This window comes from Carcharodon carcharias, chromosome 10 (genome assembly GCF_017639515.1).
Source record: "Carcharodon carcharias isolate sCarCar2 chromosome 10, sCarCar2.pri, whole genome shotgun sequence".
Classification (NCBI taxonomy): Eukaryota; Metazoa; Chordata; class Chondrichthyes; order Lamniformes; family Lamnidae; genus Carcharodon; species Carcharodon carcharias.
The window spans coordinates 35,713,588-35,957,380 of record NC_054476.1 but is presented as its reverse complement, the minus strand read 5'-3'; the positions used below and the strand labels follow the sequence as shown (position 1 = coordinate 35,957,380).

The 243,793-nt window shown below is 42.7% G+C and overlaps 1 protein-coding gene across 8 annotated transcripts; it reads left to right on the top strand.

Moving 5' to 3' along the window:
* Positions 1-1,119: 1,119 nt before the first annotated feature.
* On the top strand, positions 1,120-239,910 carry tead1b (TEA domain family member 1b). 8 transcript variants are annotated; one of them, XM_041197554.1, is made up of 15 exons: positions 1,120-1,280; positions 1,790-1,977; positions 80,624-80,878; positions 188,471-188,535; positions 192,016-192,078; positions 192,174-192,236; positions 197,326-197,337; positions 201,037-201,171; positions 203,743-203,789; positions 205,086-205,147; positions 205,693-205,817; positions 207,468-207,641; positions 227,641-227,781; positions 233,406-233,558; positions 235,444-239,910. In XM_041197554.1, exons 3-15 carry the CDS (start codon positions 80,731-80,733, stop codon positions 235,555-235,557), a joined length of 1,302 nt encoding a protein of 433 aa, XP_041053488.1. In that variant the 5' UTR covers positions 1,120-1,280; positions 1,790-1,977; positions 80,624-80,730; the 3' UTR covers positions 235,558-239,910. The 8 variants fall into 8 exon arrangements, with proteins under 8 accessions (XP_041053488.1, XP_041053490.1, XP_041053483.1 ...); XM_041197556.1 differs by lacking the exon at positions 192,016-192,078; XM_041197555.1 differs by lacking the exons at positions 1,120-1,280; positions 1,790-1,977 and adding an exon at positions 58,663-58,753.
* The last annotated feature ends 3,883 nt before the right edge of the window (positions 239,911-243,793 follow it).

The window sequence follows — 243,793 nt, the reverse complement described above, 5'->3', positions numbered from 1 at the left end:
AATGCTGTTAGACCTGCTGAGTTTTTACAGCTTTTTCTGTTTTTGTTTCAGATTTCCAGCATTCGCAGTATTTTGCTTTTATCTTAAGGTTAAGGGGAGCCGAATATAGCATTCCAAACCATCCAGGGTTTTAATGGGGTAAATAAGGAGAAACTGTTTCTACTGGCTGAAGAATCAGTGACCAGGACACAGATTTATCTAAACTCCATTTTCTGTACTCACATGCACAGAGAATTTTGTTGCTGCAGCTAATATTTATTTCTCAACCAACATCACTGACAAAAAGAATATCTTGTTGTTATCATATTGTTGTTTGATATGTCAATGTGGCTCATCTGGTAACACTTTTGCCTCTGAGCCACAAGACCCAGTCCAGGGCAATAGCCCAAAAATCAAGGATGACACTCTTAAGTGCAGTATTGAGGGAGTGCTGCACTATTGGAGGTGCTATCCTTTGGAAGAGACGTTAAACTGAGGCTCTATCTACCTCCTTGTGCCAATGTGAAAGATCTCATGGCCATTATTTCAAAGAATGGCAGGAGTGTTTTCCCTGGTGCTCTGGCCAACATTTATCCCTCAATTAACATCACAAAAAAAGCTATCTGATCATTATCACATTGCTGTTTGTGGGAGTTTGCTGTGTGCAAATTGGCTGCTGCGTTTCCTGCACTAAATGACTATAATTCTAAAGTACTTCATTGGCTGTAAAGTGCTTTGAGTGGTCATGTAAAGCGCTCAGTGCAAGTCTCATGCCCTTATGTGGGGGCTTGCTGTGTGCAGATCAGCTGCCGTGTCCACAACATTGACAATGCTTGGCAGAAGTGCCGCACTAGCTGTAAACAGTTTGGGATGTCCTGAGGTCATGAAAGGTGCTACATAAATGCAAATCCTTTATCTCTTAAATTAGCACATGCTTGGGACTACAAGTCCCAGAAGGCACTGCATCCCTCAGCACACGCGCACTGGTGCCTGTTTACCCTCACTCACCCAGCCTCCCCCTACCCCAGCCCAATTGATGATGACGTTTCCCGGGGCCCCACCCCCCCTGGCTGGGGCCGGCAGTGCGCAGACTCGAGCTCGCGTTCATTTCATTCCAGTTCTCATTCCTGGAATTCTTGCGAGTGCTGTGCCGTTCACCAGCTCTGCAACTCACTGCAATAAAAACACACCCCAAAAAAAAAATACCCCCTCCCCTCAACAGCAAGTTACCAAACTTTTCCTTTTCTAAAAAAATATAATACTTTTTATGCATTTATAAGAGTTTAAAAAAAAATCCTGAGGTGAGTTTGTATCATTTTTTGTTTGAAACAATGTATCTATTTTTAGTAATAATGTATCTAATTTTTGCAACAAGCAAAATATAACTGATACTTCTGGATGTGTGGGAAAAAAAGGAGGAAAAGAATTTTCGGATCGATTGATTTGCTTGAAAATAAAGAGAATTGAGGGAGTGTTGCTGTGGATTTGGGTTACAGCCCGCTCCCCGCGCCCAGGCAAATCTGGCGCAAAAAATCTTTGACATTTTTAACATTTTTTCCCCTCTCTCTCGCTCTCCTCTCTCTCTCTAAAGCAGAACTTCCGGACGCAAGTCTTTAGAGGGAGAGAAATGTTTTCGCATTTCAAAAAAAAAAATAAGCAAAGTAGTAATTTACCGGCGAGAGAGTGTTTATTATTTTAATTATGTGTAGATTTTGTTTATTTTTTTTCTCCTCTGGTGTTTTGTGCTGAAGTAAAAAATGCGAATGAAAGTCGGAATTTCGTGTCTTTTTTTCTTCTATTCCTGGTGCAGGGGGAAGAAAGAGGGAAGGAAAGGAGAGAAGGTGCTAGGAGCGGCGGAGCTGGAGGTTTCTTGTGTGGGGGGTGGGAGAGAGGGAGAGTGTTCACCGCCTGGCCTAGCCTGCTCAGCACTGCCTCACTGCCGACTTGTTGCAAATCCCAGGAAAAGTCGAGTGCTTTCCCCTTTCTCTGTGTCTCTGAGTAAGTAATTCAATTCCTCTACCCATTTCTCTCTCTCCTTAGCGCACACAGTAAATATTTGCTTAGATTCTGACGTAAGGGTGCAGTGATTTTCACAAAGTGCATTCACATACATCTCTTTAAATCTCAGCCCTATACTTTTCTATAATTTTATATATATATATAATATATTTAATTTTTCGCTTCTCTTTCTGTGCTGCATAGTTTGAAAATACTATTGTGACTTGTGGAGAAGGGGGCTGATTGTGCGGAGCTAAATGAACTTTAGCAATGCAAAGGAGGAGATACTACATATTTTTTTTTAAAAAAGGATCTCATTTCTATAACCGAGATCGTTTATGCTTGTTCTTTTTAAACAAAAAAAGTTAAATTGAGTGCCCTACCCTGCCTCTTGTGCTGTAACTGGGCTTGTGATCGCTCCTCTAACCTCTGAAGGATTGTTAAATAATTTTGTACAGTAAACGGATTGCAGATGAACGAGGATGGTCGATGATTGTACTTGTGTGAAGTTTATTTTTTTTAAATTGCAATTAATGACTTTGGAAATGAGCATTTCTGGTTATGGAAGTGCCGGAAAGTAGTGGCAGCCCGAGTCGTGATCTAAATGTGTCAGCCATGGTTTTAGGGTCTGTCTGGGGAATTGGGGAAGCACATTTCTCAAAACCAGCACGGTTCGAAAAATTGATAACTTGGTAGGATGTAAGGCTTGGCGAGCTGAATTCCATACTTTAGATAGTGGTTAGAATCTGCATGAAACTCTGCCCGCAATATGAAGAAATTTTTATCCTTAAACCAAAAACAATCTTTTGTGTCTGCATATTTTGTGTCTTTATTCATCCTTAGACATTGGGTACAGCTAAATTCTGATACAGTTTGGTAGTAGGAAATTCTGTTACTCCCTGGATTAAATCTCTTAAATAGTTCCAAAAATTGATGCATTGTGCCTGTTAGTTGCCAGGATAAAATTCTGCAATATCTACAGGATGTTCAATATTATAATAAAACTTTTTGAGACAGGAGGATTTTTTCTCTTCTATTTTTCTCTTTTACTGCTTTTCTTTTCTCTTTCCCTTTTTCTGTCTTCCCGTTTCTTTTGTCCCTTTCCTTTCTTTCTTATTTACTCTTTCTCTGTCTACTGGTAGATACTTTGCTCAAATTACAGGTTGATTTCCCAACTTGAGAGAAAGGAGCCAAGAATTAATGAACTTTAAAATGGAGTTCAGACATTGGCTGGGCCAGTGTCAGTTACCATAGCGTTGTGTGTCTGGTTTTTGAATGGCTGATTGTGGAATAATTCCATGTTTTATATAATGACTGAACTTGTAGACATTATCTTGGAGCATGATAAAGGTTGAAGGAAGTGCATCATACGTAGCGGGTTGCATGTGATTCCAGGCCAAAAAATAAGCAGCGGTGTCAGAATCAGGATTATTGCTTATCAGAAAAAAATATTTTTCTATTTTCTTGAACATGCTACTTGTCGATTTGGGTATTCCAGTTTATTAGCCTGTGTGGCAGTTAGCAGTTGCTAAGACTTCAATGTAGTGGAGGGATTGGAAAACAGTATGAAGTACCTTCATCTCGAATTCAGAATGTTTATTTTGACATATTTGATTTTACTGAGTATGAGTAATACCACTCTTAAGCTTTAAAATGTTACAATTGCTAAATCACTTTTGTTACCATTTATGTAATTTTAAATTTGTGTTTTTAAAAAAATCATGTCATAACTTCAACCCTTATTTTTAATGGTAATTTTATTGGGTTCTGTGAATAATATTTTTTGCATCTTAACTGTAAGGTAGTTTTCTCATTTTGAAGTTCTGTTGCTGTTACAAGACCTGATTTCTAACTGTGTCTTATTCTCATTCTCTGGGCCTGATGTTTGCTCACTCCAGAGAAGTGCCATTTCTTCACATTTACTGAATGTTACCTTACCCACATGGGCATGCAATGATAAAGGAGATTATTTACAGCAGACTAATGTAATTACTGTTGCTTTCAAAATGGACACCATTGCCTGGTCTGTTTGATTACATATCATAGGAACAGGAAGAGGCCATTCAGCACCTCCCCAAGCCTATTCATCCATTCAGTTGGATCATGGCTGATTTGTGTCTTAACTCCATTTACCCTCTTTGTTCTGTATCCCTTAATACCCTTATGCAACAAAAATCTATCAGCCTCAGTTAAATTTTCAAATAACCACCAACCTCAACCGATTCTTTGGGGGAGAGAGTTCCAGATTTCCACTACCCTTTGTGTGAAGTGTTGCTTCCTGACATCACCCCTGAATGGCCTGGCTTGAATTTTAAGGCTACACCCCCTTATTCTGGACTCTCCTACCAGAGGCAATAGTTTCTCTGTCTGTCAAAATGATTCCTTTAATCATCTTTAAAAACCTCAGTTTGGTCACCCCTTAATCTCAATTCAAGGGAATATGAGCCTAGTCTGTGCAACCTGCCCTCATAATTTAATCCTTTTAACCCCATTATCGTTCTGATGAATCTGTGCTGCAACCCCTCAAAATCCAATGTATCTTTGCTGTGGGACTGTGCCCATAAGTAAGCACAGTACAGTAAATGGGAGCTAACCAGATTTGCATATAACTGTAATATAACTTCCACTCGTTTGCTCTCCAACCCCCTTGAGATAAAGTCCAATATTCCATTAGCCTCAATAATTACTTTTCTGAACTCTCTAGCCTAAATTTTAAGGTTATGCCTCCTTGTTCTGGACTCCGCAGAGAAACTAGAAACCGGTAACTGTGACATAATCAACTTCAGATAGCTGGAAGGTGACCAAAAGAACTAATTAAAAAAATTATAAACTGAATTAGAAATAGAAACTGAATTTGTACATGGTCAGATTTGAGCTTTCCTTTTGCCCCTGGATTGTAATATCCTTTTAACTGCATGTGTAGATCTGTGCTGTCAATGCACACCCCTTTAGCCAGGTGGCTGGGGAGCAGCACTTTGTATCATCATAGACTGATACAGCACAAGTGGAGACCATTCAGCCCATTGTGACTGTGCTGGCTCTTTGCATGAGCTAACCAGTTATTAGTTCCATCTACCCCCCCTGCTCTTTCCCCATACCCCTGCAAATTTTTCTCCTTCAAGTCATTCCAAATATCCAATTCCCTTTTGTAAGTTATGATTGAATCTGCTTTCACTGCCCTTTCAGGCGTTACATTCCAGAGGACAGTCCTCATGTCAAAGATGTGTTAGTCTCATCTCAGAAGATCCTGTCTACTTGATCCAGGGGTTGAAACATTGGACCAGGGCCAGTGAAGCTAGCAGTGGGGGCCACTGATTGACCCAACAGACCAATGAATTCATCTCGACAGCAATTTGTGCTTGCTGCTTTGTGCTCACGCATGCATGAAGTGTCTAGTGCTGACTTTTCTTTGCAAGCTGCCTTTAATATGTGTGAAGGATGACTCTATAACACTGGGCCACTGTTTCTTGCTATGGACCAGTGCCTCTGTCAACTTATGGTTCTGGCAGCCTAATTTCAAGCCCTGATGCACTCAAGTTTGATTCCAAAAACCTTGCAGTAGTAGAAGAGCTCGTACAAGATCCATGGTAACTAAAATTCATAACTCATCAACTCCAATGAAATTTGCTTGTTATGCATTAAATAAAACATGTTTCAAAATAACACAAGTTGAATTGATGGGTTAAAAAAAAGAAAACACTCTCTACCTTTTTCACGAGCTGGGTTGTAATCAGAGTATCCAAAGTTGAATCTACACTGTATCAAGTTTCATATTGACAGCTAGCTGCCTTATAAATGACATTGTGTGTTTGTTCTGCGACTGGGAGCTGCGTTGCTAGCTGTTTATTGCCCATAATACCTTGATTTATTAAGGCCTGCAGCAACTTAGCAGAATCGGTCTGACATATACAACATTCTGCTGTAGAGAGCACCTAAACAAAGTTTATTAAAATTCAATATCTTAAAAGATTTGCATCTGAGTCATCTCTAGATATTTTCTATCTGCCAACATAGCAGCATAGATGTTAAAATGGGATTATAAACTTAAAAAGAAAGCAGACTTTTAAAAAAAAAGAAACGCGTTCCCTTTTTAAGTAGGTCCAGTTGTGTGGTCTGGAAAATCTGGCTTTTGTGATGTTTTTGCTAATTGAAAACTATCTGCCTTTTGTTTGGAAGGATTTCCTGCCGATCTGTTTTTTTTAAATGTGCTGTTAATGTTTCACTTTTATACTGTTCATCATCGTTACCACTGTAAACAGATTTTCTTCTTAACTTCTGACATGGCAAGATGGTGAGAATTAAATCCGTTTGTTGAAGTGGGGGCTGGGGGAGGATGGATTGTAATTGAGTTATTTTATTGTAGATTTATAGAGATGTAAACAACAGGCACTTGGTTTTATTGTAATTTGGGGAATACTGGTTTTAAATTGTTTTTGTGCAATGAATGATCAATTGGTGTGTTTTTATTTATATTGAATGTACTTTAATTTACTTCAGTGTTTATATAATCTAGAGAATTTGGACTAATAATCGGGAGTGTGAATTGAAATTTCACTGATAGTTTGAGGATTTGAAATTTTTTTTTAAAAAATACTCTGTAAACTAAAGACTGAATGTGAAGCTGTCAGGTTGTTGTAAAACAGAAACAACTGGTTAATTAATGAACTTTAAGGGCAGAAAACCTGCCATCCTTACCCACTCTGGGCTTATGCATAACTCAGTCCCACACCAACATGGTAGACTTCCCTCTGTTGTATCTACCGCTATTAGCGGTTCAAACAGAAGGACCACCGCCTTTTCAAGGAAACTAGAGATGGGTAATAATGCCAACTGTGCCCTGAAGCCCACATCCAGAAATTAATTTTAAAAAATCCTTAAAGCATCTTTTAATATTTTGTTCTGAAATGCTATTTACAAGATTGCAGTTTCATTAATTAAAGATGCATGATTGTACATGATTTGCTTCTCAATTGTGTTTGACTGCTCCCCACCCACCGCCAGCCCCCCACTCGAGAAAAGACTCAAACTTTGGACTAACACAGTGAAGAAAATGTGTCTCCAATTCGTAGAATGATTAAATTGATGTTGATGTTCAAGATTGAGTGGCTTCACCCATTGCCCTGCAAATCACCTTGGGTTGTTAAGTGCAAGTTATTACCGATCAGATTAATTAGTGAAATCCAAAAGCTGGACGAAACTAGTGTTTTGTTCTCTGTTGGATGAGCCAAGAGATAGTAATTAAGTGTAGATGCACTTAATTTTTTTTCGTGTTAGTAATCTGAAACTCTTGCCCTCAACAGCTGGAGCTCAATTGAAATTCTTAAATCCAAGATAGATAAGATTTTTGTTAGGCAAAGATATTAAGGGTAATGGAATCAGGATGCATAGATGGAGTTAAGATACAGATCAGCGATACTCTAATCGATTGGCGGTATAATTTCAAAGGGCTGAATGGCCTCAGGTTTTTATAAATGGCAGAAGGCTGAAAGTTTGAAACTTCTGTTTCTTTATTCCTCGTAATTTCTTGACATGAGTGCTAGAAATTCTGTTAAGTTTTTGGCTTTATAAATGATTGGTAATGATGAGAAATGTTAATACATTCTCCACATATTGAGTTAATACATTATTTGGCTTCCCCTTAAAAGATTTTGAGGTCACATTTGATTTTTGTGTGTTCAGCTTTTTTATCCTAATTCAATGCAGTTATAGGTTTTGGAAAAAGAAAGACTGAAATATTAATCCTACCAGGCAGTCACATCTAACATTGGTATATGGTGGTTTGGCATTCTTAAAATGCTGCAGTTAATTAAGTACAAACCCATGATTTTTAGAAATTTATCTTTGAAGACAGTAACATGGTGTCCATTTACAAAAAAAAAACCTTAGGAGGAGTGAAGCAGATTAGAACAGCTCATTAACCTCTTAAATCTGGATCCAAAATTAGCCCAGGCAGATGGAATGGGAGCCGACTGATGGCTGAGGAGATTGTGACTGAAAGGAGTATGGATGTTAGTAAGAGTCCACTGAAAAGATCTACCCATAATTTGGGCTCTAACTACAAAATTTAACGTAGGGTGAAAAAAAAGTAAGCAACGATTGCAGTTGGCATGGCCCCTGAATGCCAGCAGGTTTCATTGCCTACCTAGATCATGTTGACCATGTCATCGTAGACTGAATGTAATCTTTATGTTGTGGAGATAGAAACATAGAAAAATAGAAGCAGGAGTAGGTCATTTGGCTCTTTGAGCCTGCTCCACCATTGAATATAATCATGGCTGATCCTTTATGTCAACGATTTACTCCCGCTCTCTCCCCATACCCCTTGATGCCTTTAGAGTCTAGAAATCTATCTATTTCATCCTCAATATTCAGTAACTTGGCCTCCACAGCCTTCTGTGGTAGAGAATTCCACAGGTTCATCACCTTCTGAGTGAAGAAGTTTCTCCTTATCTCAGTCCTAAATAGCCTACCCCGTATCCTGAGATTGTGACCCCTTGTCCTAGGGACACCCCCCCCCCCCCCCCCCCCCCCCCCCCCAAACACACACACACATACACACACACACAAGCCAGAGGAAACTGCATCCAGCCTGCCCAACCATCTCAGAATTTTATACATTTCAATGAGATCCTCTTTCATTCTTCTAAACTCCAATGAATACAGGCCTAGTCGGCCAAATCTCTCCTCACCCGACGAGTTTGCCATCCCAGGAATCAGTCTGGTGAACCTTTGCTGCATTCCCTCTATGGCAAGTATATCCCTTCTTAGATAAGGAGACCAAAACTGCAAACTATACTCCAGGTGTGGTCTCACCAAGGCCCTGTACAGCTGCAGTAAGACATCCTTGCTCCTGTACTCAAGTCCTCTTGCAATGAAGGCCAACATACCACTTGCCGCCTTTAACTGCTTGCTGCACCTGCATGCTTGCTTTCAGAGATTGGTGTACAAGGGCACCCAGGTCCCTTTGTACATCAACATTTCCCAATCTATAAAGAGGAAAGAAAAGTTTGCATTTTCATTGTGACCTTCATGACCCCAAGACATCCCAAAGTGCTCTGCAGCCAATTAATTACCTTTTGAAGTGTAGTCAGTGTTGTAATGTTGGAAACATACAAATAGCAATGAGATAAATGACCAGTTAAACTTTGTAGGTGCTGGTTGAAGGATAAAAATTGGTCAGGACACAGGCGATAACTCCCCCTGCTCTTCGGGGGGCCTTGTTATAATGTTTCATCTGAAAGACAGGGAAGGTCAATATTTATCCCTCAAATAACATTACTTGAAAAAAAGTCATCACTTGTCTCATTGCTGCTTGTGAGAGCTTGCTGCTGCATTTACTACATTACAACAGTGACTGCACTTCAAAGTACTTAATCGGCTGTAAATTACTTTGGTTGTGAAAGGTGCTATAATTTGTTCCTGATCTTGGGAGTAATGTACCCAGTTAGAATAAGACCATAAGACATAGGAGCAGTTACTGAAGGAGTGGATAGGGAGTGTTACCTTGTATTTGATGCAGAAAGTTGCAACCTGTTCGTTTTTTGCACCAACAACCTTTCCCTCATATTCAATTTATCCAGCACATTTTGTCCCAGTATCATGGTTTTTTCAGTTTAAAATTTTTAATTTATTTTAGAAAAAGAATCAAGGATAATTGCTAGTTGCCAGTGTTTTGGAGTCTGAAACTTAACTAAATATTTTCAGATCTGCGCAGCTCCCTCATTAAATAACAATAAAACTCTGATTGACCTGTGTTTATTGACAGTCTGAGGGCTGCAGCCTCAAAGGTACACAGGCCCACCTTACAGGCAGAATAATACAGCCGCCTATTACATGCTTTCAGGTGATGTCTTTCTTCCATTAAAGTTGCTATATAAATACAAGTTGTCTCATTGTGTCCTCTCAGTTGCCAATTACAAACTTAATTTAAATTTTTAAAATGAATATTCTGAGACTGGAACTGAATTGATTGTTTGGTGCTCACACTAATGGGACGTAGCTTCTTAATAATCACAGTCTTTGTTCGCTAATTATTGCTCTTTGTAAGTCTGATTGACTCGGGACATAACTGTCATAGGCCTGGGAAAGAATTCCCATATAATTCCTGAAAAGAGCGGGATGCCCAAAGAGGAAAGATTGAGTAGAATGGGCCTGTACTCTCTTGGTGTTTAGAAAAATGAGAGGTGCTCTTATCAAAATGCATAAAATTCTTAGAAGACTTGACAGGGTAGAGGCTGAGAAGCTGCTTTCCTTTGGTTGGAGAGTCTAGAACTAGGGGACATAGTTTCAAGATAAGTGGCTGACAATTTAAGACTGAGATGAGGAGAGATTTCTTCACTTAGGATTGTGAATCTTGGGAAATCTCTATCCCAGAGGGCTATAGATGTTCAGCAGATCAGTATATTCAAGATTGAGATGGATAGATTTTTGGGCACTAAGGGATGTGGGGAAAGGTTAGAAAAGTGGAGTTAATTGGAGTATCAGCCACGATCTTATGGAATGGTCGAATAGGCTGAAGGGGCCATATCGTTTGCTTCTACTCCTATTTCTGATGTCCTTATACTATGCTAGAGAGGCAAAGAACTCCCTGGAAGCCCCAGGAATATATATTTTTGGGAAGCCCGACACATTACCTGAACTGCAACAGTGGGTGCCAGTATGGAGCACTGTGAGTAGCTGACTGTGAGTGAAGGAAAGCTATCTAATGAACTCCAAAAAAAAAAACACACCCTGCAAAAGGAAAATGTTTGTATCAAAGCTGAATTGGAAGATTTGAAACACAAAATTCAAGCTGACTATATTCCTTTGAAAATACACTCAAACTAATGTCTTCAATGAACCAAACTGTTTGAGATATGAACAAGTAAAGTTGTACCAGGAGGAAATAACTCTGAATTCCATTGTTGATAAATTGAAGCAGGAGTTAGGAAAACTCAACCAGAAATTCAGCCAGGCATGACAGCTGGGAGAAAATGCACTCAAAGACGTCCCGGCCTTATAAGACTCTTTGAGGAACAAATACTTGCCACTGGGAAAACATGAGTCAAAAAATAAGTTGATGCTACTTCAGAAAAAGCTGCTTTGGAACAGTCAGTAGTAACAACGCAATGCACTGAAGCTGAAGGGTGAGAAGGCAAGAGCTGAACAGGAAAGTAAATAGTTGCAAAAACAGCTAGCCATCCTTCAAGATCAAATTCAAGAACAGTACATAACCCCTCAGCAGTATGAAAGAATAAAGGCTACCTGGAACAGCAGAACAAATTTGATGAGACCCTTAAATTACAAGAAAACTCAAGACAAAGTAATTGCACTTCGCAAAGAAAAAGAAAAAGGGCTGCTAAAGGACTTTCACATGCTATAAGAGTCCCTGAGGTCAAAGTTTGTTCCTCTGGAAAATTATGAAGTGAAGCGAAACAAATTTAATGTCACTCTGAAGGAACCGACGAGCCAGTTGGCAGAGAAGACTCAGGAAGGTTCTATATTCAGAAGGAAGCCAAGAGGTACAAGAAAAGAGACTACCGAGTTGAAGAAAACGGTTGGACATTTGGAAGAAAACTTGGGAAAACATTACATTTCCAAAGAAACATATGAAAAGATGCAAATTAAGAACCTAGAGTGGCAAGAACAAGTAGAACTTCTCATAAGACAGTGAAATCTCTTAGAAACAATTGGCAGAAGTGCAATTACATAATGTAAGCTTGAAGGATAGCGCAGAGGAATTATGTTCTGTGGAAAGAAAAGTGGTCAATGAAGAACCAACTTTCACATGTGAAAGATGAGTTTGTAAAGCAAAAACGAGAACTGATGAGAACACTGGAATTTTGCTCACGGGAAATAGAACAATTGGAAGAGGGCATGAAACATTTAAATGACTAACTTGTAGAAGCAAGTTTAACAAAGATAGATCTTCAATTAAAACTTGTTGCATCAGAGGTTTCTAGTAAGCATCGTGCAAAATACTTCGAACAGGAGAAAGAATTGCTGATGCATCGGAACAGTTGCTTGAAAGCAGAATGAACAACCAAAACTGAACTTGAACTTTAGTCCAATCTGAGCAACATAAAGGTTGAGAGACACAATATGGAAGAGGAAAAACAAAATTTGAAAGCAGGTAAGAGAAACTCTAGGAAGCAGAATAGCGCTCTAACAAATGAATTGAAAAGGATCAAAGCAGCCAGTCAATGTGGAGGTGAACAGTCTGAACAGAACTAAATGCCCAGATGAAGTTGTCATATGGGCTCAGTAGATAACTCTGAAATGAGGACAACTTAATTCAGCAACTTAATTCTCCCGCCACCCTCCCTCTCCCGCCACCTCCCCAGCCCCTCTCCGTCTCCCCCCCAGCCCCTCTCCGTCTCCCCCCCAGCCCCTCTCCGTCTCCCCCCCAGCCCCTCTCCGTCTCCCCCCCAGCCCCTCTCCGTCTCCCCCCCAGCCCCTCTCCCTCTCCCCCCCCAGCCCCTCTCCCTCTCCCCCCCCAGCCCCTCTCCCTCTCCCCCCCAGCCCCTCTCCCTCTCCCCCCCAGCCCCTCTCCCTCTCCCCCCCAGCCCCTCTCCCTCTCCCCCCCAGCCCCTCTCCCTCTCCCCCCCAGCCCCTCTCCCTCTCCCCCCAGCCCCCCTCCCTCTCCCCCCCAGCCCCTCTCCCTCTCCCCCCCAGCCCCTCTCTCTCTCCCTGTCCCCTATTCTCCCCCTCCCCCCATTCCCCACCCTCTCTCTCTCCCCCCTCCAACCTCTCTCTCTCCCCCCTCCCCAATTCTCCCCCTCCCCCTATTCTCCCCCTCTCCCTATTCTCCTCCTCCCCTCATTCCCCACCCCCTCTCTCTCTCCCCCCCACCCTCTCTCTCTCTCCCCCCTCCCCCATTCTCCCCCTCCCCCATTCTCCCCCTCCCCCATTCTCCCCCTCCCCCATTCTCCCCCTCCCCCATTCTCCCCCTCCCCCATTCTCCCCCTCCCCCATTCTCCCCCTCCCCCATTCTCCCCCTCCCCCATTCTCCCCCTCCCCCATTCTCCCCCTCCCCCCATTCTCCCCCTCCCCCCATTCTCCCCCTCCCCCCATTCTCCCCCTCCCCCATTCTCCCCCTCCCCCCATTCTCCCCCTCCCCCCATTCTCCCCCTCCCCCCATTCTCCCCCTCCCCCCATTCTCCCCCTCCCCCCATTCTCCCCCTCCCCCCATTCTCCCCCTCCCCCCATTCTCCCCCTCCCCCCATTCTCCTCCCCCTCTCTCCCTCCCTCCCCCTCTCTCCCTCTCTCCCCCTCTCTCCCTCCCTCCCTCCCCTTCCTCTCTCCCTCCCTCCCTCCCCCTCCCTCCCTCCCTCTCCCTCCCTCCCCCCTCCCTCCCTCCCTCCCCCTCTCTCCCTCCCCCTCTCTCCCTCCCTCCCTCTCCCTCCCTCCCCCTCTCTCCCTCCCTCCCCCTCTCTCTCTTTTTCTTTCTCTCTCTCTCCTTGGTGCGTCTGTGCCTCTCTCTCCTCGGTGTATGTCTGTCTCTCTCTCTCTCTCTCCTCTATGTGCCTCTCTCTCTCTCTGCTCTTGTTTTTGTGCGTCCGTCTGTCTCTTTTTCTGTCTCTGTTACACCTGTCTGTCTGTCTCTTATCTGCATCTGTCTCTCTGCCTCCCTCCCCGTGTACATGTGTGTGTCTCATCTGTGTGTTTGTGTCTCTGTTGCTCTCCCCCTCTCTATGTATCTCTTCTCTGCCCTTCACTGTCTCTCTTCCTCCTGTCTCTGTCCATTTGTCTCTTGCTTTCTCCACCACCCCCCCCCCCCCACAAACTCTCTCTGTCTCACTCTTTCGCCATCTCCCTGTCACTGCCGCTCTGTGATGAATCTCAAAAGCCAGACAGTCTGTGTCTGTAGTCGACATCTGGTTTACTCTTTTTATTCACCTGTTACGTAAAATGCAAATACAGAATTGCACTATTGCCCCCGGAGCCCTGCAAATTCATGCTAATGACCATTTGTCAAACAGCGCTGGCAATCCCGTTCTGTAGTGATCTATTGTTATTTAAGCAACAGGCAGCACAGGTTCTGACACCATATGGTTAGTGTATGCTTCAGATAAGCTGCCTGTTAATTTTGCTTATCAATAGCATTTTTGATATGCCTCATGTCTGGGTTGCCAACCGCCCCAGCCTCACGCTTGAATGCTTCTATAAAAGCAGGTTTGCGCTGTCGTTCCTTTTCCCTCAATGGAATCTCTTCATTCCTTTGTGTTAATTGTTGCCCCGCTCTGGCATTTTAATAACAATTATGAGGCTTTGGAGTGTCGGTGATAACACAATGTGTAGCTGCATTGTGTTGGGCGTAAGCGTGTGTCTGTGTTGTGTGTCTGTTTTTCTATTTTTAAATACAAAAAAAAAGCATTTTGCTGCAGTCAATGAAGTAACTTTTTTTAAGCAGTGGCATTCCATGTACATTTCCTTTTTCAAAAATGGATTGTATGTAAATGTTAGAAGTGGAAGCTTTTGGACACTTCAGAACCTAAGATAACGCAGGGTGAGTTTGCTTGGTGCATAAAAAAAATGTTGTCCCATGCTAATAACTCAAAGATACTTGAGGGGAGATGCGGAATCCAATCTGTACTTAATGGTTTTTTTTATCCTTGCCTTTGCAAAATTGGGAAGTTTTTGTCTCTGTGCGCATTTGTGTTTTGTATTTTGTTGGACATCAATCCTAGAAAACAAAATGCGAAAAAGTCTGCAGAAATTTTAGTTACCATTGTTCTCAACTATGTGAATTGGAAATTATTTCCCAGTTTTCTTAAAATTTTAATTACACCAAGTTGCCTTTTTCAAGGTTAAATTTTAAGTGTGTAGCCTTCTTTATAACTAAATAGTAATGCATGATTCTGTTGAATGTATCATGCCCCTTCAAAATCCTGCAGGAATACTTTGTGTATGTTCAATGCTAACAAAAGTCAAAGTGGGTAGTTATAAGCATTCATTTGTGTCTGCCCTGAGCTCGAGCATTGAGAGAATTAATTCTTAAGGAAAAATAAAACAGTCAGAAAGCAGCAATGCATCTAAACTGCGAGATGCATAAAGTCATATTGGATGCTTGAAGTTTGCTGGGTAGGAAGGTCATGACTTCATTCTGGCGATTTTAAAAATCTTTCTCAATAGCCGCTATGGAAACAGCTGTATAAATGCAGCTTGAATCAATTTGTCTGCTTCCCCGTTTTGCTGTTCAGTGTTGAATGATCGGTTGTGTGCACTGTGAAACATCTTCTGATCATTGCAGTTGAAGTGAAATGTGCATTTCCTTTTGTGCGAGTAAAGCAACCTCCAGTTTGTCCTTTGATAGAATTAGTAACTTTCCGTAATTCTGTCAGTAATTGACTGATTAAGATTACGTAAATTACAGCATACAAATTAGGAATGAGCGAATAACAATTTGCTCGTACCACTATTTTAAAGGTAGACAGGCTGACAAAATTGTGTGGCCCTGCACACTCTGCAGTCAGACTGGGTTTACGGGGAAGTCCCAGTCATCCATTGGTCCCAGTGCTCACTGACCCAAGTTGTCTTCCCAGCTTGTAACCTCCTCAAAGTCTGATCTCTCGAGCATCCGCAGATTTCCATCCCTCCACCATTGGCGGCTGTGCCTTCAGCTACCTGGGCCCTAAACCTAGAATTCTCTCCCTAACACTCCCAATACCCTCTCTCTATTTTAAAGGTATTCGACAAATGCAAGTTGTTGTAATTGCTTCGCTGTTGCATCTATCACTCCACCCGTTAGAAAGGAATGTTGGAACAGTATGTTCTAGATTGGGTTCTTTTTAAAGAAAAGTTTGATTACTTCACTAATAGCTTGTCTAAGTAAATGCAGTGCACAGTAAGCTCCCACAAACTGTTATGCTATAACAGCAAAATAATCTGTTTTAGTGATGTTAAGGAATAAATATTGGTTGAACTCATCTGCTCCTCTTCAAAACAGTGGCCCTAGGATCTTTTATGTCCACCTTTGGGGCGGCTCGGGCCTCGCTTTAAACGTTTCATCGGAAAGACGTCACCTCCGACATTCAGCCCTCCTTCAGTACTAGCACTGTGTGGCAGCCTGCAGCATGTACTCAAATCTAGGGAGTGGAGCTTGAACCCACAACCATCTGACTCGAGGCAAGAGTGCTACCCATGGCTGGTGAAAGCTGGAGCTTGAGTATAAAGAACAGTCACTGGGTTGGGGTAACAAAGTCATCTGATGTCCATGGAACTATTCCCTGGAAGAATTTAGGACCATGGGAGGGTAGAATTTGGTGTTTTTATTTGGTGGGGTTGTGGTTGCAGGGGGAGAGGACAAGGGTATGTAATGGTTATTTTTGCTTGGGAGTTGGGCCTTTACTTTTGTTAATCTAGATTTCTCTTCCTGATCATCTACTCTGGTGGCAGAGGCAGTGAGGAACAGCTGCTGTCCTTGTTTGATGTTTGCTTAGTGATATTGCAGCAGGTAATAGTGTTGGCGAATGTTAATGTTAAATGGGTTCAAGTGTGGTTGTTAAATGGGTTTCCAGTGTGATTCCTCCAGTCATTAAAATGGTCTGTATTAATCAGATGCCTGCAAATGTGGAATTTTGGAGCAGTTTTTCGTTGCATTGGTCGCTTAAATGTTTAATTTGCTACAGCTTTGACACTTGCAAATGAACGAAAAGCTTTGTGTCTTGCATATTGTATGTTTTTGTGCTATGCAATAAGTATCTGAAATAGAGGAAAGAAACCCTTCGATTTATACAGTGCCTTTCATGACACAGGATGCACAAAGCATTTTACAGCCAATGAAGTACTTTGGAAGTGTAGTCAAAGTATGTGTGTTGGTTCAAATTGCATATTCACTTAAAACAATTAGTTTAGAATAGTTGCTGAATTTCCCTATCTCCACACCACCCCTCTTTAAAAACAACAATTTAGTTTAAATAGGAACAACTAACGACATTCCTGCCCCAAAAAAATAGTTCTTAGCAAAAGCTGAAGCAGTTGAACTTAACACCTTTTGCATGTAATATCCCTGTTATCTCAGTGACTTTAATATCACAAAGTGATGATAGAGTAAATAAGGAAAAACTTTCTAGTGGCTGGAGTGGTGGTATGCGGAACAGTAATTTGAGGAATCAGATTTAACAGGATTAGCAAAAGAACCAGGGGGGAGATGAAGCAAAATTTCTCTTTTTATACAAGACATGATGATCTGGAATGTACTGTCTGAAAAGGCGGTGGAAGCAGATTCAATATTAACTTTCAAAAGGGAATTGGATAAATAGTTGAAAGGAAAAATTACAGGGCCATGAGAAAAAAGCATTGGTGGAGTAGAACTAATTGGATAGCTCTTTCAAAGAGCTGGCACAGGCACAGTGGGCTGAATGGTCTCTTTTTGTACAGCATGATTCGTACTGTCTCAGCGTTATTCCCTGATCTACCATTCTCTCTGAGACTCTCAGTCTTCCATATAGTGTGCCAGACATGAAGAGAGAACAAAAGCTGGAAACTGTGAGGCACAAAGGGTAGAAAACGGAGACAAGGCGAGGCTTGCAGAACTGGGGGGAGAGAGTGAGCAAGAGACCAACCAGATGATGTAGAAACGATCCAGTCACTAAATTTAATAATGAAAATGCTCACTAAGTTCAATTTGCTCAAAATTTACAATCAATCTAATTGCTGCATTTAATTAACTTGCTACCAGCGTTTAACAACTGCTACATTACCAAATCCGCATATGAAGCAGATTTTGTAATTGCTACGATTAAGAATGAAATTTTGTCTGATTTAAAAAAAAATCTTTAGATTTGTTGTAGACTCTGCCAGTTGTTTTAAATATATGAATTCCAATTCCCCGGACTATCACAAAACAGTGTTCAGGATTAGATGTTTTCCATTCTGCTTGGAACCTATTGACTAGCTTGAATGCATATTTTGGTCTGGCTTTAATATGGCACCAACTTGATCACAGAATCATTACAGTGTAGGAGGCAGCCATTCGACCCATCCAGTCTGAAAGAGCATTCTACCTAGCCCCATTCCCCTGCTTTATCCCTGTAACCTTGCACGTCCTTTCTTTTCAGATAGCCATCCAATTCCGTTTTGAATACCTCAATTGAACCTGCCTTCACCACCCTCTGAGGAAGTTCGTTCCAGAGTCTAACCACTCTCTGGGTGATGGTGTGGAGGCAGTGAGTGCACTTGTTTTATGCAGTGTACCTGACAACAGCGATTAAAACGGCACCCTCGATGGGCTAAATGGCATCCTGTGCTTTTCTGTTCTATGTAAACAAAGGAACCTCACTTTTTTCCTTCACACTCACCAATTCACAAGCCAGCAAACACCACGATCCTGGTCAAACAAATCACCTAAAAACATTGTTTAAAAAAATTGCTCCAACTTCTCTGGCTTCTTTACCAACCACTCACTCATTACTGCCTGAAAGCTACTTTTGTAGCGCAAATGCACTTGAAATAATTTCTCAACAAAAAATTGAGTTACTGATAAATCTGCCTATTTTTAGTTTTAGAAATCCCTGAAACAAGTTTCCGTTGAATACGTCATCCCCTTTTCTCTTGGGGAAGGAGCTGGGATTGTTGCCAGTGCTCTTGGAGTTTGCATGAACTTCTGATTTATTTCTCCAAGCTCCTGACATGCTCCATGTTAATTTTCAGTCCCTGATAATCGGGACTTGTTACATAGACTTTACAGCACAGAAAGAGGCGATTTAACCTAACTGGTCCATGCTGGTGTATATGCTCCACATGAATCTCCTTCCACCCTATGTCATCTCACCATATCAACCTGTTCTTCTATTTTCTCCCTTCTGTTTATCTAGTTTTCCCTTAAATGCATCCATGGTATTTGCCTCAACTACTAAAATGGCAGAATTTTACATTATCATTGCTCTCTGTCAGCTTTCACTGCTTGGGCTGGTGGCTGGGGTGTGGTGTATCTCCTATATGGTACTCCTCCCCATTGTTGCATCCAGCTTCATCGACCATCACCATTGAGGACTGGATGCAGTTCCAGCCATGGCCACTGCTCTCAGTGGCGCTGCTGGGACCGGAGAACTGTTGGTCATTTGATTGGCTGGAAACTTGGGAGGTGGGACCTCCTCCCCAGGTGGGAGAGACCTATGCCCAGGGGGCGGGGTGGGGAGTTGGGCAGCATGTGGGAAGCCCACACTCCTGATGGATAAAATATTGCTCACCTCTGCTTTTTTCTAAAAAGGCACTATTGATTTGCAAGCAGTATGTGGTGGATTACCATCTTATGCTTGTGTGCCTGAGGTGCACTGAGCTCCATTTCAGAAAGTGAATGCTGTCGATTTTCTTCTTGTGCTATTTTGAGATCCATTTCTGGCTTCCAGAGACAGCTATCAGAGAAGATCGTGTGAAAAAGGCTGGAATTCAGCCCACTGCTGTCTAACAAATCCATTATAAAACCATGGATGAAAGATGTCCGCCATCCTGGGATTGTACTTTGACCTATTCTCGTCGCCACCGTTATACTTTGATTTACTGTTGTTCTCCTGTGATTCATTCTTGCGTCGGTACAATTTTCTCTACATGTGAGTATTATGGCACTAGGATGCTATAGCATTTTAGATTAAGATTATGCTGCAAATTACCCATATTCCACAGATAACTTTTCATTATCACATTGCTATTTGTGGGAGCTTGCTGAGCATATTTTGGCTGCCTTGTTTCCAACATTACCAAAGTGACTACACTTTAAATATTCATTTGGATGTGAAATACCTTGGGATATCCTGAGGTTGTGAAAGATGCCATAGAAAAGCAAATCTTTCTTCTATACATTTGAGTTTTTGTTGTTTCTCAATAGTGTTTGGTCCATTGCTGTTGACATATGCACTAATTCAACAAAAAAAAATTTGGACATCTGGCAAGGCAGGGCATTGGTTACCCATCTCTAGTTGCTGTTGAGGTGGTGTTGGGCTGCTGGTTGAGGTGCAGTACAACTGAATGGTTTGCTAGACTGTTTCAGAGGTCAGTTACGAGTCTCCTACATTGGTGTGGGACTGGTGATGGTATGCATGTCCTAACTAGACTGTGATTCAGGAGCAGAAAATTGGACAGCTTCATGATCACTTATTCAAAATCTCTCACTGCCAATGTGTGATTTGTGCTGGCATTCTCTGGTTTACAGATTTAGGAACAGGAGAGCAATCAGTTAAAATTTGACACTCAGCCACATAGGGAGGCATTAAGGCGTGAGCAAAAGCTGGATCAAAGAGGTAGATTGCAAAAGGAGCACCTTGAAGGAAGTTAGAGAGGCAGAGAGATTTAGGGAGGGAATTCCAGAGCATAGGACCCAGGCATCTAAAGGCACGGCCGCCAGTGGTGGAGGAAAGGAAATGAGGGATACTCATGAAGTCAGAATTGGAGGAACGCAGATAAAGTTGTGTTTTGAAACTGGATTATTGAACTGTTGTTGCAGGATGTTTTCTTTTGTTGGGTCCGTGATCCCGGTTTCACAACAAATAGGTGTAAACAAAAATAACTTCTGTCATCATCACCTGATAAGAAACATTGTTTCCTCTCCTGCAATGAGGTCTGATGCAGGAATGTGTGTGCTCTTGCTTCTTAACTCTGCTCTATTTTCCCACTCTCCTCCAACGGTTTCAGCTGATCACACAGGCCAGGTTTCCCAGGATTATCCTTGCTCACCGAGTTTCTTGTGGGTTTGAAAACAAAAATCAAGCCTGACACTCCAGTGTAGTACTGAGGGGAAGTGCAGCATTGTTGGAAGTGTTGCCTTTTGGATGAGATGTTAAACCCAAGGCTCCATCTACCCTCTCAGGTGAATATAAAATACCCCGTGGCACTAATTTGAAGATGAACAGGGGAAATCTGGGCAATATTTATCCCTCGGCCAACTTCACAAAACAGATTATCGGTCATTATCTCGTTTCTGTTTGAGGGAGTTTACTGTGTGCAAATTGGCTGCTGCCTTTCCTACAACACAACAATGACCACACTTCAAAAAGCACTTCATTGGGTGTAAATGGCTTTGAGATGCCTGGTAGGCATCAAATATATAAATGCAAATATTTTTATTTTGAATTTCATGGAACCTGGAGGATTGAAAAAAGACTTCTTAGCACTATTGCCCCATTACCAGTTGAACCCTTGATCAGAGCTTCCTGTTAATTTGGTTACCTGGTACTAATCTGTGTAAAGACAAAAGCCCCGGAGAGACATATTTTTGTAATTAATTTCTTTTAGTTTCCAGACATTATTCTGGGAAAAGGGCCAGGTTCCACGGTCTCGGGAATTTGGTGAATTCTGTTATAGCCAGCTCCCAGAGTGATTGGGTGAGAAGGAGGGTATGGGTGGGAAAATGTATTTGTTTCTATTAATAAACCCTGGGTGGGAGACCAAGTTCCAGTACAGGACATAGACCATTGCAGTAGCAGTTAGATGCATGTTTTTTAAAACACTTGTGTTTCAGGCTAAGGGTTGTCAATTCTCCAGGATTGTCCTGCAGCCTCCAGAAATTTAAATGAATCTCCTGGGCACATTCACTGAAGATGCAAAAGAAATTTAAAAAAAAATCTTTGGAGCAATAAAAAGAGTTTTATTTTAATTTTCTTTGAGCACTTGTTAAAATATTGGAGCTGGGTGGGAGGTCACGTGGTGAATTCTCCAGAAACACACCCCTCCAGGAAGCGGCAATCCTAAGTTTCAGACTAAGTTATTTTGAGCGGTATGTGTGCACGGTGGCTTTCTTTTGTTTGCATGTACCTTGGAGGAAGGAACAGCATGTTGTGAAACCAGGACGATTCACCAAAACTCTGCATTTCCACGTTTGTTGTTTACATGCTGTTGACACCACGGCTTGTTTCGCAGTGATGAATCATCCGATGAGTCAGATCCTGAACCTCAAATGAATGTTTCAGTTCTGGTGCTGCTACCAAAGGCAGGAAAAGTCTTGGTTTCCAGCGGTGCATTCAGAGATTGAATAACTTCCTTTCTCGGTATTGACCATGAGCAGAGTTAGTGGTTACTTTGCGGTGTGCAGCAAGCAATAGGAAGATATTGCATGGCTACGAAACAAAGCAGAATCCAGTTACTTAACTCAGTGACACTGTGTGTTGCAAATGAAAGTCTTTTTAAATGTCGGTCATGTTTGATGTTCCTTCGATTGGCAGCCTCTCCCTTCTTCTACTTATACGTGTCTTCTGCCTCTCTAGTCCTTAAAAGATAGTCCCCCCCCCAATAAAACGTCAAATCTAAAGTGGTCAGTCGGGCAGCCAGAGAGCAATAATCATTACCTATGTACTTTAACCTCAGTTTCAGAGTTACTGGTTACAGCATGCTCTATTTATTTTTGTACAGAAGCAGCTGTGCTTACACACCTGTGATATTACGTGAATGAAGTGCATATGAAAAGCTGATGCATGTTTTTTTAAATATGTATTTATATTTAACAAAAATAATTCTTCATGTGCATTAACCCCAGCAGCTGATATTTAGTGCCCAAATGAGATATGACCGTATCATGCAAAAGCGAAGGAGGCCATTCAGTCCATTGTGTCTATGCTGGCTTTTTGAAAGGGCCCTGCTCTTTCCCTGTAGTACTGCGATATTTTTCCCCCCCTTTGAGGAACAGCTTGTACTTAAATAGAACTTTCAGCATAATCAAATGTCATAATCAAGTGCCCCACAGGAGCATTATGAAACAAAATTAGACGGCAAGCCACATAAGGCAATATTCGGACAGATGGATAAAAGGTTAGTTAAAGAGGTAGGTTTTAAGGAGCGTCTTAACAGAACAAAGAGCGATAAAGAGGCAGAGAGGTTTAAGGAGGGAATTCCAAAGCTTGGGTCCCAGGCAGCTGAAGGCCACTGTCCCCACTGGTGGAGCAACTAAAATTGGGGATGACAAGAGGGCAGGATTAGATGAACGCAGATATCTCGGAGAGTTGTAAGGCTGGAGGAGATTACAGAGATTGGGAGGGTTGAGGCCATGGGGGGGCGCGGATTTGAAATTCTCAAGGCTGAGAATTTTAAAATCAAGTATTTATTGAATTCTTGTTTGAAAGTTAGTATTGAATCTGCTGCTACAGCCCTTTCAGGGAGTTGTGTAGCGCTACATATATCAGATGTGTATAAAAGGCAAATCAGAACTTAAGGAAGATGCCTATTGTAAGTGGTGGGGACTGTGTTTCATCTATTTTTGAGAAGAAATTTAACATTGTTTTTAGAAATGTGGATAGCAGGCTTTCACTTTGCAAATTAATCTTTTTACAAAAAGGGAGAGACATGAGCATGTGTAACTAGGTGACTAACAGCAACTTGCTTTTATAAAACACCTTTAATATAATAAAAATGCAAGACACTTCACAGGAGTGTTATCAAAAAAATTTTCACACCCAACTACATGAGATATAAGGACTGTTGACTAAAAGCTTGGTTAGAGTGGTTTTAAGGAGTGTCTTAAAGGAAGAGAGATGGCAGAATTCCAGAGCTTGGGGTCCAGAGAGTTGTAGGCACAGCCGTCAGTGGTGGAGCGATTAAAATTGGGATAAGCAAAAGACCAGATTTGGAATAGGATTATAGGGCTGGAGGAGTTTATAAAGATAGTGAGGGGTGAGGCCATGGAGAGATATGAATATGAGGATGAGCATTTTAAAACTGAGGTATTGCCCCTTAATGAAACCATTAAAAAGCATTTTTCAATTCTTCCAAAATACGAACCTTGAAAATACTCTGTTGCTCCATGTGGAGTACTTTATTCAGTTCTGACTTTGGAGGGGGTGCAACAGAGATTCGCTGGAATGATACTGAGACTGAAAACGTTAAATTATGAGGACCAGCTGCATAAACTAGACTTGTATTCCACAGAATATAGAAGGTTAAAGGGTGATCTAATTGAGGTGTTCAGGATGATTAAAAGAGTTGATAGTTTCCATCTATCTACCCTATTTCTTCTAGTGGGGGAATTCAAAACAAGGGGGAATACGCATAGAATTAGTTAGGCCATTCAGGGGTGATGCCAGGAAGAACTTCTTCATGTAACAATGATGGAAATCTAGAACTCTCACCTGAAAAAAAAATTGTTGTTGGGTGGGGGAGTGTGGGCAGCGGCCGGGTGGGCTCGAGAGAAAAGTTCAAGACAAAAATTGATTTGTTGGGTAGGTGGTATTAAGATTTACAGAACTAAGGCAGGTTAATGGAATAATAAGATGCAGATCAGCCATAATTTGTTTAGTGGAACAACAACTTGAAGGTGCTGAATGGCCCACTCCTGATGCTTGGAACACCAGCATATAAATGTTTAGTGTTTTTATGAAATTCCTCTGTTATTTTAGTAACATTGTTTAAAACTCACTAGTCAATTTCCTGTGATGTTGCAAGCATAATCCAGACAAGTGTTTGTCTTTAGATGAAGTGAATGTAGCTTAAAGCTAGGGACAAATGGATCAGGGATATGCATATGTAACTCAGACCCCATTTTAATTACAAAAGAGTTTACAGTACACAAACATGCCATTTGGCCCAACTGGCCCATGCTGGTGTTCACGCTTCATGCCTTCGATCTTCCCCTTAAATGCACTGATGTCATCTTCCTCAATTACTTGTGGTACTGCGTTCCATATTCTCACCACTCTGGCTAAAGAGATTTTTCCTGAATTCCGTATTGAATTTATTAATAATTATCTTATATTTATGACCCCTAGTTCTGACTCTCCTTCAACTAGAAATTTGTTCTCTACATCTACCCTATCAAACCCCTTCATAATTTTAAAGATGTCCATCAGGTCACCTTTCAGTTTTCTCTTTTCTAGGGAAAAGAGTCCCATCCTGTGAATTTTTTCCTGATAATTATAATCTCGCAGTTCTGGTAATGTTCCATTAACTTTTCTGCACCTTTTCCAGCATCTCTACATTCATTTTCTAAAATGGAGACCAGAACGGTACACAGTTCTCCGAGTGTGATCTAACCAAGGTTCTATACATTTCTTGTACCATTCTAATAAACATCTTTTGTGTAATATCACATGTTCTGCTCCATTATTGATTTCCATGTCCATATTAATAATGGAAACGGCCTTCATTGATTTCTGCCAATGGTTGTGTTGTAGTCCCTCCACTGGCTGGAGGGTGTAATTGCACTGTGACATGTTTACATAAGCTACTGCCTATGTGCATTTATAATTGAAAACAGGAAACACATGCAGAAGTAAGATTGTTTCAGTTTATTTAAAAAGATGGGTTAGCCCCTCTGCTAAAATAGCGCAGACTAATTTCATGTGACTGGATTAAGGTTTTATATGGCTTTCGCCTGGTTTGAATTCAGGATCGTTATTCTCTCACATCTCATGCAATTATAACCAAAAGCTCTGTTCTCTTACCTTTTAGCTGTACAATAGCCTTGCTGCATCTGTTGACATTCTTAGTCTTGCTAACTCTTTTGATGTTAATTGGAACTCCCATATCTTCATTTGCAAAGCTACTTCCAAGAAGTTTAGTTTGCTACTTCATACCAAAGATTTTTTCTTCAACTACTCTTAATTCTGAACTAGATACAAGAAAAAGTTTAAAAACAAAAAACTGCGGAAGCTGGAAATCCAAGACAAAAACAGAATTACCTGGAAAAACTCAGCAGGTGTGGCAGCATCGGCAGAGAAGAAAAGAGTTGATGTTTCAAGTCTGTGGAAGGGTCATGAGGTCTCGAAACGTCAACTCTTTTCTTCTCCGCCGATGCTGCCAGACCTGCTGAGTTTTTCCACGTAATTCTACAAGAAAAAGTTTGTCTGATTGCACCCTAAACTCCTGTATGCAATTGGTGTCCCTGCCTGTGTGTCTAACACCCTCCCCCAGACCTCACTTCCCCCCCCACCTCTCTTTCCCCCCCCCACCTCTCTTTCCCCCCCCCACCTCTCTTTCCCCCCCCCACCTCTCTTTCCCCCCCCCACCTCTCTTTCCCCCCCCCACCTCTCTTTCCCCCCCCCAACCTCTCTTTCCCCCCCCCACCTCTCTTTCCCCCCCCCACCTCTCTTTCCCCCCCCCACCTCTCTTTCCCCCCCCACCTCTCTTTCCCCCCCCCACCTCTCTTTCCCCCCCCACCTCTCTTTCCCCCCCCACCTCTCTTTCCCCCCCCACCTCTCTTTCCCCCCCCACCTCTCTTTCCCCCCCCCACCTCTCTTTCCCCCCCCCACCTCTCTTTCCCCCCCCCCACCTCTCTTTCCCCCCCCCACCTCTCTTTCCCCCCCCACCTCTCTTTCCCCCCCCCACCTCTCTTTCCCCCCCCCACCTCTCTTTCCCCCCCCCACCTCTCTTTCCCCCCCCCACCTCTCTTTCCCCCCCCCCCACCTCTCTTTCCCCCCCCCATCCTCTCTTTCCCCCCCCCCACCTCTCTTTCCCCCCCCACCTCTCTTCCCCCCCCACCTCTCTTCCCCCCCCCACCTCTCTTCCCCCCCCACCTCTCTTCCCCCCCAACCTCTCTTCCCCCCCCACCTCTCTTCCCCCCCACCTCTCTTCCCCCCCACCTCTCTTCCCCCCCACCTCTCTTCCCCCCCACCTCTCTTCCCCCCCCACCTCTCTTCCCCCCCCACCTCTCTTCCCCCCCACCTCTCTTCCCCCCCACCTCTCTTCCCCCCCACCTCTCTTCCCCCCCACCTCTCTTCCCCCCCACCTCTCTTCCCCCCACCTCTCTTCCCCCCCACCTCTCTTCCCCCCCACCTCTCTTCCCCCCCACCTCTCTTCCCCCCCACCTCTCTTCCCCCCCACCTCTCTTCCCCCCCACCTCTCTTCCCCCCCACCTCTCTTCCCCCCCACCTCTCTTCCCCCCCACCTCTCTTCCCCCCACCTCTCTTCCCCCCCACCTCTCTTCCCCCCCACCTCTCTTCCCCCCCACCTCTCTTCCCCCCACCTCTCTTCCCCCCACCTCTCTTCCCCCCCACCTCTCTTCCCCCCCACCTCTCTTCCCCCCCACCTCTCTTCCCCCCCACCTCTCTTCCCCCCCACCTCTCTTCCCCCCCACCTCTCTTCCCCCCCACCTCTCTTCCCCCCCACCTCTCTTCCCCCCCACCTCTCTTCCCCCCCACCTCTCTTCCCCCCCACCTCTCTTCCCCCCCACCTCTCTTCCCCCCCACCTCTCTTCCCCCCCCACCTCTCTTTCCCCCCCACCTCTCTTTCCCCCCCCACCTCTCTTTCCCCCCCCACCTCTCTTTCCCCCCCACCTCTCTTTCCCCCCCACCTCTCTTCCCCCCCACCTCTCTTCCCCCCCCACCTCTCTTCCCCCCCCACCTCTCTTCCCCCCCCACCTCTCTTCCCCCCCCACCTCTCTTCCCCCCCCACCTCTCTTTCCCCCCCACCTCTCTTCCCCCCCACCTCTCTTCCCCCCCACCTCTCTTTCCCCCCCACCTCTCTTCCCCCCCACCTCTCTTCCCCCCCACCTCTCTTCCCCCCCCACCTCTCTTCCCCCCCACCTCTCTTCCCCCCCCACCTCTCTTCCCCCCCCACCTCTCTTTCCCCCCCACCTCTCTTCTCCCCCCCACCTCTCTTTCCCCCCACCTCTCTTCCCCCCACCTCTCTTTCCCCCACCTCTCTTTCCCCCCCACCTCTCTTTCCCCCCACCTCTCTTCCCCCCACCTCTCTTCCCCCCCACCTCTCTTTCCCCCCCCACCTCTCTTTTCCCCCCCACCTCTCTTTTCCCCCCCCACCTCTCTTTCCCCCCCACCTCTCTTTCCCCCCCACCTCTCTTTCCCCCCCACCTCTCTTTCCCCCCCACCTCTCTTTCCCCCCCCACCTCTCTTTCCCCCCCACCTCTCTTTTCCCCCCCCACCTCTCTTTTCCCCCCCACCTCTCTTTCCCCCCCACCTCTCTTTTCCCCCCCACCTCTCTTTTCCCCCCCCACCTCTCTTTTCCCCCCCCACCTCTCTTTCCCCCCCCACCTCTCTTTCCCCCCCACCTCTCTTTCCCCCCCACCTCTCTTTCCCCCCCACCTCTCTTTCCCCCCCACCTCTCTTTCCCCCCCCACCTCTCTTTCCCCCCCCACCTCTCTTTCCCCCCCCAGCTCTCTTTCCCCCCCCACCTCTCTTTTCCCCCCCCACCTCTCTTTCCCCCCCCACCTCTCTTTCCCCCCCCACCTCTCTTTCCCCCCCCACCTCTCTTTCCCCCCCACCTCTCTTTCCCCCCCACCTCTCTTTCCCCCCCACCTCTCTTTCCCCCCCACCTCTCTTTCCCCCCCACCTCTCTTTCCCCCCCACCTCTCTTTCCCCCCCCACCTCTCTTTCCCCCCCACCTCTCTTTCCCCCCCACCTCTCTTTCCCCCCCACCTCTCTTTCCCCCCCACCTCTCTTTCCCCCCCACCTCTCTTTCCCCCCCACCTCTCTTTCCCCCCCACCTCTCTTTCCCCCCCACCTCTCTTTCCCCCCCCACCCCTCTTTCCCCCCCCACCTCTCTTTCCCCCCCCACCTCTCTTCCCCCCCCCACCTCTCTTCCCCCCCCCACCTCTCTTTCCCCCCCCCACCTCTCTTTCCCCCCCCCACCTCTCTTTCCCCCCCCACCTCTCTTTCCCCCCCACCTCTCTTTTCCCCCCCACCTCTCTTTTCCCCCCCACCTCTCTTTTCCCCCCCACCTCTCTTTTCCCCCCCACCTCTCTTTTCCCCCCCACCTCTCTTTTCCCCCCCACCTCTCTTTCCCCCCCTCCCCCACTCCTTTCTCATGCGTGTGGATCAGATTATTTTACTTTGTGTTGTCTGATTTGTATCCTGGGCTCCCTGTATATGATGAAACTGGTTCTGCTTTGTATTTTTTTGTGTTGTGGATTTGTAATGAGTGAGCTTGTGAACTTGGAATGCAGATGCATCAAAGATTCATCTAGCCATTATTTCCAGGACTGTCACTGACCTCATCTCCTCTGGGGATCTTCTTCCCCCAGCTTCCAACCTGATAGTCGCCCAACCTCGGACGGCCCGCTTCTACCTCCTACCCAAAATCCACAAACAGAACTGCCCCGGTAGACCGATCGTCTCAGCTTGCTCCTGCCCCACAGAACTCATTTCTCGTTATCTTGACTCCCTTCTCTCTCCCCTTGTCCAGTCCCTTCCCACCTACATCTGTGATTCCTCTGACACCTTACGTCACATCAACAATTTCCAGTTCCCTGGCCCCAACCGCTTCCTCTTCACATGGACGTCCAATCCCTCTACACCTCCATCCTCCACCAGGATGGTCTGAGGGCCATTAGCTTCTTCCTCGAACAGAGGCCCGAACAATCCCCATCCACCACTACTCTCCTCCGTCTGGCTGAACTTGTTCTCACGCTGAACAATTTCTCCTTCAACTCCTCTCACTTCCTCCAAATAAAAGGTGTGGCTATGGGTACCCGCATGGGCCCCAGCTATGCCTGTCTCTTTATGGGGTATGTGGAACATTCCTTGTTCCAGTCCTACTCTGGCCCCCTTCCACAACTCTTTCTCCGGTACATCGATGATTACTTCGGTGCCACTTCATGCTCTCGTTGGGATGTGGAAAAATTTATTAATTTTGCTTCCAATCTCCACCGCTCCATCGTTTTCACGTGGTCCATCTCTGACACTTCCCTTCCCTTCCTTGACCTCTCTGTCTCAATCTCTGGTGATAGACTGTCCACCAATATCCATTACAAACCGACCGACTCCCACAGCTACCTCGACTACAGCTCCTCACACCCCGCTTCCTGTAAGGACTCCATCCCATTCTCTCAGTTCCTTCGCCTCCGTCGCATCTGTTCCAATGATGCCACCTTCAAAAACAGTTCCTCTGACATGTCCTCCTTCTTCCTTAACCGAGGTTTTCCACCCACGGTCGTTGACAGGGCCCTCAACCGTGTCCGGCCCATGTCCCGCGCATCCGCCCTCATGCCTTCTCCTCCCTCCCAGAAACATGATAGGGTCCCCCTTGTCCTCACTTATCACCCCACCAGCCTCCGCATTCAAAGGATCGTCCTCTGCCATTTCCGCCAACTCCAGCATGATGCCACCACCAAACACATCTTCCCTTCACCCCCCCCTCTATCGGCATTCTGTAGGGATCGCTCCCTCCAGGACACCCTGGTCCACTCCTCCATCACCCCCTACTCCTCAACCCCCTCCTATGGCACCACCCCATGCCCACGCAAAAGATGCAACACCTGCCCCTTCACTTCCTCTCTCCTCACCGTCCAAGGACCCAAACACTCCTTTCAAGTGAAGCAGCATTTCACTTGCATTTCCCCCAACTTAGTCTACTGCATTCGTTGCTCCCAATGTGGTCTCCTCTACATTGGAGAGACCAAACGTAAACTGGGCGACCGCTTTGCAGAACACCTACGGTCTGTCTGCAAGAATGACCCAAACCTCCCTGTCGCTTGCCATTTTAACACTCCACCCTGCTCTCTTGCCCACATGTCTGTCCTTGGCTTGCTGCATTGTTCCAGTGAAGCCCAACGCAAACTGGAGGAACAACACCTCATCTTCCGACTAGGCACTTTACAGCCTTCCGGACTAAATATTGAATTCAACAACTTTAGGTCTTGAGCTCCCTCCCCCATCCCCACCCCCTTTCTGTTTCCCCCTTCCTTTTTTTTCCAATAAATTATATAGATTTTTCTTTTCCCACCTATTTCCATTATTTTTAAATATCTTAAAATCTTTTATGCTCTCCCCACCCCCACTAGAGCTATACCTTGAGTGCCCTACCATCCATTCTTAATTAGCACATTCGTTTAGATAATATCACCAACTTTAACACCTATGTATTCTTTTGTTCTATTGTTGTTGACATCTTTTGATGATCTGCTTCTATCACTGTTTGTTTGTCCCTACAACCACACCCCCCCCTCCACTTCTCTCTCTCTCTCTCTCTCCGCCCCCCCCACACACCTTAAACCAGCTTATATTTCAACTCTTTCTTGGACTCGAACTCAAGTTCTGTCGAAGGGTCATGAGGACTCGAAACGTCAACTCTTTTCTTCTCCGCCGATGCTGCCAGACCTGCTGAGATTTTCCAGGTAATTCTGTTTTTGTTTTGTATTTCCAGCATCCGCAGTTTTTTTATTTTTATTCTTGCATCAAAGTGGGCCTGGCAGTGGCAGCCATTGTGAAAGTGCCACAATGGGGAACTGGAAGCAGCAACTGTGAGTTCACCAATCCCTACCTGAATCTCAGCATGTGCAGGACTGGTCTGTGTGGGGATGCTTTGCAAAATTAAATATTCGTCATTGAATGGATCTTCCAATTCTGCTTGGATATGTTCTGCAAGGCCTCATCACTGAGCTCCCACCTCCAATCATCCGCCTCCCCATACTCTCCACCATTGGTTGCTTGAAAAGTCCATCCTCATGGCTCCGCCACCCCCCACAGTCAATGGGAGGTGGGCTGGGACTTTGTTAACTGGTCACTGACTGTCAGCCAAATGGTCATTCCCATTTCTGACTCTTTTTAATGCCCCTTTCATTTGACTGCCCGGTTTTGCTCACAGCATTGTTATGGGGGATTCGTCTTTAGCTCTTGGATACAGCAGGACAATTCCGGTGGTTTGGTAACCCCTATTATCAAATCATGGAATCGTTGCACAGGAGGCCGTTCAGCCCATTATGCCTATGCAGGCTCTTAGAATGTGATCCAATTAGACCCGCTCCCCTTTCTGTTTTCCCCTTGCTATATCTTGATCTCTTATTCCATAATTAGGCAAAAAAAAATCAAAATGTCAACTGTAGAAATTCAGGTAATTGACTTTTACAGCACTGTAAAGCAAATTACTTCTGATCGTGGAATCATACAGCACAGATGGAGGCCTTCAATCCATCATGTCGGTGACATCTCTTTAAAAATTACCCAATTAGTCCCACACCCCTTACTCTTTCCCCCAAAGCCTTGCATTTTTTTTTTGCCTTTATTTATCCAACTCCCTTTTGAAAGTTACTATTAAGTCTGCTTCCACTGCCCTTTCAGACAGCACATCCCGGATCATAACAAGTCTGTCTTTTTTAAAAGATTCTCCTCATCTCGCAGCAAGGACACGACAGGCCGAATGGTCACCTTCTGTGTTATAACCATTCTGTGATCTCCCCACTGAAATTTTTACCCGTTATCTTAAATCTGTGTCCTAGTCACTGAGTCGTCAGCCAGTGGAAACAGTTTCTCCTTATTTACCCCATTAAAACCCTAGATGGTTTGGAATGTTATATTAAATCTCCCCTTAACCTTGCCTGCTCTAAGGGAGAACAATCACTCCTCTAGTCTCCCCATGTCATACATGATTTTATTTTATTTCAAGTGCAGTGGATTTTGGGGTAAAACGGAACTCTCTGAAGCAACTAAAATCTTGGGATAACTAGAAGCACTTAGAAACGTTTTTACTTTGAACATGATGTCTGTAAGATAGACATGGATGACAGTTGCTGCTTGGCCTGCTATAGTTCATCCATTCAGGGACAGATGGTTTCTACCCCCGCCCCCCCAGTCACACTTTATTTTGGCTCAGCCATCTTCCGCCACATGTCAATAACCTGTCCTGCATCATAAGACCAGAAGTGGGAATATTTGCTGATGATTGCACAGTGATTAGTAGCATTTGTAACTCCTCAGATACTGAAGCAAGTCCATGCCTGTATGCAGCAAGACCTGCACAAAGCCCAGGCTTAAACCGGTAAGTGGCAAGTAACATTCATGCCACACGAGCGCAAGGCAATAATAATCCAATCACCACCTCTTGACATTCAATGGCATTACCATTGCTGAATCCCACACCATCAACATCCTGGGGTGTTACCATTGACCGGAAACTTAACTCAATCAGTCACATAAATACTGTGGCTACAAGAGCAGGTCAGAGGCAGCAGTGAGTGGCTCCCCTTCTGACTTTCCAAAGCCTGTTCACTATCTACAAGAGACCTGTGATGAAATACACTCAACTTGCCAAGATAAGTGCAGCTTCAACAACACCCCAGAAGCTTGACACCATCCAGGACAAAGCAACCTGGTTGATCGGCACCCAAACCACCACCTTAAACATTCACTTCCTCTAACACTGGTGCACTGTGGCTGAAGTGCATATTATATCCAAGATGCACTGCAGCAACTCACTAAAGCTTCTTCGATAGTACCTTCTGAACACGTGGCCGCTACCGTCTAGAAGAATAAGGGCAGCAGATACACAGGAACACATTGTCCTTACTTAGAAATGTATTAATTCATGGTCACTGGGCCAAAATCCTGGAACATCTCCCTAACAGCACCATAACTACATGATTCAAGAAGTAGATCCACCAACACCTTGAGGCAGCTGGAGATGAGAGATGGGCAATAAATGCTGGCCTTGCCAAAGACACCCACGTCATTAGAATTAATAAAAAGTAAAGATTGCAGACATTAAAGCCACACTGCACAGATGTTTTCTAAATATTTCCACGTGTTTGCTTGCAGTACTCTGCTAGTGTTGTTCAGCTGGTAACACTCTTGATTCTAAGTCAGAAGATTGAAAATCCTGAATTTGAGCATACAATGCAGGACAACTCCACTGTCCCCCACTACAGCATTGAGGAAATGCTACCTTGTTAAAGGTTCCTTGCTGTTTGAAATCTAATTTTTACCCTCCCACTCGAGCTGATATTAAAGATTGGTCAAGCTATTTTTCAAGTGACTGAAATATTCGTTACCAGATGTAAATGCATCACTCCAGTATACAAACTAGATTTCAGGTTCTGCAGGTTTTAAATTTCTCTGAATCTGTAGGCTGAGATAGTACTGCTCGCTGATTGATTGGTTAATTAAACATCAATTTCTGTGGGCTTGTAGACATCATATCCTAGATTATCTCGTATTAACTGCCAATTCAAGGTTGACTGCCTGTGTCCTTGGGGAACAAGCTTTTTTTTGCTCAGATCAGTGTTTCCAACAAAGTATTTTTTTCACTGATCTGAGTCAAGTGTTAACATGGAAGACAGAAAGAGATTGCATTTATATAGTCCCTTTCGCAATGTCTAGACTCTCCAAAGAGCTTTGCAGCTAATGGAAGTACTTTTAAAGTACAGTCACCATTGTAATGTAGGGAAACATGGCAGCCAATTGCACACAGCAAGCTCCCACAAACAGCGGTGACGTTGGTTGAGGGTTAAAATATTAACCCAAAATTCACTTGCTGCTGTTCGAAATAATGGTCGTGGGATCTTTTATGCCAGCCTGAAGGGGAAGATGGGTACATGGTTTGCCGTTTTATCTGAAGGATGGCATCTCTGACAGTGCAGCACCCCCTCAGTTTCAGTGCTGGGTGTTATGGCCTGGATATGTGCTTCAGCCTCTGGAATGGGAAAGGTGAAATTCAGAATAAAACTCCCAAAGGTCTGTTGGGACACATCATCTTGTGGAAGCCCTAGGCAATTCCCTCTTTGCTGTGGTTGCTTGCAGTCTGGTTTTAAACCAGATGCTCCAGTTTTATTGCGTAAAGCTTCCAGAAATTTCTGAACTCTAAACCAGACGTGCAGGGTTCTTAAAATAGCAGACCAATTTTTCCATTGCACTTTTAATGTCTTGCATGTAAAGACCTTAGTTGCTAATGTTGAGGTTTTATTTTTTGTGGTAGTTTTCCCCTCTCTTTCCATCTTAAAAGGCTTTGATTTGTCATTGGGATACATTTCCATCTCATTTGTCACTTTCCAGCACTTCATCTTGGTGCCTTGTTAAATCACATGCAGGACTTGACTGTCAATGTTGGCAGATAGCTGGAGAATCACAACCAACCCCAGTTTCATGCCCCATCTCATATTCATACATTTGCCTTATAGGGTGGATACACACCACCTCAGTTGTGGTATAGGGGTGCAGATCGAGGCGGCATAACCTTAAAATTAGAACCAGGCCATTCAGGGCTGATGTCTGGAAGTGCTTTCACGCACACGGTAGTAAAAATCTGGAGCTGTTGAGGCCAATTGAGAATTTCAAATTTGAGATTGATAATTTTTGTTGGGTGAGCATGTTAAAAGATATGGAGCCAAAGTGAGTAAATGGAGTTAAAATTACGGATCAGCCCTAAAAAGAAAGAGATGCATTTACGTAGCACCTTTCACAACCCCAGGACATCCCAGCATGTTGTTGCTGTAATGTAAGGGAGATATTACAATCAGTTTGTACACAGCAAGGTCCTACAAACAGCAGTGTGGTAGTGGCCAGCTAATCTGCTTTAGCCCTGTTAGTTGGGGGATAAATATTGACCAGGACACTGGAGAGAATTCCCCTGCTCTTAAAAATCATGCTGTGGAATCTTTAGTTTCCATCTTAGAGGGTAGACAAGCTCTCGGTTTATCATCTCATCTACAAGATGGTACCTTTGACAGTGCAGCATTCCCTCAGTGCTGCATTGGGAGTGTCAACCTGGATTATAGGCTTGTATATGTGCAGTGGGACTTGAATCCATGAACCCAGTGAACCACAAGTGATGCTCCATGATCTAATTAAATGGTGAAACATGCTTTGAGGGGCTGAATGGCTCCCTCCTGTCCTTATGTTCCTTACCGTTGTGGTTGCTGTTAGAACCTTCTGCACTTAGGAGCAGAAAACTTCGCTATCCAAATGGAGCTGAGGCCAAATATAGCCACCCATTCCACTACCTCTGGCTGAGGTCAGCAAACCTGGGGTTTTCCTAGATTGTATGTTTCAGCAACTTACTGGATGAATATGCTGAGATATTGAGGCCTTTATTGAGATTTTCTATTAATCTTTAATTTAAAAAAAGAGAGAACCTAGATATTTATAGTTCATTTGCAACCTAAGGATGCCCTAAGTGGTTTGTGTCTTTAATAATAATAAATGTTCCAAAATGCTTCATGTAGAAAATTGATTGGGTAGAGAATTAGGAGAGGTGCTTGACTCCACACTTGAAGAGGGAAGAATTTTAATGGAGGGATGGAAATAGCAAAGAGGGCATTGAGTGACAAAGTGGGGAAGGATCTTGCAAGCTTTGCCACCAAGAGAGGGGCATGAGGATAATGGTGGGGTTGGTGGGGTGCATGGGCAAGGCTGATAGGGGGCACACAGGAAGCCAGAATTTAAAGAACTATATGGGGCTTGGTAAATGACCTTCATGGTTAAGGTTCCATGTGCAGCTGGCCATAGATAAAGCTCAAGGCAATTGATTTCTTACTAACATGAATTGAGTCCAGTATTGGTTATTTATTAGTTTAAAAAAATAAACAGAGGCAGCCTTCTCTTTTGACAAGCTAAAGTATGTATAGATTTGTATTCACTTCACATTACTTAATTGAGGGGGTGGGGGGTGGGGGGCGTGGATGGGGTGCGGGGGGAGTGGAGGGCAGGCAAAAAAGTGATTCTTGATTTGGTTTTAATCTTTTAAACCTTTCCTTAAGGGATCAGGAAATTCTGTGACTGGCTTTTCTTCCTGACAAGCTGAAGCGAGTCAGGCAGGTATTAATAGACTTTCATTGTTGTTCCCTTGCGTCCTAATCCAATTCATTTTTACCTTCTTAACCAATAATGTTTAAATGCTATTTGAAGGGTAGGGTTATATAATTATCTGTTTGACAGCTGCAAATGCTAGGATTTCCAGTGGCTGATGAATAAGTGACTTTCCTGTCCTTGACACACTCGGGGTATAATTACATTGAGCAGCTCATTGTGTTTTGATAAGCTGCCATGTTAAGCATTGCTACTGAAATACAACCAAGTCAGTTTGGTCTGCAAAGTGTCTGGATATACAGTTCCATAACTGTAGGTCCATAAACAAGGGAGTCAACACTTGTATTGTAGAATCATACAGCACAAATAGAAGGCCATAAGGACCATTGTCAGTGTGCTGGGTCTTGGAAAGAGCTATCCAATTAGACACATCCCCTCACCAGCTCTTTCTCCACAGCCCTCCAAATTTCTCTTTGTGAGTGCAATGAAGGTGTCATTGTATATGGTGAAACATACATACAGGCATTTAAGGGGAAGCTAGATAAACACGAGGGAGAAACATAACAACGTCTGAATTAGGGGTAGGCTATTCGGCCCCTTGAACCTGCTCCGCCATTTGATAAGATTGTGGCTGATCTGATTGTGGCCTCAAGTCTACTTTCCTATCTACCCCTATACCCTTTGACTCCCTTGTCAGTCAAGAATGTACCTCACTCAGCCTTATAAATATTCAATGACCCTGCCTCCACTGCTTGCTGGGAAACAGAATTCCCCAGGCTAATGACCATCTGAGAGAAAAAAAAGTTCTCCTCACCTCCATTTTAAATGGGCGACCCCTTATTTTTAAACTGTTCCCTAGCCCTAGTCTGTCCCACAAGGAGAAACATCCTCTCAGTATCCATCCTGTCAAGTCCCCTCAGGATCTTATGTTTCAGTAAGATTACCTCTCATTCTTCTAAACTCTAATGGATACAGGCGCAACCTCTTCAATCTTTCCTCAAAAGATAACCCCTTCATTCCAAGAATCAATCAAGTGAACCTTCTTTGAACTGCTAATGCAATTATGTCCTTTCTCAAGTAAGGAGATCAAAACTTTATGCAGTTTTCCAGATATATTCCATTCCACTTGCAATAATCGACAACATTCCATTTGTCTTCCTAATCACAGCTTTAATAGCTTTTTGTGATTTAGAAAGGAATTGAGGGATATGCTGGTAGAATTAGGTGAAGTAGGATGGGAGGCGGCTCATGTGGAGCATAAAAAAGGGTATAGACAATTTGGGTCAAATGGCTTGTCGATTATTGTTTCTATGCTGTATGTTCCATTAAATTTCACCATGAATTTGTTAAGGGCAGATAGTATTTACCTAACTTTCTTGAGCTTTTTGATGAGGTAGCAGAGAGCAAAGAAAAGGGTACTGTGAATGATGTGCTGTACGTGGGCTTCCAGAAGGCATTTGATGAAGTGCCACACAACAGATTTGTGGGCAAAGTTAGACAGTAGCAACATGGAAAAGAAATTGGCTGAGTGACAGGAAACAGAGAGTAATTGTGAACGGTTGTATTTAAGACTGGAGAAAGGTTTATAGTGGAGTTCCCTAGAGGTCAGTGTTAGGACCCCTGCTGCTCTTGATATATATTTATGGTGTAGACTTTGGTGTACAGGTCACAGTTTCGAAACTTGTGGATGATACAAAACTTGGAAGTTTTGTGAACTGTGAGGAGGATAGGGCTAAACTTCAAAAGGGCATAGCTTGGTGGAATGGGTGGACAAGTGCAGATGAAGTTTAATGCAGAGAAGTGTAAAGTGATTTATTTTGGTAGGAAGAATAGGATGTGGAAACATAAAAGGTACAATTCTAAAGGGTGCAGGAGCAGAGGGACCTCGGGGAAATATGTGCACAAATCAATGAAGGTGGGAGGGTAGGTTGAGAAAGTGGTTAATAAAGCAAATGGGAGTCTGGACCTTATAAAATAAGGGTATAGAGTACAAATTCAAAGAAGCAATTCTAAACCTGTATAAAACACTGGTTCAAGCTCAGCGAGAATATTATGTCCAGTTCTGGGAACCACACTTTAGGAACGATGTGAAGGCATTAGAGAAGGTGCAGAAAAGATTCATGACAATGGTTCCAGGGGTGAAGAACTTCAGCTACATAGGTAGATTGGAGAAGCTGGGGCTGTTCTCTTTGGAGAAGAGAAGATTGGGAGGAGAATTGATAGAGATGTTCAAAATCTACTCTGGGCAGTGTAGATAGGAAGAAACTGTTCCCATTGGTGGAAGGATTGAGAACCAACAGACACAGATTAAAGCTGATTGACAAAAGAAGCAGTGGCAACATGAGGGAAAACCTCTTTTTGCAGTGAGTGGGTAGGATTTGGAATGCTTTGTCTGAGTGGGGTGGAGGCAGATTCAGTTATGTCTTTCAAAAGGGAATTGGATCATTATCTGAAGAGGAAAAATTTGCAGGGCTAAAGTGAAGGCAGGGAATTTGGGACTAGGTGAGTTGCACTTGCAGATATCCGGCATGGACATGCTGGGCCAAATGGCCTCCCTCTCTGCGCTAACTATTCTACGTAAGGATCACTGCCTTAACCATAAGGATACCATTCTGAACTGAGTAATTTCAAGTTTAATGTTTCATAGTTTCTACCCAACTGTCTCCTGGTGTCAATGCTCCTTTGTTGCTTGGTTCAATTGGGATCACACTTGCCTCTGATTCAACCCACAGGAGTTAAACATATAATGTAGCCTAACCAATAGGGCACTGAGGAAGTGCTACCTTGACAGAGGTGCTGACCTTACCCTAAGGCCCTGTCTGCCTTCTGGTGGCTGTTAAAAGATCCCATTGCACTGTTTAATTGGGTATGGTATTATAGTAGTTGGATTACTTGTAATCCAGAGAATGAGAGTTTAAATTCAGTTTTTAAAAGAACTGGAAATAAAAAAGCTGGTCTCAGTATAAGTGACCATAAAGTCAGATTGTCATTAAAAACCCAATTAGTTCACTAATGCCAGTAGGGGAAGAAGTTCATTTTCATTTATAAATACAAAACTTTTGAAATTTTATTTGAACTAAGCATAAATCAGAACCATATTCCAGACATTTCCAACGATTGCAAAACAGCCACCCCAGTGTTTCTAGACAGTGTTAATTCAATTGAATTGCGCTGTTTGGGGTAAATCATACTGCGCCTTTGCAAAGTCATGTTGAAATGTCTCTCAGTGGGTCTCAGGCTCCATTTCTGTCATGTAACCATCCCATTTCATGATGAGGCACATTTTAGTGGGAAGAGGAAGATGAGGGGAAAAACATGGTGATAGAGCAGCATTTGGTGCAATGTAGGAAATTTTATGTTTTAAAATTCTCATGCTTGTTTTCAAATCTCTATGCTCCCTTGTCCCTGCCCATCTTTGTAATCTCCTCCAGCCCTGCGACCCTCCCTGATCTTGGCACTTCTCTAACTCTGGCCTCTCGTGCGTCCCCGATTTCTATTTCTCCACTGTTGGTGACTTTGCCTTCAGTTGCCAAGGCCCTAAACTCTGGAATTCCCTCCCTAAACCTCTACCTCTCTCTTTACCTCTCCTCCTCCTTTAAGACACTCCTTTAAACCTACCTTTTTGATGAAGCTTTTGGTCACCTGACCTAATATCTCCTTATGTGGCTGCATTCCACATTTTGCTTTATAATGCTTCTGTGAGGCACCTCGGAGCATTTTATTGTATTAAAGGTGTTATATAAATATATGTTGTTTCAATGAAATCACTGCCACTGTTTTAAACTCCAGAGGGTATAAGCAGATCAGCCATAGTGGAGTAGGCTTGACGGGCCAAATAGGCTACTCCAGAACTTATTTCTCATGTTCTTATGAAACATCAGGGCTAAGAAGGGATTGCATGAGAATATAGGAAAGATGACTAAAGACCCAAATCTATCTAGTTCACCTTATATCACTCTGGTAGTCACATATCCAGTGATAATGGAGTTGTTGACTAATCACAGCTTTCAGTCTCTATCATGAGTGTATAACAGACCCAGATATGGGATGAGGAGAGAGAGCTTTGGGAACCATAGGCCCAAAATCACCTGTTCCTCCCAACCATGTTCCACTAAACACATGCCATGTGTCAAGTTACTCAGACTGTGGCCAAGTGTTATTTTCTGAAAGAAATCTATCAGTACAACAGCAATTGCACATCAAAAGTGCTTAATTGGCAGTGACTGATTTTGGGACACCCTGTGGTGGTGAAAGGTGCTATATATATGCAAACACTTGCTTCATATTTGGGAACTGAAGGTATTAACAGGTGGAGAAAAGTAGGAAATTGGTATTGTAGTGAGAGATGCCCAGGCTAATGATGAAGCAGCTTCAAAGGGTTGAATGGTCTGCTTGGTCTGTTTTGATAATTCAGCTACTATTAATTACATAGACACATATTGCTTAGCTTTTTCAGCATAGAATGTGCCATTTGGGCTAACAGGCCTATGTGTTTATGCTCCACATGAGCCTCATCCCCACCCTACTTCACCAAACTCCATCAACATATCTTTCCTTTCCTTTGTGTTATCCTGCTTTTCCTTTAATGCAACAACACAGTTCGCCTCAGCCATTCCTTATAGTACCAGGTTCCAATTCTCTCTCTCTCTCTCTGGGCAAAGAGGTTTCTCCTGAATTCCCTTTTGGATCTATTAGCAATCCTCTTAAATCTATGGCTCCATGTTCTGGTCTCTCCTGCAGGTTGAAACACCTCTATGTCTGTACTATCAAACTCATTCATAATATTAAAGACCTTTATCATCTTCAATTTTCTCTTGTTCATCCTGTTCAATCCCTCCTGCTGGGTCTAACATCAGTTTTAATGTAACTCTAGCAAATCTTTTTTCACCTTTCCCAGTGCCCTTTTTATTAAATTGTGACCAGAACTGTGCACAGTACTCCACAAGTATGGCCTAACTAAAGTTCGAGACAAATTTACCATAACTCCTCTGCTCTTCAATTCCCTCCCTCTGGAAATGAACCCCCCATACACACTTTGTAGGTGCAATCAAAGTGAAAATGTTCTTTTATTATTTTGCCTTCATCAAGGAAGCTGGCTATGAAGGGATGTTGCATGCTTTCTACTTTACCTACGTTCAGTCACATCTCAAGATGACGTGCAACCCAGTTTCATCATTTATTTTTTCATGGAAAAGTTTGTAACTAATCAGAGAAGATGAAATGCAAGGCATAGAAAATTCTCATCTTTTATCTTTATCTTTATTCCAATACAAGATGAGCAACAATGAAAATAATGCAGTGAATTGAATGACAGGCTAGGCACTTTTGATAGATAATGATCAGTGCTTGCGTGGCTAAGGCCACTTATTATAACTAAAGAAATTGGAATGCACGGAGTTGGTATTAGCTGGGTACTATGGCAAGGAGGGAAGCTTAGAGATGGCACAGAATAGAAGATATATGTAATTGAAATGCAAAGTAGTCATGAGATGAAAGCACAAGAGAAAGAAAAAAATTTGTAGGTCACCATTTGCTTAATGTGTCTGCAGTTCATTAATGAGTTTTCTCATTGTGCGTTGCTTTCAGGTAATTAATGAAGATCCTGACTGATCTGATTTTCCCCATTTGGCTCCATGCCTGAATGCATCTATTGAACATGTTTATGACACACAAACCTGTTACTTTTTTTTCCTAGGAGAATTTTAAACACCAGAAGACAATGCTAAAATAGCCAAAGGTATCTATATTTAGAAACAAAGCCTCCCCTTTCTAGTTTGTGCTGGCTCTTTGAAAGAGCTCTCCATTAGAGCCATTCACCATGACTTTTTTTCCTGGACCCCTGAACATTTTTATGTTTCAAATATTTATCCAGTTTTCTTTTGAAATTACAATTGGGTCTGACTCCCTCTCCCTTTTGGGCAATGCATTCCACATCACAACAACTCAGTGTTTTTTTAAAAAAAGTTCTCATCTTTCCACTGCTTTTGTCACCATTCTTATCTCTACCACTGAAAGTGGGTGGAGGTAACTTTTTTTTCACCCCTGTTAGTCTGTATTTCTGTAAACAATATATCTCCAAAAACTAATGGATGGACTTCAACAAAGCTTGGTACAAAGAGTATGGCCCAAGGAAGAACTGAGTAGTTTTTGGTAAAGATTCTGGATTCTAGATTTTTTTTAAAGGATCCAATAACATTGGGAGATAGGGCGAATTGACTTTTTAGAAAGTTGTGGGTTGTTTTATTTAGAATGTTGTAGAGGAATTTGTCACAACTGTCAAAAAAGTGAGCAGAGTTTTCAGAGCACGTTGTTGGATGTGGATTGGCCTGAAGCCTCCACAGTGCGATGTGGAAGCTCTCAATGAAAAGATTTCTTTTGTCCAGCTTTCAGAAGGGATTGCATGAAAATGTAGGAAAGATGAATAAAGACCCAAACCTATCTAATTCACCTTATACTATTCTGGTAGTCACATGATCCAGTGATAATGGAGTTGTTGACTAATCGCAGCCATCAATCTCTATCAATGCCCCCTTCACTTGTTTTAAGCCTGTATTAGTTACCCTCCTGGCAGAGGGAATAGTTTTTCCTTATTTACTCCATCCAAATGATTTATATTCTTGAATGGCATAATAAATACCCCCTTAACCTTCTCTGCTCTTAAGTAGAACAATCCCAACTTCTCCATTCCCTCCACAATTCTGAAGTCACTCATCGCTGGCACAATACTGGTAAATTTCCCCTGCACCTTCTCCAAGATGTTCCTCCATCACTGGGTCACTGTGGCTCTGGTATGTACTATCCACAAGATTCAACACACCAAGGCTCCTTTGACAGGATCTTCCAAACTTGCAATCCCTACAGCCAGGAAGGACAAGGGCAGCAGACACATGGGAACACCACCACCTGCAAGTTTCCCTCCAAGCCACCACCATCCTGACTTGGAAATATATCATTGTTCCTTCGCTGCTGCGTCAAAACCTTAAGAACTCCCTACCTGGAAGAACTGTGGGTGTACCTACATCACACAGACTGCAGCAGTTCAGAAACGCGGCTCACCAGTTGCAGTACAATATTGAGGCAATGGTGCACAGAGTTACTGTCTTTTAGATGAAACATTGAACTGAGACCCTGTCTGGTGTCCCAGGTAGATTTAAAAATCACATGGCACTATTTCAAAAAAGAGCTGGGGAGTTTTCTTTGGTGTCCTGGCCAATATTTATCTCAGTCAACATCACTAAAACATATTATTTGGAGACATATATGGAGATATTCAGGAAGGTGACCAAAAGCTTGGTCAAAATGGTAGGTAGTGTAAAAGAAGGAGGGGCAGATAGGCAGAGGGATTTAGGGAGGGAATTCCAGGTTTTAGGACTCAGGCAGCTGAAGGCACAGCCACCAAAGGTGGAGTCAGGGATATGCAAGAGGCCAGAATTGGAGGAAAGCCGAGATCTCAATGAAGTTAGATTTTGAAACTGGATTACTCAACTGTTGTTGCAAGATATTTGCTTCTGTTGGGTTCGTGATCTTGGTTTCACAACAAATGGGTGTGAACTAAAATAAACTTCTGTCTTCATTGTTGCTTGAGAATAAATAGTATTTCCTTTTCGGCAATGAAATCTGTTTCAGGAATGTATGAACCCTAGTGCTGTCGGAGGGGCTGTTGCGAGAGGGCGCTGTGCTGTCAGAGGGGCCGCCCTTTGAATGAGATATTAAATTGAAGTCCCATTTACTGACCTAATAGATCCCACGACGTTATTTCGAAGAAGAGCACAGAGGTTCCAATATTCTGACCAATATTTATTCATCCCTCAATTATCATCACATCATTTTGTTGTTTGTGGGAGCTTGCTGTGAGCAAATTGGCTGTTGTGTTTCTTATGTTATAACAGTGACTGCTCTTCAAAAGTACTTCATTGGGTTGTAAAGTGCTTTGGGAATGTCCTGAGGTGCTGAAAGGTACTTGCTATAGAAATGCAAGTACTTTCTTAGCTGTGTAATAATCTATTTCTTCGATGTCAAATGGCATTAGGTTTCACTGCTTTGTGATAAACCCCTGTGTGTTAGAGAAAGCACTTCGTTAAGGTAAATTTTAAGCATTTTTTCTCTAAGTCCTCAGTCTTGGTGTTGGAATGCATTTATATTAATATATAAACTGGCGAGAGACTAAGAAAGTTCACGCTACTCACTTACATGCAGATTTCATTTTCTTTCTTGTGAAAAGTAACCTTTGGCAGACACTAAGCATTTAAAGAGCATGATGTTAAACTTCTGTGAAGTTTTAAGTTCGCTAATGCTCTTTTATTATTTGGTCCCAAAAGTGGAGTTTCGGCACCAGTTCTCAATCTGTGGTGTCTGCTGCGAGCGTGTGAGAGAGACTGCTTCTGACTAATTTAGCTTTCTATGCTAGTGGCAGAATTCATGTGCAGAGACTGATGCCCCACTGAGAGACTGTGGTGAAAGCTGAGAAACCAAATGTTTTGAATAGAATTTGTAGAATCCAAGATTTTTACAGCACAGGAGGGCATTCGGCCCCTCGCACTGCTATCTGATTAGTCTCACCATCCCTCTTGCCCTGACTTTTCCCCCCCCAAATCTTGTACAGATTTGTATTTTTGAAATATTCATCCATATCACTTTTAAAGTTGTAATAGATTCTGCTTCCATCACTGTTCTGACAAGTCATTCCATGTCTCAACAACTCTCTGCACTGAAAATCTTACCTTGCCCTTTGTTCTTTTGTCATCTTAAATTCATGCCCTCTAGTTATTGACTCACTGATCGGTGCAAATAGTTTTTTTTCTCTCTCCTATTTACCTCATAATTTTGAAAACCTCTGATTTACTCTTTTCTATACTAAAGAACCCTTGTTTTCCTTCATAACCAAAGTTCTTCATCCCTGCTGTCATTTGATTGAATCTCATTTCCATCCTATCCATGACATTGATATGTTTCCCAAAGTAACAATGAGTTAAAAATTGCATTTATAAAGCACCTTTCACACCTTCAGTGCCAAAAAATTTTATAACCAGTGAGGTGTGTTTTTGGGATCTTGCTTTGTGCAAATTGGTTGTCATGTTTCCCACATTGCAACAGTGACTTAGACGTTGGTTATAAAAAGCCTTGGAATTAAAGTGTGAAAGGCCCTATATAAATGCAATTTCTATCATCATGTTACTTTAGGAAACATATCAAGGTCATGGATAGGATACTGCCTCCAATGCAAGTATATCCTTCAGATTATAATTAGGCAGATAGTTAATGGTATGTTTTTGTATCACTTCGCCCAGCCCAGAACAAAGTGAGTCTTATTTATGCAAAAGTACATTTTCAGAACTGTTTTGCTCTGTTGAAAATCTGGATCCACTCAATGTCCACGTCATCAGCTTGTTTGGAATGTTTTATGGAGGGAGGGGGTGTGATTATGTGCGATTTCTTCATGCTACTGATCATTCTAACTTCTTCACCTTTTCATGTGCGAAAAATCAAAGCAATTGGAGGTAGACAAAATCAGTGAAAGGATTGATTACTGGTTTTGAGAAATCCATCCTGATAGTACTAACACATCAAGATTACAGAGCTCAATGTTAAATGGCTTTAGGGGATTTTTTTGCCAGAAATTACTTCATCGGCCGAACAATTGCTCTGTAATCTATCCCATTAGCTGGAGGAGTTTGATGTGGCTATCTTTGTTGTTTTACTCAGTATAAAGTCTGCTTTATGTAGTAGGGGAAGCAAAGGCCAAATCTTTTCTCTTCCCCTTTGCAGACTTTTTAAAAAAAAAAGTAGTTTTATTTATTGGCTGGTTTAAGATTGAATTTGGTTTCTTTCTATTGAGTCAGTTTTGCGGGAATGTACTCATTTTGCATGGGTTGATTTAAAGAGTTGGGTTTGGGTGGTGCTGGAGTAAAAATACTGTAAATAGTCAGCAGGTTGGGCAGCATCTGTGCAGAGAGAAACAGAGTTACGTTTCAAGTTGACTTTTCATCAGAACTGGAAACTGTTGGAGATGTAACAAGCAGGAAAAGGGGGGAGCGGAGACAAGCACAGAAAGGAAGGTCGAAAGTAGGAATGATAAAATGGATGATGATGCAAGACAAAATGGGACACAGTGGGACAAGTAAAGAAACAAAAGATGTCTAGGGCAACTCTGACAAAACATTATGCAATGTTTTACTAATGTAATGAGGGAGAGACTATAATGTCCATTAAAGGAAAATTGGATAAATACACGAAAAGCAAGGCTGTAATAGAATAATTTATAAACTGCTTTTCATAAATTTGTGGCACCCCAAAGTGCTTTACAGGCAATGAAGCACTTCACTGAAATGTCGTTATAGTTGCAATTTAGGAAACCTGGCAGCCATTTTGCACACAACAAGCTTTCAGAACCAGCAGCTGTTCCTCAAAATCAGATCTTTGATACCTATCTGAGTGTGCAGGCAAGTCCTCAGTTTAACCTCTTGTCTAAAAGATTTATGGAAAGAGCAGGAAAATAGAATTGTAATAGGTACATAAGAACACGAGAAATAGAAGCAGGTGTAGACCATACAGCCCATCGAGCCAGCTTCGACATTCAAAACGGTCATGACTGATCTTCGCTTCAACTCCATTTTTCTGCCCGCTCCCCATATTCCTTGATTCCCTGAGAAACTGTCTATCTCAGCTTTAAATATATTCAACAATGGAACATTCATAATCCTCTGTGGTAGAGAATTCCAAAGATTAACAGCCCTCTGAGCGAAGAAATTTCTCATCATTTCAGCCCTAAATGATCGACCCCTCATCCTGAAATTGTGTCCCTGTGTTCTAGATTCCCCTGCCAGGGGAAATGACTTCTGTGTCTACCCTGTCAAGCCTGTTCAGAATCTTGTAAGTTTCATTGAGATCACCTCTCATTCTTCTAAACTCTTGAGAATATAGACCCAATTTCCACAGCCTGTCATCATAGGATGAACCTCATTTCAGGGACCAATCTATAAACCTTCCCTGTACTGCCTCCAATGCAAGTATATCCTTCCTTAAATATGGAGACTGAAGCTGCACGCAATATTCCAGGTTTGGCCTCACCAAAGCCTTGTACAATTTAGCAATATTTCTTTATTTTTGTCCTCTGATCCTCTTTCAGTAAAGGCCAACTTGCTATTCATCTTCATAATTGCTTGCCGCACCTGCATGCTGACTACTTGTGTTCTTTTTACAAGTACACCCAAGTTCGTCTGAATATCAACATTTGCAAATTTCACGCCTTTCAAAAAATATACTGCTTTTCTATTCTTGCTACCAAAGTGAATAACCTCACACCTTCCCACATTATACTCCATCCCCAGCTTGTTGCCCGCTCAATTAACTTGTTTCGAGGCATGAAAATCTGAATGATCTTAGGTGCTGTAAATTCCACATCATTTTTTTAGCTCTAGCTCAGGACTCCAAGAGGCAGAAGTACGAGATAATTCTTTTGAATCTGGCTGTCTTATTCCAACAGCTGGATCGTAGACCCATGGGAAACTGGAACGATGCGCTTGATTTCGTAGTGTTACAGGACACTGATCTCTTGGGGCATGATCAGTGTCGAGCTAATGTTGGTGCAGCAAGACTTGCTGTCTGCATTCAGCCCTGTGTATTCATTTGTTCAGCTTCTTTCTACCCTTGTTTCCTCTGGCTCCCTCTCACCAGCTTCCTTCGTTGGGCTCCTCCCCTCTGCTCCGAAAAGCTCATTCCCCTGCTGCTTGCTTGCTCTCTTTTCCCTCTGCTCCCTTGCCCTACGAGCATACGAACTAGGAGCAGGAATAAGCCACTCAGCTCTCGGGGTCTGCTCTGCCATTCAATAAAATCATGGCTGATCAGACTTTAACCTCCCGCCTACCCCTGGTAACCCTTCACCACGCTTTTCCCTCTGCTCCCATTCCCTCTTTCCCTCCCCGCCTGCCCACCCTCTTTTCGTTCCTGTTTTCCCCTCTTGCAGCACTTCCTCCAATTCACTCCCATCAGCCTCTCTTACTTTTTATAGTACTTTCTCTTTCCTTCTTGCACACTCTCTCCCCTCTATTTCCTACCACCTTGTCACTAAAAGTTAAGTATTATGAGCTGGTTGTTGTTAAATTCACAGCCTGCTAACAAGGTAGGCTTGTGCTTATATTTGAAAAGAAGCAAATGTATTTGAGAAAGGAGAGTTCACTGCCTAACCCATTTCTCTTGTTTTCTTTTTGGAAAATAGTTAACCTTGATGCCAATTCTGCTGAACCTGTTTGATGATGGGTGTATATAGTAGCTTCTATTTTCTTTGTACAGATGCCCACATTGCAATCAAATCCATTTTGTCTCTACAAACTGTGAATATTGTGAGAAAAATAAATTACAGCACAAAGTTGGGACTTCAAGGAGAGGCAGGAAGGAAGCACAAATCAGAGATTTTAATGAATGGTAATGTGAGAGAGAGAGAGAAAAACTGGCTTCAGAAAAAAATGCACATATAGCCAGAGGTAAAACTGGGCCAGAAAGGCAAGTTTTTCCAGTTGTATCACTGCACAGTCGGTCCTGACGTGCCTTGCAAAGTAATAAGCCTTTCAGAACTGGTGTTGTGCAACAGCAGTGCAACATGTTGTGGTGTGAGATAATTTGAATGCAAATGAATGTAATCAACTTAATTCCGTTCAAGACCAGCTGTACTATTTGTGCAGCCGTAGCACATTGAGCTGTCTCAGAGATCAAATAAACACTAATGAAGCATCGCAAATGAACAAGGTTTTTGATGTGTTTTGTTTCAAACTGACAATTAAATGTTAGAGCTAAGAGATACTGTAAAACACTGGGCTCTATTGCTGATTCCTACGTCATGAAAGAGGAAAAACTTTATATAGTTGCTTTCATTATTTCAGGATATCCAAGAGCCCTTCACAGCTAATGTAAAATACTTTTTGAAGTGTAACCACTGTTATGATGCAGGAATTGCAGCAGTCAACTTGTCCATAGTAAGTTCCCACAGGCAGCAATATCATCGTGACCAGATAATCTAATTTTAGTGATGTTGGTCAAGCAATCAATGTCGGATCAGGACTCTGTCATTATCTCCCTTGCTCTTTGAAGTTGTGACATGGGATCTTGTATATCCACCTCGGAGAGCAAACAGGGCTTCAATTAGACACCTCACCCAAAAGGCAACACTGGAGTGTCAGACTAGATTTTGTGCTGAAGTATGAATGGGGGTGGTTGATACCATGACCTCATTTAGGGGATAGTGCTACCCACAGAATGATGGCTGACATGAACGTGGAACCACTGGGGATTCACTGAAGCTTGTTCAATAAAAGTAAGGTCAAGTGGGTTACCGACACATTTCCCAGTAAACCTACTGATTTACACTGAAATTGTTTGAAATGATGGAGAGGGTTAATGCAGGTAATGCGGTTGATGTTGTGCATTTGGACTTTCAGAAGGTGTTTGACCAAACACTGTGGTAGATTTGTGAACAAAATTCAAGCCCATGGGATTAAAGGGACAGTGGCAGTCTGCATATAAAATTGACTAAGAGATCCAGAGCAGAGAGTAGAGGTGTGTGGTTGTTTTTCAGACCAGTGTTCCTGAGAGATGAGTATTAAAACCACTGCTTTTTTGATATGTATTGATAGGCTGGAATTGGGTACACAGGGTATAATTTAAAAGTTCTCAGATGAGATGGAATTTAGAAAAGTTGTAAGCAATGAGGAGGATAGTAACAGACGTCTGGAGGGCATAGAGTGTTGAAATGGGCAGGCATATGGCAGATGAAATTTAATACAGTGTGAAGTGGTAGATTTTGGTAGGAGGAACGAGAAGAGAAATATTAACTAAATGATATAATTTTAAAAGGCTTGCCGGAACAGAGACACCTAATGGTGCAGAAATGTTGAGAAGGTGCTTTTAAAAAAAAAACATGTGGGATCCTTGGCTTTATAAATTGAGGCATAGTGTACAAAAGCAAGGAAGTTATGCTAAACCACATAAAACACTGATTAGGCCTTAGCTGGAGTATTGTGTTCCAACTCTGGGCACCACACTTTAGGAAGGATGTCAAGGTTTTAGAGAGGGTGCAGAAGAAATTTACCAGAAAGATACCAAGGGTGAAGAGCTTCAATTATGCAGAGAGACTGGAGAAGCTTGGATTGTTCACCTTAGAGTAGAGAAGGTTAAGAGGAGATTTGATAAGTGTTCAAAATCATCAAAGGTTTTGATAGAGTAAATAAGGAGAAACTGTTTTAATTGGCAGAAGGATCAGTACCGGAAGACACAGGTATAAATGGATTAGGAAAAGAACCAGAAGGGACGTGAGGAAACACATTTTTACACAGTGAGCTGTTATGATCTGGAATGCGCCACCTGAAAAGGCGATGGAAGCAGATTCCATACTTTCAAAAAGGAATTGGATAAATACTTGAAAGGAAAACCTTTGCAGGGGTATGGGGAAAGAGCATAAGGTGTTGCACTAATTGGATAGCTCTTGCAAATTGCTGGCACAGACATGATGGCTGAATGTCCACCTTCCATAGTCCAGTACAATGATTTGCAACAACATATAGTCAATGTGATAGAAGTAGCAGTAATGTTGCACTGGCAGTGCTAACGCATTCAGGATTTAATGATAGTTGAGGGAACCAGCCTGGAAGGTTCATAGTGCAGCTCAGTGCGTTGACACATTTTAAATACAGCTCCAACTGATGGGATTGCTTGAGGGCTGTGATGCTTACCCTTCTTTTCAATTTCCTCAGTCAAACTGACAAATTTGTTTGGACCTATGACACTTTTTGTATAGAGGTCCCAGTTCTTGGACAGCAAGAGTGTTATTGCCCTCTCCCTGTGGCCAAGGTTCAGATGCATCTGCAAATCTGAAGCACAAGAAGGTATTAGTGGTACTGCCAGCAAAACAGTTGTATTGCAATTTAATTTTGCTAATGAAATAAGAGTGTTTTCTTTTGAGCCTCTTTGCACTGTTGAGCTTGAGTGTAATTAATTTTACACTGTGTTTATGTGGGTGTGTCAGCTGTTGGAGAATAAGAGCTTTTAAATTCATATTTCCAATGAAGAGTGGATTACTTTTCTGGCATGTGTTCAGCATTTATAATCTGACTCATTCCCTATAGACTAGGAAATATGTTTGCAAATAGAGTAGGAACTATGAGCCTTATTGTCTGATGATGGTGTCAATATGTGAGTGTTTGATTTATAGCAGCTGAATACCTTTAACCCTGTTGAATTGACTTCTGTTTGGAAAACATATAAATTGGTATGCTTCTAAGAACAGGAGGAGGCCATATAGCCCCTCAAGCCTGCTCTGCTATTCAATTAGATCATGGTTAATCTGTATCTCAATTCCATTTATCTGCCTTGGTTGTGTAACCCTTAATACTGTTTGCTGATAAATCTATTAATCTCTTTTTCAAATTTTAAATTGACCCCCAGCCTTGGAGGAAGAGTTTGTTCCAGCTTTGCATCACTGTTTGCCTAATGGCGTACTTCCTGATATCACCTCTGAACAGCCTAGCTCTATTTTTAAGGCTGTGTTCCCTAGTTACGGACCCCCCCCCATCAGAGCAAATGGTTTCTTTTTAACTATGCTTTTAATACCTTTAATCAAAAATGATTAAATCACCTAAATCATCTAAGCAGAAGAGAATACAAGCCTAGTCTATGTAACCTGTCCTCCCTAATTTAACCATCTAAATTTTGGAATCATGCTGATGAACCTGCGCTGCACCCCCTCCTAGGCAAGTGGGTATCCTTCCTGAGGTGCAGTGTCCAGAACTGAATGCAGTATTCCATATGGGGTATAACCAAAGCTCTATACGACTTTAACAATACTTTCCATCCCTTTTTATACTGTTTTCTTGAGATAAGGGCAAACAACCCATTAGCTCTTTTACTTTTATTTGGTACCTGTCCATACTCCTTAGTGATTTTCATGCTTGAATCTGGTCCAAAGGGCAACTTTCTGAATTGTCAAGGTGTTCAGTGACATTGTAAATCTACAGGCTACAGGCTTATGCCTGAGATTATTGGTCTTCTGCATCTTGCAAAGTCAAAATTCCACACTTACCCAGTTGTTGGCCTTTTGTGCGGAGCAGCTTCAAGGTCCCAATGGTTAGTTAGATCAGAAATGGCAGTAAGCCAGTCATATTTGTCTGTGTAGTTTGTAAGTTTTCAAGCTAAGCTTTTAGGTCTTAAAATTCAGGGCAAGGGTCTGTGTGGGGATTTCCATGTGGTTATCATATTTCAGTATTCGCCCATATTTACAAATGTACTAATAATCTGTTGCTGTGGAACCATAGTATGACGCACACAAAAGGAGGCTATTAGGTCCATTGTGCCTGTGTCGGCTATTTGGAAGAGCTATCCAATTAGTCCCACTCCCTTGATCTTTTGCCCGAGCCCTGCAAGTTTGCTTTATTTTTGAAGTATTTATCTAATTTCCTTTTGAAGGTTAGTATTGAATCTAATTCCACTGCCCTTTCGGGCAGCGCATTCCGGGTCATCATAATTCACTGCATAAATTTTGTTCTTCCTCATGTCACCTGGTTTCTTTGCCAGTTACCTTTAATCTCTGTCGCCTGGTTATCAAGCCTCCTATCACTGGAAACAGTTTCTCCTCTTTTACCCTATTGAAACTCTTCATGACTTTGAATACCTTGAGTATATCTCCCCTTAACCTTCTCTGCTCCAGTCTCTCCACATAACTGAAGGTCTTCATCCCTGGGCCACTCAAGTAAATCACTGCTGTACCCTTTGAGGTTTTCACATCCTTCCTAAAGCATAATGCCCAGAATTGAACACAATACTCGCATCCTGTATGTGAATAGTTTTTTAAAATGTTCTGCAGTGACGTTGCTATTTTCCTTTGGGTAGTTGACCCATTTCACCCTATTCTATGTAGTCAGAGGTTTAGAGCACAGAAGGGGCCTTTCGGCCCATTGTATTTTTGCTGGCTCTTTGCTGCTAACCAAAATTAATCCCAAAGCCCTATTGTGAGATTGACTTCATATCATCAAGAGCATGTTTATTCCAATTAATTACTTTAGAAACACTGTCACATTATGTAGGCAAATTTTGAGCACCCCAGAGTCCCACAAGCTGCAGATGAAATGGATGCCCAATTGATCAGTTTTGGGCAGTGTGGGAAGAATGTTAGCCAAGATACGGGGAGAAACTGCTTCTGATAGTGTCATGGGATCTTTAACAAAGAACTTGGTTTAAATCCATCCAGCAGACTGCTGGTGAATATAGTACTCCATCATTGGAGTCATCAGCTAAATCCTGAAGTGGAGCTGGAGTGAAATCTGGAAGCATTAAGGGTAGTGGAAATATGGTACTTACTCCCCACAAAGTATGTGGATCAGTTCAAATCATCAAGACTGAGATTGATAGATATTTGTCAGGCAAAGGTATTGAGGAATGAGTTAAGATACAGTATGGCCGTAATCTAATTGAATGGCAGAGAAGGCTTGAGGGACTAAATGGTCATCTCCTGTTTCTATGGTTGAAGCCACAACCTCCTAATATGGCAAGAAAGACAATACTCGCATTTCTATAGTGTCTTTCATGATCACCTGATGTTCCAAGGTGCTTTATAGCCCTCGAATATTTTTGAAGTATAGTCATGTTGTAACGTAGGAAACACAGCCATCAATTTTAGCAAAAGCTTTTGCAAACAGCAATATGATAATGGCCAGATCACTTATTTAAGCAATTGTGATTGAGAGATAGATTTTGGGTAGGACACTTGGGAGAGCTTTCCTCCTCTTTTTCCAAATAATGCCAAGGGACCTTTTACATTCACCTGAGAACATAGTCATGTTCTTGGTTTAATGTCTCATCCCAAAAACAGCGCTACCTACAGTGCAGCACTCTTTCAGTCCTGGGACTGGATTGGTAACCTGGAATATATGCTCAAAATTAGTAGCTGAGAGTAACTGAATCAAACTGACAAGTGAAACTCAATGAATAAAGTTCTGTGAAAGGCTAACATGAGGTAAATGGAATGTGAAAAGATCCATGTGGCATATAGCACCAACATAGACTAGCTGGGCTGAGTAAATTGTTTCTCTGGTCTATATTCTATGTAAGTGGGATGTAAAGGTTAGGACCCTGAATAAACATTGCATAATAACTGGGAAATGCAGGGAATATAGGTGAACTTCAACCCAAAAGCCTTCATGAAGAGTCATATGGACTCGAAACGTCAGTTGTGTTCCTCTCCGCAAATGCTGTCAGACCTGCTGAGTTTTTCCAGCTATTTTTGTTTTTGTTTCAGATTTCCAGCATCCGCAGTATTTTGCTTTTAATCTCCATGGAATGTTGTGTTGCTGAATGAACAAAATTCATGGTATATTTTGTATTTTAAATTTTTTATTTTTTTATTAATTTAGTTTGAGATACTATGGCTTAAAGGTGTGTATAAACATGGATTCACTGTCCAGCACAATAGGTTCATCCTGAATAAGTTCCACCTCTTTTGAACATAAGAGCAGGAGGCCATTCAGCTGCTCAAGCCTGTTACCCCAATCAATTCAATTATTGCTGATTTGTGCTAAGTTAGTAAAGACCAATAAAGTACTGTATGATTTTGAGATTAAAAACCTCACATATGTTGGCTATCCAACTGATGACCAAATATGTTTTCTTAGAAATGCATTCTTATTTTAATTTGCCTTTGTCCTAATGTCTCTAGTCTTCTCCAGAAATCAGATCAGAGTGGAATAAGCTGAATGTCTACACTGGAGTATTATGCTAATGATTGCTGGCATGATGACAAAGCCAATCAGTAATAAAATGTGATTAGGATTGATTAAGTATCATTGCCCTAGTGCTACACAGTATTCAAGGAGATCTCTTCAGCGAATTTTGACTAACTGTAAAACCCTTTACTGAATTTTATTCTCCATTAGAGATGAAAATGTTGTCCTAATACAATTCATCCTCATAACTCCTCATATGCCGGAGCACCTGCATTGAAGTTCTGATGTTGCAGATAATATTTTTACCATTTGTGTTAAAGCAACATTTGGAAGTGTTGAAAATGGACAAGGTCGTTGTTCTTTGGCAAAACTACTGTTCATTCAAAAGATAATGGTGTGAATTTTTATTACTTAGTATTTACAGCATTGAAACAGCCATTTAGTCTCACTGCTCCATGCCAGTGTTTATGCTTCACATGAGCCTTCTCCCAACTTAACTTGATCACATTTTATCTGCATATCCTTCTGTTACTTTCTCCCTTATCAACCTCCCATTAAATACATCTATGCTAATTACCTCAGGCATTCCCATATGCTTCAATAGTTGAATTTAGGGCACTGTTTTTTGACATCCAGTGTATCATGGATTTAAGCCAAGGATGTTTGGTGTGATCTATTAGGACAGAATTTGTGCCCTTATTCCTTTTGGTGGTCAAGTAGGGTTAATGGTATCTTTGGGCCAGTAGGTCAGGGTTTTGGGGGGTGTTTTTCGTTATTGTACAATAGTTCAATAATTTGAGCCCTCAATTCCTCTCATGTTGACAGGTGAAATGATGGTGGAAACCAGGCTGAGGTAAATTCATTGATCAGTTGTTCCAGGCTGTTTTCACTTGCCTCTTAGGCTGCTTTTTACTCAGTAACATTAGCAAATATCTTGGAGCAGTTTGGCTATCTGTCATGAACGAGGCGAAGAGCCTCTGTGACTCCTTTAATATAACAAAAATTAAACTTCATCACTGAACTTCTAGTGGTTCTAAAATGCCAGTTCAGATTTTGAAAGCAATTGTTTGAAACTTGGCTCAGATGGTAACCCTCCTCTGTCCCAAACCAGCATATCATATAATTCAGGCTGACATTCCAATGCAGTACTACACTGCTGGAGGTGCTGCTTTGCAGTTGAGACATTAAACAGAGGCCCTACCTGCCCCCTCAGGTGGTGCAAAAGATTTTGAAGACATTTTGAAGAAGAAGAACCCAGCATGTGGGACATTGATTATCCCAAACTAATATCCCAAAAACATATCAGCCCAGTGTTCTGATGAAGAGTCAAACAGATTTGAAACGTTAACTGTATTCCTCTCTGCAGTTGCTGTCAGACCTGCTGAGTTTTTACAGCTACTTTTGTTTTTGTTTCAGATTTCCAGCATCCGCAGTATTTTGCTTTTATCTTAGTGTTTAATTAACAGCCCATTAATCACATTGTTGAACAGGATCTTCCTATGTAAATGTTGGCTACCACAATTGGCTTTATCACAGCAAACTATTCCATTGGCTGTGAAGCGTTTGGGGACATTCTGTGGTTGTGAAAGGTGCTGTATAAATGTTATGTTGCATCTTTCTTAAGTGATAGCCTTTCAGGGATGTAATTTTTCCAAACTTTTGCTGTACTTCCAGTGGATTTTTCTCCCTAGTTCTGTGGCCCTTCTCAGCCAAACAATTCCCTAGAGACATTGCAACATTTGAGCATTACAATTATGGTCTATGTCGATGTCTCTGTACTTTTGAGCACCAACTCCTGTTCCTGTCAGGTGAGCACTTCAAACTGTGCAATTTTAAACTGTGGTCCCTAGGGGCGCATAATGTATGGATAATAGCAGGTGATAACAATCCACATGGAAACTAACACCAACAAATTGCATTTATGTAGCACCTTCAATTTAGTAAATTGTCACAGGGAGCAAAGATCAAATCAAGTTTGAAAAAAGAAATATTAGGACTGATCTTGGCCAAAGAGGGAGCTTTTAAGGAGCATATTGAAGGCAACTGTTTCCTTACCATGATGTTGAAATGACTTCACAATGAATCAGGATTAAGTATTTCATCACATTAATTTTCAGAGAATTTTTCTCCAGTTTGGTGAGCACAGCATTTAAAGTTAACCTGAAGATGCGTTCTGCCCAGTGAAGTCAAAACACTAAACTGAATATTGGAAATCTGGAGAAGATTCAGAGTAAGCTGGAAATGTGCAATGGCTCATTTGCCATCTGAAGATAGACGATGTAATGCTTCCGCTTTAAGTTTCAGTTCAAATTTAACACAGGACCTATGTTTTAAAAATAAACCAGTTTTCTCAAGGTGTTTTATACCACCCCTCCGAGCATCGTCCAGGTTGTCAGTTGTAGCTTTATGAGTAGAACTCTCACCTCTGAGTCAGAAATTAGGAAAGCTAATAGAATGTTATTATTTATTGTGAGGGGAATTGATTACAAAAGTAGTGAGGTTATGCTTCAGTTGTACAGGGCATTGGTGAGACTGCATTTGGAGTATTGTGTACAGTACTAGTTTCCTTATTTAAAGAAAGATGTAAGTGCATTAGAAGCAGTTCAGAGAAGGTTTACTAAACTAATACCAGGAATGGGTGGGTTGCCTTATGAGGAAAGGCTGGACAGGTTAGGCTTGTACCCACTGGAATTTAGAAGAGTAAGAGGTGACTTGATTGAGACCGTTAAGATCCTTAGGGGTCTTGACAGAGTGGATATGGAGAGGATGTTTCCTCTTGTTTGAGACTGTAGAACTTGGGGTCACTGTTTAAAAATAAGGGGCTGCTCATTCAAGACAAAGATGAGGAGAAATTTGTTCTGAGGGTTGTGTCTTTGGAACTCTCTTCCTCAAAAGGCGGTGGAAGCAGAGTCTTTGAATATTCCTAAGGTAGAGCTAGATAGATTCTTGATTAACAAAGGGGTGAAAGGTTATAGGGCGTAGGCAGGAATGTGGGGTTGATGTTACATTCAGATCAGCCATGACCTCATTGAATGGCGGAGCAGGCCCAAGTGGTCTACTCTTGCTCCTAACTTGTATGTTTGTATGTAGAAGATCGTGGATTCCAGTCTGAAACAAGAGACTTGAGTGCAGACTTCAGCCCAACACCACCCCCCACCCCCCCCACCCCCCCGTGCCTGTCGAAGGTTTCTCTGTTGGAGACTTTAAACTGAGGCTTCGTCTGCTCTTTTGGGTGGATGGAAAAGATCACGTCACTATTTTGAGGAAGAGAAGAGGATTTATTCCTGCTGCCATGGCCAATATTTATCCCTCAATGTCACAAAAATGGATTAATTGGGGATTATCACATTGCTAATTGTTGGCTGCTGTTTTTCCTACAATACAATGCTTCAAAAGTTTGTCATTGGTTGTAAAGCACTTTGGGATGGCTGTGGTTGCGAAAATTGCTACAGAAATGCAAATCCCTCTGTTGCCTATTGTTCCCCCTTGTTCAGTTGAAACTTGAATACTATTAAGAAGTTGCAACAACAGAGACCAGTCAACAGCTCAAAGTTTTGTGCTGACTGAGTTGATGTTAAAAACATCTGTGTAAACAACAAATACCTATTTTTTTACAGATATTCCACAACTCTGGAGTACGTTGATGGCAAAAAATCCCATTGTCAGAACCATTTTATTAAAGTGAATTTACAGAATTTGAAGCTTCAGGTGAAATTTCACTGGTTCACTTAATTCTGACATGTTGTTTAATGCTGTTCCTAAATTAACCAGTGCACCCTTTCTCCGACAATGATTTCTAAATTGGAATGTTGGTAACTTAGCTGGAGGAGCGCTGTGAGAGAAGTGTTTGAAACTGGTTACGGGGGTGGCCCTGAGCAGAACTGGCTCTATGTTTACTATGTCAAGTGTGCACAGTGTGTAGCACCCTTGCCTCTTAATTAGAAGGTCGTGGGTTCAAGACACACTCTAGGACATAAGCACAAAAATCAAAAGCTGGCACTCCCAGTGCAATACTGCGGCCACTATTTCAGTGAAGAGCAGGGGTGCAATCCTTCATGTCCTAGCCAATATTTGCCCCCCCATTTAACAGATTATTTGGTCATTATCATATTGCTGTTTTTGAGAACTTGCTGTGTGAGAATTGGCTTCTGCATTTCCTACATTACAATGGTGACTGCACTTTAAAATGACTTCGTTGGCTGTGAAGCATTATGGGAGGTCCTGTGCTTATGAGCGACGCTGTACAAATGCAAGTCCTTTTTTCACTAAACTATTCGGGAGACCTTCCTTACTAGCAAACTCCATTTTCCAGTCTGGAAATTCCCACCTGAAATCAATGGCCAGTCCATCAAATTTTCCGTCCCACCCGTGATGATTCCTGTGGCAGGCAAGATTGGAAAATCCCCGCCTATATTTCTACTGTATGGCTTTTACCACGAGTTTGAAATGATTTTTTTAAAGATTTGACAGTGTGTTGTCCTCTACTTTAAACTTGTCTTCAGCAATAAGCATAATTTGACTGTCACATCCACTTTGCCAGAAGTAAATGCACACTAATGCAAAAGTCCTTGCCAGCTCTCTGATTGTCAGCTGTGGCTCAGTGAGTACAACTCTCACCTCTGAGGCAGTAGGTTTTGGGTTCAAGTCCCAGTCTAGAGGTTTGTTTAAAAAAAACTTGACACTCCCAGTGCAGTTTTGAGGGAGTGCTGCACTGTTTGAGCTGCTGCTTTTGGGCGAGGCCTTAAATCGAGTGCTGCCTGCCCTTTCAGCTTCCCTCAGCTGCCCTTCTAACACCTTAAAAAAAACATTTCTTACATTACAATGGTTGTGATGCTCAAAAAATAAGGCTGTGAAGTGCTTTGGGATATCCTGAAGTCATGAGAAAGCCATTTATTTTCTCTCTTCCTCTCGTTCTCTCTTTGTCCTTTCCCCGTTCCCTTTTTATTTTTATTTTTCAAATTGTTATTAATTTCCTTGTTTTTTATGTTAGTGTGGCTTCTGTTTGCGCAGTTCTTTCTGGCCAGGTAACCTATGTCCTCATAACCCTCAATGCCAATAAAAGGTTTCTCTGAATCTGTTTATCCGTTTGATTACAGTACTAAATTGATGTTCCTGATCCACCAGTAGTGGGAGTAGATTTTCTGATCTACTTTGTCAATACTTCCACTTTTGAAGATCTCTATTAGATCACTTTCATTATGTTCTGATGAAAGGAACTTCAGTTTTGCTGCCTAGTTTGTCTTCATAATTAAAGCGCCTCAACCCTGTTGTTCAGTATTATTTCTCCCTCCAAGGCCTGGGCATCTTTCTTAAAATACGGTACACAGAATTGGAGACCATTCCAGCTGAGGCCTAACCAGTGATTTTAAACGTTCAGCGTAACTTCCTTGCTTTTGAATTCTGTGCCTCTATTTATGAAGTCCAGGATTTTGTATGCTTTTAATTCTTTCCTGCCAGGTGGATGGCTTACCTCCAATAGCTCCCCTTTTCCATTTTGCTTCTAAGCAACCGTCTCCCTCCCATTAATTCCTCTCCTGTTGGCCATGTTCAAGAGCTGTGTTTTCTGATAATTCTTCTCGCCCCTTTTAGGTCTTGCTGATCTTTCAACAATTAACTGTATCTCCTGCTTGGGCACCATCTGTAGGGGAAGATCATTTTTGGTTATGATATTTATACTCCTGGTGTTACTTACCCTGAGTTATTTGCATCCCCTACCTCCTGTTTATTCCAAGTCAGTAAATTAAGATCAGCAACATGTAGTGTACCAGATGGAATTGGTTTGCAAGTGCCAGCTGCTCATTATAACTTCACAAAGTTGCAGAAATAAACCCATGGTAGTTTAATGCATATTTTAAGGTGTGCGCCAACCTGCTGTGAGTTGGCTTGTCTCTTTTTATATTAAAGAGGCAAAGAACATTTGTTCTTTAAATGTTTGGTTCTTTAGATCTGTGCTGGTAGTAGCTTGTGTTCTACTCAAAACTTGTCCAGATGAAAGGGATTAAGACCCAAAATAGCAGTGATGTTCTTGTGTGCCTGCCTGCCTGTGTGCCTGCCTGCCTGTGTGCCTGCCTGCCTGCCTGTGTGCCTGCCTGCCTGTCTGTGTGCCTGCCTGCCTGTCTGTGTGCCTGCCTGCCTGTCTGTGTGCCTGCCTGCCTGTCTGTGTGCCTGCCTGCCTGTCTGTGTGCCTGCCTGCCTGTCTGTGTGCCTGCCTGCCTGTCTGTGTGCCTGCCTGCCTGTCTGTGTGCCTGCCTGCCTGTCTGTGTGCCTGCCTGCCTGTCTGTGTGCCTGCCTGCCTGTCTGTGTGCCTGCCTGCCTGCCTGTCTGTGTGCCTGCCTGCCTGTCTGTGTGCCTGCTTGCCTGTCTGTGTGCATGCACACGCCTGTCTATGCGTGTGCATGCGCCTTCCTGTCTGCCTATAAATAGAATGATTTCTAGTGTGGAGGGAGGCCAAAAAGATTAAAGGAGGTACTTGCACACTCTGACCAAGATCTGCCACATTGGGATGGAGTGATGTTGCCGGGGGTGATCCTTTATAGATATTGAGTCACTTCTGGGGGACCACCTTGAGCTACTGGGTATGCAGGGTAACAGATTCTGACCCAGCTATCAAAGACACTGTGCTATTTTGTCTGAACTGTTGAGCGTATCAAAGCCGACAAAACTGAAGGACCAAATCACAGGCAGTGCCCAAACTAAACTCTCACGCGTTGCATTAGAATGCGACTAGTTCTGCTTGCCCACCGATTAGGGAAGGTTTGAAGCAAGACTTGTGGACATCCTGTTGATTCCATTCCAGAGTTGCAGCCAGTCGTATACAAGGCCATGAAAAAGCATCCTCTCATCTGTTGTAGTGAGTTGTGATCTGGAATGTGTTGCTGAAAGGGCAATGGATTCATGTTGGGTAATAGCTTTTGAGAGGGAAATAGATGAATACTAAAGGAGTAAAAAAATAGTGGGGATAAGGGGAAGGAGTCGGCATGGCCTTGATGGATGTAATGGCCTGCTTCTGTGCTGTATTATTCTATGATTCCAAAGATAGTTTCAAAGAGCCAGCACTGACATAATGGGCCGAATGGCCTCCAGTGCTGCAAGATTCTTTTCTAGGTGAGAAATAACATTAAAATAGAGAATTAGGGAGAGAGAATATGGGATAATTAATGGGTTTGGTAAATCGGCTTAATTTTTTCGTTCCTTTTAACATATTAGGGTTCATGTAAACTAGAAGAAAACTACTTGCCCCGCCTGATGTTTCATTCCTTTTTATTACTGATGAAATTTAAAATGCACAAGCAGGAGATTTGATTACAGTCTTCGGTGTGCTGAAAATATTGACTCTTTTAAACCAGAGATCAGCGGGGAGAATAGAATCTCTTGTTATATGGAGAGACATGCTGTAGATCAAAGGCTCACTCTAGTCTTACACTAGACTCTTGTTTACATCACGTGGAGAACTGGGTACCCTACCAGCACAAAGCTGCTAGCTGAAGAATTACATAGAATCTTTTAGCACAGGAAAAGACCATTTTGCCCAACTGGGCCATTTTGGTATTCATGCTTTACACCCTCCCACCCCTCTTCATGCAATATCACCTTCCATTCCATTCCATTCCCCCTTGTGTAGCTGCCACTAAAATGCATCGATGCTATTTACCTCAACTACTCTATGCAGTGCCGAGTTTCACAATATCACCACTCGCTGGGTAATGGAGATTGTTCTGAATTCCCTATTGGATTTTGTTGTGTTATGAGTTCATTGTTTGGTGTCTCATTGATAAAATCTTGAGGCTTGTAAGTTTTTAAACATGAACCATTTGTTGGTAATCCTTAACTATGTACAGATTCAATAATTGTTATGCATGGTGCTGCTTCCATGCAGGTTCCTGCTAGACTGTTCTCCGAACCTATTTCCATGTGACTCTATACATCGGACCATGGGCAGTGCTATTTTCCAGCCCCGCATGAATTCTTGCTCTGCCGAGCACCTTTACATTACAATGGCGTTCAGGCACATACAACAGATTTATCAGTGACTATCTTATATTTATGGCTCCTTGTTCTGGTCTTCCTGTCATAAGTGAAAACATCTCTAAATCTAACCTATCAAACCCCTTCATAATTTTAAAGACTCCTATCAGATTACGCATCAAGCTTCTCTTTTCTAGGGAAAGGAGGCCCAGCTTGTTCATTCTTTCCTGATAATCGCAACCTTTCAATTCTGGTATCTTCCTTGTAAATCCTTTTTCTTCATTTCTTCATGTCAAAGATGTGTTTTCCTCCTGGTAATGTCCATATACCTTCTCCCAAACAACAACCCCCCCCCTCCCCCGCCCGCGACCACCACCATCACCAAAAAGGTGATGTTAGTTTTCCTCCAGAAAAAGAAACAAATTTTCCTAATTCCTCTGTTGTGCATATTGAAATGAATATTTTTTTGTAGTTGTCATGGTCCTCCTGTGTTAATAACCATGTGCATCTCTGTTTGCAGATAGAGATTTAATTCAGGTTTTTAAGTCTGAACAGTTAGCGCTGTCAGTGGGTATTAACTTAAGAACATAAACAGGAACAGGAGTAGACCATTCGGCCTCTCAAGCCTGCTCCTCCATTCAATAGGATCATGCTAATCTGTTTGTCTTTCAATTTCCACATTCCCACCTAATCCTGATAAACTTTCATTCCTTTGCCTGACGAAAATCTATCTTTCTCTGCCTTAAAAATATTCAATGACCCCTCCTCCACCATCAGCTGAGGCAGAGAATTCCAAAGTCACACAATCCTTAGAGAAAAAATTTCTCCTCATCTCTCTCCTAAAAGGGCCACCCCTAATTTTAAAATAGTGCCCCCTAGTTCTGGACTCACCCACAAGAGGAAACATTCTGTTCACATCCACCACTCAGGATCTTGTATATTTCAATCAAATCAGCCCTCACTCTTCTAAACTCCAGTGGAAACAAGCCCAGTCTCCAACCTTTCCTCATAAGACAACCCATTTATTCCAGGTATCAATCTAGTAAACCTCCTTTGAACCGCCTCCAATGCATTTACATCCTTCCTTAAATAAGGAAACCAAAACTGCACACAGTATAACTCCCTTACTTTTAAGTTCAACCCCTCTCATAATAAAGGATAGCATTCCATTAGCCTTCCTAATTACTTGCTGATTACTAACTTTTTGAGACTCATGTGCTAGAACACCTAGATCCCTCTGCACCTCAGAATAATGCAGCCGCTCTCCATTTAAGTAGTACTGTTTTTTTGTTTATGCGTTGGTATGGTAATCCTCTGCTAATTTAACAGGTTAATAGATTTCAAGTTGAAAGTCTCTGGTTTGAAGACGATTAAACTAGTGTGGGGCATAGACACCAACATTGTTCAAGTTGGGTCAAATGGCCAGTTCCAGTGCTGCAGGTTACATATATATAGTGCCTTAAAACATCCCAAAACACTTTAGGGCCAATGAAATACTTTTTTGGAGTGTTTGCACTGTTTTAGGAAATCTGCTCGAATTACTAATAGTAACTTCGAGGCTGGGGAATCTCTTTCCCTAACGACTTGTCACTTTTGAGTTTGCTTGCAGTGTCTTGAAGGGCAAATGGCCTACTCCAGCCCCATTTTTTTATGTTTACTTCAAATGCATGTCACTGCTATTCCAATTTATATCTCACAATTTAAATTTAAAAATATTTTTAAGCAAGTATGCTTTTCACCGAAGACACACATGGGTATCTCGAAGATTTTCAACGCACATTTGTGATGGATAATTCATGTCCAATCCTGAGCATTTAATCTAGGTGGACACTCCCACTGCAGTACTGAGGGAGTGATGCTCATCGTAGGAGCCGCACTTCGGATGATATCTTAAACTGGGGCCCTCTTCACTGGTTGAAATGATATTAAAGATAAGGTGATTCTATTCCAAGGCCAGCAGGGGACTGCTACCTGATGTCAGGATCCATTTTGTATACTTCACCCAAATTGATAAGTGGTCTTTAACCTCATCATTCTTTGTGGGAGCTGACTGTGAGCAAATTGACAAATTAGCATAGATCAGTTGGGCTGAATGGCCTGGTTCTGTGTTGTGCATTTCATATAATTGGCCACAAAACAATGATCATTCTTCTGAATTCTTTCTTTGCATACACAGTTACCTGAACTGCCTGTGCATAAATAAATATTAATGTGGAACAGTGTTTGAAATAGAATTAAAATTAATTCCCGTCTCTGTTCTGTGGCAGGAAATAAAATTGCAAGTTATAGACACCAGCTATTGTAATAGAGTTTATGGGCTAGCACTGTAGTATAACCTGTGGTTTCATACATTGGAGAACTTGAATACTGAAGTGTCGGATTTACTGCACAGAACAGCTGTGAAATAGTTCTAGTGCGTGTGACAAAGCTAAATGTTGACCATGTAATGTAGTCTGTCATCTCTAGATTAATTGTATCACTGGGTACTGTATAATACTCCCGATTGTTCTTCAGAGGTTCCTTTGTAAAGGTGCACAGATCCTGGGGCACGTGTTTGATTCAGATTACCATTTTGAAATCTGATGCTCTTCTATTCAAGGTGCAGTTCTTCCTGGCTGATGCAAGTGACTAAAGTCAAACCATGTGTGGGTGGGGGCAGCACAGTAACAGGGAGGGAGGCCTTTGCTGAAGGCGGCTGTTTTGAATCTGTATTTAGAAAAGTGCATTTTACTTGGCTGAGCCGATAGTTCTCCCATCAAATTGGAGAAGCCTCCTGTCATCAACAACAACTTGCATTTATATAGCACCTTTGATGCAGTAAAATGCCCCAATGTGCTTCAGGAGTTTTATCAAAAAAAATTTTGCACTCCACCACTTAAGGAGAAATTAGGACAGATGATTAAAAACTTGGCCAAAGGAGTAGTTTTTAAGCAGCATCTTGAAGAAGGAAAGGGTGGGAGAGAGGAAGAGAGGTTTAAGGATGGAATTCTAGAGTTTACGGCCTAGGCAGCTGAAGACATGGCTGCTAATGATCTTTTAAAGTTAGTTCTTGGGATTTGAACAGCCTTGGTAAGGCCAGCATTTATTGCAAAAACAAAAATTGCTGGAAAAACTCAGCAGGTCTGACAGCATCTATGGAGAGAAAGACAGAGTTAACGTTTTGAGTCCCTATGACTTCTTCAGAGCTAAAGAGAAGTAAAAATGTGGTGAAATATATATTGTTTAAGGGGAAAAAAACAAAAACAAAAATTGCTGGAAAAACTCAGCAGGTTTGACAGTATCTGTGGAGAGGAAGACAGAGTTAACGTTTCAAGTCCATGTGACTCTTCATCAGAAGAAGAGGGCTGGGGACAGGTGAAGCTGGATAGAAGGCCAGTGATAGGTGGAGGTGATGGAGAGATTGCAAAAGATGTCATAAACAAAAGGTCAAAGGGGTGGTGGTGAAAATGGCTAAAGGAGGTGCTAATGGTGACATTGAGTGGAAAGCAGGATGAGCAAGTGACAGATGACCCTGGTAGGGGTGGGGTGGGGTGAGGGTATGGTGTGGGAGAAAAGATCGAAATAGGCTAAAAGGTGGGGATAAAACAATGAATGGAAATAGATTTAAAAAAATAGGTGGGAAAGAATATATAAAAATTAAAAAATAAATGTTTGAAAAAGGGGGATTAAAAAGGGGTGAGGATGGAAGAGAGAGTTCATGATCTGAAGTTGTTGAACTCAATGTTATGTCCAGAAGGCTGTAAAGTGCCTAATCGGAAGCATTTATTGCCCATTCCATTCCTTGAGAAAGTGGTGTTGAGCAATTAAAATTGTGGATGTTTAAGAGACCAGAATTAGATGTGTGCAATATCTTAGGAAGCCTAGGGCTGGAGGAGATTTTAGAGATGGGGAGGGGTGAGGCCATGGAGGGATTCAAAAGCAGGGTTGAGAATTTTAAAATCAGTGTGTTGCTTAACCAGGAGCAGTGTAGGTCAGCGAGTGATGAGTCAGTGGGACTTGGTGCAAATTAGGACAAAAGGTAGTAGACTTTTGGTTGAGTTTAGAACCTACCCCCCAAGCCCCCACCTCCCGAATCCTAACATCTCCTTATGTAACTTGGTGTCAAATTCTCTTTGATCACTTCTGTGAAGGATCTTCAAACATTTTATTAGATTAAAGGTGGTATATAAATGCAAGTTATTGTTGTAATAAGACTTTATCATGCCTGAAAAATATTCAAGTGAGCTTGAATTTGATATTTGAAAATACTTGAATTCACTGGGTGAGGGAGGAGCAGAGTGCATGGGCGAAATTCAACTTAATTTGTGGGACGAAAAGGACGGTAGCAAGTTGGCTGTCCGTTGTACCCAGTGTGTGAAGTTAGTAGAAAGGAGCAACAGGTCAGGTGTAGAACAGGCGACAGTGTCAGTTGCATGCTATCACTGATATTGAATCTCAGCCCTTTACTTCCCACCCAATTCCATGATCTCTCTTGCATTCAGGCGCAGTTTTACGTCAAGAAAGCAAAATTCTATGCTATCAAATTACATTGAATTTTACAGCACAGAAGCAGGACATTCAGCCCAATGAGTCCATGCCAGTGTTTATGATCCACATGAATCTCCTCGCTCTCCACCCCACCCCTGCCATTTTCATCTGATCTATGAGCATCTATGGTACTTGTCTCAAGTATTCAGGTTAGGTTTTGCTGAACTTTTAAAAAAAAATCAGTCATTGGGTGAAGGTGTCGCTGGCAATCCCAACATTTATTACTTATTCCTAATTGCCTTTGGGAAGATGATGCCGGCGGCACCCTCTTGAATATAACTGAGTAGCTGGCTAGGCCATTTTAGAGGGAAGTTAGGAGTCAATCACATTGCTGTGGGTCTGGAGTCATATATATTTATAGGATGGCAGATTTCTTTCCATGAAGGACATTACTGAACCAGTTGGGTTTTTACAACAATCCTGTTGTTTCATGGCCACCATTACTGAGATCAGCTTTTTATTCTAGCCTTATTCAATTAACTGAATTTAAATTCCCCATTTACTATGGTGGGGTTTGAACTCGTGTCAGTGGGTCATTAATCCAGGCTTTTGGATTACTAGTCAACGAACATGACCGCTATGTTACCATACCCCTAATGTCTCTATAAATTGCATTCACACTGACACTCAAAATGTTTTCATTAATTTAATAATTGTTATAGGTTTGATTCCGATTGAGACAACAAGGTGCAAGTTTCTTACTGGTGTTGCAATGTGTAACTTTTCTTGCAGAAAGCACTTAGTTTACTTTGCACAGATTTGAAATGGTAAGCTCCAAAGCTGTTGTGCAGCTGTTATTACATCATTCATAGTGTTTGCTGCAAGAAAGAAAGAAAGATTTTGATTTAAATCACGCCTTTTGTGACCTCTGTACATCCCAACAGTGAAAGACATCTTGACACGCTACCCGTGCTATAGGAAATTTGTGCACAGCAAGTCCTACAAGCAGCAATGAGATTATCTGTTTTTGTTATGTTGGTTGAGGAATAATTATTTAACTCCTCTGTGTCTCTTAGAGCAGTGACAGGCTAGCTGAATTTTAAATCCAAGTGAGAGGGCAGATGGGTGGTGAAGAGGGGGTCTCGGTTTAACACCTCACCCGAAAGCCACACCTCTGACAGTGCATTACTCCCTCAGGACTGCACTGGCATTGTCACCCTGGATTTATGAGTTTAGGTGCCGAGATTTAAACCTAAACCTTCTGACTTAGAAGCAAGCAAGTTACTAACTGAGCCACAGCTGAAGAAAGGGTAGATCAGGGAATCTCGAGTGGATGCAGTCAACTTGTAAAAACATTAACTTGCATCAATTCTGGACACCCCTTTCCCCAGATATCGGACATGCACAGTTGGGGAAGGGAACACGCACATTCTGCTTTTCAAGTCAGAATTTCATCTTATTGAGGTTTATTCTTCTCCAATATTAGACATTGAATTGACTCCACAACGAGTTATTTGTTAAGTGCTCCGACTTCTGACTATTCTTCTTTTATTCCCTTCTGGTAATTAATTTTATTCTTTCCAAATGGACCACAATGTAGTTTCTGTTTAAGTTGTGACGGGATTCTGTACTATTGGGTAGAAAACTTAAAGGGAACATTTTACTAATGTGCTCCTTCATGATATTTTATGATGAAAAACACATTATTTTTCTTATTATTAACATCAGGGTGCAGTTTAGAGATAAATGGCTGCATTATATTCGCCTCTGTGCTGAAAGTGATTACTGTTGTTTTCAGCTCTTTTTGCTGTGGTGCAGGATTGAGGGAGCATTATAGTGGCTGGAATGGAAGGCTTGCAAGTCAAGTGCACTGTCAGCATTCAAGTTGCAAAAAAAAAGGGAGGAATTCACTGAAGGGCACTCATTAGTATTCTGCTCTCTTACTTTTAGAGCTTTCCTCTGGCTTTCTTGCCCTCCCTGCCCCCAGCCTCTCCCAGCCCCACCCCACCGCCTGTCATTTTCAGCCCAGACATTCTAGAACAATCCTATGCTCCCAGCTTTCTTTAACAAGCTGCTGCCTGTGATTTGCAGCTTATGATGCATTTATGATGCATGAAGAGAATTTTCTGCAGGGGAAGAGAGGAAAGTGAAGTCAGGAACAAAATCAATAGATTTTTTTTTTCGGGCGAATTCTGTTGAATTGTATGCTGCATGCTTAACTATTTCAGTTGTGTTTTCTGAAATCTGAATTGTTTTGAAAACCTACATTAGATTCTGGAATTTCTCTTGGCATTCATTACGCACCTCACCCAGCAATTCTAAGCTCTTAGGACTTTCAACGCTGACCATACCCTCACCCACACATTCACCTTGCAATGAAGTGTAGCTGTTCCACAAGGAACAAAGTACTCGGGGGAGGGGGTAAGTCCTGGTCATAATGTCACAAAATAGCAGATGGCTGGGGATGAATTCTGGGCCTATGAAGGCCCCACATTTTGGACTTGCACTGTTGGTGAACTTGTAGAAGGTGCTACTCAAATTCCCCAGATCAACCTGAGGATTCCATGTACAATCTCATTATATTTTTAATATATTTCTATTTCCATTTTGGCAAATCACTTGGATTAGGGGTAGTTTATTGATTATATTATTGGACCAGTAATCTTAGGGCTGCACTAACGATCCAGAGGCACAAGTTCAAGTCCCATCATGGCAGCTGGGGAATTTACATTCAATTAATTAAATAAATCTGGAATAAAAATATAGTCTCAGTATTCGTGACCATGAAACTTAGTGTACTGTAAAAGTCTTCAGCTAATTTGATTCACTCCACATGACATCAAGAAATGGCTGAAGACACTGGATGCAGCAAAGGCTATGGCCCTGACAACATCTCCCACAGTGGTACTAAAAACTTGTGTTCCAGAACTAGCCATGCTCCTTGCCAAGCTGTTCCAGTACAGCTACAACACCCCCATCTACCTGACAATGTGAAAAATTACCTAGATATGGACAAATGAGCTGAACTCAAGAGGTGAGAGTGACTGCCCTTGACTTGCCATCAAGGCTGCATTTAACCCAGTGTGGCTCCAAGGCATGTTAGCAAAATTGAAGTAAATATGAATCGGGGGAAACTGTCCACTGGTTGGAGTCATACCTAGCACAAAGGAAGATGGCTGTGATTGTTGGAAGTCAATCATCTCAGCCCCAGGACACCACAGTTCTTCAGGGTAGTGTCGAAAATCTGCTTCAACTGCTTCATCATTGGCCTTCACCCAATCATAAGGTGAAAAGTCCGGATGTTCTCTGTTGGTGCATCACCATTTATGCCTCCTCATATATTGAATCAGTCCACACCAGCATGCAGCAAGACCTGAAAAACATTAAAGTTTGGGCTGATAAGTGGTAAGTAACATTCGTGGTACACCAAGTGCCAGACAATGACTACCTACAATAGAAGGGAATCTTACCATCACCCTATGGTATTCAATGGCATTACCTTTGTTGAACCACCCCACCATCCTGGGGGGGGGGTTGCCATTGATCATTGAGAAATTTAATTTGACAAACCATATTGTAACCGCTATGCTGTGGTTACAAGAGCTGGTTGGAGGCAGGGAAGTCTGTGGTGTGTAACTCTCCTCCTGACTCCCCAAAGGCTTTACATCATCTACAAGGCACAAGTCAGGTGTGTGATGGAATACCCTCCACATGCCTGGGTGAGTGTAGCTCCAACAACACTCGAGAAGCTCGACACCATCCAGGACAAAGTAGCTCGCTTGATTGGCAGCCCATCCACCACCTTCAACATTCACTCCCTCCACTGCTGACAAGCAGTGTTCACTACACATAAGATGTACTGCAGCAATTTGGCAAGCTTCCTTCAGCATCATTCAAACCCTGACCTCTACCACCTGGAAGGATAAGGGCAACAGGCGCATGGGAATGCCATCACCTACAAAATCCGGTTCACTAATATCCATTGGGGAAGGAAACCTGCTGTCCTTACCTGGTCTGGATGATGTAAGACTTCGGACCCACAGCAACGTGTTTAACTCTTAACTACCATTGAAATGGCCCAGCAAACCACACTGTTCAATATGACAGCTCACCATCACCTTCTCAAGTGTAGTTAGGGATGGGCAATAAATCTTGGTCAGCAATTCTCACATCCGTTTTAAAAAAAATGTTTTAAAATCTATGAATGTGGTTGATTTAAACCTTTACTGGCATAAAGCTACCTTGAGTTTCATTAGCCGGCCTTACTCTAACCAGCCAAAGAACGCTGGTTCTTTCAAAGTGCCCAGTCCCCCCATTAAACTCCTAGTCTCATTTCACGGATAATGTGCCAGAATTTGCTGTAAATGGGAGACGGATACAGTGCAATGGCCTCAGTTGTATGATCTTAGTGACTAGGTAACCCCTAGGCGAAATTTAGTTTGTGTGATGGGCACTCTCCCACTGCTTGGAAAACTGGCAGGAGTCCCCAGTCACTTCTCTCTGGGAGGCCCGAGGCTATTTAAGTTCAAACAGGCACTTACCTGGAAAGTGTCAGGCCTCCCACTCAATCAAGGCACCAGTTGGGCAGAATTCCTCCCAAGAACTGCTGACCAATAAAATTCTAATTGACATTTTGCCAGCAGTGGGCTGAATTCATGTGTCAAGCCCTTCCCACCCTTCAATAAAGAATGTTCCTGCTGCTAGGAATCAGTTGCGGACACTCCCGACCTCCCCACATCATTGCCAGCCCCAGCAAGCGCATTAAATTTCAGCCTATATGCCTTGTTTACCAATCAGAGTGAAGTATATTGAAATAAACACCAAGGAGCCAGAATCAGAAAGTGCAAGCTGGAATGATGAATTGAATGTCAAATCAGGCAAAGGAAGTGAAAAGGAAAGAGGGTAAGAAAGATTGGATAGAGAGAGGGAGAGAGTGAAGAAAAATAGGGCTCTGGTTACAGAGACTGGGAGGGAGCAAAGCCATAAAACGTACTGATTAAGGAGGTGAAGGGGAGAATCATGGAGAGCTGGAAAGTACAGGGTGGAGCTTAAGAAAACAATCAGGAGAGCAAAGAGGGGATATGAGAAAGATCCGGCTGGTAAAAGGGAAAATCCCAAGATATTCTATAAGTATATCGATGGGAAGAGGATAACCAGGGAAAGAGTAGGGCCCATAAGGGACCAAGGGGGCAATCTGAGTGGAGCCAGAGCACATTGCTAGAGTGTTAAATGAATACTTCACATCCATCTTCATCCAAGAGAATGAGGATGAAGGTATCGAACTCTGGGAGAGAGACTGCGAGGTTCTTAAGCAAATTGATATAGGGAATGACAAGGTATTGGAGGTGTTGGCAGGCTTATAAGTGGACAAGTCTCCAGGTCTGGACGATTTGTGTCCCAGACTGCTGAAGGAGGCAAGGGAGGAGATTGCAGGGCTCTGACCCAAATTTTTAATTCCTCTCTGGCCATGGGGTAGGTGCCAGAGGACTGGAGAACAGCTGAACTGGTTCTGCTATTTAAGAAGCGTTGTAGAGATAAGCCAGGGAACTACAGGCCAGTGAGTCTCACGTCAGTGCTAGGGAAACTATTGGAGAAAATTCTGAAGGAGAGAATCCATCTCCACTTGGAGAGGCAAGATTTGATCAGGGATAGTCAGCATGGCTTTGTCAGAGGGAGGTCATACCTAACAAATTTGATTGAATTTTTTGAGGAGGTGACCAGGTGTGTAGATGATGGTAGTGCAGTTGATGTAGTTTATATGGATTTCACTAAAGCCTTTGACATGGTCCCGCATGGGAGACATAAAGAAGGCAAATGCACATGGGATACAGGGTAATTTGATAAGGTGGATTCAAAATTGGCTTAGTTGTAGAAGACAGAGGGTGATGACAGAAGGATGCTTTAGTGACTGGAAGCCAGTGTCGAGTGGTGTACCGCAGGGATCTGTGCTGGGTCCCCTATTATTTGTCATTTATATAAACGACATAGATGACTATGTGGGGGGTAGGATTAGTAAGTTTGTAGATGACACAAAGATTGACCGGGTGGTCAATAGTGAGGTTGAGTGTCTTGGGCTACAGGAAGATATAGACGGGATGGTCGAATGGGCAGATAAGTGGCAGATGGAATTTAACCCTGAAAAGTGTGAGGTGATACACTTTGGAAGGAGTAATTTGACAAGGAAGCATTCAATGAATTGCAAGACACTAGGAAGTTCTGAGGAACAAAGGGACCTTGGTGTGTGAAGGCCGAGGGCCATGTTAGTGTGGTGGTGAAAAAGGCATATGGGACACTTGCCTTTATCAATCGTGGCATAGATTACAAAAGTAGGGAAGTCATGTTGGAGTTATATAGAACCTTGGTGAAGCCACAGCTGGAGTACTGTGTGCATTTCTGGTCGTCACATTATAGGAAGGATGTGATTGCACTGTAGGGGGTGTGGAGGAGATTCACCAGGATGTTGCCTGGGATGAAACATTTAAGTTATGAAAAGAGGTTGGATAGACTTGGGTTGTTTTCGTTGGAGCAGAGAAGACTGGGGGCGGGGGGGGCGACCTGACTGAGGTGTACAAGATTATGAGGGGCATGAACAGGGTGGATAGGGAGCAGCTGTTCCCCTTAGTTGAAGGGCCAGTCTAGAGGGGACATAAGTTCAAGGTGAGGGGCAGGAGGTTTAGGGGGGATGTGAGGAAAATTTTTTTTACCTAGGGGGTGGTGACAGCCTGGAATGCACTGCCTGGGAGGGTGGTGGAGACGGGTTGCCTCACATCCTTTAAAAAGTACCTGGATGAGCACTTGGCACGTCATAACATTCAAGGCTATGAGCCAAGTGTTGATAAATGGGATTAGGTAGGTAGGTCAGGTGTTTCTCACATGTTGGTGCAAACTTGATGGGCCGAAGGGCCCCTTCTGCACTGTGATTCTGTGATGAGTGTGTAATTCAGTTTAGAAACATAGAAACCAAAAAATAGGAGCAGGAGTAGGCCTTTCAGCCCTTTGAGCCTATTCCACCATTCAATATGATAATGGCTGATCCACTATCTCAATGCCATACTCCCACTCTCTCCTCATACCCCTTTAGTGTCTAGAAATGTATCATTTCCTTCTTAAATATATTCAGTGATGACCTCTGCAGCCTTCTGTGGTACAGAATATCACAGATTCAGCATCCACTGAGTGAAGAAATTGCTACTCATCTCAGTCCTAAATTGGCCTATCTCATATCCTGGGATTGTGACCCTTTGTTCTAGACCCCCTAGGCAGAGGAAACATCATCTTTGCATCCAGTCTGTCCAGCCCTATCAGAATTTTAGATATTTCAATGAGATACCCTCTCATTCTTCTAAACTCCAGTGAATGCAGGCCTAGTCAACCCAATCTCTCCTCATATGACAATCCTGCCATCTGAGGATTCAGTCTGGTGAACCTTTGCAGCACTCCCTCTACGGCAAGTATATCCTTTCTTAAGTAAGGAGACAAAAACTGCACACACTACCTGAGGCGTGGCCTCATTAAGGCTCTGCACAGCTGCAGTAAGACATCCTTGCTCCTGTACTCAAATCCTATCGCAATGAAGGCCAAATACCATTTGCTGCCTTAACTGCTTGCTGCACCTGCATGCTTGCTTTCAGTAACTGCTTTACAAGGACACCCAGGTCCCTTTGTACATCAACATTTCCCACTCTTTCATCATTTAAATAACACTCTGCCATTCTGAAGTGGATAACTTCACACTTGCCCATGTTACACTGCATCTGCCATGTATTTGCCCACTCATTCAACTTGTCTAAATCACCTTGAAGCCTCTTTACATCCTCCTCACCACTCACGTTCCCACCTAGTTTTGTGTCGTCAGGAAACTTGGGAGTATTACAGTTGGTTCCCTCATCTAAACCATTGAGAATAGCTGGGGACCAAGCACTGATTCCTGCAGTACCCCACTTGTCACTGCCTGCTACTCCAAAAAAGACCCATTTATTCCTACCCTCTGTTTCCTGTCTGTTAATCAATTCTCAGTCCACACCAGTATATTACCCCAATCCCTTTTGCTTCAATTTTGCGCACTGGCCTCTAATGTGGGACTTTATCTAAAGTTTATTTGCAATAAAACCTGACAATGGGTGTGTAGTGAATTTAATTGGTTTACTTCTGATGTTTCACATTGACTTAACACACAGGATAATAGTCACTTGGTAGTACAGACTTGAGTATTGCTGAAAAAAGAGACATGCTGTCAAAGCTTTTCGTCTTGCACTCATCAGGACAGACACAAGAACACCAAATTTCAAATAGAGAAGCAATTTATACTCTGAGAAAAACTCTGATTGGTTGGCAAGTTGACTCTGGTTGAGGTGTTACCATGGAGAATGCACCAGGGAACTATTGTCCCCAATGCTTTTGTTTAATTCAGAAAAGGTGCTGTACTTGGACATGTTCTTTTTGCCTGCAAAGGACAGGCCCCTTCATATGAATGTATGTAGCATCTAGCAAGTGTAACTAATACCTTAAACAGGTTGTTAGTGTAATTAGTAGCACACTCTGGAATGTTCATCAAGTGCTGTCCAATCGCGGAATCACATCTAATATTAGACTTTGTTCTGAATTTTGTAAGCATGGGCTGGTTGAGTATGATCAGTACTCTGCCTGTTGTGAACAGCGGAAGGGATGTGCTGTTTGATACGATCCGCCAGTCTTTGGCACGTACGGCCTATGTACCTGGCATTGTACCAGCACTGAAATTCATATACCAAATTACTCATTTGTGTGGTAGACAGAACGTCTTTTTGGCTTGATGGCAACATCCTGTTAGTGGAAAATACAACTTGTATTTCCACTGCATAGCTGCAGCGTGAAATGACTAGCTAGCTTCATTTGTTGCTCAGATTTTTGAGATACCTTGCCCTTCCAAGGTAATTTGAAATAGACTGGGCACTTTTCAGGTCTGAAAGTGGCTGTCTTAAGCCCATTCTCAAGTATGCACAAAACATAGTGAGCAATTACCTGATTGGGGTAGCAACACGAGTGGTATTTTCCACTAACAGAACGCTGCTGTCAAGCCAAAATCTATCTTTCAACCATATGAAAAGGGAATACGTTATCTGGTCATTATCACGTTGCTGTGTGTAGGACCTTAGAAATTGGCTGCTGAATTTCCTACAGTTCAAAATTAGTTCATTGGCTGTAAAGCACTTTGGGATGCCCTGAGCTAGTGAAAGGTGCAAGTCTTTCTATTATGTTGTGGGTGTTATCAGACATAACTAACTGGAGTGTTGAGGAGAGGGCGTAGAAAAGAAACTTGATTTGAAAATGCGGTATCTGAAGAAATTAATATAATGGATACAATGAAGTTAATGAAAAAGGAAAGGTCTTGTTAAAGCAAGTATGGGAAAGACTTTCCTTTGGTAAGTGGATTGGCAATTAGAAGACATAGACGTAAAATAAGTGGCAAAAAATAGAGGGAAAATGAGGGAAAAATTTTTTTTGTGCTGTTAAGATCTGGAATGCACAACCTGAAATAGTGGAGGAAGCAGATTTTGTAGAACTTTCAAAAGGCAAATGGGCATGTACTTGAAGAGAACTAATTTGCTGAGCTGGAGGGGGATAAAGCTGCGAGTAAATTGAACAGCTGTTTCAAAGAGCCAGCACAGGCACAGTGGGTTGAATGCTCACCTGTGCTGCAAGATTCTATGATTTTAAGATGTAAGCAGATTACATCGACTGGAGTTAGTTGTAGTTGACCTCACTTAATATTTATTAAGTCCTGTAATTCTATACTCTTGCTGAATTGTACATATGATCTTTAAATAAGTTATCCCGAATTAATATGTGGTGAATCTCGAATGTAATGTGATACTAGCACAGGGCCACATCTCACAAAGAATAGTGTATAGCTGTCTTTTTTAATTTAAACCAAACTAAAAGGTATCATACCCACACTGTTACTGCAATTCGACGCAGCCAACTCTGTCTGCTGTCAGCTTCAATAATGTTATACCTGAAGTAACAACAACTTGCATTTATGTGGCACCTTCAATGCACTAAACCTTCCACAGGAGCATGAACAAACAAAATTTGACACTGAGCCATGTAAGGAGTTACTGGCTTGGTCAAAGAGGTAGGTTTTACAGAAGCCCTTAAACAAGAATGGAGAGGTGGAGAGACAGAGGTTTAGGGAGGGAATTCCAGAGCTTAAGAGTCTTGGCAGCTTTAGAGTCTTGGCAGCTGAAGGCATGGCCGCCAATGGTAGAGCCATTAAAATCAGGGATGCATAAGGGGCCAGAATTGGAGGAGTGCATGGTCTTGGAGGGTTTGTGGGAGGTTACGGAGATTGGAGGGATGAGGCCATTGAGGGATTTGTAAACAAGAATGAGAATTTTAAAATCGAAGCATGCCAGTTTGGGAACCAATGTAAGTCAGCGAGCACAGTAATGACAGGTGAATGGGACTTGGTGTAAACTAGGATGCTGGCAGCAGAGCTTTGGATGACCTCAAGTTTACGCAAGGTGGAAGATGGGAGGCCTATCAGGAATGCATTGCAATAGTCAATTCTGGAGGTACTAAAAACATGCTCTGTCATGTCATCAAGATGTGTCAGTGATTCATGATGAATGTATTACTTTTTTAAAAGTTTTTTCACACTGCATAGCATGATCCCACAAAAAAGCAAATGAGATTATTGACGAAATAAGATGGAATAAAAAGCTGATATCAGTAAAATTGGCCGTTAATCTGTCGACTTAATCTCATGTTGTTAAGAGGAGTTGCCAGGATTGTAACAGAGTTCCTTGTTCTTCAATGAACTAGCATCAAGTTGAAGGGGCAGATGACAGCTCGATTTATTATCCCATCCAAATGACCACAGCTCCAACAATGCTGTGCATGTTTAATGTTATATTGTCATGGCAGCCTGGGTTGTTATCAGTTCCGGTGCCAGCATCTGAGCCAGATTGATACCCATCCTGACTTTGTGATGGTGAAGATAATTTGATAAAACAGCTGATCCCTTCCCTGCACACTTTTAATTTTCACTTTGGCAAATATTTATCTGTTTTATGTCTTGAGTCTGAGTTCACTAGTCAAGTAAACTTGAATTCCAAGCCTTTATATACACTTGTTAGTTGACGCTCACTGTCAATAATGGAGAGAGACTGACATAAGAACAAACTGATTGTTTATTGCAACAGAAGGCAGAGCACTAAATCCTTGCATGCTCTCACAACCACCTCCAGCTCTAGACTTACAGTTAACCAGTAGCCTGTGCTGTATAATGATTGGCCAGCACTGTCACATGGTTAGTCCACTTGCATTCTCTTAAAGATACATGGTACTCCACTTTATCATAATCTGTTTCCTTTTTTATAAACAAAAAAGTGCAAATTCTGCTCCCCCTTTTGTTTCTGTCTGGTTATTCCAAGCAAATGTGTAATAATTGATATGAATAAGGCTGCCTGGTTCCACCACCTTGTTCCTTACAGTTTTGATAGCTTGTGCACCACAATACAGATACTCCCCAGCCCACCTGAGACTACACAATTTTAAAAACCTAGGCAAAGAAAACTACTGTGACTCCCTTAGGCAATCGTAACTAGTCAGGGAAATAATTCTGGCCTTGATTAATGTCATGCTACTTGTACGAAGTGATCTCCATCTCAGTTGGAAACAGCCCCAGTTCTTTCTCAAAGGAATTCAGCAGATCAGCATACACCTCATAAGATAACTTCCAGAGGCCCTAATGATTGGAGAGAAGATAATTTTCACAACATCGCCTTTCCATGTTCTGGTGAGCATCTTAAAGTTACACTCTCCAAAGCTGACTCACTGACCAATGCAAATACTTTCTCCCTATTTACCCAACTAAAACCCCTTGCACTTCTATCTAATGTCATCCTAACCTTTGCTATTTTGCTGGCAAGAGGATCAATAACCAGTGAATGCAGCTTTAAGATAATTGGCAAAAGAACCATAGGGAGAGATGCAAGAATTTATTTTTTGCACCGTAACTTATGATGACCTGAATGCACTGCCTGGAAGGGTGATGGAAGCAGATTGAGTAATAACTTTTAAACGAGAGTTGAATAAATATTCAAAGAGGAAAGCCTTGTGCGGGCTATGGGGAAAGTGCAGGAGAATGGGAGCCACTGGATAGCTCTTTCAAAGAGCCTGCATAGGCAGGATGGGCTGAACAACCTCCTCCTGTGCTGCATGATGCTGAACCCCAGGTGCCCTAGTCTCTTATGATGTCTGGCACAAGAGGTCTCAGTCATTTTAATGAATCTCTTCTGCAACTCCATGCCCTTGATTTAAGTGTCTAAATTGGGTAGAGGAGCAGAGGGATCTTGGGATACAGCCTCACAAATCACCAGAAGTGACAACACAGGTTAATAAGACCAATGAAAAAACAAATAAAACACTGGATTTAATTTCTAGAGGGGTAGAATTGAAAACAAAGAAGTTATATTAAACTTGTATCGGCCTTGATTGGACCAAACTTGGATGACTGTATACAGTTTTGGCCTTGTACGTTAAAAAAATAGAGGCACTGGAGAAATGCAAAATAGATTTACTGGAATGATACCAGACTGAAGAAGCTGTGGTTCTTTTCTCTTGAAAAAGGACTGGGGGGGGGGTGGCCTGATGAGGTCTTTAAGATTATGAAAGAGTTCAATATGGCAGACATAGAGCAGATATTTCCACTTGTGGGGGAAGAACAGAATTAGGGACCATCAGCATAAGATAGACACTAGTAAATCCAATAGGGAATTCAGAAGAAATGTCTTTACCCAGAAAGTGGTGGGAATGTGGAACTCGCTATCATAGGGAGTGGTTGAGATGGATAACATAGATACATCTTAAGGGAAGTTGGTTGATCCAAACAGACAAGGGAGAAAGGAATAGAAGGATATGCTGACAGGGTGAGGTGCAGAAGGCTTGTATGGAGCACAAACACTGGCACACACCAGTTAGGATGAATGGCCTGTTTTTGTGCTGTAAATTTCATGTAGAAACTCTTCGTAAAGTAAAACTGAAGAGGTTGCTTAGTTAAGCTTGACAATGTGTATATATTTACAGTGAGCAGCTCAACTTGAAGGGAAATGCACTTGCTTTACTTGGCAAAAAAAACCAAAATAATTGTTTTTGTTTCTCTAGATTTTCTTCTGGTTGGGCTCCAGGCTTAAGGCTTGGAGAAATCCACTAGCGCCATAGATTCCAACAACTGGAGCGGCAGCGAAAGCCCTGCCGAAAACCTGGAGAGGATGACAGATTCTGCTGATAAGCCGATGGACAATGATGCAGAAGGTGTCTGGAGCCCTGACATAGAGCAGAGCTTCCAGGAGGCCCTGGCCATCTACCCACCGTGTGGGAGGAGGAAAATCATTCTCTCAGATGAAGGCAAAATGTATGGTGAGTCACTGGGAGTGTAGTGCAGGGAGATGATATTGGGAACAGACGGTTTCATGGCTGCTATCAGCTGTGCTTCTGTCTGCGCCTCCCCCTCTCTCCCCCTCTCTCTCTCTCTCTCTCTCTCTCTCTCTCTCATATCTCTTCTTTCCCCTCCCTCTTCTCCCCCCTACCCTCACCAACTCAACCCAACCTAACTCCAAATGACTCCCTACATAGCTCTCGGATGAAGTAATGGAAACCAGGAGAATTTTTTTTGCACATGGTGTTCTGCATCCCTTTGCAAGTCCTAATAACAGCAGTTTGCCACTGTGCAGCTGTCATTCTGAGTGAATTGCATTTTAAAAAACAAATATTGTGCTCTTGAAGCAAGTCTTGCAGCTGCTGTGGAGGATAATACTAGGCCAGGGAAGAGAGAGACAGTTGATGGGAAGGGTGACTGGGTTAAGTAGCTTGACAATATTACAAGAAATGTTTAAAGAGTAGGCCATCTGACCATTTTTAGTTCAGGAATAATATTCAGTTTGTGAAATTTATTCAGTGCTGTTAATTCCTGTAAAGATAATGTTTTTTTCCAAATGGAAAGGCAGCTTATTGATGCAGTGTTGTGCTAATCAGTTAAGGTTATTTCAAACGAGCCTTCTTCCAGGCTTTGATAAAATAAATAGGGACAAATTGTTTCCAATGGTAGGGGAGTGGGTAACCAGAGAACGCAGATTTCAGATAATTGGAAAATGAATCAGAGGGTTGGGGGGGGGATGAGAATTTTTTTTTTGCTCAGTGAGTGAAATGAATCTGAAATTAATTGCCTGCAGTAGATACAATGGTAACTTTCAAAAGAGAATTGGATAAATTCTTGAAAATGAAAAATTGTAGGGGTATGGGGACAGAGCAGGGAAGATGGGACTAATTGGATAGCTCTTTCAAAGAGCCAGCAAATGCACGATGGGCCGAACGGCCCCTTTCTGTTCTGTATAGAAATACTACAAAGTGCTTCATGCCGATCAAGTTTCATTGCACAGCTTCTGTTGTTATGTTAAGCGGGTTAATAAAGAGGGCAGCCACATTTGTATACAGCAAGTCCCTACAAACAAGACGAATGATCACTTGGTGTTCTTGCTGCTTTTGATTGTGGAAGCAGTGTCGGGCAGGGCACTGGCACTGCTCTTCATAGCATTGCCAAGAGAACCACAACCAGCAAATGAGGGGTTGGGAGGGCCTTAGTTTAACATTTCGCCACTGACCCCCTCCCTCATTACTTCATTGAATTGTCAGCATAGATTACCTGCTCAAGCCCCTAGAGTGCTGTCAGCTTGATCTACATACAAGTTGCATAAGACTTCAGTCATTCAGAAAAAGGTCTATGTTTGTTCCTGTTGGCCTGTGTAGTGCTAAATATCTGGTGAATCCAAATTGTTTAGTTATCTTAATCACTGAACCAATGTTTTTCACTCCACTGTGGCCCAAGGATCTTTGCTGACCTTGTAGTTTTATTTGCTTTGTTTTCTGCTCTAAAATGCTTCCCTGGAACCTATTCCATTCATCACTCCCATAATACCCTGAAGCCGCAGAATATATTAACAGCCAGTCCAGCAATGTCTCAATTTTGAAATCTTTCCATGGCCTCGCCCCCCTCTATCTCCGTAGTCTCCTCCTGTTCCTTACCTTCAGCTTTCTGCGCTCTTTTAATTATGGCCTCTTGAGCATCCCTAGTTTAATAACTCCTTTGGTGGCCATGGCTTCACCTTCCTTGGCCTGAAGCTCTGGACTTTCCTCCCTAAACCCCTCCTCCACTTGAAGATGATCCGTAAAACCCACATCTCTGACCAAGCTTTTGGTCACCTGTACTAATATCACTTATGTGGCTCAATGTCGATCTTTATCTAATTTTGCTCATGTGAAACACCTTGCGACATTTGGCTAAGGGTCTGTTACATAGAATGTACAGCTCAGAATAGGCCATTCAGCCCAACCAGTCTGTGCTGGTGTTTATATGGGTCTTCTTTTGATCTATCTATCCACTTCGGCCTTTCAGTATATCTTTCATGTACTCATATAATTTCCTTTTTAAAACATCTGTGATTTCCCTTAAGTTCCACATTCTAACTACTGAGTTAAGTTTTATCCTATTTCCTTATTGGGTTTATTGGTGATTATCTTTTTTATTTAATCATGGAATCTAGATATCGCTGGCTGGGCCAGCATTTATTGCCCATCACTAATTGCCCTTGTTCAGAGGCAGTTAAGAGTCAACCACATTGCTGTGGGTCTGGAGTTACATGTAGGCCAGATCAGGCCTGCATGTCAGAAGGGTTTTCACAACAATAGATTTTTTTATTGAATCCAAGTTGCACTATCTGCCATGGTGGGATTCGAACCTGGGTCCCCAAGGATTATTCTGGATCTCTGGGATACCAGTCCAGTGATATACCACTATGCTACTGCCTCCCCAGAAATATAAGGAAATAAAAAGAGTTTGGCGGAACCAAGTACCAAATCACTCCATTGGAGGAAAACATCAGATTAACACAGCACCACTTTAATCAGGTGACACTAAGTTGGAACAATATTTGAAAGGTTGACCATGCCAACACTGCAGCCATCTCTGGTGAGAAAGGTTAATTTTCATTGTACAAGACCGTAGAGGAGAATGGAGGAGTTACAGAGAGAGCCCTAGGAATGGACTCCACTGCAGAATTTGTGCTGCTAACTATTTTCTGTTGTCTCTTGTTCCAATGGAAAAATTTACCAAACTGAAGTGGGAATGGGATAGTTACAGAACGATTGCTGCATTGCATATGCCGTCTTCACACAAGACGTTAAAACAAAGTGGACATAAAAGATCCCACATCCACTATTTCCGTAAAGAGCAGGCGGAGTTCTCTCCAGATTCAACATTTATCTCTAATCCAACATCAATTAAAAGAAGATTTTGGGATGGTGAAAGATGTTATAGAAATACAAAAGCCTTTTCTCTAAGGACAGCAGAGTTACCCAGTTTTAGTGTTTTGTCATTCAATCTATTGCTATCAGGCACAGCATCTTAGCTTTTGCAAGCTTCTGTGCATTAGTTCAGACAGGGCATTGCTACATACTTTGTCTCCAAGACCCCAAGTTACCTGTAGCATTGTGACGCTGAACACCCTCTTCAACAAACCTGTGGGTTAGTGTAAACCATGTGCTGGGTGTTTAGGTTTGTGTGTGCATCGACAAAGTTCTCATTAGTATTGCTCTGTTTTGAAGGCATCTGAAGCATAGGAACAGGAGGAGGCCATTTGATCCTTAGAGTCTCTTCCGCCATTTAACTAGATCATGGCTGTTCTGCATCTTGACTCGCTTTGGTTCTGTAAGTCTTAATACCCTTGCCTAACATAAATCTGAGTTGGGAAATTTTCAATTGACCTTCAGCCTCAATAGCTTTTTGAAGGTGAGTTCCAGATTTTCACTATCCTTTGTGTGGAAAAAGCGCTTCTTGATATCAGCCCTGAATGACCTAGCTTTACTTGTAAGATTATTCCCCCTTTTCTGGATTTGCCCACCAAATCTATCTATTTCTCTTTCTATCTATCATTCAACTCCTTTGATCATCTTAAAATTTGCAGCTAATTTGTACACAGCATGTTCAGACACATAGCAATTGGATAATTGACCAGATCATTATTGTGATGGATAAATATTGGCCCAGAACACTGGAGGGAGTGTTCCCGCTCCTCTTCGAAATAGCGACTATGGGATCTTTTCAACCTTCCTGAGAGAGTAGATGGGACCTTGATTTAATATCTCACCCTGACAGTGCAGCACTGCCTGGATTATTTGCTTAATTCTCTGGAGTGGGGCTAAAACCCACTACCTTCTGAATCGGATGAACATGCTCCTCGTTGGAACTTCTTCTCTGAAACCTTCTGAAAATATGAACTCTCGACCTGTAATGTTAACTCTGTTTCTCTCTCCACAGATGCTGCCAGATCTGCTGAATATTTCCAGAATATTTTGTTTTTATTACTTATTAATGTTCATCGTTTAAACAATTCTAAACACTAACTGTGATCTGGGCTTTTGTAATTCAATATTGTGAATCCCAGCTAAGGATGAGGATTGCAACCTGCCGTTACTCTTGCACATCTATTCGTATCTCGCCACCTTCCTTGTTCTTACAAGCTTTTTGATATATTACTAGGCACAAGTGTTGTGGCTCTGCACAATATCGAGCCACTATAATCTGACAAGCATTTAAACCTGCAACACATAACTGCCCTTTTATTTGCTTCTGAAGCCTGTTTTCTGTATAACTCGGTCCTGGCCCCTGCTCAGCCTCATCAGTAGATATCTGTTGAACTCTGGTTCCTATTCCACCTGCTCACTCGTCGATGACAGTTTTACATTACCCCAGTCAGTCCTTCATCTACACGTCTCCACAATCTATCCTGCAATCTCTCTCACTCTGTCTCCTTTTTTCTCTCCACTTCACTTGCTCACTTACTCTTTCTTTCATTTGTTTTCTTTTCCTCTTTTTCTCTCCCATCTTACTTTTTCTGTTTTTTCCCTGTCCTCTCCCACGTTTGCTTTCCCAGTTCCCCTCTCTCACTCTCTCATTTTCTCTTCCCTCTCTTCTTCACCCTCCCTCCTTTTTTTTAAGCTGCAGTTCCTCTTGTCTTCTTCATTTTCTGCACTTCTCCCTCTGTGCCCCCTTTCTGTCCCTATTTCTTCCTTGAATCACATAGAACAGCATAAGCAATTTATGGTTCCTAATGGCCGGTCAGACGTCATCCTTACTATTCTGAAATCCTAGGATTGCCAAACTGTGACCATGTCAAGTGCAGATCTTAGAATTCCAAATCCCAGCACCTTGAGGTATGTTTGCTATGTTACAGGCACTATATAAATGCAAAGTGCTGCGCAGAAGAAAGTTCTGAAATATGTGTGGTTTATTAATGCAAATATGGCTTGTATCAACATACTTTTGACACTTGGCAGCCACAAAGAAGTTGTTTCTCCTCAAAGCCACGCATCCACTTGTATAATTTAAGCCTTGGATGTAAATGGTTCCCATTGCGTTATAAGTTTCAAAGGCATTGCACCTGAAAGTTGCCCCAAAGGCACTTATTTTGTGAAGAAAAAAAATCATAATTGGCTGAAGTAATCACTTCTCTGTTAAGTTAGCAGTCGAACATTGGATTGACTACATAGAATTACGTAGAATGCACAGCATGAAGCAGGCCATTTGGTCCATCAGGTCTATGTTGGTAATGGAGTCATTGAGTAATTACAACGCAGAAGGAAGCCATTATCTATACAATTCACCTCAGCTACTCTTTGCAGTAGTGAGTTCCAGATTTGCACTACTCTCTGGGTAAAGAAATTTCTCCTGAATTCCCTGTTGGATTTATTACCATCATATCAATGCTTCTAATTTTGGTCTCTTCCACAAGTGGAAAAATCTCTATATAGAAACATAGAAACTAGGAGCAGGAGTAGGCCATTCGACCCTTTGAGCTGCTCCGCTATTCTGTGTGATCATGGCTGATCCTCTATCTCAGTGCCAGTTTTCTCTCCATACCCCTTGATGTCCCTAATATCCAAAAAGTTATCAATTTATTTCTTGAATATACTCCGACCAACCTCCACAGCCTTCGATGGTAGAGAATTCCACAGGTTGATTACTCTCTTAGTGAAGAGATTTTTCCTCATCTCATCCTAAATGACCTGCCAAGTATCCTGAGACTGCTTGCTGCACCTGCCTATTTACTTTCATTGACTGGTGTACAAGGACACCCAGATCCCTTTGTACATCCACAGTTCCCAATATATCACCATTTAAATAATACTGTGCCTTTCTGTTTTCCACACTGAAGCGTATAGCTTCACATTTATCCACGTTATACTGCATCTGCCATGTGTTTGCCCACACACACAACTTGTCTAAATCGTCCTGAAGCCTCCTTGCATCCTCCTCACAACCCATCCAGTTTTGTGTTGTCAGCGAACTTGGAAATGTTTTATTTGGCTCCTTCATCCAAGTCATTTATATATATCGTGAATAGCTGGGGCCCAAGCACTGATCCCTGCGGTACCCTGCTAGTCGTCGCCTGACACCTAGATAAAGACCAATTTACTCCGACTCTCTGTTTCCGGTCTGTCAACCAATTCTCAATCCATGCCAATATGTTACCCCCAATCCCATGTGCTTTAATTTTGCCCACTAGCCTCTTATGTAGGATCTTATTAAAAGCCTTCTTGAAATCCAAATACACCACATCCACTGGTTCTTCCTTATCTATTCTACTAGTTAACATCTTCAAAAAACCCCAGTAGATTAGTTAAGCATGATTTCCCTCTCATAAACCCATGCTGACTTTGTCTAATCCCATTAATGCTTTCCAAGTGTTCTGTTACCACGTATTTTATATTTAAACTCTAGCAATTTCCCCACCACTGATGTTGGGTCTGTAATTCTCTGTAGGAACTGCTTCATAGTCTATAGAATTTTGGAAGATGACCAATACATCCAATATTTTCAGGCCACTTCCTTTAGTACTCTGGAGCATAGATTATCAGGCTCTGGGGATTTTTCAGCCTTTAACTCCATTAATTTATCTAGTACCATTTTTTTTACTAATACTTATTTTCTTCAATTCCTCCCTCTCACTAGACCCTTGGTTCCCTAACATTTCTGGGAAATTATTTGTGTCCTCTTCTGTGAAGACAGAACCAAAATATGTGTTCAATTCTTCTGCCATATCTTTGTTCCCCATTATAATTTCCCTTGTTTCTGACTGTACAGGACCTGCATTTGTCATTTCTAATCTTTTTCTCTTCACATATTTATAGAAGCTTTTACAGTCAGTTTTTATGTTCCTTGCAAGTTTACTCTCAAAGTCTATTTTCCACTTCTTGATCAATCTTTTTGTCTACTTATGCTGAATCCTAAACTCCTCCCAATTCTCAAGCTTGCTGCTTTTTCTTGCAATTTTATATGTCTCCTCTTTGGATCTAATACTATCCCTAATTTCTTTTGTAAGCCATGATCGAGCTATCTTTCCTGTTTTACTTCTGCGCCAGACAGGAATGAATAATTGTTGTAATTCTTGCATACGTTCCTTAAATATTAGCCATTGCCTATCCACTGTCAACCCTTTTAGTGAGGTTCCCCAATCCATCATTGCCAACTCACACCTCATAGCCTCGTAGTGCCCTTTATTTAGATTCAGGACCATAGTTTCGGATTCAACTTCTTCACACTCCATCCTAATGAACAATTCTATCATTTTATGGCTGTTCTTCCCCAAGGGACCCTGCACAAAAAGATTATTAATTAACCCTTTCTCATTGCACAATGCCCAGTCTAGGATAGCCTGCTCTCAAGTTGGTTCCTCAGCGCATTGGCCTAAAAAATCATCACCTACACACTCCAGGAAATCCTCCACAGTATTATTGCTAGTTTGATTTGTCCAATCTATATATAGATTAAAGTCACCCATGATTACAGTTGTACACTTATTACATGCGTCTCTAATTTCCTGCTCAATGCCTTCCCTTACACATCAATTACTGTTTGGGGGCCTATACACAACTCCTCCAACGCTTTCTGCCCCTTGGTGTTTCTTATCTCCACCAAAACAGATTCTACATCATGATTTTCTGAGCCAATATCCTTCTTCACTATTGTGTTAATTTCCTCCTTTACTAACAATGCTACCCCACCTCCTTTCCCTATTTGTCTGCCCTTCCTAAATATTGAATACCCTTGGATGTTCAGTTTCCATCCTTGGTCACCCTGTAACCATGTCTCCATAACTGCAACTATATCATAACCATTTATATCTATTTGCACTGTTAATTCTTCTATCTTATTGTGAATGCTTCGCGCATTAAGAGACAATGCCTTTAGACTTGCCTTTTTAACCTTGTTAGTCATCTTAGCTTTATTTTGCACTAGAACTCCATTTGTTTTGCGCCCTTGTTTTTTCTGCCTTCCACTTTTGCTTCTTACTTCCCGTCTTTTGTTTCTATTGTTGGTTCCTCCTCCACTGTCTCCCTGCTCAGATTCCCATCCCCCTAGTTTAAACCCTCCCCGACCCCACTAGCAAACATTCCCCCCTCCCCGAGGACATTGATCCTGGTCCTGCCCAGCTGCAACCCACCCTGTTTGTACTAGTCCCACCTTTCTCAGCATTGATCCCAATGTCGCAGGAACTTGAATCCCTCCCGGCTACACCATTTCTTCAGCCACGTATTCATCTGATATATCCTGTTATTTCTATTCTCGCTAGCACATGGCACTGGTAGTAATCCTGAGATTGCTACCTTTGAGGTCCTACTTTTTAATTTACGTCCTGGCTCCCTATATTCAGCTTGTAGGACATCGCCCCTTTTTTTAATCTATGTTGTTGGTACCAATATGTACCATGACCGCTGGCTGTTCACCCTCCCCTTTCAGAATGCTCTGCAGCCTCTCTGAGACATCCTTGACCCCGGCACCAGGGAGGCAACATACCATCCTGGAGTCTCTTGCGGCCGCAGAAACATCTGTCTGATCCCCATACTATTGAATCCTCTATCACTATAGCCCTGCCACTCTTCTTCCTCTCCTCTTGTGCAGCAGAGCCACCCGTGGTACTATTGGTTGGCTCCTGCTGCTTTCCCTTGAGAAGTCGTCTCCCCCAACAGTAACCAAAATGGTATATCTGTTAGAGAGGGAGGTGGCTACAGGGGACTCCTGTACTACCTGCCTTCCTCTACTCTGCCTGGTGGTCACCCATCCCCTTTCTGCCTGTTCAGTCTCTATCTGCGGTGTGACTACCTCCACTGAATGTACTGTCCATTGGTAGTCTCAGCATCACAGATGCTCTACAGTGAATCCATCTGCAGCTCCAGCTCCAAAATGTAGTTAGCCAGTAGGTGCAGCTGGACACACCTCTTGCACACGTGGTCGCCAGGGATACTGGAAATGTCCATGACTTCCCACGTAGCGCAGGGGGAGCATATCACGGGTGCAAACTCTGCTGCTGTGACTTCCCTTTAGATTAAGCTTGTTAGTTACTCCCTTTAAAGAATACTAATTACGCTAGGGGACTTATTCCACTCCAAACACTCCCACTACAATCCAAAGCCCTCACCTTATTTTGTTTAAGCTAATGGACTGCAGCAGTTTAGTTAATAGAAAACGTAGAACTACTTGCCTGACTCTACTTACCAATCAGCTGCCTCCCCTGCGTCGTGTCATTTTTTGAATCTTCATGTCCTCCCGCAGCTTTCAGCCCCAAGTCATCTCTGGACTCCCGCTCTGTCCTCGCTCTGCTTTCCGCCCCGAGTCCAGCTCCTGCTCTTTTAAAATCTCCGCTCTAACTTGCAGCTCCTGCTCTTTTTAAATCTTACCAAGGCCACCAGCCGCTCCTCTTGCACTGCCTCCTGCACCCATTTGGGGACAATCTGTTTTATCTGCTCCCTTCTATTGCGCTGTTTTTTTAATCTGCCCTGCTGCCCTCACGCTGTCTCACTATTTACCCTGTCAAACTCCTTGAGTTCTTTAGAATGAATCAAAATTGGTAAAAGTGTAACAAGGGGAATGCTCAATGACTTACTCCCTCAATTTTATTTTTTTATGGCTACCAATTATGAAACAATAATTTCATTCTTATTTCGTAATTTTGCTATTTTCTAATAGTTGCAGTAGCATTTTGTTTTTGGCTGTATTTTCTCCATCACCCAGGTCAGTGTAAATAGATAGAAATGTTATTTCTAATATTTCAAATTTGATTGAGAGAGAGAGAAGCTATTTCCTCTGGTGAGAAAGTTGCACAACCTTAAAATTTGGGCTAGATCATACAGGAATGATGCCAGGAAAGCACTTCTTAACTTAAGAGTAGTGGAAATCTAGAACACACTCCCACAAAAAAATTGTTGAGATTGGGGGTGGTGGGGGAGAGGGTCAGTTGTGAATTTCCAAACTGAGATCGATTGAATTTTGTGATGTAAAGTTATTGAGGATTACAGAACCAATGTGAGTAAATGGAGTTGCGATGCAGATCAACCATGATCTAACTGAATGATGCAATAGGCTGACTAACCACCACCTGTTCCTATATAAACACATTAAACACTTCTGTGGGGAAAATTGTAAATGTGCATCCTTAATGCTCAAAAGTCCTTTAAGAAGTTCCTTCCAGGTCAGCCTGTTCTTTTTGTCTGGAACTTGGGACATGAGTCAGGAATGTGGCCAACACTGGAACTCCTCAGTAGTCCCAGACAAATTCTGTGTCTGAGTTGTGCTATTTGCTCAGCTGGCTCTGCTTTCCTTCTATTCCTCTAGCCTATCTAGCCAAACTTGCCCTCAGATTCCCCTAGCCCTGAGCCCACATCTCTGTAATTTCACTCCCAGCTTCTTTTGCATTATCTGCAAGGTCATCTTATCCATGAGACCCACATCCTATGCCCTTGGCCGCACCCTCACTCAAGTCCCAACTACCTTTTCCTCCTTAGTGCCTATGCCAACTCCCCTCATCTCCCTTCCAAACCATCATTCACTCATGAATAATGGTTCACAATTAAAACAACTAATGGGAGGAGGAAGCTCCACAAACATTTCCATCCTCATTGATGGCGGAGCCCAGCACGTGAATGCAAATGACACACAACCACCTTCTGCCAGAAGCCGCGAGTGAATGATCCATCTCAGCCTCTGCCTGAGGTTCTCAACATTTTAGATACCAGTTTTCAGCCAATTTGATTTGCTCCACGTGATAGCAAGAAACAGCTGAAGGCATAGGATACAGCAAAGGCGATGGGCCCTGATAACATCCCAGCTGTAATCTTAAAGACTTATGCTCCAGAACTAACTGTGTCCTTAAGTCAAGCCAAGCTGTTCCTGTTCTGCTACAACATTGGCAACTATCTGATAATGTGAAAAATTTGCTGCAACTATGTTCTGTCCATAAAAAGCAGCACTATGGGTGCTAGGCCACAGGGACTGCACACACCAGATTCTCAACAGCAATTAGGAATGCTCCTCTTGCTAGTGACACATGCATCCCATGAACAAACAAACAAAATTATTAAATTATGAGGAATTTCTGTTCTATCGAGAGACCAGAGAAGCCAGGGTCCTTCTCCTTAAAACAGAGAAGGTTAAGGGGGAGAATTGATAGACGCATTCATAGTTATGAAGGGTTTTGAAAGAGTCAAAAAAAGGAGAAAGTTTCCAGTGGTAGGGTGTTGATAACCAGGGAACACAGATTTAAGGTGCTTTGCAAAGCATCGCGCAACATGAGAACTTTTTCATGCAGTGAATTGTGATTTGGGATGCACTGTCTGGAAGGATGAGGGAGCTGATTCAACAGTAACTTACAAAAAGGAATTGAATAAATACTCTCATTTGTTGGGCCATGGGGAAAGAGCAGGGGGAATCGGACCTATTGGACAGATCTGCGAAGGACCTAGCATACACACTGGGTCAAATGTCCTCTTGTGCTGTATGATTTCTGATTCTATCACTCATCTCCTTAAAATTGCATGCTTGACTCCTCTGTCCTTGCAAACTACTGCCCCATCTCCTACCTTCCTTTCCTCTCCAAAGTTCACAGGCATGTTACCGGCTCCTCCATCTGTCCATCTTTCACACAAATCCATTTTAAGCTCTCCTATCAGGTTTTGCCTCTGTCTTAGCACTGAAACAGCCCTAAGCAAAGTTAAAAAGATAAAGCCGAGGGACAGATCAGCCATGGTCTAAGTGAATGGGGTGTGGGAAGGTGATGAACTATCTACACCGCTTCCTATGTTCCTGCTCGATTTATCAGTGGACGATTGAGAGAGCTGGGTCTCACATTTCTGTGCTGTGGACTTTGAAAAGATGGTCATTTTATGGTTTAGCTTTTGAGAATTTAAATAAAGCATGCAGGAAAAATTATCGTTCAGATTCTGAGATCACATCAGTGGCCTAAACGCGCATACCCTGCCTCATCTTAACCAGACAGACTGAACCCTAGAGTTTGTTTACACTACACACTGCTTGAATCAGAAAATATGCTGGATAGTGTCGCATTACCTTTAGTAGGCATGTGTGAACATGTAAGGGTAGAATTGGGCATTGGTGACTTGAGGCAATCTGTTTCCACCTGCCAGGTTCAAATCCATTTCTTTCTAAGCCAGTTTTTAACAGCATTAGGACATGGGCATTTTTTGCTAAAACATCATACTGCTTTAAAATTGGTAGATTCACCAAAATTTACATGCTGTGTAAACAATTCCACCCATCTGCTGTGCAGTGGGTTTGAAGCTTGCTAATAAATGTGTGGCATTTTGAGAACAGATGAGTGTCTAATTTTCCCAAAGAAGTGAGCCATTGAGAAGCATTTCTAACTGAGCGAAGAAAAATATACAAAATCGCACATTCGCATTCATTCACTGCTGCAGTGTTGCATTTACTCACTCACGTGCACACATATATACCTCACATACTCATGCACATAAATACACATTCTCTCACATGCACACATGCTTAGCTGTATTCACATGCAAGCATTCTCACACCCGTGCATGTGCACACACACGTTCTCATTCTTGCACACGTTATTGTGCATACACTTGCACACAATTATCCTGACACTCGCACTCACTGTTGCGTGCACGCATTCTCTCACTTCCTCACATTTGCTTTATGTGCACACGGGTTCTCTCTCAGGTTCTCACTCTTGTGCACACACATTGTTGTCACTTGCACACACTCATACCCACCTTTTCACGCTCATTCTCTTGCCCCCACATTCTCACATACCTTGCTCTCGCATACACCTTCTGCACACCTTTGTGCACCTTCCCGTGCTCCCCCTTGTGTGCGCACGTTCTTGCACAACATCGTGTCTGAGCATGTCATTGTGTGTGGTGAGTCAGAAGTGAGAGAGCTGGAATACATGATACAGGTGATAAGTGAAAAAATTACAGGAAGTGTACATTTATTCAAATTTTAATAATATCTATAGCATTAGGTAATATCCTTCTGAATCTTTACAAGTTAACGAGCTGTGAGAAATGTAGACTTGTAGCTATTTAATGTGATCATTAATTTGGCTCAAGCCCAAATTTTATTTATTCTTCTGAATGCCCAGGGAATATGGGTGATGATTTGAATTCCTTTCTTTCAGTATTAATTAAGTAGACTTTTCTCAATGGCTAAATGTGATGATTACCTTTTTAAAAAAAACTTTATATCAGTAAAAATTAAAATTATGCTTGTGTTTTTGAAAATCTTTGATTTTGAAGCCAATTTGTACCTGGAGAAACTTTTTCTTTTACAAACAAATTAATTCTGCAGCCTTGGTCACAGAAATAATTGGGAATTGGTAAAGAGTTTACATTTATGTAGAGTTTGATGTTTCTCTCTTGGGACATCCCAAAAAGCATCACATTAAGTAAAATGCTTCTAAGAAGTGCAGTCAATTTTTATGTCAATGAATGCAACCACTGTTACTGTGCGCAGCGATGAGTGAATTGATGTGTTGATTTTGACTTTTGTTGATAATGGAGGGTGGAATGATGGCCAGGACACCAGCAGAACTCTGTTCTATGAACACTGCCTTGGAATCACTAATATCCACATTTTGGTTCAGGTAGATGGGCCAAAATTTAGAGAAAAAACTTGCATTGATATGATAACCTTCACCTCCGGACATCCCAAAGCACTTCACAGCCACTGAAGTACTTATGAAAATGCAGCCATTAATGTAATCTAGGAAGTGCACAGCAAAGTCTCATTTTAGTGATGTTAGTTGAGAAACATTTTTGATCAGGACACATTTCTTTGAATACTGGCTGTGATCATTTGATTCCACTTGGAAGGGGGAGTGGGGGGCTTTGGTTTAACCTGTAACCTTAAGACCTTAGAGGTGGGAGAGCTGTTTCTATTCAAAGCACCGTTCAACAATTCAATCAGCAAGTAACAAAGCAATGGAGATCAATGTCAGGTTACATCTGCAGTTTGCTCATTTCCGGTTTTGCTTGTATGGTGGAACAGGCACATGAGGTGTATGAAGTGTGTTAAGGATTGTATTTCAAACTAGAATTTATAGTTTCATGTGGTTTTAGCATGTTACCAGTTATTCATCTTTAATCAGGCTTTTTTTTGTGTGGCACCTCCTCCTCCTAATTCCCATTGACTCCAGTTTTGCTAGGTCTCTTTGACGCCACACTTGGTCAAATGCTGCCTGTTTGTCTTTATGTTGAAGAAATACCATGGGTAAATAAACAGTTAAAACTTTCTGTTCTTAATGTGGTATCATGAGCAAATTGTCAAGTGGCAAAGCGTGCATTTCCACAACACCTTTCACAACCTTAGGGTGTCTTGAAGTGCTTCTCAGCCAATAACGCGCTTTTTGAAGCATAGTCATTGTTGTATCATAAGGGAAGGTAGCAGTGAAGACAATAGCGAAGACAAAATGGGTCCTCACTTCTTTTCCACTTAAACATGAATTGAGGGAACTGGATGGCACAATGGACTGGACACCGACCTGTTGTAGGTATAACAGGCCGTACAGTGGTCTCTTGTGCTATTAGTTCTGAGCACTCGTACCGTTTTGTTCCTTCATTCTGTGTAAGTGGGAGTTACTGGGAAAGCTTGCATTTATTGACTATTTCCAGATGCCCTAATGACTTTAGGGCAGGCCTTATTGATTCACTAAAGCCTTTGTAATGAGTTCCGATGGAGCTGCTTGGCTTGCTGTACCGTTTCAGAGAGAAATTAAGTTTGTGTGGGACTGGAGCCATATAGAGACCTAGGCCCAGATTTTCGTGTGGTTCGGGAAAACCCAGCCTGCGGATTTTGTGCCTTCCCAAATGCATACCCAACCCTTCTGTGACTTTGCTTGGGACTTTTGTCTTTTTCTCACATAGGGTGGGTTCATAGTGCATTTTGCGAGCCATGATGGAAAGAGTGAGGAATGCGGGTGCAGAGGTGGGCTGCATAGTAGGGCCTCCTCAGTTCTCCAATACAGCCTAGCTCCCAACATTGTTTAAAGCCCCCCTAAACCTCATCCCTCATCCCTCTCCTCCCATGCCCTCTCAGATTGCCCATGCCACCTTCCATTGTACCCCCAGATCACTCATTCCACTTCCATGTCAACCATCTATCCTCCATAGCCACTCACTCAGTATGCACTATGTATAGACCTCTGGAGCCGTACAATAGCAATGGGAACTATTTTAAAATCCTTAGAAAAAATTAAACCTCTAATAATCTAATAATTCGCTGAATTGTAACACACTACCATTGATACTGGAAAGAAGAAATAAACTACTCCAATACAAAGAATTTTTAAAATTCATTTATGGGATCTGGGTGTCGCCGGCTAGGCCAGTGTTTATTGTCCAACCCTAATTGCTCTTGAGAAGGTGGTGGTGAGCTGCCTTCTTGAACTGCTACAATCCATGTGGTGTAGGTACATCCACAGTGCTGTGTTAGGGAGGTAGTTCCAGGATTTCAACCTAGCGACAGTGAAGGAACGACGATATATTCCCAAGTCAGGATGATGAGTGACTTGGAGGGGAACTTCAGGTAGTGGTTTTCCAATGTATCTACTGCCCTTGTCCTTCCAGATGGTAGTGGTTGTGGGTTTGGACGGTGCTGTCTAAAGAGCCTTGGTGAGTTTCTGCAGTGCATCTTGTAGATTGTACACACTGCTGTTGCTATGCGTTGGTAGTGGAGGGAGTGAATGTTTGTGGATGGGGTGCCAATCAAGTTGCTGCTTTGTCCTGGATGGTGTCCAGCTTCTTGAGTGTTGTGGGAGCTGCACTCATCCAGGGAGTATTACGTCACGCTCCTGACTTGTGCCTTGTAGATAGTGGACATGTTTTGGGGAGTCAGTAGGTGAGTTACTTGCAGAAAGATTCCTAGTCTCTGACCTGCTTTTGTAGCTACAGTATTTATGTGGCTAGTCCGGTTCGGTTTCTAGTCAATGGCAACCCCCAGGATGTTGATAGTGAGGGATTCAGTGATGGTAATGCCATTGCATGTCAAGGGGTGATGGTTAGTTTCTCTCTTGTTGGAGATGGTCATTGCCTGGCACTTATGTGGCACGAATGTTACTTGCCACTTGTCAGCGCAAGCCAGGATATTGTCCAGGTCTTGCTGCATTTGGACATGTACTGCTTCAGTATCTGAGAAGCTGCGAATGGTGCTGAACATTGTGCAATCATCAGTGAACATTCCGACTTCCTGAACTTATGATAGAAGCAAGGTGATTGATGAAGCAGCTGAAGATGGTTGGGCCTAGAGCACTACTCTGAGGAACCCCTACCATGATGTCCTGGAACTGAGATGATTAAATTGTACTCGTTGAGCACCTATTAAGTGCATAAATAAACAAGAAACACATCAAAGGCAAATTCTATTATTACTGTCTCTTGTAAAGTTCCATAATTCTTGGATCAAAAGACCAACTGCTGAGCTGAAACCATTATGGCTTTTGAACCTCAGCCAAGCACTCATAATGGCTGCAGCAGTCATAACAAAAGCTTCAAACTACATTGCCTGAAACTGACAGAACAGAACAGTGTCTTGTTGCCATTTCAAAGCAGAGTGCATGTCTGTCAAAGGATGGAGCAGGTGCAGAGATTTTCTTTTTCAACTTTGAAGATTAGGATTTTTTTACAATTTAAGTTACAGCACAAGTCCTATCAGCCTCTACTGTCATGTTATTTATTTTACTTCTTTCGTGCATTTTGGCACTTGTGACATTTGGAAAAAGTATTGTAATGCATGACACGAATTATACAATGCAGGCCAGTGTAAGGGTCAACTTATAGTCTAAGGGTATCTGGCATAGCAAGAGTTAATGTGGGACTGGGAAACAATACCACCACATCTGAAAGAGACATCTGACCTGAGACTAGAGTCAGTTCTGGACTGGACAGGGACCTTTGTTAAAGCAAGCATGGAGTTAGCTCATGTGTTGGGCTATAACCTGTATACATGTACATAGTTATGTGTTATCAATAAACAGTTAATATTCAACCACACAAGACTCAGAACCTCTTTGTGAGACCTACTGAACATACAGCACTACTTAGCTTTGCAGGACAATTCCCTATGATGATTCACTGCACTAACAACACATCTATATTACAATACAGCATCTAAATGTGCCATTTGAAGGTGCGAAAACATTTACATTTGCCATTCAAAAAAGGTTCCCCACTCCTCAGCTGGCTTCCCCCAAACTCTCCAAAGAGGTGCTTTTTTTTTTAGGGTTTGCAGAATCCACATCAACAAATGAAAATAGTGTATGGGAAGAAATGCAATTTTCTTGTGGTTCTCAATGGGGACCTTGGAGAAGTGTATGTGCATTTTGTACCCAAGGCCTTTCTGACCTGCCAAGCGCTCTCGCAAAAATGGTGTCAGGTCTGGAAGGCACAGGAAGATTGTTTTTTCCAGCAAAAAAAAACCTAGCTCCGTGTTTCGCGACTTGATTTTTCTGGGAGAAAAAAAATCTGGCGCCTAGCATTCAAACACTCTGAAATGCTAGTCTGTTTAAAAAAATGACGCGCATTTATCAATGTTTTACTACATCCAGTTTTTTTAAAGTGCTTTAAGCCAATGAGGTACCTTTGAAGTTTGGTCACCGGTGTAATGTAGGAAACACAACAGTAGATTTGTATACAGCAAACTCCCACAAACAGCAGTATAATAATGACAAGACACTTTTTTGGTGATGAATAATGGTCCTGGACCCTGGGGCGAATGAGCTCCCTTGCTTTGGCTGTCAGATCTTTCACATCTACCTGAGAGCACAGATGGGCCTTGGTTTAACATTTTATCTGAAAGATGGCACCCCTGACAGTGTAGCAATCTGACAGTACTGTGCTGGGAGTGTCAGCCTAGATGATGTGCTCAAGCCCCTGGAATGGCACTTGACAGTTATTAACACTGAGTAATGTTAAATGCTTTATGAATTGTGGTTATAATCATGCGTCAAAGTCTATCCCAAGAAACGGCAGAAGAAGGACCATGTTTTAGCGTTCTTCCTCTTTTAGCCACTTAGTCTGTATGACTTGATTTCTTTTCATGAATGACTTTGCAGGTTTAGTCGACTGGGTTAAGTGTGTATTTTGAAAAACCGATGTAAAGAAGTATAATTGTTTTGGTTGCATTGTCCTTTATTCCCTTTGCTATTAAACATGGGTATTGGCAAACTGAAAGCTGATGCAGTTTCAGTGGTGGTTGATACTTTGGTATCACCGCATCCAGAAAATGAGCTTCACAAAGATGCATTGAAAGAAGTAGCTAGACTTTTTTATATTTGTCCATGGGATGTGAGTATCACCGGTAAGGCCAACATTTATTGCCCTTGAGAAGGTGGTGGTGAGTCGCTGCCTTGAACAGCTGCAGTCCATGTGGTGTAGATACACCCACAGTGCTGTAAGGAAGGGAGTTCCAGGATTTTGACCCAGCAATAGCAAAGGAACAGTGATACATTTCCAAGTCAGGATAGTCTGACTTGGAGGTGAACATGCAGGTGATGGTGTTTGCATGTGTCTGCCGCTCTTGTTCTCCCAGGCAGTAGATATCTTGGATGTGGCAGATGCTAATGAGCCAACCTTGGCGAGTTACTGGATAAACACGAGAAAGCAAAAATGGAAGGATATGCTGCTAGGATGAGATGAAATGGAGGTGGTAGCAAGTTTGTGTAGAACATAAATACCAGCATTGATCTTTTGGGCTGAATGGCCTGTTTCTGTCCTGTATGTTCTATGTAATTCACTCATCCTGGAGTTGTATTGAATCTCGCACTCGTGGGCAGTCTAGGTTTCTTGCCTTCATTCTCCCCATCCCTCCCAAATGAATATCTTGGTCACTTTACCCCATTCTATCCTTATGGCATGTTCTGCAATCTTAGCAAATACTTTGGCATGTCTGTTTTGGGAGAATAGCAGATTACGTAAGATGTTGTGCAGTGTACACTTTGAGATACCGCCAGCTTTGGCCGTATTGCCTTTGTCCTGCTCCACTGTTGGCTGAATGTAGTTAATTAGCAACTGTTTCCATGGTAACTTCCCTAATCCAAAACAATGTCTTATTTTTCTTTCTCTCTGGGCTCTCCTTATCTTCTGTTTACCTGAAGGCTGGATTTCCACACTACTTCGCCACCCCCTGCTCCCACCCCACTCTATCTCCAGCCTCTGCCAGTCTACTGAAAAGTTAATTTTTCATTTTGCAAACCGTGACGAGCACTGGCATAGCGAGACACACAAGGCAGGTTCCAGATCGATAATCAGCAAACGTGGCTGCCTGCAGATTTCATGCAGCTAAATTGTTTAAGAAAGAAAAATAAAAATGGGGGAAAAATCTGTTCGATAATGAAGATAAAAATGAACGCTCAAGCTTGCTCAATTAGCTCTTTCTTCATACTGTAACTGTTTGGTCTTTTGGACAGAATCCAGCGGCACTGGTAGGGAGGGAAGTTATACACAAGGATTTGCATTTGAAGTTTCAATTCGGTTTGGCAGATGAAACGGTCCCTTTCATGCTGTAGTTTATGTAGTCCTTTTATCCAGAAAAAAGCTTTGAAGAGACCACCCTTAGATGGTTCTAGCATTTAATGGAAACCAAGATAACTGTTTCACGAAAACCTTGCACGAGGTGTTCGTCAATATTTAACAGAACTATGGGAGGACAAAAATTTTTTTTTTGTAAGTATACATCTAAATGTTCAATTATTCTTCACCCAGAGGTGCTTAGTTCGCTACCACATTGAGTAGTTGATGCAAGCAGCATAGATGCTTTTAAGGGAAAGTTAGATAAGCACATTAGGGAGAAAGGAATTGAGGGATAAGCTGAAAAGCAGGGTGAAGTAGGGTGGGCGTAGGCTAGTATGGAACATAAACACCAGCATGTACCAGTCCCTTGACCTTCCCGTCATCTTAAGATCATAACTGGGAATATTCACTACACGGTGTTAAAGTACCATTTTCAAATTCTCATGCTGAAGTAATACGTGACTGCATGCAGCAAGACCTGGACAGCATTCCAGCAGGGGCTGATAAATGGCAAGTAGCATGCGTGCCATTCAAGTGCTTGGGTAACACTCTTCTCTGACAAATGAGAATCTTAGCATCTTCCCATGATGTTCAACAGCATTACCATAGCTGAATGCCCCACCACCAACATCCTGGAGGTTACCATTGACCGGAAACTTAACTGGACCGGCCATATAAATACTGTGGTTACAAGAACAGGTCGGAGGCTGGGAGTTCTGCAGCGAGTAACTCACTTCCTGACTCCCCAAGTGCCTTCCACCATTTTGGGTAGTTGGTGGCATTGTGGTAATGTCACTGGACTAATAATCCAAAGGTCCATGCTCATGGTCTGGGGACATGGGTTCAAATCCCACCACAGCAGCTGGTGAAATTTAAATTCAATTATACAGGGGCCACATTAAAGGTTACTATGCAAGATAAGAGCTTATGGTGTAGGGAGTAACATATAAGCACGGAATGAGAATTGGTTAGGTAACAGGAAGCAGAGAGTAGGGATAAATGGATCTTTTTCTGGTTGGCAAGATGTAATGAGTGGTGTTCCACAGGGATCGATGCTGAGGCCTCAACTATAAATGGCTTGGATGAAAGAACTGAATTTATGGTTACTTAAATTTACTGATGGTTGGAAAGCAAGTTGTGAAGGGGACAATATGATTCTGCAAAGGGACATAGGTTAAGTAAGTGGGCAAAAATTTGGCAGATTGAGTAAAATGTGCGAAAATGTGAAGAATAGAAAAGGAGAGAGATTGCAGAACTCTGAGGCACAGAGGGACCTCAGTGTCCTGGTACATGAATCAGGAAAAGTTGGTATGCTGGTACAGGAAGTGATTAAAAAGGCAAATGGCGTGCTGTCGTTTATTGCAAGGAGAATAGAGTATAAAAGTAGGGATGTTTTTCCAGTTGTTGATGAGTCCACATCTAGAGTACTGTGTACAGTTTTGGTCTCCTTATTTAAGAAAGGATATAAATGCATTCGAAGTAGTTCAGAGAAGGTTCACTCATCTGATCCCTAGGATGGTGGTGGGGTGTTAGCTTACGAGGGAAGGTTGAACAGGTTGGGCCTGTACCCATTGGAGTTTTGAAGAATGAGAGTTATTTTATTGAAACAGCACAAGATCCTGAGGGGACTTGATAGGTGGATGCTGAAAGGATGTTCCCCCTTGTGGGGAAAGGCTAGAACTAGGGAACACTGTTTAAAAATAAGGGGTCTCCCATTTAAGATGGGGATGAGAATAAATTTTTTCTCTGAAGGTCATGAATCTTTGGAACTCTCTTCTCCAGAGAGCAGTAGAGGCCTGGTGAATGAATATTTTTAAAGCAAAGGTACATAGATTCTTGATTAACAAGGGGATCAAAGGTTATTGTGGATAGGTGGAATGTGGAGTTGGCCACAGTCAGATCAGTGATAGTCTTACTGAATGGCAGAGCAGGCTCAAGAGGCCAATTGGCCTTCTTCTAATTCGTATGTATCTATATGGCACAACACAGGAGTGTGATGGAATACACTCCATTTGACTGGATGAGTGTAGCTCCAACAATACTCAAGAAACCTGATGCCATTCAGGAAAAAGCAGCCTGCTTAATCAGCATCCCATCCACCACCTCAAACATTCACTTCCTTCACCACCAGTGCACAGTGAAAGCGGTGTGTACAGAGACAAGATGCACTGCAGCAACTCGCCAAAACTCCTTCAACAGCACCTTCCAAACTGGTGACCCCTGCCATCTAGAAGGACAAGAGCAGCAAACACATGAGAACACCACCACCTGCAGGCTTATAGGAACATAGGAGCAGGAGTGAACCATTCAGCCCGTTAAGCCTGCTTCACCATTCAGTATGATCATGGCTGATCATCCACTTCAATGCTGTTTTCCCACAATACCCCTATATCCCTTCATGTCATTGGTATTTAGAAATTGTCAATTTCTGTTTAAATGTACCCAATGACTTAGCTTCCACAATCCTCTGAGTAAAAAAATTTCTCCTCATCTCGGTCCTATGTGGCTTCCCCTTTATTTTGAAATTGTCTCTCCCTGGTTTTAGACTCCCCGACCAGGGGAAGCACTTACCTGCACCTACCCTGTCTATCCCTTTAAGTATTTTGTAGGTTTCAATGAGATCACCTCTCATTCTTCAAAACTCAACTTGGAATAGTTTCTCCAATCTCTCTTCATAGGACAGTCCTGCCATCTAACGAACAAGTTCCCCTCCAAGTCGCACACCATCCTGACTTGGAACTATATCGCCATCCCTTCATCATTACTGGGTCAAAAACCTGGACCTTCCTATAACAGCACTGGGTGTACCTACACCACATGTACTGCAGTTCAGTAAGGTGGCTCACCACCATTTTCTCAAGGACAATTAGGGATTGGCAATAAATGCTGGCCTTGCCAGTGATGCTGTTATCCCATGAACAAATTTGAAAAGTTGGGCTGAATGACCCGTTTCTGTATAAATTCTATGCATTTCTATGAATTATCTAAAATAATTTTGCTAAATTTGTGACGGTATGCTTTGGCTGGAAAGCCAAGGTCCTGAGGTAATGGAAGGTAGTAGAGTGCAAAGGTCTTGATGACCCACTCTGATGTCAAATAAATTGCAAGAATAGTTCATTGTGAATTTTCATTGCACCTCACCTGGTCTGTTCAGTCTGATGATTTCTTGGTCTTCTAGCAGTTTGTAGAGAACTGCAGTGGTATTAATAAATCCAAATGTTGACAGATTTCAACAGGCCAACTTTAAATGAAAGCCACAAACATACAAATTACGATAGGCAGTGAAAGACCCTCAGGTCCATCTATCCTGTGTCTTAAGCTCCGATGTCTTGTACATCACCATTAGACACAATCCAAACCCCACTTGAGACCATATGATCCCTTAGGAGAGGTGAATTGGCTGCTGTGTTTCCTTATGTTACCACAGTAACTACACTTCAAAAAGCACTTAATTGCCTGTAGTCACTGTTTAAATGTAGAAAACCCAGAAGCTAACTCATGCTTCTGTGAAGCATCTCTTGATGCTTAAAGGCATTATATAAATTGTTGTTTTATTTCAACTCTTTTGTACAGCCACATGCAATCATAGGGGCTTGAGCTGACAGCACACTGTAGGCTGTCGATTTCTACATGGCCTATGTTAGTGAATGAAGAGGAGGAGGCACTGTGCTCTGGGGCTAGATCAGAGATTGCTAGCAACATGTCCTCATCAAGAGAAAGGAGATAAAAAAATGTCTTGCATTTGCATAGTGCCTTTCATGACTACAGAAGCCCTGAAGCATATTACAGCCAATGAAGTTATTTTTGAAATGAAGTCAGTGTTGTAACATCGGAAATGTGGCAGTAAGTTTGCAAACTGCAAGCTCCCACAAATGGCAAAATCTGTTTTTATTTGGGAATAAATATTTGCCAGGACACAAGAGAGAACTCCCCATCTCCTCTTCAAAATAGTGCTGTGGGATGTGCTATGTCCACCTGTCGAAATAGTGCTATGTCCACCTGAGCAGGACTCTGGTTTAACATATAACTTGTATTTATGTAGCATCTTGTACATAAAATTTTTTCAAGGCTTCACAGGAGCATTATCAAACAAAATATGACACCGAGATATACCACTTGAGATATTAGATTAGATGACCTAAGATGCTTGCCACAGACAAAGGTTTTAAGGAATGTCTTAAAAGAGGAGAGAGATGGTAAAGCGAGTTAGGGAGGGAATTCCAGCACTTAAGGCCCAGGCAGCTGAAGGCACAGCCACCAATGGTGGAACAGTTAAAATTGGGGATGCACAAGAGAATTGCACAATTGGAGAAGTGCAGAGATCTCAGAGAGTTGTAGGGCTGGAGGAGGGTGCAGAGATAGGGAGGGGCGAGGCCATGGAAGGATTTGAAGGCACAAATGAGAATTTTAAAGTTGAGGCGTTGCTTAACCGGGAGCCAATGCCAGTCAGCGAACACTGGGTGATAGGTGAAAACACCTCCAACCGTGCAGCACTCCTCAGTACTGCACTCGAGTGTCAGCCTTGATTTTTGCATTCAGGCCCTGGAGTGGAACATGAACCCACAACCTTCTGACTCAGTGATGAGAACAAGATTAAAATCTAGTTAGAATGATTCACTTTTGGCCAGTCTGGATGGGAGTCCAGTGGAAGCTGTATTATTGAAGTCATTTCTGAGAGAATGTTTGGAATACTGCAGTTTGACATAGAGAAGTCATGGAAGTGAAGAGTCACTGAAAAAATGAAGTCAGTAATGTTAACCCAGTCTAGTGTGAGTAACGGTATCTTCACCCGAGGACTGTTAGATTACACCATATTCAAACTATTCTCTATTTACATGTTACACATTAATTGATTGGTATGGAGTTTTGATTTGCTTTAGTGAGTAACTTGAGAGTTCCTTACTTGTTAATGAGTTGATTTTGCCAACTTTCAGGCTGTTTTCACAATGTTGTTGCCATTCAGAATCTGAGCACAAACAATTCAATTCAATTTTGAGGTACCTGAGCCCTTGTGGAATTGTGGTGCAAGGTAAGAGAAAGATGTGGTATTTTCTGTATGTGAAAGACCTCTTGGTTTCTGCTAGCCAAGTGTATGACTCGGAATTAATTGGCATCTGTCTTCATTGTCTGTTGAAGTTGTGTTTAGAGTAGAAATTGGGGTGGTTTGGTGCATCATTCGCTACTGATGGGCTACACCCATCAATGTCTGAACTGGGTCGGTCCATCCTTTGGTCGAGGATGATTGTGTGGTGGAGGCTAACTTCCATTTGCCTTCAGCTGCCTGTGCCCTAAGCTCTGGAATTCTATCTCCATATGTCTCTGCCACTTCACCATTCATCTACTTTTAAGATGCTTCTTAAAACCTATCTCTTTCACCAAGCTTTTCATCACCAGTCCTAATATCTCCTTTGGTTATTTGGTGTCAAATTCTGTTTGGTAACAGTCATGTGAAACACCTTGGGATGTTTTGCTACACTAAAGGCACTGTGTAAACACAAGTTGTTTTTGGGTAGAAAGAAGGACTTGCATTTCTGGGGCATCTATCTTGACTTCAGGATGTCCCACAGGGTTTGTGTTCTCATGATCAGGTGGGGATGAAGAGAAAAGGGAAAGAAAGGAGTGCAAAAGGGAATGTTCTTGGTGTCCAGGGCACCGGAAACTCTTAATCTGACTCTTCCCCCCCTTAGCTTTATTTCTACAGCATCTTGATTGGAAGTTCAATGTTTACAAATTACAAGCCAAATGCTTGCTATGTTCTTAAGGACATTTTTCTTTTGGAAGGGATGAGTTGGGTTGATTGAAAGCTGCTTGATAAATACCGGTTTTTCATTTTGGAAAAATAAAGAACTTTCACCTATATAGCACCTCAGACTGTCCCAAAGCACTTTATAGCCAATGAACCACTCTATGAAATGTAGTTACTGTTGGAATGAAGGAAACACAGCAGTCAATTTGTGCACAGCAAGCTCTCACAAGTAACAATGACTAGATAAACTGTTTGTGATGTTGGTTGAGGGATAAATATTAGCCACAATACTAGAGAGCAAGCTCCCCTGTTCTTCAAATAGTGCCATGGACACCAGAGAAGATCCCTTGCTCCTCTTCAAAGTAGTTCTCTGGTATTTTTTACACTCAACTGAGAGGAGAGACAGGACCTCACTTTAACATCTCATCTGAAAGATGGTCCCTCTGATGGTGCAGTGGGAGTGTCAGCCTGGATTTTGTGCTTGTCCCTCTTAGATACCTGTATAAGGGGAGAAGTGGGTTTAATTGCTCTTGATTTCGTTTTTCACTTAGCTGATGCTGGAGAGACTGGCTTAAGGCACAAATATGTAGGGATGGGCAACAAATGTTGAGCTTTCCAGTGATGCCCACATCCCATGAAAGAATAATTTAAATAAAATGCTTGGTCCTATGAATGCATTGCACTGGTTCCTTAATAGTTGATGTTAGTTTGTTTATAGATCCAAATCCAAATTGGGTAAAATTACATTTGGCTGCATTTTCATTCATAACACCATTTAACAAAAGGAAACCGTAGTTCAGTTGAGAGTGAACTTGCCTCAAGTTGCTGATATTCCTGCCATTCAATATAGTTTATCCTTATTTAGTCTATCAATACCATTCATGATTTTGAACACCTCCATTAAACCTCCACTTAAACACTTTGCTCTGAGGAGAGGGATGCCAGCTTCTCTAATCTCTCAATGTAATTGAAGTCCCTCATCCCTGATACCATTCCAGCACCCTCTCTGAGGCTTTGACATTCTCCCTAAAGCATGGTGCCCAGAATTGAACACAGAATTCCAGCTGAGGCCTAATCAGTGATTTGTAAAGGTTTAGATCAAAAGATTGTTTCTATCCTGATTGTATTCCTGGAACTGTGTGGATGGATTCCTGATTCAAAATGTAGCTCCTGAAGTGGTGACATTCCCAGGCTTTTTGTACTGGTTCCATACCTGGGCAGAATGAGTGACAAAATGTGTGCTATTTATAAAGTAGTCATGTATAGAATGTTATCGCGGTTGTCATAGCGTGATTACATGTTTAGTATACATTCTGCTTCCTGAAACAAAGGGCGGAGGGCAAGGATAAAGAACAGGACACTGAGGAGGGTTCCTGAAATTCAGTTTGTGTAAACGTAAATGGGGCTTGATGTCAGAATTTGAATTTGTGCCACTTGCTGAAAACTCTAGAAATATTTAAGGTATTGTGCAGATTATTTATGTTGTACAATATTTTTTTCATCTCTCCAATGAATTTTTAAAAACTGAGGTGTTTTTGTAACTGGCTGTTGGGCTTAGTTTATATTGTACAATAACTGGTTCTTTTATCAGTCTCACAAAAGGTGTGGGCCTGTGTAATCAATGTAATTCGAACTCTGATCTCGCCGACCACCATTTTGCTTTTTTTAAAACTAAACATTTAGGGTGTGTCTGAGATTGAACTGCAGTGTAAACTTCTGCAAGGCAGTGCGTGGGTTGGTTTCAGATTACACCATTTACATAAGTTCCTGCTGTACTGAACTGTGCTTTCAACTGGTACCTCTTAAGGCCATCAAGTTAACTGTTTCATTACAGAGCACATTTTACACAGAAGTAAATGGAATGTGCAGCACAGAAACAGGCCATTTGACACACCTGGTCTGTGCAGTATTTATGCTCCACATGAGCCGTCTCCTACATTGCTTCATCTCACCCATCAACGTATCCTACTAGTACTCGCTCCTTGTGTTTATCAGTCACCTCCCCCCCACCCCTCCACTTTAAATCCATCTGTGCCATTTGTCTCAGCTGCTCCTTTGTAATGAGTTCCACTTCTCACCACTCTCTGGTTCAAGAAGTTTCTCTTGAATTCCCTATTGGATATATTCGTACTATATTACATTCATCAGCTTGAGTTTCAATCTTGCCCACAAGTAGGGAAACATCTTTACGTCTGCCCAATCAAGTACCTTCATATTCTTAAAGGTTTCTAAGAGGTCTCACCTCAGTCTTCATTTTTTTTTTTACAGAAAAGAACCGCAGCCCGTTCAGCCTTTCAGATATGTATAACCTCTCAGATCTGGTATCACGCTTGTAAATCTTTTTTCCACCTTATCCAGTGCCTCTAAGTCCTTTTTATAATATGCATATCAGAATTGTTTACAGTATTGCAAGGTTTAACCTGTGGTTCTATAAGAGTTTAATGTAATTACTTTGCTTTTTAATTCAATCCCTCTGAAAGCCCAATGCTTTGTGAGCATTTTTTAATGGTCTTAACGTGTGTTGCTATTTATAGTGATTTGTGTATCTCTACTCCATTTCAAAACATTTTTAATTCATTTTTGGAATATTGGCATCACTGGCAAGATGTTCTTTATTGCTTGTTCCTAGTTACCCTGAGAAGCTGATGGTGAGTTGCCTTCTTGAACCACTTTAGCTCGCAAGCACAGGGCGGGATTGAGGCAGATAACATGGATGTGTTTAAGGGGAAGCCGGGTAAATACAGGAAGAAGTAGCAGAATATACTGGTAGCATGGGAGGAGGCTTGAACTGTTGAGCAGAATAATCTGTTCCAGTGTTGTAAACGCAATGTTAATCCATGCAGAGAAGGTGCACCAACTGTACTGTTAATAGGGAGTTGCAAGATTTTGATCCAGTAACAGTGAATGCTATATTTCCAAGTCATGGTGGTGTTCCCACACATCATCTACCCTTGTTCTTCTGGGTGTTGGTGGCACTGACTTGTCTGACCCTCTCACATTTGTTCTTTAGTTTCTGTCTATTTTCTTTGCCTGATGCTGCCTAAATTTAACCTAGACTTGACATTATAGAAGACCTTTGTTGCAAGTTGAAAGGATTTAATCCTCACCTCAACCAGAGTTGGCTTCAGTGAAATAGTAATAGGAGGAGGCTATAGCACCTCAAGCTTGTTGTTAGATCACTGCTGATCCGTAACTTTGTTTTCTCGCTTTTGATCTATATCCCTTTATACTTTTACCCAAGCCAAAAGGGGCCCTGATAAATGGAAGCAGATTTATTTCTCACCAGTTTCCAGTAAGAAACAAAAATTGAGTAATTTTGAACAACAATGTATTCATAAAAAAGGGGCTTGTGCATGTTTTTATTACACACAGATGCAAAATGTTTTTTAAAAAGTGTCAGCAGTGACTCAGTGGTTAGCACTCTTGTCTCCGAGCCTAAATGTGTGTTCGAGTCCCACTCCAGAGGCTTGAGCACAAAGATCTAGGCTAACGCTTGCAGTCTAGTTCCAAGAGAGTGCTGCACCATCAGGAGGCGAGATTTCTTCCCAATAAGGGGTGGAAGTCCTATTCTCTGCCTGTTTAGCTCATGGGCAGCACTATGGCTGCAGGGCATGCTTCTTTTAGATGAGTTGGCCCTTGGCCCACTTTCCGTCAGGGGAAATGAGCAGTCCGAAACTCTTTCTCTCCCCGTGCCCCCCGAAACCCCTTCCTGACCCTGTAAAATCCAGCCCAGTGGCCCTTCCCTGATAACCCCTGGAAGCATCATAGATCTGAAACATTAACTCTGTTTTTCCCTCTCCACAGATGCTGTGTGACCTGCTGAGTATCTCCAGCATTTTCTGTTTCATTTTCAGATTTCCAGCATCTGCAGTATTTTGATTTTGGACCAAAATCCACCAGATTCATCTTTCATTGTGTTGTGTCAGTGGCAAAGCCTCACGTAGAATCATTCATTCTGTCAGCACTCTTATTGAAATGAAGAGAGTGATGGGCTCTCAACATTAGTAGCTTTCAAAGGGTTATGCTGAAAGCTATCGAGTTATCTGTTTGTATTTCTGTCTCAATGAATTAGAGGCAACGCGTCTCAGCTTGTAGTTAATATGCACTTAAGAATATTTCAAAATGCTCATTCCTTTTAACTGTACACTAAGAAGACTGTGGCATAATTTTAGACTCTGCATTGTAAAAAAAATATCGAGAAGGTGCAAAAGCAAATTCCAAGGATAATACCGAATTTGAGAGGTTACTCCTGTCCGGAAAGGCTGGACAAGTTGGGTCTCTGCTCTAAAAAGAGAAGACTTGAGGGGCAACATGATTGAAGTCTTTAAGATTATGAAGGGGTTTGATAGGGCAGACATGGAAAAGATCTTCCCATTGAGGGAAAGATCAGAACTAGGTGTCATAAACATAGTCACTAATAAATTCAATAGGGAATTCAGGAGAAGCTTTCTTCCCAAAAGAATGGTGGAATGCACTGTCACAAAGAGCAGTTGAGCCTATATATATATTTCATATAATCATAGAATAGTACAGCACGGAAAGAAACCTATCAAGTTTCCACCAGCTCTTTCAATGAGCAGCCCAGTTAGTCCCAAGCCCCTGCTCTTTCTCCTGTCCTGGCAATTTTGTCTCATTTAAGTATTTATCCAATGTGTCTCATTTAAGTATTTTTCCAATTTGTTTTTGAAGGTTACTCTTGAATATTTATCCACCAAGCAGTGCATTCCTAATCCTAATCACTTGTTGCATAAAAAAGTTTTGCCTTGTGTCGATTCGGATTCTTTTGCAAATCACTGTAAACCTGTGCCTTCTGATTATCCATCCTTCAACCACTGGAAATAGTTTCCTTTTATTTACTGTATCTAAACCGTTCATAACTTTATATATCTCTATTAAATCTCCCTCAGTCCAGCTTCTCCAGTAACTGTACTCATTCATCCCTGGTAGCGTTCTATTAAACCTCTTTCTGCATCTTCTCTATAGCCTTCATATCCTTCCTAAAGTGTAGTGCTGAGAATTGGATTCAGTACTCCAGCTGGGGCCAAGCTAATGTTTTATATAGGATTAACATAACTTCCTTTAAAACGAAGCAAGATATGCAATAGAGTCATAGAGGTCTACAGCACAGAAAAAGGCCCTTCGGCCCATCGAGTCTGTGCCAGTCAAACAATTATCTTAACTAATCTAATCCTATTTTCCAGCACTAGGCCCATAGCCTTATATGCCATGGCATCACAAGTGCACATCCAAATACTTCTTACATGTTATGAGGATTTCTGCCTCTACCACCCTTTCAAGCAGTGAATTACAGATTCCCACCACCCTCTGGGCGAAAAAATTCTTCCTCTCATTCCCTCTAAACCTCCTGCCCCTTACCTTAAATCTATGCCCCCTGGTTATTGATCCTTCCACCAAGGAGAAAAGCTCCTTCCTGTCTACCCTATCTATGCCCCCTTTAATTTTATACACCTCAATCGTATCCCCCCCTCAATCTCCTCTGCTCCAGGGAAAATAACCCTAGTCTATCCAATCTCCCCTTATAACTAAATGCTCATGCCTTCCAGACTCACTTGCTCTCTCTAATTTTGGCTGTGCATCTTCCCCTGCTGAACCTCCTCTCTGGATCCCATCCCTCTGCCAAATTAGTTTAAACCTTCCCCAACAGCACTAGCAAACCTCCCCGCAGGGATGTTGGTCCCATTCCAGTTCAGGTGTAACCTGTGCACCATTTACAGGTCCCACTGCCCCAGAAACGGTCCCAATGCCCCAGAAATCTAAAGCCCGCCCTCCTGCACCATCTCTCCAGCCACGCCTTCATCTGGACTAACCTCCTATTCCTATAGCCACTGGCACATGGCACTGGAAGTAATCCAGAGATTACTACCTTTTGAGGTCCTGTTTTTAAATCTGTTTCCTAGCTCCCTAAATTCTGCTTGCAGGACCTCAGCCCTCTTTCTACCTATGTCATTAGTACCAATATGTACCACTATCTCTGTTTGCCCTCCCCGTTTGGAATACCCTGCAGCCATACAGTGACATCCTTGACTCTGGCACCAGGGAGGCAACATACCTTCCTGGAGTCACGTCTGCGGCCGCAGAAATGCCTGTCTGTTCCCCTTAGTATCGAGTCTCCTACCACTATTGCTCTTCCCCTCTTTTTCCTCCTCCCCTGTGCAGCTGAGCCACCCTCAGTGCCATGACCGTGGCTGCACTCCCCAGAGGAACCATCATTCTCATTGTTTTCCAACACAGAAAAACAGTTCTCGAGTGAGATGCACCCTGCGGAATTCCTGACTACTTGCCTGCCCTGCAGTTAGCATCGCTGTGAAGCAGCCTTGTACAGGTCCCACTGCCCCCAGAAATGGCTCCAGTGTCCCAGAAATCTAAAGCCCTCCCTCCTGTATCATCTCTCCAGTCACGCATTCATCTGGACTAACCTCCTATTTCTACACTCACTAGCGCGTGGCACCGGAAGTATGTTGATGCAGACTCACTCAGATGTCAAAAAATACCAGTGCAAAAATTGCTCCAAGATTTTCTCCAGAATGTTAGATGAAGAGGAGTGGGAGGGAGGCTCATATGGAATATAAAAACCAGCATGGATCTGTTGGTATTGTACTGTGGCCAAGTCATCTATTTGTTATAGAAAGTTGTCTGCAGATTAACTCTAAGTAGAAACATTAGGTTTATTTACAACATAGCCAGTAGCTACTACACGGGTGCTTTCAACTCCATCTCTATCTCTCCACTGGCTGTGGAGTTAGCCTGCACTGCTAACACATTGGTTTACACAGATCATGTGATCTTACATCACATGACTATTCTTAAAGGTACTGTCTAACATTTAACAAAACTATAATTACTAGAGCTGGGCCAAATGGCCTGTTTCTGTACTGTAAAATTCCTTGAAATTCTTTTTCCAACCTCTCAAAAAGCACACATGGAGGGGAAGGTTTTCCCTCTGCGTGTTAATGTAGTGAAACCGTAAGCACTTTTGTTATGAAGAGGGAATTATGGTTTTACTGCATATGGGGAGTGCGAAAAATCTTGTGCTTTCTTTCCCTCTGACTTCTGCAAAAACAGGGACTGAGCTTCTTTACACAAAGCACTGAGATAAAGTGAGAATCATTTTCAGTGCTCCAGTTACTAAGGCTGACCAGAAAAGGATTTGCATTCAAGTTTATCGTAGAGAACAGGTTGCCAATTGAGAATATGTTTATCCACATGTAACCATTTTTTGAATGATCTCTCTTGGCTTTCGGAAGTCCTCAAATACTGAAGCTGTCCATGTCCATATGCAGCAACACCTGGACAGCATTCAGGCTTGGGCTGATCAGTGGCAAGTAATATTTGTGCCACACAAGTGCCAAGCAATGACCATCTCCAATAAGAGCTAATTGAACCATTTCCCTTTGTTATTCAATGGCATTGCCATCGCTGAATCCCCCACCATCAATATCCAGGGGGTTACTGCCATTGACCAGAAACTGAACTGGACTAGCCATATAAATACTGTGGCTACAAGAGCAGGTCAGAGTCTGGGAATTCTGCAGCAAGTAACTCACCTCTTGGCTGTCCAAAATCTGTCCACCATCTACAAGGCACAAGTCAGGAGTGTGATGCAATACTCTCCACTTGCCTGCATAAGTGCAGCTCCAACAGCACTCAATAAGTTCAACACCGTCCACGATAAAGTAGCCCATTTGATTGGCACCTCATCCACCAACTTAAACATTCACTCCCTCCCGTGTTGACGCATAGTGGCAGCAGTGGGTAACTTATGCAAGATGCACCGCAGCAAAATGTCAAGCCTCCATCAACAGCAAATTCCAAACCTGTGACCTCTACCGCCTAGAAGGACAAGGGCAACAGATCCATGGGAACGCCACCAGCTACAAGTTCCCCTCCAAGCCACGCACTATCCTGACTTGGACCTATATCACTGACCCTTCAGTGTTGTTGGGTCAAAATCCTTCCCTTCTTAGCTGCACTGTGGGTGCACCTATACCACTAGAGCTGCAGGTATTCAAGAAGGTGGCTCACCACCACTTCCAGGGCAATTGGGAATGTGCAACAAATGCTGGCCAAGCCAGCGATGCTCACATCCTGTGAAAGAATAAATTTAAAAATAATTCCCAATCAATAATTTTTGTGATTTCTCAATGCAAATAAAATTAGGTCACTGAACCTATCTGGTCTGGCCTGGTGTTTTTGTGCCACATGAGCCATCACCTACTGTACTTTATCTTGTCCTATCTGCTGCTGTCAACTATGAACAATTTTGATTTGCACTCATGCCCATTAGAAACTAAACTTGAGACCGGCTTCATAATATTTCACGGCCAACTATAATTGCTGGCAGAATCAGGAGAATTTCATGCTTTTGGGTGTACTTCAAACTGAACTGCCTTTCTGCTGCCTCAGGTGGACATAAAAGATCACACATATTTCACCCCTCTCCTTGGATTCACCTAGTTCTGTTGAAGGGTCATGAGGACTCAAAACGTCAACTCTTTTCTTCTCCGCCGATGCTGCCAGACCTGCTGAGTTTTTCCAGGTAATTCTGTTTTTGTAAAGATCACACAGCACTATTTTAAAGAAGGGCAGTGCCTCTTAGCCAGAACATGAGATTTCTAGTAGCATAATGCCTATGTTAGTGGACTGGCAATCCAGAGGACTAATGATCAAAAGAGACGAGATAAAATCCTACCATGACAGTTGGGGAATTTAATTGAATTAATTAGAGAAATCTGGAATTAAAAACTAGTGAGTTACGGTAATCATGAAATCACTGGATCGTCGTAAAAACCCATCTGTTTCACTAATGTCCTTTGGGCAAGAAAATCTGCTGTCCTTACCTGGCTTAAATATGACTCCAGATCCACAGCAACATGGTTGACCTTCAACTGCAGTCTGAAATGACCTAGCAAATCAGTATTAAAAGAGATTGCTCATCACCACCTTCTCAGGGTCAATTATCTTGGCCTTGCCAGCGGTGCCCACATCCCATAAATAAAGGAAAGAAATTATCCTTCAACCAGCTTCAGATTATCTGGTCATTAATCACATTGTTGCTTGTGGGATCTTGCTTTGTGTGAATGGTTTGTCTAATTTTCGGACATTACAAAGATGACTCCATTGGCTATGAAGTTCCTTGGGACATCTGAGGTTGTGAAAGGCATGATAGAAATGGAAGTTTCTTTCCTCTTTCTGTAACCTTTAGCTTTAGTGCAAAAGTTGATCCTACCTGTTACTCAGTCACTGTGATGTCTTAGAAAACTCTTCCCAAAAGTTAATGAACAGCAAAGAAGTGTTTGTAAATGAAATTTAAGCAATGGCCTTGCTTTGTTTGTCGTTCTTTTTCAATTCATCAATTCAGAGTAAATACCACTTACAATTTTTTTATTGAGTGATAAAACACATGGCTTGTGATGTTTTGAGTTCCATTTTTCATTTGAGTGGCTTGGGGGGTGTGGGGATGGAAAATAATTGAGAAAAGCTTTTTCCTGCTGCTATTTTTTTTGTCTGTAGATGTTGTCCTAGTTTCCGTAATCCATTTCAATTTCAGAGAATGATGACAGAACTAATACCAATGTTATTTCTCAGGCCCAAATGAATTATAGACTAGCAGTGTTAATAAACTTGGAATGGGTTTGCCCACTTGGTTGAAATCAATAAATAGTTTAATTCCCCGCCACTACACCCCCCCACTGATCTACATTTACTCATGCTTAAGCAACATCTTGATTTTAAAATTCTCACCCTTGTTTTCAAACCCCTCCATGATCTTGGCCTTTCCTAACCTTGTAACCTCCTCCAACCCCAGAACCCTTCGGGATCTCTAAGCGCCTTCAGATCCAGCTGCTTGTGCATCTCCGATTTTAAATGCTTCGCCTCTGGCGTCTATGCCTTCACTTCCTTGGTCCTAAACTCTGTAATTCCCTCCCTAAATCTGTCTGACTCTACACCATACTCTCCTTTTAGATGCTCCTTAAAACCTAACTCTTTGACCAAGCTTTTAGGTAATCTCCTCTAATATCACTCCATGTGGCTCAGCATCAAGTTTTGTTGGATGATGCTCCTGTGAAGCACCTCAGGATGCCTTATTACTTTAAAGGTGCTATGTAAATGCAAGGAGTTGTTGTTGTAGTAATGTGAACCAGTAGCTCTGAGAAATCAGGAAATTATTGATTTTGATCCAGTGGATATTTCCATTATTAGCCCATTAACACTGCTTGCCTACAATTCCTTTGGGTGCTAGTAATAGCTTTGGAATTAGTCCTGTCATTATTCTCTGAAATTGTTCTGGCAGTTGACTTGAGTCAGTGCTGATCCATTTGATCTTGGCCTCCTATAAGACACATTGCAACACAATAGACTTGTTCTGTAGTAATATGGTTGATGATATAGTTAGTTCTACCTAATTGATAGTGATTCAGGCTTTGGCGGATGCTATTAATTGGTCCCAAGTGACTGTCTAAATCGACCAGGAAGCGTTGGCCACATAAGGTTTCTGATCAGTTTTGAAAGGTTCTGTGGTGATGAAAATGTTGTATTCCGGCTGTATCTTAAGTCAGATTTTGTTTTTTCTTTTTGTCGGTAGGGGAGTAGGTTCTTCCATTTCATTTAAAATGGAGTGCGTGCTGGCAGAAATCTGTCATTCATTGATTAATGCTCAGATGAAAGTTGCAACTACTTGTAAAATTAGGGATAATTTTCAAGACAGGGCCACAGATTTCTGAACTGTAGACCATCGAATCATACAGGAGTCCTTTCGGCCCATTCTGCCTGAGCTGGCTCTCTCTAAGTTAATTGACAAAAAATCCAAAGGAGAGATCAGGAGAAATGTTATTACGCAGTGAGTTGTCATGACCTGGAATGTGCTCCTTGAAAGGAAGCAGATTCAATAGTAACTTTCAAAAGGAATTGGGATAAATACTTGAAGGGCAAAATTCAATTTGATCCTTATACCCTTGCATTTAAATCCCTTCATGTCCTCACCCCTGCCTGTAACTTCCTCCAGCCCTGCAACCTTCCAAGATCTCTGCAATCCTCTAATTCTGACCTCATGTGCATTCCCCACTCTCTTTACACTGGGCCCTAAGCTTGGGATTCCCTCCCTAAACCTCTGTGTGTTTGTATGTGTGTTGCGCTCTCTCTCAATAGATTTATCTATCTCTCGTTCTTTCTCTTTCTCTCTCTCTCCGTTTAAGATGCTCCTTAAAATCTACCTCTTGACCAAGCTTTTTGTCACATGGAAATATCTAAGTCTTTGAAAGCTGTAAAGCACCTTGTCATCTTTTTATTACTTTAAAGGTATAAGTTGTTAAGAGATTTGTTTAAGGACCCACACTAAAGTTGTCGTATTTTCTTGTCCTACTTCTGAGTAGCAGGAAATCCTGTTCCCTAGATTGAATTGGTGTCACTGCATGCTCTTCTTTATTTTTGAAAAAAAACTTCATTTGATTTAATGGGAATTTTTAAGTTCTCAGTTCAGTGCAGTTGGTACCAGTTACCCCTTGGTGAGTATGAAGGCCATGGATTCACAGGTCCACTTGCAAGGGTTAACACCTAATACCGTATATACTTGTTTACAAGTTGAATTTCTGAGACCCATTTTTTTGGGGGCAGAAATTTCAGGGGTGTCAACCTTTACACGGGTAATGTTTTCGAAGGCTTACTTTCAACTGAAAGGTAATGGGAGAAGCCATCGCTGAGATGTGAGGAAACACTCGATCAGCACACTCATCATTTGGGTACGGGTCTGTGAGCAGTCCTAAACCATGGAAAGTATCTTTGCTTCCAGACATGATGCCACGACTTAATCAGTCCTTTGTGTACCAGATAACTAAACTGTAACTGTGAAGATTCTGTTTTCCAGCCCCATGAACTTTGAATCGAAGCTCCTGGTCTTTCAGGTAGTATGGCACTCAGTTCCAGACTGATCCACTTTTACTGCGCTCATCGGGTGTTAGGTGAACGTAACGACCCGCTATCACTTTGCTCCCAACAAAATCCTCTTACAGTTTCATCAGGCTGTGCTCTTATGTCAGGGAGCCTACCCCCCAACCCTCACAGCCCAGGAGAGGAAGTGGCAGCAATGCTGTGCACGGGGAGGTTGGTGGAAGGAAAGGGAAGGCCTGTGCCATTGGAAAATGTCACGTTGGTGGCTCCCAGCCCTTGACCTAAGCCTTGGTATAGGGGCATTGCACTGAATCGGCACTTACAAATACTGTTCTAATCAATGATGAATCGAGATATAAGAAAAAATAAGGATTTTTTGGCCAAAAGGCAGGGATTGACTTTTACACAAGATATTCTATAACTCGAGTATATACAGTATATGCCAACACTTCAGTCAGTCCTGAGGATATACTAAGTGTCAACTGTGGCTCAGTTGGTAGCACCCTTGCCACTAAGTCACAATGTCCCAGGTAGAAGTCCCACTTAAGGACTTGAGAGCACAAAATCAAGGCTGATACAACCATGCAGTTTTGAAGTAGTGCTGCACTGCCTGAGGTGCTGTTTATTCAATAAGACATTAAAGCGAGGTCCCATCTGCCGCTTTGTTGGATATCATAGATCCTGTGGCACCATTTTGAAGAAAAGCAGGGGAATTCTGTATGGTGTCCTGTCAATATTTATCCCTCCATCAACAGCACAAAAAAAATACAATTTAGTCATTATCATTGTGGTTTGTGGGATCTTGCTGTGCACAAATTGATTTCCACCTATCTTACTTTACAACAGTGAATGCACTTCATCGGCTGTAAAGTATTTTGAAACTTCCAGTGATCGTGAAAGGTGCTGTAAAATGCAGGCCTTTTTATCTTTCATTACCAGAGATACTGCCCTATGCTGAAACAATAAGCCAAGGTCCCATCTTCCTGTTATGGTGTTGCCAGTTTAGTAACAGCAAGGGAGATCTGGTATCTTGGTCAACACTGCTCCCCCAGGCAGCATCTCTTGGCAAAAAAAAAAGACATGAAGCGGCCATCTGCCTTTATTGGCTGTTTCTGGGATACTCTTGTGGACAAAGTGGCTGCTGCATTTCAATGTCACAGAATCGTTATGTTGTAGAAGGAGGCCGTTCAGCCCATCGTATCTGCACCAGCTTTCTAAGCATTTTAACTTATGCCAACCTCCTGCCTTTTCCTTGTAACCCTGCACATTATTTTTATTTAGATACCATCCAATGCCCTCTTGAATGCCTCAATTGAACCTGCCTCCATCACACTTCCAAGCATTGCATTCCAAACCCTAACTACTCGCTGTGTGAAAAAGTTTTTCCTCACCTCGCATTTGCTTCTTTTGCAAAATACTTTAAAACTGTGCCCTCTGGTTTTCCATCCATTTACGAGCGGGAACAGTTTCTACCTATCTACTCTGTCCAGGCCCCCCTCCTAATTTTGAAAACTTCTATCAAGTCTCCTCTCAGCCTTCTCCTTTCCAAGGAAAACAGCCCCAACTTCTCCAATTTTTCCTCATAAGTGAAGTGTCTCATCCCTGGAACCATTCTCGTGAACCTCTTCTACACTCTCTCCAATGCGTTCACATCCTTCCTATAGTGTAGTGCCCAGAACTGTACACAATACTCCAGCTGATTTCTAACCAGTGCCTTATATAAGTTCATCATAACCTTCTTGCTCTTGTACTGTATACCCCTATTAATGAAGCTTAGAATACTGTATGCTTTAGAAACAACTCTCTCTACCTGTCCTGCCACCTTTTAATGACTTATGCACAAAAACACCCAGGTCTCTGTGCTCCTGCACATCCTTTAGAATAGTATCCTTGTATGTAACAGCATTAACTGTTCTTTCAAGTCATTCATTACATGTAAAAACAGCAACTTACATTAACCTAGCACCTATAATCTAGTATGAATTTTAGCCGTGGCTTAGTTGGTAGCACTGTCGTCTCTTGAGTCGCAAGTGTTATTAGGATCCAAGTTGGTTGGTGAAGCAGAAAGCAAGTCACTGAGCTTTTCTTTAGAGAGTTTATTGACTTTGTTCAGTCTCACAGCTCTCCTCCTACAAGCCCAGTGTCTCAGCTACCCCCAATTTATACTCTCTTGATAAATCTGTAAAATGAAATAGACTAATTGATCAAATTAACTAATTAAAGTGATAGCCCCTTAAAGGGGCACTGTGACAGAAACAAAACTCCAAAGGAACCTTATCTAATTAAATTAAAATGTTGTTTTGGGGGGCTGAAGAAGCACTCCAGCCCCTGTAGTGCCCAGCTATTTATAAGGATGTCTGCGATACAACTGGCCCCAGGTAATTTTAAACATCCACTTGGCTTTGTGCAATCACAAACAAATTATTTAAATTCTCCAGTCTCTGAGATTATGGCTTCATCCTTTACCAGTTCCAGAAGAAGAGTCTGCTGCCATATTTGGTGGGTTGCAACTCTCAATGACCGGGTTAGGCTGTCGCCTTGGCCTGCAGCTATAAGCATTCTCAGGAATTGGCCGGTCTGTCTGCACCTTGGTAACCTTTGAGAGTTCTCCTAGGTCTGGTCGAACCCAACCAAGTTTCTCGAGAACACAATTGCTCAAAGTACTTAATTAAACAATGCCCTTCACCTACCTATCCTAACAATATAATTTACTTACCATTAACGACAAGGTTCTGCATTCAAATCCCACCCTAGGGTTTGAATACAAAAATCAAAACGCCCACTCCAATGCAATACTGAGGTAGCGCTGCACTGTTGGTGGTGCCATGTTTCAGGTGAGACGTGAAACTAAGACCCCACCTGCCTTTTGGGTAGGTGTAAATGTTCCATGGCACTATTTTGAAGAAGAACAGGGCAGTTAGTCCTGGTATCCTGCCAATATTCATCACTCAATCAACATCACCAAAACAGGTTATTTGGTCATTGCTGTTCTAAAAGCTTGCTGTGTGCATATTGGCTGCAGCGTTTCCTACGTTACAGTGACTATACTTCAGAAAGAACCTCAATGGGCGTAAAGTGCTTTGAGACGTCTGGTGGTTGTGTAAGGGGCTATATAAATGCAAGTGACCTTTTTTATTTTTAAAAAATATCCGAAGATGCCTCTCAGCAGATAAACCTTGACACTGAGCACAGAGCCGCATAAGATATTAGGAGAGGTAACCAAAAGCTTGGTCAAAGAGATGGAGCTTAAGGAGTGTCTTAAAAGAGGGGGGAGGGGTGGTTGGGATGGTATTCCAGAGCTTAAAGCATTTTGAGATATTTCTGAACATGCTACCTAAATGGATAAACACAAAAAATTGAGTCCTGAACTTAAAAGGAACAGCGTGGATTAATCAAACCTGCCCCAAGTGCCATAATGACTGGAGCATCATGATCAGACACCTCCATACCCACTGCAGTTATGTAATCTCCTGGGAAATACAAAAAAATGAGTTCTCTCTCTCACGCTCTCTTGCACTCCCCCCTCCCCCCCTGACCATCTGATTCTGCTACAAAATTGGTTTGGTTCACAACTCACTAATCACTGAGAAGTAGAATATAGTCTGTATTGTCTAGCAGCGTCAGTTAAAAAGATCCCTTGTATGTCCTGAACTTGCTGCAGAAAAGGAAACTATTTTGCTAAGGTCTTTGTGCATTCAAAAATTTTTCTTTACAATCTTCAAGCTACTTCTTGGAGTCTTGTGTGGTGACATTTCCATCAGAGCCTGACTGTCAGATGCAACTTTTCCATATGTAATTTTTATATGGGTGCCTCATTTGTAGAAATATTCATTGTGTTATTTGCTTTGTAACTAGTATCCTCCGTCTAGCAAACCACTTGATTAATAACGGTGTAATGCTTCAACAAGAAGGCTCACCACCAGCTTCCTAGAGAACTAGAGATTGAGCAATAAATGCCAGTGATGCCCATGTGATGGCTTCTAATTTTATGCCTTTTCTCACTGAGGATTGGCCCATGTCCACGGAGTGCTCTCAGAACTGCAAAGCGACTATGCTACTGTACCCTTAGCTTGTAGGTGCAAGCTATGATTAAGTTGGTAGCACTTTCACCTCTGACTCAGAAGGTTGTGTTTCAAGTTGCATTCTAGAGACTTGAGCACAAAAATCAAGGCCATCATTCCAATGCAGCACTGTAGAGTAGTACACTATGGGAGATGCCGTCTTTCCAATGACACACTAAACCAAGGTCTTGTTTGTCCTCCTTGCTGGATGCAAAAGATCCCATGGCACTATTTCAAAGAAGAGCAGGAGGGTTATCCCTGTATTCTGGCCAATATTTATCCCTCAGTCGACATCACAAGAACAGATTTTCTGTTCATTATCACATTGCTGTTTGTGGGAGCTTGCTGTGCATACTTTGGCAGCTGTGTTTCCTACATTACAACAGTGACTACACTTCAAAAGGTACTTGTTTGGCTGTAAAGCACATTGGAATGCCTTGAAGTCATGACAGGCACTATATAAATGCAAATCTTTTTTTCTTTTATGGCCTAGAAACAACGTTGAGATAATGACAAGAACATCCAATTAACTGCCATCTGAAGTAATACCAGTTTTAGGGTTGCCAACACTCCAGGATTGCTGTGCAGTTGCAAGCAATTTAAAATAAATCTACTGTGGCCAACGAAACAGTGAAAAATTACAGGCGTGTTTCAAAACAATACTGTTCTCTTTTTCCATTTGTATGAAGGCTTTGATTTATTAATTATAACAATATTAGGCGGTTGAGGGAGAAGAGGATGTTTGATGATGCCAGTGGCCTGGTTGACCATCTGGTAAATTATCCAGGAATACGTCTGTGTCCGTACAGAGCAAGACCTGGATAACAATCAGGCTTGAGCTGACAGGTGGCAAGTAATATTTGTGCCACACAAGTCCCAGGCAATGGCCATCTCCAACAATAGAGAATCTAACCATCTCCCCTTGACATTCAATGGCATAACGATCAGCAAATCCCCCACCATCAATATTCTGGCAGTTACCATTGACCAGAAACTTAACTGGACCAGCCATATGAATACTTTGGCTACAAGAACAAGTAGGAGGCTGAGAATTCTGCTCCTCAGCTTCACCACCTGGCTGCCCAAAGCCTGTCCACATCTACAAGGCGCAAGTCAGGATTGTGATGGAATACTCTCTACTTACCTGGATGAGTGCAGCTCCAACAACACTCGAGAAGCTTGACACCATCCAGGACAAAACAGCCTCCTTGATCATCCCATCGATCGCTTTAAACATTCACTTCCTCCCCCACTGGTGCACAGTGGCAACAGTGTACCATCTACAGGATGTATTGCACCAACTAGTCAAGCCTGCTTCGACAGCATCTTCCAAACTCGTGACCCCTGCCACCTAGAAGGGCACCATATGCAAGTTTCTTTCTAATGCCCTCGGGATAGTATCCTAGGTCCAACCATCTTCAGCTGCTTCATCAATGACCTTCCTTCCATCGTAAGCTCAAAAGTGGGAACATTTGCTGAATCTCCACGATTGTCACCCCATCCAGCAACTTTAAGCATTCACCCCCACCACCACTGACTCACAGTGGCGACATTGTGCACAACATACAAGAAATGCTGCAGCAGCTCACCAGGGATCTTTCAAAGCACCTTCCAAACCTGCAAGCTCTACCACTTAAAAGGACAAAGGTGGCAGATGGGTGGGAGCCCTACCAGCTGCAAGTTCCCCTCCAAGTCACACACCGCTCTGACTTGGAACTAAATTGCCGTTCCTCCACCGTGGGATTAAAATTCTGGAACTCCCTTCCCAGCAGCACTGTGGGTGTGCCTGCACCAGATGGACGACAGCTGTTCAAGGCGGTGGCTCACCACCACCTTCTTGAGGGCAATTAAAGGTGGGTAACAAATGCTGGCCTTGCCACCAACGCCCATATCCCATGAAAGAATTTTTAAAAAGTGTCACACCATCCTGCCATAGAACTAATTTGCCGTCCCTTCACTGCTGGATCACAAACCCGGAATTCCCTTAAAAACAGCAGTGTAGGTTTACCTGCTCTAAATAGACTGCTGTGGTTCCATTAAGGTGGCTCAACTTCAAATTCTAGAGCAATTAGAATACAAAAAAAAGTCTAATCAGGCTTGCAGTGTTAATCAGGACAAAGTCCAGCAATGATCTGTTGATGACATTATTGAAACAGTTGCATATTTGTACACAAAGTATTTCCCCAAATAAATGTTAATTATATTTGTATTAATCTCTGAACTTGATCCTTCAGATGCTACAGTGATTCTGAATTTGATTCCAGTCTGTTTCCTTCAGACCATCGACTGTTGATTAAGCACATTGGACTTAAACTAAATTTATTTTTTATAAGTGTGTTATATTCTTAAATGTTGAATATTTCCTTTACTCAGAGACTGATGACGGGAATGAAGAGGCAGATATAGAGAAAATATCTGCACATGTAAGGGAGAGCAAAACTAAAGACTGTAAAGATATGATGATCCCTAATAATTCCATTAGAAAATTCAGAAGAAACTTCTTTACCCAGAGTGTGCTTGGAATGTCGGCCATGCTACCATACCGAGTTTTTAAAAAATTTATTCATTCATGGGATGTGGATTTTGCTGGCAAGGCTGGCATTTATTGCCCATTCCTAACTGCCTTTGAGAAGGTGGTGAGCTGTTGTCTTGAACCGCTGCAGCCCATGTGGTGTAGGTACACCCACAGTGCTATTAGGAAGGGAGTTCCAGGATTTTGACCTAGCAACAGTGAAGGAATGACGATATATTTCCAAGTCAGGATGGAGAGTGGTTTGGAAGCAAACTTGCAGGTGGCGGTATTCCCAACTATCTGCTGCCCCTGTCCTAAATGGTAGTGTCGGGGGTGTGGAAGGTGCTGTCTAAGGAGCCTTGGTGCAATCCTGCAGTGCATCTTGTAGACGGCATACACTGCTGCCACGGTGCACAGTGGTGGAGGGAGTGAATGTTTGTGGATGGGGCGCCAATCAAGCGGGCTGCTTTGTCCTGGATGGTGTCGAGCTTCTTGAGTGTTGTTGGAGCTGCACTCATCCAGGCAAGAGTATTCCATCACACTCCTGACATGTGCCTTGTAGATGGTGGACAGGCTTTGGGGAGTCAGGAGGTGAGTTACTCGCCGTGGTATTCCTAGTTTCTGACTTGCTCTTGTAGCCACAGTATTTCTGTGGCTAGTCCAGTTTAGTTTCTGGTCAAAAGTAGCCCAGGATGTTGATAGTGGGGGGATTCAGTGATGGTAATGCCATTGAATGTCAAGGGAAGTGGTTGAGGTGAATAGCATAGATACATTTAAGGGGAAGCTAGATAAATATATGAGGGAAAAAGAAGAGAAAGATTTGCTGATTGTGAGATGAAGTGTGGGTGAGAGGAGGCTTGTGCGGAGCATAAACATCAGCACAGCTCATTTGGGTTGGGTCTATTCCTGTGCTGTAAATTGTCAGTAATTATCAATATGTCCTCTCTATACTTTGTTGTCTTAAAAGTGATGGGAAGGGATGCGCAGGAGGATATGAAAAATCTAATCACACCATGATACCATACACTCTTGTGTGGTCATGAAAGCCCTGTTGTTTCCCAACTACAATGTAACTATTTATTGATGAAATCAACTAACGAGCAGGGCCGTCTCTAGGATATGGCAAATCAGGGCGACTGCCCCAGGCCCCGCGCTTTGGGAGCCCCACGCTTCGATATCACAGTTTCAGATGTAATACAGCCTGTAGTACATACCAGCTAATTCACCATCTCTCTCACTCTAAGCTCAAAATGAGTGTTTACTGGTGGATATAAGCGAATAAACGAAGCAGATATCCCCGCTCCAAAACTCAAAAGGGTAGAAGAGAAAGCAGATTAAAGCCGTATGAACCAGGATAAATCCCTGCCAAAGCGGCGGGCCAGGCGACCGGAAACACGGCGTGGGCTCAGCACCATTTGTCACCGTTGGAAACGGCAGCGCTGACCTCGGTGGAGTGGCTTTTATTCTAACTCTCATTCATCGCAGAGGGGTAAGGTGAGCCATTCCAAATTGGTTAACGTTTTTAAAGCCAGCATATAGCGCATAGCGTTCAGCCTGCGGGCTAAGTCACTCACTGGCTCTTGTTTATTTTCAATCTCAAGCAATTGAAACCCTCTGCTGCTGCTTTTATTTTTCTTCCAGTGCACTTTTGCAACTAACGTTTGCTTAACACTGGAAGGTGGACAGTCATTTTTTTTTGAAGGTCGAATCATTTATTGCATCATGTTGGTAATTTCTTAATTAATTGTTAAATGCAGTGAATGTCCTCACTCCGACATTTGGGCCGGAATTTTCCACCCCACCCCACCCACTGCGGGGCTGACGAGCCATTGAAATCTCCATTCAAGTCAGTGGGACCAGAATATCTAGCCGGCTTGAGGTGTTGGAAGATTCCAGCCTTGAAGTTTCTTTCTCCAGTTGGGGTATTGGATATGTTAATAAAAATGTTATCATGGAATCCCATAGAGATTGTGAATTTCTCCTTAACGAAAGGAGAGCTAATAAATTATGTTCCGCCTTGGAAGCAACGTACAGTTTTACATGCGACACAGCACAGTCAATGGCGCCACATGTGCTTGTAACCGAGTGCTCAGTAGCTGGGGCGCTGCTGGCGCTCCTTTTCTCTTTCGCACTCAGTGGCCCAGCCTTCAGAGGAAACTTGTCTAAAAATGTTATGGGGTGCTTCCACAATTTGCCCTGGGCCCCACGCAGCAGCGCCCCCCCCCCCCCCCCCCCCCTTCGCCACAGGGACGGTCCTGATCAAGAGTTTACAATCTTATTCTGAATCACAGCGAAACACTTTCTGAGACATCAGAATCTATTTGTACAGAAGTTTCCCAATGTTCAGTCTTGGGATATGGGTGTCACAGGCAGTTTGTTGCCTGTCCCTAGTTACTCGCATTACGATTTGATGCAACTGTCGGGGCAGTCACTCTCACCTCACCTTTGGAATTTAGCTCTTTTGTCCATGTTTGGACTAAGGCAGTAATGAGGTCTGGAGCTGAGTGGTCCTGGTGGAACTCAAGCTGAGCATTGATACGGTGGTTATTGCTGATTAAGTGCTGCTTGATGTCACTGACACCTTATATTACTTGGCTTTGGGCAGTAATTGACCAAGTTGGATTTGTCCTGCTTTTGATGGGTAGGGTATCCCTGAGTAACTTTCTCTAGAAAAGAGGCTGATGGGTGACGTGACAGAGGTCTTTTAAATGATTAAGGAGTTTGATAGGATTGGCATAGAGAAGGTCTTTCACCTTGTGGGAAAGACCAGAACAAGGAGTGATAAATATTAGGCAGTAACTTGCAAATCCAATAAGGAATTCAGGAGAAACTTCTTTACTCAGTGAGTGGCGAAAACGTGCAACTTGCTGTCACAAGGATTAGTTGAGGTGAATAGCACAGATGAATTTAAGGGGAAGCTGGATAAGCACATGGAGCAGAATTTCTTGTCCTGCAGGTGGGCATGTGCCCGACCCGAATGGGAGTAAAATAGTGCTCGATGACGTCGGGTGAGTGCCCCGATGTCATCATGCACTCGTATGAAATTTCGCTCGGTGGGCGTGTGAGGGTGCTGGAGAAGCGCTTGCCATTAATTAACAGGCCACTTAAGGCCATTAACAATCCAATTGTCTGATTTTTCCTTGCCCATGCAGTTTTCTGCTTGTCAGATGGGCACAATGGGCAGGCAGCCAGCTGACATTTTCACAAACCTCATCCAAGGGCAGGATAAAAAAGGGTCAGCAGCATTGCCAGGATGAGTAGTGAGGAGTTTTGGCAATAGTTTGCTGGTTGCTTACTGGTACTTGGCAGCTTCATCTCTGTTCGGTGCTTCAAAGTTAGCATTTCCAGGCCTCATTTCACATCTCATTGCTGTCTGCCAGGCCCCCGGAGGATTCAGACAGTGCTGAACCTTCCAGGTAGCAGACAGCCTTCCTTAATCCTGGTAATGGGGATTGTGGTCTCTGCTGGTGGCACCTCCTCTGAGGAGGAAGAGAGGGGCAGAAGGGAGAGGAGGCCAGGTGTCCCTGTACAGCTTCCAGGGGAGGGGCCTGTGGGAGGAGAGGCGCAGGCACAGGGCCAGCAGGAAGTCCAAGGCGGAAGGGGCCGCAGAAGACACCACTAACCTGCTTCCAGGGTTTACAGGCGGCGATGCAGCTACCTCGATATGTCTGAGGTGCAATGCTGAAGGAGGCGCCGCCTCTCAAGGGAGAGCGTGACCTCCATTTGCCAGATGATTGAGCCTGAGATCAGCTCCGATTGTGTGGGTGGACACCCCATGCCAGTGGTTCTGAGGGTCACAGTGGCCCTCAACATCAATGCCTCCTGCTCTTTCCGGGGGTCAGTGGGGGATCTGTGTGGAGTCTCCCAATCAGCTGTCCACAGTTGCGTGAAGCTGGTGACAGAGCTCTGTTCAAGCGGGTGCTGAGCTTTATTCTTCACCGTACGGATGAGGCCAGTTGAGCTGAATGAACCAGAGGTTTGCAGCGATTGCTGGGCACCCCTGCGTCCAGGGTGCCATCGACTGCACATGCGGCCATCAAAGCGGTTCAGCCGGGTGCTTTCATCAACAGGAAGAGATTCCGCTCCATGAATGTGCAGATAGTGTGATAGGATGCAGATTCTGCAAGGTACCCTGACAGCCCCCATGACACTTACATCCCCAGACACTCCCAGGTGCAGAGGCTCTTCAGTGCTCCAGCCCGTTAGATGAATGGCTGTTGGGTGACGAGGGCTATCCGCTGAAGAGGTGACTCATGATGCCTCTTCGCCACTCAAGGACAGAGGCAGAGAAGCATTACAATACAAGTCAATGGCTCCACACGGGCAGTGGTAGAGAGGACCAGAGGTCTTCTCAAGATGCACTTCTCTTGCCTGGCCCATTCAGGGGAGCACTATAATACCACCCAGAGTGGGTGTCGCTGATCGTGGTTGCATGCTGCGCTCTCCACAAACTGGCACTGGCAAGGGGAGATCCATTGGAGGAAGAGGCTCCACAAATATCCCCATTCTCAATGATGGGGGAGCCCAGCATATCAGTGCTAAAGATAAGGCTGAAGCAATCTTCAGCCAGAAGTGCCAGGCGGATAATCCATCTTGGCCTCTTCTGGAGGTCCCCCGAATCACAGATGCCAGCCTTCAGCCAGTTCAATCCATTCCACAGGGTATCAAAAACGGCTGAAGGCACTGGATATTGCAAAGGCTATGGGCCCTGACAATACTCTGACATTAGTGCTGAAGACTTGTGCTCCAGAACTTTCTGTGCCCCTAGTCAAGCTGTTCCAGTACAGCTATAACACTGGTAACTACCCAGCAATGTGGAAAATTGCCCAGGTATGTCCTGTTCACAAAAAGCAGGAAAATCCAACCCGGCCATTACGGCCCCATCAGTCTGCTCTCCATCATCAGTAAAGTGATGGAAGGGGTCGTCGGCAGTGCTATCAAGTGGCACGTGATTAGCAATAACCTGCTCACCAACACAAAGTTAAGGTTCCGCCAGGGCCACTTAGCTCTTGACCCCATTACAGCCTTGGCTCAAACATGAGCAAAAGAGCTGAACTCCAGAGGTGAAATGAGAGTGACTACCCTTGACATCAAGGCAGCATTTGACTGAGTATGGCATCAAGGAGCCTTAGCAAAACTGAAGTCAATGGGAATCGGGGAAAACTCGCTGCTGATTTGAGTCATACCTAGCATAAGAGAAGATGGCTCTGGTGTTGGAGGTCAATCATTTCAGTTCCAGAACATTACTGCAGGAGTTCCTTAGGGTAGTGTCCCCAGCCCAACCACCTTCAGCTGCTGACCATATTTCCATCATAAGGTCAAAAGTGGGGATGTTCGCTGATGATTGCACAATGGACCATCTCCAGGCTTGGGCTGACAATTGGCAAGTAACATTCATGCCACACAAGTGCCAGGCCATGTCCATCTCCAGTATGAGAGAATATTACAATCTCCCCTTGACTTTCAATGGCATTACCATCATTGAATCCCCTACTATCAACATCCTGGGGGTTACCATTGACCAGAAACTGAACTGGACTAGCCATATAAATACTGTGGCTATGAGAGCAGGTCAGAGACTAGGAATCCTTTACGAGTAACTCACCACCTGACTCCCCAAAGCCTGTCCACCATCTGCAAGGCGCAAGTCAGGAGTGTGATGGAATACTCTCTACTTGCCTGGATGAGCGCAGCTCCCACAACACTCGAGAAGCTTGACACCATCCAGGACAAAGCAGCCCGATTGATTGGCACCACATCCACAAGCATTCACTCCCTCCACCACCGATGCACAGTAGCAACAATGTGTACCATTTACAAGATGCACTGCAGGAATTCACCAAGACTCCTTAGGCAGCACCTCCCAAACCCATGACCACTACCATCTAGAAGGACAAGGGGCAGCAAATGCATGAGAACACCACCACATGGAAGTTCTCCTCCAAGCCACTCACCATCCTGACTTGGAAAAATATCACTGTTCCTTTACTGTCGTTTCAGTCAAAATCCTAGAACTCCTTCCCGAACAGCACTACAGCAGTTCAAGAAGGCAGCTCACCATCACCTTCTCAAAGGCAATTAGGGATGGGCAGTACATGCTGGCTGGGCCAACAATGCCCACATCCCATGAATGAATGAAGAAAACTACTGATAGGGTGGAAGGAGGCTCATTGGAACTGAAAAAAACAGTCTCATTGGATCAAATGGTCTGTTTCCTTTCTATAAATTCTGTGTAATTCTTACTAATGTCAAAATGCTTTAATTGCACAGTGGACCAATCAGCATCATGGTGGATGTTTTTTTGAGTGAGACCGTTCATCACAGCTAGCTAAAAATGCTTGTGTTTTCCCAGACTTTTTCTTAAAATTTCCAGTTGTTACAACTGGTGATTTTATCTTTTCATCGTGTTCTTTTGTGCTGTCTGCTCCTGTGCTGTACCAGTGGCCCACTATGTGTCAGCTGTGGCTCATTGGCTCTCGCCTCTTGAGTCTGAAGGATGTGGATTCAAATCCTGTTCTGGAGGCTGGAACGCGTAACCCAGGCTAATGTTGCAATTGCAGCCTGTGGAAGTGCTGCTCCCTCAGAGATGAAGCCTTTTGGATGAGACATTAGCTTGAGGTTCTGTCTGCTGTCTCAGATGGACATAAGCAATCACTTAAAAACAACAGATTACCTGCTCATTGTCACAGTGCTGTTTGTGGGAGCTTGCTTTGTGCAAATTGGTTGTCCCATTTCTTTTATTACACAGTGATTATACTTCAAAAAGCACTTCACTGGAAGTAAAGTGCTTTGAAACGTCCTGAGGTCATGAAAGGCACTGTAGAAATACAAATGCTTTTGTTCATTAGTTTGTTCTTTTTTTCTGTTTCTTTCTCCATTTCCCTCCTCGTTTTCTCTCTTCCTATTATTTATATTTTCAGTACTTCCTGTGTATAAAAAAAACCTAATGATTATCACAACTGGTTATTTTATCTTTCCACATCATGTCTTTGCCGGAGTTCCCTTCAGCACTCCTTGCTGACATCTGGGGAGAAGTCTTGCAGTACTGTCCCAGAAGCCCATTTAATTTTTCCTACGTCTTGTAAGCCATCAGCTGCTGACAGTAATGTTTGCTGCCTTAAGCAGTCATCTTAACTGCCCAGTCATAATTCCATCTGCTTCCTGCCTGACCGCAAATGTCAGGGAATGGATTGTATTGATCCAGAAATTTCTCTTAATATGTTTAAACTTGGATTGATGTGGTTATGGTTGATTTGAAGACAAATACCACTGGCAGGTTAAAAACTGCTTTAAAAAATATTAAAGCCCTATTTACTGAAACCTTTTATCTGTGTTATAACAAACAGTTTTAAGTATTACATTGTTGTGCCATTAATAACCTCATTTTTTTTCTCTTTTGCATTGATTTTATGATTATACACAGTGAGTGCTACTAATGTATTCGAAATCTTCTGAACTTTACCTCCATTCTTGACTTGTCCAATGCTCTCCTGACTGACTTCCCATCTTTCACTCTGCATAAATTTGAACTCATCAAAATTCTGCTGTACATTCGCACCCAGTCCCATCCAGCCATCATCACTGTGCTCGCTGACCTACATTGGCTCCCAGTCCAACAGCACCACAAGTAAATTCTCATCTTTGTTTTCAAATCTTTCAGTGGCCTTGCCCCCCCTCCCCCCCCCATCTCCATAAACCCCTCCAGCCCCACAACCTCAGATTTCTGTTCTGCCCAAATTCTGGCCTCTTTTCCATTACCTCAGTTCCTTCATGATAAAAGCAAAATACTGTGGATGCTGGAAATCTGAAACAAAAACAAAAATTGCTGGAAAAACTCAGCAGGCCTGACAGCATCTGTGGCGAAAAAGACAGAGTTAACGAGTTCTGAAGAAGAGTCATCTGGACTCGAAACGTTAACTTTGCCTTTCTCTCCACAGATGCTGTCAGACCTGCTGAGTTTTTCCAGCAATTTTTGTTTTTCCTTCATGATAATATTGGCAGCCATGCCTTCAGCTGTCTAGGCCCTAACCTCTAGCATTTCTTTCCTGAGTAGCCTCCTTCCTTTTTCTTCCTTTTTTGCCCTCTCCATTTTCCATTGTTCTTAAAACCTGCCTCTGCGACCAAACTTTTGGTCATCTGCCATAATAGCTGTTTATATGGCTTGGTGGCAGCTTTGCCCGATACTTGGAATGTCTCATTGCGTTAAGGGTTCTATATAAATGCAAGTTTTTGATTTTTACTCTGGCGATCCTTCCCTGGGCCCCCATACGCTCCGTTATGTTTCTCGGTACTCTCAAAGACCTCCTCTAAAACTGTTGTTCTGACCTCGTGCTGTTATCTCCTTGAGCTCTTCTGTCTCTTGGACACTGTTTAATCTCTGTGGAGCATCCGGATATGTTTGCTGTGCTCCTTGCCGTGTAAATGTGAAGAGTAAGTGATTTCAGTGGTTGATAGTTGTTTGTGACCTGTGCCATGCAGGTTCCTTGTATGGATGAGAGACTTCATTTCTTACACAGTTACGCTCAGTAGGTCTTTTTAAAAATATGTAACTCCATATTCCACTGGGCATTGCACTTCCCCACCAAGCCATACAGCAACATTTTCACCAATTTCTTTCAAAAAAAGTTACAACTGCAACTACATTTATCTTTTCAAACAGTTCAACATCTTTTTTTCTTTATTTTAAATCCTACATCTCAAAGTTTAAAAATTTGCAGATGGCACCATATAGATGAACTATAATCTCATTGAATGGCAGAACAGGCTTAAGGGGTTGAATGCCTTCATTTTTCTCACTTGAAATTGTAGTAATCAGTGAGAATGACAGTAATAGACTTCAGGAAGACATAGGCAGGCAAAATTGCATAAATCTTTGAAGGAGATGGGACAAATTGAGAAGGCTGTTATAGCGTATGGGATTCTTGGTTTTATTGGTCGAGGAATAGAGTGCAAAAGAAAAGAAAAAAAAGCCAAAAATACCTGGAAAAACTCAGCAGGTCTGACAGCATCTGCAGAGAGAAACACAGTTAATGTTTCAAGTCTGTATGACTCTTCAACAGAACAAAGAGTCACATGGACTCGAAACGTTAACTGTGTTCCTCTCCGCAGATGCTGTCAGACCTGCTGAATTTTTCCAGGTATTTTTGTTTTTGTTTTGGATTTCCAGCATCCGCAGTATTTTGCTTTTATCTTGGTGCAAAAGAAAAGAAGTTGTGCTGAAGTGTATAAGACACAAATTAGACCTCAGCTGGAGTATTGTGTCCAATTCTGGGCATGTTATGACCGATGCGGTTGGTAAAGCTGAGTTATTTAAAAACCCCAGAGGGAAACTTTAAACAGCTGTCATAACCTATAATTTTAAGTGTTATGTTTGAGATGTGACTCTAAATTCAGGAATCAGACCACTAGTTCTTGAGGTTTTACATTAAATGAATCACTTTATTAATTTACACAGGTTAAAATCTATATACACATGACTACAAATTACTACGGTCATAACTTTTAACAAATTCCCAAACTAATTTCCATTAAGGCAACAGCAACCCATAGACTTAACCAGACACCAGGCAAAGCATTTTCACCATGTGAATTCAAAATTAGGTTCTTTTCACTTTGGTTCCTGCGGAGACAGTGGACGCTTACAGCTGCTGTTAATCTCACATTGCCTCCGCCCTGCACACAAAACTGCTGACGTTATAGCTAGCACAGCTCATTGAATGTAAATTCTCATTTTATCACCAGTCTCTTTGAACTCCACTTTTTAACAATAAAACCCCTTTCATAGAACCAATTTTATTAGTAATATAAACATATTGCTTGGTATCTGCTAGCTAGGTGGTAGTTTACAGCCCACTTCTTGATGCTTTATTCAAAAAATGCAAATACCCGCTATCTCTCTCTCTCATCTCAAGACTAGTACACATCAAAGCACCCAGACCAGCTGGCTTTAATCCAATTAAGACACACCCACAGGCTAAGCCTCTATTTTAAAAGAAAAATATTTTCCAATAATATCAGATACATTAATAGCTTCATGACAGGACACAAGTGACCACACTTTAGGAAAGATGTTAAAACATTGAGTGTAGTGGGGATTTACTAGAATAGTATCCGGGATGAGGGTCATGAATTATATGGAGAAGCTGGGGTTGTTCTCGGAGCAGAGGAGGGTAAGAGGAGATTTGCAAGAAGTGTTCAAAGTGAGGAGTTTGATAGATAGGGAGAAGGCAGGAGGGTCAGTAACCAGAGGACACCGATTTAAGGTATCTGAAAGAATCAGAGGATTTCTTTTTAATATGGCTTTAAAAGGGATTGGTTAAATGCTTATCCAACAGTAAAATTTTGCAGGGCAATGAGGAAGGAGCAAGGGAGTGGGGCTAATTGGTAGCTCTTTCAAAGAGCCAGCACAGCCACAATGTCAGAATCGCCTCCTTCTGTGCTGTACAATTCTATGACTCAATCATTTTATCTTTAATTACTCTTCCTTTCTCAGTGCAGTCCACAGCTTTGCAGTTTTCGTTCACAAACAAAAACAAAAATTGCTGGAAAAGCTCAGCATGTCTGACAGCATCTGTGGAGAGAAAGACAGAGTTAAAGTTTTGAGTCTGTATGATTCTTCTCCAGAGCTAAAGAGAAGTAGAAATCTGGTGAAATATATACTGTTTAAGGGGAGTGGGACAGCTGAAGCTGGATAGAAGGCTAGTGATAGGTGGAGGCAAAGAAAGATTGCAAAAGATGCCATAAATAAAAGGTTGAAGGGGTGTTGATGGTGGTGGTACTGGCTAAAGGAGATGCTAATAGTGACATTAAGAATAGAAAGTAAGATGAGCAAGTGACAGATGGCCGTAGTGGGGGCGGGGTGGGGGGAGGGGACAGTGTGGGAAAAAAGACCGAAATAGGCTAAAAGGTGGGGATAAAGCAATGAATGGAAATTAATTTTAAAAATAATAATCAAAATCGGTGGGAAAAAAGAATATATATAAATATGGGAAAAAGGAGATTAAAAAGGGGTGAGGATGGAGGAGAGAGTACATGATCTGGAGTTGTTGAATTCATTGTTAAGTCCGGAAGGCTGTAAAATGCCTAATCAGAAGATGAGGTGCTGTTCTTTCAGTTTGCGTTGAGCTTCACTGGAACGTTGCAGCAGGCCAAGGATGGACATGTGGGCTTGAGAGCAGGATGGTGTGTTGAAATGGCAAGCAACAGGAAGGTCTGGATCATGCTTGTGGACAGACCGAAGGTGTTCAGCAAAGCGGTCACCCAGCCTGCGTTTGGTGTCTCCAATGTAGAGGAGACCGCATTGGGAGCAGCGGATATAGTAGACCAAATTGAGGGAAGTGCAAGTGAAGCGTTGCTTCACTTGAAAGGAGTGGTTTTTGGCCTTTGGGAGGGAGAGGGAAGTAAAGGGGCAGATGTTGCACCTTCTGCGATTGCATGGGAAGGTGCTGTGGGAGGGGGTTGATGTGTAGGGGGTGATGGAGGAGTGGACCAGGGTGCCCTGGAGGGAATGGTCCCAATGGAATGCTGACAGGTGGGGGTGAAGGGATGATGCGTTTGGTAGTGGCATCATGCTGAAGTGGCGGAGGATGATACTTTGATTGCAGAGTCTAGGGGTGAAAAGTGAGGACAAGGGGGACATGGTTCTGGGAAGGAGAGGAGGGTCTGGGGGCAGAGGCGCGGGAGATGGGCCGGACATGGTTGAAGGCCCTGTCAAATACCGTGGGTGGAAAAACCTTGGTTAAGAAAGAAGGAAGACATGTCAGAAGCGCTGTTTTGGAAAGTGGCAACATCAGAACAGATGCGATGGAGGCGAAGGAACTGAGAAAATGGGATGGAGTCCTACAGGAAGCAGGGTGTGAGGAGTTGTAGTCGAGGTAACTGTGGGAGTCGGTAGGTTGTAATGAATATTGGTGGACAATTTATCACCTGAAATTGAGACAGAGAGGTCAAGGAAGGGTAGGGAAGTGTCAGTGATGGACCATGTGAATGTGACAGAGGGGTGGAAATTGGAAGCAAAATTAATAAAATTTTTCCAAGTCCAGACGAGAGCATGAAGTGGCACCGAAACAGTCATTGATGTACCGGAGAAAAGAGTTGTGGGAGGGGGCCGGAGTAAGACTGGAACAAGGAATGTTCCACATACCCCATAAAGAGACAGGCATAACTGGGGCCCTATTTCATTGTTCAGCTAGAAGGCTGTCTGATGCCTGGAAGGGTCCACACAGCCAAAATCCTCCAGGGGTTGCTGGTCAACAGATGAATGTTGACAAAGGACAGCTTTTTTCTGAATTGTACCATGGGAAATCCTTGCATACACCTAAACAGATTGAAAAAGCTTCACCTGAAATACAGTGGGCAATATTTTTCGCCCTGTGGACGGGCACACACCTGACCCGAACAGGAGTGAAATAGTGCGCGATGTAGCCGGGTGAGCATCCTGATGTCATTGTGCACTCACGCAATATTTCTCTTGGTGGGTGCGCACGGGTGCCAGAGTGGCGCCCGCCATTAATTTAGCAGCCAGTTAAGACACCATAACAGTCCAATTGACTGAGATTTTTCCATGTCTGTGCGATTTTCTGCTTGTCACACGGGCAAAACTGGCAGGTGGCCAGTCAACGTTTTCACAAACAGCATCCAAGGTCGGGATAAAAAGGGTCAGCAGCAGTGCCAGTGTGAGTAGTGAGGCGTTTTGGAGATAGTTTGCTGCTGGTTGCTTATTTGACCTTGACAGCTTCACCTCTGTTCTGAGCTTCATTCTTAGCATTTCTAGGCTTCATTTCAGGACTCATTGGTTGCTCCAAGACCCCTGGAGGATTTTGGCTGTGTGGACCCTTCCAGGCATCAGACAGCCTTCCCCTACCCTGGTAATGGGGATTGTGATCTCCACTGGAGGCACTTCCTCTGGGGAAGAAGAGAAAGGCAGAAGGGAGAGGAGGCCTTGTGTCCCTATGCAGCTTCCAAGGGACGGATCTGTGGGGGGAGAGGCACAGGCACAAGAGGTGCAGGGCCAACAGGTAGTCCAAGATGGAAGGGGCTGCAGAAGACTCCACTATCCTGCTGCCAGGGTTTAGAGGCGGTGATGCGGCTACCTCAATATGTCAAAGGTGCGATGCTGAAGGAAGCTCCAACTCTTGAGTGATAGCATGACTTCCATTTGCCAGATGATTGGGCCTGAGATCAGCTCCTACTGTGTGGGTGGACAACCCATGCTAATGGCTCTGAAGGTCATAGTGGCCCTCAACTTCTATGCCTTCGGCTCTTTTCAGAATTCAGTGGGGGAATCTGTGTGGAGTGTCCCAATCAGCTGTCCACTGTTGCATCAAGCTGGTGACAGAAGCTCTGTTCAGGCGGCTACTGACCTTTATTCTTTAATGTACGGATCAGGCCAGCCAGGCTGAGCGTGCCAGAGGCTTTGCAGCAATTACTGGCTTCCCCTGCGTCCAGGGTATCATTGACTGCACATCTGTGCCCATCAAAGCGCCAGTGGGTCAGCCGGGTGCCTTCATCAACAGGAAGAGATTGCACTCCATGAACATGCAGATAGTGCGTGATCACAGGATGCAGAATCTGCAACCCCCATGGTGCCTACACTCTCAGACACTCCCAGGTGCCGAGACTCTTCAGCACTCCAGCCCAACTGGATGGATGGCTTGCTGGTTGATGAGGGCTATCTGTTGAAGAGCTGGCTTATAATAATCCTCTGCCACCCAAGAGCAGAGGCAGAGAAGTGTTACAATACAAGTCATGCCTCCACAAGGGCAGTGGTAGAGAGGGCCATAGGCCTTCTCAAGATGTACTTCCGATGCCTGGCCCATTCAGGCGGAGCATGACAACACTCCCTCGAGTGAGTGTCACTGATCATGGTTGCATGCTATGCTCCCCACAATCTGGCATTGGCAAGGAGGAACACACTGGAGGAAGAGAATCTCGACACAACTACACAGGCCACAGAGGAGTCCAGTAGTGAGACCGAAGATGAGCACAGTTAAGGAGAACACTGAGGGCGTGGAGCCAGATCTCGGTAACCTCCAGGGAGGGACATCAGGGATGCCTTGATCCAACACTCCTTCAGCTAGGCTACCAAAGTTCAGCTTCAAATGCATGCCAGGGCTGCCCCCTCCATCTTGGATGTCTGAAATGACCCTTTCATTTGAACACAAGGAACACTCATTGCCTGTGCAATAAAGTTCAGAGCCACCTACGTCCAGCATTTCATACTGGCGTACCCTGCACCAATAAAATAAAAAGATGAAGCAAACTCAGGCCATGATGAGAAAAACAAAATTGATCTCATTTTGGCAAATCCAAACTATTTAAATAAACTGCTGTGGTCTTCATTCCCAGACCAGTACAGATAAAATAAACATAAATCAACATAAAATCACCCATGACCTGTCCCTTTTGTGCTCATGTTGCCTTTAACTTACACTTGCGAGTGCTACATCTAGCTGCTCCCCCCTCGCTGGCATTGGAGACAGTCTGACTCTGCTTTCTTGTTGGCCTTGATGACCTTGGCTGTTGTGCTGTACCCACTGGAGCCTGTGCTGGCCCTGCCTGGGAGGGAGCGGCCAGTGCCAGCTCTGGAATCTACCCAGTCGCTGCAGCCTCATCAGATGCCATGGTCACTGTGCGCTCTGTCCCTGGAGCTGCCTCTCCATGAGAGTCACCACTCTTTCAATGGAGGAGGCAGTGTGCTTGACCATGAGGGCCAACGCGGTGCTATCACTCCGCATGGACTCCTTCATCACAGAAACCATGGCACGCAGAGCCTCATGGATCTCCGCAAGATCCTCCCGCAATACTCGCTGGACTTCCAGCATCTGCTGCCTAATGGACAACTCAAGAGGCTCATCATCAGCCTTTGACAGAACATCCTCCTGGCCCCCAGCAGCCTTCCGACTGCCAGCGTCCTGGGCACACTCTGCCTCCGCCTGCACCTCAAGCGATTGTGAAGTGCTCTCACCAATGTGCGCTCAGTACTAGTCATCATCCTAATGCCCACCGAGGTGCTTGTATCTACGCTGGTGCCCGCTTCAGAGAGTGTGCAAATGAGGTCCAGTGGCCCTCTGCTGTCAGAGGTGGCCCTTCGGCATCTGGAGATCGGACACCTGCTGACGAACCTAAAAGGGAGAAGAAGGACAAGTCGTTAGTTAAAGTCATCACGCTGTCACTGTGCGTGACAGGCACCCTGGTGAGACATTGGAGACCTGCATCATGATGCCCTCGTCTTCCGGTGATCAATGGGGACTCCAGGTTCGAGGCTCACATCAATGAAGAGACTGCACTAGAATGATTGCACAAGCCTAAATTCTCACCTTTGTGCATCACACTCCTACATTCGTCTGGCACCCCAGCCTCTCCACCCCAGGTTGCACGTCGGGCATGCTGGCTCTCAAACTCCAGGGTATCTTGCTCCTACCTCGAGAGGATTAGGAGGCTAGCAGGGCCTCCACCGGCCCGCAACCTTTCTGTATTGTTGTCAAGAGTCCAGTCTGTACATGCAGCGCCATTGCAGCCTGGCCAACCCCAGCTGAGGAGCAGCTGGCAGAGCACTTCTGAGTCATGGGCCACGAGCCGCAAGGCACTCAGTCCAAGCAGCCAGGGCTCACCCCCATGGCCATCTCTGGTGTGATTGACAGTTGGCACTCAGACTCTAGGACCCCTGCGGACCACGGCGGGGACAGCCAGACCTTAACACATCTGCACAGTGACCCATGCCAACATGATACTCACCCTTCTTGTTCGCAGCAGGTCATTGAAGCGTTTCCAGCACTGGACCCAGGAGCGCCGCGCCGCACCCCATGTCACGGCTGCTGACCAGCGCTGCCACCTCCTCCCATGCCTTCTTGGTGTGGTACGGTGGCTGCTTTCTCCCATTCCTCGGGACAAGGGCCTCCCTCCTGGCAGCCACCTCCTCCAGGAGGGCGGCAAGGCACTTATCAGAGAAGCGGGGGGGCCGAGTGCCTGCGCGTCCAGCTTCACTCGGGTCTATCATGCTGGCTCAAGAAACGTCCTCCGTGGCAGCCTTCCAGTCGCTGCCTGGGCCAATTTTAAACCGGCAGCCAGGTAGCCATTGAACCTGGCAACTGACAGCAACCCCCCCGGCCATTTCCGATCAGCACGGAGCCTTAACTGGCCCGCCAATGTGAAATTGCAGTCGGGGCCCAATCGTAGGCGGCAGTTGCTTTTGTGGCTACTCTCGGGGGTGGCCCAGCCATGCCCGCCTAACAAGGGGAAAAATCCTGACCAGTGTCTTTGATAATGCAGCATTCAAATAATTCAATCTCGATTGTGCCTACAAGCCATGAACCATGATCTTGTCTGAGTGCTGCCAGCTAAGCCAAGCTGACACTTAGAAGGCAGTGACAGAGGTGGAAATATTGAGGGGTGAAGCTCTAGAGGGCTAAAGGAGCTCGTTCATGGTGGTGAAGCCGAAAGTTTCCAAGTGAGAAAGAATTTATATTTATGTAGCAATTTTTGTGACATCGAGATGCCTCAAAGTGCTTTACAGCCATTGAAGTACTTTTTTGAAGTGTAGTCACTTTTGTAATGTACGAAATGCAACAACCAGTTTGCACACAAGATCTCACAAAGAGCAATGTGATGATGATCAGATAAGATTATTGTGATGTTGCTTGAGATGTGAATATAGGCTCAGGACATTTGGATTAACACCTATGGTCTTCATCAAAATATTGAATATTGGATCTTTTTTATGCTTACCCGAGAAGGTAGCAGTCCCTCGGTTTTGCCCTGGAAGTGTCGATATGCATTATGTGTTCAAGTTACTGGAGTGCGGCTTCAACCCATGGCCTTCTGACTCAGATGTGTGTGTGTGTGTGTGTGTGACACTAACCACAGTACTTTCTTACCCAGTGAAAGTTGCCAAAGTCCCAGAGGACCATGGGTTGCTTTCTCATCAGAGAGACACAACTGGTGGTGAGTTTAACCTGAGAGTCACCACGCCTCAGTCGAGGGGCAGATTGAGAAGATAGGGCCTTCATGGCAACTTCAGCCGGTACAGGAATTGAACCCACGCTGTTGGCATCACTCTGTTTCACAAACCAGCCAACTGAGCTAACTGACCCTCATGATTGTTGATGATGATTGAAGAACAAGCTGCCATAACCCCCTGGAGTTTCCATTTTGCTTTTCTCATCCTTTCCACTACATTTTAAAAGATTAATTATTAGATTATTCTCTGCAGTATGCAGCATAGGTTGTGTTTACACAGCCTACTTTCCTCTTCACATGTTTGTGCCCTCACCCCCTTCACCAACCCCCCTCATCCTTCGCATGGTTATGCCTTTGTCCACTGTTGGCTTGTTTTGCTTGGCTCATACCTAAAGGGATGTTGAGCTTCTCTTTGTTGTTCTGTCATGTAGCAAGTGTAGACATTAAACTCATTATTTTCTGTTAGATGTTTGCACGGAGGTTAAGTTGCAGTGTCTGCTGTGTCTCTCATTGCCTGAAGGTAGTAGAGATCGATCTGTGCTCATTTGAGCGCACGACAACAGAACTGACGGTCTTTGCCTAAAGCCGTTCCATCCAATTTGCTTTTGAAATGAGTGCAATGTGTGGATGTCTAAACCAAACTTGGTGAGTCTTTGCTACTGCCAGCAAAATTTGGATTTGTTTTGAGAAGGGTAGAGGGAAAGAGATAAGGGAACAGACAAAGGAAGGAGGAAAGGGTGGCACAAACATGTGAAGAGGAAAGTAGGCTGTGTAAACACAACCTATGCTGCATACTGCAGAGAATAATCTAATAATTAATCTTTTAAAATGTAGTGGAAAGGATGAGAAAAGCAAAATGGAAACTCCAGGGGGTTATGCTGCCAGTTCAACCACCCTCACTAAACTAATATGTCTCATTAACACTTCAAGAAGAGAGATCTTGGACTGAATTAGGGTATGAGAACCAAAAGTTTGAGAAATAACTCAGCAGGTCAGGCACCTGTGGAAGAAACAGAGTTACCATATCAGGTTGATGACTTTTCATCAGAATTCCAGTGCATATGATGTATCTTTCTCTTAAACCTTACATAGGGAAGGATTTGCAAAATGTTTTATCCTACTTCAATAAGTTGAACTATTCAACCAACTTAGAACTGAGACGCAGTTGGGAATAAGTTTTGTAGCATGGATCCTTTCCTATCTCTTTGCTACCCCTGTCCCCCCTAGTTCCTATCTAACTTCTGCCACTCCCAGTGCAGACTGTGCAACACTCGTACAATCTGAGGCGATAAACCAAGGCTCCTTCTGTCCTCTCACCCCTCTCAAGTGGACATATTTCAAAGAAGAGCTGGGGTGTTCTCCCTGGTGTCCTAGCCAATATTTGTCCCCCAACCGACACCATTAAAAGAGATTTATCTGATCATTACCACATTATTGTTTGTGGGAGTTTGCTGTGTGCAAATTAGCTGCCATGTTTCCTACATTACTAAAGTGACCATATTTCAGAAGTACTTCCTAGATAGTGAAAGAGGCTACATTAATGCAAATTCTGCCTTTGATGAGGCACAGTGTGAGCCATTAAAGTCTCAAACTGCCCATTGAGCTTCATTTTTCTCCCCTGTAACTTGAACTGTTTCTCAGACTTTCACTCATATTGATGAGCGGCAGTTTCTTGACAGGCTGTTTGATCTGTGCCAGAAGTGCTTGCTCGAAATGTGAAGCCTGCCCATCAACACTGAAATACCTTCTCTATTTGATAAATGATTTCTTTCAGAAGACCTGCATGCCTGGAAACTTTCTTCATGCAAGTGTGCACACTTAATAACTTGTCTGCAGAGAGACCCAGGGGTGTATGTACACAGACCTTTGAAACTGGCGGGAGAAGTTGATACTGCTGTTTTTTTTTAAATGGAATCTGGGGCTATGTACATTAAGGATTAGGGTACAAAAGAAAAGCTATGCTAAGCCTTTATAAATCACTGCTTTGGCCTTAGTGTGTTATGAAATATTGTGTTCAGTTCTGGACATCACAGCTTAGGAAGGAAGTCAAGATCTTGGTGAGAGCGCAAAGGAGATTTACTGAACTGGTACCAAGGATGAGGGACTTCAGTTATGAGGAGCGATTGGAGAAGCTAGGGTTGTTCTCCTTAGCACAGAGAAAATTAAGCTAAGATTTAATAGGAATAACTGTTTCTAGCGGCAGAAGGTTGATAACCAGAAGATATAGATATGAGATCATTGGCAAAAGAATTAGAGGGGAACTGGGCAGGGTTTTATTTTATTGCAGTGAATTGGAATTTGATTTGGAATGCACTACATGAAAGGATGGTGGAAACAGATCAATAGTAATTTTTATAAAGGAATTGGTTAAATACTTGTAAAGGAAGCATTTGCAGGTCTATGAGGAAAGGACAGAGCAAGTAGGACTAATTGAGTAGCTTTTTCTGTAAAACAAGATGTTAAAGGGTAGAACTGGCGCCAATCTTTACACACTTATAATAAGCATTTATTTACAAAGATGCCATTACAAGCATGCACCTCCTAACCTAACAATCACAGTTTCAACCTGTCTATGTATAACAGCACAAGTGAATTCCCACCACAGGTATACAATTAACCACAATTAATATATGTTTGACAGTGGATAGCTCTTGCAAAGAGCTGGCACAGGCATGATGGGGTGAATGACATCCTCTGATACCATGTGCTCCTATGATTCAATCATTTTACCCTTATTTACTCTTCCTTTTCAGTGTTATCCACAACTTCACTGTAGTTGATGCTATTCCATTGCTTGGGTGATGGGAAGATTCTTGCGCAGGTATAAGATAAATCTTCTGATGTTGAGGTATCTGACCAACAGCAGGATGAGAACGTGTTGCAATGTGTTTCAGTCTTACCTCAGCAAAGATTTGCTGAGAGGACTAATTGCAGATAGCCCTTTTAAAGAACTGGCACAGGCACACCGGGCCAAATGGCCATCTCTTATGAAAAATTAGCAGCCAATGAGCAAAGGTTGGTTGAATTAACTGATTAATGTAGAATATAAATTTACTGCTTTCTCCTGGTCGAAGAAATACTGAAGTTGTTAAAACTGTCAAATACAGTGGTTTAGCAGGAAGAGTCCTTCGCTCTTGCCACAATGAATGTGGAGGATTCAAAGTTTGGATTAACCATCCACAAATTGGGCATATTTTAACAAATGTGAACCATTTTACAGCCTATAGACCCCTTTTCTATACTATAAGATGCAGTGCAGGATCACTGAAGCTCCTTAAATAGCATCTTCCAAACCCACAACAACTACCACCTAGATGGACAAGGGCAGAGATACATGGGAACACCACCACCTGGAAGCTCCCCTCCAAGCCATTCACCATACTAACTTGGAAATATATTGCTGTTCCTTCAGTGTTGCTGGGTAAAATCTTGGAACTCTCTCCCTAACAGCACTGTGTGCGCACCTATACTTCATGGACTCGTGGTTTAAGAAGGCAGCTCACCACCACCTTCTCAAGGGTAATTAGGGATGGGCAATAAATGCTGGCTTTGCAAGCGATGCCCACTTCCCACAAATGAATTTTTAAAAAAATATTCTCCTCCTTGCATGAATCAAGTACACTTAGCTCTATGCCAGGTGTTAAACTGACCAGTTGTCCCAATCATAGGTGTTTAATGGTCCCAGTACATCAAGGGTGGTGAGAAATGGGGGTATGTGTAAGAGGAATAGTTGTTTCATTACATGTCGATTCTTGAGATGTGGACAGCACTGGCAAAGCTGTGTTTACTGCTCATCCCCTCTTGTCTTGAGTTGCGTTAAGGTGCAAGCAGAAGACATAGGGTTGGAGTTATGTCTATGCCAGAGCTGGCATGTGGCTGGCTCCCTTTCTTGCGGGGCGTTAGTTGTATTTTTATGACAGTCCAGCAGTTTTATGTTTTTTTTCTAGTGCTGAATGCCAGGTTTATTGAAATCAAAATTCACAACTTGCCATGGTGGAACTTGAACTCATGCCCTGTTCAGTACCAGAGCCACATGGTTATTGTATATCTATAGACATTTTTAAAAAGTGACAGCTATCCTTTGTAAAGTTAGCCTACCTGTAAATTTCAATAGAAGAGGTGAGAAAAAATCTTAACAACACAGTGGGACACCATTTGGCCCAGACTGGGTGGTGGCAGTGCAAGTTTTGTGGAGGATGACCCAAGAGAAGGTGAGGGGGGATGGTTGGAACAGTGGCCGGGCAAAGGTGGAAGGGCTTTAAATACGGCACCCAGACCTTCGACTCCATGAGGTAATGGTGGGCTGGCAATTTCCTGCCTGCCCCTGCCCTGAGAAACTTTGCCATTTCTTTGTAAGAGCTGTTGAATTTGGTTCCACAACCCTGTTCTTTCCCCTCAACCCTACTAATTTGTGTGTATCATGCAGTAATTTTATTACAACATCCTTTATATAGCTCATACAACATTATATAGCTCCTTTAACATAATAAAACATCCCAAGCTACTTCATAGGAGCGCTATAAAGCAAAATTAGACATCGAGCTGCATCAGGTGACATTAGAGCAGAGGACTAAAAACTTTGTCAAAGAGTTATGTTTTAAGAAGTGATTCAAAAGAACAGGAAGAGGCAGAGGTTGAGGGAGGAATTTCAGGAGCTTAGGGCCTTGGCACCTGAAGGCATGGCCGTAAATGTTGGTGCAGTGAAAATCAGGGATCCACAAGCGGCCATAAATTACCCATGCCACCTGAGCAGAAACTGAATAATTTATAATTTATTTAATGTGTAACTAGCTGTATTATAACTGTATAATTTATTTAAACATTGACCACAACATAGTAAATTGGCATTTAAAACCAGAAATAAGAAACTGCAGGAAGTTTTTAATACCAGTGTTCCAAAATCTTAATGTCTTTAATTACCATGATTTAATGTAAAACATGCAAACATTTAGTAAATCAAAATATAACTGTTTAAGCTAGTCTCTTGGACTGATAACCTTCATGTCAACATGAATGCGGTGAATTCAGGAGATGATTTATTCTCCAGAATCAGAGGTGACCTTCCTTTCAAATTACTGGAGGTGTTTTTGTGCAGGTGAAAATGAGGATGTTTTTCTCATAGTCTGGTAGCTCGGAGGGCTAAATACATCCTGTGAAGCTCCCTGCGTGTTAATTAGATGCTTTCATCCTGTACTGAACTGATCAATATGAGTTGAAAACCGGTCAGAGCTGCATAGCTGTTGGGAGAGAATGGTGATGGGTATTTAAGTTGAAACCCAGGTGTTTTGCCCTCTGGAGATATCCATGATAATTAGTTGCTTGAACCTGTTACTGTGGTGCATACATCAGATGTATAATTGTGCAAAGAAAATTGATGTTCATTCGTGGTGCTCTGCTGACTTTCAACACAGCCGTAAGAACTGGGAGGATGTGTTGGGTTAGAAGTTTATGGCTTGTGTTTTCACCGATTGCCCCCTCATGCTTGATGACACACATTGGCTGCCTGTCCAGCAGCACTTCAGTTTTAATATTCTGTTTCTTATGTTCAAATCCCTCCATTGCCTCAGCCCACTCCCTATCTCTGTAACCTCCTCCAGCCCCCATTTCCCCTGAGATCTCAGTGCTTCTCCAGTTCTGGCCTTCTGCACATTCCCATTTTTCATCAATCCACCATTGGTAGAAGTACCTTTAGCTGCTTAGGCACTAAAACCTAGAATTCCTTCCCCAAACCTCTCTTCTAGGTTTTAAAAAGAGTCTTAAAGACACCATTTTGTCAGTCAATTAATCTGCGAGTGGTGTCTCTTACTCATCCAAATGACAGCATCTCCAACAGTGCAGTGCTCCATAGATACGTCACTGGAAGTGTCAGCCTAGTTTGTGTTCAAATTTCTGAAGCTAGGCTTGAACCCACAACCTTCTGACTCAAGTGAGAGTGATGGCATGGATTTTCTTTTCGTTTGACCCTTGTTACTTACCCTGCTTAACAACATAGACAAGCCACTCCATGGTACAATGTATTGGCTCTTCACTTCATCCCAATATTATTCCAGTCCAATTACCATCAATCTTCACCAAACACCATCTCTCTGGCTCACATCCATATCAGGATATCTCCAACATTTCAGTCCCAAAATTACAACGATATTTCTGCACACTTTCTATTTGTAAATTCTTCCTTGTTAAGCTCATGCTTAAATCTTTTTTCGTGGCTTTAAGGTTGGAATGATCTGCTTGTCCCACACATTATTTGGGTTATTTCGTTTGACAGCAGAATAATTCCAATTCTATTTGGTGTAGCTGCCAGCACTACAGTCCTGTTAAACCTTATGTGGATTTCCACAGGTAGGATTACGTGCAGATCCCTTTCATAAAATGAATTTCAATCGTCCAAGTTATGACTGCTACATTTCCCATGTTGGGTGCTAGTTACACTGCGGTAACTAAAACGTCCTTCAGAATATGCACCAAAATCAAACTAACGTTTGACAGTGTCTGACAATATAAAGACTCTGAAATTGCTTCATTGTATCAAAGACAATCTGGTCTTACCGTACTCTCTCTTTTACTCTTCCACCTCCAGAACTCATAACTGACGATAGTACACAGCATGATCCAGTAAACATTTAAGAAATGGATGTGTATAACAATGAAAAGAAAGGACAAATTTGGATTTATCCAGTGCTTATTAAGGCCACGTGATGTCCCAAGCAGCTTTACCAGCTGATGCAGTATTTTGAGGTGTTGTCACTGTTGTAATGTCGGAAACACAGATGCCAATTTGCGTACAGCAAACTCCCATAATCAGAAATGGAATAATGACCAGATAATCTGTTTTAGTGATGTTGGTTGTGATGTCCAGGATACTAGGGAGAACTCATGGCTCTGCTTATAGTCATGCTGTGGGACCTTTAACATTCACCTGAGTATCAGCTGTGGCTTGGTTGGTAGCACTCTTGCTTCTAATTACAAGGCTCTGGGTTCAAGCCCCAGTCCAGTACTTAAGCGCAGGAATCAAGGCTGACATTCCCAGTGCAGCTCTGAGAGAACATTGCACTGCATTGACTTGTGTTTCCTAAATTACAACAGCAACTACACTTCAGAAAGTACTTCATTAGCTGTAAAGGACTTTGAGATGTTTGGTGGTGGTGAAAAGTCATCTTTTTGAGAGCGTCGATATTGTCTCGGTTTAATGTCTCATCCGCTAGACAGTGGGAAGTACTGCACTAAGCGATTACACTTCAACAATACTTCATTGGCTGTATAGCACTTTGAGACAACCTGAGTTAGTGACAGGTGCTGTAGTAATGCAAGACTTTTGAACTGGAATTTACCAATCCTCTGAGGATGGGCTGGACATGGAGGGTGGTGGGCCGACATAAAAAGGCATTCGCATGCCGCATGTTTCATCTTCCCACTGCCATTCCATTTTGCCAGCACTGGGAAAGGTGGCAGATGGCTCTCCCACCCAGAGGCCAATTGAGCCATTCAAGTTTCCAATTAAGGCCCCTTTCCACTGGCATTGGCCCTTGGGTGTTTTCCCAGTAATACCTAGCAGTCTCAGTGTGGGCTCTGGGATTGGGTGGGCCTCCAATGTGTGCACTCCTTGGACCACATAGACGACCTCCACCCCTAAGCCCCCCGCCCTCTGTGGCTGCCCCCATGGCAATTGCACTGCCTGTCCTCACCAACCACAGTTCATTTTTTGCCCACCCCCCACTACCCCCAGGCCCCACTTACCTTGTTGTGAGGGTGTATTGATGGTGCGCTCTTCTTCATGCTGCAGTTCCAGCAGTGACTGTTGCTTGTGATGGTGCTGCTGAACTGCTAGCTATCTGATTTGCTGGCAGCTCTTGGGAGCGGGTCACCACCCTTAATAGGGATGGTGCCTTGGCACCGGCCGCTTAAGTAGCTGCAACCCATAAAATGTGGCTCTGGGTCCTGTTGACCACTGAAGTGAGGAGGCACCCCTGCCACCCAAGATTTTGGAGCCATCAACGGGACCCCTATTGCCAGTGCTAAATTATGGCGTTTGTTTGTTTGTTTGTGTGTGTGTCTTTCTCTCATCCCTCTTTCCTTGTCCCTTTTCTCTCTTTCATTCATTCTTTCTGTCTTTCATTGATTTTCTTTCTCCCTCAGCTTTTCCTTTTTCTCGTTTTCTGTCATTCGTTCTGTCTTTTTCTTGTGGCCTTTTATTTCTCTTTCTGTTCTTCTGTACAGTACTGTTTACAAAAGAAAGTTATAAAAATTTAGCTGAATGTGAAACTGAAGGCAGACAAGACTTTTAACCAGCTTTTAATTCTCCAGGATAAAGCACAAGGTTTGAAAAAGCTTTGTGCTTCTTTTGCACTCCAGCAAAACTGCAGACCTCCTAGTGTAAAGCTCCACATTGTTGATTTTTGCCCATTGTAATGTAAATCTAAGTTTGAGCCTCTGGAGTCCTTCATCATGCATGACAAGACAGCCAGCCCATTGTCCATTCCTTGAGAGGATTTGTGCAGATGCCAGACTCTCTACCAGAGAGGCCAGAAGACATTGGATAATGGATAAAATAAGAAAAAGGCTATTTTAGGCTGATTTTGCATATCAAGGAATTATCAACTGGATTAAGACTTCCATAAATTTGCATCAAAGACACTCAACCTAATTTTCAAATCCCTTCTTGACTTCACTCCTGTCTTGCATCGGGGATCTGCCCCTGCCTCACCTCCCACACTCCTGTTCTAACACCTGTCTGTTGCTGATTCCCTCGGCAGCTCCACCACACTATCACAAGTCTCTTGGCCCTACGCCTCAAATGCCCCTGGTGCGCCCCCCCCCATTCCTCTTCTGTGTCTTTGCCAAGGTTCCAAGCTGTCATCCACCTTGCCACGATCTTCTTGCTTTTGAAAATTGTTCTGAACATGCCTTCACGTTTTCCCACCCCACTACCCTCCCATAATTAACCCCTACCCCTATCTGCTTTGCTTTTTTGCTCCATTCGCTACAAAAATTGTCAGAATGCTTTAAAAGTGATCAGAAAGGAGTCATTGGGGCTTTCATCGACATAATAAACAAGCTTCCTCAAGAAACTGATACTGTATATGCCAGATTATGTTTAGTTTTAATATTTAAATAACTGAAATAACCCACTCCTAAGACTTCAGCGCAGAATCTAAACTGACACACTCAGTGCAGTAGTGATGAGTGCTGCCTAGTCACAGGTGCTGTACTTTAATTCAAATGAGATGTCAAACTGAGACCCCACCGTCTGCCTCTCAGGCAGACCATAAGATCCCATAGCTACGATTTGAAGATGAGCAAGAGACTTCTTCCCTATGTCCAAGACCAATATTTATCCCTCAGCCTAAAATACAGATTATCTGATCATTATCACATTGTCGTTTTTGGGATCTTGGTGTATGCAGCCATTGACAGCCATTTCCTACGTTACAGTAGTCTCTACACTTCCATGTACTTCATTGGTTGTAAAGTGCTGTGGAATGTCCTGAAATCATGAAAGGCACTCTTTTCTATATACCAGTTATGCAGGTCAAAACTGCAGCTTTCAGTTGATAGCCAAACAGCAATTACATTTACCTTTATAAATGGGGTCAACTCCGTAGCTTAAGAGCATGCAAGGAGAGAGGGAATGGGTGACCATCATGTAGTCAAAAAGAAATGGGCAAGTAGTGCAGGAGCCCCATGAGTGTATCTCACTTTCTAACCAATTTTCAGTTCTGAATCTGATGAAGGCTCATCTGGGGAGCGCAGCCAGACCCAAGTCCATGGCACCACTATAGATAAAAGCGAAATATTATGGATGCTGGAAATATGAAATAAAAACAGAAGATGCTGGAAAAACTCAGCAGATCTGATACCATCTGTGGAGAGAGAAATAGAGTTAAAGTTTCGAGTCTGCATGACTTCTTCAGTTGAGGAAGTTTTGAAGAAGAGTCATGCGGACTTGAAACGTTAACTCTGTTTGTCTTTCTATAGATGCTTCAGACCTGCTGAGTTTTTCCAGCATTTTGTTTTTATTCCTTGGCACCACTGGCTCAGCTATAAAGGGGGACATGAAAACTGGAAGGGCAATAGTGATGGGAGATTCGATAACTAGGGGAACAGACAGGTGTTTCTGCAGCCACACACCCGACTCTAGGATGGTATGTTGCCTCCCTTGTGCCACGGTCAAGGATGGCACTGAGTGCCTGCAGAGCACCCTGAGAAGTGAAAGGGAATAACCAGCTGCCATGATCCATGTTAGCACCAACGACCTTGGTAGAAAGAGAGATGTGGTCCTGCAATCAGAATTTAGGGAGCTGTGGAGGAGATTAGCAAGCAGGACATCAAAAGCAGTAATCTCTGGATTACTCCTGGTTCTACACGCAAGTAAGTACAGAAATAGGAGCATAGAGCAGTTGTATGTGTAGCTAGAGGGAGGACTTTAGATTCTTGGGACATTGGAATCCGTTTTGGAGTAGATGGGACATGTACAGCCGAATGGGTTGCATCTAAACAGATACAGGACGGATTTCCTTGCGGGATGGTTTGTTAGTGCTTTTGGGAAAGATTTAAACTAATTTGGCAGGGGTGTAGGAATCAGGAGTTAATACTGGAGAGGAATACTAAAGTGCAAAGAATATTAGGAAAGACAGATGGTACTAGAGTAGGAAACATTAAGTTATTTGGTTGTTCAGCATAAGAGGGAAAATAATAAAGCCTAAATTAGGATTGAAGTGCATGTACGTGAATGTGCGGAGTGTGGTAAATAAGATCAGTAAGTTGCAGATGTACATAGCCACATGGAAATATATGTTGTGGTGATAAGGGACTCAAAGATGGGCAGGACTGGGTATTAAACATTCCTGGATATAAGGTGTTCAGGAAAGATAGCAAAGGAGGGGTGGCAGTATTGATTGAGGGGAACATTGCGGAGCTGAAGAGAGAGGATGTCTCAGAGGGGGCAAGGACACAATCTATTTGGCTAGATCTAAAAAACAAAAATTTTTTTGCAGAGGAACAAATTTGCAAGAAAATTACAGAAAAGTGCAATAATTATAGAGTGGTAACATTGGGGGGACTTTTAATTATCCAAATATAGACTGAGACAGTAGCAGTGTAAAGGGACAAGAGTTATTCAAGTGTGTTCAGGAGAATTTTGTAACGCAGTATGCTTCCAGTCCAGAAAGAAAGGAGGCATTGCTGGACCTTGTTCTCAGGAATGAGGTGAGCCAAGTGGATCAAGTGTCAGTAAGGGAACATTCAGGGACAGTGATTATTGTGACATAAGGTTTAGGGGCAATGGAAAAGGGCAAGAAGTAAATTGGGGGAAAGCCAACTTCAATGAAGGATAGATCTAGCCTAGGTTAATTGGAATCAAAGATTAGCGGGCAAAACTGTAACTGAACAATGGGCTGTAATTAAAGAATGGATAGATCATGTGCAGTCAAGGTATATTCCCATGAAGTGGAAAGGTAGGGCAAACAAATCCAGAGCTCTCTGGATGTTAAGATAAAGCAGAAAAATGTGCTCATGAAAGATGTCAGGTAGATAGTACAACAGAAAACCAGGCTGAATATAAAAGATTCGGCGAGGAATTGAAAAAACCAATGGGAGAAACAAAGAGTATGAGAAGAGACTGGCAGCTAACATAAAAAAGGAATCCAGAAGTCTTCTATAGACATGTAAATAGTAACGGTGTAATAAGAGGAGATGTGGGGGTGATTAGGGACCAAAAGGGCAATATATGCATGGAGGCAGGGGGCATGGCTGAGGTACAAAATGAATACTTTGTATCTGTCTTCACTAAGAAAGATGTTGTCTGGGTCATGATGCAAGAGGAGGTAGTTCAGACACTAGAAAGGTTTAAAATGGATAAGGGAGGAGGTATTGCTTAGGCAACAAGACTGGATAAGATACATCCAAGGATACTGAAAGAAGTGATTGGTAATTTGGGAGGCACTGGCCATAATTTTCCAATCTCCCTTAGACTCTGGGATTGGGCTGGAGGACTGGAGAATTGCAAATGTTACAGCTTTGCTTAAAAAAAGTTGAGCCCAGCAACTACAGGCCAGTCAGCTTAACCTTGATAGTGGGGAAACTTTTAAAAATCGATAATTTGGGACAAAATTAAAGGGCAAATGAGAGTTAAGGAAAGCCAACATGAATTTGTTAAGGGCAAATTGTGTTTTAACTAGCTTGCTTTTTTGATGAGGTAACAGAGAGGGTTGATGAGGGCAATGCTGTTGATGTGGTGTACATGGACTTCCAAAAGGTATTTGTTAAGGTGCTGCACAACAAACCTGTGAGTAAAGTTAGAGCTTATGGGATAAAAGAGACAGCGGCAACATGGATATGAAATTGGCTGAGTGACAGGAAACAAAGAGTAGTGATGAGTTGTTTTTTGGACAGGAGGGAGGTTTATAGTTGAGTTCCCCAGGATTACTGTTAGGACCACTGTTCTTTTGTGATATACATCAGTGACCTAGACCTTGGTGTACAGGGCACAATTTCAAAATTTGTGGATGATACGAAACATGAAAGTGAACAATAAGATGGATAGTGTAGAACTTCAAAAATACATATCCGTACTTGTCTGTGCAACATGTCTGTGCTTGGCCTGCTGCATTGTTCCAGTTTGCGTAGGGCTTCATTGGAGGAACAGCACCTCATCTTCCGATTAGGCACTTTACGGCCTTCCGGACTTGACTTAACATTGAGTTCAACAACTTCAGACCATGAACTCTTTCCTCTATCCTCACCCCTTTTTTAATCCCCATTTTTCTACATTTATTTTTATTTTTTATCCACTTATTTTTATTCATGGTTTTATCCGTCCTTCTATCCCATTTCTATTCTTTTTTTCCCACCACTGCCCCTCCCCCCCACCCCATCCTCAAAAGGGCCATCTGTTACTTGTTCCATGTTGTTCTTTAACACAATGTTACCCTTTTGTTTTGCTATTATCACATTCTGCTTTCTTTACGCCACTATCAGCACCTTTTTTTAGCCCCTACCAATACCATTAAAGCTCCCTTTGTCCTTCAGTTCATGACATTTTTGTCAATCTCTCCTTTGTCCCCACCCATCACTGGCCGCCTATCCAGCTTCACCTGCTCCACCCCACTTAAACAGTATAAATTTCATCACATTTCCACTTCTTCTCAGCTCTGAAGAAAGGTTATATGGACTATAAACGTTAACTCTGTTTCTCTCTCCATAGATGCTGCTAGACTTGCTGAGTTTTTCCAGCATTTTCTGTTTATGTTTCAATAAGACATAGGTTGGTGGAATGGGCGAAAAAGTGGCAGAAGTGACAGGAAGGAAGGAAGTTTGGTAGGAAGAACACAAAGAGACAATATAAAATAAAGCTTACAATTCTAAAGGGGATGCAGGAGCATAGGGGCCTGGATATAAATGTAGATAAATCATTGAAGGTGACAGGACAGGTTGAGAGCGTGGTTAATAAAGCATATAGCATCTTGGGCTTTATCAATAGTGGCATAGAGTGCAAAAACCAAGTAAGTTATGTTAAACCATATAAAACATTGGTTCATACGAACATATGAATTAGGAGCAAGAGTAGGCCACTTGGCCCCTTGAGCCTGCTCTGCCATTCAATGAGACCATGGCGGATCTGAATGTAACCTCAACCCCACATTCCTGCCTACCCCCAATAACCTTTTACCACCTTGTTAATCAAGAATCTATCTAGCTGTGCCTTAAAAATAGCCAAAGACCCTGCTTCCACCGCCTTTCAAAGAAGAGAGTTCCAAAGACTCTCAACCCTCTGAGAGAAAAAAATTTCTCTTCATCTTTGTCTTAAATAAGTGACCCCTTATTTTTAAACTGTGACCCCTAGTTCTAGATTCTTCCTCTCCACATCCACCTGTCAAGACTCCTCAGGATCTTAAAGATTTCAATTAAGTCAACTTTTACTCTTCTAAATTCCAGTGGATACAAGCCTAACCTGTCCAGCCTTTCCTCATAAGACAGCTTGCCTATTCCTGGTATTAGTCGAGTAAACCTTCTCTGAACTTTGCCAAATGCATTTACATCTTTCTTTAAATAAGGAGACCTGTACTGTGCACAATACCCCTGATGTGGTCTCACCAATGCCCTGTACAACTGAAGCATAATCTCCCTATTTTTGTAATCTATTCCCTCACAATAAATTATAACGTTTCATTAGCTTTCCTAATTACCTGCTGTATCTGGATATTAACTTGTTGTGATTCATGAACTAGGCTACTCAGATCCCCCTGAATCTCAGAGCTCTGCAATCTCGCCATTTAAATAATAAGTTGTTTTTATTCTTCCTGCAAAAATCACATTTGCCCAAATAATTGCCAAACCTTTGCCCACAGACATAACCTATCTATGTCACTTTGTAGCATTCTTACGTCCTCTTTACAATTTACTTTCCTACCTATCTTCGTGTCATCAACAAATTTAGCAACTATTTCCTTCAGTTCCTTCATCCAAGTCATTTATATAAATTGTAAAAAGTTGAGGCCCCAGCACTGATACCTGTGGCACACCACTTGTCACATCCTGTCAACCAGAAAAAGACCCATTTATGCCAAACTCTCTGCTTCCTGTTAGCTAGCCGATCTTATATCCATGCGAAAATGTTACACCTTGAGCTTTTATTTTCTATAATAACTTTTGCTGTGGCACCTTATCAAATGCTTTCTGGAAATCTAAGTACAGTACATTCACAGATTCCCCTTGATCCACTGCAGATGTGACTCCTTCAAAGAACTCCAATAAATTGGTTAAACATGATTTCCCTTTTACAAAGCCATGTTGACTCTGCCTGATTACCTTGAATTTTCCCAAGTGCCCTGCTATAACATCTTTAATAATAGCTTCTGACATTTTCCCTATGACAGATGTTAGGTTAACTGGCCTATAGTTTCCTGCTTTCTGTCTCACTCCCTTTTTGAATAAAGGAGTTATATTTGCTATTTTCCAATCTAATGGAACCTTCCCCGAACCTAGGGAATTTTGGAAAATTAAAACCAATGCATCAACTATCTCACTAGCCACTTTCAAGAACTTAGGGTGAAGTATATCCGGACCTGGGGATTTGTCAGCCTGCAGCCCCAACAATTGGCTTAATACTGCTTCCCTGGTGACTGTAATTTTTCCAAGCTCCTTCCTCCCTTCCATTTCCTGATTTATAGCTATTTCTGGGATGTTACTTGGTCCTCTACAGTGAAGACCGAAGCAAAATACCTGTTTAATTCAGGATTAATGCTGTACATTTCTGGCAAGCTCCCATTGTCTCTTCTTTTATACGATGTCCTGTTGTAGCTACAATTAGGGGCTTGTACACCACTCCTCAACTGGAGTACTGTGACCAGTTCTGGGAGCAGAAAAGATTGATGAGAATAGTTCCAGGGATGAGGAACTTCAGTTACCTAGAAAGATTGGAGAAGCTGGGGCTGCTCTCCTTGGAGAAGAGAGATTGAGAGATATTTGATAGAGGTGCTCAAAATCGCAAGGGGCCTGGACAGAGTGGATATGGAGAAACTGTTCCCATTGGTGGAAGGATCAAAAACCAAAGGGCACAGATTTAAGATAATTGGCAAAAGAAGCAATGACAACATAAGGAAAAGCTTTTTCACACAGCAAGTGTTTAGGATCTGAAATGCATTGCCTGAGAGTGTGGTGGAGGCAGCTTCAGTTGTGGCTTTCACAAGGGATCATTATTTGAAACAGAAAATTTTGCAGAACTATGGGGAAAGGCAGGGAATTGGCACTAGATGAATTGCTCCTTCAGAAGGCCAGCACAGACACAATGGGCCAAATGGCAGCCTCCTGTACTGTAACCATTCTATGATTTACAGCACAGAAACAAGCCATTCAGTCCAACTGATCTTGGCCAGTGCCTCCCACCCTCCTCACCCTATCAGCATATTGTTCAGTTCCTTTCCCCCTAATGTACTTCCTAGCTTCCCCTTAAATGTACCTTTGCTAGTCACCTCGACTACAGCATGTGGTACCAAGTTCCACATTCTCACCGCACTCTCCTGAATTCCCTATTGGATTTATTTATGGCTCTCTTATTGTATATTTATGGTCCCTAATTTTATTCTCCCATTCAAGTGGAAACATCTCTCCATCTAGCCTATGAAGCCCCTTTACAATTTTAAAGGCTTCCATCAGGTCACCTCTGAGTCCTCTCTTTACAGATAAACATGCTGATAAGCACCCTATAGTAACTCTCAATTCTGGTGCGATCCTTGTAAGTCGTCTTGCACCTTCTCCACTGTCTCTATCTTTTCTATAACGTTGGAGACCAGAAATGTATCATAACTGAAAAATCTGGCTTTTCTGCTGTCAAAGATACTTTACTCAATCAGAGAGATCTTTCCATGGGCAATGTGCTCAAGCTGAAGTGACTCAGCCTGTTCAGTGTGTGAAATTTAACAGCATTAAGAATTATCATTTTTCAGAGATTAATGAAACATGTTTGAAAAAGAGCCAAAATAAAGTAAGCATGTGTGAGTGCATATGTGGATATGTAACCAGAAAGTGATGTGCAGTAATTATCCTGAGTTTTTTAAAAAGTGGATTAATAATAGATGTACATTTAAAACATTACAAGTCATTTCCACATTTTCTTTGAACAACTGTTAAACGTTTTCTGTATTGAAAATCACAGCAGAAAAGAAATCCATAGACTGATTGTAACATGTTGGAGTAATTCTACTGTTTGAACATGTGCCAACTTTGAACTGAATTAACTTAGTTATGTCATGGTGGAAGAAGAGCTGACTACAGAGATCAAACGTGTTCTTTAGTGATTAGCTGCTGCTCCTAATAGGGGTCTTAAAGGTTTCTGGGTTTATACTCTCTTGAAATGTTGTGTGTTTTCCCATACATTGATCGCCCACTCCATCTCTGCAACGCCGCCCTCCTCTGCTCCTGCTGCTGAAACTTTTGTCACTTCCAGAGTGATTCCAATGCTCTCCTGGCTTCCCATCACTTCCAGAGTGATTCCAATGCTCTCCTGGCTTCCCATCCTCCTCCACCCTTCCATAAACTTCAACTTACTGCCTGGAACCTATCCTGTGTGGCCATCACCCCGATCTTGCCTCCCATTTACGACTTCCCAAAGCATGTCCACCATCTAAAGGCACAAGTCAGGAGTGTGATGGAATACTCTCCACATGTCTGGGTGAGTGCAGCTCCCACAACATTCAAGAAGCTGGACACTGTCCAGAACAAAGCAGCCTGCTTGATTGGCACCACATCCACAAACATTCACTCCCTCCATCACCGATGCACAGTAGCAGCAGTGTGTACCATCTCCAAGATGCACTGCAAGAATTCACCAAGGGTCCTTAGACAGCACCTTCCAAACCCACAACCACTACAAAAGGGAGCAGATGGATGGGAGCACCACCACATGGAGGTTCCCATCCAAGTAACTCACCATCCTGATGTGAAAATATCTCACCGTTACTTCACTGTTGCCGGGTCAAAATCCTGGAACTCCCTTCCTAACAGCATTGTGGAAGTGCCTATACCACATGGACTGCAACGGTTCAAGATGGCAGCTCCCACCACCACCTCAAGAGCAACTAGGGATGGGCAATAAATGCTGGCCCAGCCAGTGAAGCTCACATCCCTTGAATGAAGTTTTTAAAAATGCTCATTGTTCTGTTAAGTCTCTCCATGGTTTTGCACCTATCTTCCAAACCTCCTTCAGCACCACAACACTTTTCCTGGATCTGTTTCTCTAATTCCAATCTCTTTGACCATACTTTTTCTTTTTTTTTGTCATTTTTCTTAATATCGCCTCCTTAGCCTACTATTACAGAAAGGATATTGAGGAACTATGAGAGGTGCAAGAACTAAACCAGAATTGATGAGGCACAACTATCGAGAAGATTGAACAGGCTGGGCTTTTCTCCTCTTAAAAATAAGGTTGAGGTTTGTAACCTGCTAGAGGTTTATAAAATTATGAAGAAGTTTGCCAGGGTACACATAGGGAAGATGTTTTCATTTGGGTGTCAAAAGCTAGAGGCCATCGAAATAAGATTGTCATCAATAAAATCAATAGGGAATTCAGGAGAAACTTCTTTACTCAGGGTGATGAGAAAGTGGAACTTGCTACCAAAGGAAGTATTTGAGAACAGTGTAGCTGAATTTAAGGGGCAACTACATAAGCACATGAGGGAGAAAGGAATAGAGGAATATGGCGATATGGGAAATGAAGAGGGGTGGGAGGAGGCTCTTGTGGAACATAAACACCGGCATAGACATGTTAGGATGAATGGCCTGTTTCTGTGCTTTACATTCTATCACGCTGTAGAATGATACAGCATAGAAGGAGACAATTTGACTCATTGTGTCTGTATTGGCTCTTTGGATGGAGCTATCCAACTAATTCTACTGCTGCATTCTGTCTCCATTGAAACATCCACTTCCCTGAAAAATTTTTGTCTTTCAAGTATTTATCCAATTCCCTTTTGAAAGTTACTACTGAATCTGCTTCCGCCACTCTTTCAGGCCGTGCATTCCAGATTACCACAACTCAGTGCATCAAACAAAAATAGTTTCCTTGTGTCACCTGTACTACTTTTGCTTAATTAACTTAAATCTATATCCTCTGGTCACCAACACTTCTGCAACTGTAAACAGTTCCTCCTTAACTTTCTGTGCTCTAATGAGAACAATCTCAGCTACTTTTAGTCTCTACATTATTAGAAATGTAGCACGTAATTGAAACATAACTTCTGACTAAAAAAACAAGAAGTGTTAGACATAATTGAAGAATTTTAATAGCAACATCTTTTTTCAAAAATAAAATTTTCTTATTGTAGCTACTATCAGGATTCAACCATTGAATTCCTTTCACAATGTGGGGAAGGCACTAAGTTGGATTTGTATTGAATGCAATTTTATAAACCCAAGTATTGGACTGTTGAAGGGAAAGCTGGAGTGCAATTGATATTCTCCAGGATGTCTTGGGTCATTCATATTCAAAGGAAGCTGCTCTGAATGACAAGGGAAGGAGGAGAGGGGTAAAGCACATAGTCCTGCAGCTGCTGAACAGCATGTGTGCGTTCTGGGGTCAGGTCACAAACAGCTTATCTTGTCCCAGCTGCTTTGATTGACGGCATGGCACCTTCAGAGTCCCAGTGTCAAATCCTTTACGGAAGCTAGCCACTGGCCATTTGGGCACTGCTCTCTCTCTCTCTCTCCCTCTCTGTCGCGCTCTCTCTCTGTCGCGCTCTCTATCTCTTGCCCTCTCTGTCTTTCTCTATCCTTTCTCCCCCCTCCCCCCACTCACCCCCTGTATATATATGTGTGTGTGTGTGTATATATATCTCTTTCTCTCTGTCCACATGGCACACAATGAATTGTCAAGCGCTACTGAAAATTGAAGGGGACAGGTGGTATTTATCTATCTCCCCACCCCCACCACCACCTCCCCATACACCTGTTGTTGCTCAGAAGACGTACTCCTGTCCTATAATCCCTTGGAACAGTTTCCAGGCAGGATTCTGAAGTCAAAAATAGATTGTTATTGTTAGAAATGGACTTAGGCAGTTGATAATTTACCAAAGGTCTCTTTACAAATTTTTATTTGATGATGAGTGCTGGAAACCTACTGGTACTACCGATCTATTTTCCACTCCCTGGTAGCTATTGTAAATGCCTTTTCTAATGTATTCTAATTTATACAGTGGTTCTGGTTCATGAATCCATTGTATAGCAACTATTGTATGTGATTTTCTCCACAACAGCCTTAGCATGCCTGGAGCTATTCCTCAACTGTCCGAGGGTGAGTGTTGGATAATGCAGTTGTCTACTTTGCACCTGCAGTTCAATACAGAGAATTGCTGAAACCTGGTAACTGTAGCGCTCCCCCTCCCACCATGCCTGACACAATCCCTTCCCCCAAACATCTCAACAGAAAACAAGTTGTCACATATATCCACCATGGCCCCATTCCCTCTATCAACATGCCCCAATGTGTTATCCAAGAAGGGGATCTCAAAGCCATGAAGGGTGTTCCCAGTCTTTCAAATGGCACTTTATGGATTTACCTGATATTCCTCAGTCTGTTGTTTCAGCACAACGTGGACACTTATCCAGTTATATGAAACCCCTAATGTTGCTGTAATAGTGGAGCGAGGAATAACACATAAGCATCTTGCCTTTCAGCCCACTATTGTTACCAGCAGTAGTCTCTGTATTCTGCCCCATCTGCTGTATAAATCAGAAAAAAAAATTCAAGTGAAGAAAATTGTATAAATATGGATAACCATACTGTCTGAATCACAGCATATCTTTCTTGCTTTTCCCTCCCTTTTTCTTTCTCACTCTGGCTTCCTTTTTTGTCTCTCTTGCTCTCTTTTTCTCTTCCACTTTTCTCATGTGCTCTCTCTCACAAATTTGATTTCTTGCATGTGGTTTCTGTATTTCTCACTTTCTTTTCCTTCACTGCTGAGCAAAGCTGGTGGATCAGCAGAAAAAAGGAACTTCGGATGGAGTATCTTGCCAGGACAATATTCAATGCCAGTAGTGGTGACTAACGCGTACACCTGCGTGTATATACACACACACACACGCACACACACACGTGTACACAGATGTAGGCACTTGCAGACGTAGACACGCTCACACACTTCCACAAAATAATGTCACTGACATAACTCATTTCTATAAAGTGTTTTACAAGGACAGTACTTCTGAAGTGCCGTCACTGTTGTCACGTAGGAAATACAGCAGCCAATTTGCACACAGCAGGATCTCACAAACAGAAACGTGTTAATCATCTGTTTCATGTGACTAAATCATCTGTTTTTAGTAATGTAACTGTTGGTTCAGGAATTAATTCTGCCCCCAGGACACCAAGGAGAACCTGTCTACTCTTTTTCCAATGGTACCATGGGAACTTATAAATCCACCTTTGGAACCTTTTTAATTGACTAAGTCAAATTACATTTTTTATTTTGAGAGATTTTGCCCCTAATTTTAGCTATCTTATTCTGCGATTCTTAGATTAATTCAGATTCTGACTTAATGACATGGGATTCCTGGATTTTATTTACATGTTGGCGATTGAGTTCTGCAATCCTGCGGAAATATCCGGTGGCCTTGCAAATAGATTAGTGACCCATATAATTGACCTGTCCTGCGGGTCATAACGTAAACCAAAAACATGTTACTTTTGAGCACTGGATGTGAGAGCCTTGCAACTTGAATAATAATCTGCTGCCTGTTCCATGCATCATACAGTATGTTATTTGCAGCAGTGTTTGTGGCCTTTGAATGCTTAAATTGTTTAGATTTAAAGGGTTTTTGGATATTTTGATTGAGATTTTTAGGATTTTGATAGATTAGATAGATTTCTGGTGGCTTAGGGGAGGGTAGGACAAAGGGGACATAACCTTAAAGTTAGAGCCAGGCCATTCATGAGAGTATTTAATAAACATTTTTTCATGAAAATTGTGGTAGAAGCGTGGAAACTGGCACACAAAACACAGTGGATACTTGTTCTGTTAATTTTATAGAAATTGATAGATTTTGATAACCAAGGGTAATAAGGGAAATGGAGCCAAGGCAAATTGATTGAGTTAGGATACAGATCAGCAATGATTTTATTAAATGGGAAAACAAGCTTGATGGGCCAAATGGTGTCCTCTTGTTCCTATGTTTCTCCTGTTTCTTTCCAGAAATCACTAATGTTCATTTGCAATGCTCCTTTTTTTGAAAAGGGAAAGATGGAGTGCGTCAGCACTCTGGCTTCTGACAAGAAGGTTGTAGGTTTGAGCCACACTCCAGACACTTGCCCTTTTCCAGCCCAAACCCCATTCCCTTTCAACCCCATGTTAAGAACAAATTGTCACTGTTGTTTGAATAAAAGGAACGTGACTATCAGAAATGTGTAGCTTGGGCTTTGAAGAACATGATAAGCCAGCTGCCTTGAGAAGCTGATTCTATGCGTTTAAGATTATGTAGCAACCCTATTGGTAACTTCAAAACTTAATTAACTAAAAAAAAACACTACAGAGATTTGAGCACTGAATCCAGGCTGACACTTCAGTGCAGTACTGAGGGGGTACTGTATTGTTGAAGGTGCCATATTTTGGATGAGATGTAAACTTGAGGCCCCTCATATGGACTTAGAAGAATTCACAGCATTATTTTGAAGAAGAGCAGGGGAGTTCTCCACAGTTTCCTGACCAATATTTATCCCTCATTCAACATCACAATAAAAGGATGAAACTGGTTAGTACATTGCTGTTTGTGGGAGCTTTTCCTTTGCACAGATTGGCTTCCATGTTCAATAGTAACTATGCTTCAGAAGTACTTCATTGGCTGTGAAGCACTTTGGGATGATCAGGGGTTGTGAAAAACAATATATAAATGCATGTTCGCACTTTTCTATTCCTGATCTTTTGCATTTTTGCATGGGAATTTACTGATCTGTAAATTGCAGAAACTAACACTTATTTTGTGGTTTCCTACATGGTCCATCTTGGCTTCTGAGTAGAGTTGAGCCATTTTTTTCCTGCACTTTGTATTGTGTTTCTAGTTGTTTTCATATCTCTCTTAGCGGCCTTTATTGACCCCAACACTTCTAGACATTTCCAGTCTCTAGCCTTTGCCTTGGTCACCTGCTGTTTTCTTGTGATCACACATCTGGTCTAAAGTAATGCACCTGCCTGCCTGTTAGTCTCTTGAATGTATCCAGTGATCCCTCATGCACCATCCTTGCAGTCGTGCTGGTTATGCATTATTTCCTTAAAGATTGTCCTCATGTGCAGCACAGCAACTTGTATTCATGTAGTGCTTTTAATGTATTAAAACGGTGCTGTGAGCAGTTCTGGGCACCTGAGGAAAGATATGTTGACCTTGGACGGAGTGCAGCATAGATTTGCTAGAATGATACCGGGACTCCAAGGGTTAAAAACATAGAGAGTTTACACATGCTAGGGATTCCTTTGAATTTAGAAAGTTAAGGGGTGCTTTATTCAAAGTTTTCAGGATATTAGGGGGAACAAGATAGATAGAGAGAAACTATTTTTGCTGGTGGAGAATCTAGGACTAGTCGACTCACAATCATCAGTAATTTTGTAAGGGGTCAAGACAGTGCTATCAAGTGGCACCTGCTTAGCCATAACCTGCTCACTGACACCCAATTTGGGTTCCACCAGGGCCACACAGCTCCTGACCTCATTACAGCATTGGTTCAAATATGGACAAAAGAGCTGAACTCCAGAGGTGAGATGAGAGGGACTGCATTTGACATCCAGGCCGCATTTGACTGTATGGCATCAAGGAGCACAAGCAAAACTGGAGTCAGTGGGAATCGGGGAAAATTCTTCACTGGCTGGAGTCATACCAACTTAAAGGAAGATGGTTGTGGTTGTTGGAGGTCAGTCACCTCAACTCCAGGACATCACTGCAGGAGTTCCTCAGGGTAGTGTCTAAGGACCAACCATCTTCAGCTGCTTTATCGATGACCTTCCATCATAAGATCAGAAGTGGGGGTGTTCGCTGATGATTGCACGCTGTTCAGCACCATTCGCAACACCTCAGATACTGAAACAGTCCATGCCCAAATGCAGCAAGACCTGGTCATATCCTTCTTGGGCTGAAAAGTGGCAAGTAACATTCGTGCCACACAAGTGCCAGGTAATAACCACCTCCGACAAGGAGAATCTAATCATTGCCTCTTTAATATTCAATGGCATTACCATCACTGAATCCCGCACTGTCAACATCCAGGGGGTTCCATTGACCAGCAACTGCACTGGACTGGCCATATAAATACTGTGGCTACAAAAGCAGGTCAGAGGCTAGGAATCCTGTGGCAAGTAACTCACCTGACTCACCAAAGCCATTTACAAAGCATAAATCAGAAGTGTGATGGAATACTCCCCACTTGCCTGGATGAGTGCAGCTCCAATAACACTCAAGAAGCTTGACACCATCCAGGACAAAGCAGCCCGCTTGATTGGCACCACATCCACAAACATTCACTCGCTCCACCACTGTGCACAGTGGCAGCAATGTGTACCATCTACAAGATGCACTGCAAGAATTCACCAAGGCTCCTTAGACAGCACCTTGCAAACCCACGACCACTACATCTAGAAGGACAAAGGCAGTAGATAGATGGGAACACCACTACCTGGAAGTTTCCCTCCAAGTCACTCACCATCCTGACTTGGAAATATATCGCTGTTGTTTCACTGTCGCTGGGTCAAAATGTAGGAACTCTCTTTCTGACAGCACTGTCGGTGTACCTACACCACATGGACTGCAGCGGTTCAAGAATGCAGTTCTCCAGCACGTTCTCCAGGGCAACTAGGGATGGGCAATAAATGCTGGCCCAGCCAGCGACATCCAGGTCCATGAATGAATAAAAAAAAGTGGGAGTTTTGTAAAAGTTAGAGCGAGCCTTTCAGGAGTGAACTTAAGAAATGCTTCTACAAGCATTGGATGATAACAGCTTGGAACTCTCTTCTGCAAATGGCAATTAGTTCTAGATCGGGTGTTAATTTTAAAACTTAGATGGATAACTTTATAAAAATTATCAAAGGATATGGGGCAAAGTAGGTATACAGGTTGCAGATCAGTCGTCATCACATTGAACAGCAGAACTGGTTCAAGGGGTTAAGTGGCCTCCTTCTATTCCAATATATATAAAAAAACAAAAAAAACCGGGTGCTGGAAATCCAAACCAAAAACAGAGTTACCTGGAAAAACTCAGCAGGTCTGGCAGCATCGACGGAGAAGAAGAAAGTTGACGTTTCGAGTCCTTATGACCCTTCAACAGAACTGAGTAAAATTAGGAGAGGGATGAAATATAAGCTGGTTTAAGGTGAGGGGGTTAGGGGGAGAGAAGTGGGGGAGGAGTGGTGGTTGTAGGGACAAGCAAGCAGTGATAGGAGCAGGTAATCAAAAGATGTCACAGACAAAAGAACAAAGAGGTGTTGAAGGTGGTGATATTATCTAAATGAATGTGCTAATTAAGAATGGATGGCAGGACACACAAAGTACGGCTCTGGTGGGGGTCGGGTGGAATAAGACTAACAGGGCATAAAAGGTATAGATTTAAAAATAATGGAAATAGGTGGGAAAAGAAAAATCTATATAAATTATTGGAAAAGACAAAAGGGAGGGGGAAGAAACGGAAGGGGGGTGGGGATGGAGGAGCGAGTTCAAGATCTAAAGCTGTTGAATTCATTATTCAGTCCGGAAGGCTGTAAAGTGCCTAGTTGGAAGATGAGGTACTGTTCCTCCAGTTTGCATTGAGCTTCACTGGAACAATGCAGCAAGCCAAGGACAGATATGTGGGCAAGAGAGCAGGGTGGAGTGTTAAAATGGCAAGCGACAGGGAGGTTTAGGTCATTCTTGCGGACAGACTGCAGGTGTTCTGTAAAGCGGTCGCCCAGTTTGCGTTTGGTCTCTCCAATGCAGAGGAGACTACATTGGGAGCAACAAATGCAGTAGACTAAGTTGGGGGAAATGCAAGTGAAATGCTGCTTCCTTTGAAAGGAGTGTTTGGACCCTTGGATGGTGAGGAGAGAGGAAGTGAAGGGGCAGGTATTGCATCTTTTGTGTATGCATGTGGAGGTGCCGTAGGTGGGGGTTGAGGAGTAGGGGGTGATGGAGGAGTGGACCAGGCTGTCCTGGAGGGAACGATCCCTATGGAATGCCGCCGGGGGAGTGAAGGGAAGATGTGTTTGGTGGTGGCATCATGCTGGAGTTGGCGGAAATGGCGGAGGATGATCCTTTGAATGCGGAGGCTGGTGGGGTGATAAGTGAGGACAAGGGGGACCCTATCATGTTTCTGGGAGGGAGGAGAAGGCGTAAAGGCGGATGCGTGGGAGATGGGCCGGACACGGTTGAGGGCCCTGTCAACGACCGTGGGTGGAAAGCCTCGGTTAAGGAAGGAGGAGGACATGTCAGAGGAACTGTTTTTGAATGTAGCATCATCAGAACAGATGCGACGGAGGCGAAGGAACTGAGAGAATGGGATGGAGTCCTTACAGGAAGCAGGGTGAGAGGAGCTGTAGTCGAGGTAGCTCTGGGAGTCGGTCAGCTTGTAATGGGTATTGATGGACAGTCTATCACCAGAGATTGAGACAGAGAGGTCAAGGAAGGGAAGGGAAGTGTCAGAGATGGACCATGTGAAAATGACGGAGGGGTGGAGATTGGAAGCAAAATTAATAAATTTTTCCAGGTCCCGCCGAGAGCATGAAGCAGCACCAAAGTAATCATCGATGTACCGGAGAAAGAGTTGTGAGAGGGGGTCGGAGTAGGACTGGAACAAGGAATGTTCCACATACCCCATAAAGAGACAGGCATAGCTGGGGCCCATGCGGGTACCTATAGCCACACCTTTTATTTGGAGGAAGTGTGAGGAGTTAAAGGAGAAATTGGTCAGTGTGAGAACAAGTTCAGCCAGACGGAGGAGAGTAGTGGTGGAAGGGGATTGTACGGGCTTCTGTTCGAGGAAGAAGCTAAGGGCCCTCAGACCATCCTGGTGGGGGATGGAGGTGAAGAGGGATTGGACGTCCATGGTGAAGAGGAAGAGGTTGGGGCCAGGGAACTGGAAATTGTTGATGTGACGTAAGGTGTCAGAGGAATCACGGATGTAGGTGGGAAGGGACTGGACAAGGGGAGAGAGAAGGGAGTCAAGATAACGAGAAATGAGTTCCGTGGGGCAGGAACAGGCTGACATGATCGGTCTGCCGGGATAGTCCTGTTAGTGGATTTTGGGTAGGAGGTAGAAGCGGGCCGTCCGAGGTTGGGTGACTATCAGGTTGGAAGCTGTGGGAGGAAGATCTCCAGAGGAGATGAGGTCAGTGACAGTCCTTCAATTCCAATGTGCCTATGTTCTGATCCCAAAGCACTTCACAGAAACCTTAATTGTCAGAATTCGACAGTTCGACACTGACTCACGTGCATACAAACATACAAATTAGGAGTACAAGTAGGCCACTTGGCCTCTCGAGTCTGGTCTGCCATTCAATAAGATCATGGCTGATCTGAATATAACCTCAACCCCACATTCCTGTCTATCCCAAATATCCTTTTACCACCTTGTTACTGAAGAATCTATCTAGCTCTGCCTTAAAAATATTCAGACTCTGCTTCCACTGCCTTTTGAGGAAGAGAGCTCCAAAGACGCTCAACCCTCTAGAGAGAAAAAAAATTCTGCTCGTTTCTGTCTTAAATGAATGACCTCTTATTTTTAAACAGTGACCCCTAGCTCTTGATTCTCCCACAAGAAGAAACATCCTCTCCACATCCACCCCGTCAAGACCCCTCAGGATCTTAAAGATTTCAATTAAGTTACCTCTTACTCTTCTAAATTCCAGTGGATACAAGCCTAACCTGTCCAACCTTTCCTCATAAGACAAACTGTGCATTCCTGGTGTTAGTCTAGTAAATCTTCTCTGAATTGTTTCTAAGGCATTTACGTCTTTCTTTAAATAAGGAGACCAGTATGGTACACAATATTCCACATGTGGCCTCACCAATACTCTGTACAACTGAAGCATAACCTTCCTACTTTTGCAATCAATTCCCTCACGATAAATGATAACATTCTATTGGCTTTCTAATCACCTGCTGCATCTGCATGCTAACGTTTTGTGATTCATGCACTAGGACACCAGATCCCTCTGAATCTCGGAGCTCTGCAATTTCTCACCATTCAAATAATCTTTTTCATTGCCAAAATGAACAATTTCACATTTGCCCATATTATGCTCCATTTGTCAGATTTTTGCCCATTCACTTAACGTAACTATGTCACTTTGCAGCCTCGTTATGGCCTCTTAACAATTTACTTTCCTAGCTATCTTTATGTCGTCAGCAAATTTAGCAACCATTCTTTCGGTTCCTTCATCCAAGTCGTTTATATAAATTGTAAAAAGTTGCGGCTTCAGCATTGATCCTTGTGGCACACCACTCGTCACATACTGCCAACCAGAAAAAGACCCATTTATGCCAAACTCTCTGCTGCCTGTTAGCTAGTCAATCTTCTATCCATGCCAATATGTTACCCCTGCACCATGAGCTTTTATTTTCTGCAATAACCTTTGCTGTGGCATTTTATCAAATATTTTATAGAAATGTAAGTACAGTACATCCACAGGTTTCCCTTTAACCACAGCACATGTGACTCCTTCAAAGAACACAGTTATGTTCAACACACAGTCATGTAAAGAGATATTAAACGGGTGACCAAAAGCTTGGTCAAAGAGATAATGTTTAAGCAAGTCTTTTGAAGGAGAGCGAGGCAGGGAGGCTTACAAAGGGAATTCCAAAGTTTTGGGCCCAGGCAACTGAAGACAAGGCCATTGAAAATGAAGGGACGGAAATGGGGACGCAAGAGGCATGAATTAGAAGAATGCAGAGATCTTGGAGGATTATGGGATTGGGAGAGGTTACAGCAAAGGTCACATCTTTTTTATTTTAGAGCTTGGAGGAAGCAGATCCGAATAAGAATATTCAAAAGAGAATTGGATAAATACTTGAAGGGAACACCCTTACAGGGCTATAGGGAAACAGCAGGGGAGTGGGTCTAATTGGATAGCTGTACCAAGGAGTCAACATAGGCACACTGGGCTGATTCATTCTATGACTACATGATCAAAGCACATATTTTAATTTGTCTGAACATCCTGTATGGCAAATTTTACAGCAGGATGTTCTACAAGTTGGGAAACACAAATGATGGGGATTTATGCATGCACTTCCTCTTTCCTTTCTACAGGGCTGTTTTAAATGTCTCACTGGATTCATGCTTTAAATTAAACTAAAAGCCACCGTTTGTGTCAGGCGGCTGGAATTCACTTAATGCTATCCTGTGCTGTACAGCTTACACTCTGGGCTCAGGGAGAGAGGCCAGTGATTTCAGCTGGAAATAATTTCTAAAGTGGCTTGGAATTCTAAATTAGGATTTATCTCTTTTCCAGCTCCTACCTGTTTAAAACTGAGACCTTCCATTAAAGTATGACTAAACGCGGTTACCTAAATATTCTTTGTGTGTCGGTGTGTTTGCGTCCATTAACATGCAGATGCAGAAGTCAATTAGAAAGGCAAATGTTGGCCTTCATTACAAAGGAGGTTGGAGTAAGAGTAAGGAAGTCTTGCTGCAATTATATGGAGCCTTGATGGGACCACACCTGGAATACTCTGCAGTTTGGTTTCCTGACTTTAGGAAGGATGAAAACAGAAAATACTGGAAATACTCAGCAGGTCTGGCAGCATCTGTGGAAAGAGCAACAAAGCTCTTGTTTCAGGCCAATGATGTTTCATCAGAACTGGGGAAGTAAGGAAGAATATAATTGCCTTAGAGGCAAAGCAGCGAAAATTCATCAGATTAGTTCTTGAGATGAGAGGGTTATTCAATGAGGAGAGGTTAACTAGAATGGGCCTGTACTCTCTGGAGTTTAGAAGAAAGAGAGATGACCTCATTGAGACATATAAAATTCTTAGAGGACTTTACACTGTAGATGCTGGGAGGCTGTTGGCCCTGATTAGAGAGTTTAGAACTAGGGCCCACAGTCTCTGGCTAAAGGTTCAACCATTTAGGACTGCGATGTGAACTACTTTAGTTATAGGGTTGTAAGTCTTTGGAATTCTCTACCCCAAAGGCCTTGGATCCTCAGTTCATGTTGTGAGCATATTCATGATGGAGATGGCTAGATTTTTGGGCTCAGTGAATTGAGGGGTATGGGAATAGTGCCAGAAGATAGAGTTGAGGTAAAAGTTCAGGATGAACTTAATGAATGGTGAAGCAAGCTCAAGGGGCTTTTAAACCCTGCTTCTGCCCCTATTTCTTATGTTCGTATTCCTGACTGGCTCTCATTCTGTGTATTTGCCTATGTGTCTTTGTTTGTGTCTGTGTCTATCAGTATGTCCTTTGTGATAATGCCTGTGCTTGTGTGTCGTGACCTAAAACATGTCCATGTATCCCTGTCTGTCTTCCTGTCTGTGAAATAACAATTTTAGTCATGATTTTGATCCCCCAATCTTCAAATGAGGGCTGAGTTAATTATATACAATTCAGCTATTAAAGACATGGAATATTTATTAAAAATGATTGGAAATTCATGTTGAGATTATAGAAGGTTGGGGAATTCTGTTTGGAATTTTAAAGATTTTAGATTCTGTAAACTCTTCAGTGGAATCAATAGCGTTAGACTTATGCCAGCAATATGCTGCTTTTGCAAAGGAACTCAGTATCAGGTGAATCAGCTATGGTAAAAGCAAAATAATCCGGATGCTGGAAATCTGAAAACAAAAATTGCTGGAAAAACTCAGCAGGTCTGACAGCGTCTGTGGAGAGAAAGACAGAGTTAACGTTCAAGTTGGTATGACTCTTCAAAATCAGCTATGGTGCTGTGCAGCCTATTTTCAGTCACTGTAAAATTGGCGATTACAGACACTGGTTTACAGTGGTTGAATAAGCCAAACCACATTTTGCTAACTTGGCATTTGTGCTTTTCCTTCCTGCCTTCCTGATGTTCATGCATCTTGTCTATTTTTCCAATGGCAATGGCAATGCTTCTTCATTGGGAAAGGGGTACATTGCCTTAAAATTAGAACTAGGCCATTCAGGGGTAATGTCAGGAAACACCTGGTCATAAAAAGGGTAGTGGAAATCTGAAGCACACCAACCTCTCGGGGCACCACCACCACCACCACCACCACCACCCCCCCCAAAACAAAAATAAGTTGCTGAGGTTGGGTGTCAATTGAAAATTGCAAAACGAAGAGTTATAGATTGCTGTTAGGTAAGGGTTTTAAGGGTAATGCAACCAAGGCAAGTTGATAGAATTGAGATACCCATAAGGCATGATCCAGTTACATGGTGGAACAGGGTCAAGGGGCTGAATGTCTCCTGTTACCACTGGTTAGTGGCAGCTGAGAAAAACCGACTGTTCACTGCACATGATTCTCTGTCACTTTTCTCGATTCAGCCCTTTTTCTATGAGAACTGAAAATTAGGGTCCATGATTGCAGTAGTGCACTGGCTCACTGGTAACTCTCTTTCCTCGAAATCAGAAGGTCGTGGGTTCAAGATCCGCATTAGAAACTTGAGCGCGTAAAGCAGGCTGATACTCCCAGTGTATGATCTCTTAACTTGTTGTGAAAGATTCCATGACGTTAAATTTGTTAGAAGAGCCAATACCCTGGCTGATATTTATCCAAAAACCAACATTGCTTTAAAAATAATGCCTTTGCTGTTTGTTGGATCTTGCTATGTGCAAATTGGCTGCTGTATTTCCTACAACAGCGACCACTTTTCAAAAGTATTTCATTGGCTGCAAAGTGTTTTGGGACACCCTGAGGTTTGTGAAAGGCACTTAAGAAATTCAAGTCCCTTGTCTTCTTTCTCTTTTTTCCCCTGTCAGCTTGTCTCATTTTTGACACTCCCTAGTTGTACCATAATGAAGTCAACAGGAGGAAAGGCAGTAATGTAGAATTGGGTTTATTGAATTTAATGAACAGAAGAATTGGTTCCTGGGATGTGGACCTCCTGACTGGGCCTCATTCACCACCATCCATCCCCAAAATGACACCACTGAAAAACACCAGTTTCACCTTGCATGTACAGCAGGAACTGTGTTGTACAACAAATTACGTGCGAATGTAACACCAATTAAAGGCACAGTGGGCTAAAAGACATTTGTCCCAGTGCAAAGTTCGTGAATAAAATTTGCTGAGCCACACTGTGAGATTCGTTCAACCTGTTCAGACAAGATCTAAAATTTGTGTAATGTGCTTTTTTTAAAAAAAACATTTTCTAAAACAGACAGGATTGCAACAGTTTTCCAAAAACGCTGCTTGAAGCAACTGATTCCTTTCAGCAATTAGGATGCAGGGGGAGGTTTACCAGAGTGACTGCAGGGATGAGGGACTTTAGTTACTGGGAGAACTTAGAGAAATTGGGGTCGGTCTTAGAAGAGCTGAGACAGTTAAAGGAGATTTGATAAAGGTGTCCAAAATCATGAAAGATTTTGAGAGAGTAAGGAGGGAGAAACCGTTTCCACTGGCAGCAGGGTTGGTAACCCAGGGACACAGACTTGAGGTAATTGGCAAAAGAACCAGAAGTGAGGTGAGGAGAATTTTTTTCAATGCAGTAAGCTATGATGATTTGGAGTGCACTGCCTGAATGGGTGGTTGAAACGGATTCAATAGTAATTTTCAGAAGGCAATTATATAAATATTTGAAAAGGAGAAATTTGCAGGACTATGGGGAAAGAGCTGGGGCATGGGATCAATTGCTTAGCCCTTTCAAAGAGCTGGCACAGGCACAATGGGCCAAATAGCCTGTCCCTGTGCTGAGAGATTCTAGATGGGCAACGTGTCTCTGAAATATTTTGTAACTTAACACTGTATGGGGCAGGGGTGAGAGGGGAGGTAGGGAGGAGCGAAAGCTTGCCAAGTCCTGCTGAGTGTTTTTTAAAATCTTGTGAAAGGAATAAATTATTCAGCAGTAAGCATGCTTACAGCTGGTCATTTGTGCGCTTTGATCTGCCTATTAGGAGGCTGCGTTGAATGCCTTTATTCTGGTGTTGTGTGTACATAGTGTGTTATTGAAAATGCTGAGCCTCATCTGGTAGAGATTACAATGCGAGCATGCTGGGAAAAAGGGTTGTAATTGAACGTCCCCAGATGCTGTTTATTCGGTCCCTCTGTCACATGATCCTATGCTGTTAGCCTGGACTCGACAAGGCAAATCAAACCATCCCCCACCCAAAATCATCAGCACACCTCAGAAAGCTCCCCGTGCAGGCTGTACAAACACCTGCCTGTGTGAATATTTTCTTAAAACCTTTGACAATGTATTATTAATGTTTAGAGGGGAAAAACACCACTGTTGGTTTGGAGAAAAGAAATTACAATATCTGTCAGAAATCATATTTACACAGTAATGTATCTGTTCACACACTAACAGCCTTCTCACTAAGCAACATGTTAGCTTTATGCATTTAATCAAAGGTGCTAATGTGGTTGAATACAGCTGGGATTAGACAACTTGTAGTTTCCTGACTTTTTCAGGATAATTCACATTACGAATCTTTTTTTCCCTATGAAAGGAAACGGGGAAAAAACATGTGTTTAACTTGACTGTTCCGACATTCTGGCTGGCATTGTACCCTCCCCAAATTTGAGCTCATCCAAAAGTTTGCTGCCCCTTGTCCTAACTCTGGTCAAGTGCCGTTAACCTGTCACCTTGTGCTCACTGACCTACCTTGGCACCTCAATTGTAAAATTCTCATCCTTGTGCTCAAACCATTCCATGTTCTCACCCCTTCTTAACTCTTCCAACCCTCCAACCATCTGATTTTTTTTCCACACATGAGATCTGGGCGTCACTGGTTATGACCATCCCCTAATGGTCCTTCAGAACGTGGCGGTGAACAGCTGCCTTGAACACAACTGAGTGGATTGCCAGAAAGCTTCAGGGGGCAGTTAAGAGTAGCCATTGGCTGTGGACCTGGAGTCACATATAGGTCAGAAAGGATAAGGACAGTAAATCCCCTTCCCTAAAGGACGTTAGTGGAGCAGATGGCTTTTTATAACAATCCGGTAATTCCACGGTCTCCATTACTGATACTAACTTTTTATTCCAGATTTTATTTAATTAATTGCATTCACATTCCCCCAGCTGCCGTGTTGGGAATTGAACTTATGTCCCTGGATCATTAATCCAAGCCTCTAGATTACTAGAGTTCAATAACATGATCACTATGCTACCATACTCTGCACTTCTTCTCCATTACTGATGTCTTGTACTTCCCTTATTTTAATCTCCACACCACAGCTTCAACTGCCAATGCCCTAAGCTCTGGAATTCCCTCCCTAATCCTTTCTGTGACTCTACCTCTCTCTCTCTCTCTTTTAAAACACTCCTGAAAGCCTACAGCTTTGACAGGGGTGGAGTCCAGCAATGTCACTGAATTGGAAATAGCTAGTCTTGCTGATGGCATGAATATGCGATTGGAAGCTCATCTCGGGGTCAAGTATGACATCAACATTCTGGCTTAGCCTCTAGACAGTTGGCAGGGAGAGGGATGGAATCGGTAGCTAGGGAATGGAGTCTGTAGTGGGAGCCAATTGCTTTGGTCTGCCCAATATTTAATTGGAGGAAGTTTCTGCTCATCCAATACTACAGGTCAGATAAGCAGTCTAAAAGTTTAGAGACAGTGAATGAGTTAAGAGAGGTGTTGGTATGGGAGAGCTGGGTGTTGCCAGAGAACATGGGAAAACTGATGCTGTGATTTTTGAAAGATTTTGCCAAGGGGCAGCATGTAGTGGAGAAATAGGAGGAGGGCAAAGATAGATCCTTGGGGGAAACCAGAGGTAACAGTGTGGCAACAGGGAAGGAAAGCATTGCAGGTGATTTTCTGGCTTCAATTGGATAGATAAGAATGAAGCCAGGCAAGTGCAATCCCACCCAGCTAGATAACAGTGGAGAGGCATTGAAAGAGGATGGTGTGGCCAACTGTGACAGAGGTTGCAGGACAATTGAAGAAGGGCGAGAAAGGATAATTTACCTTTGTCACTGTCACATAGGATATTAAATGTGACTTTAAGAGCTGTACCAGCACTGTAGCGGGGTGGAAACTTATCTGCAGTCAGGATGTCTTAATTTTAATACCATATTGCTTAGCAGTATTTGAGGAACTAGCAGCTAATTTAGCACTACTTTAACCAATTGCGAAGCACATGTGTAATAGAAGAACTTTATGCCCAAATAAAATGAATCTGAGATGGCACTTTGAAGGTAGCATGCTGACCCTGTAATGCCATAAGTGCAGTGGAGCTGTAAGGTTGACGGCAGAAGCTGATAAATCTATGCTCGGAGTGACAATTAATTTCATAAATGTCACCATTTTATTTTAGTACCAACTTTGTCATTGATTTTCAGGAATGGCCGATGTTGGTCTCTCAACCAAACATTGCTAAAAGAGACATTATCTGCTCATTGTCACTATTGCTGTTTATGGAAGTTTTCTGTGCGCAACATAAGAAATAAGAGCAGGAGTAGGCCATTTGGCCTCTCAAGCCTGCTCCATCATTGAGTAAGATCATGGTCGATCTGATTGTGGTCTCAACTCCACTTTCTGCCTGCCTCCTCATAACCCTTGATTCCCTTGTAGATCAAAATTCTGTCCAACTTTATATCCAATGACCCAGCCTCCATTGCTCACTGGGGTAGAGAATTTCAAAGATTAACTACCCTCAGAGAGACAAAATCTTTCTCACCTCCGCCTTAAATGGGGGATCCCTTATTCTGGAACTGTGCTCTCTGGTTCTAGATTTCCCCATAAGGAGAAACATCCTTTCAGCATCTACCCTGTCGAGCCCCCTCAGAATCTAATATGCTTCAATAAGATCACCTCTTATTCTTCTAAACTCCAATTAGTATAGGCCAAATCTGCTTAACCTTTCCTCATAAGACAACCCCTTCATCCCAGGAATCAGCCTAATGAGCCTTCTCTGATCTGCTTCCAATGCGAGTGTATCCCTACTTAAATAAGGAGACCAATGCTGCTGCGTTGCTCTACAGTACAACAGTGACTGCACTTTAAAAAGTAATTCATTGATTATAAGGCACTTTGAAACATCCTGACTTGGTGAAAGGCACTATAAAAATGAAAGTCTTCTTTTGTGCAGTTGTCTGTATGGGAAGAATTGTACCAGGACCATGTAGGTGGGGTGGGGAGGTGGCAAGCCAAATTAGGATGAAGGGTAGTGACAGACAGGAATACCAACATGTTCCTGCCTCCCCCTGCTTTTCCTGAAGTCGGCTACAGTGCACCAGCAGCCACCTGCCCACCAGGAAGCCCCAGTAGAGGTGGATATTAACTGTAATTTTCCCAGTATTGCATGGACCCAACATTGTGTTAACACAGCAATTTAGAGGAGGCAGCTACATGGCAGGCGATCAGAGTGGCTGACCTTTAAGAGCAAAAACTGATGTGGCTCAGGCCTTCCCTGGCAGAGGATTGCCATTGCATAAGTAGCTCCTGGAGACTGATGTCTCCGATGGTACTGATGAGGATGGGGGGAGTGATGGAGTGATAGCCACTCCCATCAGCTTTATTGTGCCTCCATTGCACTCCTCCTGCTGAACTCTCACAGCAGAGAGTGACCAGAGAATCAGATCCATAGTCACTGTCGTTAAAGAGAGAAATGCAGCAGCCAACTTGTGCACAGCAAGCAGCATTGTGACAAAAAAAAATCTGTTTTAGTGAAATTGGCTGAGGGATAACTATTGGCCAGGACACCAGGGAGAACTTCGCTGCTCTTCTTCAGTCAGTATCTTGGGATCTTTATCTTCCATCTGAGAAAGGGCAGACAGAGTCTTGGTTTAACATCTCATCTGAAAGGTAGCACTTCTGACAGTGCAGCACTCTTGCACAGAAGTGTCAGCTTGGATTATATATTCAAATATATAAATGGAACTTGACCTATAACCTGAGTTGAGTGTAATGTTTCTATGCAAGTATTCAATGCATTGGGCAGAATTTTGGGATGGCAGGTTTTCTGTCCCTCCACTGAGAAGGGTGTCAGAGAATACACCCTCACTCCTGACAGCTGCTTCACATCCATTTAATGCGGTGTAGAGCATTAATTGGTTGGAGGCAGACATTCTTCCCCCATTTGGGGAGGAAGTCCCGCCTCAGAGAGCTATCAGTCAGTTTGATTGACTGGCAGTTCTCTAGTCTCAGAAACGCCGCTGGGAGCAGTAGCTGCTTCTGGGACTATCCTCAGTTCCACAGAACAAAGTGCCGGGACCCCAGGACACAGCTAGGGCGGGAGGGGTTCTCGGCAGGTCTAGAAGAGGAGGCCCCAGGGGGTGCAGGGTGGTGATGGGTCGAGGGTGAGCGAACACCTGGGATGGGGGCTCAATTGGAAGGGGGGCCTGTGAGGGAGGTGGCCCACCTCTCCCCCTTCCTGCCCGAGGCCTGAGCAGGCTAACCTGTCCTTGACCTCCTTCCGCTCCTAAAGATAGCAGCCAGGTGGGAAGTGACCCTTAGTTGCCCGCTCCAACTGGGGTGAGGGCAGCCAGGCCATCCTAGGCCTTGTGTCCCGTGCCCCCGTAAAATGATTTCCAGGTTAATGCTGGGTGGGTAGGCAGCAGGAAGAACATCTGCAGAATTTAATGGGGTCCTCCCCTCTGTCTGCAAATCCACCACAGTGGGGGACTGTAAAATTCTGCCCATAGTTCCATGGGCTCAGTTTTCATTCACTGCAATATTTGTCTTAAATTGACTCTTAATAGCCTCGGGGCAAATTGTGTTGGACACTTCCAGGCAACCAAGGATGGACAGTAAAGGCAGTGGCACCCTAGACAAATATATACACACACAAAATTAGTTCATGCCTCCCTTACTTCTTTCTGTCTGGAAGAGTAATTGAAATATAAAACACACAGAGTTGTTGGTGACTAATATTTGGATGAATGTTCAAGTCAGCACAAGCAAATCATCTCTATATCCCTTCAAGCTTTGAACTCCTAACCACTCTTAACAGCTGTTTGTGGATAATTAATGTCATTTGACACTTGGGTGTTTTTTCCCAAATCTGATCATTGAGATTCTGCAGATGATCCTGTGAATGGGACTAATCGAAGGTCCCCACAAATTAATTGAATTCCCTTTGCCAATGCATGAAGTGTGTGGGTATAATCATAAAACAAAAACAGAATTACCCGGAAAAACTCAGCAGGTCTGGCAGCATCGGCGGAGAAGAAGAGAGTTGACGTTTCGAGTCCTCATGACCCTTCGACAGAACTTGAGTTCGAGTCCAAGAAAGAGTTGAAATATAAGTGGGTATATAATCATGTCTGGATAAGGGGACTTCTTTCACAGAGTTGCTTTTCTTGGGGACAGTTGAGTTACCAGCCAGGACTCAGAGGGTAGCACTTTCACATCTGGGTCACAAGGTGGTTGGCTTTAATCCAACCCCAGGAATTTGAGCACAGAATCTAGGTTGACACTCCCAGTGCAGTGCTGAGAGTATGCTGCACAGTCAGAGGGTACTGTCTTTTATTTAAGAGGTTAAACCAAGGCCCAGTCTGCCACCTTGGGTGGATGTAAAAGATCCCATGTCAGCTACTTCAAAGAAGAGCAGGGAAGTTCTCCCAGATATCCTGGGCAATATTTATTCCTTGATTGATACCTGAAACCTAAATATCTGATCATTTAACTCATTGCTGTTTGTGGGAAGTTGCTGTCTGCAACTTAGCTGCTGTGTTTCTTACATTCCTACGGTCACTTCAGAGGTTGGCTGCAAAGCACTGAGATGTCCTGAGGTTGAGAAAAGTGCTATAGAGATGCAAGTTATTTCTTTCTGGAAACACAAAGCCATATTTTGTTCTTGAATTTAAAATCTTTAGTCTTGAAGGAGCAGCATTCTTTAATTGACATTGGCAGTAAAGTCAATGATATTGTGGTTCTGTCACCAACCATCTTCCAATTAAAAATGTATAATTAAAACTCAAAGCAAATCTGCAATTTAAGTGTGGCAAGGCTGCAACAAAAGCATTCCTGTTTCTCTCTGCATACTTCAGCAGGCAAGGTCTGGTGAAGACGAGGCAAACCATGGTCGATCTGCAATATTAAAGCACCTCAAAAGGATACGGGGATAACAGCACCTAGGATAAATAAGGGTGGAGGTTTTCCTGAAGTTATACAAAGCCCTGGTTAGACCACAAATGGAGAATTGTGCGCAGTTCCCACCACCAGACATTAGAAAGTTTATATTAGCCTTGGAAAGAGTACAGTTCATACCCACAGGAATGCTACCAGGGTTCCAAGGGTTAGATTATGAAGAAAGGTGACATAAACTCTGATGAAGAGTCATACGGACTCGAAACGTTAACTCTGTCTTCCTCTCCACAGATGCTGTCAGACCTGCTGAGCTTTTCCAGCAATTTTTGTTTTTGGGATTTAGGAATCCCACGGCATTATCCAAAGAAGAGCAGGGGAGTTCTCTCTGATGTCCTGGCTAATATTTATCCCTCGACAAAGGTCATTCACTCAGATTAACTGATAGTCATTCTATGATTGCTGTTTGTGGGAGTTTGCTGCTGTCACTACACTTTTTAAAAAGTACTTGATTCGCTGATGATATGAAAGGTGCTGTAGAAATATAAGCTCTTTCTTTCTATTTGACTTTAATTCAGGGATACCACTTTAATGGTGAACAAGTCAGGTTTTTGAGTTTTGAACACATTGATTCAGCATTTGACAGTATTACCATGACAAAAGGAAGCACATATATTTCAAAATTTAGGTCTTACTGTAAAACAGTTGAATAGGATATGTGTGCAGTGACATTCGGTATGACTTTCCGGCCATCTGTAAGCAACACCATATGAAAGCATGGCATCAGGTCAGGATCGTTTAGTTACCTGTAAACGGATCAGATTTCTTTTGTGACAGCGTCAGTGCGGCATTTGCAACGCTTAAAAGCCTAAAGTAATTTCAGAGGCAAGTACATTTGAGAATTTGTCAGCTCAGTAATTGTACAGTGGCGCCTGCTTGTTACAGCAACAAGTTGCATTTATAATAGTGCCTTTCATATCGTAAAATGTGCCACGGCATCTCAAAAGAGAGATTATCAAACAAAAACTTGACGCCAAGCCACATAGGACGATATTAGGACAGATGACCAAAAATTTTGTCAAAGGGAAATGTTTTAAGGAGCAATTTAAAGGAGAGGAGCAGGATAGAAAGGTGGAGAGATCTAAGGAGTAGATTTAGGACCCTGGCTGAAGGGTTGGCCATCAGTGGTGGAGTGATTCTAAAATTGGGGAGCTGCGAGAGGCCAGAACTGGAGGATTGCAATTATCTCAGAGGGCTGTAGGGCTTGAGGAGGTTACAGAAACGGAAGGATTGAGACCATGGGGGGACTTGAAAACTAGGATGAGAATTTTAAATTTGTGGCATTGTTGGACCAGGAGCCCATGTGGGCCAGCGAGCAACGGTGGTGATAGGTAAGCGGGCCTTGGTATGAATAAGGGCAGCAGGGTTTAGGATGAGTTCTGGTTTTCGGAGGGTGGAAAATAGGAGACCAATGGGGATAGCATTGGAATAGTCAAGTTTAGAGGTAACCGAGGTACGGATGAGGATTCCAGCAGTACATGAGGTGAAGCAGGAGCAAAGTTGGGTAATGTTACAGAGTTGGAAATAAGTGCTCTTAGTGATGATGTGGATATGTGGTTAGAAGCTCATTTCGGGGTCAGATATGACACCCAAGGTTAGTACAATATGTGCAGTTTAAATAAAAACAGAAAATAGGTGGAAAATACTCAGCGGCTCAGGCAGCATCTGCAGAGTGAAAAAGTGTGTTAACCTTTCAGGTTGATGTTCTTTCATCAGAACTGCAAGAACTTAACTGGTTAAATAGTTAGTCCAGAGTCAGGGAAGGGAGCAGGTGGAAGTGAAAGAACAAAAGGGAATGGTAATGGGACAATTAGGAAACAATGCTGGATCCAGAGGAAGTTCCTTCACTACTGCTGCATCAAAATCCTAGAACTCCTTCCCTAACAGCACTGGCATCAGCTGTCCAAGAAGGCAGCTCACCACCACCACCTCAAGGGCAATTGGGGATGGGCAATAAACGCTGATCTTGCCTATGACACTCGCATCCACTGGAGGAATTAAAAAGTGAAAATCTTGTTTTACACAAGAAAACGTTGTATTTAAACTAATGGTTTAATATTGTTCCCTTGTTTGTGGGCTCATACTCAGATTACATAGCAGTAATCCAGCAGTCATTGTAATGAGAAACAAGCATGCTCTCCCAGTCCCATAGCAGAAATCACACTTCAGTAGTATTTAATAAATACCCGTGGCATTGTTTACAGTTAGTGGGCTCTCTGACTGTTTCACTCTGGCAGAAAAGTTATACCATGTAACACACGATCTACTATTCTGCTGCTGAGGTGGATCTATACCTAAGCTAGTCTGTCCCTTTAAGATCCCAATATAATCGTACTACATCAGCAAGATATTGAGGTTTAAAGGGTGTAAATTATGAGGAGCAGTTATATAAATTTGACTTGTATTGAGGAGTGATCTGATCGAGGTTAAAATGTTAGAGCGATTTGATAGGGTAGATGCAGAGAAACTATTTCCTCTGATGGGCGAGCCCAGAACAAGGAGCCTTAAAATCAGAGCTAGACCATTTATGGGTCACATAGGAAACACTTCTTCATACAAAGGATAGTGGAAATCTGAAACTCTTACCCAAAAATTGCTGTGGCTACCGGGGGTTAATTGGAGCTTTCAGCACTGAAATTGATGGATTTTTGCTGAGTGCGGGTATCACAGGGTATGGAGTCAAAGCAGCTGAATAGTTACGATACAGATCAGCCATGATCTGAATAAATGGCAGAGCAGGCTGAAGGAACTGAATGGCCTACCACTGTTCCCAATGCTCCTACACCATTTCATCTAACAGTACTGAAGTATCCCTCTATTCCTTTCTCCCTTGTATTTTTACCTAGCTTCCCTTTAACTGTAACTGCTTTTTACCTCATCCATTCCCTGGGATAGTGAGTTCCAAATTCTCAATAATCTCTGGATAAAGGAGTTTCCTTCTACTGAATTCCCGGTTGGATTATTTTTAGTGACTATCTTATATTTATGGCCCCTAATCCTTGTTTCCCCCACAGTGGAAACATCTCTAAATTGCTCTTAAACAAATCTGAAGTCAGTAGAAAATTTAATCTCTGTTTAGGGACCCATGCATGCTGGAAGATGCTTGCAAATTTTCCAGGTCTGGGTCATTTTAAAAACTTCTGCCTGAAATGATTGGACTTGAGCCACACATGACAACTATTGAGAACTAGGAAAAGCTGGCAAACAGTCCTGAATACAGGTCAGTGACATGGAGGGGAATGGGTACAGGCTAGTTTATAAATTAAACTGCAGGTACAGCTCCCTGAGAACCCAGCACTCCTTCAGTGTTGGCCCTTGTATATTTGCCTTCAGCTGCCTGGGCCTTAACATCAGGAATTCCCTCTTTAAACCTCTCTACATCTCTCTGTTCCTTTTAAGATGCTCCTTAAGCCTACATCGTTGACCAAGATATTAGATCCTTTTCCCTAATATCTCCCTGTATGGTGTTAAATATTTTCCAATAATCCTCCTGTGAAGTGCCTTAGGATGTTTGCATTCCTCTCCCGTTCTAGTTGATGCAGACATTCACTTCAGCTTCCCCTCCATACCCCCTCCCGCCCCTTGGCCCCGCTTAAACCAGTTGACATCGACACCACTTGTGCCTGAACTGTTGCTCTTCACATTGTTGCAACATGTTTCCCTCATTCCCTGCACCAGCCACCTCACAATGACAGTGGTTTTCTCTCGCTCTTCGCTGCTCCCTGCGTCCCCTTCCCTTCCCATTTCACACTGACTTCCCCTGAATCTCACCCCTTGCAGCTCAGGAAGAACCCATTCTCAAATACCCGCCCAGGCCTTCGCTTCTGGCTGATGACGATGAGATTCGCACTCTTGGCCCGTTGCTACTTAGTTCTTTCTTCACCCGGGGAAGCAGACATCAGGGGCTGAGAGTGATTCACAGCTCTCCTCCCCTCTCCCACAAAACAATAATTGGGTTTTGAGAGCAAGTGGGCTTGTGTCGACTTAAAGTATGGATGTTGAAAGAAAATTCCAATCCGCTGAAGCGCATTGCCCTTATTTGGTGCCTGCTTTTCACTTAAACACAACTGTGCTAGGTTGCTACACTGACATTAGGTTGATACGTTATTTTGTTAGGAGGTTAGTTCTTAACCCATGTACTCAATTATATGAATGCTGAACCTTTCTTTTAAATGTAGGCTATGTAAAAGTGCATCCAATCTCAGTTGCAGAGCCTTTAACTGGAATTCAAATCATTGCTTCATCAGGGAAGAAAATTAAATGAGTAAACAAAAAGTAATAGGTTTTTGGCAAAATCTTTGCATCCTGTTTAACTTTTAAAAAAAAACATTGAGTAATTTACATGATTTCACACATGACCTAGTTTGTTACTAAATGAATGACATCATCTGAATCAGAGTGGAAGCATTAGTTAGATAATTCACAGGCAAGAACTAACTTTTATTAAAATTATGGCTGTTGGTCAGTGGATTCTCACCTCTGAATCAGAAGGTCACAGGTTCATAGCCCTGGTCCAGAGCCTTGAGTACATAATCCAAGCGGACACTCCCAGAGCAGTACTGATGGAGTGCTGCACTGTCGGAGATGCTGTCTTTCACACGTGATCGCAAACCGAATTCCCCTCTGCCCTCTCAGGTGAACTTAAAAGATCCTGCAGCTATTTCAAAGAGCAGGAAGAGTTCTTGCTGGTGTCTTGGCCAATATTTATCCATCAAGCAGCTGTGAGGCTGTGGGATATTGCTGTGCATAAATTGGTTGCCACATTCCTCTGCTTTACAACAGTGACTACACTTCAAATGTATTTTATTTGCTGTGAAGTGATAAACAACATCCTTGGTTTGTGGAAGATGCTATAGAATTACAATTTAGTTTCTTCCTTTATTTCATTCCATGCTTCTCTCCCTCGCCAAGTCAGTCAGAAATGCCTCAAAAGCACGTCCAATGGAACATATTATGTTGAAAGGTTGGAAACCCAAACATTTTGCACACAGCAAGGTCTCATAGACATTAATGAGACAAACAACCTGAATGATCCGCCTGAGGTGGTGTTGCTTCAGGGAGAAAAGTTCCCTGTGCCATAGACACTCATACTCCAGTAAGAGGCAGAAGGAATTTCATCCAAAAGACAATGGGCTGAATTTTATGCACACCCCCCCTCCCCCACCAAAACCGGGAAGTGGGAGGGCCAGTAAAATTGCAGGGAGCTATGTTGGATCAGTTTCCTAACTATGTACTACCATCGGGGAATTTTACTGATGGGATAGGACCAAAATTGTCCACCTCAAGGAGGCGAGCAGCCAATTTGCATATGTAAAAGCCCTATTAAGGGCCATTTTACTGTACCATCGGCAAATTTGCCCCCTGCCACATGAGTCTGTCAGTCAAATGGAGGTGGCCCAGCTGCAACCTAGGGTGGGGGTGGGCGGAGAAGGTTTTTAAAGCAAAGAGGAGGCTGCAGGTGGAGAAGCAGTTCCCATGGTCCCAGTGGTTTCCCCGGAGGGGTTTCCCCTCCAATTCTTTGCCCCTCAAAATTTTTTAATTTTTCGCTCTAGCCTGCTGAAGGCAGCAAGTCTCCAGCCTGCTGAAGACAATGGCCACTGCCCCTGGTGGTGCTGCTGAGCTGCTGGCCCTCTGATTGGATTGGCAGCCACTTAATTGGCCGCGACCATAAAGTTCAGGGGGTAGTCCTGCTGGTAGCCACCTGTGCGTGCTGGCGACACACGTTTCCTTCTGACGTCAAGCTGTCCGTGCGATTGGTAAAATTCTGCCCAGCATCTCTGACAGTGCAGCACTCCCTTAGTATGGTGCTGCAAGTGTCAGCCTGGGTTATGTGAGACTTTTGATCTCAGACTAATAACTTGGAAGCGTAAATTCTACAAACTGAGCCCACAGCTCAGGTGCTTGAAGGTTTTTTCTCTAAATTCAGCTAAAGTTATTATGTAGGTATAATACTCCAGGAATTTTGTTTTAAAGTTGCCCAGCTGCTACATGTGTTTCATGAATACAATTAATATGCTTCCTTCTGTAACGCAGCAAGTAAATGATTTACAGTACTAGGGAGGGTGGGGGTAGGAGTGAAAAGGAGGTGGGGGGGTGCAGGGATGCTCAGATGGGGAAACTGATCAGTTGCAATTTCAACTAAACTTTTGGGCTTTGCAGAAATAGTTACACTTTACCATGGAATAGGTTGTTTGAAATGCCTGTGTTAGAGCATTTAAAGGTTGTGCAGGTGTCTCCCTGTTATTGTCTATAAACTCGATGGTAATACAATAGAACACCACATTGGGAGCACCACTGCACTCTGCATTAGCATAATGACAGCAGAGTCCACTCCTCCCCCCTTGCATTTGCAGTCTCAACCATGTTCTTGTTGCCAAACAGTGGAAGCGTGTCCCCACTGCCAAACCGCCACCCCGACTCCCTCCACCATAAAACCCCTTTGCAAAGAGAAGCAATCAAAAGGGCGAATCACCTTGTTTATGCTTATGCACCTCCCAAGCAGCCCACAGGAGGGCAGTGTCAGGGGAGGCTGGAAGTCAGTCCCAAGTCTGCCCTCAACTGGGGAAAATACAGAATGGTAGGAGGGAAGAAACTGAACTTGAACTTAATTGTTAGCCTACAGGACAGCCTGCCATTACTTGTAAACATCTGATTCAGGGATACTTGCATTGGTTTGCAGTTCGAAAAGCGTTAATTTTAAAATTCTCAACTTTGTTTTCAAATCCCTCCATAGCCTTGCCCATCCCTACCTAGTTACCTCCCCCAGCCCCACATCTCAGACGTATTGGCATCTCTCCAATTCTGAATATCGCCAATTTTAATTGCTCCACCGGTGGTGGCCCTTCCTTTAGCTGCCTGCCCTGTAAGCTCTGGAAATATCTCCCCACAACTTTGCGCGTCTCTACCTCTCGTTCCTTAAGACACCCCTTAAAACCTACTTCTTTGGCCACATTTTTTGCTCATCTGACTTAATAATGTGGCTCGGTGTCAGGTTCTGTTTGAGAATTGCTTCTGTGAGATGTCTTGGAATGTTTTTCTATATTAAAGCTGTTATATAAATGCAAGTTGAGTTATTTTACACGGGTCAATGGATATGTTTACTGTGACCTAGATTCGGTGAACTGTGTCTCACCGATCCAGGCTCAAACTATGGCATAACATTATCCTGAACCTGAAATCCAAGCTCCTTCTCGACAGATTCTTAAATTACATTCTTTGATTAAGCTTTAGTTGAGGCCTTGAAATTTCCCTCCCCGTGCTACATTCAGTAGCAACAACAGAGAGAGGAGGAAACATTTTTAATGCAGCGAGTAGTTACAATCTGAAACACACGGCCTGAAAGTGTAATGGAAGCAGGTTTAATAGTAACTTTGCAAAGTGAGCAGGATTTAGATTTCAGGAAGGCAAGAAAATTTTGCAGGGCTACAGGGGAAAAAAATAGACCAATTGAAAAGCTCTTTCAAAGAGCTGGCGCAGGCACGATGGGCCAAATGACCACCTTGTGTCCTGTATTATTCTATGATATTGCAAAGTGGTTGAAACGGGTTTCGGAACAAAGCTTGAAAATAAGTTCACATCGAGTCACTGGATTTACAGCAGCCCTAATCCACAACCGCTTTGGAACATTGAGGTCAAGAAAAATGGAACATAAGTCCATTATTATTGGTCTTGCTGCAGTCCCAATGCTGACATTGTTGGAAGTCCTATCTTGAGTAATTTATTGTGTAAATATGCATCAGTCTCAGCTTCATGGTGAAATATATCAACTTACAACTGATCAATGCAAATTGTCTTAAGTAAAATTATTTGAAATGTGTGTTTTCTTCACCCATCCTCCTCCCCCCCCCCGGCGCACACGCACACACACACAAATCTTTGCTTGTATTTTTCCCTCTGATCAATAAACTTAAAACCAATTACCTGTGTTCAGCAAATATACCTTTACATAGATACATTTAAGAGGAAGCTAAACAAGCACCAGGGAGAAAGGAATACAAGGTTATATTGATGGGGTGGATGAAGTAGAGACGGGACGAGGCGCATGTCAAGCCATAAACACTGGCATGGACCAGTTGGACTAAACTACCTGTTTCTGTGATGTAAAATTCTGTGTAATGCTCAGCTAATGACTACACCAATAAAATTAACAAAACTTTTTACAATTGTGGGATGAAATTTTTTTTTTGGCAAAGATTTGTCATTCTAATTGAGTATGTTTGTCTTTTGCAGGTCGTAATGAATTGATAGCCAGGTACATCAAGTTAAGGACAGGGAAGACACGAACTAGGAAGCAGGTAAAATAGATTGTTGGGCTTATGTGCATGTTGGAGATTGTTGGGGTAGGTGTCACTCGAGTTGGCTGAGTTGGCTCCATTGAGCTGCTGTATGCCCTTGGCTTGCTCTGTTTAATTTTGTACTTTGCTGTCATCACTGCAGTTACATTCACAAAATCATTCATTTCCATTATCCTTGGACATTTTGTCAATTATTCATTGAGGAATTAGCAGCTCTGATTTCTTTTTGAATGAACATAGAAGCAGCAAAAATGTGTGTATGATTTTTGAATATAGCAGTACATATTTCCCAAGTACGAATATAGATGTCATGGTTTGGAAAGATCATGTCTAGGACGTGCAAATTAATTGGTGAGGGAAAGGAAAATGGATACAGTCAATAGAAAAAAACTATTTCTACTGGTTGGGAAGTCTAGGACCAGGGGGCATGATCTAAAAATTAGAGTCAGGACTTTCAGAAATAGGAAATGCTTCTATACGCAAATGGTGGTAGAAGTTTGGAACTCTCCTCCGCAAACAGCAGCTGATGCTGGGCCAACTGATTGATTTTTATTAACCGAAGGAATTAAGGGATATAGGGTGCAAAGGCATGTGTATGGAGTTAGATCACAGATCAGCCATGAACAGGCTCAAGGGGCTAAACACACTTCTCTTTCTGTGCCTGGACGAAGGACTATAATTTTCGTGCTGGGTTATCATTTTCAAGAGTTTTTTGGGTGGAGTCACAAAGATGTAACCTCTAATAACCAAATTCATCGTTCCAAAATCAGGAGCATCTCCATACAAGTGAAGAATGATGCTGATTTTAACCTAACTATTGTGGAGGTTTTTGGGAATTGTAGAGAATGCATGGAACCATGTGTTGATAGATGGGCACATGGGATGGTCAGCTGAAACCAGCTGTGTGTGTCTGTGTCTGTCTGTCTGACTTTCTCCTTCCCCCTAACCCCATTTAAGAAGAATCTTTGGAATATTTGGCAGGGTGAAATGACAAGCTTGCTAATTGAATAAAATGTTCAGTAGTCCTGGCATTATAAAAAAGAATGTTTAATTTTCTTTATCCCAGGAAAACTCCCCTAAGTGTAGGATCAAGATTAAACTCAAAGCATGTCTCAGTTTTAATGCTACTAGATCAGTTCCTGTAACTGGCCATTTCACAAGATACATAGTGTAGGACTATTCAGCCCCTCTTAACCACCCTAGAATGCCATGTTTAATTACCCTTTAAATGATTCCAAGATTGTCATCTTCTATCCAGAAGTCTATGGCATGCGCTGAAATACAGATTTTTACTTATAATTTGAAATGAACATTTCAAGACTGGGATCAATAGATGTTTGTTAAGTGAGACATATGGAGTTAAGTTGGGTAAATGGAGTTGAGTTACAGATGAGCATTGGTCTACCACATTGAATGGCAGAACATGCTCGAGGAACTAAATGGCCTCCTCCTGTAATCCAGTATTGAAATTGTGTATTGCTGCCATCTCTTTTGGAAGGTTTAGTACAGAGAAACTGATTTAAAAATGAATTGAGGATGAATACACATTTTAGAATCATTAAATTGCATTGCCGCTTGTCTTAAAAATCGGATCATTGGAAAATCATGTCTAAGGAGTCTATTCGTAAGTTGTGACATTGTGAATATGGCAACCACACTAAATGCAATTAATACTTAATCACTTGGAATATTTCCCTATTGATCAGTCCCCAGTCACAATTCTGTCCTTTATTGGTAAGTCAATCCCATTGTGTTAAACCCATCTGAATCTTCATTAATGACATTGGCCACTGGTAAATTTGAACTAACCTGCTTTTGGTAGAATGCTTGAATGCAAATATGTTATCTTCCAGGCCTCTGCACTTTGCACTGAGTTAATTTTATATGAACAATGATAGTACAGGTAAAGAGCCTCTGGTCTATCCAGAGTGTCTCACGCAATCATGATACCTCATGTATCATGATATATACACACCGCACCCCACCCAAAAAATGTTTACCCATTTTGTGTACTGGGACTTCAAGAGGATGTAAACAGGCATGGGCGGACACAAGGCAGATAACATTTAATGCAGAGAAGTGTGAAGTGATGCAGTTTGGCAGGAAGAATGAGGAAAAGCAATATAAAATAAATGTTACAATTAACAGTATGTAGGAGCAGAGGGACCTAGGGGTTTATGTGAACAAAAAGTGGCAGAACTTGTTGAGAAAGCAATTTACAAAGAATATAGGATCCTAGTCTTTATAATTGAGGCAGAGAGTTCAGAAGCAAGGAAGTTATGATAAACCTTTATAAGACACTGGTTTGACCTCAACTGAAGTGCAGTATTGCATCCAATTCAGGGAACCAGAATTGGAGAGGATATGGAAAATATTTTAAGCGAATGGTTCCAGGGATGAGAGACTTCAGTTACAAGCATAGATTGGAGAAGCTGGGGCTGTTCAAAGTTATATGGGTAGAGTAGATAGGGAGAGGCTGTTCTCACTGGAGAAAGATCTAGAACCAGAGGGCACTGATTTAGGATGATTGAGTAATTATCTCAAGAGAAAACATTTGAGGCTTTGAGAAAAAGGCAGGAGAGTGGAATTTGCTGATTTGCTCTTGCAGAGACTGGCACAAACGTGAAGGGCTGAATGGCCTCTTCCGTGCCTTAACTAATCGATGATTCTACAATTCATCAACTCTTAAACCTCAATCAGATCACCCTAAGTCTGCACTTCTCTGAAGTGTCGAGCCCCAACTCTTGAAGCCTACTTTGAAGACTAAGATGCTTTTACACTGGGAATTACTCCAGTGTGACACTTCCCTGCACCCTTTGCAGAGCCTCAACATCACCCAAGATTGCTGCAGATCCTTCTTCAGTTTCTATTTAAGACTAGATTAGAATTATGTACTTTTATCAATTGCATCAATTAATTGATTGGGAACTGCTTCATTTTAGTTCTTTACAAGCAGCTTAAGGCGGGTCTTGGTTTCAGAATTTGCATGCCTTTTTATTATTTATTTGCACAATTTGGAGCTTTATTAAACCTGATAGTATGCCTCCTATTTTTCTCATTGAAACCTGGTCTGCTGACAGCTGTGATTTTTTTTTTTATCCCCTGCATGATTTTCTGTATTACTTGCTCTGAAAGCTTATATTCCAATTCGATTAATTGATGGCAATAGCGTCAGAGGCGGTAAGGTGAACCCAGTCCCCTAATTTTAACCTGTCATTTTGCGATTTTCAAAAAGAAATGTATACACACGCAGGAGCTGCAGGTCTTTTCTGCAGGAAGGTTTCTGAAGTGATGACACTTGGTGCTGCACTGGTGTATAGTTGCCTGCTGGGAATGCAATTACTTCTAAAGTGCTAAGCTCATTAAGAAGGATCAAATAATGTTTTCCACAAAAAAAGCCAACGACCACAGACAGAAGACATGTTTCACCTTTAATTTCCCTTTTGTTTTTTTTTTTGTTTTATGGGTTGCACTATGTAGGTGTCTAGTCACATACAGGTGTTAGCAAGGAAGAAAGTTCGGGAAATTCAAGCTGCCATTAAGGTACGTCTGGCTCGCCTAGTTGCAAGGGGCTTTTGTTTCCATGGTTACAGGCTCTTTTTTTTCTCTTTGTTTTCCTCCCTTCCCCTACCCTTTAGGTGTCTAGTCACATTCAGGTTCTTGCCAGAAGGAAATCTCGTGAGATTCATTCCAAGCTAAAGGTATGCGCTTGTCTGCTTTGGGCTTGCTAAGCTTCCGACTTTTTTTTCCTTTTCCACAGAGAGTGCTCTTATTGTCTGCTGAGACTTCCTTTGACTGAATCTTTCCTTTTGCATGCCTCTGTTTGCCTAGCTGTTTTAATTTAACACTCTGGACGCCTTGCACATTTAAAAGTAGATCAAAACAACTAGACCTTTCTTTGGTTGTTTTTGATGGGCGGTGAGGTTGTGGGGAGGAATCTAATATTGAACTGATTCAACTTCCAACTCCCAAAATTAAAATCTGCTTGAACTGCATGTGTGGCTCTTGTGTCAAGTGTATGGATTTATAAAAAGCTTTTGACAATGCAATTAGTAGCACTGAATGTTGTATTAATTTTTGTAAGACACACACACACACACACACACACACACACACACACACACACACACACACACACACACACACACACACAGAGTAAATAAGCACTTCGATTTCACAATATTATGAGATTGAGATAAAGTACACTGTCAAATGGGTGTTTCATTTTCTAAAATAGTCATAAGGCAGGATTTGAAGCGTGAAACACACTTAGTGGTATATTTAAAGCCACAGAAAAGAATACCAGCAATGGTGCAAGTAGTTTGCTTCTGTGTAAATGGACCCAATACCCAAAGGGTTAAAGAGGAGCGAAATAAAAACAAGCAGCATTTTAAAAAAAAATTTCCTACCAGATATGCTTAAATTACACGATGCAGATAACAAGCTGGCCTGGCTCTGTTGGGCTTGTTAAATATGGGAGGCATCTGGTTTTTTGAATGTAGCGAGAGGAACATGCTGGCAAGAGTGATTGGCAGCTGGTGACTGACTCGGAATCAGCTCTGTCTTAACCATCCAGCTTACAGGGAACCAGTGGGAAGCCGAGGCTTTCCATGCAGACTGCTCCTTAAAACAAAATGCACATGCGCTAAGACGTGACATATTTATTCAGATTCTCTCATTCAAAGATCCTGATTCTTTAGGAAAGAGATTTAATTTTTGGACCACTGGGTTATTTGCCTCTTGCATTACACCATCTAGTGGTAGGAAAAAACCCAAATGTTTTTCCTCTTCTCTAGCACAACACCCCCCCACCCCGCCCCAACAATCTCTGCGTTGCCAGACATGCTTGGCAAGTGACGAGAACAGCCTTACACACTCAGTAATCCAGGCACAGAGCCCTCTAATTCTTTTTTTTGCTCCATCAACTGATGGTCACTTAATCCTCCATACCCGCTCCAGCAGCGTGCGCACAACCCACCATCTCAGTCTTCCAATTCATCCAAGAGATGTATTAGTGAATTTCAGTGTTCGCTTCAGTCAGTTGTAGCCCAGGTGAAACACTTGGATTTTTGCACTGATATTTGATGAGATGTCTGACAAGTGAATAAGCCAACATTTTTTGCGAGGAGCTTTGTGTTCCCAATGAGCTGCAAGATGAGGGGTGGTTATTGATTATCTTTCCTTTCCTACTAGAAAATAAAGAGAAGGAGAGCCCATTAGAACTGTAAACATGGGCGGCACTGGCAAATTAACTCTTTCGAGGGGATTGACTCCACTTTTTATCTCCATGCTAAATGAGGCGGGATGTGGCGCGGGAGAGATAATAAGGGCTCATATGCAGGGGGAGAGAAATTATTTTGTTAAGGTGCTCTTGAAAGCTTCCTTCTGAGACTGTGCCTGGTCTTGTCAGCCCTGGATGCAAACCTGCCAAAGCACACCAGAAATTTAAAGTTCTTGTCAAATTTACACCAAATTCTCTGCCCCAGAGGGCTGTGGACACTCAACCATCAAGTATATTCAAAGCAGAGGTTGAGAGGTTGGTAGATTTTTGGGCCCTAAGGGAATTTAGCAATATGGGGATAGTGTGGGATGGTGGAGAGTTGTGGTAGAAGATTAGCTATGTTCTTGTTGAATGGCAGAGCACAACCGTGGTAGCAAATGGGCTACTGCAGCTTCTATATCTTATGTTCTCGTGTGACTGTACGTTAAGTATAGTGCCAACAGAATTAATTTACTGTCGGCGTGAGTCAAAGTCACTCCCACTGTGTTATCAGAGCGTTAAGGACATAAGCCTAAGTGCTTCTTATTTTTTTTTTAAAAAACCTTTAATTGAAAAATAATATTCATTATATAGAGTCACAAAACAAGAAAACTGGTGAGGGGTTAAAAGGTGAAATTTTTTTTGTTGCTGATGGTAGTCAGATCCTATTTTCTGCTGTGAGAGTGCATACGAAAGTATTGTTTGGCTAGTCTTGCATGACTGACTATGCAAACAATGCAAAGGTTAAAATTGGAACTTTTAAAAATTGACCACCAATGCATATGTATTTGGTGCTCAGCTGATTGCAGTAACTCATCATTGGAACAATTTTTACTAAGAATAGGACTTAGCAATAGGTACTTAGTAATAAATACAAGAAAGAACCTTTTTTAAAAAACATAATAAAACCAATTATTTTGGGTTAAAAGAAATTTACCAGAAACATTAATTATAAGTTAACCAGGTGTTAACTAGCACAAGCAAGCTTTCTGATGGCTCTGATTAAACAGTACTTTTCTTCCTGTGCACAGTCCAGTTGCCAAGATGTCTTACACTTTCACTATTTATTCTTCTTATTGGGTTCAAAGACAAAGCATTGAAGATGTTTGAGGTAGCAGTCCAAGTGGGATTTGTACTGAACCCTTGGAAGGCAACTTCCGCAAGTGGGCCCACTCTCTCCACCATTCAATTAACAGAGTTCTGTTTAAACTCCTTCCTGTTGTAACCTGGCTGGAATCAGGAGGGGTGGAGGGTAGGCGGTTTGTTCCCCTTTCCCGATGATGCACCTTAAAAATTTATTAACCCCCCCCCCCCGCCCCCCCTACCAGTGCATTTTCAATGTTTATGTTTTGCCACATAAGCCAGGCTGAAAATTAAGACTACTGCGCTCCTAAATTGTTCAAAGCAAGTTTAGAGGAAAGAGCGCACACTGCAGCTGTCAACAAGACCCGAGGCTCAAGCCTGCTTGCATCCCGTGTTCGGCTAAAGGTGGCAACGTATTTTGATACTTCATCCAGTTATTACGCACACACAAGACAGTGCCAGAAACTTTCCACTAGCGTTATTAAAAGAAGGGTGTTTTAATAATTTATACACAAAAAGAAAACGCAACTGCTTGTGAGTGTGAGGTCAACAGCATTTCGCTACACAATAAGGAGGATTAATTGATGCTCATTATGCGGTATGTTGGGGTAGCTATGTATGCACGCTCTTTCATGGGTATTGGCTGTTGCCTGGCTGACACAGCTAGCTTTTTTGTACTAACCGCTTTCTGTCTAATGAAAAGCAAATTAGAAAGCAGGCCTAGAGGGAGAGAAAGAAAAATAGAAATGCTGTACACCACTCTGTTTTGTTTACTTTTGCTCTGATAGAAAATTACTCATAGTACAATGAGCAACAGCACAGAACAGGAGTTATTCAGTATTTTTGCGAGTCTTTACAGCACATCTGTATGTGTGAAGCTTTCAGTATTTTAATGGGAAAAGGGAGAATGCAAAATTTATCTCATTTAAGATAAAGTTTTAACTATCCAGTTCATTTTTGAAAGTAAATTCAATTATTTTGAGATTTTTAAAATTTCTGCTGGTATCGATCTTAACTGTCCTGGATTTTTATTATTTCACAAGTATATTTTAATTCATTATTAGCAAAAAAAATGTATGAATGGCACTTGTATAAAAATTGAAATTTAAGGATTGTTTCCAATCCCCTTTGTCTATTTTTCTATTCACATTGCAGATATCTGAAATTTCAGAGAACTGTTTTTCCATCTTGCTCAAGCCTCAAATGTATCAGGCATTAAAATGTAATGTGAGAAACCTGAAGTTAATAATTGCTTTAAGTCCCATTGTTGGCATAGTTCAGTGTGAAAAAAGTTACAAAAGAGGCATCAGGGTTTTAGAGCACTGAAGTGATTTGTTAGAGATACCTGGGATGAAGGACTTCTGTTATGTAGAGAGGCTAGTGAAGCTGGGGCTGCTGTTCTTGGAGCAGAGAATGTCAAGGGAAGATTTAATAGAGGCGCTCAAAATCATGAAGCATTTTGATAGCGTAAGTCAGGAGAAACAGTAACTACTGGCAGGAGAGTCGGTAACCAGAGGATACAGATTTAAGGTAATTGACAAAAGACCCAGAGAGGGGAAATGAGTTTCTATTTTACACAGTGAGTTATGATGATCTGGAATGCATTGCCTGAAATGGTGGTGGAAGCAGATTCAACAGTAACTTTCAAAATGGAATTGAATATAAATAATGAAACACATTCAAGACTATAAGTAAAGAAAGGAGGAGTGAGACTAATTAAATAGCTCTTTCAAAGAACCGTCACAGGCACATAGTTCTGTGTTGTATAATCAATGAGTGCAAAATGAGCTTCAACAAAAGCAGAACGACTTATTAAAAGAAAAGTAGAGTCTGTTCTACTAAACTGACCACCCAGTCTATTCCTCATGTTGGCCACTGAAATAATTTTGCCCTTAAGTTTCTGTTGCTAAAGCCACTTTTTTTTTAAGAACATCTATTTTTCCTGGCGCAGGGAATTAGAGATGGGGAGTAAAGCAGCTTGCAAGGAGAGTTGCAATTTTCTACTGTATTTTTTTTGAGTGGCCTGGTGGGGGTGGGTAGTGGTTGGTGGAAGAGAGGAGAGAGCAACGATTATTAAGTTTTAGTGACAAGAGCAATTTGTAACTACGCAGATCAAACAGTCGGACAGCTGAACAAAGCTTTTAAAACCAACGAGCAGTTTTGCTGCTATTTCTTCCCATTGGTTCCATGATTGAATTGGACATTTACCAGCAGACAGCTGATGCTGATGCTGAACAAATGGTAACATATGGGCTATCTGTGTGTCATTCGTAAATAAAGGGGCCGCATTTGCTGATGTCATTAAATTATTCAAGAAAGAGAAAATCCAGAACAGTTTTGTCATTTTGTATTGATTGCTGTTGAGTTTTTTTTAAAGAATGTAATTTGGTTTTATTTGTTCTACTATCCAAAAACATTTTAACAAACTTATCTATTATTGCAAACAGGTAACGAACATGGTAAGTATTTTCAAAAGACCAACACTTATTTATTTTGTTCTGTACTTGGGTGTGGGGGAGAAATTGTTGTTTGCTTGACAGATTAGTTTTGTGTATGAGGTATATGCTCTCTGGGAGGGTTCACTGCTGCCTGCCTTTCTGAATCAGTGGTTGCGGTGGTACACATACCATCCTGCCCATTCCTTGCCAACCTGCATGTCTCCCCTGCCTGCCTGCCTGTCTGCTTCCCATATCTGAGCAAATTGCTTGACCCTTGTGCTTGAACTTGTTCATCTCAAACCCCATAATGAGAATTGTCCCAAATTTCGAGGCTCACAGTGAGAAATTAAACATTTAGGTATGCCAGAAATCTTAAGTAAAGACAGGTTCCCTCTGATTAGATTTAAGATGTTACCTCATTACTGGAACCTATTTCCTCTGGGAGGTGGGAGTAAGGGGTGTCTGTTAAAAAGTAGAGGCAGGCCATTCAGGGGTGATGTCAGGAAGTCACTTATTCACACAAACGGGAGTGGAAATCTGGAACTCTTTCTCTTCTCCCCCCACCAACCTCCAAAAAGCGGTTGGGACTGTGGGTCGTTTGAAAGTTTCAAAACTGAGATTGATAGATTTTTACAAAAGCAAAGTACTGCAGATGCTGGGAATCTGAAATAAAAACACAAAATGCTGGAGCAGGTCAGGCAGCATCTGTGAAAAGAGAAACAGGGTTAATGTTTCAAACCTGTGACCGTTCTGATGAAAGGTCACAGACCTGAAACGTTAATTAATTTTTCTCTCCACAGAGATTTTTGTTGGTAAGGGCAATTACGGTTTATGGAACCCAAGGAGGGCATATGGAGCCAAGATACAGATCATCCATGACCTAATTGAATGGCAGAATAGGTTTGAGGGGTGTTGAATGGCTGCTGTCTCCTGTTCCTGTATGGAAGTAGGTTAGTTTGCAGGTGCATAGAGGCCTATTGCATTTGGTTCACATCAAACACATTGTAACGTATGAACTTGGGTCTTTTAGAGTAACACACTGGCATTTAAAAGATTGCAAACACCGATTCTAGGTTTCTGTTTTAGCTGGGCAATGCATGAAGAGCAATCAGCAAGTGCGTGTTGCATGGCTACGTTGAAAGCGCAGTAGACCTTATACAGTGTGGATTTGCAATGTCCAAATTTTAAACAGATCAAAAAATAAATAACAAAAAACAAAATTATTTTGGGTAATGGGTTACTACAGTTGGCCTCAGGACCTTTTGACTGGGACAGGGAGTTGTGGGAGAGAGGAATTAACTGGGCTTCTTGATACTAAGTGAACCCTTTGAGAAATAGGTGGCAACTTGCATATATATAGCACTTTTAAAGTAATAAAATGTCACAGGGCACTTTGCAGAAGTGTCATCAGACAAACTATGGCACCAAGCTACAAAAGGATATGTTCAAACAGGTGACCCCAAAGCTTTGTCAAATAGGTAGTTTTTAAAGAGCATCTTAACGGAGGAGAGAGAGAGAGAGAGATAGAGAGAGAATTTGAGAGATTTGGGAGTGTGAGGGAAATTCCAGAACAGTGGGGCTAGACAGCTGATGGCACGCCCACCAATGGTGGAGCAATTAGAATTACTTTCACATAGGGGGCCAGAATTGAAGAATTGCTGAGATCTCAGAGGGTTGCAGGGCTGGAGGAGGTTAAATAGAATGAGATTGGAATGGGTGAGGCCATGGGAAGATTTGAAAACCAGGATAGGAATTGTAAAATAGAGGTATTACGGGGCCTATTGCCAATATAGGCCTGCAAGCACAGGGGTAATAGGTTGAAGAGACATAGGACCAGCAAAGTTTTTAATGATCTCAGGCTTATTGAAACTAGTGATGCCCCTGCACTTGAACAACCTGCTAACACTTGTGGGTAAAAGAATGTTCACTTGGACATGATAGATACCCAGTGCGTTTGTATCAACTGGGAACGGCACAACAGCAAAAGTCATTACATTGAAGGAAGGAAGCAGAATTAAATTGGAATTTCCATTTTTTTAAAAACAAGAGTGTACATTTTATGTGCTACCAGATCTAAATTACATTGGTTCATTGTGAGATTCACAAAGATGTGATGGGTCATGCTTAAAAAGATATAACTGAACTAAAATACTCAATATAATGCTTCTGTGGCATACTAGTGAAAGTTTCTTATATTTTGATGTAATATTGTGAAGCAGACTATTTGATGCTTTCAGTTTTAATTTTGTAGGTGGGCTTTATTTTAGTGAAAATTGTTCAGAAAAAAAAGTTTGATTCTTCTCACCTTGCATTATGTTTAAGAGCTGTTTCATAGAACATTACAGCACAGGAGGAAGCTATTCGGTCTGTTGTGTGTGCAGGCTGTGTGAAATCTATCCAATTAGTTCCACCCTCCTGCTTTTTCCATATAGACCTGTAAATGTTTCCTTCTCAAATTTCACATGCAGTTCCTGTTGTAGGAAAATACACCAGCCAATTTGCGCACAGCAAACTCTTAAAAATTGCAGTGAGATAAATGACCAATCAGTTTATTTACATGGTGGTTGAGGGATAAATATCAGCTAGGATGCTGGGGAGAAATTCCTCTGCTCTTTGAAATAGCAACCATAGAATCTTTTACCTCCACCTCCACCTCCACCTGATGGCCTTGGTTTAACATCTTATCTGGAAGATCGCCCCTCTGACAGTACAGCTCACAATAGCAGGTCAGAGACTGGGAATTCTGCAGTAACGCACTTCCTAACTCCCCAAAACCTATCTGCCATCTACAAGGCATAAGTCAGGAGTGAGATGGAATACTCTCCACTTTCCTGGATGAATGCAGCTCCAACAACACTCAAAAAGCTCAACACACCCAGGACAAAGCAGCCCGCTTGATCAGCACCCATCCACCAGCTTAAGCATCCCCTCCGTCCACCCATTTAAAACAAATGTGCAAACACTTGTGTTGCAATGGAAAGCTACTTGAACATATTAGATAGTCATGTACTATCACCCAGGAGTGATTTCTGAAGCATTTTCTCATCTATAAAAATGGCTCCAATTCATGGAACACACAAACAATGTGTTCCTCGAATGCTGCACCTGACATACATCCAACTACAATAGCTGGATTAAAAGGAACACTTTGCTTAATTATTTGAAGAGATTGATCAGAGTAGATAGAGAGAAACAGTTTCCATTGGCAGGAGGCGTCAGTAAGCAGAGGACAGGGTGATGAGAATTCCTTTACATAGCGCAGTGTTTATGATCTGGAAAGTGCTACCTGAAAGGGTGATGGAAGCAGATTCAATAGAAACTTTCAAAAGGAAATTGAATATATATTTGAAGGGAAATTATTTGTAGGGCTTTGGGGAAAGAACAGGGGTAGTGGGACTCAGTGGATAGCTCTTTTAACAAACCAACACAGTCACTTTGGGCTAGATGACCTCTTTCTGTGCTATATGATTCTATGAACTCGGCAAGTTTCACAAGAAAAACAGAGAATGCAAAACAAGGATTGGGAGAGGGAGTTTAAGACAGGCGATTGTGATTGAGTTCATGGGAATAACAGAGTCAGCAGAGTCAGATTTAGTATGTTTCCTCATTTTAAAAGATAAATATTATTGGAAATTATTGCTTGCTTTTGGGTTATTGTGCAAAGCGCACAGGTCTTGATGCATTGGAACAGTGTAAGAGTGTGTTGTGTTCTGTTTCAAGGATCAAGCAGTGAAGGACAAAGCCCTTCAGAGCATGGCAGCAATGTCTTCTGCACAGATCGTATCAGCAACAACCATCCAGCACAAGCTGGGCCTACCAGGTATCGCTCGCCCATCATTTCAAGCAGCACCTGGGGTAAGTGATGCGGATTTAAAGCAAAGCCTTGAATTGGGGCTGCCAGGCACTTGCTTATTATCGGGGCTGAAAGGGTTAAATTGTGAGCACAGGTTGTATGAACTTGCCTTGTTAAAGGTGCTATGTCATTTCAAGTTGTGGTATTCCCATGAAGTTGAGGGTTAATCTAATCGAGGTGTTTAAAATGATAAAGAGATTTGATGGAATAGATAAATAGGAACGATTTCCTCTGGTAGGGAGTATGAAACAAGAGGGTGCCATCTTGAAATTAGAGCTCGGCGGTTCAGGAGTGAAGTCAGGAAGCAATGTTTTCATACAAAAGGTACTGGAAATCTGGAACTCATTTTACAGATCCTGGGGATCAGTGGAAATTTTCAAGAATGGGGAACCAAGGGCAGTAAATGGAATTTAGATAGAGACCAGACATTACCTAATTAAGTGAAGGAATAGATATAAGGGGCTCAATGGCCGCCTCCTGTCCCTACGTTCCCGTAGGAAATAAATTTTCCTCTTCCTGCCATTTTCTCTCTGTCTCTTTACCCCATTTCCCCACCCCGTCCCTCCCCCATCCCTATTCTGCTTCTCAAATTTTCCTCATGAAACAGTTCCATTGCTGTAGGAAGCAGAGGGGAAAAGGAGAAAGTGAAAAGCAAGAGGAGAGAAAGTAAAATAGGAGCAATAAAGAGAGAAAGAGAGGGATGGGAGGAGAGATTCTTTACCAATCTACCACACCTTGGTTGGGACGGCATGAGAGACTGATATTTCCTTGGAGGGGGCCAGAGCCCCTCAAAAATTTCCAAGAACCATAAAATTTCCTTTAGACATGCTGCCAAATGCAGAAATTGGCCTGAGCAAGCTGCAAGTGAAGTTTGCCAGCAAGACTCGTATAGTGGCATTAAGGCCTGGGAGAGGGAAGTGCACAAGCTACAAAACACGGGATCTGTGCCCTGTGGAGGCCCACGCTCAATATGCAGCTTTTGCCATTCCTGTCATCGGCAGCACTGCCTCTGTCCATTGCAAGTGGCCTCCTCACACCTTGTGTGTGAGAGCATGGTTACATTAACTCCTCTAAATCTGGAACGCCCATTGTGCACCCCATTAGGACAAAGTTCCAGCACTTGAGATCTGATTGTCCTGGAGTAAGAGCTGGAGTCTGTGCAGCGGTTTGTTTTGACAGGCTGCATTCTGGGTAATGTAGTCCACCCTTGGTCGTGTTCTCACTCTCCTGCGCAGACAATAGCCCACTGAAGGATCTCAGGACTCAAAGCATGTTGTGAAGGCACTTGATGGAAGCCAACATGGAAGGAATGCAACAAAACGCAACAGGTGTGACAGAGTGAGTGGTTCATGAGAGTGAAGTAAAACCAATTCTTGGCAATGATATAAGACTCTAATTGTAGTAAGTGGTATAGATAGTCCGAACAACAATGAGAAGTTCAGAAACACCGGCATTCTTTTCCATGCCATGTCATAAGTATAGCTAATTTTCAGATAATTTTTCCCAGAAGTAGTACAATTGTTCAGTTGAGTTTCTTGTTGATACAACTGGAGTTGAAGTTGATGCTGTATTTGTATTACCTGTTAGACACTTCTTTCTTTTGTGTCCAAGTATGTTTTGTAAAAGTTTTAAATAGAAACAGCCTTGCATTTATAGAGTGCCTTCCACAACTTCACAAAAGTGCTTTTCAGCTACTGAGGTACTTTTCTGGGCCATGTTGTTATGTAGGGAATTCTGGCACCCAGTTTGTACTTAGCAAGATTCATAATCAGGACCAAATGCTCAGGATGAAATTGGATTTTTGGTTGCTACAAGGCCCCTTAAGTTCCGAAATGGAGTTTGCAGCACGTGCACACAGTTCTGACGCAAAGTCTCCCAAATGTCACATTGGTAAAGGGGTTAGTGGCACATACCTAATGTTTCCTGGAATTATGCAGAATAACCAGGTTATGACATAATTAGTGAGTAGCATTAGCCTGATGTCAGTGCTTTCATTTTGGAGCACCAGTCTTTAATCTGCATCCCCTCTTAACCTCATGCAGCTGAACACACGTTCAATGTGAATGATTGAGGGGGAGGGCTACAGCGGGAGGCGGTGGAAGGGTGGGTTGAATAAGGGGCCCGGAAACAGGAGAAGCACCAGGGGCCCATGATTTCTCTCCCTGACCCTGGTGTGCAGGATGAGCGGCCTCCAATGTCTCTTTCTCTCTCTCTTTCTCTCTCTCTCTCTCTCTATCTATCTATCTCTATCTTTATCTATCTATCAATCACTGCTTTGAAATGATGTCAGAACCATTTTAAAACCTGCCAACATATGTAAAGTTAGGCCTGTAGTTTGTAAATTCTTTGACTTGCTCTTACAATGGCCCAGCGCAAACGCAGTGGGCCAAATGGCTGCCTCCTGTGCTGTAAATTTCTAGATTCTGTGAAAGCTACATCTGAAAACTTGGTGATTCTCTGTCATGTGATTCTGTGTTCGATGATTTATTTCACTCTGTCTTTAAAGACCTGTTGTAATATTGTTCTCTTGCTAGAGCAGTTCGTTTCTTTGATACGTTTTCTGTTTTCTCCAGTTCTGGCATAGTGTGATACCAACAGGGCAACCAGGATCCTCACAAGAGTAAGTAAAGCAAACAAATTATAAGTTTTATTTGAGCTATGAGTGAGTCCAAAATATCCCCATCTATTTCCTCCTACCGCCAGCTTCCAATTCCCCTGTCCAGCCTGTTTGGATGTCATATCATGGTTTATTCAATCAAGGTGCAAGTGCCCCCCTCAGAAACTTTACATTACAACCAATGTGCTGTGATCTTAACCTATCATCATTAGAATTTCACCTTCCCAAATTCTGGGTTTACAAATAATTATGAGATTTGCACTATAGTAAAAAGTTGCAAATTGAATCAAAACATTATTTTGAAATTCTTTTTACTGAACTTGAAAACTGATTTCCTGCTCACGTTCTGCTGAGCCCCCAGAAAATTGGCATTCTTGCACCCGTTGTTGTGTTCCTAGAATGATGCAGCACAGAAAGAGGCCATTCAGCCCATTGTGCCTGTGCTGGCTCTTTAAAAGAGTATCCAATTGGTCCCACTCTCCTCTGTTCTTCTCCCCACAGTCTGCAAATGTTTCCTTTTCAAATATTTATTCAATTTCCTTTTGAAAGTTATATTGAATCTGCATTCATCACTCCTTCAGACATTAAATTCCAGATCATCACAACTCACTGCTTAAAATAATATTGTGTGTATTTTTGGATATGCAACATTGACATATTTTAAAATTACTAAATTTGATGGGAGTTTCTTTTTTAGGTGCCAGCTGTGTTTCAGTAGGTAGCACTCTCCCCTGTGAATCAGAAGGTTGTGGTTCAAGCTCCACCCTAGAGATTTGAGCCCGCAATCCAGGCTGACACTGCCAGTGTTGCACTGAGAGAGTGCTTTACTGTCAGAGGTGCTGTCTTTCAGATGGGACATTAAACCGAGGCCAAGTTTGCCCCCTCCAGTGGACGTAAGTAATCCCATGACACTATTTCAAGTAAGAGCAGGAGGGTTCTCCCTAGTGTCCTGACCAATACTTATCCCCCAGCCAACAGATTATCTGGTGATAATCACGTGCTGTTTGTATGTGCTGTCTGTGTGCAAATTGGCCCATGAGATTCAAACAGAGCAGTCTGGCAAGTAAGAAATAGAAAGGAAATTGTGGCTGCAATGTCTGGCCATGTTCCCAGGGGTGGCTGCTGGGAATGGACCAGATTAGTTTAGGTTAGTTTGAGTCCCGGGATAGATCCTGGCTCAATCTATACACTCCATGTTAGGTCTAACCATTTTATAGTGTAAAACCTGAGTTATTTATTGAGATTCCATTTTGATTCATCAGATTGGTATACAATTACATTCACTTTATTTTCCTACAGTGTGAAGCCCTTTGCTCAACAGCCCTACGCAGGCCAACCAGCAGTTACAACACCCATTTCAGGTAAGAAACAGACCTTTCTTTGTCTCTTGTCTCTCTATCCCCCTCACTTTCTCTGCCCACCCCCCCCTTTCTCTCTCTCTCCCTCTTTCTCTCTGCCTGCCCCTATCTCCCCCCCCCCCACCCCCGCGCTCTCTCTCTCTCTTTCTAAACTTCTTACCGCCTTTTTAAAAACCTACTCAGGACCCAAATCTAACCAAGCTTTTGGTCACTCCTCCTGACCAATTATGCTTAAACCTATTTGTGACATACCATGGGTTAATTCTTGTGTTAAAGGTGCAATGGTCAACTGATACTCCAAAATTGTTTTTAGTGCTAAATTTTTCTATTATCCAATACTTTGATTTCCAGGAGAAAGTGATGGTTGGCTGCTGCTGCCTTGAATTCTTTGATGGAGGTTGATGCAGCTGAGTGACTACATCAGAGAGCAACTGAAAGATAGTTCTTTCAAAGAGTCAGTTCAGGCTTCTGTGCTGTATGATCCTATGTTCTTATTTTCTGGTTATATTTATCAAGGGCCAGATTTTTGTTATGTTTTGTGTGTGCAGGTTATGAGTCCACAGCTGCCCCAACCCCCTCAGTCCCAGCATGGCAGGGCCGCTCCATTGGAACGTCGAAACTTAGACTCGTGGAATTCTCGGCTTTTCTCGAACAGCAGAGGGATCCGGACTCAGTGAGTCTCCTACATATCATTTGAAGGTGTTATCTTTGCTTGCATGAAACTTTATGCAAAGATCTCAACATTTTACCTCCCTTTGATCTTAGGTTTATGAATAGTGACGTTGCAAACTGTATATCCTAAAACATTGCAACTTTCATATCTGGAGTTTGGCATCCTGAACTTTGCAACCTGTGAATCTACAAAAAAACCAAGAAAGAATGTCTCAGTTTTTCTACACACACGTGCTGATTTTAAAGATAGTGATGTTCTTCATAGGGGCCTTAATGAGCTTCTACCAAATCTTCCCCCAGCCCACCTCCAATATTTATCAGAGCTGTAATTTTCAATCTCTACTGAAAGTGCAGAAAGGGGAATTTGATAGCGCTGTATTAAATATCAGGGCCATAACATCACTGAACACTTTTCTACCATTATTCTCGAGCCCAATTTAAGTTTGAATATTCTGATCAGCAGTGAGATACAGTGGCCCAAATCTTCTGGTCTCCAGACTGTCAAAGACCGGACATGCAATAGAAGATGCATATCAGGACCCCGTGGAAGTCTTGGCTCTGGACATATGTTGGAATTGCCTGGGAAATTTAAACACCCGATGGGGGCTGATTCCCTGCTGCCCAGGACCCTCTATAAATGTCTCCGTACCTGGGCTTAGGGCAGAGACTTGGGTCAGATACGGGGGATTTACTTTGGTACTTTACCCAGAAAATGTTGGACAGTTTAATACCTGGTCTGTCTGAGCATCACAACGAGCCCCCCCAGCCCCCCATTCCTAAAATCATCTCCTCACCCCTGGCCATCCGACTACTCCCCCAAACCCAGTCATCACCCCCCTCCACCACCTGCCTAGCCCCCTGACCCCACCTGACTACTTTCCCGACTACTCGACCACTGGACTATGGGAAAGACCTGACTACCCATCTCACCTACCTACCCATTCACTCACTCACCCATTCACTCATTCATTAAAACACTTTGACCTTTAAAAACTTAACTGAATACGGCAGCTACTGCGTGCCCTCTCCTTTTCCCGACTTTACCGCGCTCACTGGACATACCCTGGAGCTGCTGTGCTGCCCATTTCTGCTTCAGCTGGGGAGAACCTGGAAAAAATGGGCAATATAGCCAGGTAGGGGAACAGTTTGTGAGCAGCGGCCATGTGCCTAGCATTGTTGCTGGCCAATATTATGAAAAAGTGCTCATATCTTTTTTTACTTGGTCCTGGTTTTGGAATCACTGGCAAGGTTGTCATTTATTCCCCAACTTTAGTTTCCTTAACTGTCTTGCTAGGCCACTTCAGAGGGCAGTTATGAATCAACTATATTTATGTGGGTCTGGGGTCGCATATAAGGACCCAGGCTGCATAAGGACAGCAAATTTCCTTCCCTAAAGGGATATTAGCGAACCAGTTGGGTTTTTACAACAATCCAATAGCTGTGTGGTCACTTTTACTGATCTCCTAGATTTTATTTATTCTGAACTAGATTCTCAAACTGCAACTGGGATTTGAACTCGCATTCATTGGATTATTAGCCCGAGTCTCTGAAATAGCTAGCCACTTCGTTATCTTTTAATTTGTTAACCTACAGTGTTTGGGTTGGAATGGCTTTTATAAAAATGATGACTTTGTAACTTTTTTATCAACAGTACAACAAGCACCTCTTTGTACATATTGGACAGACCAACCATTCCTACAGTGACCCTTTGCTTGAATCAGTGGATATTCGCCAAATTTACGATAAATTCCCAGAGAAGAAAGGTGGCCTTAAAGAATTATATGGGAAAGGACCCCATAATGCTTTTTTCCTTGTGAAATTCTGGGTAAGTGTGTGAGCTCCTGTTCAGTGCTTTCTTTGCACACTTTGTCAAGATGTGACTACCTTGGCTCAATGGACAACATTCTCACTTCTTAAGTCGAAGATCATGGGTTCAAGTCCCACCGCAGAGATTCGAACATAATCTAGGCTGACACTCTCAATGCAGTGCGGAGGGAACACTGTCTTTTGGGTGACACATCCAACCGAGGCCCCATCTGCCTCTTTGGGTGGGCATAAAGAGAGTTGATGAGGGGGAAAGGAATAGAAGGATATGCTGCTACTGTTAGATGAAGTAGAGCGAGTGTGGGCTTGTGTGATATATGTACCAGCATGGACCACTTGTGCTAAGTGACCTGTTCCTGTGCTGTGAAAGATTCCACAGCAGTCTTTGTGGTTTTGAAGTACTTTGGGATGTGTTGAGGATGTGAAAGGCAGCATATAAGTGCAATTCTGTTCTTTTATTCCTAGTTTATTGCCACAGTGCTCAGCTGCAGTCTTGTTTTAGACACTCTGGCATATTTCTTCCCATTAAAGTTGGTTCCTACTGGAATTCTAATCACAACATAGGTGAAACTCTCATAAAGAATAGCACCGGGTGAAACTCTCATGAAGGATTGCACTGGGCTGATCAGGTGAAGTTTTATTAACTACAAGAGTTTGCCTCAGTAGGATTCGGTGTTTCACCCTAATCTGAGTATGTAAAAGCATTTCCAACAAATTTTTAAAAAATACTGATAGGGGCACAGGCACAATGACATCTAACTATTTATTTAGCTAAATAAGGATGTTTACCTCTGATAATGTTGCTTGGTGTTGCTAAAACATTAATTAAGTCATTTTCCTGCCACTGGTGCTTACAATTAATTATCTTTCTATAGCTAGTGGGACAATATGGTTTGAGCCAGAGATATCTCCATCACTGGATTGCCAACTCACTTGGATGTATTCCTGGAGGTTTCATCTCATGGCTCCTCCACCTCCTACTGCCCCACCACTACATTGCTACCTTTGGCCACCTGATCTCTCCATCCATGCAGCACATTGTTTTCCAATGGCCAATCAGAAAGCAGATAGACCCTTTGCTACCAATTGGATGGTTCTTGACTGATAGGCTCCTTCAAGCAGAGAAGGTTAAGAGGAGATTTATTAGAGATGCTCAAAATCATGAAAGGTTTTGATAAATAAAGAGATTTTTTCTAGCACCAGTATGACCAGTAACCTGAGAGATTTAAGATAATTAGTAAAAGAACCAGAGGGGAGATGAGATTTTGTTTTATACCACAATTTGTTGTAATCTAGATTGCGCATCTAAAAGGGCAGATTCAATATTAACTTTTAAAAAGGAATTCTTATAAATATTCAAGGAAATATTTTACAGGGCTATGGAGAAAGATCAGGGGCAGTGGGACTAATTGGATAGCTCTTTCAAAGAGCTGGGACTGGCACAATAGACTGAATAGCCTCCTGTGTCTTGATTTTATGATTCTATAAACAGACTATTTTCCCATCTTCAATATTATATGTAATATAACATTACATTATAATGTAATTATTATTACATTAATAATAAAAGAAAATGAAAAAACATGTTCCTCCAATTTTTGAGTGCTCACAGAAATCTTGGATGGTTGGCAACCCCTAAATGTAACTGCATCACAAATGTTTTACTTTAGGCCTTCCAGGAAGTTGGAATTTTTCTAAGCCTTGTTGAAAGCTCCTGACTCTTGGTCACTTCCTGGCTGCAAAGAGCTCCATCTAGTGGCCTGGCCAAGAGCTCTTAAAATGACATCTGGTCAGCTATCGTTCAATGGCTCACAGAACTGTGAATTTAAGCTGAAGCCCAAGGAAATAATCTCGTGGCTCTATGGACTGATTTATAGACTGACTGCCCTTTTATTTGGCTTTTGCAAGGTTTGTAGCTGCAGAACATTTTTCAGCATGATATTTTGTTTTTTTAGAAAGCAGCATCGCCAGGTTACTAACTGGTAGACAATCATGGAATCTTAGTACAGAAGGAAGCCATTCGGCCCATCGTATCTGTGCCAACTGTTTGGAAGAATTATCCAATTAGACTCTCTGCCCCCTCTATTCTGTAGCCCTGCAATTATTTCTCTTCCAAATATTCATCCAGTCCCCTTTCTGAAAGTTACTATTAAGTCATCTTCCACCACACTTTCAGGAAGTACTTTCCAAATCATGATAACTTGCTTTATTTTTTTAAAAATCTCCTAATCTTCTTTTCTTGGTTCTTTTGCTAGTTGCCTTAAGTCTATGTTCTTTAGTTACTGACCTCTCTGTCTGTAGAAGGGGTTTTCATTAAAATCTGTCTCTATATGTAGTTGGTGTCATTTGACGAAGGAAATTGGGTAAGTTGTCAAGAAAGCACTATTTTGGGAATACTTCGAGAAACTCATGAAAGCAAAGACCAAATGATAGAGGCTATCTTCTTGTTTTCAAATTCTTTCTTGACCCAACCCCTTTCTGTCTCTGTAACCCCATCTAGCCCTACAACCCTTCCATATATCTTTCCTCCATGGACTCTGGCCTCTTTAGCATCCCCATTTCCTTCACTTAATCATTGGTGGCTGTGCCTTTAGCTGCCTAGGCTCAGGGCTCTGGAATTCTCTCATTAAACCTCTCCACCTCTCTCTTCCTTTCAGACGCACCTTAAAGGCTACCTATATCTCCATCTTTGTTTCTGTGTCACAATTTGTTTGATAGCACTCCTGTGAAATACTTTGGGACACTTTCCTATGTTAAGGGCACTTTAATAGAACAGTAGACTGCCTTCAAAGAGGAGATAGTTTGGGTACAGTCAAGGTACATTCCCAGGAGGGGGAAAGAAAAACAAATCTAGATCTCCTTGGATGAGAAAAGTGATAGATGGTAAGATGAAACAGAAAAGGCTTGCATATGACAAATGTCAGGTGAATAATACAAATGAGAACCAGTCTGAATGTGGAAAGTTCAGTGGAGAAATGAAAAAAGAAATAAACAAAGAGAGAGTATGAGAAGAGATGGCAGCTAACATAAAAATGAATCCAAAAATCTTCCTTAGTCATATAAATAGTAAAATGGTGGTAAAAGGAGAAGTGGGGCCAATGGGGTCCAAAAAAGAGGTTTATGTATGGAGGCCAGGAGCTTGGCTGGGATACTAAATGAGTGCTTTGCATCTATCTTTACCAAGGAAGAAGATGCTGCCAATGTCATGGTGAAAGAGAGGGTAGTTCAGACACTGGATGAGCTAAAAATTGCTAAAGAGAGGAGGTATTGGATAGGTTCGCTGTGCTTAAAGTTGATAAGGCATCAGGGTCAGATGAGATACATTCAAAAACACTGAGGAAAGTAGGCATGGAAATTGCAGAGGCACTGGCCATAATCTTCCAATCCTCCTTCGATACAGAGAATTGCAAGTGTTACACGTTCAGAAAAGGGTGCGAGGATAACCCCAGCAACTATAGGTCAGTCAGTTTAAACTCAGTGGTGGGAAAGTTTTTAGAAATGAAAGTTTTGGCAAAATTAACTGTCATTTGTACAAATGTGGATTATTTAAGGAAAGCTAGCACGGATTTAATAAAAGCAAATTGTGTTCAACTAAGGTGCTTGAGTTTTTTGAGGCTACAGAGAGGATTGATAAGGGTAATGCAGTTGATGTGTACGTAGACTTTGAAAAGACATTTGATAAAGTGCCACATAACCGCTTGTCAGCAAAGTTGAAGTCGACGGAAGAAAGAGGACAGTGGCGATATGGATACAATGTTGGTTAATTGACATGAAACAGAAAGTATTGGTGAATGGTTGTGTTTGGGATTGGAAGAAGATGTATAATGAGGTTCCATAGGGGTTGGGGTTGGGCCAACTACTATTTTTTGATCTATGTTAATGACGTAGACTTGGGTGTACAGGACTCAATTTCAAAATTTGTGGGTGACACAAACCTTCAAAGTTTGCGAACTCTAAGGAGGATAATGATGAATTTCAAGGGGACTTGGGCTGGAATAGGCAGACAAGTGGCCGATGAAATTTAACGCAGAGAAGCGTGAAGTGATTAATTTTGGTAGGAAGTATGGGAGAGGCAATATAAAAAAACAATTCTAAAGGGGGTACAGAAGCAAAGGGATCTTAAAGTATTGTACACAAATCATTGAAGGCAGGGCAGGTTGAGAATGTGGTTAATAAAGCTTATGGGATCCTGGGCTTTATAAACAGTGGCACTGAGTACAAAAGCAAACGAGTTATCATTAACCTCTCTAAAATCCTGGTCCACCCTCAACTGGAGTTTTATGGCCAATTTTGTACACATTTTAGGAAGGATATGAAGGCATTAGGGTGCAGAAAAGATTCACATGAATGGTTCCAGGGATGAGGAATTTCAGTTGTGCGGAGAGATTGGAGAAGCTGGAGCTATAGAAGAGAAGATTAAGAAGAGATTTGATAGAAGTTTTCAGAGTCATGAAGGGACTGGACAGAGTAGATTGGAAGAAACTGCTCCCATTGGCAGAAGGGTCAAGAACCAGAGGACACCAATTTAAGATGATTGGCAAAAGAAGCAACGGCAGCATAAGGAAAAAAAATAATGCAGTGAGTGGTTAAGATCTGGAATGCTTTACCTGAGAGTGTGATGGAGGCATAGTCAATCAAAGCCTCAGATAGAACAGGATTGGATAATTATCTGAAGTGAAAATATTGCAGGGCTATGGGGAAAAGGCAGAGAAATGGGACTAGGTGAGTTGCTCTTGCAGAGACCTGGCATGGATACAATGGACCAAATAGCCTCCTTCGGTGCTGTAACCATTCAGTGAGATTGTTACATGAGATTCAATCACATGGAGGTTATAAAACAGGGATCTTTATTTCACGAGCATCCAATCTTGATAAACATTAATGAAAACGCTTGATTCCAAGAAACAAACTATTTACAATGGACATTCGTGGCTGATGCTTCAGAACCACCAGGATAGCATCGAGAATTTCTGATCTCTAATCATCCGGATAGTAGAGTTCAGTTGGTGGAGCTCCTATTGCTAATTCTCCATGACCCACGTGAATCAGATTACCTTGCCTCCCAGAGAGGAACGGAATCTTCCTCTCCTGTGGCTTCTGGGACTCGGGAATGCTGTCCAGAGGGCCTAACTGGGCCTTCCTGATTGGCCAAGCTGTCTGGTCTAAATTTCAAACAATGCTAGGCAATTACCTGTCAGTCAACATCAGTGGTGCATTCTCCATGGCAATGCCACTTGCCAACCAATGAGCACTCCATATACAGTATAAATTGTTGTTTTCCCCTTAGTTGATATTCTTGCAAGTGTCCTAATGAGTGCAAGACAAAATGCTTAGACATGTCTCTTTTTTCAGCAATACTCAAGTTCTGAACAACAAAACGACTATTCTTGAGTGTTGTTGGAGCTGCACTCATCCAGGCAAATGGAGAGTGTTCCATCACACTCCTGACTTGTACCTTGTAGATTGTGGGCAGGCTTTAGGGAGTCAGGAGTTGGGTTACTTGCTGCAGGAATCCTAGCCTCTGACCTGCTCTTGTAGCTACAGTATTTATATGGCTAGCCCAGTTCAGTTTCTGATCAATGGTAAGCCTCAAGATGTTGATAGTGGGGGATTCAACGTTGGTAATGCTTTTGAATGTCATGGGATAATGGTTAGATTCTCTCTTGTTGGAGATGGTCATTGCCTGATACTTGTGTCATGAATTTTACTTGCTACTTGTTAGCCCAAGCCTGGATATTGTCCAGGTTGTACTGCATTTGGAGATTGATTGCTTCAGTATCTGAGGAGTTGTGAATGGTGCTGAATGTTGTGCAATCATCAACGAATATCCCCACTTCTTACCTTATGACGGAAAGAAGATCACTGATGAAGCAGCTGAAGATGGTTAAGCCGAGGACACTACCCTGAGGAACTCCTGCAGTGATGTCCTGGAACTGAGATGACTGACTCCAACAATCACAACCATCTTCCTTTGTGCTAGGTATGACTTCAATTATTGGAGAACTTTCCTCCTGATTCCTTTTGATTCCAGTTTTGTTAGGGATCCTTGATGCCACACGCGGTCACATGTTTCCTTAATGTCAAGGGCTGCCACTCTCACCTTGTCTCTGGAGTTCAGCTCTTTTGTCCATGTTTGAACCAAGGCTGTAATGAGGTTAGCAGCTGAGTGACCCTGGCAGAACCCAAACTAAACGTCAGTGAACAGTTTATTGCTAAGCAAGTACTGCTCGATAGACTGTTGATGACCCTACCTTCATTTTACTGATGATTGAGAGTAGGCTGATGGGGCAAAAATTGACCAGATTGGATTTGTTCTGCTTTTTGTGTACAGGACATACCTGGGCAATTTTCCACACTGCCAGGCAGATGCCAATGTTGTAGCTGTACTAACGTAGCTTGCCTAGGAGTGTGGCATGTTCTAGAGCACAAGTCTTCAGTCCTATTGCCAGAATATTGTCAGGGTCCATAGTCTTTGCAGTATCCAGTGCCTTCAGTCATTTCTTGATGTCACATGGAGTGAATCGAATTGGCTGAAGACTGGCATCTGTGATGCTGTGTTAACCTGGAGGAGGCTGAAATGGATCATCCACTCGGCGTTTCTGGCTCAAGATTGTTAAAGTGCTTTAGTCTTATTTTTTGCACTGACGTGCTAGGCTCCCCCATCATTGAGGATGGCGATATTTGTGGAGCCTCTTCCTCCAGTGAGTTGTTTAATTATCCACCACCATTCATGACTCGATGTAGCAGGACTGCAGAGGTTAGATGTGATCTGTTGGTTGTGGAGTCGCTTAGCCCTGTCTAGCTCACTTGCTGCTTATGCTGTTTGGCATACAACCAGTTCTGTGTTGTAGCTTCACCAGGTTGACACCTTATTTTTAGGTATGCCTGGTACTGCTCTTGGTATGCCCTCCTGCAAGCTTCATTGAACAAGGGTTGATCACCTGGCTTGGTGGTAATGGTAGAGTGGAGGATATGCTGGGCCATGAGGTTACAGATTGTGGTTAAGTACGATTCTGCTGCTGCTGACGGCCCACAGTCGTGGATGTCCAGTCATGAGTTGCTAGATCTGTTTGAACGCTGTCTCGTTTAGCATGGTGGTGGCGCCATACAACATGATGGAGGGTATCCTCAGTGTAAAGATGGGACTTTGTCTCCACAAGGACTGTGCGGTGGTCACTCCTACCGATACTGTCATGGACAGATGCATCTGCGGCAGGCAGGTTGATGAGGATGAGATCAAGTATGTTTTTCCCTCTTGTTGGTTCCCTCACTACCTGTCGCAGACAGAGTTTAGCAGCTATACCCTTTAGGACTCGGCCAGTTCAGTCAGTAGTGATGCTACTGAGCCACTCTTGGTGATGGACATTGAAGTCCTCCACCCTGAATACATGCTGCACTCTTTCCACTCTCAGTGCTTCCTCCAAGTGGTGTTCAACATGGAGGAATATTGATTCATCAGCTGAGGGGGGTACTTTACATGGTAATTAGCAGAAGGTTTCCTTGCTCATGTTTGGCCCGATGTCATGAGGCTTAATGTGGCCCAGAGTCGATGTTGAGGACTCCCAGGGAATTCCCTCCCGACTGTATACCACTGTGCCGCCACCTCTGCTGGGTCTGTCCTGCCGGTGGGACAGGACGTACCCAGGGATGGTGATGGTGGTGCCTGGGACATTATCTATAAGGTATGATTCTGTGAGAATGACTATGTCAGGCTGTTGCTTGACTAGTCTGGGAATTTTGGCACAAGTCCCCCAAATGTTAGTAAAGGGGACTTTGCAGGGTTGACAGGGCTGAGTTTGCCGTTGTAATTTCTGGTGCCTAGGTCAATGGTGGGTGGTCCTCCTGCTGGCAGAGGCCTTGTTATACTATTATTTATTAAAGCAAGCTGTTGTGTCCCATGCAGTTTGTGTGCTAATAAGGGGACATTTTCTATTTATTGTGTTATTGTTGTAAAAAGGGTTGTTGTATAATGATGTAACCCTTTTCACATGCCAAAATGTGCTGTGGGACATGTTGGGCTTAGAGCAAAGTTTAGAGGAGAATGAAGAGAAAGATACAAGCATAAAAGTAGGTTGAATTTGGAGAAATGAAGCAAGATTGCTGGCTTTGGGAAGACAATTCCAAATAACAGAAAGCTTCAACAGCAATGATGAAATGGAGCAGAGGCACAATGGGCCAGATTCCCAAGAGTGGAAGATGTAGATTTATAATGAGTTACCATTTTGAGTGTGGCAGTGTTGGTTCATGTTCTTGGAGGTGGATGCCACATGTCATATTTTAGTAACTGTTGTCCCTAATAAGAGAAATGCATTTTGCTGAAGATACACCAGTTATGTAAAAGCTAAACGAAGACCATTACATAGGAAATATGAGGTATGGGCATTGATTGGCAGATTATATTTTGGGTGCTATATAGTTTTCAGATGACAGTTATACTTTTGTAAAGTAGAATAGATGTGCGTTGAATCAAGGAAAGCTTTGTTTCATCATTTATCAACTCTTCAGTTTATACCTTGAGTACATATTTAATTCTTTCAATAACTAAAGCATGACGCAGAAGTAACAAGAAGTAACATTGTAGCATAGGTACAATTAAGGGGAAGCTGGATTCGCACGAGAGAGAAAGCAATGGAAGGATATATTGATATAGTTGATGAAGTGACAGGAGGCTTATGTGGAGCACAGGCCTGTTGAGCCAAATGGCCTGCTTGTGTGCTGTACATTCTGTGTCATTTTGTCTAAGGTGAGAGGAGGTTTTAGAGAGGTGGTTAGGAAGGAAATTTGTGAGGATTTTGAAATCAACGTATTGGAGGACTTGGCGTATGGAGGTATACAGCAGGGTGATGGGCGAACAGGATGTGGAAGGCAGGGTTTTGGGTGAGTTGAAGTTTCTTTGGAGGATGCTTGGGGGAAGATGAAACACTTAACACGGACATGGGATGAGGTAAGGGCCAGGCTGTCTTATATAATAGGAATATATAAATTGGGCATTATGTCGGTCGAAAGAGGCAAACTGTTTTTATGTTATTAAATTTAAATCAATGCTCCAAGATTTAGCTCACCAATCCTATTAATCTGAATGAATTTCAGTTATGTTTATACAAGAAACTATTCTTGTCCTTTAAACATGAAAACATTTTCTGCTGTATCGTAATGCTAGCCTCTGTTTATTGAATATAGAAGAAGGGAAGGTTATAGTGTCTGATGAAATTTCTTGCATGTACAGAAAGCTACAATTTTGCTGATGTTTGGAGAATTACTTTACATGGCCCATTGCTTGGCTTGTGATCTTTCCGGATAATAAAATTGGTATTTACTGTCATGGGGAGTTGCAGTTAATACATGTGACCTAATCATGTCATCAGGCCGGAAGGCACGTGAGTTACATTTAACTAATATGAACCACTCAGTTGTGAAATTTACATGGAGTGCTTTTTGCAAAGGATATCCAAAGTAAATAAAAATTGTTCATTCGCATCGGGTTTAATCTTTCCATTATTGCAGTCAATTCAGAATTTAGCATATTTTGAATAAAAAGAGCCTACAGATTTACCAGAATGATACAGGACTAAAAGAGGTTAAATTATGAGGACAGCTTCCACAGGCTTGTATTCCATCTATTATTCAAGATTAAGAAGTGATCTAACTGAAGTGTTTCAGATGATTAATGGAGTTGATAGGGTAGGTGGAGAGAAACTATTCCCTCTATTGAGGGGAGAACAGAACAAGGGAATATAACCTTAAAATGAGAACTAGGCCTTTTACAGGCAATGTCAGGGAGCACTTCTTCACACAAAGGGTAGTAGAAATCTGTAACACACTCCGACAAAAAGTTATTGAGACCAGCGAGTCAATTGGAAGCTTCAAAACTGAGATGGATAAATTTATGTTAAATAAGGATACCAAGGGTCATAGCCAAGGAGGGTAGATGGGGTTAAAGTACAAATTGGCCCTGATCTAATTGAATGATGGAATAGGCTCAAGTTGTTGAATGGCCTCCTCCTAGTAACATAGGAACAAGAGGAGGCCATTCAACCGCTCTAATCCCTTCCACCCCGTTCAGTGAGTTATTGGTTGTCCTTGACTTTAAATCCTTTTATACCTATGTCTAGAAAAAATCTAGCCATCAGATTTAAGATTATAAGTTGGGCTACCATCTACTGGTTTTTATGGGACATGATTTCTTGCAAGAAGAAATGTTTCCTAACTTCTTTCCGCAATGTCCTGGCTCTGATTTAAGGTTACGTTCCCTTGTCTTAGATTTAGCCCACTAGTAGGAAAGGTTTCTTCATATCTACCCTTTTGGTTCCTTGCAACATAGCAAAAATACAATCAAACCACCTAAACCTCCTAAATTCCTAGTTTATCTAATCTCTCCTCATATCTCACCTTTGGAACCCTGGTAACATTTCTGGTGAATTTGCTTTACATACTTTCCAAAGCCAACAAACCCTCTCCAAGGTCAGTGCCCAGGGAAAGTGGGGCTGCTCCATATAGGTCAGTCAGGGTTGAATTGCTTTTGGTGTGCAAAGTTGGCAGATTCCAAGGAATTTGTAAATTTTAAGAGAGGCGATGGCGAAGGGGTATTCTCACTGGACTAGTAATCCAGAGACCCTGGGTAATGCTCTGGGGTTCGAATCCCACCACGGCAGATGGTGGAATTTGAATTGAATAAAAAATCTGGAATCAAAAGTCCAATGGGTCCAAAAGTTCAATGATGACCATATAACCATTGTTGTAAAAACACTAATGCCCTTTAAGGGAAGGAAATCTGTTGTCCTTGCCTGGCCTTGGTAGAAAGGGCAGATAGGAAGAAACCTGGCCTACATGTGATTCCAAACCCACAGCAATGTGGTTGACTCTGAAATGGCCTAGCAAGGCATTCAGTTGTAACAAACCACTACAAAGACACAAAAAAGGAATGAAACCGGATGGACCACCCCGCATCGACCTAGGCACCGGAAACAACGATGGCAATCACAGCCCTTTCGACCCTGCAAAGTCCTCCTTACTAACATCTGGGGGCTAGTTGGGAGACCTGTCTCACAGACTAGTCAAGCAACAGCCTGACATAGTCATCCTCTTGAAGTCATACCTTACAGATAATGTCCCAGACTCTATCGTCACCATCCCTGGATATATCCCACCGGCAGGACAGACCCAGCAGAGATGGCAGCACAGTGGCATACTGTCGGGAGGCTGATGCCCTGGAAGTCCTCAATGTCGACTCCGGACCCCATTAAGCCTCGTGGCATCAAGCCAAACATGTGCAAGGAAACCTCCTGCTGATTACCACCTACCATCAATGCTCCTCCATGTTGAACATCACTTGGAGGAAGCACTGAGGGTGACAAGGGCACAGAATGTATTCTGGGTGGGGGACTTCAATGTCCATCACCAAGAGTAGCTTTGTAGTACCATTACTGACTGAGCTGGCCGAGTCCTAACTAACATAGCTGCTAGACTGGGTTTGCGGCAGGTGGTGAGGGAACAACAATGGCAAAAACTTGACCTCATCCTCACCAACCTGCTTGCTGCAGATGCATCTGTCCATGACATTATCAGTAGGAATGACCACTGCACAGTCATTGTGGAGACGAAGTCCCGCCTTCACATCGAGGATACCCTCCATCATGCTGTGTGGCAATACCACTGTGCTAAATGGGATAGATTTTGAATAGATCTAGCAACTCAAGATTGGGCATCCATTAGGCACTGTGGGCCATCAGCAGCAGCAGAAATGTACTCAAACACAATCTGTAATAACCTCATGACCCAGCATATCCCTCACTCTACCATTACCTTCAAATCAGGGGATCAACCCGGTTCAATGAAGAGTGCAGGAGGGCATGCCAGGCATAGCACCAGGCTTACCTAAAAATGAGGTGTCAACCTGGTGAAGCTATAAAACAGGATTACTTGCGTGCCAAACAGCATAAACAGCAAGTGATAGACAGAGCTAAGCAATCCCACAGCCAACAGATCAGGTCTAAGCTCTGCAGCCCTGCCAAATCCAGTCATGGACAATTAAACAACTCGCTGGAGCAGGAGGCTCCACAAATATCCCCATCCTCAATGATAGAGGAGCCCAGAACAGCAGTGCAAACAATAAGGTTGAAGCATTCGCAACAATCTTCAGCCAGAAGTGCCGAGTGTATGACTCATCTTGGCCTCCTTCGGAGGTCCCCAGCACCACAGATGCTAGCCTTCAGCCAATTTGATTCACTCCATGTGATATCAAGAAATGGCTGAAGGCGCTGGATACTGCAATGGCAATGGGTCCTGACAATATTCCGGCAATAGTACTGAAGACTTGTGCTCCAAAACTTGCTGCAGCCCTAGCCAAGCTGTTCCAGTACAGCTACAACACTGGCATCTACCTGGCTATGTGGAAAATTGCCCAGGTATGTCCTGAACACAAAAAGCAGGATGAATCTAACCCGGTCAATTTTCGCCCCATCAGTCTACTTTCGATCATCAGTAAAGTAATGAATGGGGTCCTCAACAGAGCTATCAAGCGGCACGTGCTTAGCAATAACCTGCTCACTGATGCCCACTTTGGGTTCCGCCAGGGCCACTCAGCTCCTGACCTCATTACAGCCTTGGTTCAAACATGGACAAAAGAGGCATCATTTGACTGAGTGTGGCATCAAGGAGCCCTAGCAAAACTGGAGTCAACGGGAATCAGGGGGGAAATTCTCTGCTGATTGGAGTCATACCCAGCACAAAGGAAGATGGTTGTGGTTGTTGGAGGTCAGTCATCTCAGCTTCAGGGCATCACTGCAGGAGTTCCTCAGGGTAGTGTCCTAGGCCCAACCATCTTCAGCTGCTTCATCAATGACCTTCTTTCCATCATAACATCAGAAGTAGGGATGTTCGCTGATGATTGTTCACCATTCACAACTCCTCAGACACTGAAACAGTCCCTGTCCAAATGTAGCAAGACCTGGACAATATCCAGATTTGGGCTGACAAGTGGCAAGTAACATTCGCGCCACACAGGTGTCAAGCAATGACCATCTCCAACAAGAGAGAATCCAACCATAGCTCCTTGATGTTCAGTGGTATTACCATCACTGAATCCCCCACTATCAACTTCCTGGGGGTTACCATTGACCAGAAACTGAACTGGACTAGCCATATAAATACTGTGGCTATAAGAGCAGATCAGAGGCTAGGAATTGTGTGACAAGTAACTCACATCCTGACTCCTCAAAGCCTTTTCACCATCCACAAGGCACAAGTCAGGAATGTGATGGAATATTCCCCACTTGCCTGGATGAGTGCAGCTCCCACAACACTGAAGAAGCTGGGCCACCGCCCAGGACAAAGAGGTCCGCTTGATTGGTGCCACATCCATAAACATTCACTCCCTCCACCACCAACGCACAGTAGCAGCAGTGTGTACCATCTACAAAATGCACTGCAAGAATTCACCAAGTCTCCTTAGACAGCACCTTCCAAACCCACGACCACTACCACCTAGAAGGACAAGGGCAGCAGATAAATGGGAACACCACCACCTGGAAGTTCCTCTCCGAGTCACTCACCATCCTGACTTGGAAATATATCGCCGTTCCTTCACTGTCACTGGATCAAAATCCTGGAACTCCCTTCCTAACAGCACTGTGGGTCCACCTACACCACATGGTCTGTAGCGGTTCAAGAAGGCAGCTCACCACCAACTTCTCAAGGGCAACTCGGGATGGGCAATGAATGCTGGCCCAACCACGACGCCCACATCCCGTGAATGAATAAAATCTTTAGACTCCAGACCTGGGATGAAGGAGAGAACCCTTTCTTTAATGAGAAAGGAAGTTTTGCCACTGATGGGTGATGGCTGGAGTCTTAAAACTTGTATATAAGCAGAGTATCAAATTATGCATGAACTTTATGTAGAAGTTACAATCCAGAATCAGGTCATTATTCAATCTATCATTCCATGTTGGTGTTTATCCCCCACATGAGCAGTATCCTGATTCCATGTGCCCATCCTGAACCATCATCCCCTTCCTTCAATCAGCTTACCTAATCTAATCTATTCTTCGAACTTTATATGATCATAGCATCAATCACTAACTCCAATCATGTGTTTCACAGCCCCACAGTCATCCGTGTAAAACAACAGCATTCATTTATACAACACCTGTAACATCTAAAAATGTTTCGTAGTGCTTTACAGGAACAGGTATCAAGCAAAGGTTGACACCAAGTAATATAAAAAGATATTAGGACAGTTGACTAAAAAAGCTTGTGTAAAAGGCTAGGCTTAAAAGAGCAACTTAAAGGAGCAGAGAGAGACAGAGGTGTTCAGGAAGGGAATTCCAAATCTTAAAACTTAGTCAGCTGAAGGCAACAAAAAAGGAACACACCAAGATACATTTGGAAGATGTTCACTTCCAATTGCCGCACATTCTGTAATGGATTTATCCGTTATTTCTTGTATTTATGTTTTGAGAAGGTAAACCCAGAACCACTTGCTTACCCTGGCCAATAAGAACAGCAAACAACTTGGGTAAGATTTATGTCAGTGACACTGACAGGTATCGGGGAATTATGTAACTCTTGTCCATGGAAACTTTCCTCAGATTTTAGGAGAGAGGCATTGGTCTGTACTTGGCAATGTCAAGTAGCAACATGGCAAAGACTGGGCAACTCTTAATGTCCTTTGGGAGAGGGAACCTGTCACACCTGGTCTACATGTTACAAGAAACTGGAGTCACATAATGGCTCTTAATACCTTCTGAAGTGGCCTAATAAGCCATTCGTTTGTTCATATAGGCCCAGTACTACCTCTCAGGGTAACTCGGAGTGGACAATAAATGTGAGCTTGTCAGTGGTACTAACATGGAATCATATAGCACAAAAGAAGTCCATTCAACCTATCATGCCCAAAAGAGCTCCAATTAGCCCCCACTTCCCTGCTCTTTCCCCATAGCCCTGCAATTTTTTTCCTTTTTTAAGTATATATCTCATTCCTTTTTGTAATTTAGTATTGACTCTGCTTTCACCACCTCTTTATCCTGAGAACTCTGTAATAAAAATGTCCTAAGGCACTTCACAGGAGTGTAATCCATGCCTTTGTTACTTCTAGACTTGACAATTCCAGTGCACACCTGGCCAGTCTCCCTTTTCCCACCCTCCATAAACTTGAGCTCATCTGAAACCCTGCTGCCTGTATCCTAACTTGGCACCTTGTGCTCACTGACCTACATCGGCTCCTGGCCCAGTCTGCCTTAATTTTAAAATTTTCATCCTTGTCTTCAAATCCCTCCATGGCCTTGCCTCTCCCTATATTTATAATCTTCTCCAACTCCACAAACCCCTGAGACCTTTGCGCTCCTCCAATTCTGGCCTCTAACACTTCTTTTTTCTTTATTCTTTCATGGGATGTGGGCGTCGCTGGCAAGGCCAGCACTTGTTGCCCATCTCTAATTTCCCTTGAACTGAGTGGTTTGCCAGGCCATTTAAGAGGGTAGTTAAAAGTCAACCACATTGATGTGGGTCTGGAGTTGCATGTAGACAGACCAGGTAAGGAAGGCAGATTTCCTTCTTTAAAGGGTATTAATGACCCAAATAGGTTTTTTTAGTCACAATCAATGATAGTTTCATGGTTACCATTACTAAGACTAGCTTTATATTCCAGCTTTATTAATTGAATTTAAATTCCACCAGCAACCTTAATTTTAAAAGGTCCACCAGTGGTGGCGATGTTTTCAGCTGCCTGGGCTCTGACCTCTGGAATTACGTTTGATATTTTACAGACTTTTTTTAGGCTTGGTAAACTATAATGAGGAATGATTAATACATAACTTCATAGTAAAGGATCTCCTTGGTAAGAGTTATAACACAGTAGAATTTCACACTCAGTTTGAAGGTGAGAAATTTGAGTTTGAAATTATTGTGTTAAACTTAAATAAAGGCAATAAAGTGGACTGGGTAAATACGTAAAAAATGAGATGGTAGAGAAGCAGTGGCAGAAATTTAAGGAGATATTTCATAACTCTCAACAAAGGTATATTCCCTTGAGAAAGAAAGGCTCTATGAGAGCCATCCATGGTTAACTAAAGAAGTTAAGGGTGGTATCAAGTTGAAAGAAAAGATGCATAATGTTGCAAAGATTAGTGGTAAGCCAGAAGATTGTGAAAATTATAGAAACCAGCAAAAGATGACTAAAAGAAATTGGAGTGAGAGAAAACTAGTAAAAAAAATATATAAAAACAGACAGTAAAAGCTTCTACAAGTAAATAAAAGGGAAAAAGAGTAGTGACAGTGAGTGTTGGTCCTTTAGAGAGAGAGCGAGACTAGGGAATTAATAATGGGAAACGAGAGAATGGTAGAGACTTTCAATAAGTGTTTTGTATCAGTCTTCACAGTAGATGACCCAAAAAGCATCCCAAGAATAGTAGAAAAGTGATGGCCAAAAGGAAGAGAGGAGCTTAAAATAATCATGATCAGTAGAGAAAAAGTACCAGGAAAACAAGTGTGATTAAAGACTAACAAGTCCCCTGACTTGACGGCCTGCATCCTAGGGTCTTAAAAGAAGTAGCTGAAAAGATAGTGGTTGGAAACTTCCAAAACTCCCTAGGTTCTGGAAAGGACCCAATGGATTGGAAAGTTGCAAATGTAACACCACGATTCAAGATAAGAGGGAGACAGAAAGCTGGAAACTGTAGGCCAGTTATTCTAACCTCTGTCATTGGGAAAATGCTATTGTTAAGAAGGTAGTAGCAGATCATTTAGAAAATCATAATACAACCAGGCAGAGCCAGTATGGTTTTGTGAAAGCGAAATGATATATGGCAACTTTATTAGAGTTCTTTGAGGATGTAACAAGCGGGTGGATAAAGAGAGATCAGTAGATGTAGCGTGTTTAAATTTCCGAAAGGCACTTGATAAGGTGCCACCTAAAAGGTAACTGCATAAGAACAGAGTTCATTGCCTTGGGGGCGATATATTAGCATGGCTGGAGGATTGGCTAACTACAGGAAACAGGATCAAATGGTCATTTTTGGGTTGATAAACTAACTCGTGGAGTGACGCAGGGATCAGTGCTGAGGCCTCAACTATTTATGATCTATCTTACTAACTTGAATGAAGGGACTGACTATATCATAGTCAAATTTTCAGATGATACAAAGGTAGGTAGGAAAGTAAGTTGTGAGGAGGATACAAAGAGTCTGCAAAGGGATATAGATAGGTTAAGTGAATGGCAGATGGATTATAAAGTATGAGGTTGGCTAGTTTGGCAGGAAGAATAGAAAAGCAGATTATTTAAATGCAGAGGGACTGCAGAATGCTGCAGTATAGAGAGGTCTGGGTGTCCTTGTACATGAATCACAAAAAGTTAGCATGCATGTGCAGCAGATAATTAGGAAGGCAAATTGAATGTTAGCCTTTATTGCATGAGGATGGAATATAAAAGTTGGGAAGCCTTGTACAGGCCATTTGTGAGAATACACCTGGAGTACTGTGTACAGTTTTGGTCTCCCTACTCTGGAAAGGATATATTAGCATTGGAAGCGGTTCAGAGAAGGTTCACTAGGCTGATTACTGGAATGAAGGTATTGTCTTTTAAGGAAAGGTTGAGTAGACTGGCCCTATACTCATTGGAGCTTAGAAGAATGAGAGGTGATCTTGTTGAAACATGCAATATTCTGAGGGGGCTTGACAGGGTAGATGCTGAGAGGATGTTTCCTCTCGTGGGGAAAATCTAGGACTCGGGAACAGTTTAAATATATGGGGTCTTCCATTAAAGATGGAGATGAGGGTTTTTTTCTGAATGTCATCAGTCCTTGGAATTCTTTTCCACAGAGAGTGATGGAGGCTGGTCATTGAAGATATTCAAGTCTGAGTTAGGCAGATTTTTGATTGACAAGGAAGTGAAGGGTTATGGGGACAGACAAGAAAGGCACGTTAAGGCTAGAGTCAGATCAGCCACGATCTTATTGAATAGCAGAGCAGACTCGATGGGCCAAATGGCCTACTTCTATATCTTAAATTTGCTTCTGTGAAGTGCCCTCCAGTGTTTTATTGTTAAAGGCGCAATATAAATGCAAATTTTTGTAATTCAACACTGAGGCATACAAACAGATACCCGGGCAAGTGACTTAATGCTTGTTTAAAGAGATAGGTTTCAAGGATCATGTTAAAGGAGGAAAGAGAGAGTGAGTTTTGGGAATTCCAGAGCTTTTGGCCTGGTCAGTTGAAAGGCACAGTTGCCAATGGTGGGCCAAAGAAAGTGGGAAATGCACAAGAGGGCCAGAGTTAGAGGAACATGGATTCCAGGACTGAAGTCCCTGGAGTGGGACTTGAACTCAAAACCTTCTGACTCAGAGGAATGAGTGCTACCCACTGGAGAATTAATACCCAGAGGATTGTTTGTTTTCATGGAATGATTCCAAACGTGAAAAAAAAATCTCTTGTTTCCAAGAAAGCAGAAATGAGAATGTGAAATATAGGAACTTTTACACTTGTGTGGAAGAAATCCAATGCAGCACTGTACTCTACATTAGCTTTGTTTAGACTGGCTTGGTTTTCAAATAGGGCTTCGTGTTTGAATTTTATTATTCAGTGTGGCAAAGTTCTAGTGTTATTTCTCATGCAGCCTTTACATCAGTTTTTTTGTTAATGCTGCCTCCTTCCTAATCCATTGAGCTGCCCTGTAATTAACAGCAAGTTGTGTACTTATTTTGAATGTCTGGCATCCGTAATTTCTCAGTAAAATATCCAGGAGATTCATTGCAAAAGCTGAACTAGATCAAACAGCATCCTTGCTAGCTATCGTGGCGGAAGTGTATGGTATGTGATAGCCTTCCAAAAGTAATTGTACCACAGCTGACAGCAATTACAGTCAAAAATAAGACACTGGCAATCTGACCTTTCTGCCTCTCTCCCTTGAGGTTACAGTTTCATTTGAGCAGAATAGCCAAGCAACATGAGAACAAACACTTCTAAAATTGTTATTTTGTACCACGGGCAATTACGAAAATAATATGTTAGTATCAGCAATTAAATAAAAATCAAAGCAATTAATACCCAAATGAATGTCCTTCTATGGAAATATGCGCCCTGTAAGTAACACAAATATGCTGTCACATACAGAAGCATCACAAATTGTTACAGATCCAGATTAGCTACAGAAAAAAGCTAACGACAGCTTGCATTTATTTAGTGCCTTTAATGTAGTAAGGCATGCCAGAGACTTGAGCTTGTGGTCCAGGCTTTGAGTGTAGTGAGGGAGTTGGAGAGGCCAACTTTCAGACGAGCTGTTGAACTGAAGTCCCCATCTGTTCAGTTGAATGTAAAAGCACTATTCGAAGAGCTGTTCTCCTCTAGCATCCCTCAACCCGCATCACCAAATCAGGTTAACTAATTATCTATCTGGATTGCTGTCTGTGGAATCTTGCTGTGCACTATTTAGCTGTCACATTAGCCTACATAAAAAGGACTAAACTTCAGAAGTAGACCATTGGCTGATAAGCACTTCTGTGAACATCCTAAAAATTAGTTATTTTCTTTAAATGTTGCAGAAGATTGTTGAAAGTCTCAGCTGTGGTCAGTGGGTAGCATTCTTGCCTCTGAGCCAAAAGGATATGGGTTCAAGATCCACTCCAGAGCACAAAAACCACAGTGAAACTCCTGACAATACTGTTGGAGGTGCCATCTTTCAGAAGAGAAGTTAAACAGCCTGCCCTCTCAGGTGGACATAAAAGATCCTGTGGCACTATCTTGATGAAGAGCTGAACAGTTTTCCCTGGTTTCCTGGCCAATATTTATCCCACAACAAATTATAAAAATTAAAAGAGATTATCTGGTCATTATCATATTGCTGTTTGTGGGAGTTTGCTGTGCACAAATTGGGTGCTACAGTTTCTACATTACAATAATGACTGCACTTCAAAAGTATTTCATTGGCTGTTAAGCACTTTGGGTTATCCTGTGGTTGTGAAAGGTACTATATAAATGCAAGTCTTTTTTTTCTTTGATGTATCCAATAGGCTGACCTGAATTGCAATATTCAAGATGATGCAGGAGCATTTTATGGTGTCACTAGTCAATATGAGAGCTCAGAAAACATGACAATCACTTGCTCAACCAAGGTTTGCTCATTTGGAAAACAAGTAGTTGAAAAAGTAGAGGTGAGTTTGTTCAAGGTGAGACAATGTGGATAAAATAAACTTTGTTTCTACCTGAAAAATATAAGCAATTGTTCTTGAATATGTTACCAATGTAGTTCTGTGGTTCCACCGGATGAGTGGTTCTGGTAAACTTGAAGCCATATCACCATGTGACAGCTTTGCATACATTCATAGAATTGTATAGCATAGCAGAAGGCCAATTGGTCCATCATGCCTGTGCCAGCACTTTGGTAAAGTTTTCCAATTAATCCTACTTCCCCTGCTCTTTGCTCCATAAAGTGCAAGCTATTCACCTACAAGTACTTATCCAATTCTCTTTGAAAATCACTATTAAATCTGCTTCCATCACATCAAGGCAGCACATTCCAATACTGGAAAACAAAAATAAAAATACCTGCAAAAACTCAGCAGGTCTGATACTGGAATTAGTTCATAACTTGCTGCTTTTAAAAGCAGTTTTCTCATCTTCCTCTTTTTTTTTGCCAATTATTTTAAATAAGTCTCCTCAGCTTACTGACCCTCCTGCCAGCAGAAATGACAAGTACGTATGAGGAATGTCATTTCAGTCCCTCCCTCCATAGAAACCTGGAGCTGGATTTAGTCATCATGTCATCCAACGGGCCAGAAAGTGGAAGTTAGGTTGGGGGGACCCTGGTTTGACGGTTTGCAGGACTCAGGGCCACAACTAGTTGACTGCCTGTGGGCAAAGTCAACCAATTAATTAGCTGCCTCTGGGCAGCCATCTGCCCCCAAGAGTTTCCGGCTAGCCGGAGAGCCAGCAGCTCAGCAGTGTCACCGGGAGCTGTGGCCAGTGCTGAGACTGTGCCTGGAAGAAGAATATGCAATGGATGGATGGTGCCCTCACAACCAGCTAAATGGATCCTGGGAATGCGATGACCAGTCAGGCAGATCCCAATGAAGGGGAAGCAGTGGGGTTGGTGAGGGCAGGTGGTGCCTTTGCAGTGGGCCTGCCATTGCTGCTGGGGGATTGGGGGGGGGGTCCTTCTGTGGGCCAAAGTGTGCCTGAATAGGAGCCTGGAAACTGCACCCCACCACCCCTCCCACACCCGATACCCCCCCTGAGCAGCTGGGAGGTGCCAGGTATCGCAGGGCAGCCTCCCCATTCAGCAGAGGGGCCTCCTGTCACTAGTGAAATGTCAGAGGTGGTGGAAAGAGGTCCTTAATTGGTTACCCAACTGGCTCAATTGGGCCTTTGGGCAGGACAATGATTTGCCACCTTCCTCGCTACTGGCAAGATGGCATAGAACAAGATGACAGGCATATCAACCTCCATCGCCTCCCTGTGCCATTTTATGCACACCCCTGCCTCTCAGCTAGCCCCAACAGGGTCCAGCCCCTGATGTGCTTTCTGCCACGATTCAGTGGCATTGCAAATGGTATAGCAAACCACTCAGTCGTAACAACAACCATAATATAACGTGGCTCATCACCAACTTCTGAAGGCAAATAAGGATTGTGTATGAATGCAGGACATATTCCCACAGTAGAAATACAGAATTTTAAGTAAACACACCTATTTAAGTACACTGTGTTAGGAGCACAGGAACAATAGACCATTCAACCCCTCAAGATGTTGAGTAAGTCCTCTGATTACAGACCCTTCTGCTAGTGGAAATAATTTACCCTCAATCAAAACCCTTCATCATTTGAAGACCTCTATTATATCTCCCCTCTATCAACATTTTCAGTCTAAGAAGAACAATCCCAGCTTCTCGAGCCTCTCCACATAATTGAAGTCGCTTAATCCTAGTGCCATTCCAATATATCACCTCTAAACCCTCTCCAAGGCATTGACATCCTTCTTAAAATGTGATGACCATTATGGTCACAATACTCCAGCTGCGGCCTGAACAATTATTTTATAAATTTTTACATAACGTTCTTGATTTTGTATTCCTTTTTTCCTCTGTTTACATAATTAAGGATCTCGTATTTTTTTAAGCTGTTGTTTCAACTTGCCCTGAAACCATCAAAGATTCCATAATATTGTTTATAGTAACCTTGTGGAAGCCTTTATTGTTGAATTAACCAGTGCAATAGAATGGCATGGGAAGGCGATGGGGGTTGGCGTGACCATCATCTTGCCACTGCCATGCCATTTTGCAAGTGGTGAGGAAGGTGCCGAAAGGCAGTCCTACCCAGAGGCCAATTGAGCAGCCAAGTGAGGGCCACTTCCCACCACCTCTAGCATTTCACCAGCGACAGGAGGGCCCTCCACTTCATGGGGAGACTGCCCAGCGATAACTGGCGGCCTCCCAGGGGATCAGGGCAGGGGAATGGGGGTGCAGCCTCCTATTCTCACACACTTTTACCTACTGAAGCCCCCCCCTCTCCCCCCCCAAAACCCCCAGAAGCAATGGCTTTCCCCAGTGCAACAGCACTACCTGCCCTCACCAACCCCATCACCTTTCCCTCACTGGGATCTGCCTGACTGGCCTTGGAACTCCCTTTACCTGACTGTTAGGTACCATCCATCTATTGCACCCTCTTCTTCTAGGTGCAATTTCAGCAATGGCCACTGTTCCCTGTGACACTACTCAGGTTGCTCAGCTCTCCCATTGGCCAGAAGCTCTTAGGACCTTGGAGCCATCCTTAATAGGGACGGCCACCCTGGAGGTAGCTAACTAACTGGCTGCCACTGACAAATTGAGGCCCTGGGTCCCGCAATCCTCCAGAGCAAGGTCACCCCCTGCTTCCCGGCCTGTTCGTGGAACCTCTACCATGATGACTAAATCCAGCCCCAGGTCTCCATGGATGGATGGGCTGAATGATCCCCCTCATATGTACTCATCGTTTTCGCTGGTGGAAGGATCAGTAGCCAGAGGACACAGATTTAAAATAATTGGTAAAAGGGGGAAGGTGAGTTTTTTTAATGCAGCAAGTTATGATATGCAGTTCATTTTATGGAAGGGTGGTGGAAGCAGATTCAATATCAGCTTTCAAATGGAAGTTGGATATATAATTGAAGTGAAAGTTATTTGCAGGCTTAGGGGAAAGAGCAGGGGAGTGGACCTGATGGTGAAAAAGCTGGCACAGGCACAATGGGCCGAATCTCCTGTTGTACTGTATGATTCTATATCCTCGTCACTGTTAAAATATGTTCTGAGAAAGTTAGAAATACAAATGCTAACGTTCAAGGGCTCTACACAAGTTAATTGCATTGCATATTGGTTGGATACTTCCCTTGTTCTCATGACCTGACCACGCCTGACAACCCCAAACCCAAACTGAGATCCAAGTTCAAATGTTTGTCAAGATTAAGACTGCATTTAAGTTACGGTTTGTTATGGCGTCAGTGCAAAGCAAGATTTATTTCATACTAGAGCTGTGAATTCTCTGATGTACTTGATACTTATCGCAGAACTAGACTTGGGAGGAGTGCATTGCAGATTCAACAGAATGTTAGGGTTCAATTATGAAGAGAGATTAATTAAACTAAGCTTGTGTTTCCTGGAATATGGAAAGTTAAGGGTGCTTTGTTTGAGGTTTTTGGAATTCTTAAAGTAACCTATGAATCTGAATGTCAAGCAAAGATAGATTTGAATTAAAAGATCAATGGTAGACATGGTAGAGAAAGTATTCCCACTTGTAGCTGAGAATAGAACCAGGGGTTATAAGTATAAGATATTCACTAATAAATCCAATAGGGAATGCAGGAGAAAAGTCTTTACCCAGAGAGTGGTGAGAATGCGGAACTTGCTAAAGAGGGAGTTGAGGTGAATAACATAGATGCATTTAAGGGGAAATTAAGTACATAGATGGAGGAGAAAGGAATAAAAGAATATGCTGATAGGGTGAGATAAAATAGGGTTTGGAGGAGGCTCGTATGGAGCATAAGCATTAACACAGACCATTTGGGCCAAAAGGCTTGTTTCTGTGTTTTACATTATGAGGAGAATGTTACCCCGTTGGCAGGCCGGTCGGGGCGGGTGCAGGGCCAATTGCCGCCCACAATTGGCTGTGTGCCGCCATTTTATGTGGGCAGGCCAATTAAGGCTCGCCCAGCGTGATGCGCGCCCGGTAGCGCTTAGTGCTACCTGTGCAGGTGGGGGCGAGAGAGAGAGTGGGAGCAAAAGAGTGCAGAAATCTCCCTGAGGCACGGAGCTGCCTCGGGGAGATTAAGTTGAATTTGAAACTTCACAATAGAAAAAAGTTTAAAATCATTTATACATGTCCCCTCGTGTGACAGTGTCACATGAGCTGGGACATGTTTATCAAATGTTTAATAAATATTAACTTAATAAACCCTTCATGAAACCTCATCCCGCCCGTGGATGAGGTTTCATGAGAAATGCAAAGGCCGCCTGGGCTTTTCACCTGCCCGCCAACCTCAAGGTTAGATGGGCAGCCCCGTCAAATTGCATAATTAGTTTATTAACGGCCTTAACAGGTCTTTGACAGTTCAGCGGGCACACAGCCGACTGGTGCATGCCTGCTGAACGAAAGATCGGAATGATGCGCGGTGACGTCGGGACACACGCCCCACATCACTACGCGTCATTTTACATATCGGCATGCAGGGCCCACCCCCACATGCCAAATAGAAGATTCTGCCCTATGTTTAATTCTTGTAGAATGAGCAAAACGTTCCTTGCTGGTGGGGAAGTTTAAAATAAGGGGGAGATGACCTTAAAAACAGAGCTAGACCATCCAGGAGAGAAGTTAGGAAACCCTTCGTAACTCTTCCTTCCACCTTGCTCCCTTCACTGTGCCACCTACAAGACACAATGCAACAACCCACCAGGACTCCTTCGACAGCGCTTCCCAAATTCGTGACCTCCATCATCTATAAAATCAAAGGTCGTAGGACATAGGAATGCCACCACCTCCAAGTTCCCCTCCACACAACCACTCTGCTTTGAAAATATTTCACCATTCATTCATCGTTGCTGGGTGAAAATCCAGAAACCCGCTTCCTGACAGCACTGTTAGTGAAGTACCATCACCAAATGGGCTGCAGTGCTTCAAGAAGGTGACTCACCTGCCACCTTCTCAAAGGATAACTAGAAATGGGGAACAGACATTTAAAAAATGGTACCACCACCTGTGCCTGTATCCTCCTGAAGTCTTTTATAGGATAGACTGAAAGAGCTTGGGGTTTTCAATCTGAGAATGAAAATGAGACGTTGGAGATATCACCTTAGAGAGAGAAACAATTTATTAAGGGCATGGAAAAGTTAAATCCAAAACGCTACTTCATACTAACCTGAGAGAGTAAGACACAGGGATATGGGTTCAAACGAGAAAGAGGCAAATTTTTGCTGATATCTTCACAGAAAGGGAAAAATACATTTGAAATGGGCCCTGCAATTATTCAAGAATCAATTAGATAATGCAATGCAGACAGGGTGCAGATATGAGGGTATGGATGGGTGGACTAAGATGGGATTAACAGACTTCCTTACTTGTAATTGTGAATTACTTTTCTCTAGTTGCAGTGCGTTGTACATACTGGCCGGGAGCCCGAATACAGCATTAACTATAACATTGAAAAACTTGATTCATCCTTGAAATTTCCGGCCAATTAGATTCGAGGGAGTTTTATATGAGATTCGACTTCATCAAAAGTTCTTGAGTTCATTTTTTTTTCTTTTTTCCTCTAGACTGAATATGCAAGGTTTGAGAATGGACGTTTTGTATACAGAATAAACCGTTCTCCAATGTGTGAATATATGATCAACTTTATTCACAAGCTTAAACACTTACCGGAAAAGTACATGATGAACAGTGTTTTGGAAAACTTCACCATTTTGTTGGTGAGTCTTTGTTCTTGGGCTCCTTTAAAACCCAGTAACTGACTGAGTACATGCAGTGTGAACCGTTGAAGTCACCTTTTTTGATATTGTTCTCTTGATGAAATTCTTGTTGCGGCTCTGGCCTCAAGTGAGCAGGATAATGAATAATTATTTCAACATTAATGAACTTGGTGAGTAGCATTCTCACCTCAGGTGTCTGCATAGGGTTTGAATTGAGCACAAAATCTAGGTTGATGTTTCGGTGCAGCACTAAGGGAGTGCCGTGCTGTCAGAGGGGCATCACTGAGGTGGTGCCACACAGCTTGAGGTCTTTGGATGATTTGTTAAATCAAAGCCCATCTACCAGCTTAGGCTGACATAAAAAAATAATTGACACCAATCACAGAAAAGTGAGGTGTTCTCCATTTTAAATAAAAAAGTATACGAGATCTTGGCCTTCAGTAATAGAGGCCTAGAGCACAAAAGTAAGGAAATTATAGTGAACCTTTATGAAACACTGGTTAGAGCTTTGCTTCCAGTTGTGGACACCACACTTTAGGAATGATGGCAAGGCCTTAGAGAAGATGCAGAGAACATTTAGCAGGGATGAAGGGCCTCTGTCATGTGGATAGGCTGGAGAAGCTGAGGTTGTTTTCTTTAGAGCAGCGAATGTTAAAGTGAAATTTAATAGAGATGTTCAAAATCATGAAGGGTTTCGATAGAGTAAATAAGGTGAGGCTGTTTCCGTTGGCTGGCGGGGGTGGGGGGGGGGGGGGGGTGGGGGGGGGGGGGGGGTGGTGGGGGGTGGGGGGGTGGTGTTCAGTAACCAGTGGTCACAGATTTAAGATTATTGGCAAAATAAGAGAAGACATAAGAATTCTTTTTACACAGCAAGTTGTTGTGGCCTCGAATACGCTGCCTGAAAGAGTTTGGAAACAGATTCAGTCATACCTTTCAAAAGGTAAGTGGACAATTATTTGAAAAGGACTAATTTGTAGCTCTACGGGGAAAGAGCAGAGGGAGTGGAACAAATTGGATAGCTCTTTCAAAGAACCGATGGGCCAAGTGGCCCCCTTTGTGCTACATCAATCTATGATTCCCCCAGTTCAGTTCGCTCAGTTAAGTTCAGTTGCACAGAGCCTTGTTCGCATTCCATTCAGGGTAACTATGTTCAGTTCTGGGGGCCACACCTGAGAAAGGATATTTTGGCGCTGGAGGGGTACAGTACAGATTCACCAGAATGATACCGGAACTTAAATTACAAGGATTGTTTGCATAAAATTACTTGTGTTCCCTTGAGTTTAGAAAGTTGAGGGGTGAAGTGATTGAGGTGCTCAGAATGATAAAAGGGATTCAGTAGAGAGGATTCAGTTTAACAGTGGAGGGAGGTGTTGGGGGGTGGCACGCAGGTGGGTCCTCAATCTTCAAATTGGAATTAGGCTGATCAGCAATGAAATCAGAAAGCACTTTTTCCATACAAAGAGTAGTGGAAATCTGGAACACTCTCCCCGAAAGATTGTTGACACCAGGGCAGTCGGAATTTTCAAGACAGAGCTGAGGACCTCAGCAGCTGAAGGCACAGCTGCCTATGGGGGAGCATTGAAATTCAGGAATTTGCAAGAGGCCGGAGTTAGATCAGCTCAGATCTCTGAGTGTTGTATGGCTGGTGGAGACTAGGGAGGGGTAGAGCCTGTGTATGGATTTGAACAGAAGGATGAAAATTTTAAATCCTTTTGCTAATCTGTCCTAATATTTCCTCGGGTGACTCGGCTGTTGCGGCTGATAACCTTCTTGAAAAGCACCTTGTGGTGCTTTACTACATTAAAGGTGTTATGTAAATACAGGTTGCTGTTTTGTTTTCTATGTTGTGAGAGAAGTGCTAAGGTTTATTGTGTGTTTGCCCCAGGTTGTAACAAACAGGGATACGCAGGAGACGCTTCTGTGCATGGCATGTGTGTTTGAAGTCTCAACCAGCGAACATGGAGCGCAGCATCACACCTACAGGCTCATGAAGGAGTAATCCTTGGAAGTTTCATTCCCTTTCTGGAGAGAAAAGAAACACACAGCTGCAGTTCAATAGACTTAAAACCTCAATACATGTGGCAGTGCCTCAAATCAATTGATACACCAAGAACACATCTGAGTTTTGATGTGGGTAGCCTTTTTAATGTGTGTGTGTGCGTGTGTATATACATCAACAGCTGTGAATTATGGTACCTTGTGATAGCTTTTTATATTGAATTACATGTGCTTCAAAATACCTTTTTTTTTAAGAAAAATGCCTGTTTGTTGGGTTACTACATTACAAAAATGGGACTGTCATGTCTGAAAAAAAATTTCGTTTAGCAATTCTGGGAATGTCGTCTTGTCAGTACAAGTTTTTCTGTGACGACAGAAAATAAGAGAAATAGAACATAATGATTGTAGACACAATGCATTTAACTGTGGGATGACTGTCTGCCTATGTAAAGATAATTTATTTAAAGAGGTTTTTTTTTCCAAAGATGGTATATTCACAGGTATATATTTATCAACATGTGAATATGCAGGAGAAAGCATCAGGATGAAGTTCATGGCTTCAGGTCAACAGGTATTGCAATGCTGGTGAAAGAATGTCAGTCACTTAATGGTCACCAGATCTGTTTGCTTTCAGGTTTCCTTTTTTAAAAAAACAAAATCACACACTCCTTATTTTTAAGATGTTATTTAAATTGGAATACAGTAACTTGCAACACTAAATGAGCAGTTCAAGTGAAGCGTATAGTGAATATCTTAAAGATGGTGTTAGATGCTAAATTTTCAGGAGCATGAGAGAGTGCAGACCCGTAACAGAAGTATATTGATTATTGATCGATTAGATCTGTTTCAGCCACTTGACATGACAGTGCTTCTTCAGTGATGTCTGCAAAGAGTGCACAAATTTTTAACCTTTATTTTCAGGAAGAAAGATGTGAGCTATTATTTTGTAAGCCTTTCTGGGGGATGTCAATTCCTAAACGTGATTTACAAGTGAGGAAATGGTTAACTGGTTGGGCACCACTAAATTTCTGAAGATTCAAAAAAAAACGTTCACTCTTTACAGGAAACAGGAGTTTGACCAATTAATCTTTTCTGACCCACAATAAACCTTGGCTCAATTCCTGGTGATAGTTTTCAGGGGATTTGTGTTTGTGCACAGATAGGGGGTAGATTGTTTTAGATCCTGGATCAGGATGAGATGGGGGCTTTCTAATACCAAAATAAAACTATGATCGTAACAGAATTTTTGACAAGAATACTGTGAATTAAGAAGCAGCACAGTGTTTTAGTACATTTCTATAATTCTATTTTGTAATAGTGTTTGGAAATTTACTTTAAAAAAAAGTGTATTTTTTGCGTCTGCAAGAAGTGCATGTTTAGAAAAATCACAGGGAGTTAGTTCAGTGCTCGCAAATATGGTCCCGACGTATGTTTGTAATGTTGCTCGCTTTAGGAGGCTTGGTAAATGAACCAGTGTGATTTGTGTTCTTGAGTTAATGATCGGTTTGGTGGTGTGTGTTCCTATGAACTGAAAGAAACTGCCAGCAAGATATGAGCAGCGTTACATCCAGGCCAGCAGAGGGACTAATGATGCCTCTCTGTCCTGAGCACTTGATCCCTTTCGAGATGCGAAATACTCTTGTGGGCTGTCTCGCTTTTTTTGTGTGTGTGTGTTTCAACTTCGGTACTTGCGCGTGTAATCAGATGTGCATTTTCCACGTTAATTTGGCAGGTAAGGTAACGATCGTGTAAACAAACCAGCTTAACATGTGTAAGATTTTGGATTTAAGTTGGAACTTCTGTACTTTGAAATATTCAGCAGTGGCACAGTCACTAAATCTTCATTTTTGGGGACTTGAGAAAATGCCATGGTTTTAAAGCATTTGTCTTTACACAATTAAACTTGTAAATGGAAAACACTATTGTGATCACAGTTCATTGTAAGAAATCAGTGAAATCCAAATAAGATGTTACTGAGGCTGAGTTCTTTCCTAAGCTGGAAGTTTCTGATACGTTATCAGTTTTTTTTCTGATATAATTTTAATTCAGTGCTGCCAAAGCGTAGATTAATCAGTGCCTTAATAGCGTACAATAGGAAACTACAGTTCACCTGTAGATCTACTCATTTAAATTGGAGAATTTGTGCTTTGAGATCTGTTACGTGCTTTGTCTTGTTACTGTGATAGTTTCCAACATAGCTGTGTTGTGAGTGGTGAATCCAAACACATTTTAAAGGCATTTTGAGAATTTATTATTAAAGTATGCTAAAGTTACACCAACTAAATGCCAATGACAAAACAATCACTTTCAATTCAGTCAAACGAGGACCTTGTTTCACAGTTTGGATTACGACCAGCACAGAACAGAACGCAAGATTAGCCAGCTGTTTCGACACATGCCTTTACTAACTAATGACCAAATAATGATCTTCATACATTTCCTGCACTCCAGCACGTAAGTGCCTTTGTTTTTTGATATTCCAGCCTAGAAAAGATCTATTCAGTCAAATGAAAAATAAATTGTGTGCAGACCAGAAACCAAATAAGAAATAAATAAGTGATCACCTTTAATGCCTTTTACTGAGCTGAGTACTGCTAGCAAATTGTAATGGAATAAATCTGAATGTGGCATTTAGAAGAAGTGTATTCAGAGAAGCTGAGAGACAGATTGAGAGGTTAAAAAATTGTACAGTGGAAGCAAAAAAAAAACAAAATTATTGTAATTTATTTTTTTAGTGGATCTTATAAACTTTGAATCTTGGGGTGGATTTTTACCATTGTATGAGAAATCATGCAAAGGTTATTGGCTAAAATTGTACAGTACTGTGTCAGCATCAAACTTGCACAGATACAGTGCCTGTTGTGGAGAATCTATGGGTTTGTAGATTAAATAATACTAATTAAGTTATCCTTTCAAGGAGTACACAGTGCTCACCTCCAACATGATATAACTACAGATTAAATGTGAGATTTGTTTTACATAAAATTAGGTAGAATGTTCAGTGCAGAAATCGGCCCTTTGGCCACAACGGATCCATGCAATGTTTCTGTTCACATGAGCCTCCTCCACCTTTCATCATCTCATCCTTTCAGCATATCCTTTTATTCCTTTCTTCCTCATATGCTTATTTAGCTTCCCCTTAACTGCATCTATACTATTCGCCTCAACCACTCCCTGTTACAGTGAGTTCCACATTTTAACCTCTGGGTAAAGAATTTTCTTCTGAATTCTCTGTTGGATTTATGAGTAACTATCTTATATTTATGGCCCAATTTGCTCTATTAGGACCCTTCATGGTTTTGAATACCTCTGTTACATCTCGTCTTACCCTTCTAAGAGGAACAATCCTAGCATCTCCATTTTCTCCAAGTATTTGAAGTCCCTCATCCTCTCATCCTTGTTACTGTTGTACTGAATCCCCTCTTCTGGCTTAACAGTGAACTGTTTGATCCACAAACAGTCAGGTCTATTTCTTTATTCAGTAGCCATTTAATTGCCTTTCCCATTTGCAAAAGTATAAAGAGCCATTAATCTTGGGTCATTGCCAAGATGCATCTGGCAAACTCACCTATCACAACAATGATATGAATCTTGATCAGGAGTGTTCACTTGGTTTTGAGGTTGAATAATTTAGGTTTCTTTGTGTTTACAGAGTCTGCAGTACAGAAACAGGCCGTTTGGCCCATCATCTCTGTACCAGTGCTTCATAAGAGCCTCCTCATATTACTCCTGTTCTAAACCTATCAGCATATCCTTCTAATCCTTTCACTCTCAAGTGTTTATCTAGCTTCTCCTTAAGTACATCTATGTTATTCACCTAAACTACTCCATGTGGTAGTGAGTTCCACATTCTTATCACTCTCTGGATAAAGAAGTTTCTTCTGAATTCCTTAATGGATTTATTACTGGCCATCTTATATTTATAACCTGTAGTTCTGGTAAACTCACAAGCAGAAAACTCTTGTCTACATCCACTCTAATGAACTCCTTCAAAATTTTAAAGACTTCTATTGGTTTGCCTCTCAGTTGTTGCTATTTTAGAGAATGATGGAGGTCATCATCCATTATTAATTGGATAGGTGCAATTTCCCAGAGTATGTGAACTATACTCTGAAGTGCTGAGAATTCTGCTTCAGAGCAAACTTTAAGACATTTGTCGGACATTGCGAGTGTTTTCTGCCTTTTCGTCAGCTTTGAGCATAAAGAAAGAATGACTTGCTTTTATTTTGTGCTTTTCATGACCACTGGATGTTTCAAAGTGCTTTAGAGCCAATGAAGTATTTCTTGAAGTGTAATCACTGTTATATGGCAGGAAATGCAGCAGTCAATATGCTTACAACAAGCTCCCACAAACAGCAATGACTAACCAGATAATCTTTTAGAAATGTTGATTCAGGGATAAATATTGGCCAGGATACTGGGGATAACTTCCCTGCTCCTCTTCAGAATCATGCCCTGGGATCTTTTACAGCCAACTGAGAGGGCAGAGGGGGCTTCAGTTTGCATCTGCAAGGCACAAGTCAGGAGTGTGATGGAATACTCTCCACTTCACTAGATGAGTGTGGGTCTAACAACACTCAAGAAGTTCGACACCATCTAGGACAAAGCAACCTGCTTGTTTGGCATCCCATCCACCACCTTAAACATTTCATCAACCACTGACGCACAGTGGCTGCAGTGTGTACTATCTACAAGATGCATGGCCACAACTCACCAAAGCATTATTGACAGCACTGTCAATCTACACCACCTAGAAGGACAAGGGCAACTCATATATGGGAACATCATCACCTGTAAGTTTCCCTCCAAGCCACACACTTTCCTGAGTTGGAACTGTTGTAGAGTGTTGGTTACAGTTCGGTAGGTCTGAGGAAGTCTTCGTAGTCGTACATAGGTTAACTGTAAGTCTTTATTGACTCTTTACTATTTACAAATATACTGTAAAGCTAGTAGTTGTCTCCATGCTTCCTGGTACACACTACTCTGTGCAACACTTAACTGACCCTAAGTGCAGGTTTTGTGCTCTGTTACATCACTCTGTGGGTGGTACTGTACTCAGTTCCACATTAACCCTATATATACCAGACTTTTATACTAACCCTCCCCCCAAGTCCTTGTCCAATGTATTTTAAGTGATTATAGTTTACCTTATGTTATTAGTATCATATATTTACATTGTGATTACTACATTATCACTACCCCATCTCTTCCTTTATAAATTCATCTTTCGTGAAAATTGGTTCTGTACGCTGATCAGTTTTTCTTTAGCAGAGCATGATTCCTCTGCACTATCCTTCAAGCTCTCAGTCCGTAATTGCACTTCTGTCAATTGTTTCTGAGACATTTCATTCTCTTTTGTGAGAACTTCTTCTTGGTCTTTCCATTCTATCTCTTCTTTGGAAATGTAATGTTTTCCCAAGCTTTCTTCCAAATGTCCAACCGTTTTCTTCAGCTCTGTAGTCTCTTTCTTGTTCCTCTTGGCACCCTCCTGGAATATAGAACATTCCTGAGTCTTCTCGCTTCTGAATATCAAGATGGCGTCGCTGTTCATTTGGAGCCAAAGGGATTTCCCGTGCCTGTCAGTTTTGGCAGGCTACAATGGCAATCGCACTCAGCTTGTAAAAAAATTCTCAACAATGACTGCCTGGAACAGCTGCCTACAGAGTTCTCCTGCTTGATGTTTATTTAAAGTTGCCGAATTTTGACTTTTGCTTGCCTTTAGCTGGGTTTAAAAAGTCGCAATTCTGCTGGAGTATCCAATTATTTATTTATTTTTTTCAGAGCCACGTGTTTACGTGCCAACTCGAGGAAGGGGTTTTTAGCAATGGCTTTTTTAAAACTGCACTTCTGACTCTGAAATCTTTAAAGATTTCTCAGGATTTGTTGTAACCTGGAGTTTTAAAAGATTTAGCTCACCCTTGCTTAGGTCTACTGACTCTGCACACTGGGTTTTGAAGCTGGACTTCCAAAGGCGATTCAATGTAGTCTTCTGCTGCGGTAAGGAATTTTAAATTTCTGCCTTCAGCCTCCAAACCTTTCTTTGGAGCTTTTTCGTGGCAATTTTTCTTCTGCGCCCCTGATTCTGGAGCCTCTTTTGAGGTCAGACTGCTTTTGCTGTATTCCCTTTTTCTCTGTCTTCCACCATTTTAGTTTTTCTCTGCATTTTCTGCAAAGTTTTATGTTTTACCACAGCTGCCACCAATGTTTTAGGGTGTTGGTTATGGTTCAGTGGGTCTGAAGAAGTCTTCATAGTTATTATTTACATTTAGAACTATATACACATATACAGTAAAGGATACAAGCTAGAAGCTGACTCCATGCTTCCTGGTACACACGGCTCAGTCCAACACTAGACTGACCCTGGATGCAGGTCATGTGTTCTCTTACATCACTGTGTGGGTGCTACTGTACTCAGTTCCACAGTAATCTTATATGTACTAGACCCTTATACTAGAGGAACTACATCTCCATTCCTTTACTGTAGCTGTATCAAAATCTTCAAACTCTCCCCTGACAGCATTGTGGGTGTATCTACACCACATGGGCTGCAATGGTTCAAGAAAGCGGCTCATCCCAACCTTTTCGAGGGCAATTAGGAATGGGCAACAAATGCTAGCCGAGCCACAATGCCCACATCCTATGAAAGAATAAGAAAAAAAAAAGCCTGACACAACGCCACTCCTTCTATAATGTACTGTCAGCCTCAATATTTGTGCTCAAGCCTCTGGGGTGGGACCTGAACCTGGAACTTTGTGATTCAGAGGTGAGAAGGCTACCAATTAAGCCATTCTCCAGTCCTGGGGAGTCTATCATTTGATATTCTCATTGCCTCTTCACCAGCATCTCCTTGACCCAGTCGTTAGTTTTCCATTTAAGGTTCAAGATTGGGGATCTTGATATTCCCTTCCCATGTGAGACTGTCTCAGATTCTTGGATGTGCTTACAATTCATATACAGTACAGAGAATTGGAACTTCCAGTTTCCAGTCCTAAACCCGCTCTTTTTTCTCCTCAATACATTAAAGGCAAAACAATGAGTGTCTTGAGTACCATCCCTGAATCGTAGAATTGAACACCTAGGGAGGCTTTTTGGCCCATTGTGCATGTAACAATGCTTTGAATAAGTTATCCAATTAGTCTCTTTAGTCATAGCCCTGAAATATTTCCTTTTGAAGCATTTGTCCAATTTTGAAGTTAGTATTGAATTTTCTTCCACCACCCTTTCAGGCAGCACATTCCAGATCATCATAACCCACTGTATTTCCATGAAGTGAAATGATTTCTGGAATTTAATTATTCAGGAAGTATTGTGTGTTCTACGCAACCTCTGGTTATAATTCTGGAACTAGGATGTAAGTTGGGAGTTCTCTGACTGATTTCAGCACCTTGGTTGAACCCCTGCGCACCTCAGCTGTTTCAAGCTGAATCATTGAGATGGGATACAGAAGGAGAAAAAGAATAGAAAAACTGATTAGCAGCTGCCCTTTCCCGGTACCGGATTGTCTCTTACCCGGTTGGGTATAGAATAAACCATGACAGTGTTAAGAACCTTTGACAAGTGTAGCAGGGAAGCACAATCAGGAGCCTGTATGGGCGCAGGTCCCTAATGTACATGGATAACTTCCCCAACATGTTTCACATTACCCACTACAGTTACTGTTGTTACTGTAGCTAACAATCATTTTAGGACAGCTGGGCAATGGAATATAAATAATCTCAAAACAAAAAAAACCTTCCTTGAAGAAACTAAAAATTCAGGTTCTGTTTGTTGGATGGGTTTGGTAAGGTTTAAATCCTTGTTCCTGTTTCGTTCTGTCTACTCATGAATTGGAGAGATGTTTTTAATCATTAGCTATATGCATTTTGGAGGTCTGTGGTCCTTTTTCTATGTTCAGAATGACATTTCTATTTCAGATTTATTGTGTGAGGGTTTTCAAATTAAAAGGGCACTTTTTACACATGTCCACAGGAGTTTAAAACCCCCAGTGGCACACAGCCTTGAAGACACTTATACTCAGACACACTTGTGCACACCGGCACAAGGACAGACACTTGCATGCATGTACATGCACACTAACACACAGCTGAAGGAGTTGAGGTCTGAATGATTGAAGGATGCAAAAAAAGGCTTATTTGTGTGCATAAACTGTTAGTCACAGCAAGGCCATTTTGAGACAAGTTAGCACATTGCAGGTGAGTCGGGGGTGGGGGAGGGAGGTTACGAATTACTGTAGTTCT

Coding starts and splice junctions, on each gene's coding strand:
- tead1b (XM_041197549.1), top strand. CDS start 1,737: ATGCGAATGAAAGTCGGAATTTCGTGTCTTTTTTTCTTCTATTCCTGG. Junction 188,536..192,015: donor AGACACGAACTAGGAAGCAG/GTAAAATAGATT, acceptor TGCACTATGTAG/GTGTCTAGTCACATACAGGT. Junction 233,559..235,443: donor AAAACTTCACCATTTTGTTG/GTGAGTCTTTGT, acceptor TGTTTGCCCCAG/GTTGTAACAAACAGGGATAC.